The sequence below is a fragment of the Eublepharis macularius genome, chromosome 14 (genome assembly GCF_028583425.1).
Source record: "Eublepharis macularius isolate TG4126 chromosome 14, MPM_Emac_v1.0, whole genome shotgun sequence".
NCBI lineage: Eukaryota > Metazoa > Chordata > Lepidosauria > Squamata > Eublepharidae > Eublepharis > Eublepharis macularius.
This window is the reverse complement of record NC_072803.1, coordinates 6,509,088-6,797,445: the sequence shown is the minus strand read 5'-3', so window position 1 is coordinate 6,797,445 and position 288,358 is coordinate 6,509,088. Positions and strand designations below refer to the sequence as shown.

General features: G+C 47.3%; 1 protein-coding gene across 1 annotated transcript; it reads left to right on the top strand.

Moving 5' to 3' along the window:
• Positions 1–91,718: 91,718 nt before the first annotated feature.
• On the top strand, positions 91,719–257,778 carry NECTIN1 (nectin cell adhesion molecule 1). The gene is made up of 6 exons (XM_054997446.1): positions 91,719–92,279; positions 214,954–215,304; positions 219,982–220,284; positions 222,893–223,010; positions 233,234–233,385; positions 253,464–257,778. The coding sequence occupies exons 1-6, from the start codon at positions 92,195–92,197 to the stop codon at positions 254,003–254,005; spliced, it is 1,551 nt and encodes a 516-aa protein (XP_054853421.1). The 5' UTR covers positions 91,719–92,194; the 3' UTR covers positions 254,006–257,778.
• The last annotated feature ends 30,580 nt before the right edge of the window (positions 257,779–288,358 follow it).

The following is a 288,358-nucleotide window of genomic DNA, read 5'->3' as shown; positions in this document are numbered from 1 at the left end:
ACAAACATACTCAGTTCAGGTTCCATACAAGTTATATTTCTCTCATAAATACTTCCACATACTCAGGCAGCACACAGGTAGCCTGCTTTTCTTCTGACTAAAAATGTTTGCTCTCCACTCTCAGTCTAAACTGCATTCACTCTGCCCACACTCTCAGTCATCAACCGATCATATCACTCACTCATTCCCCTCCTTCACCCCACTCTTCACCTCGCTCAAACCAAGCATTTAAAGATACATGCACACATTTACTTGAAATCATTACAAGCACCTTTAAGACTAACCAACTTTACTGTAGCATAAGCTTTCGAGAACCACAGCTCTCTTCGTCAGATGCATCTGACAAAGAGACCTGTGGTTCTCGAAAGCTTATGCTACAGTAAAGTTGGTTAGTCTTAAAGGTGCTACTGGACTCTTTACTATTTTGCATCATCTATTCTTTATCCCTATTTTCCTGTCCCTGGAAAAATGAGGGTCTCCTTTTGTCTTTTTCCAGTCTCTCTGTTTCTATTAACAATTGTATAAAATAGAATATAACTTAGAAGGTCTTATAATTACTGGATCCAAACTGGGAATATAAGGCCCCGAGCATTCCATATTTGTAAGAAAATACAGGAAGGGCTATACGCCGTATAAAGTTGAGAAAATGTCTTTCAGTCTTCTCACCATGGGAAGGATATGATACACATCTGATGGAATGTATTTCTTAAATGGAAATAATAGGTTGTGTCCTGAGACTCTTGCATTAGAGGAAGAATCCTTGCTGTGGAGGAAAGCAATGCCATTAGCAGAGCGAGAGCCCCGCATTTCGAAGATGGCGAGATGTGACTTTCTCAGCTACATTTGGGGTGGGGGTTGACTGTCAAAAGATCAGGTTAATAGCAGTCGTATGAAATGGTTAAAGAAGCCTAATTATAATGACAGAGCAGAGCTGAGCATCACTAAGATGTGGAAATCAGTTGAAGTGTCTGCCACGAATTGCTGAATAAGGCTTTGGGAAGTTTTGCAGATGAATAAAGTAACTCTGATGGGCAATTATGAGAGGAAGGATACTAGAGAGATAACTTTGGGGGGGGGGGTTGAGGAGCCGTTTATTCAGTTTCCCCCCACTTTCCTTAAAAAAGCCCCCAAAATATTAAATACAAATTAGTGAAACTGATTCTCCTTCCTTCTTCAGTGGGGTGGCTAGCTGCAGATGAAGGAAATCGTATCAGTTGATCAGTCAGACCAAAGGAAAAGGCCTCAGAGCCAAGCTACAAGTGATGCCTGACACAGGTTGGACACTTGTCAACTTCCCTCAAGTTTTGATGGGAAATGTAGGCGTCCTGGTTTTACAGCTTGGCTCTCCATTACGTCCCACCAGTAATGGATCATAGGATTGAGACTTTTGAGTACATGGTATTGAAAGACATTAAGGTATTGGAGGAACGGAAACAGACTAATTGGCATAATCTGTCCAAAGTAGAACAAATGGCTTTGCGCACATTACAAAATGATACGGAACGTATTGTAAAACCGGCGGATAAAGGAGGTGGTGTTGTAATAATGGATCGAACTATGTATGTGGGAGAGGTGCTTAGACAACTCCGTGATGATACTAGTTATTTACGGTTACCTTCAGACCCAACGGATGATGTTAAACGTTTGATTAAAATTGTAGTTGATGAAGCACGTGAATTGGGTGATATTGATGAACATGTTCATAAGGCCCTCCTAGTCACTTCCCCTAGGATCCCTTTATTTTACATTCTTCCTAAAATTCATAAGCAGATCACACCTCCCCCGGGACGCCCGATAATTTCAGGATGCGGGTCTATTTTGGAACCCTTAGCTATTCTTTTGGATTCGGAGCTCCAGCCAGCCGTTTTTCAGGTCAGATCACTTCTGAAGGATACCCGGGATTTCATTGCACAGGTGGAGGGTAAAGAGTTGGATAAAGACACCGTTTTTTTGACTATGGATGTACGGTCCTTGTACACCATTATACCACATGAAACGGCTAGAAGGGTCATTGAAGACACGTTAAGATCCTTACACAATCTTTCTTATCCAGTTGAATTTTTGTTACAGCTAACAGATTTGATTTTAGAAAAGAATTATTTTCAGTTTGAGAACTCTTTCTTTTTGCAAATCAAAGGGGTCGCTATGGGTTGTTCAGCGGCCCCAAGTATTGCTAATTTATTTATGGGCCAATGGGAGGAGCAATATATTTTGCATGAATCTAACCCCTTCCACACATCTATTCTTTGGTATGGGAGATTTATTGATGATCTATACTTTTTGTTTCAGGGAAATGACAAGGTGGAATCTTTTTGTGAGTGGTTGGATACTAGGGATCAACATGTTAAATTCGAGTGGCACCATCATCCCCAAGAAATTAATTTTTTGGATGTTACTACCTACCGGAGTGTGAATAATAGAGTTCAAGTACGAACCTTTTTTAAACCCACGGATAGAAATTCTTATTTAGAATTTGGGTCATTTCACCCTTATTTTCTTAAAGCAAACATCCCCTATGGACAGCTGTTGCGCATTAAGCGGAATTCCACAACTATACAAGATTTTGAGAGGGATGGCAAGGCGCTCTGCCAGCAATTTATAAATAGACATTATCCATCGCGGGTGGTGCAGTCTGCGCTCTCACGTGCACGGGTTAGGGATAGGGCTTCTCTCTTTCAGACACAGGAACGAACTAACGATAACAGAATTAAGTGGGCATTAGAATTTTCCCCTTTAGCTAATGAGATCAAAAAGATTGTTAATCGACATTGGCCGTTAGTCAGGGACATTGAGGGTTGTGCTTTACACCCTTTATGTGGCCTTCGACGTAATAAAAGCATAAGGGATTTCCTGGTTAGAGCGAAAGTAACTGAGATTACTATTGATAGGCATTTACCGGTGGGTATCTTTAAATGCGGACGTTGTGGGATATGTAAAAACATCTGGGAGGGTCATGAACTGGTTATTAAGGGCAAGAATATTTCAGTTAACCAATTTGTCACGTGCCAAACATCTAATGTGGTATATGTAATTGAATGTACCTGTCCTTTGTATTATGTGGGATGTACCACACGATCACTTAAGACACGGATTTTGGAACACATTTCCCGCATTAGGAACAAGGTAATGGAGGCTCCTATGACACAGCATTTTCTCTCCCACCAACACCCTGAAACGGATTTTCGGGTGGCAGTATTAAGCGTTTTGCAGAAAGGCGATTACAAAATGTTATTACAGAAGGAAGCATTTTGGATACACACGTTACAAACCAAGCATCCGTTGGGTCTGAATCTTGATTTATCCTTACAATGTTTTTTGTAATATGAGAAGTGGATGCGTTTCCCTTTAAGAGTTCAAGGAAGCATTGTATTTATACTGGTTCTTTTGAGTTGCTCTGGGCGTGCTAATGAAGATACCGCCGCCTGGTCCTTGGAGCATTTGTAAAAAGTGGTGAAGTGTATGAGAGGTTGATCGCAGAGGTCAGTACTATAAGTGTTCGGTTCTGGTTTTTGATGATGTTAAGATAAAAAAGAAAAAAAAGGGGGGAAGTGTTGATTGCTTTGTATTACTTTACTATTTTTATTAGGCCACGCCCCTGAAGAAGATATTCACGAAATCCGATGAACAGCCGGCCCCGGATTGGGCGCACGGCCCGGATTGCATTGTTCAACACTCCTATGATCAAGAGAATACATATTTGGGACCAATTGGACACAGGACTGCTTTTGTGAACAAGTCTGGGGACTTTGAGTTTTGTGTAAATTGCTATAGGAACTATAAGCATTGTGGACAATGAATAAGACATATAGTAAATAATATTTCAAGTATAAATTTGTGTGTAATAATTTTGACTCTCCCTGGGATAATCCCTCCATTTGTGCTAGCCATTTACGGGAGAGGCCATTCGTTTCTCCTTGGCTCTCCATTACAGCTGCAAGACCAGGATGCCTACATTTCCCGTCAGAACTTGAGGGAAGCTGACAAGTGTCCAACCTGTGTCAGGCGTCACTTGTAGCTTGGCTCTCAGTTTCGTTCTCTCTGCTTCTGCTAAGCTGCAGAAAGAACTGCAGGGATGGTTTCCAGGAGGAGAGGGCCAAATGCACAAAATTGGAGCCAGCCCATCAGGAAGGGTGCGATTTAAAATTATACAAGCAGGAGACCCACAAGGACTTGTGGGAGGGAAGTTCATTTCTCCCCTCTGCTACTATCTCCTCTTTCCCTTCCACGACATCACTATAGCCTCCCTCCTTTTCTTTCTCTTCTTCCTACCCACCTAGGGTTGCCAGCCTCCAGGTGGTGGCTGGAGATCTCCCAAAATTACAATTTTTCTCCAGCCAACAAGGAGCAGTCCCCCTGGAGAAAACAGCTGATTTGGAGGGTGGACTCTATGACATTATACCCTGCTGAGGTCCATCCCCTCCCCAAACCCCACACTCTTCAGGCTCCCCCCCCCAAAAAATCTCCAGGAATTTCCCAACCTGGAGCAGGCAACCCTATACCCACCAACCACTCTACCTTTATCTACTTCCCGTTTCCAGCTTTCCTTCCCCCTGACAGCCACTACCTGAGAAAACTATGAACCAGTAGTGCAGACTCATCAGAGCAGAACCACAAGTGACAAAAGGCACAGATTGGACACTTGTCAGCTTCCCTCAAGTTTTGATGGGAAATGCAGGCAGCTTGGCGGAATGTTGGACAAGTGACAGTTGAAAAGTCCATTGGGCAGCAGTCAGAGAGCGAAGCTGCGAGACCAGGATGCCTACATTTCCCATCAAAACTTGAGGGAAGCTGACAAGTGTCCAACCTGTGCCTTTTGTCACTTGTGGTTCTGCTCTCAGATATGGGGCTGGGCCCAGTTTTGTGATGCTGGCTGCCGGACCAGACCCAGTTGTATGGTGGGGACCCTGGAAGAACTTTAGGGCTGCCAGTCCCCCAGTAGGGGCAGAGGATCCCCCACTCCCAGCCTCTGCCTCCCATCACCACTCACCTGGCCGAAGGAGGGAACAGCCCTAGGGAAGAGGTCTGGGAGGCAAGAAGCCTCCTGGGCCAGCGCACAGTGGCCGTGCTCCCCACTGGCACAATGTCGCTTCTGGAAGTGATGTCATTGTGCTCATCGATGGGCATGCTCCTGCCCTTCAAAACTGGCCCAAATTGGCCCCTGTGAAGGGTGGGAGCATGCCTGCCACTGGCGCCATGATATCACTCCCAGAAGTGACATCATCGCACCACATCAGGAGCGCATGTGCGCTAAGTGCACACACAAGAAAACTCAAAAAGTGAGTGCTGTAGAAAGATCTGCCTTGTATGTCCTCAGCTTCAATTTTCAGATTTCAATATTCAAAGAGGCAGCTACTTCTTTCTTGGTGTTTTCCAGAATGGAATACTTTGGCTCCTACTTTCAGCCACTATCATCACACCAGCGGTAGGCTCTCTTCCTTGCTGATCAATGGTTGCCAGAGAAGGAATATGCTTGCCCCCCAAGGATATGCTTGCCCCCAGTCCTTCTTTATGCCTCTTGTTCAGCTCAGCAAAAATCCAAACCATCCCCGTCCTGCCTTTTCTCCTAAACAGCTCCCATTCATCTCAGTATTGAACAGGAGAAGTTCCAGGAGAATTTCCCATAGAGACAGGGGGGCCTCTGAGCACATGCAAAGTATTACCATACTGTGCCATCTCTTGCCAAGGAAGCGCAACTGGTCTCTGTATGTCTTGGACTAGAGAAAAGGGTTCACTGGGTATACAGGGTGTAGTCAGATATGTTCCAGGACTCTAGCCTATTGATATAGAAATTATGATTGCATTTTCTTTATCCAGTTTCTCTTGTGGCCGTAGGCGTCTAATTTAAGCATAGTAAGGCATTACAGTGTAGTAGGTTGCCAGGTCCCTATAACCTACTGCAGGGGGGGGGGCTGGCACTTACCCTGTGCCTTCTGTGTGTGTGTCTTTGTGCATGTGCAAAGCACGCACATGCTCCCGGCACTTGCATTATGGCATCACTTCCAGAAGCGTTGGCATTACGCCTACTGCAGGAGTGCTTTCGTGCTTCATTTGGGGCCCGAATCAGGCCCAAACAAAGTGCAGGAGCACTCCCGCAACCTGCACAACAACGTCACTTCCGGAAGTGATGCCGTCACATCCGCTGTGAGTGTGTGTGCTGTGCGTGTTCCCGTGGTGCCTGCAATATCTGGGGGTGGCGAGGTTCCTGGAGGGTGAGAGATATCTGGGGGTCTTGCCACCTCCTGCAACAGGGTCCACCTCTGGGAGAACCCTAGTAGAGATTAGAGGGTTCTGCTAGGCCTGGGGAGACCAGGCTTAAATTCCCACTCATCTCAGAAGCTCAGCAGGTAAACTTCAGCCAGCCATTCTCCCTCAGCCTCAGCTACCTCCTAGGGGTTCCTGTGAGGATAAAGTGGAAGTTGGAAGAAACACAGTGAGCCACCTTAAATTCCCCGGGAACTTTTCTTTGCTTCAGCTGCCAGTAGAAATCACTGCTTCACAGACCCCCTTAGTGAATCGTAAGCAAAGTGGCCAAAGAAGTTCTGCTGCTGTATTGCTTGTCCCTCCCTGGCTGTTCCCTGATTTTGCTTATGTGCACAACACTTTCCCAGCCCTCACATCAGATCTCTGCAGTGCAGCTTTGCTCGCTTTCTCTCTTCTTCTTCTTTCCAACAAAGATCCTTGCCACTCTGCCTTCCCCGGTGATGGATTCGGAGCAGCCTTCCGAGGGGCGTGGATGGCTCTGAAGCAAAACCGATACAAACAGCCACCGAGGGCCGGGCAGGAGAGGAGAGATGGAGACCGTGTCCGACAGGACTTGGGATGCGGAGCACCAGGTCAATAGCAATTACAAGCCGAGAGGACAGAGGTCGACTCCGTCAGCAGATTTTGTGGGCGCAATTAGTTTCTCTAACCATCTGCAAGAGGGCTGGGCCAGCTTGTCGCTCTTGCCAGCAAAGAAGGGATTGCTGAAGCGTTAAGGAAAGAGGGCTTACATGAAGCTTTAGCCCTGGGGAAAGGCCTTGGAATCAGTCCGGCCCCTCAGAAGAAACAAACCAAACCAGTAAGGAGCTCTGGGCTGGGAATGAGGTCTCATTTCACAAGCTCGCTTGATCAGATATCCCTGTTTTGATTTCCCAGAAGATTGCATCAATGATTGTTTGCTATTTCCAATGAGATGTTTGGCTTCTGCACAGTTGGCGGCATTTGGCGTAGCAGATGGCTGAGTATTTATTTATTTACTTGGTTTATACTCCAGATTTCTCCCCGATGGGGACCCAGAGTGGCTTACATCATTCTCCTCTTCTCTATTTTATCCTCACAGCAACCCTGTGATGTAGGTTAGACTGAGCGTGTGCTACTGGCCCATGGTCATCCAGCCAGCTTTCATGGCAGGCAGAGATTCAAACTAAGATTTTCCGGATCCTAGTCTGACAATCAAACCGCCAGTGCTGATGGGCTGCAGTCCTCATTGGAGGCCATTGCTAATCTATCTTTAGGCTCCGGTGTTTTTCCTGGACCATTAAAAGAAGCCATGGTGAGGCCTCTTTTAAAGAAACCATCGCTGGACCCCACTGGCCTGGTCAATTACCGCCCGGTCTCGAACCTCCTATTTCTGGGAAAGGTGATTGAGCAGGCAGTTGCGGAACAGCTGCGGGGCTTCCTGAAGGATGTCTCGGCCCTAGATCCCTTCCAGTCTGGGTTCCATGCAGGACATGGGACGGAGACGTTGCTGGTTGCCCTCACAGACGACCTTCGCAGACATCTGGACCGAGGTGGCTTGGCATTGCTGATATTACTGGATCTGTCGGCAGCGTTTGATACAGTCGATTACAATCTTTTGACTCACCGCCTTGCTGATGTGGGGATATGAGGGACAGCCTGGCAGTGGCCTGTCTCTTTTCTCCATGGTCGGGGACAGAGGGTGATTTTTGGGGAGAAATTGTCATCCCGCCACCCTGTGGTATGTGGGGTCCTGCAGGGAGCAAGACTCTCCCCGTTACGGTGTAATGTCTATATACACCCTCTTGCCCAGTTGGTGTGAAGTTTCGGACTCAGGTGCTATCAATATGCAGATGACACCCAGTTCTATCTGATGATGGCTGGCTGGCCCGACTCGGCCCCAGATGTCCTGGAACGTGCTTTTGCAGCTGTGACTGGCTGATTGAAAGAGAGTCGGCTGAAATTGAACCTGACAAAGACAGAGGTCCTGTACTTGAGCCACTGGGGGGTTCGGTTCAGGACTCCAGCTCCCAGCCCTTTATGGGGCACTGCTGGTGCCAGTTCTGGGGTTAGGAGCCTGGGGGTGATCCTGGATGCCTCCCTGAAAATGGAGGCACAGGTCGCAGCAGTTGTCAGTTCTCTTTTTTTATCTGTGCCAGACCAGGCAACTTGTCCTGTACCTGTCAACCTATGACTTAACTACAGTGATCCAGGCAATGGTCATCTCTAGACTAGATTACTGCAACTCACTCTACGTGGGGCTGCCCTTGAGCCTGACCTGGAGATTACAGCTGGTACAAAATGCAGCAGTGTGTGTTATTATGAGAGTCCCAAATAGGGCACATATAACACCAATATTACGCGAGCTACATTAGTTGCCTGTGGAGTACTAGATCAGATTCAAGGTTTTGGTACTGACCTATAAGACTGACCCTATGCGGACTGGGACCAGCATATCTGCGGGACCATCTCTCCCCATATATTCCCCGGAGGACACTCTGATCAGGGAATAAACAGCTGTTGGTGGTCCCTGGGCCCAAGGAGGCCCGCTTAGCCTCGACCAGAGCCAGGGCCTTTTCGGTCCTGGCTCCCACCTAGTGGAATGCTCTGTCTACTGAGACTAAGGCCCGTCAAGACCTACTATCTTTTCGCCGGGCCTGTAAGACAGAGCTGTTCCATCAGGCGCATGGCTGAGGTCTGGGCCTCCACTGGCCTGAAACAACAAGGGGTGTATAAAATCTAACCCTCCCTGTGAATGCTGTTCACCGTCCTGTTTTAGTTTGTAAGGCTGACTGCATAATTAGAAATATGTTTTTATTTTAATGATGTTTTTAATGTTTTATGGAAATGGAATTTTATTGTATTTTAATGGGTTGTGATCCGCCCTGAGCCCGCTCGCGGGGAGGGCGGAATAGAAATGTGAAATAAATAAATAAAATCAGCTCCATTTCAAGTGCAGGTGTTTTTGCACCTGTGTAGTTGGCAAGCATTGATCATAAAGCTGGTGCAAGCTCAGAACGTATTGCTCATCCTGCAATTCCCAGGTGGCAGTGCAAGAACGCGCCAAGTATGCGGTTTAGATCACTCAAGTCAGTGTTTTAGGAGCGAGGCAAGCAAGTCTGGGAATCCAGAGAGCTTTTCCTCCCACCGCTGCAAGAAGAACAAGGCAACTAAGGAGAGCAACTCTTCGTAAACTGTGAGCAGGGCGGACAGAACCAGCCTTGGGAAAGGAGCGAGAGAACAAACTTGCACAAGACATTTGTCCTACTGTGTAAAGAAATGGTGAATTATCACTTAGATTTACAGAGTGTTTTTTTTTTAATTTAAAAATAAAAGCTTTGCAAGGGCACAGGGATGCCAGGCCTGGCAATCCTGCTTGCTGCCCCCTGGCACCTCAAAGGCTGATGCAACAATAATCGGTGGAAATGAAGTAGGCACACCAGCATTGCACAGGGGAATGCATTACTTCCTGTGGAAATTGGAAGTGACATCACTGTCACTGTGGGATCTGCCCAAACCTCTATGGTTTAACCATAGATTTTGGCAAATCCTAGAGCTCCCCCAATGTCATGGTGTTGCTTTTCACCTTCCAGAGGGTGTGCCAGTCCGCAAGTAATGTATCATCATAGCTTCAGTCAGGCCTCCGTTGCCTGTAAGACTGCAACCAAGTCAACTGAACTAATGCTACTCCACTGGGGAAAATTCAGAGCTATTAGAGTGAGGCAGTGAGGAGGCTCTCCAGGGACCTGAATAACAGAGCTGGATCCCTCTGGGTCAGTGCTCTCTGTGTCTCCTATCCCTAGCCAGCCTCCAGACCGGTTCCCTGTATATTTGCTCTAAACAATGGCCTTTTCTTGTGCTACTTTAGTGGATTACTACACACTGATGCCCTTGGCAGGGCAACAATGGCAGGGATATAGATCAAGCAGCTCTCTGTCACTGGCGTGAGAGGATTTGAATGACTCATCAGTAAAACGTAGCAAGCGGAGGGGGGAGGACTGATAAAGCCGTCATCTTTCCCAAGACGGCTGTTGGCCTCGTTTGAGTCTGGCTCCTGGGAAGCTGGAAGAGGCAACGATGCTCCAAGCAGATGGAAAATGTAATAAGCAGAACCTCTTCTTCTGGTCCTCAACAGGGACTCTTCTTACCGCTGCAGGAGCTTAAAAGAATTGGATCCGAACCAGACATTTTCTGGATGCGACTTCGGTGGCCGAGACCCAGGGAGACGCTCGAATAAGGAAGCCAAATTCCTTCAGTGGGAAGAGATGCCGCCGTTTTGACAGCAGCATGAGATGTGGAGCTTTAGCTAAGCTAAGAATGTTTTACCACGCAAACATTTCTTTTTCTCTTTCTGGTTCTGGGACACGGGCTTTCTCTGTAGTGGCCCCTACTCTGTGGAATGGCCTGCCTGAAGGAGAGCCCCCACTTTCCTAGCTTTCTGTAAACGATGCAAAACCAAATTATTCAAAAAGGCTTTTGTATTGTAGGGAGGGGCTCTCAGATGCTTCGCTAATGAGTTAGGGACCATAGACTTCACCCCGATGTTGCCTTACATTGCTTTAAGCCTGTGCTCCTATGCTTCATGTGGTCTGATGTCAGTACTAGAATTGCTTATGGTCTGTTTCAGCATTTCTTCAACTCTATATTGGATTCTTGCTAGTGCTCTGTCTTTGTAAACTTGCATTTATTTACCCTCTGGCATTGTTTATGAAAATGTCCTTGATACCGATCACTTTGAGTCTCAGTGAGAAAGGCAGACTATAAGTGACATCATCATCATCAACAACAACAACAATAATAATTTCCTGCATCCTAGAGTTTCTTTAACTCACTCACTGGAGTATTACATTGTGAAATCCACCCTGATACTCAGTGAAGCAGGCAGGCCATAAAGTACATAATAAATAATATGTACATAAATAATATAAGTACATAATAAAGTACATATTTATTATGTACTTTATTTATAATTTATTGAGTAAATAATAAATATTTATATAACAACAACAACAACAATAATTTCCTGCACCCTAGAGTTTCTTTAACTCACTCACTGGAATATTATACTGTGAAACCCACCTTGATACGCAGTGAGGCAGGCGGGCCATAAAGTAAATAATTAATAATACTTGGTGTTTTGTAATATAATATTTCCATTAAATACAAGAATGAAATGAGGAATGTCTCTCCGGAGGACAAATATCCTGTTCAGGTCGAAATATCAGCTTGAGTCCCTTCACCCATTTTCATGGGAGGGGGGGGTATCCAAAAGGTATGCAACATATTACTGAAGAATAAATATTGAAGTAAAATATGATCATAGCTAATAAGAACATTATAACCCCCCCCCTCCTTTTATCTAAAATAAATACTCATGGCAGTGTAAAAGACATGTTAAAAACTATATAAAAGTAGTGTAAAAGGCGAACAGTCATCAGCCTCTAAAAGTGTGTAAAAGAACCAGGTAGCAACTTAGCTGAAAAAGCCTCCTGATTTTTTTTTTTAAGTTTTCAATTGTCTCTGAGAGGCCTTCAGTGAAGGAACTGTCCAGAGTGGAGGGGAGAGCAAGTTCCACAAGACAAGGGCAGCAGTTGAGAAAGCCCCCATGTGAGTTTCCAGGGACCAGACTTCCCTGACTGGGGCTTCCCTCAGCCCAGCTTCCTTTGCCAACTTCGGAGCACAAGTAGCCAATACACAGGTGGTGAACCTGTCCAAAATGTAATTATACATTTCAAGTTTGAATACCAGCTTGTCTCTCTCTATTGAAGGGGCCAGGAAAAATGTGGGATACTTTGCATGGGGAGATCTCCCTTGAGCACTGAGCAGTATTGCCAGCCCTTGTTGGCAATCCTTGTTGCCCACTGCCATTCAGAGAGATGGTATAAGAATTTTTTTTTTAATGCCAGTGTTGCACGTGGGATGATGTCACTTCCAAGGAAAACCCAGAAGTGATGTCACATTACTATAGGAATCGTCAGAAAATCTACAGTTTTACCATTGGGTCTCTAATGATTCCTAGAGTGGCATATCATCCAGTTCTTTGCAGAAGTGATGTCATGATGACATACGTGACACTGCTTGTTCCTGTGACCTCGCCCCAACGATTCCCCAAAACTCCATAGTCAAAGGGACCAAACCTCTGAATAAGAGTTCTAAGAGGCAACATTAAGGGAAGGCTTTGTGCTCTGTTTGTTGGCCTTCCAGGACAACTGGTTGGACAGTGTGTGAAAGAGGGTGCTGGATTGGCTGGAACACTGGTTTAATTCAACAGAGGTGTTCATATGTTCTTCTGATTATTCAGTTGGGTGATCCTCCATCTGACCTCTGAAAACATACAGCCCAGGTTTACATGTATCCCTTCAGCTACTATTTGAGAGCTTGATAGAATTGCCACAGGCCAAACCTTGCAAACCCTCTGGTGAGTTGGGGGTGGGGACATGTTGGGGGATGTGTTGCCACCGGCATGATGTCATAACCTTGAGAAAACCATAGAGATTCCAGTGATTTCTAGAGCTACCCACCATCACTTCCTGGATTTCCCTGTAAGTGATTTCATTCCGCCTGCAATGCCATTTTTAAAAATCCCACCCCCCTGCTTGGAGCAACAGCAGGCAATGGAGTCTCAGTTCAAGGAATCTCCCACTCTGACGGGGGGCTTAGCAGCCCTAGAGCTCAAGGTTGGTGTTTGAGAGCAGAGACATTGAGAATCAAGATTTCAGAATCAATTCCTACCCCTTTCATTTTCTTACCCATCTTCTTATTTATTGATAATGGGATGAGGAATTTATTTCTCAAGAATGGTGACATGCTGGTCTCTGACTCCCTTGGTTTTGAAAAGTTTCCTTTTTCCTTTCTTTGGTGTTCACATCTGATGCAATTAAGATGCTGTTAGTGAATGAGGGGGCTGGAGGGGAAAAGAGTGGAGATGTTTCCTTGAGAACAACATTGGTGCTTCATCTTTTATTTTTAGAAGCAAAATCAAGGGAGAGTTCCACCTCTCCAAAGCAGATTCTTGTATCTAGGAATAGCAGCAAGGTGGTGCCAATTGAAGAGGAAAAAAAAGAGGCAGAAGCATAAAAACAGCAATCAGATGAGGTGGGTGGGGGGTGCTGTAAATGTGTGGCTTACCTGCAAAACGAGACGAAGCCCGGATCTTGCCAAGTGCTATCGTCTGTCGCTCCTGCTTTTGTGCATGTGCACGTGTGGGAGGGAGCGGGTGTGGAATGGACGGAGGCAGAAGAAAAGATTAATTTAGCAACGCATTTACATTTTTATAACAAAACTTCAAAGTTCTGATTGATCAGAGGGGCCTTCCGTAGTACAAAGAACAGAATGATTAAAGTATCCAGACCCATGACTGCAAGTTCGGAGATGAGAACTGACTCTCCCACTGCTGGGAAAAGGGAGTTCAGTCTTCAACTTCTGGCATTCTGGCAGCTACAGGAGGGGAGGGCGACTAACCCCAAGAACATCAGAAGTGCTCTGTCGGATGCTATCCTTGGTCACTCTAGCCCAGCATCCTGTTTTACACTGTGGCCTACTAGGAGCCCTGAAAGGCCAACAGAAGGTCATAGAATCCAAGGCCTCTTCCAGAATATTTACATGATAATGCTACATGTGACTCCTGCAAACCAGATCATGAGAATGTCTAGCAGTTCAGTTAATGCCTGCCTTTGGGGGCAAGCACATTGGAGAGTTGTACTATTTATTTATTTATTTATTTATTTTATTTATATTCCACTCTCCCTGCAAGCAGGCTCAGAGCGAGTCACAACAATATAATAATAAATACAATGATAAAAACATGACAGCATAAAATCTAAAATCATCAAGCAATAATACAGTACTTTAAAACAGCCGCACATATATTGTACCACCCGTTCAGCCTAACCAAGTCCATGGGGCAGGGAAGCCAGCTACCAGATTCTGGAGGGACACATGTTTCCTTTACTAACATATGGGGAAAGCTCACATAGAGGCGCTCCTATGGGGCTGCAGATCAGTTACCCCACATCAGAGTCCCAGAAAGAGAGAGAGAACCTACATGCTTGAGGTTCTTTAGCCAACTCCCAGCAGATTCTGCCTGCCCTTCTCTTTCCTCCCCAGACTCTAAACTGCTGCAGGGCCTTTTCATAAATTTTTTTTTTATTTTTCATAACTACAAAACACTACACAGCACTACACAAGACTATCACAAGGAAAGGGGAGAGGGAAGGGACAAAGGGGGGTGGAAAAAGAAAAAAAGAAAAAGAAAAAAAAGGGGGGGGGGAATGAACTACAAACACTAAACACTACACTTCAATGTTTTCCCTTCATACTGTCATAATACAAAAATAGCTCCATAGGATAATGATGGAGTGGTTAATCATACAGAGAATAAACATTTCAAATTCTGATTAAACTTTCCTCCCCCTTCTAGGTCCCGGACGCAGTTCTCTCTGTGCAACCGCTGTTGCGGTGCTCTCCTCCTCCTCCTCCCCCCCCTCCGGCTCCTCCTTTTCTTCGTTCTCGGTGCAGCAGAGTTCTGGGTTTTTATTCTCAAAATCCTTTAGTTGATCTTCTGATAATATCTTATAGGCCTGATCTTTATATCTGAACCATATTCCTTCCGGGAATAACCATTTGTACTTTATTCCATGGTCCCTCAGAAGAGCTGCAAACTTTTTATATTTAAAACGCCGTTTCCGGACTAGAAATGGAACGTCCTTCAAAATCTTGACTTTCAAACCCATAAAGTCCAAATCCGCATTGTATGAGTTATATAGGATGGTGTCCCGAATCTTTTTAAATGAAAAGTCAATAATGATCTCACGAGGCAACTGTAGCTTTGTTGCATATTTTGAAGAAGCCCGACGGAGCTCCAAAATGGCGCTTTTAACCTCTTCTTTAGTCGTCCTCGACTAGTCGTCCTCGACTAGTTCCGAGACCACCTCCCACAGATCCTCTTTTTCCTCCTCTTTCACGTTTTGGAGACGCAAAATTGTCTGCGTTCGTTCCATCTGTAGCCCGATCAGCTGGTTCTCAACCAGCTTCAGCTCCTTTTTTGTAGCCTTCACAAGTGACGCACTTTCCAGAGCAGACTTCTCTGCCCCCCCCGCTGCTGCCTTAATGGTTTTCACTTCGCTTTCAATTAAGCCCACCCTTTGATCAGTTGCGTTCAGCTTGTCAACAAAGGGTTTTATGGCTTCCACCACCGCCCTGCGCACCAACTCTTCGAGCGACTCCCCCTTCAAGGTAGCCGAGATTGACTTACCGAGAGCGGGACTTTGCTTCTTTGCTGCCATTTGGGGGGGGGGGGGGTGCCAACAAAATTCTGGAACTCAGCGAAGGGGAAGAACGAGTCTTCTTCAGATCAACCTCTCCTTCACAAACGCTTGTAGAACAGAAGAGATTCGCTTGTTTACGGGCTTCCGCCTGTTTCTTTTATTTGCCGTTTCTCGTTGCCCGGCGGCATTCGAGGCGCCGCGCACGTCTGCCGGCCTCCATAGGGACAAACGGGCAATTCCCCCCCCCCGCATTGATTTCGGGGAGTTCTTCCCGCCGCGTCCCGGACCCTGGCTCCCTCCCTGGGAGTCCTGGGGGCTAATCCTTGCGGATCAGCCGCCCGGTCAGGGTGCCCGGTCGTTTCCTCCCGGACCAGCCGAGAGGAGCGTCCGGCATGGCTGAGAAAACGAAACCGAATCCTGCAGGGCCTTTTCACACAGACACCCAAGACCCTCCTTTCTCTGGCTAGGCAGCAATTTCACCTTTTCCAGTCCTGATGGACAGGTGCTCTACCAGAGTACCTGCTGACGCTCAGGGCTCATTGAGGGAGGTTTCTACAACCATCAGTGAAATCCTAAGCAGAGTTACTTCAGTCTAAGCTCATTGAAATCAATGGATAATTCTGCTTGGGATTTCACTGCATTACGAGTTTTGTTTAGAGCATCATGTCAGATACAATGCAGGAATGTCATCGCCCAAAACATCACATGTATCATCCCAGCCAATAAGATTCAACAGCTGAGTGGGCAGACAAGATCAAGGACAGGGAGGCCAAAGAAAAACGGTGATGAGAAAAAGCAAGTTTGGGGGTTCACATGAAGCAGCAAAAACTGGAAGTAAATACCTGAAGTTGCCTACTGCTGAGTCAGACCCATGGTCTATCGGGGTCAATAATGTCTCCTCCGACTGGCAGTACCTCTCAGAGGGTTTCAGGTGGGTAACCATGTTAGTCTGTATTAGTAGTTTGCAGGGCTTTTTTTTCTGGGAAAAGAGGTGGTGGAACTCAGTGGGCAGGCCAAGTGATGCAGGGCTAAGTCAGTCTCAGAACTAGGGGAAGCATCCTGAGGTGGGCAGCGAAGCAGGAATAGCATGGAGAGTACGGCTGCATTACCTCCGTTGCATGAACAAAGCCTGCTAAGTGGAAGTGTGTACAGGGACAAGGGATGCACAGTGGGAAGCACTGAAGGGAGTCAAAGAGACCACAAATCTCCCCCAGCGGCCTGTGGTTTCCAGCAGAGCGGCTGCAGCTCCGGGCAGGAATTAGCAGCTGGGAGGTCTGTGGTCTGAACCTGCCCGAGACCCGAGGGCCTCTGGGCACATGCAGGGTTTTTTTCTGGGAAAAGAGGAGGTGGAACTCAATGGGTCAGCACAGAGGGCAACTCTTGGCGGGAGGTGGTGCCCCTTGTACCACATATGCATGCATGCACGCATGCTCCCAGGGCCAATATCAGTTTGGGTCAGTTGGAACAAGGGAGGAGTTTTTAAAAGTTTAAATTGCCCTAGAAGAAAATGGTCACATGGCTGGTGGCCCCGCCCCCTGATCTCCAGACAGAGGGGAGTTTAGATTGCCCTCCGCGCCACTCGGTGGCACAGAGGGCAATCTGAACTCCCCTCTGTCTGGAGATCAGGGGGCGGGGCCACCAGCCATGTGACCATTTTCAAGAGGTTCCAGAACTCCGTTCCACTGCGTTCCAGCTGAAAAAAAGCCCTGGTAGTTTGCTGTCTGATGAAGTGGGATTATGAACAGTTTTTATCCTGGAAAATTGTATTGGTTTTAAAGAAGGTGCTGTTGGAGATTGCCCGCAAGTCATAGCTGACTTATGGCGACCCCCTGGTGGAGTTTTCATGGCAAGAGACGAAGAGGAGTGGTTTGCCATTGCCTGCCTCTGCAACCTTCATTGGTCATTTCCCAATGAAATTAGTTCTCAGCTATTAGAAGTCTCTGACCAAGGCCTGCTTATCTTCTGAGATTTGACAAGATCAGGCTCATCTGGGCTATCCAGGTCAGGGCTTTGAAGATGCTACTGGACTTGAGTTTTGTCTCTCAGGGGAAGACCTTCACATCTCAGGGGAAGACCTTCAATACTGTCTGAAGATGCCAAGGACTGAGCCTGGCGCCTTCGGTGTGCAAAGCAGATGCTCTATCCCTGAACCGCAGTCATAGATGACTTTTTACATACATTAAGATGAACAAAAAGCGAGACAAATGGCTCTGGCTGAGCTCTAGATGCCACATTTTCATCACTCCCAACTTCCATGCAAGATTAATGTTTGTTGACATTGGCGCTTTAAGGGAATCCTAGCTCCATCTTTCTGGGGTAAGAGTTTTTCCCAGAGAAACATGGGGCAATCCTGACCTCCCATCTCAGCACACACTTGTACTGATGGCTTATCTAAAAACCTAGCTACTTTATGTTCAGAAGAGAGGCATGATGCTATTATTAAACAATACAGACAGACAGAGTCATATCAGCAAAAGGGATCAAAGGTGGGATAAGACATCTCTTTAGATGACTGAGGAGTTAGACGTTTCAGTAGATTAGCTTGGAAGAAGTTCAAATGATATAATTAAGCATCAAGATCAAGCTGAATTGGATTTAGATTGCTCTGAAAAGTTTTTATCAGAGATTTTTTTTTTTATAAAACATCCCCGCAACCGTGATATTGAATGAGGAAATGAAATTGAACAGCTGCGGCTGAGCTTTGCTTGTGCACACAAAAGAGAGAGAACTAGTTCACGCACCCAAATTTGGAGGACTCCAACATGACGGGATGACTTCTGTGTGTGAATAGGGCAGTCTTATTATTAGATTTCAGATTTGGGGACTGAGACAGCCCGGGTCATCCTGGGAAGGGTTGATTCTCCTGGACCACTCGGCAGCTCCAAACGGCTGTACATCCTTCAGAATCACTTGGCTGAGTTCCATCTAGCAAGTACTTTTATTATCCCACCTTTCCTCTAAGGAACTCAGAGCAACATATCTGTTTCCCCCTTCCTCATTTGGTGTCCCTACTGTGAAGTAGATGATTGGGGGTTGGAGGTATGGTTTCATGGTGATTTCGGTGTTACCAGATAGAAAAGAGCAGGGCTTTTTTTCAGTGGGAACGTGGTGGAATGGAGTTCTGGCACCTCTTGAAAATGGTCACATGGCCAGTGGCCCTGCCCCCTGATCTCCAGAGGGCAATCTAAACTCCTCTCTGTTTGGAGATCAGGGGGTGGGGCCATGTGACCATTTTTGCCAAGGGGGATTTAAACTTTAAAAAAACTGCCCCCTTGTTCCAGCGGACCCAAAGTGACATCATTGTGCGGTCCTGAGTTCTACCACTGAGTTCCACCACCTCTTTTCCCAGAAAAAAAGCCCTGGAAAAGAGCAAGAGTCTAGTAGCATCTATAAGACTAACAGAATTTGTGATAGGGCATGAGCTTTTGTGAGTCACATCTCACTTCTTCAGATACACTTTCTTCAGCTATAGCTCACTTCTTCATGCCCCAAATGTTGTTAGTCTTATAGGTGCTGCTAGACTCTTGCTCTTTTCTACTGCTACAGACAAACAAGGCTAGAAAGATCCTGCAAGATAGAGCTAGGGATTTGCCTCTTTGCCCTATAGGATTTGTCTTACCAAGTTCAGTCTTATAAATGCATGTTAATCAATATGGATGCCTCTTTGATGGCCTCTTTGCGGGATCTATCAGGGCAGTTCTAGCTATGTTAATAAGTTCTTTCTAATGGGGTTAGGACAAAGCATTTAAGGGACAGAGCTGTATTGTTATATGCTGCAGTCAGCACAATTACTACAGGAGTCTCTCAGTAACTGAGACAAGACAAGCTCGTAAGTGATTACCGCATAGTGGAGCCAAAGTGGACAACACAATGCAATGGTGCAACAAACTTCCTATTGTCTAACAGTCAATTGCTTCCTCCCTGTTCGAAGACCCCGTGGGATCATGCACCAGATTTTGTTCATGCCACTCCCCAACCCATGTCCCTTCCAGAAATTCGGTCCAAATTGCATCCATAACAGCAACGCTTAGAAACTCGTTCTAGGGATGTGGGGAGAGCTGAATTTCTCAGGGTTCCTTTCCAGGCAATGGATGTTCCTGCTGTGTTCCAAAGACATCATTTACTCTTGAAACTCTGGTTGCTTTTTTTCCCCCTCTCCCAGTTTCTGCCTCAAACTTTAAATGAGGCACCGAACAGCTGGAGAGATTAACGGTGCGGGAAACCCGAGACCCTTCATCTTCCTGATTTGAGAACGCAAGTCAAACCTTAATTTAGAATTTTATCTGACTTTAAATTATATTTCTTTTGATTGGAACACATTTGCTACAGAATGAGGCTCATGTATTTTATATACCGTGCCGTGACTGGGGTTTGTGATCAATCTGGAGCAGAGGTGTACGCTTGCTTGGTACTGTTGGGAGTTGTTAAGGTGACTTCCCCCCACCCGCACTTTGCTTTTTCATGCAACGTTTGCTTGTATGATGGTATTGCTATTTTTGGAGGTCTGAGATTTTATATTGCTATATATTTTTAACTTAATTTGTATGATGAGCCGTGGGCTGCAAATGGACACTATCCAGTATGGGTTCTGTGCTGTGTAATCTTTAAACTGTCACAACAGTAAGGATGAGAGAATGTTCCTTATTTCATTTATTTTAATATTCATTTATATTTCTGTCAATGGTTTTGGGCCTCCTCTTTCCATTGTTGGCTTCGTGGAGTTATTTGTACTGGGCGTGCATGTAGAACAATTTTCATGCAGTATTTGCGTTGGTGTTTATGCATACAACAGAATCTTTTATATGTCACATAACAATGACAACAATAACAACACTAAAAAACAACAATGTTCAATTTCTATACCAGCCTTCAGGTACTTAATGCCCACTCAGAGCAGTTTACAAAGTGTGATTATTATTATCCTCACAATAGGTGGGTGGGGCTGAGAGAGCTCCGAGAAGCTGTGACTGGCCCAAGGTCACCCAGCTGGTTTCAAGCAAAGGAGTAAGCCTGGTTCTCCAGATTAGAGTCCTGCTGTTCTTAACCACTACACCAAACTGGGTCTCTTACATGTAGTGTACAATGTTGATTTCTTGATGCACAGGTAATGTTGAGAAATGTGCTTATTTTACAAGGAAATCTGATTTGAGTAAATGTTATAAAAATAAAGAATCATAGATTTAATTCTCACAAGAGAAATTCAAACAGGGACCTGTTTGCTCAAAATAGCAAGGATGAGACATTCTAAATCATTACTGCCCAATAGATTGTCTACCTAATAAATCGGGTAAATCAGTATTGAAATCTCAAAGCCGAGTTTATCCTGGCAGACACCTCCTCAGAAGCAGAGCTGCCTTAACTTCCGAGCTCCAAGAACTCTACCACACAAAAAAATACAGCGGTTCTTATTAGCTATAAGGCAATTCTTCTTCAGGTAGACCCCCTGGGAAGCCATTTAAAACCTATCCTTTTCCTTTTACAAGAGCTATTTGGCTAATTCGATGTTTGCCCACTGGGAATTTCATGCACATAAAATGCAGTGGATCTCCCTTGTAGGCTACAGTTAGGAAGATTAAAGAAACCTTGGAATTAGGAAATTACGATTCACCTTGCCCTGAGAGCAGCTACCGTGAGCCCCAGTGACCAGAGCAAATGCACACGTGTGCATATGCACGCGCGCGCGCACACACACACAAACACTTAAAAAAAACCCATAATTCTGCTTCGGTGCTGGCATGGAGCCGCAAACAGAGAGAATGCCACAACTCAGCACAAATTTTACATATAATCTTTTATCTAACAGTTCCTGTTTTATTCCTTTCCGTAGTTCCCCGCTAGGGTAGAATCACAAAATTGCTGTGAGGAGAAAGGTGCACAGAGCGATATCGCAGCAAATCCCAGTCCCAGGCAAGAGGAATGGAGCTGTCCCTGGTGCTGAAAAAAATCACATTGGCCATAAACAACTGCAGGCCAGCCTCTTCATTTTCAGAATCTGTCCAGAAGAGTGGGACCTTTTAAATATTGTATTAAGCAGTCATGGAGATATTCTCTAAGTCTCTGACCATGGGCTAGTTACTTTGTGCCACAGAAGCTCTCAAACATCGCACCTTCATAAACAACCAGAAGAACACCTTAGCCAACGTTTCCCCTGAATACAAGATCCTGCAACCCACCGGCCTGCCCTAAACTAATTTAAATGTTGCAAAGTACAACACCATCAGAGAGCTCCAAAAACATCTGCCCCTGGAGTCAAACTTTGGAAGGCTCAAACCAATGAGTCAAGCCACACTTAACCAAGCAAAAACACTCTGTAGAGAGATTAGGCAATCACACATCTTACTTTTAAAAGCACGGCCAACAATTGGCATAGTGCTAAACCAAGATGGGTAGCCGTGTTAGTCTGTCTGTAGTCGTTGGAAAGAGCAAGCGTCCAGTAGCACCTATAAGTAACAAAATTTGCTGTAGGGTACGGGCTTTCGTGAGCCACAGCTCACTTCTTCAGAGGCATAGTAGTTGATCCTTTTCACTTTTCCAAAGATAATTCAAAGAACAAAGCATCTCATACTGCGCCAAACCTATGATTCATTTCTAGACATCATGAATCTTTCCTCTTTCCTTATCCCATTTGTCTTCACAACAACCTGGCGAGGTGGCTCATATGTTTTCCCATTCTGAATAGGAGGGGCCAAATCTGAAAGAGAGGGACCTCTTACCAGGGTGTCCCAGTGAGCTCGTGGCTTAGCTCGGATTTACACCTAATGCTGATTCGGTCCCCCCCCCACCTACCTCTTTGTAAGTATTTGGTCACTGTAACTAAGGCAACGATGCTATCAATAATTCTACGCTCAGAGAAGGGCGGAGGAAAAGGGCAAAAAGTAATTCTCTTTTCATTGTTATTGGCCCTTCCACTGATTCAGCAGCCCTGGAAAAGGATCAATGAAAGTGTGCAGCTCCACTTCCTTAAGACTTTATTACAGGCTCTAAGGTTTTGCTAAACAGTGTACTGAAATGTCAATAATGGTGTCAACGGGGTCTTGAAGGCCCTTCTGGGCTCCTCTGTCATTATTTGCTGCAGTTTCTATGGAGGGTGGGAGCAGGTATCAAGGAAAACAGAGAGTGGACGGTGGGTGTGCCTAAGAATATTGTCACTGTGCTCTGTTGTAGTGCCAATGTGGTACAGTGATTATAGTATTGGAAACAGACCTGAGAATCTGTGCTCAGCTGTCAAGCTCATCATTTGCCCTTGTCCTAGTCATTGTTTCTCAGCCTAACCAACTTCTCAGAGTTCCTGTCTGGAAAAATGGAGGGGAGATTTGAGCTAGTTGGTGGAAGGGTGGGATAAATATTCAATAAAGGAAGGCTAAATTGAAGTCCTTGGCCCCAATCCACCTAAAGTAAATTGTGTGTGACATTCCCTGGGGCCTCAGAGTAAGCACTGCTCTGTTGCTTCAGGTAGCCAATTTTTATCTCATTGCTAGCCCTCCCGTGCACAGACTGCCTCCACAATTCCCCGTACCACCTTCACCTGTGTGCTCAATGTCCATCCGCAGAGCTGGTTCCTTGGGCTCGGTGGCTGTGGCTTTGGACTGGAAGGCAAGTTCTTGGCTGTCTGTTGCCATCAGGTCCTGGCCAACTGTGCCTCCAGCCCCACTGGCTGCTCTCGTCCTTTCAGGGCATCCACTTCCCGCCAGGCCCAACCTCTGGCTCGAGAGCTCCAGCCTCATTCTCCAGGCTTGCCTCTGCCTGCTGCCTCCTCCAGGCTTTTCCTGCACCAGGCCCACAGCCATCGCTGGCTGGCTTGTCCCCCGCTCCTGGTATTTGGTTACCTTCTGCTCCTGCCTCTTGCTCTCCACTCGCTCTGCTCCTCTCACCTCACCCCACCCCCCTGCAGGCTGTGCATCTGTCTTTTGAAGTGCACGCCTCCCGGCTCCGCCCTTCCTGTGGTGCACCAGTTGCCACCGCATCACATTGTGATTGACTTGCTTAGGACCCAATGAACACATTATCCATTACTGGATGTTGTAACAGGCGGGATGAGGATCCAGACACGGTTGGTGGGAGTTCTGCAGGCCAAGGCCAACTCTTCTGGGTAGGCTCACTCTCCTCCTGTAAGATATCAGCTTGGACAGGCTTTTCTTTGGGTGTCCAAGTGGCTTCCGTGACTCAAAGTGTTGGTTTTTACACCAGCAGCGTCCCTTCTTGAACAGGAATGATCTTGCTGATATTACCCGTGCTCTGTTACTGTATATTTCTGTTGAGATATCTATAGGAGGCAGATTTTAAAGATGTCTTCTTGGCAATTTCATTAGCCCCAAAGTATTCTGGCAATGTGATTAACGGAGACATGCAGCAGCAAAGGTTTGGCCCCTTCTGCACGGGCCAAATTTGCTGGTTCAGTTTCCATTTTTTTTGTGACCATCTGCACCCAATTTGCCACCATGAGCAGCCTCTTTGGCTATTATGCTTTTCTGGGAGCACTTATACCCGAACTTTTCTTTCAAATCCATTTTCCAGTCTGCTGTTTCCCCGTGCATACTTGTTATCCTGTCTTTTAGCATTCTACCATCTTCTGCCCCCCTCCCAGCCTCTGCCAGCCCACTTCATTGTGATTGGCCACTGTTGTCTATTCAGCCACTCTCTCCCCCTCCTTTCCCTTCCCCACTCCCCTCTTTCCTCTCCATTTTCCTTTCTGCTCATTTTTAAAAAAATATTTTTAAAATCCAGCATTGGATCGATAGACCAAAGTGGGAGAAATCCAGGAAATAGATTGCTCTAGCATTCCAACAATGCAATCGTGTGCAAAAGGGGGGGGGAGGGAAAAGGGAAAAGGGAAAGGGCTGGTGCTGTGACATCACCAATGACATCAAATTTTAACACAGCGCAGACTAGGATTGCCAGGCCCCTGCAACCTCCCCGTGGGGGATTGAGGCCTGGCACTAACCTGTTTTGGTGTGTGTGTGTGGGGGGGGGTGCGCAAGCATGATGACATTACTTCCAGGAAGTGACATCATCATACAGCCCCATGGGTGTGTGCCCACACTCCACAGAGGCCCAAAACGCGCCTGTCTTGGCCCAGATCAGGCTCATTTCGGGCCCATTTTGGCATGGATCGGGCCCGTTTTCAGCTGCTGTGGAGTGCACTCCACAGCATCCTGAAACAGGCCTGATCCAGGCAAAAATGTGCACTTTTGGGGCCACTGTAGAGTGCTGGAGTGCTCCCATGCTCCACAGCAGCTCAAAACAAGCCCAATCTGTGCCAAAATGGGTCTGAAACGAGCCTGATCTGGGCCAAAACACACACGTTTTGGGCCCTTGTGGAGGGCAGGAGCACTCCCGCGCTCTGCAGTGGCCCCAAACTGGGCCAAAACGGGCCCAATCCAGGTGGCAGCAGTGCACAGGAGCACACAGTGTCACAGGGGTGCACGCATGGAAGGCACGCTCTCCCCCGGTGGCCAGATAAGCAGGGGCAGGGGGTGGGGGTGGGGGCAGGGGATCCCCTGCCCCCAATGGGGGTCTGGTATCCCTAGTGCAGACTAAAAAGAATGGCACCACGCTGACCAAACATGAGAGCCAAGTTGATTCCATGCCTTTTGGTTTGCTTTCCAGGATAGTGAGGAATTATGTTTCCGGTGCAGAAGGGGCTAAAGTTTGCTTGGTTCCCTGTTCATTCCTGGGTGTAATTCAGAGTCACAGCTTTGACTTTTCAACAACCTCAGCCATCTGGGGGCCAGTTTTTCTGAAGGAGAGCCTGTTTCCAATTGATCTTGCCTGAGCACAAAGCAATTCTTCCCACACTAGTGTGATCAGGGGGCCTTTTGTGATGTGGTGCCACCTCTGAGGCCCACCCTTTCCCAGAAGCATAAGCTGGTGCCATCAGTATTGGCGATCAGGTGCCAGGCTAATATCTTTCTGTTCCAGCAAGCGTTTGATTGACTTTTTCTCTGTTCCATCTCCTGTTTATGGAGTGAATGTTTTAACAATTGTAAGATTGGCTGCATTTTGTGTTGTTGACAGCGAACCAGTTTTATAGCACTGTTGTTGTAATTGAAATTTTGATTCTGATAAACTGGTGGCTGCCTGAACAAACTATTTGGGTCAGTGAGATATAAATCATTTTAATTAATCAATGAAGAAGGGAGCTTAGCTGAGATTAACTTCCACTGGGACCTTTCTCTTCTGCTCTGTCTACAGCGGCACATTCCTTTTGTGTCTGCAGGCAATTTCAATAGGGGAGAAACTTGGCCCCAGGGGAATAAATGTCCAGGACTCCTTGGGCAGTATGGTTAAGAATGCAATTCCCTCATACAGCCTATGGGAAAGTTCATTGGGCTCATCATAAACCTGGCCTTCCATAAATGCAGTTGCACACCGTGGGGTGCCTGTGATGTCAGTAAATCACATCCATAAATGGTGTGTGCGAGAGTGTATATAGGCTGTGTGTGTTTTGCAGATACGCTGGTAGCATGCATGCTGAATGCAAAATATGAGCACGTCACGTCGAATCGGGTGCCTAATGAGATGTCAGCTTTAAAGCAGAGCTACCGTCTCTGAGAAAACAGGGCTGCAGGAACCTGCATTTTGTGGATGTGAGCAGGGAGGGGGGGGGGATTATTTTCATCATTTGACTTTATACCTTTATGCTTCTATCGACAGGCTTAGCTGCGCAAATAATCTGTGTATTTCAAAATCCTTCAAGTAGGCAAAAACGGCTTAGAGGAATTCTTGACAGAATGGATGGCGTGACTGGGTGGAACAGGAAGGTAACATGAAAAGCACTTGTATGACTCCAGAATGGAGAGAGAGCGCTGTTCCTCTTACAGGGCACTCCTGGCCTCAGACTGGAGTCGCTCTGCATAGGGCGGCACCATTAACAAACGTTTCAGATTGAAAAGCTATCCACCTAATCAAGACTTTCCAACTTTGCAGGATTTATATCCTACCTCTCCAAAATCTGCAGCAAACGGATAAAATGAGAAAGGGTATAGTTTACATTCTATAACATCAACAACTGAGAGCCAGTTTGGTGTAGTGATTAAGGGCACAGGACTCTAATCTGGGGAGCCGGGTTCGATTCTCCACTTGAAGCCAGCTGGGTGAACTTGGGGCAGTCACCGCTTCTCAGGGATCTCTCAGCCCCACCCACCTCACAGGGTGATTGTTGTGGATGATAATAATAACACACTTTGTAAATCACTCTGAGTGGCATTAAGTTGTCCTGAAGGGCAGTATATAAATCAAATGTTGTTGTTGTTATTAAATTCCTATGAATTTGAGTGGAATTTGGTAGCAAGAAGCAATGTGCAATTACACTCCTGTAAGGATTTCTTACAGGACCTAAAATATTCTTACCAAAAATAGTCTTCTTAGCTTCCTGTGAGTTCCTTGAAAATTCAGCCACAGTTAAGCTCATTGCTCTGGTTTCTTTTAGTTATCCAAAGAAACCCACATAACCCCTACAGTTCTTATGACATCACTCATCAATGGTGCTATTTTTAACCAAGATCTGATGTGCTGCACAGAAATCTCTGCTCCATGTGTTGGAACTGTGCTTCTACACCTATATCCTGTGTGTGAATTTTATCCTCGTGGCTGTGAAAGTAAGCTTAAATCAGGCCTGGTTCCCCAGCCAAGTTGCACAAGTGACTGCTCGAGGCAGCACAATGAGAAAGGAGGTTTCATCTCATTCTGTCACCAGGTGACAGGCGTACCTCCTGAGCTCGCACTACTGCCAGCCAGGAGATGGCTTGGACCTGGCTTATAGTGCCACAGATCCAAAAGCGGATGGGTATACATTGCTTGGAGTGACAAAATACCTTGCCCTGGCCCGTTCTTAAATGCATGTAAGCAATATCTGCAGAAATCTAAGAAGTGGGGTAGGGGGCTTGCCATGTATAGGAAAGTGGGCCTTCGGGGCCATTCCCTTGGTTAGCAGAGAAAGTAAATATTATGCAAGATATGCAAACGTACCAATTTATATTCTGTATGTAGATGACAGAATTCTACTCATTCCTGGTGCAAAACTTATGAATTTGGACTTGGGGTGGCTTTTGAGTGCCATGTCTAGATGCTTCTACAGGTTTGCCAGTCTTGAGGTTTAGGATGTTGCCTTTTTAAAAAACATTGAGAATTCCTGGAATCCAGAATTTGTTCATTATTCTTGGTGAACAGAACTGCAGAATATCAGCTTCCCCACCTGTGAGCCCACTGAAGCCTGGCACATCCTGGGAAACACAGATTGAGAAAACAGGAGCTGGAAAGCATTCGGAGGATCCAAACAGCACAAGACCTCTAACCATTCGAGATGGTGATGCACTAGTCCCGACCTGTGTTCTTTTTATGATGCTCCTTCTGAGTGAATTTATAGCTTTCTTCTCTTGTCCATTTCTATGGGACCAGAGGAAGATCAGAGTGATGCTGCCCCGGATGTCTTAGACTTGGGATATCCCACCTATGCACAGCAATGGTTCAGCCCGTTTCCATGGCCAATCCAGAAACAGAATGCAAATGAGCTTTTGGCCAACCATGAGTTGCAAGGCCAGCGTAGCCAGTCCCAGAGGCACCAGAGGGCTCTTTGCGCAGGGTGCTCAGTCCCATGTGGCAGGCCTTGGCTGAACATCCCTGCCCCTCCTCTCCTTATATTGCCATGATGTTTTTTTCCTTGCAGGATGGCTTGACAAGCCCCAAGTCCCACCGCTTGAGCTGCCATGCTCCGAATGCCAGCATGCCAGCGACATCGCTCAGCTGGAAAGAGACGTTAATTCGATGTGTCATCTCTCTTGGAGCATGTGACGCAGCACGGACAAGACCAGCTGAGGCTGCTGTTTGCTTTGTTTTTGTCCTGGAAACTTTTGAGCACCAGGCACCTAAGGCCAGGCAAAGGAGAGGATGAGAGCAGAGATGGCTCCTTTTCATGTGGGACGGCCTTGTCCCCGATTCAGATCACAAGAGATTACTGGAGAAGAGACCCGTCGATGGCTACTAGCCATGGTGATTGATGGGAGCCTCCATATGTGGAGACAACAAACCTCTGAATACCAGAGCTGGGAGGCAGCAGCAAGAGAGGACATCAGCCTCTATATTTTGTTTGTTTGGCCCTTCGGGACTACTGTTGGCCACAGGATGGTGGACCTGATGGAGCACTCGCCTTATTCGGCAGGATCTTCTTGTGTTCTTAGCCACATGGCCCAGGGTTGTTCTCAAATAGGGTATGGAGCTTTTCTCTCTTTTTGGACTGAATATCTGGTGTTCAGAGGTATACAGTATAAGTTAACTATGAGGCTCCAATTGGTGCAAAATGCTGCAGCTCGACTATTATAAGGAGCGAGCAGGAGCTTGAATATAACTCCCAACCTACAGTTACTCCATTGGCTACCTGTCAGTTACCGTGGTCAGTACAAGGGAATGGTTATTACACACAAAGCCCTTCACAGCCTTGGTCCAGCATACCTATGGGACCCTCTCCCTCCCTATGTCCCTCCATTCTCTCATCTGAACAGGGTCTCTTGCAGGTGCCAGCCTGCATATGGGCAAAATCAACAGCAGCCTGTATATAGGCTTTCTCTGTGGTGGCCCCTACCCTGTGGAATGGCCTGCCTGAGGAGGTCAGGAGAGCCCCCACCCTCCTGGCTTTCCACAAACGATGCAAAACTGAATTATTCAAAAAGGACTTTTTCTCAGCTAAGCAGGCGGTATTGTAGGAAATGGATCCCAGATGTTTCGCTAATGAGTTAAGAACCATCGATTTCACCATTATGTTGCCTTACATATTATCTGTTGCTTTAAATATGTACTCCTATATACTACCTGTGCTTCATGTTGTTCAATGTAAGTCCTAGAATTGATTATGTTCTGTTTTAGCAATTCTTCAACCCCATACTGAATCCTTGCTAATACTATATCTTTGTAAACTTGTATTCATTTACCCCATGACATTGTTTATGAAAATGTTCTTGACACTGTATGGAAATGCCTGCCCTTGTCCTTGCCACTGATTGTACTAATCTCACACTATGTAATCCGCCTTGAGTCTCAGTGAGAAAGTCGGAATATAAATGACATAAATAAATAAAAATAAATAAATAAATAAATAAATGGAAAATCTATTCAGTTATCATGGTTAGTATGTAGCGGCCATGTTGCACCTCATTATGACTAATAAATGGGTGTGTAAATGCCTTGACCTTTACGGAAAGGTGAGATACAAATATTTCAATATGGCTTACCAAGCCATTAGATTACATTTTTGTCCCATACAGAGAATCCCTTTCAGAAACTGGGATATTCAGATCAAAAACTGTGCATCTGTGAAATCTGCTAACATCCCTACTGCAGTTATGCACATGGGTAGCTCAGAGGGAAGTCTCTGAAGAGCCCCTTCAGAAACAAGTCTAGGTAATGTAGGATGCCACAATCAGAGGAGAAATTCAAAGGGGGGAAATTTCAGAAGCATCCCTCATTACAATGCAAACGCTTGCATTGATCTCCTGGGCTCATTTTCTCGAGTTCCATCACCCATCCGGCTTTCTGAAACCCGGGGAGTCATTATAAGGTTGCACCCCCCTCCCCAAATGCCAAGTTCCATCTGTGTCTTCTCAAAGCACCTATTGAGACTCTCTCACACATTCATCCCTGTGGCCCAGCTCTGCCTTGGTGAGTTCTTTGATTGATAGCAGGGAGGGAAGGGCTTGCCTGATGATGTCATTGGGTTACTAAAGCCATGGCCAGACCTGAAGCATGGCCATGCGGTCGCTCTCTCCCATATTCTGTGTTGCCGTGCCAGGCAGGCACTTCTTGTCCTAATTTCCTTCTTGTCTGTAGGTCAACAAAAGCAAAGCAAATAAAGCTAATCGGCAACTGGAGATGAACTCTTAATCTTGTCTGCTCCGGCCTCTTCACCATCATACGCACTAAGCCCAAGCAGTCAAGAAACTAACTCAGCAAGAACTCGACAGTAAAGCTGTTGGAAGAATGCTCTCATTCTTGGGGATACATCCAGAGGAGTTAGCTGTGTTAGGCTGTTGTAGCAAAATAGTAAAGAGTCCAGTAGCACCTTTAAGACTAACCAACTTTATCGTTGCATAAACTTTCAAGAGCCACAGCTCTCTTCATCAGATGCATCTGACGAAGAGAGCTGTGGTTCTCGAAAGCTTATGCTACAATAAAGTTGGTTAGTCTTAAAGGTGCTACTGGACCACTCTGCTCTTGAAAGTGCAGCAGCTCAATTCAGGATAGGGCAGCTTCATATGTCGCTGTGCAAACAGTTACAGCAGTGTCCTTTTGCTTTCAGGGAGAGAGGCTATAGCACGGTGACAGGCGCTGCTTTGCATGCAGAAGGCTCCAGGTTCAGTGTCCATGTGAAGGTTCTCAGGGGCTAGGAAATGTTTTCCACCACCTGAGATCCTGGTGAGATGCTGCCCATCACAGCAGACAATACAGAGCTAGATGGACCCAGGATCTGACTCAGGTAGTACAATATATTTAGTCCCTTTCATTCCAAGTACTCACGTGGCATTCAACAGAGTACACCTTTCCCAATAATAGTAAAGAGCCTAGTAGCACCTTTAAGACTAACCAACTTTAAGACTAACCTTTAAGACTAACCAACTTTATTGAAACATAAGCTTTCAAGAACCACAGCTGTCTTCGTCAGATACATCTGACGAAGAAAGCTGTGGTTCTTGAAAGCTTGTTCTACAATAAAGTTGGTTAGTCTTAAAGGTGCTACTGGACTCTTTACTATTCTTGGGGATGTAACACTTGATTTGCATAACAAAAAGGAGAAAAGTTGATTTTTTCCTTTGGGAAAGATCCTGTTACCAGTCTGCTCAAACAGCGTCTCTTCCATAATATCTGAAAGACATTCATGAACAAAATCACTGTATGTACTTCTTCCAGCATCGTTTTCATCTCTACAGTTAAATAGTAACAAAACTGAAGATTGCTTCTTCCGGCAGTATTATCAAAAAGGCCATCGGCCCCAGCGTGTGTCTGCAAATATTAGCAAACATAAATGCGAGGCTGGGCAATGCACTTTTATAATCTTATAATATATGATCGGATTCAAGAGTTCCCATTACATTACATCAGCAGGATTTCTTCAGCCATCTTGCCTTTACTGAAGTGGCTAAAAGAAGCCTGAATTGGGCCTTCTTGGTTCAGTTCTGGCCTTTTTTAGGACAAGAGGTGTTGAATGGTGTGATGTCGAAGGGGGATTGGGTACCAAGCATATGGCAATGGCTCTTCATTAACAGATCCAGAGGAGTTAGCTGTGTTAGTCTGTAGTAGCAAAATAGAAAAGAGTCCAGTAGCACCTTTAAGACTAACCAACTTTACTGTAGAATAAGCTTTCGAGAACCACCGTTCTCTTCGTCAGATGCATGTGCATCTGACGAAGAGAACTGTGGTTCTCGAAAGCTTATGCTACAGTAAAGTTGGTTAGTCTTAAAGATGCTATTGGACTCTTCTTCATTAACAGGCCTTGTGCAGTCAGTGGAAAGGTATGCAAGGAAACTGGCATTTCTTATCACTGGAAAAATGCCCACCAAATGCTGAGAACCAGTATAGAGCACTGTTGTCCCGGTGGCACGGGTCCTAACTGGTATATTCTACCAGTCACATATCACACCTGTCCTGCGCCAGCTGCACTGGCTTCCGGTTGAATTCTGAATCAGGTTCAAAGTGTTGGTTCTTACCTTTAAAGCCCTGAGCAGGTTGGGACCGGCATATCTTCAGGACCACCTCTCCCTGTACATTCCCCGGAGACCGCTTCAATCAGTGGATAAATGTTTACTGGTGGTCCCCAGCCCTAAGGAAGCCCGCCTCACTTCAACCAGGGCCAGGGCCTTTTCAGTCCTGGCCCCAGCCTGGTGGAACGCTCTGTCAATGGAGACCTGGGCCCAGCGGGACATATTATCATTCTGCCAGGCCTGTAAGACAGAGCTGTTCCGCCAGGCGTTCAGTGGTTGAAGGGGGCGGTGCCATGTCGGCCTCCCACCTTCGGGGGGGGGGGATTCTCCCCACCATTGCACTTGGTTAATTTATTTCATTATTGTTTTGTATATTGATTTTAGTATTGTAGTTTTCTTGTTTTTATTGATTTTAAACTGTTCGCCGCCCAGAGCCCCTGGGGATGGGCGATATATAAATTGAAATATAAATAAATAAATAAAATTATGGGCCTGTGGGTGGGAGCTGTGTTGGTTTCTAGGCATGTAGCCTGCCTGGAGACAAAGTTGGGAAATGATGTAATGGCTGCTGATGTTGAACAGGCACTGATTTCATTCATTCATTCAAAAGATTTTGCATGCCTCTTTTTTATCCAATTATAGGGCCTTCATGGTGGCAAACAATGAAAGACATTAACAATAAACTTTATATGCATGCACACATACATACACACAATCAGTTATAAAACCAAACCAAGCTCTTCCCTAGCGTTGCCAGCCTCCAGGTGTTGGCTGGAGATCTCCCAGAATTATAACTGATCTCCAGGCCATAGACAGCAGTTCCCCTGGAGAAAATAGTTGCTCTGGAGGGCTGACTCTATGGCATTATACCCTGCTGAGGTCTCTCCCATCCCCAAACCTCACCCTCTCCATTGTCTACCCCCAAAATCTCTAGGAATTTCCTAATCTGGTGCTGGCTATGTTACTCCACCCCCAAGTCTTCAGAAATTTCCCAACCCAGGGTTGGCAACCCTAATATGTGCCAATAGAAGCTACCTACTGGTTCCCTGTTGTGATTAGACATGGACACGAACAGGAAAAAAATGAACATGGTGTTCGTTGTTCGTTGCCATCCACGAACAACAAACAATGAACATTGATGGACATGATCCTGTTCATGAACATGTTCGTTATTCGTTGTTCGTGGGGGCCAGCAGGCTCTCCTCCAGCCATCAAGATCCCTACCACACCACTCCCAGAAACCCTACCTGAGCAGGCAGCAGAGAAGTTACCAATAATAAATAATAGCTTGGCCCCAGAGCCTGGCAGCAGCCCTGGAACCTGAAGGGGTAGATCCCTATCCCACCACACACAAAGAAAATTCAAGCTCCAATGCACTCTCCCTGTCTCTCTCTCAAAATGCCAACAGCAACTGTCTCTCCTGCTGCCTGATCAGGTAGGGTTTCTGGGAGTGGTGCGGTAGGGATCTTGATGGCTAGAGGAGAGCCCACGAACAACGAACGATGAACATGTTCATGAACTGGTCATATCCGTCAGTGTTCGTTGTTCGTGGATGGCAACAAACAATGAACACCATGTTCAGGTTTTTTTCTGTTTGTGCCCATGTCTAGTTGTGAGTAAGGAAAGTTAGATCTCTCAATTTGCAAGGATTGCAGCACCACGGTATGGGATAATTTCCAAAGCACTGTCAATGTAATTGATTTGATGGCTCGTGAGAAACTCGGGAGTGGAAATAAAAGTGTCGAGGCAAAAAAAAAAAAAGGCTTCTCAAGAACCAGGAATGCAAAACAAAAAGTTTCAGGGTTCAAAGTACTTACTAAACTTAAGGACAATAATCAAATTGGTTGTGCAAACCTGGAAAGTAAAGATCACTTCAAATATCATTGGGATTCTGTCTGCAGGGTAAATTGCATCGAGTGGCACAAGAACTGAGCCTCGCGCTTGGCACGCACATCATCCTTCTCACACCCCCGCTGCACAAAAGAGGGGAATTTCAGCTTTGGCATCTGTAACCCACAATGTCATACCAGGTGTCACGAGCTCTTCTCGGCAGATGACAGTGCGTCCTCAATAATGTATAAATGTCTCCTGTCAAATGCGAAGTCCTGGGCAATTAACCACAGGATTTCAACAAGTGTTCTGGCAGGTCTGTTCTGATATTCAAAATGATATGTTCAGGAAGTGGATGTCTGGGAGGAGGGAAGCAACAGGCCGTTCTGGGTGCCTAGGCACTCCTTGACACATAGGAGCACATAGAGGCACATAAATATGCGCTGCTCATTTGCATAGACTTTCTATGTTTGCCATTTCCATGGGTAGGGGAAAAGACTGTCAAACTGCTCTTTCTGTGATTAGACTTGGGCCTTATTTGGTAGCTCTCCCCCAAATCCAAATTCTGAGTCAAGATTCTGATATCAAAATAGAGTGCACATTTGCATGGATGAGTTTGCCATCATTTTTTGTTTATCCTGGTGATTCCGGAAGAATTTGTTTCCCCTAAGAACTGAAGAAATGGGAGAGAAGAAAGAAATTGAAGGCTGGGGGAAGGTAAACAGCCAGGATGGATAATAATAAAGAGGGAAAGAGGGGGGTGTTGGCAATGTGTGACTTACCTTGGATGCCAGTTGTCTGGAAGAAAGACAGACATGTCAATATTTTAAGTAAATAAATAAAGCAGGCATTTCTTGTCTCCCCCTAACATAAGGTCCCTGTACCAGGGGTCAAGGAACAGGCTTGGATAAATCAAGTAGATCTAAGAACATATAAAGAGCCCTGCTGGATCAATACCAAAGCTCCATCCAGACTGACATAGGATTGCCATCCTCCAGGTGGTGCCTGCCTGGAGATCTCCTGGAATTATGACTGATCTCCAAATGACAAAGATCAGTCCCCCTGGAGAAAAATGCAGCTTTGGAAGGTGGACTGTGTGGCATTTTAGCCCACTCTATTCCTTCCCCTCCCCAAACCCTCCCCAGGTTCTACCCACAAATCTCCAGGATTTTTTTCACGCACTTTGGGGCAGCCACAGGCGCCAGAAACCCTGGCGCCACCGCTGTTTTCATAAAATTGCCCCAGTTCACGAACCATTCATTCAGTTTGTGGAAACATCACTTCCGGGTCAGCAGCAGGTCTGCAGAGAGCTCACCATCGCCCCCCATTGCCTAGGAAACTGATTGATTGGCACCAGGCTGTCTGCCGTGACAAACTGAAATACAAACCAAACGAACTGGTCTAAAATTCATTATGGTTCGTGAGAAATGAGCTCCCACAAACCGCCAGTTTGTGAACCACGGACTGGCCTGGTTTGTGATGTATTTAAGTTCGTATTTTGGTTTGTGCCCACCTCTAGTAATGACATATGTAGTAATCAAGACAGAGTTGCAGTTCAATAGAAACGCAGGGATGGAAAGCTGCGCACTGTCATTTTGGCTTCTTAGAAGCGTCAGCTTTTGCTTCTTTAAAAGAACATGTTGCTAGACCTCATGGTGGCAAAGGCACCTTCAAAAGTGTGTAGGGAGTGCCTGGTGAAAATGTCACAAACTGGAAGAAATTCCTAGTGGCCAGGTAGAGGTGGTGCCCTATGACTGTCTAAACTCAAATGAAGTACTTAAGAAGAGAAATGTTGCATTTAAAATTGAAACAGGCTTAGCTGTCATACATTCGTTCATTCATTTATAGACTGCCTTTCTCGCTGAGAGTCAAGGCAGACTACATACTGTAAGTCAATTAAATCAGTAGGAGGAGACATCTTAATAAGCAATGTGATGGGACTAGGATTACAGACATCTGAAATGAAGCATAACTGTTAGATTTGATATGTTAAACGATGCAGCAAACAGTATTACATAAACAGAAAATTGCACAGAATGTGCAAAAAAAATAATAAGTATTGTACGAACTAGTATAGTCCACAGTCCCGTTCTTTTTAGTAAAGCATTAGGTCACAGAATCTTTCTTTTCTCGTTGCTTAATACAGATAACCCTGACCTTCCTTTTCTCCCGGCAACTGATTCTACCCCCCTCCCCAAGTGCCTGCCTGCAGCTCTAGAAAGCCCAGGCAAGGCCAGAGAATGGAAAGTGAGATTGCCAAGCAGATATAGTTGCCAGCCTCCAGGTGGAGCCAGGAAATCTCCTGGAATTGCAACTGACCTCCAGACTCCAGATCAATCCCTGTGGAGACTATAGATCCAGAGGAGTTAGCCGTGTTAGTCTGTAGTGGCAAAATGGCAAAGAGTCCAGTAGCACCTTTAAGACTAACCAATTTTATTGCAGCATAAGCTTTTGAGAACCACAGTTCTCTTCATCAGATGCATGGAGGGTGTGAAGAAACTGGCCAGATATATAGAGAGATGGTGACGGGAGGGGGGAGTAGATGCAAATCAGTTACTTCCGATAATGAGATAACCATTCATAGTCTCTATTCAATCCAAGTCTGACCGAGTCAAATTTGCATATCAATTCCAATTCAGCAGCTTCCTGTTGGATTTTGTTTTTGAAAGGTTTCTGTTGAACTGTGGTGACCTTTAAGTCCTTGATGGAATGTCCTGGTAGATTGAAGTGTTCTCCCTCTGGTTTCTGGGTGTTGCCATTTTTAATGTCAGATTTTTAATGTCAGATTAATGTCAGCCAGCAGAGTCACCAACACAGGCACCAGACCCTGCAACAGACCCAGATGCCAACTCTGCCCTTGTATCTACCCAGGAAATATGATTACAGGACCCAACTACACTATCTCTGGCTCTTACAGCTGCTCATCCTCCAACGTGATGTATGCCCTCATGTGCCAACAATGTCCATCTGTTCTGCACATTGGACAAACCAGCCAACGTCTGCGCAAAAGAATAAACAGACACAAATCTCGAAAGCTTATGCTACAGTAAAGTTGGTTAGTCTTAAAGGTGCTACTGGACTCTTTGCCATTGTGGAGACTATGGCAGCTTTGGAGAGTAGACGGTATGCTATTATACACCACTGAGGTCACTTCCTTTCCCAATCTCTGCCCCTCCCCCAGTTCTATCCCCAAATCTCCAGGAATTTTCCAACTGGGAGTTGGCAACCCTGGAAGTTTTAGAGTTGGCTGATCCCTCTAAGGCCATTGCTTGATGGGAACGGTATTTACATTCTCATGGCTCCATAGTTGCAGGCATCTTTGCAGCTGTTGGATCTGGTCTGTCCTTCTTTCCCCCTGCAGGTTTGTGTGTCATTTGGCTACAGTAAGGTTTCCTGCTTTGGAGTTCCCCCTACAATCTTCCGGTATTCCTTGTGTGGTAATTGCATGCTTAAAGCGGCAAACAAAGTGGCTAAACATACATCTCATACAAACTGGGTCAGTTAGTCTGCAGTGACCTTCGTTAGCCTTACGTTTTTGCTCCATTAGCCAAACACGGCAGTGGTTGCATTCGGAATACTCAGCAATTAGATTTCCCTTGGGACTGCAGGATCCCTTGACAAGGCAACCCAAGCTTCACACAAGCTTTTCTCCCCCCACCCTCAGTTGCCCACTGTCCTATTTTAGGTTAAAAAATTGACTGCTGAAGAATGCAAATTAGCAGACAGCTGGGATGAGTATATGTTGCTCCTCGACTCCTCCACCCCACTTGGCTTTTAAGTGCATTATACTGCCTTCATGTGGAACTCAGTGGGTGGAACTCAGTGGGTTGCCCTCGGAGAAAATGGTCACATGGCTGGTGGCCCCGCCCCCTGATCTCCAGACAGGGGGGAGTTTAGATTGCCCTCTGCACTGTGGCGCAGAGGGCAATCTCAACTCCCCTCTGTCTGGAGATCAGGGGGCGGGGCCACCAGCCATGTGACCATTTTCAAGAGGTTCCAAAACTCTGTTCCACCGTGTTCCAGTTGAAAAAACAAGCCCTGCTAACCCCTATTGCAAAGTCACCAAAGCATAGGAAGAGTCCTGCCAGAGGTCCATCTATTCCAGCATTCTCTTTCCAACAGTGGCCAACCATTGGGTCGACAGTTGCCATCCATTGGCTGGCAACTGGTGGGGAGAAAGAGGGTGAGAATGGGGGGGGGGTGATATCAAACCATTCGTGTGACATCATTTCTGGGAAAATAGCCAGAAGGGATACCTCCGCATCAGTGTGACACTCTTGGATCCCCGCTCCAAACTCTATGATTTACCATAAAATTGGAGGTGAATCCTTGAGTGTTGCACCAATGTGGTGACATCGTTTCAGTGCTGTTGGCGTGATGAAGCTTTCCCCACCCATTTCCGCCCACTGCCCTGCCAAGCAGCGGTCGAGACTACGGGCAGATAGTGGGAGGTCTCGCATCACAATGGGAGATCTGGTGAGCCTGGCCCAGCCGGAATAATTCCCGTAGGGCAAGCAGGCAAGTCGTGCCCTCATCTTTGCCCCTGAGAATCCAGTCCTCTGGCCAAGCTGCCCCAGCCACGGTGGGGAGGGGGCCAATGCTAATGTGGCATGAGGGTTTGGCTTACCCCTACTCGTCAGAAGCATGGGAGATGACTGGCATCTAAGGCTGGCAGGCTGCAGCAATAAACTCATAGGAAGAATTGGGGAGCAGGGCCTGGCATGGACCAGCCCATTCACAGCTCTTCTGGCAAAAACTGGCAGTGACATAGCAGACAGTCTAACCTTTTGCAAAAACTCTATGCTTTACCATAGAATTTTTTTAAAAAATTTTTAAAAATATTTCCAAAATAAAGAGGGTACAGAAAAAAAGAGGGGGAGTTACAGGGTCAAAGGAGGGGTAGGATTTTGCACTACAAGAGTTATTAAAATACAGAGTACTCAAAACATATCTTAATCAGAGTTAATCAATATTAAAATAAAGAATGCATATACTATTCCAGCTACTGAGTATTTTCACCTTTACCTTCACAAACTCAATACATTATGCAATCTACCTCGTCCCTAATATTTGACCATTTCCATCTTATCATAGCTTTATATTCAGTATTTATCAACATATAAACCTCATTCCGTAATTGCTGCACTATTTTATCTTAACTGTTGATATAACTGATTAATATAGCAATCCTCTCTATGTTATCAGTGCTTCCAAATCTTCAAACTATTTCAGCAATTAGCAATAAAATATTTAATTATATATTCATACCTTTCTCCCCTTGTTAGACTATAAGCACTAATAAGCTATATACAATAAGTCGGTACTTTATAAAACGGCAACCTCTTATTTATTTTATTCTTTATAAGCAAAATAATTCCCCCATTTCTCTTCAATTCGCTTATTGGCTTTACCATAGAATTTTTGTGAAACGCTTGCATGGCCACAATGTCACGGCTGGTTTTTACTGGAAGTGATGTAAGCTTGCCAGCACAAGGGTGTGCATTTCTTTTCCTTTCCAATTTTCTCCTGCCAGTGCAATGAGAGGGAATGGTGGAAGGTCTCCCGCTATAACCTGGCATCCTTACTGGCACCCCAGCTTTGGCCAGTGCCACCAGCAGCTGGGGTCAGGAGAGGATGGATGTACCTCACTTGGGATCATCGAATAGCTCAAACCAGCTGGGCCAGAATCTGGTATTCAGAGATAACAACAACAACAACAACAACAACAACAACAACAACAACAACAACAACAACAACAACAACAACAACAACAACATTAAATTTATATACAGCCCTTCAGGATGACTTAACACCCACTCAGAGCGGTTTACTAAGTGTGTTATTATTATCCTCATGACGACAATCAGTCTGTAAGGAGAGAGAGCTCCGAGAGAGCTGTGTCTGACCCAAGGTCTGACCCAAGGTCACCCAGAGAGCTGTGTCTGACCCAAGGTCACCCAGCTGGCTTCAAGTGGAGGAGTGGGGAATCAAACCTGGTTCTTCAGAGTAGAGTCCCGCACTCTTAACCACGACACCAAACGGGCTCCACAGATAACTGTTTCTGAACATGGATGTTCCATATAGCTTACCAATAGCTATTGGCAGACCTACCCTCCATGAGGTTGCCTGTTCTTTGTTTTAAGAAAGTCATCTAAGAGCAAAGCTACAAGTGACTTTCTTCACGTGGAGAACACTAGATTTTTCTCACAAGGTTACCTGGGAAGTGAAGTCTGAGGAGCTGCTCTGGAAGCGGCAGTGTCGGTGAAGCTTCAGCCGCAGCAGATCCTTCCACTGTCGCTGCAGCTGAAGCTTCACCGACGCGGCCGCTTTCTCCAGAGAAGCTCCCCGGGAGCAGGCAGCCTGCAGGATGCCCTGGGAGAAAGTAGCAGCTGCCCGCCCCCAAACGAAGCCCTCTCATGGCTTTTCAGGCAGCGATTCTAACTGAGAGGGGAAGGACCACTCGGACTTCACTTCCCAGGTAACCTTGCAAGAAAAATCTAGTGTTCTCCACGTGAAGAAAGTCACTTGTAGTCACACTCTAAGCTGTCCTTCCTCAAGGGTTTGGATGCACCCTACTCGGAAACACCACTACCTTCACAGAGGCACCAAAGCATGGGATCTGGCAGAGGAGACCTTCTGTCAACCGCCAAGCTTCATGCAAGTGGCTTTGGAGAAGAGGCATTTCTCCCCCCTAAGCCTGCTCTCCTGTGTTCCTCCGTGTGTTCCTGAATCTCCAGTGCCGGAGCAATCAGTGTAATGTGATGTGACGCCTTCCCCCACACTTTGTTATAAATATCGTTTGTCACCCTAACTACATCTGACACCCCCTCGGAGGCATTTACTCATTCTTCCTGACAAGATCCGAGCACGTGAGACCCCTGCTGACACAATTCCCCTCCTCGGAGGAGCTCATATCAGCCAGACATTAGCAGCGAAGGGGAGAAGAGATGGCAGAGGTGGGGCAGGAATGGCCACAGACATCTTCACAAAGGCTGTTTTGCAAAACCTTTCCAGCAGCCCAGGAAATAGCAGAACTCTATTATTTTTATCCTGTTAGACATGATGACGGCCATGATCTTAGATGGCATTTAAAACAATCGGACAAGTTGTACTGACAGGCATTAGCCCTGACAGTTAAATGGAATTACTTGCCCTCAGAGGAGGCTCGTATCTCTGCAAGAGTCACAGCTCCAGGCTTGCATTCCTCCAGGCAGAAGAATGTTCAGGACGGAGTCTCAGACAGGAATACAGGAGGTGGGCCGCAAAAATCAAGGGCATTTCTGTATCTTCCACACTCAAGAGTGAGGTGTTGATTTTAATCTGGAGAAAAATACTTTTGGAAGCAATGAGATCAAAGCCAAACAGAACCTCCATATGCAGGCGTACTATACCTCTGGATACCAGCTACTGGTGAACTTCATGCCCTGTCTATAGTCTTTCCAGCAGAATTGGGGTGATGGTTGTAAGACAGAGAGTATTGAACTAGAAGGACATGGGTCTGATCCGGTGTGGAAATTCTTACTGTTTCAGAACTCCCTAGTGGAAGAGTGGCATTAGGGAAGCATCCATGTTTGTAATGGGATCTGCTACCATGTCATAGCAGGGAATCTTTCCCCACTGTTTCAGCTCCATCTTTCAACACATCAATGAACACATAAGGCTTTCTTATTGGCCCACCGAGCTCAGCACCATCTACTCTCTACTCTGACAGGCAACAGCTCTTGAAGGTCTCGAGTAGATCAAGATTAGAGATGGGCACAAACTGGAAAAAATGAACTATGCGTTTTGTGGTTTGTCGCATTTCACGAACCACAAACCACGAACTTCCACAAACCTGCCCCCGGTTTGCGAACCAGTTAGTTTAGTTTATGAAAATGTCACATCCAGGTCAGCAAATCGTCACTTCTGGGCCAGCAGAAAACCACTTCCAGGTCAGCAGAAAGTCCACAGGAAGTCCATTCCGTTGCCTAGGAAACTGATTGATCAGCGCCAGGCTGTCTAGAGTGATTTAAAACCAAAAGGTGAACCAAATGAACCAGCCTAAAGTTTATGGCGGTTCATCAGAAATGGGCTCTGATGAACCACTGGTTCGCGAACCACAAACCGGCCTGGTTCATCACGAACTTTGGTTTGTATTTCAGTTTGTGCCCATCTCTAATCAAGATCAAGAACAGCTGTGAGCTGAGCCAGCTTGGTGTAGTGGTTAAGAGCAGCAGGACTCTAATCTGGAAAACTGGGTTTGATTCCCCACTCCTCTGCTTCAAGCCAGCTGGGAGACCTTGGCTCAATCACAGCTTCTTGGGGCTCTCTCAGGGTGCTTGTTGTGGGGATAATAATAACATGCTTTCTAAAGCGCTCTGTGTGGGCATTAAGTTGTCCTGAAGGGTGGTATATAATTCAAATGTTGTTGTTGTTGTTGTTGTTGTTGTTATAAAGATGCTGGGAACTGTCCCGGCAAATTCCTGCATGTAACGCGTACGCTCCACCACTGAGCCAGAGCTCTTCCCAATGTCCCTCTAGCTCAATATGGTCTCTTCTGACTGGCATCAGCTCTCTGAGGTTTCAGGAAGAGAAGAGTCTTTCCCAACACCTGAGATCCTGTCATTGGAGATGCCAGAGAATGAACACCACTTTCTGCATATAAACCCTGTACTCTTTCACTGAGATAGAGCCCCCTCCCCAAGGAGCTCCAGTTGCAGAGTAGATGCCTCTTAATTCTGGATATAATACCAGTTAGGTCATGGACTGGCCGTATGGGCAAAGGTTGGAGCTGAAGCAGGAAGGATGCTGCACAACACACAGCTGAATGGACCTCCTATTGTTTAAGTCCCGAGTGAGTCCTTCCCCAGCAAAATGTTGCCTTGTGTGTTTGTGTTGCAAATGCCATTCTTGGAATACCTCTGCTAGGACACACAAACAGGGTGCAAGCTTTTTAAGTTCCTCAGAACATCGGGCCAGATGTTACAAATAAGGTAGTGCACAGATGGTGTTTTTTGACTCTTTGGCTTTTACTTTTGGACCCAAGAACTTGTGCTACGAACGTCAACACGTACCCCAAAGAAGATCCTCCACAATGAAATTCTGCAATCAGCCGATATTAAATTAAGCAAATGTGCATTTTTGTTTATTTTGCATAATTGTATTCTGGTTTTGCTGTCATGGGAAGGTCTGGCCATGTGGAGTAACAAACCCTGACAGCAGGATATGACTTGTTCTTGTGTCGGTCCCAGTCATTTCTGAATGCTGCTGGAGAAAAGCATTCCTCAGGGATTTTGCCAGTAGACCTTCGGAGGGAAAAATACATGATAGTGTCGTTTCCAATTCTAAGTAATAATCAGGCACAACAACTCCTCTGACTGTTACCAGCATCTGCATGTTTCATCCGTTAGATGGAGACCCCCCCCCCACACGCACGCAAATGCACACACATTGTACTCCACCCCATAGGGACAATCAAAGCTATATATAATCCCAGTGCAAAATTTTCATTTTGGAATCCAAGAAGGGAATTCTAGATTTAAAACTTGGGATTCTGAAATACAGAACTCGAAATCAAAGTGCTAGGAAGCCCTTCCCCTCCTCTCTAAAAAAGAAATTCCTTTGGTCTCTACCCACACCAAGCTGAGGGGCAGAATTAGGGTTGCCAACCTAAAGGTGAGGTCTGGAGATCTAGAGTTACAACTGATCTCCAGATTATTGAGATCCATTTCAATCTGGATCCAGGCCTGGCTTTGGGATGGAAATGGCCTTGGATGACCTTCGCCGGGAAAGTGACGGGGGAGGGGGAGAAGGTGAGTGGATCCCTGTCGGTTCTCCTGGACCTCTTAGTGGCTTTCGATACCATCTGGAGAGGCCGGTTGGGTTGGGAGTACAGGGCTCATGATTTGGTGGTTCTGCTGTTACTTGGACAACCAATTCCGGAAGGTGATGCTGGGAGGCAGCTGCTTGCTTGGCCCTGTGGCATTTATGCTCTGGAGTCCTGCAGGATTCCTTCTTACCCCCCCCCCCTTCCTTTTTGCTGACTCAACCCCACCATCCATCTTTTGCCTGTGATTGGTCTCTAGTCTCTAGTGGCCTTGTTGACCTGTGTGACTCAGCTCCTCCAGCGATGCGCTTGCCTCTCCTCTCCCCCTCCCCTGCCCGTTGCCTCCTTTCAACTTGCTCTCCACGTGCTGTTCTTCAAGCTGACAGCCACGCTTTGTGCTCTCCTCTGCCAGGTTCCCCTTCTCCTTGACCCCTCTTTTGTATGGCTTTGCTTTCGCCAAGAGCTTCCATCCCCTTGTCTCATTCCGAGAGCGGCATCTGGCCTCACTTGGCTAATGATTCCCTGTGACATAAATCACTCTGACAAGATCCCTCCGTAGGTCCTTTGCCATTTATCACAAGTCCAACCCCTGTTGCTTGGCTGCTGGCAGGAGGGTGGCGAGCCTCCGGAGGGTGGCAGTCTCCAGGGGAAAGGAAGCAGGGCTCTGAGCGTGTGTGCCTTTCTCTCTCTCTCCCAGTATGCAGGCTGAAATGGAGGCATGCAAAGGCCGTGTGCATGCATGTGCAAGTTCTTTCTGCAGTTTCAGGCTGCAGTTTCCAGAGAAGAGACACAACGTGATCTCTCCTGTGGCGGGCAGGACCACAAAGGTTTTTTGATTCCAGTCAAAGAGAAATGTCCAGGGAAGAGATGAAAGGAAGGTATCAGACGGAAGGTAAGAGGGGGTGAGTGGGTGCATAGCTTCACCCAGAGCAGCATTTCAACTCACTAAGCAGTCATAAAACAAGCTTGTGCATTTCTGACATGTCACATATGTTTAGTCCAAAGGGTTGGTGCGGCGACTTGGTCAGGAGAACAGCAGGTGAGCAGATTTAAATATTGGAAGGAAGGAAGGAAGGAAGGAAGGAAGGAGAGGGAAAGAAAGAAGGAAGGAGAGGGAAAAGAAGGAAGGAAGAACTTGTTTTAAAGATAGGAAAATTGCTAATAAAAACCTCCTCAAATGCCTTATTAGCTTCTAATGACTGTGAGCCAATCATATAACTTTAAAGGAGAAAAGGGCAGCTGCGATTACAGCTGGCCCAAAAAAAGAGGGCCTGTTTGAGACAGTTTGTTAATCCGTGCCGCCCCTTCCTGAGCCCACGCTGCTCAAACCATGCTGCCCAAACCAACCCCCTGCAGTGCAGGCTCGGGAGAGGTTGCTCTCTACCTTCCATGGCAGCTGGGAGCCAGCAGAGACCCTGCAGTGTACCAAATCATATGAATAAACAGTGAGCAAATCTATATGTTTTTTAAAATAATAAAAATGCCTTCCCGTTTGGTGTTTAAATCCACATTATTGAGGTTGTTTAAAGCACGAGAATTTTCACACGGCCTTATGGGAGGCATCGTTCTCTTTCCACATCATATAATTACCTGGAATGACCATCCACGACCCTGTGGAAGAATCAATTTTTCTTGCTGTGCAGATGCAAAAGCACCCGCAAGGCAAGAAAGCAATACTTCACCACCACAGCTCCTGCTCAGCTACAAAGCTGTTTGGCAGCTGTTTGACTTGCATGGTTAGGAGGCCGACAGATCTGAGACTTGGCTCGTGAGTGACTGTGGCTGCCGAACAGGGTTGGTTTGCTTGCCAAACCTGCTTGCCATGAAGTGCGCAGCATTCCTACACCACCGCAGCACAGGCACCCAAAATTCAGCTGAACACAACAGTTTTGCCATCTTCTGGGCATGGAGCAGCAGTGTGTGTGTAGGGGAGATAGTTGTGAATTTTCTGCATTGTGCAGGGGGTTGGACTAGATGACCCTGGAGATCCCTTCCAACCCTATGATTCTATGAACAGCCTAGCACAAACAACTCACAAACTACACAACACTTCCACATTGGAATGTGGAGCCCTGCCAGATCCTAGATATAGGAATAAACTTTCCAGTTTCCTGATGCAAGAAATGGGCTCTTGAGATCAAATACTGGTAAGAGTGGACCTCAATGTTTATGCCTCCCAGCAACAAAGATTGCGCTAGGAAATGTGTCTCGGTACCCTGATGTGTCCATGCTTCTAGTTTTCTTTACCTTTGGTTTTCCTGAGACAACTGACTCTCCAGTTAGGTCTGAAATTATTCAGTGGCTCCTTTTTACATGCCCATGGTAAGGCCAATCGCCACCTTGGGGTCAGGGAGCAATTTTCCTGATGGTGTTTTGCCATCTTCTGGGCATGGAGCAGGGGTCACGGGGTGTGTGTGTAGGGGAGATAGTTGTGAATTTCCTGCATTGTGCAGGGGGTTGGACTAGATGACCTGGAGATCCCTTCCAACCCTATGATTCCATGATTCTATGAACAGCCTAGCACAAACAACCCATAAATTGCACAACACTTCCACATTGGAATGTGGAGCCCTGCCAGATCCTAGATAGAGGAATAAACTTGCCAGTTTCCCAATGCAAGAAGTGGGCTCTTGAGATCAAATACTGGAAAAAGTGGACCTCAGTGTATACAACACCACCCAGCAACAAAGATTGCACTAGGGAATGTGTCTCAGTACCCTGATGTGTCCATGCTTCTAGTTTTCCTTACCTTTGTGGTTTTCCTGAGACAACTGACTCTCCAGTTAGGTCTGAACTTATTCCATATATGTTTTCTACTCTCAGCTATAAATAAACTCCTTTTCTTTCACCTGGAATAAGTGGCTGACAGATTTCTCGGAGCATTCAAGCCGGTCAGTATTGCTACCCAGCAAAGAAAGGAGAGGGTTATTTTTCCTTTCTGTTGTTCACAATAATAACATAATAATAATAACATTCCATTTATGTACCAGCCTTCAGGACAATTTAATGCCCACTCAGAGCAGTTTACAAAGTATGTCATTATTATCCCCACAACAAAACACCCTGTGAGGTGGGTGGGGCTGAGAGAGCTCTGAGAGAGCTGTGACTAGCCCAAGGTCACCCAGCTGGCTTCAAGCGGAGGAGTGGGGAATCAAACTCGGCTCTCCTGGGCTTGGCAAAATCGCCACTGAGCATAAGAAATGGCTCCTGTCCTGCTGGCAGTACCCAAAGCCGCCTCCCTCATTTTGGATCCCCCTCCCTGCACCATCCCATACATTCTACCAAGAGTTCTTTGAGTTCACTCCAATACGTTACTTACTTATTTTATTTATTTATGTCCTTTATTGTCTGCCTTTCTCACTGAGTCTCAAGGCAGAATACACAGTGTAAGATTCGTACAGTCAATTTCAAGGACATTTCCATAAACAGTGCCGTAGGGTAAATAAACACAAATTTACAAAGACGTAGAAACAACATGAGCAATTCTAGGGCTGGCATTAGACCACGCGAAGCACAAGTAGCTCATAGGAGCACATGTTTAAGACAACAGGTAGTTCATAAGGCAACATAGTGGTGAAGCCTATGGTCCCTAACTTGTTAGCGAAGCATCTGAGAGCCCCTCCCTACAATTCAAAAGCCTTTTTGAATAATTTGGTTTCATGTTGTTTGCGGGAAGCTAGGAGAGTGGTGGCTCTGCTGACCTCCTCAGGCAGGCCATTCCACAGGGTAGGGGCCACCACATAGAAAGCCCTTGTATGGGCTGCTGTTGATTTTGCCCATGTGCAGGCTGGCACCTGCAGGAGACCCTGTTCAGATGAGCGAAGCTGCTGTGGAGGAACTTACGGAGGGAGGTGGTCCCGTAGGTATGCCAGGCCAAGGCCATGAATAGCTTTGTATGTGATAACCAATACCTTGAACTGAGCACGGTAGCTGATAGGTAGCCAATGGAGTGACTGCAGGATGGGGGGTGATGTTCGCACTCCTGCTCGCTCCTGATAGCAGTTGGTATTGGGGTTTTGGGGGGTGGGTGGTTGCAGGTCTGACCTCACCTAAAAATGTTACCACCCTACCTAGAAAGGCAAGTTAGCTAAGACTGCCAACTTCCCAACGGGAGACACTGTCCCAGAATTACAACTGATCTCCATGCTGCAGAGATCACTTCCCCTAGAGGAAATGGCTGCTTTGGAGGGTGGACTGTATGACATCATATCCTGGCTGAGCCTCCCCAAACTCTGACTTCTCTAGGCTCCTCCCCCAGATCTTCTAGAATTTCCCAGCCCAGTGTGGGAAACCCTAGCTGTAGCCCTAGAACTCAGTCCAAATGCATTCCCTTTGATTCTATAAAAAGTGGCACTGTGAGCCAGTGCAGAGAATTTGCTATGGGCCGGAATTCAAAGTATGTCCTGCCTGCAGATCGGTGTGGCCTTCCACGCTCCCTTCCTCAGCTTTTCATCTGTTACAAAGGAATTATATTATGACCCTGTCTTTTGGTTTAAAATAAGCTTCCCTAGAGCAGGGATTTTTTTCAGCAGGAACGCAGTGGAACGGAGTTCCGGCACCTCTTGAAAATGGTCACATGGCTGGTGGCCCGCCCCCTGATCTCCAGACAGAGGGGAGTTTAGAGTGCCCTCCGCACCGCTTGGCAGCATGGAGGGCAATCTAAACTCCCCTCTGTCTGGAGATCAGGGGTGGGGCCACTGGCCATGTGACCGTTTTCTTCGAGGGCAACACACTGAGTTCCACCACCTCTTCCCCCAGAAAAAAAGCCCTGCCCTAGAGCATCTAATAAGGTAAGAGCGGAACCTAGAATTACAAAGATCCAGAGGAGTTAGCCATGTTAGTCTATCATTGCAAAATAGTAAAGAGAGCTGTGGTTCTCGAAAGCGTATGCTACAATAAAGTTGGTTAGTCTTAAAGGTGCTACTGGACTCTTTACTATTTTAGAATTACAAAGGTTACAAGTTAGACCAGTGTTTCCCAACCAGGGTGCCATGGAACCATGGAGTTCCTCAGGACATCATGACACTTTGCAAGAAAATTATAAAGTAAATACATAAAGAATTTGAAATACCATGAAAAGTTTAAAAAAATCCCTCAAAATGTCAAGGTTCTGAAAACAGGCATACATGCATACACACACACAAGCACTTTTCAAACAATTTTTCTTGACAATAATTTAGCAACCATTGAAATGTGCTCCCCACCATCACCTTTTTCTGGCCTGTAAATGTTTTCATAGGTAGAGGTTCCCAAGGATTTGAAAATTAATTTAGGGTTTCTTGGGGAAAAGGTTGGGAAACACTGAGCAAAACATTAGGGTTGTATACTGCAGCGATCAGTCCCTATGGAGAAAATGGCTGCTTTCTTCCCTCTGTTCCCACTCTCACTTCTTCAGGCTATGCGAGGAAAAAATTTTAAATCACCGTCACATGGCACATGACATCACTTCTGGGGAACCCTGGAAATGATGTCGTTTTACTCTAGGAATTGCTGGAAACTCTATGGTAATTCCTATAGTGCTGCAATGTCATTTCCGGTTACACCCCCACACTGACATCACGTTGCATGTGATATCGGTGCCCACTCATGTTCTCGCGCCACTCCCATCTCCCAGGCCTCGGTTTAGGTAATTAGCTGTTAGTCCAGGTGTTCAACCTTGACCAGGTGTTCAACCTTGACCAGACAGCACAATGTTCCCGCTGCTTATCTACTCCTGCAGCAGTTTGGCCTAGTTTAGCTGCAGGACTCTAAGCCTCTCGTTGCCCTTGGATCGTCACTTTTTATTTCATCTTCCACCATACCTACCTACATCTATTCTATTGTTGTTCTAAAAAAATGGATTCACGAGAGTTCCAATTATTCTTCACTGCCATCAAAAAATCTTGCAATTAAAGCCGGGCTGGCCACAGCAGGGCCTCCCTTCCGACTGGCATTTAGATTTGATCCAAGCTGGTTTGGTGTTGAGCTGGCGAGGGACGTGTCAGAGATCGGCACAGCAGTGTCAAGCTTGCCAGCTCCCTGCCCTCCGGCCCCCCAAGTAGGAGTAACCTGGCAGTTTTCAAAAGCTCAGACAGGTAATGGATGAAGTCTCACTGCAGGAGAACTGAACAAGGGCAATGCCAAAGATGGGGAAAGAGGCTGAACAGGTCCTGGGGGAAATAAGAAGTGTATCATTTGTATGGCATGTGCAAGACTCATAAAAAGGCGTGAGCCGTTACAGGATCAAATGTGCTACCCTTTTTGATAGGAGAAGGGAGTGATGAAGGGCCAGCATCTATAGCAAGACTGCTGGGTCCAGACCTCTTGGGGGTAGAACAAGGTTTGGGGGAAACAGTGAGCTCAGCAACTTACTATGGAATCCTAAACAAAATTACTCCAGTCTAAGCCAACGGGATTAGACTGGAGCAACCTTAGGATTGTAGTGTTAAGAGTCCACCCACCAAAGCTGCCCATTTTCTGCAGGGAAACTGATCTCTATAGTCTGGAGATCAATTGTCATTTCAGGAGATCTCCACGGTCCACCTGGAGGGCCTAGCAAGTGAGTCACAGTCCCCCCCCCCTAGTTAGCCACAGACACTTGCATGGCAACTTCTTTCTGGGACTGCACAGAGAGGAAAGCATCCATTTTGAACCAAGCAGTATCTCTTCCAAAAAGTGACAAGGCCAGACCCAATCATCCTCCACAGAAGGCGCTTCAGAAGGGTGCAGCATTCATTCATTCATTCAGATAACCTGCTTTTCTCCCCAACTCCTTCCTTTGTAACTTCATTAAAGTAAATTCAGTGCTCCATACCTGTTCCTTGCATATTAAGAAGCTACATTTTAAAGACACTGAATAACAGTTATTATGATATGTAGTACTGATGAAACCAGAAGAATAATGTTTCATCAAATGCTACATACCCTTTCAAACTATAAGTGAGTAGTCCCAGTTTTGAATGCTCACTCATGCTGAGAACTGCTTGCATGTAAAAATGATCACATCTGGCAAAAAGACTCTATCCCAGCGCTTGTTGGATTACATGTTACTTATAGGATTCATTCATTCATTCAGATACCTTGCTTTCCTCCCCAACAGGGACCCAAAGTGGTTTGCAACATTGTTTGTCCTTCCTCCACTTTATCCTTGCAACCCTGACCCTGTGAGGTAGGCCTGTGAGGTCGGCTAGCCTGAGAAATAATGGCCGGCCCAGGATCACTGAGTGCTCCTTCATGACAGCTATTGCCCTTGTAGGAGGGCAACCGGCTTGGAAACTATCAACATTTTGTGACTGGCCATATTCCTGTGTCCGACTAGCCTCTGGAGAACTCAGGTTCCAATCTGCACTGTGCTGGGAAGCTTGCTTTAGCTAGTCGCTGTCTCTAGCTAAAGCAATGGAGGAGAACAATGTGGTAAACCCCTCGGAGTCTCCACTGGGGAGAAAAGCGGTGTATAAGTATCTAATCAAATCTCTGCAACAGAATAACCCAAACATGCCAAAATGGGTGAAGGGGAAATTGTCCAGTTCTTCTGCACCTTTTAATTTAATTTAATTTAATTTAATTTTATTATATTTATATTCCGCCCTCCCTGCTTTCGCAGGCTCAGGGCGGATAACAAATACAAACATGTTTAAAAACATTTAAAAACATTAAATAATACATTTAAAAACATTTAAAAACATTAAATATAACAATTCATGCTGCCCAGTGGTTCATACATGCCTCTGTGTTTGCATAGGGGTGATGGTTTAACCCCCCCTTCACGGGGGGGGGGCGGGCACTGCCCGGCGTTAGCCATATGCCTGGCGGAATAGCTCTGTCTTACAGGCCCGGCGAAATGCAAGCAAATCTTGCCGGGCCCTTGTCTCGCAAGACAGAGCATTCCACCAGGACGGGGCCAGGACTGAAAAGGCCCTGGCCCTGGTCGACGCCAGGCGGGCCTCCCTAGGGCCAGGGACACTTAAAAGATGTTTTCCGCCAGAGCGGAGAGTCCTCCGGGGCTCATATGGTGAGAGACGGTCCCTCAGATACGTCGGTCCCAGTCCGCGTAGGGCTTTGTAGGTTAACACCAAAACCTTGAACCTGATTCGGTACTCCACTGGCAGCCAATGCAGCTGGCGTAGCACCGGTGTAATATGCTCCCACACCGGTGCTCCAGCAATGACCCGCGCTGCTGCATTCTGTACCAGCTGTAACCGCCGGATCAGGCCCATGGGAAGCCCAGCGTAGAGCGCGTTACAGTAATCCAACCTAGAGGTGACCATTGCTTGGACCACTGTAGTCATGTCACGGGGAGACAAATAAGGGGCAAGCTGCCTGGCCTGCCGAAGATAATAAAAGGAAGACCTGGCAACTGCAGTGATCTGGTCCTCCATCTTCAAGGAGGAATCCAGAATCACCCCCAGGCTCCTAACCCTCGGGGCCAGTGTAAGTGCTGCCCCATCAAGTGTAGGAAGCCGGGGTCCCAAAGCCATCTCCCCACGACCCACATACAGGACCTCCGTCTTCGTGGGATTCAATTTCAGCCGACTTTGTCTCAACCAACCAGCCACAGCCTCAAAAGCACGCTCCAGGGCATCAGGGGCCGATCCAGGCTGCCCGTCCAATAACAGATAAAGCTGGGTGTCATCCGCGTATTGGTGACACCCAAGCCCGAAACTCTGCACCAGCTGGGCGAGGGGGCGCATATAGATATTAAATAATAATGGAGAGAGTATCGCTCCCTGTGGCACACCACAAACCAGTGGCCTACGAGATGACACCCTCTCCCCGAGCGCCACCCTCTGTCCCCGATCGTGGAGAAAGGAGACCAGCCACTGCAGTGCTGTCCCCTGAATCCCCACATCGGCAAGGCGGTGGGTCAAAAGCTCATGATCGACCGTATCAAACGCTGCTGACAGATCCAGCAAAATCAGCAGTGCTGATCCGCCCTGATCCAGATGTCTGCGGAGATCGTCTGTGAGGGCGACCAACAATGTCTCGACCCCATGTCCCGGGCGGAAACCAGACTGGAAGGGGTCTAGGGCTGAGGTCTCCTTCAGGAAATTCTGCAGTTGCTTCTCTGCCGCCCGCTCAATCACCTTCCCCAAAAACGGAAGGTTGGAAACTGGTCGGTAATTGAGCAGGTCAGCAGGATCTAATGATGATTTCTTCAGAAGAGGCCGTACCACAGCTTCCTTCAGCGCCTTGGGAAAAACCCCAGAGCTCAAGGACAGGTTTATAATCGCCTCCAAGGAATTCCGAAGCCCGTCAACACTGGCTTTCACCAGCCATGACGGGCACGGGTCCAAGGGGCACGTGGTAGGCCGTACCACCTGCAGAATCCTGTCCACCTCTTCCCCGAAAAGAGGGCTGAAATGATCTAATATGGGTCCCGAAGACGGCCAAGGGGCCTCTAGTTCATTTACTGTATCAACTGTGGCTGGTAAGTCGCGGCGGAGAAGCAAGATCTTATCAGTAAAAAAGCTCGCAAAAGCCTCACAGCTTATCTCCAAATTCAACTTTTGATGGTCTCCACCTGATTGGGAGACCAATGAACGGACCACATTAAATAATTTAGCTGGGCTTTTCATGTTCATGCTCTTTGGAGAAGCATCGGGGCCCACATTAAGCATTCACAACCCATCCTTTCCCCACGGCATGTTAAGATCAAGGCTCACAAAGAAAAATCTCCCCAATGCCCCAAAGCTCTGAGGATATTGTCTTGCTCTCCGGTGACCCAGACAGCGGTGGCAAGGTGCATCTGACACCGGGAAGCACAAGCCAACAGACTTCAATTAGCCTCAGAATTGAGTCCAAGTCCATCACACAAGCACAGCATCCTTTTCAAGCAGCAGGCAGCCGGAGCACCGCTATCGGCAAACATGCCGGATTGGCGCAAAGGAGGCTGTCGAGGAGATCAGTCGCTTCTTCCATGCTGTGGACTGACACCTGGATGGAAAACAAAGTCAGTGCCATCAAGGAGAGGCTCTGTGGGTTGAGCCTTTTGTGAGGAAGACTTAAAAACAAGCAACAAGCTCTGTGACAGCGACAAAGAGGGGAAGGAAAAGAGGATCGAAGCTCACGCGGGTCTTTGGTGATGGGAGCCCAGGATGTCAAGCACTCCGAAGGGCTCAGAAGTCACCTTTTGAAAACTGTTCCCTGGCTGGTGCGTCGAGGCACTTGAATCCCTTTTCAAAAGCCTCCTCTTCCCCGGCTCGCCCCCATTTCTCTTTTTTAACGGGCGTCTGTTCCTAATTATCTGAAAATGTTTAATGCTGCCTAATTCAATTGGAACACTTGTTCACAGACGACAAACCCTTCATCTGCTTGGCTTTCAGCTGAATCTTTTGTGACGGCATTCAAGAGCCCTACTAAGACGCTGGCATCAGGGCTTGTGATCGAGATTATTATTAGGAGGGCACGTGGCAAACAAAATTCGGAAGGAGAGAGCTTTAATTCTGGGGTATGGCTGGAAGATATTTGACCCAACAACCTTTGCTGATGTTAACTGGGCTGTCCAGTTCTTGGAAGGGGGCTGGAAGGGGGCTGGAAGGGGGCTGGAAGGGGGCTGCCCTCCCAGGTGTGCGATCTTGGGTTCTACGATGGGCGAAAAGAAGGATGGAAATAAATGAAGAGAAATCATAGACTCATAGAACCACAGGATTGGAAGGGACCTCTAGGGTCATCTAGTCCAACTCCTGCAAAATGCAGGAAATTCCTAAATACCTCCCCTCCCCCCCCCCACACACAGTGACGCTTACTCCATGCCCAGAAGATGGCAAAACTCCATCAGGATCCCTAGCCAAACTGGCCTGGGGGAAATTGCTACCTGACCCCAAGGGCCTATCTCCATGTCACTTGGGGATTCATCATCAGATATTACAACCTGTAATTTAACCTCAGAAAGGGAGATATGGATCAGGGCATGGTGCTGGGAAGTATAATCAAAATCCTCCCTCCACAGTTTTTATATCTATTAGGAAGAAAGGCAGGCACAATATGGATGGATGTCTCCCCCCCGTCTCCTCCTAAGGCCAAAAAGCTGTCAGGGAGAGAGTTTTGATCACAGAAATGAAGACAGGAGAGATAAAAATAATTCTCCCCCCCCCGCCCCCCCCCCCCACACACCAGTTTGTATCCGGCTTGCAATGCTTACCGTAGAATCATAGAGTCGGACGGGACCTCCAGGATCATCTAGTCTAACCCCCTGCACAATCCAGGAAGTGTATTTCCCACCCCCACCCCCCCACACACACTTCCAGTGACCCCACTCCATGCCCAGAAGATGGCAAAACACCATCAGGACCCCTAGCCAAACTGGCCTGGGGAAAATTGCTTCCTGACCCCAAAGTGGTGATCGGCATTACCTTGGGCACGTAAGAAGGGGCCACAAGAACTGAGCACGCTGCTGTAACCCTTCCTGCCCTCCCTCTCATGATCTGCCTGGGTTCACAGAAACAGCATTGCTGTCAGAAGGCCATCTAGCCTCTGCTTAAAAACCTCCAAAGAAGGAGAGCCCACCACCTCCCGAGGAAGCCTGTTCCACTGAGGGACTGCTCTAACTGTCAGGAAGTTCTTCCTAATGTTTAGCCGAAATGACCAGGAACAGGGTGGCAAGTCAAAATGGTAAACAGAAGCAAGCCGGGCTGTGACACTACCGCCCAGTGCTATAAGGGCCACTCACTTCAGACCTCACCAGTGGTGCCATCTATGGGTGTCGGTTCACTCCCTTCTTCTGAATCACCACTAACCAATAATAGTGCAGGAAGAAGCCATGGGTGAACCCGAGTGGCCCCTGAAGCTTCAACAGGGTTACTCAGGCTTGGCCTGACTTGCCTCAGGGAGTTAGTGGATGCTCTCGGAGAACATTTCCTGTAAGCTTAATGGCTAGCCCACCATGGACATCGTCTTTGACTGTGGATGAACAGATACGTCTTTCCCCCCTCTTTCTTGTAACCTTTGTGCCCTGTCAGGAAGACCGTTTTTTGTCCCACATATTTTCCTTGACAAATCCCCTCCCCCTTTGTTGTTTGTTTCTTTTGTGGCATTCTAAGCCACCTTGAACCATGAGGAAAAGTGGGGTAAAAATATTTAAATAAATAAACGTGATGAAATGCCGTTCATACAACCTTTCGACCCAACTGAAGCAAAAATCGACATGGTTTTGAATAGCAATCTCTTGATTGAATTTGGGTGCAGTCATAGTTTTATTTTGATTGTGCAGAAACCGTAAAAGAAACTTGAATGTTCAAATCCAGCCAGAGTTGTCGGGTTGCTGGTAGCAGCAGGAGTGGTTTACTTGGAAAGCTGAGAGCCAAGCTACAAGTGACGCCTGACACAGGTTGGACACTTGTCAGCTTCCCTCAAGTTTTGATGGGAAATGTAGGCATCCTGGTCTTGCAGCTGTAATGGAGAGCCAAGCTGTAAAACCAGGACGCCTACATTTCCCATCAAAACTTGAGGGAAGCTGACAAGTGTCCAACCTGTGTAAGGCGTCACTTGTAGCTTGGCTCTGAGAAGGAGAGAGAAGTGGCAGCTTTCGCTTAGCAGAGGATCTCACCGCAGTACCCCTCCCTCCCTCTGTCTTTCCAACAACTTTAAAGGAGAATTTTGTTCCCTTCCCCTGCATTTGGGAGCCATTTGTGCTTTGGTGACCTTAGCAGACAATGCACCAGTCAGCTCAGACTTATTTGCATGCCCAGAAACCAATACACCTTGCACTAAAGAAAGGGGGTCAAGACGTAGGTGAAATGCAGAGCTGTCCCTTATACAGTCTCACTATTCACTGGACATGTTGCTAATATGCTGCAGTTTTATTTCTAGATGGTATCCCTAAGACAGAAGCTGCTCTGATACCAGAAACACATGTACCATCCAGGAAATATTCCAAAACAATTGTGATTCCGCACATGTTGGATAATGCACTTTCAATGCACTTTATCAATCTTTTGAGGTGGATTTTTTGTTCCGCACACGAAAAATTCCATTCCAAATGATCTATAACGAGGATTGGAAGTGCATTATCCAACATGTGCGGAATCACGAGACTTCCCCGGTTATCTGCATTATTCTAAACATCGGTAGGTGCAAGCACCAGGTTTTTAGGAGGTAGAACAACCATGTCCTGGAGGCTTCCCACCCTTTGCCCTAAGAGAAGATGATCTCCCTTAGTAATCTTATTTCCCTGCCAGGGCTGCTTAGAGGGGGAAACGAGGGGGACAAATTTCCGGGGGCCTGGGAAGAAGTTACCTAGATTGCTTTCATATGATGTTTGGGTTGGGTCTAGGTAGCATAATGGGTCCCCGAAGGGAAACTGTTTCTTGGGGGCTGTAGTGGCTCTCAGCAGCCCTGTTCCCTGAGGTTCTCGGCTTCTTCGCAAAGGGCTGGGAATTTGGGTTGCAGTATTTCTGGGATACCCTGATTTGCAGAGCAGATTGGCTGCAGCAAACTGGCACCTTGCTGTCATGAACATTTCTCTCCGCAGCCTCTCACAGCGGCACGTTGTGTCCCAGCTCGTTGCCTGCCTCCAGCACAATGATAATTAACAACAGAGAATCTCACTGCCTGTGATTTCCTGCTGTCAAATGCTATAGCAGCTTCTTTCTTTCTCCATCTCCCTGGCTGTATTCCAATCCTCCCCCCCCCTTATTACCTGTCTTTCCATTCTCACTTTACTCTTTCCCCCACCTCTTCAATGATACGCAGTTCTCAACCCTCCCTGGCTTGTCCCATCTCTGACCTCCTGCTCCCTGCCCCCCTCCCCCTCCATGTGCCATTTGGATGGCTTCCTCTCAAGTGCTTTAAAGTTCTGCTTTAATTATCGCACCTGCACTCACCGGACACCTTTTTGCTCACATGTGTTGTGGATCAATGAAGATGGAAAGTCCAGTACGTGCAAAGGCTTTTCTATGAGTGAAAGTGAAGATGGCTTCCAAAGAGCCAAATGTCACCCCTAGAAACTTGAGTCCAGGTTTTTGTAGCTTCAGTGTGTTCTAGGGCCAAGCTAGAAGTGACTAATTACACTTGAATGGCAAGTGAACAGACTCTGGGCCAAGCTACACATGACGAATGACACTTGAATGGCAAGTGTATTTCTCCCTGTTCACTTGCCCTCCACTCAATCCACTTGCCGTTCAAGTGTCATTCGTCATGTGTAGCTTGGCCCTCACATGTATTCCTCCCTGTTCACTTGCCCTCCACTTGCACTCCACTCGATCACTATGTGCAAGTGGAGGGCAAGTGGAGGGCAAGTGAACAGGGAGGAATACATGTGAGTCTGTGTAATTCGTCACTTCTAGCTTGGCCCCTAGATACGTATATCTGTGCATTAGAAGGATGGATTCATGAAGGGCCTGCTCACACATGCGAATTCCTTCACTAACAACTGGCACGTACTAATAACCCATCAGAGCTTTAACACGAGACAAAGTACTTATTTTATTTACTTTCGATTTCTATTCCGCCCTCCCCAACTAGCAGGCTCAGGGCGGATTACGCTCTGCAAAACAACACACCCAAAATGTACATTTTACAATTTTAAAAAAACCATATAAAACAGCGCAATATAAATATTTTAAAAGGTACCAAAAAAGCAGAGCAGGAGTAGTCAGTTGATCCATCAGTCAATCAATATCAATATCAGTGTTTAGACTCTGGCCTGAATAAGAGGCAAAAGGTTGGAAGTTTTTCCCCCAAGATGTAGAAATTTACCTGGCTTTCAACCTTTATCCTGACCTTACCCCGGTGTCATTTGGACTGCTGTGCAAAGAGAAAAAAGCATCTCAACCCCAAATGCTAACCTCAGATCGTGAAAGCAAGCCTCCTGCTCTGTCCCCTTCTTACAACATTGGTAATGTTGTACAAGGACTCTGCCATCTCTAACAAAACTTGCTGCCTTCCCTGAGAAAAACCTGCTGGAAGAAGCTCTGCATGGCATCTCAGGGGGTGAGATGTTCCATGGATTGGAGAAAGCCCTTTGAAAAGTGCTGTGTTAATGAAATAGAGTGGGTGACCAGAGAGCAGATGGAGAGTATACTCGTGGGGAATGGAGGGGAACGCATTGAGCATTTTTAACCCTGCATCTATGGGCCAAGCTACAAGTGACGAATGACACTTGAACAGCAAGTGTATTTCTCCCTGTTCACTTGCCCTCCACTCAATCCACTTGCTGTTCAAGTGTCATTCGTCACTTGTAGCTTGGCCCTATAAGACCAAGGGTCATTTCGTAGAAAAAGAGCTGGAGGAACTTTAGCATAACTCATTAGCATAACTCCTTAGCATATGCCATGCCCCTTGACATCACCAGAAGTGTGTCATTAGCATAACTGATTTGCATATGCCAAACCCCCTGACATCACCTATCCTGGCTGTTTTGGACCCAATCCTGGCCATTTAGGGCCAAAATTGGGCCCAAAATGGCAAAAATGGGTCTGAAAATGGCCCAAAAGGGGCCCAAAATGGTCAGGATCCTGCCGCTGCTGAGAGGGAGAGTGATCCAGCACCTGTCAGAGGCCCTCTCCGGACCATTTCAGCCCCAATACAGGCCGAAACGGGTCCAAAATGGTCGAGAGTCAGGTGGGCGGGGCCATCTGACATGTGATCTCTTTGGGGAACTGCCGGAACTGTGTTCCAGCGCATTCCCCCTCGAAATGAGCCCTGTATAGGACTTTGACCAGCCAGATTGTCACTGGATAGGGCTTAACTATATTTTTACAAGCACATGCTAAAAATGCTTTTCAGGCTGTCTTGTACTAGTGGTGAGCAAGCATGAAAATTATAAACGCAGAAGAGAAAACAGAAGTCAGCCAGACGTGAGAAAGAGGCTGAACAACAACAACAACATGACGCACATGATACTGGTGGAAGGGTTTTTTTAACCTGAGCTGGCTGTTTCAGCAAGATATAAGTTTTATTCCAGAGATGGGGGCGGGGGGTGATGTATTGTGCAACTATATACCCTTGGGATGCTGCAGCTCCACTGCAGGCTCCTTCTGTCAGAGGCTGGCATCTGCCATTGCTATGCTGGAAGGAGGGAGGCGGAGGTTCCCATGAGCTGACTGTTTCCACTAACCTGCTCCTAGCACTGGGGGGGAAAGTCTTGGTGGCCTTGGAGGCTGCAAGGCCCTGTACACATAGTTCCCAGCAGTAAAGGGTAGGAGGGATGCTAGCCTGGGAGGGACTAATGTATCTATGCTGTTGTAGTGATTTATTCTGGACAAAGACCGTGGCAGGATGTCCATTGTAAGATTATGATTCTAAATCAGGGCTTTTTTTCAGCTGGAGCGCAGTGGAACGGCGTTCTGGCAACTCTTGAAAATAGTCACACGGCTGGTGGCCCCGCCCCCTGATCTCCAGACAGAGGGGAGTTTAGAGTGCCCTCTGTGCCGCTGGAGTGGCATGGAGGGCAATCTAAACTCCCCTCTGTCTGGAGATCAGGGGGCGGGGCCACCAGCCATGTGACCATGGAGGGCAATCTAAACTCCCCTCTGTCTGGAGATCAGGGGGCGCGGCCACCGGCCACGTGACCATTTTCGCCAAGGGCAATTTAAACTTTTATAAACTCCACCCTTGTTTCAGCTGACCCAAAGTAACGTCATTGTGCGGTCCTGGGAGTATGTGCGCACTTTGCGCACACGCATGTGGTACCAGAGGCATCACCTCCCACCAGGAGTTGCCTCCTGTGCTGGCAACCCACTGAGTTCCACCACCTCTTTTCCCAGAAAAAAAAGCCCTAGACTCATTTAATAAAGCTTTGCAAATTCTGTGAAGACTTGTGGAAAGGAGCCTTGGCATGATCCTTAAAGTTTGTCTAGAAGAGGAAGAAGCTCATTAGCCTCCTTCTCTTCAAAGATTTGGCTTAAATCATGGTACGCACCTGGGATTTCTGCAAGCTCCTCCTTGGTTTGGCACACCGTCTCCGGCACGGCCGGTGGGGTAGAACCCCAAAGAGTATTCCATACATGAGTCTGGCATTCTTCCGCTGGAAAACATAACTGCCCTGATTTCCATTGTATATATGGAACATGGTCCCAGAGCACTGAGGGAAAACAGTCAGCTCATGGGAACCTCCGCCTCTCCCCTTCCTCTCCACACTGTTTTACAACCACCACCATCAGCTCTCAACGGGAACTCACTTATATTGGGGTTTCCTTGTCTCCCCCCACCCTGACCTCCTTCCAATCCTGCCCCAGCCTTCCTGACTGGCCCTTTCCCCAGCCTATCAGATGGAAGGGCTGTGTCAGGCTTCTATCCCTCCTGGCTCCTCCCCTTCTGGCTGGTTTGCCCACCCACTCCCTGGTCGGGCTGCCCAAGTCCCGCCTCTGGTTTGCCTGCCATCTTGGGACTTGCTCCCTGCAGGCTCAAGCGGATGGAGACTTCTTGCTGGCCAAGCTGTTCCTGGGATGTGTCTTCTGCCTTCCTTGGGAGGAGGTAGGGCTGCAGGTGGGTAGGTCCTGCTTTCTCCAGGCCTTGGGGCAGCTGTTAGGTGGCAGGGTGAGTGCCACAGGGCCAGGGCCTGGCAAGGCTGCCTGCTGCTGCTGCAAAGGTGAGATGGGTGGTGCAGCAACTGGTGGCGCTGGACAACCACACCCCAAACACACACACTCACACTGCTTCTGCTCCTACTTTTTGGTCACTCGTGTGATGTGATTCCATTCAATCAAGGACTATACTATACAGAGTGCAGGATGAGATCAAGGATATATAATGACAACATCAATTTTATGATACCTAACAGGATGAACTGCAAAAAAAAAATACTGGAAGGTTCTGATGATGTGATTGGTATAATTGAAACGGGATGAGTAGGGATTCCAGGTCCCCCAGTGGGGGTGCGGGATCCCCTGCTCCCACCCTCCACTCCCTGCCACCACTTACCTGGCCTCTGGGGGGGTACAGGCCTCCTGGACATGCTCCCAGCACGGCCTGACAACGTCGTTCTTGGGAGCGACATTATTGTGCCACCCTGGGAACACTCCCAAATGGGTCCCAGCATGATGATGTCACTTCCTGGAAGTGATGTCATTGCAGCCATCCCAGGATGGCATCAAAAAGGTGAGTGCCAGGTCCCCCCTTCCTGTTGTAAGGGGGGATTAGACTCATGACTACAGAAGCTGAAGAATATACCTTCCAAAGAAATCAACCCAATGTAAAGGGAGGGGAAATTGCATCGTATCTAAAGAATGCGTACACCTGCACAGAAATCTATGGAAGACCAGCTGAAAGCATCTGGGTAAGCATTCAAGGAAGGAGAAGCAGAAGCGATGTTATCGTGGTGCTACACTAAAGATCTCCGGACCAAACACAAGATGTGGGCAATGATTTCCTACATCAAATTACAAAACTCTCATACATGTAAGACATAGTGGTAAGCCGAGATTTCAATGATCCGCTGGGAGCTAAGCTTGGGTGTCCAGTAAATTCTTGCCTTGCCTTGTGGACAGCTTCATCTCCCAGAAGATGGAGAGAGGAACAAGGGGCTCTGCAGTCTTGCAGTTAGTTCTGACCAGAATGGGAGGTCTGATGGATAAATTAAAAGTGGCAGGAGGCTTGGAGGGAAGTGACTGTGTCAGCTTGGAATCTGCGAAAGTAAAGGCTGTGAAAACGGAGTGTCGTGAGATGCATAACTTGGACTTTAGGAAAGTCAAAGAGCTTGGAGAAAAACTGGGCGGGCCCCCATGGATTACACTCCTAAAAGAAAAAAGGAGCCGAATGGGAGGTTCTGAGAAGAGAAGGCAGAATTGCACATTATTCCTATGGGAAGAGAAAAGGAAGTCAACTGAAGAAGCCTGGGGGCTGAAGAAGAAACTCCCAGGCGAGCTGAGACTTAAAAGGGAAACAGGCAGGAGAGGGAAGAGGGGCATCTGACTAAGGACAAATAGAGCCAGAGCCATTTGGGAGGGTCAAATTCTAATTAGACATGGGCACGGAACAAAAAAAAACCCTGAACCACAAACCATGGAACTGGACCAGTTACGAACCACAGGTTTGTGGTTCGTGGGGTTTAAATGCCCCTTTCTGGCCTTAACAGAGGCAGGGGAAGGGGCATTTAACAGTTTAAAGGGCCCTTTCCTGCCTTCCAAGTGGCAGGTTCCTTTAAACTATCAGCTGGCAAGCGGCAGGGGGGGATCCCCCCTGCCACCTGCCAGCTGATAGTTTAAAGGGACCTGCTACAGGGCCCTTAAAGGGGCAGTTTAAATGGCCATTTCCCTGGGGAAATGGCCATTTAAACTGTCCCTGTAAATAGGACCCAATGAACCAGCATGGAAAGAAGCTTCCATGAACCCTGGTTCGCAAAGCCTGAACCAACCTGGTCCGTGGGTTTTTTTGGGTCGTATTTAGGTTTGGGCCCATCTCTAGTTCAAATCTCAAATCTGCCATGGAAGATCGCTGAGTGGCCTTGGGCCAGACGTGCACTCTCAGCATAGCCCATTTCACGGGGCAGTTAGTTATTCACAACAATTAATTCCAACAGGGATAAATGCAAAGTCCTACATTTAGCTACACCCTCCCCTCCAAGGAATAAATATAAGATGGGGGAGACCTGGCTTAGCAGCAGAAAAGGATCTAGTTGCATTTGCTGATCACAAGCCGAACACAAACCAGCAGGGTGATGCAGCTGTTAGAAAGGCAAACACAATCTTGGTCCGCGTTAACAAAAGATGCATGACCCAGTCCCGGGAATCAATAATTCCACTGTTCTGTGCTGGTCAAGCCTCATCTGGCCTTCCAAGGAGGATATCGACAAGCTCGATAGCATCAGGAGGCAGGCAACCAGGAGTGTGACGGAACTGGAAGCCAAACCCTATGAGGAAAGATGGAAAGAGCCCGACATGTTTAGCCTGCAGAAGAAAGGACTGCAGAGAGACATGGTTGCTGTCTTTAAATATCTTAAGTGCTGTCATGTGGAAGATGGAGCAGACTTGTCCTCTGCTGCTCCAAAGGGCATGACTGGAGCTAACAGATGGAAATTACAAGGAAGTAGATTTTTTGGCTAAATAATAGAAAAAACTTCCTCGTGGTAAAGTCTTCAACAGCAGAACAAGCCTGTCTTGGGAGGTGGTTGGTTACAGTAGCTGCACACTTTTTGCAAAGAATACCAGCCCCCGTTTCTCATTCCATTCTTCCTTACTCTTTTGCATTATGTAGATTTTTCTTTGCAACTTAATGTGTGCACGCAGGGGAAGCAATAATACGTTTTTATTAATCTTCCTTTATGATGTGTTCTATAAATGTCTGCATTATACATATATATATACATATTTTAACAAATCTAAATAAATTGAGGTAAGAAAGCTTCGGCATCTCTAATTGTTTTAATCTGAGGCTTGTTCTAAGAAAAGATGAGCCCTCGTACAACATGCAATTGTTTCAAATAACCAGAAATAGAAAAGGAGGCGCCCACCGTCATGCGCCCCCCTCCATATTTTGGACAACGGACCTTGTTTTCTTCCGGACTTGGAATTAAACTCTCATGGTAGAAGGTATCTTGGAATTCCTAAGCAAGCTTTGCCAGCATGCTATTAATTTCTCCTGGGCACGCATGACACGGGTTTTCCAGCTAGTTTCCCTCCCCACAAGTCTCTGCATCACTCAGAATCGATTTTCTATATTGACTAAAAAGGCCCTGGCCATTAATGAGTTCATTTTCCATCGCTTGGCTGCAGATGGATTTTTGCAGGAACCAAAGGGGTCATGGGAAGCTTTATTAACAGACACAGGAAAGCCCATCTTAATACATTTTATTTTGTTTGATGACAAGCAGATGGAACCGTCTTTCTGATCAAGAAAAAGCCAGAAACTCATTTGGAGCCCGGACACAGAACAGATCTTGGCCTGCCCTTTTCTTCTCATGCGTTTATTACCTCTTTGCCATCACTTTGGGGCATTTTCACACATGAAAGATCTTGTTTAAAGCAGAGGATTTATTTGTATATTAATTATCGTCTGCCTTTCTTGCTTAGACACAAAGTGGATGACACAGTGTAAGTCAATGTGATCAACGGCTGGGATAGTCAATAAACAATACAATAGGGTAGGAATTGCAGAAATGGGAAAGCAAGCATAATTCCAAATACAGAGATGAAACAAGGCTGAAAGAAAACATAAGCAACTTTACTTGATATATTAAGTACCTAGGAGGAGCGTATCTACATCGACAGACAGTATCAACAGACAGTACATACAAAGCTCTTTACAGCTTTGGTCTGGCATACCTATTGGACTGCCTCCCTCTTTATGTTCCTCCACGGCAGCTTTGCTCATCTGAACAGGGTCTCCTGCAGATGCCAGGCTGCACACAGGTGAAGTCAACAGCAGCCTGTACAAGGGCTTTCTCTGTAGTGGCCCCTATCTTGTGGAATGACCTGCCTGAGGAAGTCAGAAGAGCCCCCACTCTCCTGGCTTTCCATAAACAATGCAAAACTGAACTATTCAGAAAGGCTTTTTACTCAAATGGGTGGGCGGTATTGTAGGGAGGGGGTCTCAGATGCTTCGCTAATGAGTTAGGGACTGTAGACTTCACCACTATATTGCCTTACATATTATCTGTTGCTTTAAATATGTACTCCTGTGTACCACTTGTGCTCCATGTTGTCTAATGTCAGTCCTAGAACTGATTATGTTGTTTCAGTATTTTTTCTACTCTGTATTGGATTCTTGCTAATGCTATGTCTTTTAAACTTGTGTCTATTTACCCTATGGCATTGTTTATGAAAATGTCCTTGATACTGTATTGAAATGTACTTGATACTGATTGTACTGATCTCATACTGTGTAATCCGCCTTGAGTCTCAGTGAGAAAGGTAGACTATAAATGAAATGAATAAATAAATAAATAAAATATCCAGAGTATAGTCTACCGTCCCTGTCCCTGTACAAAAGCTTCTCTCTGAGCCATTTGTTCCTGCAGGATCCTATTACCTGAGTGAAAATGCCCTCTTGAATGCTGCAGTTTAGCATAGTTTGCAGAAAGCTAAGTGAATGGGAGTTCTCTTGACCTCTTCAGGCAGGCTATTCCACAGAGAATGCACATGTAAGGGCAACTGCCACTTTTGCCCATTTGCCGGGTAGTATCTGTGAAAGGAAGCCACGTGCTTCAGTTTGCAAGATCTGAGCAAGGCTGTTAATGATAGGATGTTTTGGAGGTCTTTTGTTTATGGGTTGCCGTAAGTTGGAATCAACTTGATGGAACATCACAAACACACACAGAAGATGAGTGAATCTGCCATGGCAGAGCATAGGGAGAGAGGTGGTCCTCCAGCTATGAAGGGCCCGGGCTGTAAAGGGTTTTGTAATTAATAGTTAAAACTTTGAATTGATCCTGGTAACTAATGAGTAGCCAATGGAGTGACTGCAGAATAGGAGTAATATGCATGCTTAGGCTAGCTCCTGACAATTATTTATTTATGTAATTTATAGCTTGCCTTTCTCACAACAACAACAACAGTGTGTGTTTATATACTGCCCTTCTGGACAGATTAATCCCACACTCAGAATGGTGATCAAAGTCTGTGTCATTATTATTCCCACAATACAGCTGGGGAGCTGGGCTGACTGGCTGACCCAAGACCACCTGCTGAGCTCATGGCAGGAGTGGAAGTTGAACTAGCAGAGTGGCGATTCACAACCCAACCATTTAACCACTATGCTACAGTATAACAATCGAGTTGAGGCATTCTGCACCATCTGGAGTGTTTGAGTTGACTTTGAGGGGAGACCTATATAGAGTGCATCACAACGGTCTAGTCTTGATATTACCATGGCATGGATCCAGGCGGATCAGCCATGGTAGAGGGCCATCATCCAGGCCAGTCAGAGTTGGGAGTAGAGATGGGCACAAACTGGGAAAAAACCCAAACCACGTGGTTCATGGTTCGTCATATTTCACAAACCATGAACCATGAACGTTCACAAACCTGCCTCTGGTTTGCGAACTGGTTCATTTGGTTCATGAAAATGTCACATCCAGGTCAGAAAATTGTCACTTCCAGGCCAGCAGAAGTTCACTTCCGGGTCAGCAGAATGTCTGCAGGAAGTCCATCCCCTGTTGCCTAGGAAACTGATTGGCACCAGGCTGCCTAAAAGTTAGTGGCAGTTCGTCAGAAATGGGATCTGATGAACCATGGTTTGCGAACCATGAACTGGGCTGGTTCGTGCTTAATTTTGGATTGTATTTCGGTTCGTGCCCATCTCTAGTTGGGAGAAGGCCTTTTTTGCAGCTGCATTGACTTGCTTCTCTACTGGAACCAATATAAGCCCTTGACTGTTACCTGATTTAGCATGGGTCAAATGAACCCCATTGAAAGTGGGAAGCACAATGTCTGTCAAGATCTCCCAACCTTCCCAACCAGCATCACTTCCATCTCGCCTGGGTCCAGAGAATGTGTGGAAGCCATCTGAGAAACATCTTTGGCCTTATTAGAACCATTTGAGGTTCCCTTGAAATTTCTTCTCCTAATTCAGACTTTCTTTCAGTCAAGATACATGTAAAGGCTTGTGTGTGTGTGTGTTATGTGCCGTCAAGTCGTCTCTGACCTATGGCGACAGTATGAATGAAAGACCTCCAAAACATCCTTTCCTTCACAGACTTGCTCAGATCCTGCAAACTGGAGGACGTGGCTTCCTTTATTGAGTCAAGCTGTCTCGTTTTAGGTTTTCCCCTTTTCCTACTGCCTTCCACTTTTCCTAGCGTTATTGACTTTTCCAGAGAATCTTGTCTTCTCATGATGTGACCAAAGTATGATAGCTTTAGTCTTGTCATTTGAGCTTCTAGGGAGAATTCCAGCTTGATTTGATCTAGTACCCACTTATTTGTCTTTTTGGCTGTCCATGGTATCTGCAAAACTCTCCTCCAGCACCACATTTCAAATGAATCAATTTTTTTCCTGTCAGCTTTCTTCACTGTCCAACTTTCACATCCATACATAGCAATGGGGAGTACCATAGTTTGGATTGCTTTGATCTTTGTTCCCAGAGAGACATCTTTATCTTTAAGGATCTTTTCTGGTTCCCTCACAGCTGCTCTTCCAAGTCTCAATCTTCTTCTGATTTCTTCACTGCAGTCTCCCTGTTGGTTGATGATTGAGCCAAGGAATAGGCTTACATTTTGGGAAAACACACAATTGTAACCAAATGTGACGGTTCCTCTTTCAGTGAAGGTTCTGTAGAAATTATAAGGAAGCCATAGCTGCTCTGGTTAATGGCAACCTTGACTCGTTTTTATAAAAACAGTGACATTTATTTACTCTCACACTCCAAAATCTGCCTGAGACAGATACTGTTCTGATGCATTCCAGTTTCTCCGCTGACCCACTGCTGCCCATAAACACAGTACCTGGCTAGGTCCAAAGACCTCCCAGTGTCTGTCATGCACAACATGTCAGCATTCTCATCTTGAGTAATATCATCAGTGGTCAAGTTTTTATTTTGTTTCCCCTCGGTGTTAAAAAGGAGCAAGTGAACACTGCGGGTAGATTTTGCCTGAAGCAAGATTGGAATTCAGAGGTCTCGCTTCAACAGGAGGAATTCCAAAAGAATGACTCTTTGGTGGTTTCTTTGGTGGGTTCCACCATCCCAGTCTTAAATTGAACTCAAATTAATAATAATAATATAACAACAACAGCAACTGCGCTTATATACTGCTCTTCTAGACAGATTAGTGTCTCACCCAGAGAGGTGAACAAGTTAGTGTTGTTATTATCCCCACAACGCAGCTGGGGAGCTGGGGCTGAGAGGAGTGGCTGACCCAAGGCCACCTACTGAGCTCATGGCAGTAGTGGGATTTGAACCAGCAGAGTGCCGATTCGCAGCCGAACCACTTACCCACTGTGCTACAGCAGCTCTCTGCCAGTTGATGATGCATGTTAAGAAAATGTGCAAAGGCTCAGATGTGGTGGAAAAGGTGCAGAAGAGTGGATTCTGGGTGGTTTGTGGGGCTTACGTGCCCTCCAGGGTCCTTCCTTTTGGTTCTTTTGCACCCTGTCCTTCCACGAAGGTCACAGAATGCTGCAGCCCCTCCGGTGAACAGTACCTTTGACTCGTCCTCTGTTGATGCTTCTCAATTCATTCTTTGCTTCCCGTTCCTCATTTTATGCTACTGTTAAGTGCAGTGATGAATTTTATCTGCTGCTCCCCACAGAGAGCAAGGGGCTTCTGGCATATGGGCTGTTGCGGCTGCTTTTGGAGTGCAATTCAGTCATTTTAATTAGTTTTCAACTTTCCCCAGAAAGGGGTTTCATGCCCTTCCTTTGTGATGTTTTTGTGCTTTTTGCTCTGCCCTGAACTTGCAGTCCAACACATAGAAATTAAGCTTTACCCAACACTCACTGTCAAACCAGAAAAAAATGATCAGCAGCTAAATTTCTGTATTTGGGGCTGATGCTAAATGACCCCACTCCAAAAAAAACTCAGTTGGCAACCCATTTTCTATGCAGCTGGGCTGCAAAAGAGAGTACATCTGAATGTGTGCAGAGTTCCCATAGGTTTCCCTCATCACTGTTGTGGTTCTAAGAGTGATTCCACACACGTTGGATAATGCACTTCCAATCCTCTTTATAGATCATTTGGAAGGGATTTTTTTGTGTGTGGAACAAAAAATCCACCTCAAACGATTGATAAAGTGCATTGAAAGTGCATTATCCAACGTGTGCGGGATCAGTTTAAGATTTCCTTGTTTCAAGTGCATGCATGCCATCTGTGCCTTTCCAGCGCCAATTTTTCTTCCAAGAGATTTAATGGAAGCCCATTCCATACTATCTTTTTTTAAAAGAGACGTATAATGTAAGGAGCTTTAAAAAGTCAACAGGAGTACAGCCCTGAAGTTCCTCTGGTGTAATTCCAGGTTGGATTACTAACTCTTGAGATCAAAAGACTTGGGTGGGACCCGGGAGCTGAGAACAGCAGTTTCTGGTAGTCCTTGGGCTGGGCGCAGCAATTGGTGGTGAATTGAAGTGCTGACAGGTCAGGGTGCCTGCTGCCAACCGGCGTCTGGTGCATCTGAGGCTAGAGATCAACTGGAAAGCCATGGTGTACTACTAAACCTAGACTGGCTGGGGCAGAAGGAACCCCTTGTTTCCTGGCAGCCAGACTAAATGCAAGAAGACCATTGAATCTAGCATGGTGGGGGGCAGCCCTGCAAAAGAGAGAGAGAGAGACAGACAGACAGACAGACAGACAGACAGACAGACAGACAGACAGACAGACAGACAGACAGACATTGATCTTGCAGTCAATGGGTTGAGCACAGGATTTATGCTGTCAAAAGAACTTCACACTACCACTGGAGTCTCAGCAAACAGCAGCAAGGGACTTGCAACAGCTTCCAAGTGGGCCCTGGAGATCTCCCCAAAATCACAACTGATCTCCAGACAGAGGTCATCTCCTCTCTGACATTATACCTTGCTGGATTCTCTGTTTCATGGCCATTGAATAACCCTGTACACAGAATATGCAACATGTTCGGCGAGGCTACACTGCAGTTCTCCTTTTCTTTGGGCAGCCAGTCCTTGATGCCTTCAAGTGTACTGGGGTCTCTTCTCAATAAGGTTGTCCACTCTGGGTTGGGAAATTCTTGGAGATTTAGGGGTAGACCCTGGGGAGGGTGGGGTTTGGGAAAGGACAATAGCAGGATATAACGCCATAGACACCTCCCTCCCCAGCAGCCATTTTCTCCAGGGGAGCTGACCCCTGTCATCAGGAGATCAGCTATAATTCCAGGAGATCTCCAGGTGCCACCTAGAGGCTGGCAACCCTACTTCCCAGATCATAGAATCATAGGGTTGGAAGGGACCTCCAGGGTCATCTAGTCCAACCCCCTGCACAATGCCAGAAATTCACAACTACCCCCCCATACACCCCAACGACCCCTGCCCCATGTCCAGAAGATGGTAAAACACCCCCAGGATCCCTAGCCAAATTGGCCTGGGGAAAATTGCTTCCCGACCCCAAAGTGGCGATCAGCATTACCCTGGGCACGTAAGAAGGGGCTACAAGGACTAAGCACTGATGTAACCCTTCTTGCCCTCCCTCTCATGATCTGCCCAGGTTCACAGAATCAGCATTGCTGTCAGATGGCCATCTAGCCTCTGCTTAAAAACCTCCAAAGAAGGAGAGCCCACCACCTCCCGAGGAAGCCTGTTCCACCAAGGGACCGTCCTAACTGCCAGGAAGCTCTTCCTAATGTTTAGCCAAAACATGTTTTGATTTAATTTCAACCCATTGGTTCTGGTCCCACTTTCTGGGGCAGCAGAAAACAACTCCACACTATCCTCTATATGACAGCCCTTCAAATACTTGAAGATTGTTTCATATCACTTCTCAGTAGGTAAGTAGCTTTTGATATCCAAGTTCCTCTTCTAGGGAAGGAGTTTCTAGTTTATGTGTGCCCAGAGGCCCTCGAGTCTCGGGCAGGTTCAGACCACAGACCTCCCAGCTGCTAATTCCTGCCAGGAGCTGCACTCGCTCTGCTGGAAACCACAGGCCGCTGGGGGAGATTTGTGGTCTCTTTGACTCCCTTCGGTGCTTCCCACTGTGCCTCCCTTGTCCCTCTACACATTTCCACTTAGCAGGCTTTGTTCATGCAATGGAGGTAATGCAGCCGTACTCTCCATGCTATTCCTGCTTCGCTGCCCACCGCAGGATGCTTCCCCTCATTCTGAGACTGACTTACCCCCGCATCACTTGGCTTGACTGAATGACTGGGTTATCATTCTCAAACTGAACTCAACCGGCTTCTCTGATGTATGGTTTCAGTTGCCCTACAATCAGGTTTTTAAATTTTAATCCAACTGCCTTGCTCAAAAAGCCTGACTCTGCAAAGGTCCAAATCCTTTCCCAATCATATTCTCCCCACCCTTCGGAAAAGGGTCTTATCCTGCAAAGAAGGGTTGCCAACTTTCTAAACAGCCACTGCAACTATGCTTTTAACAACTGGTTGATATGCAGATAAGATTTATTTCTCTGCTACAGAAAACTTCACCTGTTTTTGTGTTGGTTTGTTTTTGGCACAGCAAAATAGCTGCTGTTTAAAGACAGAAGAGTGGACTGGGCTGGAGTTTATTTTCCTGGTCAGTTGGCAAAGTTACTACAAAGAGGCACAAGTCTGCAGGACTGCAATTGTGTGTGTGTATGTGTGTAGGGGAGTGACACCAGTAGAATCGAGATGACAGCTTGACTCTAATTTGCCTTCCAAAGATGGATCCGTGCTTTCTTGGCAGTCTCAGCATCCATGTTCAGCCCACCTGGTACATCTTGCGCTGAGCTGGAAAGAATATGTTTTATAGCTGAAGGGCTGGGGATTTGAGACATTTCGTTTTTCGCATCATCAACCCACAATTGTGCGGAATCTGCCCCGGCGGACAGAGAGAGCGGAGCTGGCCAAAAGGGCAGAGCCGTTCGGAGAAGATGTTGGCACGAAGATGGAAAAAAGGCCAGGCTTCTTTTTCATTCACATTATTTTACTGCTTAAGAAAAAAAAGAATTGCAAAGTTTCCTGGGCTCAGCCACCGCAAGGGCACATCTCATTCAGCATGCTCTCTGGCAAATCAGAAGAAGAAAGTATGTGAACATGTACCAGTATTAGAGAGAATGGCTATAAAATGTTATATAGATGGTATTTAACACCGAAAAAATTAGCCATAGCCAATAAACAGCTATCTAATAAGTGTTGGAAATGTAAGGAGCATGAAGTTTCTCTATTTCATAAGGGGTGGACTTGTCATAAGGCTAGAGACTTTTGGACCAAAATATGTGCTGAGATGTCTTTGATACTTCGCTATAATCTTGCTAGAAATCCAGAAATGTTGTTACTATCTTTGCATTTGGAAGATGTTAACAGAAATGATAAGATATTGTTATATTACATGATAACAGCAGCTAGAATAATATATGCACGGTACTGGAAGAGAGAAGAGATACCTGAAATTGAAGAACGGACAAGGAAATTGTTGTACATGGCTGAAATGGACCAACTAACAAGAAACTTGAAGGATCAGGATCCAAAAGCATTTTTGGAAGATTGGAAAAAGTTGAAAAAACATATGGAAAAGAAATGGGATGTTAAGGGACAATTATGGTCTTTTGAGGGGTTTTAATGATACTAAGTAAGATAAGATATAGTTAAGATCTTTACTAATAACAAGATAAGGACAATTTTAGTATAGAAATGGTGTTACTAATAACGGGGGGTTGGAGTGCTGTTGGAAGTCAACATCGAAAAGGGGGGGAAGGGAGGGGGTGGGGGAATATATTCATGGGAATTGAAATGGATTGTATTTGTATCTTAATTTGACAATATATTGACCCATCCAATAAAAACAAATATTATAAAAAAAGAAGAAAGTATGCAAAGGAGTATGACGGCCCCCACCCTTGTTCTTCATTGGCTGTTTCTGTCCTAGAGCTTTGCATTCAGGGCTACCAAGGGCAAGAACCACGTATGACCTTATCCCGCTGCCCGGGTCCAGAAAGGAGGGTGGGGCTCAGCAAAACCAAGCAAGACTGATCGTGACGTGAGAGCAGGCAGCAGCTACAAGCTGAGCTCCCCGGAATGAATGGATGGAACTGCCTCTCAATCCATCCAGACCTGTCTTGGCTGTCCAAGGCGGAGGAAGATCTTTCCCAGCATTCAGCTACGTGAGTTCCTTCAACTGGAGGTGCCAGGGATTTAATGAGCAGATGATGAAAATACCTTATTGAGATGTAGCCCGTTGGCCCACCTTGCAGGATTGTCCACTCTGATTGGCAATGGCTCGCCAGCAGGGGTCATTCCGTAGAAAAAAAGCTGGAGGAACTCATCAGCATAACTCATTAGCATATGCCACGCCTCTTGACATCACTGGAAATGTGTCATTAGTATAACTGATTCGCATATGCCACACCCCCTGACATCACCTATCCCGGCTGTTTTGGACCCGATCCTGGCCATTCAGGGCTGAAGTTGGGCCCAAAATGGCAAAAAGGGGCTGAAAATGGCCGAAAAGGGGCCCAAAATGGTCAGGATTGGGCTGCTGCTGAGTGGGAGAGTGATCCACCACCCATCAGAGGCCCGATCCGGGCCATTTCGGCCCCAATCCAGGCCGAAATGGGCCCCAAATGGCCGAGAGTCAGGTGGGTGGGGCCACCTGACATGTGACCTCTTTGGGGAACTGCCAGAACTGCATTCGTGTGCATTCCCCCTCAAAATGAGCCCTGCTCACCAGGGTCTAAAGCGACAAAAAGGTCTGTCTGAACACCTCCTTCAGCAGCATATAATGCCGTACAGTCCGCCCTCGGAAGCTGCCATTTTCTTCAGGCGATTTCATCTCTGTAGTCTGAAGATCAGCTGTTATCCTGGGAGATCACCAGGCCCCCACCTGCAGGTTAGCAACCCTATCATCTACCCGTTCATCTTCCTCAGGACAAAGGCAGCAGCAGTGGTTTCTACCAGCCACAGCTGCTCCAGGCCCATCCAAGCCACTTAGGTTTCTTTCCTCTGTTCTCTGACACCAGAGCCTAAGGAGGAAACGACAGCCCATATGGGCACACCCAATGCAAGCCAAAGGAAAGAGGAGAATCTATTCAAGTGGCCCAGGTTACAGCAGTGATTGAATCGGTCCCTTCACCCTGCCTTGGCATGCATGCAAGTATGCACTGCTGGTGGCCATGCATGTCCCCTCCTCTTCTTTTCTGTGGCCCTCTGCCAGAGAACACAGAGGAGAAGTGGAAATTGCCTGCCAGAACAGAATAGCTACTGTCCAGGGGGCTGAGGGTTTGAGATCAGCAGTGGACCTGGCCTTGTTATTGGTGGCCCATTCTGACAATCAGGGCTTCTTTTCACATGGTGGAATGGAGTTCCGGCACCTCTTGAAAATACTCGACAATAGTGCTTGAAAATAATATTATTTCAAAGAAACCCGTGTGTTTCTTCCTCATTTCCCTCTTGAGAGTTCCGCCACCTCTTTTCCCAGAAAAAAACCCCTGCTGACAATGCTGACCCTTACAACATGGCAGCAGTCAAAAACTGTCCAATCCTATTGTTGCAGGGCAACAATATCACTCCGAAATCAAATATCAAAGCCAGACACCAGAGATGGAGATCCGATATCATTCCCGTGTCAAATGCAGATGTCAAATGATCAGAAAATATTTGAGAATACCTGGAGAATATTCTATATCAAAGTGTGCAAAGGAGAAAAGGTGAAATTTATTTCAAGCTGCAGCTAAAGGGGGAGGGGACATCCAGTTTCCCAGCACCTTGTTAGCTGCCTCAAGTTCCTTCCGATGCCCTTTGAAATGGGACGAGAGAATCCGTCTTTCATGTGCTCCTTTGAGCGGGTTTTTTTATGGCTGTCCCCTGAGCCTTCAGAGAGGATGTTTGGAGCTCTCTGCCTGCAGCAGGCCCTGTGTTACGTATGCTTGTACATTTCTAGGCACTTCTTGTACCTGGACGGCTGTGCCTGGCTTGTCATGCGATGATTTTTCTTGGGATCTAAAGCCTGTGTTTAAACATCATTTTAAAAAGGTGAAAATCTTTGTGACTGGTGGGGAGGGGGGGGGGTGAGTGCACACAAAAAAATTTCATAGTCCTGGCAGATAATGAACCCCTAACCTTTTTAATATAGAGGCCCACTAGATCTTGCCTGATCACCTGCAGGTCTAATTGTTTTGAGAGACTGCACTAGGAAACACTGGCTCGATCCTGCCATGGTTCTGACACTGTCCTCTTATGCCTCAGGGCCAAGCTACAAGTGACAAATGACACTTGAACGGCAAGTGTATTTCTCCCTGTTCTCTTGCCCTCCACTCAATCCACTTGCCAGGCAAGTGTCTTTCGTCATGTGTAGCTTGGCCCTCAGTTTGAAGATTTTAGAATTCAATTGATGATCATGTTTGTATCCTGACATCCTTCAAAAGTTTGCCTCCCATGTCTTCCCCTTGCTAGAAGATCCCAGTTCTGGAACCTTAAAGTCAGATTTTTCAAAACAGACATCTTTGCAAGGCCTCAGCTCTGGCGATGAGGTCGGATTTGCAAGAACATCGCTCCTTTATCAGCAAGCAAAACAGAATGCATTTAAGCTAGAATTTGCAAACAGATGATGTAAAATCTACTCTTCAGCCACTCTTGACGCTGAAATATGTTTCCACAAGGCCTTTGAGTGTTTTCTTACCATGCATTTCAGAATATTATCTGCCGGAATGTAAAATATTCATCTCTGGTTTTCTTGGCTGTATTTTTATTATGGCTCAAGTTGCAAGAATTGTAGAGATTCAAGGGCAGGGAATAAAAAACGTTTCCAGACCATTTGGTCAGGAAAACACTCCCTAACCACAAATGCAGGGCTTTATAGACCCCTAGACAATTTATCCGAACTGGACAAGATAGGCAATTCCTCTACTGACCGGGCACACTGGACAGTTGGGATGAAACCAGCAATTTACAAGTGGTCTTTCAGACACTAGATGGCGCTAGAAAGTTGTGACTTCTTTCCATCCTACCATAGGGAAATACGAAAGCTTCACGCAGCCCAGCCTTGGTTGGTTCAGAAGAGAGTCCCACGAACATTGAACATGCCAGTCTGCCTTTTGATGCATGCACATATTCGAAGCATGTGCTTCTAGAAGATGCAGGCAACAGAAAAGGCCATGATTTCTCCAGAAGCAGTGAATTCCCAGAAAGTGGGAAAATCACCAAAGGCACATACTTCCAATGTGTTGAACTTCCGTCTTCAACAGATTAAGATCTCAGGAGCTTAGCAGGGTCGACCTTGGTTAGTAATTGGACGGGAGACCTCCAACGAAGAGCAAGGTTGCAGAGGCAGGCAATGGCAAACCACTGCTGTTAGTCTCTTGCCATGAAAACCCCATAAGGGGTTGCCGTAAGTCAGCTATGACTTGAGGGCACTCTCCACTCCAAAACAACAGACCTTATTCTGAGCCTACTGGTGCTCAAACCCCATAATCCATTTTCAGAGTTAGGGCCCAACATTTGTTTCAGGCAGGTAGCAATACAACAGCAAGATCTCAATCCAATAACACCTTAAAAGACCAAAAAGATTTTCAGGATATTCAAGAGTCAAAGCTCCCTTCTTCAGATACAAGTAGGAATGGAGATCTCTGAGCCTTTATATCCCAGTCAGAAGGAACGTCTGGTTATAGAACTGACCACATGGAGCTGTTGTTAGCCCCAGAGGGGGGAAATACTGACATCTCCTGCAGCTGTTTCAAGGCAAAAATAAAAACAGTGAAAGACTCAGCGACAGATGACTTTAAACAAAAACGAATGCAGACATTGATATTCATGCCTCCCTAAAAAGCACCATATGCTTTTGAATGCTCCAATGAATTTTCTTCACTCTGGGAGATCTGGGTTCGAGTGCCGCCACTCGACTCATCGTGGGTCTTATGTCATCACCATCCTACTGCCTCAGCTCCCGGTGTATGAAATGGAAATCGTCATGGTCTGCCTTGCAAGATTATTGTGAGGATAAACCCATAAGCTTCCTTTGTAAGATTGAAAGCACTGTTGGAATCATACAGTTTTTCATTGGCAGGGCTTTGAGTGGGTACGTATGACAGTACTCACTGGTACTGAGCACTAGATCCAGAGGAGTTAGCAGTGTTAGTCTGCAGTAGCAAAATAGAAAAGAGTCCAGTAGCACCTTTAAGACTAACCAACTTTACTGCAGCATTAGCTTTTGAGAACCGCAGATGCATCTGACGAAGAGACCTGTGGTTCTCGAAAGCTTATGCTACAGTAAAGTTGGTTAGTCTCAAAGGTGCTACTGGACTGAGTAATGGCATCTTTGGGGAGGGGGGGCTCTCCTTGTATGCCATTCTGCCCACCAGAAAAAGAGAGGGTGGACCCTCAAGAACAGCCAACTGAGGTTCTGCAGAGGGAGGCTCCAGGGTAATTTTCACTTCCTGGTCCATTCTTGAGATCTAGCATGGCGGTAGAGAGTGCCCTCAAGTCATAGCTGACTTATGGCGACCCCTGGTGGAGTTTTCATGGCAAGAGACTAACAGAGGTGGTTTGCCATTGCCTGCCTCTGCAACCCTGGTCTTTGTTGGAGGTCCCCCATCCAATTACTAATGAAGGCAGACCCTGCTTAGCTTCTGAGATCTGACGAGATCAGGTTCACTTGGGCTAGCCAGGTCCAGCATAGCTCCCTGCAAATTCTGTAGCTCTATAGAGGGTTCAAGGTGCATCCCACAGTCATTCTAGTGGTTCTAATAAGGATCCTGTAGGGTAGGTTAAATAGCAAAAAGTCCAGTAGCACCTAACCAGCTTTAAGACTAACCAACAGGATCATACAGTAATGAGTGAACTTTCTAGTTCATAAGAATTTTCCTGCGGGGTGAATGTTACGCAAAAAGAAAGGGGAGGGGGAGAGAAAAGATGCTGTTCAACATGACAGGAAGTGTAAAATGAAGCAAGTCGGGGCGCTATGGGGCAGATTAGAAAGGCCTTTTCTGGGTGTAAAAAAATACCTCAGACAGCGCCAAAATAGGGTTGCTCATTCTGGGTAGGGAAATTCCTGGTGATTTGGAGGTTGACCTTGGAGAGGGTTGGGTTTGAGAAGGGAGGGACCTGAACAGGGTGTAATGCCATAGAGTCCATCCTCCAAAGCAGCCATTTTTTCCAGGGGGACTGATCTCTGAAGTCTGGAGTTCAGTTATAATTCTGGGAGATCTCCAGGCCCCATCTGGACGTTGCCAACCCCACACCAAAGGCTTCTGGGACAAGGGCACAACTGCTGCCATCAGTCATAGAATCAATAATTACCCAACTGGACAATGTTGTCTAGTGGTTAGGGAGTGTCTTATTCGTTCCATGTTATTTTCACAACAATCCTGCAAGGCCAGTTAGTCTGAGGGAGAAACTGTAGTAGCAGAAACCTTGTGTCTGGAATCAGTCTTGGTTATTTGCACCACGAACATAAATATGGGAGGAGGAGAAATCGTGGGAAGATGGCTGCCGGCTTGAAAAATTCAGGCGGAGTGCTGTCTCTCTCCTTAAGGCCGAGGCGTGCACAGGGGTGTGAATGGAAGGGCTCTTGGCCTTGAGCTCTTTACCGAAGGGCCTTACAGGAAGGTCTGGCCTGTGTTTAGAAGCCCCCCCTCCCTTTTTGTACTTGGTTGTTTTGTTTTTGTATTATTGTACTTTACTTTTAATTGCAGGGAGAAACATTGGAAACGAATGAACAAACAAACGAATAAACGAACAAATGAACGAATGAACGAACGAACTACAGGTAGGTTTGCCAACTTCCAAGTGGTGTAACACCATTAGAGGCAAACCGAAGTGCAAACAGAAACCCACAAACAAGGCAGTACATTTACAAGAACATTGTTAACAAACAATCAATAAATAAATGTCCAATGTTTACATTCACAAGGAGAAAATTGAACAACCGTATCTCTTTAAGAGAGTCCCGCAGTGAAACTCCAGGCTTTTTAGCGTTTCTTCGTTGGTTTTCTCCTTGTGAATGTAAACATTGGACATTTATTGATTGATTGTTTCCATTATATTATTTGCACTGAGCTCTTTGGAAATAGCTTAAAATATATATATAATGAATTTGTAACAATGTAAATTTATTACAGTAGTTGCCTTGTTTGTGAACTTCCAAGTGGTGGCTGGAGATCTTCCTGGATTACAGCTGATCTCCAGGCCACAGAGACCAGTTCTCCCGGAGAAAATCAAAATACAAGCAGGGACCACAGCCTTAAGAGACCTGACAGAATCAATCTAATCACAAACAAGTAGGGACAGGATTCAAACAAAATATTGCCAAACAAGGACCAAACCGTCTACAGAAATCTGATAGATAATATCAATAATGCAATTTTAATGAAAGTGCCAATACAACGAGCGCAAAAAGTGCAAGGTAAGTATTCCAATGTATATACTCCAAAAATACTAGGGACTATCCATCTGCACGCATGTGGCCCCAATGCATGGAGTACAGTCCATACAACACATGTATAGTAACATGCATATAAATATACAGTTCATCTTTCAAAATGTACAGTTCCAACGGGTTGTTTCTTCTTTCTTGCAGGCAAACCTGCCAATGAAGGGCGAAGAGGGTCCGACGGGAGCCAGAAGGTCGATAAGGAAGCTCCCGGGCTGTTGGCAACGGGTGCGCTAGCAATTTAGACAGCCCGTTTCGCGGTGTATTGTTTTGTCAAGCCATCCCTCTATTGCGTCATCTTCTCCAAACAGCATTGGTAAGTTTCTTCCTGAGTCCTTGTTTGTCAGAATCAAACTAATGCCAACACAATTTTTGATTTATAATCTTATTATATTTTTTAGGATTTTCAACTCTAGTGCAAGATGCAAAAAGTGCAATCTTATCTATCAACTCTTTATAATCATGCAATAAATAACACACTTTCATTCAAGCAGTGCTTCTGAATCCAGGTAAGTAATACAGTTCATATCCAAGAGGGTCCTTTATTGTGTGATTCTTGGTCTTATTTTCTTGTGTAGGCAGACGGCCGTCGGTGGAGAACAAAGGCTGCATCCGATGGGGAGCAAAGGTTGGCAACGGGGGCGCTAGCAACTAATACAACCGGTTTCGCAATGCTTCTTCATAAGCCACATTCAAAGAGCATCTCCATACAAAATTATTGCATTCTTTGCACTGGTGTATTCTCTGGAGAAAATGGCTGCTTTAGAGGGTGGACTCTATAGCATTATACCCCACTGAGGTCCCTCCCCATGCCAAAGCCTGCCCTCTCCAGGCTCCACCCTCCAAATCTCCAGGAATTCCCCAATCTGGAGTTGGCAATGCTAACTTCAGCGAGACTTGGGATTGGCTCTGGGATTTTTTTTTTTGGTTATCTTGCTCCCCAGTGGGGTCCCAGGGTCTTACACCGGTTCTCCTCTCCTCCGTTCTGATAAGGATGCTCTCTTGGGTCATTCACCACTCAGCCTGTCACGTCTAATGCTGGCATCGGATGTTCTTTGACACTGTGCAGATCTGGAATGTTGATAAACACACCAAACTGTGCGACGGGAAGTACCCACCAGGTTCTCTACAGTGACAAAAGTCTTAACTCCCCCCCCCCCCCCACGCCCTTCAGAGTGCCGGGGCTGCCTGAGAACAAAAGTGGCTGCCAATACCCAGGGAAGCGGAAGGCTTTGAAGAGTAATTTCTTCCCCCTTCAGCCGAACGTTAAAAATAACAACATTGTCATCCACTTTCACATTGCTTTTCTCTCCATAGCGATCGGTGAATGCAATGGCTGAAGAAACGGGGGACACAGAATCTATGCCATAAATCCAGCTGGTTTGTTGGACTAGATGGAGGCACCACCTCTCTTTCACCATGCAAAAAAGGTGGCTCTTTTCACCAGCGAGGAAAGTGCGAGAAAGGTCTCACAGCAACTCGTGGTGTTTGCAAACTGGAGAGGCCGAGGCTTAGTAGGCGGGTTCATGGTGCGTACGTCGCAGGACCAGTCCTGGCCTCACCAGTGAGATGAGGGCCAAGGTGGAGAGAGAGGGGGGTGGGAGGCTTGTGGCCCCCCAGGTTGCTTCGTGGCTATGTAGGGATATGGACTCAGGCCTCCTAGAGCAAGCACTCTCACGATACTAGGCCAGTGACCAACTCATTCTGTTGCAGACCTTAATGCACAAGTGTGACAGCAAAAAAATGATTTTTGCCAAGATCATTTCCTCTGGATCCTGACAATTGGCTACAGGGATCCTGGCTGGGCAACAACTCTATTTCCTGCAGAAATGGTTGAGACCCAACTGTCTTCGGCTCATTCAGCAAGGAACTTGTAATTATCCCAGGGCAAGCATTCTCACCCCAGAATAGCTTTTTCATGATGGGTTCCAACCTACCAAACTGGGCAATTGCTGATCTGCAGCAATGCAGCCCCAACCTTATTTGATCCCTCCTTTACTTTTGCTGGAGTGAAGAGCATCTGACTAATCCCTGGGAAAGGAACAAACTTCCATCGCATTAAAAAAAAACTGTATAAAGCAAGCTATTAGGAGGACGGTATGCAGCAGCCGGGCGTCCCTCCGTCATGTCTGGAGGCCAGACATTAAAAGTTTCCCTCCTGTCAATGGCCATCAGAGAAACAGAAGGCCACCAAAATCCCCTCCAACCCGCCAGACCTCGCTAAAAGACCCCTCTCCTCCCTGAACATCAATTTTATTATCTTTTAATTGATATCTGCATTGGGTTTTGGCCGCTTTCTGCTACTTTGTTGGCAGTGTTGTTGATGTTGATTTTAATGGGAGGCACTGTTAAAAATACAAGCTGTTTCCTAAATCAGAAATGCTTCCAGTCTACAAAAGAAGGAAGGGGTTTGAGATAAATTCTTGGTGAAGCAGAAAACGAGATGATGAGGCAGGTGTAACAGATTCCCCCCCTAAAAGACATTTGTCCATGATTGGTTGAGTTCTTGAAACAGTCCCTTCTGGTCAAGTCAACATTTTCCTGGCTTATACTGGGTCTCCAGTTGGCGACTACCACTTCGGCATCACAAACCAGTTCAGGCTAAAAGAGAGAACTGCAACTTTATCAGCTTTGAATGCTCCCTTATAACAAAGATCCACAACAGGTCAGGAAAGCCCCCAGACCTTCAAAGCAGATTCCAAGCTATGAGAATGGCTTTCAGTGTTGTATATAAATGCAAGTCACTTTCACTCAGTATCCAGCTCTGAGAGTCCTATGCAAAGCATTTCTACTTTGGGTGCCAGTAGAGTGTCCAACTTCATGTTGGTTTATTTACGTTATTTATTATAGTCTGCCTTTCTCGCTGGGAACCAAGGTGGGTCACAAAGAAGAAGTCAACACAACCAACATGAGGGGAGAAGCCAATGCAATAGGAGCAATAGGATTCAATTTGTATTCGCTCATCTGAACAGGGTCTCTTGCAGGTGCCAGCCTGTACATGGGCAAGATCAACAGCAGGCCCCTACCCTGTGGAACAGCCTGCCTGAGGAGGTCAGGAGAGCCCCCCCCCCCCTCCTGGCTTTCCACAAACGATGCAAAACCGAATTATTCAAAAAGGACTTTTTCTCAGCTAAAAGGATGGTATTGTAGGAAAAGGGGTCCCAGATGTTTCGCTAATGAGTTAGAAACCATAGATTTCACCATTATGTTGCCTTACATATTATCTGTTGCTTTAAATATGTACTCCTATATCCTACCTGTGCTTTATGTTGTTCAATGTCAGTCCTAGAATTGATTATGTTCTGTTTCAGCAATTCCTCAACCTCATACTGGATCCTTGCTAATACTATGTTTTTGTAAACTTATATTCATTTACCCCATGACATTGTTTATGGAAATGTTCTTGACACTGTATGGAAATGCCTGCCCTTGTCCTTGCCACTGATTGTACTAATCTCACACTATGTAATCCATCTCAGTGAGAAAGGTGGACTATAAATGATATAAATAAATAAATAAATCTGGATCCAAGCAGAGACCAGAAACAGTAGGGAAGCAAAGCATTATACGTGTTAGGAAATTCCTGGAGATTTGGGAGCAGGGTCTGTGGAGGGGGAAATCCGGGAAATCCATTTTTACTTTGAATCTATGGCATGCCACGGAATCTGCTCTGCGAAGCCTCCATTTCCTTCAGGGGAACTGATCTCTATAGCCTGGCAATCAGTTATGATTCCCTGCAGGCTCCTCCTGCAGGTTGGCAACCTTAGGTGCCACCGCCACTGGCAGTGTCCTGGGCCCTCTTCTATTCCCTCTGCATTGAAAGCTAGAAGGAGCAGCTTCCCTCTGCAAGCGTCTGCACGCTTCTCCCCTCTCAGACCCAATGTTGTTTCACGCTTTAATTGCAATTTCAGGAATGCCAGCAGCATGACAGTGCCTGCACAGGCCAGCCAGTATCCTACTACAATGTGGCTTGTATCCAAGCCTAAGATGGATTTTACAGTGGAGTTACGGTTTCGCACCCCACAGAGGCCATTTCTGATTCTCTGGCTGGATGCCACGTAACTTGAGGCGCTTGATGGCCAACGCTTGAAGCCTTCTTAAATGGCTTGTCTATCTCCCGGTCACATTTTCATCCTGCCGTTTCTTCAAGGAGTTCAGGGGCAATCTATCTGATCCTTCCTTCCCTCCTTTCATCTTCACAACCACGCTGTGCGATGGGGAAGATGAGACGACTGGATCAAGGTTGTCCAAGAAGCGTTATTTTCACTGTAGACATCTGAACTCGGATCTCCTGAGCTGACTCTCTAACCACTCTACCACGTCTCAGCGTCCACACATTCGGCAGCAAAATTAAATGCTTAAAAAAAAACTGTTTTGCATTCATGGTACGTGTTGCTCATAAACACATATCAATTTTATGTTATGAGAATATAAAACATAGACTGGTAAGAAGGAGGCATGTCTAGAGCAGTGATACATGCAGAGATATGATGATCATCCTAATAATAATAATAATAATAATAACAACAACAACAACATTCGATTTATATACCGCCCTTCAGGACAACTTGATGCCCACTCAGAGTGGTTTACAAAGTATGTCACTATTATCCCCACAACAAAACACCCTGTGAGGTGGGTGGGACTGAGAGAGCTCCAGAGAGCTGTGACTAGACCAAGGTCACCCAGCTGGCTTCAAGTGGAGAAGTGGGGAATCGAACCCGCCTCTCCAGATTAGAGTCCCACGCTCTTAACCACTACACCAATCTGGCTCTCAGTTTGGTGGCTCTCAGAGCCTGCCTTCTGAAGGCAGGCTCTGTTGCAGCTCTGTATTGGGAATGATCCGATTCCACCTTCTACCGAGACAGGCTCGAATGTCTGCCCCAGAAGAGGCTGATAGGAAAGAGGCAATGCCAAAGTGGTGACTCAGGCAGAGATGTAGGAAATGGGATCTTTAGGCTCCCAAGAACCCTTCATTCATTCATTTCCTATCTCATGTTGCCAGAGTTTTTATGGCATACCAGGGCAACCAACCTGGCAGCCAACAGAGATGATTCCATTAAGCTTCTTTCCCCACAATATGACGACATGTCAGAGGGACTTTAGAAATGCTTGGGTAGAGACTTGAATTCCTTCAGCCTGCCTCTGCTGTCGATTGTGGTTGTGGCCACAGACACTTGACACAGTGTGACAATCAGGCTAGCATTGTGTGTGTTATAGAGGACCAAGGCTTATGATGCATTTATTGGGGAGGGGTGGAGAAAGAAAGAAGGAAGGAAGGAAGAAAACTGGCAATTAATTAGACTCCCAAATGGTAACTGCCAGATAGTCAATAAAATAAAATAGAGGTATAATTATAAATGGCATAGAAAACTCCTTGATCTACCCCCTACCCTCTGGAACAAGCCACCATTACCCCAACCGTGTCAGAATCATAAATATTATATAATTAAACTCATTAGAGATTAAATCTGTGCTTTCAAAGAACTTTTAAAAAACTCCTACCTACGCAATTCCTAACTCCCACAGGAAATTATACCCAATTGATAAGTAGAAGGAAGGATAGAAGAGAAGCCAAACTTATGGAACACGCGTTTGCTGGATGCTGGAATTGCTGATACCAGCTAGTAAAGACTATGTGCAAATTGCTCTTCTTGAACAGGTCCACCCAAATAAAGTATTCCTAACCTCATTAACCCTGCTTTTGAAAGTGCATCTAGTGTCTGATAATAGGTCAAAATAAATGAGATCAGGGCTTTTTTTCAGCTGGAACGTGGTGGAATGGTGTTCTGGAATCTCTTGAAAATGGTCACATGGCTGGTGGCCCCGCCCCCTGATCTCCGGACAGAGGGGAGTTTAGATTGCCCTCCACGCCGCTCCGGCAATCTAAACTCCCCTCTGTCCGGAGATCAGGGGGCGGGGCCACCAGCCATGTGACCATTTTCACCGAGGGTGATTCCAACTTTAAAAAACTCCCCCCTTGTTCCAGCTGACCCAAAGTGGCATCATTGTGCGGTCCTGGGAGCATGCACGCACTTTGCGCATGTGCATGTGGTATCAGGGGCACTACCTCCCGCCAAGAGTTGCCCCCTGTGTTGGCAACCCCATGAGTTCCACCACCTCTTTTGCCAGAAAAAAAGCCCTGACCGAGATGCAAAATATTGTGTGTCAAGGGTCAATTGCCTAAACTCTCCTGAATACTAGAAGCTTGATCCCCCCTTTTAAGTGGCTGCAGGGGTGACCCAACCTCAACTAGAACGACCTCAGCGAAAAGAGGTGTCAGCAACTATTAGACTTGATAGTAAAACGAAACCTCCTTATCCAGAGGCAGTCTACCTGTGAGTACAGAATGCTGGCGAGAAACAGTAGAGTGTTGCCTTCAGGCATTGCTTACGGCCTTCCCAGAGACATCTTGCTGGCCACTGTTATGAAAGAGTGTTGGGAAATAGCTCTGATTTGGCACGGCTCTGCCGACGTCCTTAGGATTTACAACCATGATCAGCCACTGGTAGCCTTTCGGTCAAATCCACCTTCCCAGCAACTGCTCCAGAACTCGTACAAGGTGAGCATGCTGGCCGGCAACTCCCCATTCCCTTTTTAACATGCCTCTTCAGCAAAGCTATCACCAGAGCAAAGCTTTAAAATCCCGGGGAAGGAGTCCACTGACAAGCTCCTGTGCAAGCAGAGAGACCGGGGGGGGGGGCGGGGGCGGGGGGGGGGGAACCCTCCCTCCCTCCCTCTTGAATAACCACAGGGCCTTGGAAAGAACCCCAGCTTTAAGCACTTTGGCCGCCTGCTCCTACTTCCCTGTGGCTTAACTTCTGCCTGGGAGCGATGGACTCCAGTGCACGGTTAGAGGCAGGCTCTGCTGTCCATACTGCAGAGAAGCAGCCCCAAGAGCTCTTTGCCTCTAGGGCCTTTTGCCTCTACTTTGGAGTAAGCAGCCGAAATGCTGAGTGTGGGTGTGAGAGAGGGAGGCCTGTGTGGGATCCGAGGCTAGGATGGGGGGTGCAGCTGAAAAACACGGGGAGGGGGTTATTTATTTATTTATTTATTTATTTTAACCTGCCCTCCCCACAAGCGGGCTCAGGGCGAGGCACAACATTGATTAAAATACAGCTTAAAATCAATTCTAAAAACAGATAAAATACAGGTAAAACCAGATAAAATACTGGGCCCCTTTTGGGGCAACCAGCGGGTGTGGACTCTCCATACCCCTTGTAGAGGGAGACCGGTGGAAGGCTCGGCAATGATGGGCTAAGATTAGCCTCCACCATATGCCTGGCGGAACATATGCCTGGTTAGATTTGGCAACAGGGTCTTCAGCTGCCTAACTCACCTTTAGTACCGCAGGAACTTTCCATTGTTGTTCCCTAACATTTGCCGTGGTGCACCAATGAATGTTCAACGTAGAAATCAACAGTGCACGCACAGCATTTCTTCGCCATTAAAGCATCGCTCAGCTTACCCGTCGCTTGCTTAAGATGGTTGGAAGGGCCTTGCTGGCGGAGGCCACAGCCTTTCTAGGTCAGCCTTTTTTGCTAGAGTCCAGCTACCAGCAGGTCTGCAGCCTGCCTTGTTTGTTCATTGGTTGCGTTTATATCTTGGCTTCCTTCCACGGGGGAACTCAAGGCCATGTACAAAGGATTCCCAGGAGGTCTTCCGTCCAGGCACAGACCAGACACATCTGCTTAACGTCAGCGGGACTGCTGCACCGCACACCTTCCAAATCTACCGCAGGGCCCTTCCGCCCACTCTTGCGTTCAAACAATCCTTGCACGGGGCTAATTTGCTGTCGTCCCAATGGAAAGCTTCCTGTGCTTGTGTGGAAACGAAGGACCGCCAGAAGACGTGCAAGGCACTCCGGGAGGCCTCTTTTAATAGTTCCCTTCTTCTTCAATTTCCCATTGAGTACAACATCTTTCCCCGATTCTCTCCGTTCTTGTTTGCCAGCCATTGATTTCTTCCTGGGCTGTTTCTAATGGTGCTTGAAATCAACATTGCTTTGGCGCTGGGCTGGCAGCGGCGGTTGTTCTTTACCTTTCTGCCGTCGCCGGAATCAGTACAAATCAGAGATGGAGGCCGTGTTGGGGAAGAACAAAAATGCACATCCTAAGACCGCATGTGTGGAAAACAGAAGCCACCGGTGGTGTATTCCTCTGGGAACTATGATGGCAAATCAGTGGATCTTTGTCAGATTGTGCCAGCTCTGGGTTGGGAAATTCCTGGAGATTTTGGGAGCGGAGCCTAGAGAGGGTGGGGTTTGGGGAAGGGAGGGGCATCAGTACGATATAATGCCATAGGGTCCACCCTCCAAAGTAGCCATTTTCTCCAGGGGAACTGATGTCTGTTGGCTGTAGATTAGCTGTGATTCCAGGAGATCTCCAGCCACTGCCTGGAGGCTGGTAACCCTAGATGCTGGGTGGGGGGAGGCGGGCCTTGAACCCTGCAGATCTAAACCAATGTTCTTGAGTCACCAGCACTGCCGGTCAGAGAGGGAAATGCAATGCTCACCCACAGCCCTCTTGGACTGGGATGTCAGGCGATACCATGAGACCAATCCAGGGCGGAACGCATATCCAAAAGAAGCTGTCTCAAGTCAGTATTGTATTCCCAGACTGGCAGCAGCTCTCCAGGGTCTCAGGTGGAGGCCTTTCACATCACCTGCTGCCTGGTCCTTTTAACTGGAGATGCCGATGCTCGAACCTGGGACCTTCTGCATGCTAAACAGAGGCGTTCCCACTGAGCCATAGCCTCTCCCAGCCATAGTGGTTGGGTTGAGAATCAGCACTCTGCTGGTTCGAATCCCACTACTGCCACAAGCTCTGCAGGTGCCCTTGGGGAAGCCGCTCCTCTCAGCCCAGCTCCCCGGCTGTATTGTGGGGATAATAATAACACTGACTTTATTTAACACTCTGAATAGGGCACTGATTAGTCTACAAGAGCGGTATATAAGCACAAGGTTATTATTAATGTTATGGTCTGGTACAGAAATAGGGAATTGTTTTGGCTCAAGCGCAGAACAAAATGCAACCATCTACCTGCAAAGGAGTTGGTGTGCTGGCAAACTTTGGGGTGGATCCTATGTGCTACTGCTCCACTGAGTAAAGTTTCCTTTAAATTGTATACCCCACTTTTCCTTCCAGCTCACGTTCGAAGACTTCCTCCCAATTATGTGGATTTTTCCACTGAAAGAAGCGCCACTTCAGTTCAATGCTATGTAGGCAAGAGGAAGGCTACTTGGAGGGTGGTTGCATAGACGAGAGGTGTGTTTGGCCAAATATGCTTGGCACAAGCCAACCCATAGAAGCACTGATGGTATTTCAGGAATTCACCTATAGGTATAATATAGATATATATTACATTATTACATTATTATTATAGACCTTAAGAATTTATATGATATACTTTTTAGATTAAGTTGGGTATGGAAAACTGCTGGGAGTCACCAGAAAAGTGGGGTGGGGGGAAGGATGGGGAAAATGCAATGGGGTGAATAATGATAATGATTTTTATATGTATGTTTGTAAACCCATCCAATAAAAAATTCTTTTTAAAAAAAAAGTATTTCAGGGATTCACTTTGGACTAGGGGGGGGTGCAGCCCCCGGAAGTTCACAAGTAGGGCATGGTGGCCTTCCCTTTTCCTTTACCTTCCCCAATAACTGATATTTAGAAGCCAGCAATAGCAGCTGGGGCAAGAGAGAAGAACTCTCTTGCAACCCTACTCTTACCGACATTTACTTAGAAGTAAATGATTTACTCTCAGATAACCAGGAAAAAAAAACCTGGGTGTGTTCATTTCCAAGCTTTGCATCTGGTGTGGCCTGCTGTGTGTTTAACTTTCTGTGTATACATAGCATCCCCACACAGACAAAAAAAAAAAAGTAGGAAAAGGGGGGAATTCCAATAATCTTGTGTTAATAGTTCCTGCCCTAAACAATTGATTTATTTCTCTCATTAAATTGTCATACTTCTTATATTCACATTTTGAGTGGCTTCCAGCCAGAATTTAAGCACGATCCCTCTTCATTATTTGAATATTATTCATCTGAGAGCTTGCACTGGACGTTCATCTGTACACACAATGGCCACTGAAAACACTTTGGCATGCACAGGGCTGAACTCTTGAGTCTCTAACGTAGTCCCTCCCTGCCCTTTGGAACACACCAACTTCACACCTGAGTCTCAGCAGCCTCGAGAACGGTTCCGTTGAGAGTTCTGGATCAGTTCCCAGACAGGCCCTCTGCAGCTCTCCAAATGGGAGCCACTCATGGCTCAGTAGGAAGCTGGAGGTTGCAGGTTCGATCCTCAGCAGCTGCAGTTAAAATTTAGTTGTTTATTAGAGCCTGCTTTTGTCACCAAGACTATTCAAGATGGGATTACAACATACGATAAAAACAATCGAGCAGCAGACGGGTCGTAAAATACAATTTAAAAAAAGATTCAACCAACTGGCAAAGATTTCTGATAAAGGAAACAATACGGCAGGATTAGAACGGATGAACTGAAGCAGTCAGGAGGTGATGTGAAAGGCGTTTATCAGAGGGGGCAGAGAGCCTTTGCCACCTTGATTGATCAAAGGCCCCAACTCGGGATAAGAGCAAGATTTGGGTCCAGTAAGACAAGGGCTTTTTTTCAGCTGGAAGGCGGTGGAACGGAGTTCCGGAACCTCTTGAAAATGGTCACATGGGCTGGTGGCCCCGCCCCCTGATCTCCAGACAGAGGGAAGTTGAGATTGCCCTCCACGCCATGTGGCTCGGAGGGCAATCTCAACTCCCCTCTGTCTGGAGATCAGGGGGCGGGGCCACCAGCCCATGTGACCATTTTCTCTGAGGGCAACCCACTGAGTTCCACCACCTCTTTTCCCAGAAAAAAAGCCCTGAGTAAGACCGAGCAACTGTACTTCCAGGGCATGAGCTTCCGAGAGTCAAAGCTCCCTTTTCCAGATACGTAGTGGTGTAATAAAAGTTAAGAATAACAAGATTCAGTAGCTTTTACAACTAGAAATGTACTGTTTTTTTAAAATGGTCTCATGGGCCACTCTGTTGCATCTGTTGAAAGGAACTCTGACTCTCAAAAGCATACCCTGGAAATCTAGTTGGTCTTTAATGTACCACTGGACTTGGATCTTGCTCATCTGCTATATCTGTGCTTGTAAAAAGGTGGCTTTATAATTTACTCGTTATGTATCTGAAGAATGAAACTGGACTCTGCAAAGCTCATACGCTGGAAATCTAGTTGGTCTGTAATGTACTGCTGGACCCAGATCTTGCTCTTCTGCTCTATCTGTGTTTCGAAAGGGTGATTAGTGCAGCCCTAAGCAGTTACTTCAGTCTAAGCCCATTGATTTCAATGGGCTTGAACTGGAATAACTTTTTAGGATTCAGAGGATTCATGTTAGTCTGTAGCTGCAAAATTGTAAAGAGTCCAGTAGCACCTTTAAGACAACTTTATGGTAGCATAAGCTTTCGAGAACCACAGAGGCATCTGATGAAGAAAGCTGTGGTTCTCGAAAGCTTATGCTATGATAAAGTTGGTTAGTCTTAAAGGTGCTACTGGACTCTTTGCTATTCTGTTTAGGAATTCACCCTTACCCAGTACACGGCTGAAGAAGGGAGCTCGACTCTGCAAGGCTCATGCTCTGGAAAGCTGGTTGGTCTCTAAGGGGCTCTCGCTCTTCGACTGCAACCCAGCACGGCTCCCCACCCCAAACTCAGACTAGGGCAGCTTCGCGCGTCAAGACGGATCCGGCCCGGGCTGAGCGCCCTGAGCTCCACCGGCCGAAGCAAAGGGGCTCCGGAGGCGCAGCCTCGAACCTCACCGAACCGGGCAGGACACCGGCGCCGAAAGCGCCACCAACGTCGGAGGGAGTCCGGCGAGCCCGCGCGCGCGCGCTCCGTCCCCCCGGGGGGCGCGTCCCCGCGCATCTCCGCCCCCTGCTTTGCATGCAGTGACCTCACGGGGGGGCGGGGCGGGGGCGGTCCGCTGCCGGCCGCGGGCGCGCGCGCGGGGCGGGGAGGGGGGCGCGGGCAGCGGGGGCGCGCCGTGGCCGCCTCGCCCGCCTCTGGCTCGGCTGTTGGGAGCGCAGCGCTCGGCCGGGCGGCAGCGGGAGACGCGAGCAGGGAGGCGCCCTCGGCCCGCCGCGGATCGGATGCTGCAGCGCCCCGCCGCCCCCGGAGAGCCCCTCGCCGCCCCCGCAGGGCTCGGCCGCAGCCGCCCGCCCGGCATGGACCTCGGCGCCACTTTGCGCCCGGCCGGGGCCCGCTGAAGAAGGAGCCGCCGGCTGGAGCGCCTCGCCCCGCCCCGACTCGCCTCGTCCGGAGATGCCGCGCTGATCGCCGCGGAGGAGCGCCGACTTGCCCGGCTCTTGGCTCCCGCCGCGCCGCCCTTCGCAGCTCCGCCGCCTCCCGCTCGCTGCTGGATGGGGCCCCCCCTTGGCCGCTGAAGCCGCTGAAGCCGCGCCTCGCCTCGCCTCCGCCCGCCGCCCCTCGCGTCCCCCCGACCCGCCGCGGCGCCCGTCCAGGGAGCCTCTCCGATGGCGCGGCGGGCGCAGCAGCAGGGCTGGCTCGGGGGCTGGTGGACCGTGGCGCTCGGCTTGGCGGCGCTCGCCTCCTGCCCAGGTGAGCCCCGCGCCCGCGCCGAGGGACTGGCCGCCTCGGGGCCACGCCGGGGGAATGGGGGGCCGGCGCGGAGGGGGCGGCCGGGCGGGGCGCGCAGCCGTCGAGTCCGGGCTGCGCTCTGGCTGCCGGGGAGGGGGCAGCGGGGATGGGGGGACGGACGGACGGGGAGAGTGGCCCTCGCCTGGCCCGGACGCCTCTGCCCCCCTCGGCCGAGCGCCTCCCGGCTGCGGAAGGCTCCCGGGGACGGAGCTCCGTCCAGTCGCAGCGACTCTCCCCGGGGAGCGGCTCCCCTTTGCGCGCTTCTGCTTTGGAGAGGGAGGCGAAACCATTCCTTGCCAATCCCGTTGCTGCCCGATCCGGATCTTGTCCAGCCGTGGGCTTTGGCGCCCCTCTGCCCAAATTGCCCCCGGGCGGCTTCGCCAAACGCCCGTGCAGTTCCCAGGGCGTTTGCGTGGCTGCCTTTGGGGGGCTCGTTCCGAGGGGGGCTGGCACGGAAGCAGAAGGTGGCCGGTCCTCGGTGGGAGCTGGCAGGGGGCAGGGTGATGGGGGCAGAGAGAGGGGGCTTCTAAGGTGCCCAGGCGTTTGAATCTTGGAGACAGTCCTGGGAAATGTGTTTGGGGAGCAAATGCAGAGTGCCTGTTGGGGCTTTTGCTGGCTCAACTCCTTGCCCTGCGAATGTTGGGCTCCCCGGGACGGGTGCAGGTCGTGTCTGTGCGCATCTCTGGGCGTGTATGTGGTGTCGCCCCTGCGGTGCTGTGCCAGCTTTTCTTGCCCGGGTAAGAAAGGTGTTGTGTGTGCTGCAGTGGGAGGGGTTGGCTTTCGGAGAGGGAACTCTGCAGCGGGCAAAGAGGGGGCTGCTTTGGGAGGATGTGGCTGCCTCCGGGCAGCTTGCGGTCCCGGTGGCGGCAGAGAACCGAGTTTGCTGAGCCCCTGTGCCGCTGCAGTGCCTGAAGGGGGGAGCCCCCTTTTTTGGAGGGGCTGGGTCAGCATGGAGAGGGCTCACCGGGGACCCCTGGACATGGCCGCAGCTGGCTGATGCCCGCTGGAGTGGCAGCTGGCAGCCCAAGCTTGGCTGGCCCTAGCGCTGTTGCTGCTGATACGGCAGGGGGCGAACGGAACCTGAGGCCTGAAGGTTTAGTTGGAGGCTTGCACAGGGAAGGGAGAGCACTTGGCAGAGGGGAGGGAGGGGTGGAAGATTTGGCGCCAGGAGGAGGCACCAGAGTATCCAGAGGGAGATGAGAGGAGTAGGTGGGTGGGAGGTGAGAGAAGAAGCAAGATTTCCTTACCTGGCACCAGTTCACAAGAGCTTTAACCATCAGGGGGTCTGGAAATGGAATGGTTTAGTGACCGAGAGAAAACTGGCCTGGGAGCCCCTTCTGCTGAAGATGTTTATTGGGGTAGTGTTGCTCGCCGCTGAGGTTCTGTTGGACTCCGAAGGCTACTTTGTGTGAGAGTAGGAGCTCCGAGGACCGAATTCGGGGCTTTGCGCTTCCAGAAAGTCAGCAGATTCCTTCTTCGTGCACGAATAAACAACATCTATTTTGTGTAACATGATAATCGGAGAGAATTTTCCTCTCAAAGCATTTCTTTACTTAGTAGAGGATGAAAATGTTTTGCAAACACGTTCTTGCCAGCCACTGAGAGTGTGTCTTCGGGTCCTTGCCAGAGAGAAAAATCAATATTAGGCAAGCATGCTTTCTGGGAATAATGCGTGCTTTGAGCAGAAAAGTATGATATTTTAGGTTTTGCTTCTGAGGTTCGTGGTTTGTCAGAAAAAGATACACAGTGACTTGCAGCAGATTGTCAAAAGCTCCAACAGATGCCCCAGATTCCGGAAGGCACTCAGCATTCAAACCCTGCGTATCAGTTCTGAATGAAGTCTTTTGAGATTTTCAGGGGCCAGTATGCAACATTTGGAAATGTGAGAACCTGGGAGTGCGCCACATGCAGACTCGTGTTGTAATAATTTGGTTGGATCACAGCAGTAAAGAATATCCACCCATATCTCACCCAAATGTGATGCTTGTCGGTTTCCTGTTGTGTGTTGTGTTCAGTGCACCATCCAGGCCCATGACGCTTTAGAGGATTACGTAAAGGAAAGGGCAAGTCCCTGCCTGGAGGAGCTTACAATCTGATGTTGACAGGAGGGGAGAGACAAGAGAAGGGAGGGGGCAGCTGGCAAAACTGGATGGGATGGCTGGAAGCGAGGTGTGGTTGTGCATTCTTGGGCTTCGCCTGAGGACTGAGGGGATAAACCAGTCCTGTGGCCGTGCCATGCCATTGTACCCATCTGCAGTATCCACGTTCTGTTCTGTCTTTCAGAATGCCACAGATGCCACTTTTTCTTATAATAGGAAAAGGCCTTTGGAAGGACAACTTGCTTTGGTAGTTTGCATCTGACCAGAGAACTAGAATGTGGATTCATTCAAATTAATGCCCCCCCTTTCAGGGCCTGATTTCAAATTCAGACTTGTTTTGTTTTATAGCACATTATCATCACTCCCCAACCCCTTCTTGTAGCCAGAAAGGCACTCTTTTGTCCTGCAAGAGAGATCTGCATCATCCTGCAGCAGTGAATTCCATAAGTTAACAACAAAGCAGAGATGTCTATGCTGATATATCCTTCCTGAATGAGGAGGGAAGGTTGTGTGTGTGTATTGGGGAGGAAGAATTGGGAGCAAATGAGATTCTTTTGTCTCCTCTCCCCATGTCAGAGAATATTCTTCTCCCCCGCTGCGGCTTTTCTGGAGAAAATGGAAAATTGAAAGTCTGGTTGTGACGGAATCAACAGGCTGTTTTGCAGCTTCTCCTCTGCAATCCCAGTAATGCCTTTAATGTACATCGCTTCAATGCGGATATATATTTTTTTATTAGGCTGTCTGATTCCCTGGTTTGTCTGCCTCTCCTTATTACAATGTTTGCTTTCACTTATATGCAAATAAAAGAGATAATTTTTTTTGTGCCATAAAAAGCAATAAAAGGTTCCTTTAAAAAGAAAAGAAACCTGTTCCACAAATTTATCTTCAGTACAATCGGCTCAGCAACCCATAGCGGATATGCTTCCTGCAATCCATGACGCAATCTGTGTGCTTTCCCTGGTGAAGTCAGTAGCTGGCTGTGGCTTGGATGGATCCAAATGATAATGGCGTGAAGCTCCTGGAGGGGGAAAGACAGAAGATCTGGGTGAAATACAACTGCCCTTCTCTTATATAACCTGTCATGGCAGTGGGTGCTGATCAGGGCTTTTTTCCTGGGAAAAGAGGTGGTGGAACTCAGTGGGTTGGCAGCACAGGGGGCAACTCCTGGCGAGAGGTGGTGCCCCTGGTACCACATGCACGCGTGCAAAGTGCACGCGCACTCCCAGGACTGCACAATGATGTCACTTTGGGTCAGCTGGAACGAGGGGGGAGTTTTTTAAAGTTTCAATCGCCCTCGGCGGAAATAGTCACATGGTCGGTGGCCCCGCCCCCTGATCTCCAGACAGAGGGGAGTTTAGATCGCCCTCCGCGCCGCTTGGCGCGGAGGGCGATCTAAACTCCCCTCTGTCTGGAGATCAGGGGGCGGGGCCACCGGCCATGTGACCATTTTCAAGAGGTGCCAGAACTCCGTTCCACCGTGTTCCAGCTGAGAAAAAGCCCTGGTGCTGATTGAAGCACATCATACGTCCTTTACAGCAGACCAAGGGGAATTTTATAGAGGTGCAGTGGTTTTTGAAGGGGCATAGATATGCAACTCCTGGCACAGCTAACCTCCCCCCATGTGTTCTCACCTGCCTGCACCATTAGAGGTGGCATGCCAGGAAGGACCGAGACGTAAATCTTCATGGAGTAGTAGTTTTAATAGTAGGAGATCTGTGTTCAAATTCCCATTCAGCTATGAAGCTCATCGTGTGGCTTTGGTCACTTTTTGTAAGCTAAGTGGACTACACAGAATTCTTGTGGGAAGGGGGAGGGATGGAGAATCAACATACCATGCAAACCACTTATGAACTCGTAGGGCGGTGTAAAAAGTCAAGATAGATGAATCTGCAAAAAAAAAGGCGAACGATGTTTTCCTGTTATGTGTACATATGGTGGAAACTCACAGAATTATAGAATCCTAGAGTTGGAAGGGTCCTCCAGGGTCATCTAGTCCAACCTCCTGCACAATGCAGGGAATTCACAACTACACCCCCTCACACCCCCAGTGACCCCTGCTCCATGCCCACAAGATGCTAAAACACCTTCAGGATCCCTAGCCAAACTGGCCTGGGGGGAAATTGCTCCCTGGTCCCAGAGTGCATGCATGACTCCTGGATGTATTGCTCTCCATATGTGTCAACCTGCAGGGAGGACTATTACTGCTTTCCTTGCTTCAAGGAGCCATTGGTGCTTTTGTGACATCATGCCATATGCCAATCGCTGCCTTCATCTAAGGCCTGTTTGCACGTCTAGCCATCGATGGAGCTGCCGGTGGTCTTCACCCTTTTTAGAATGGGATTCACCTCCAACCCTTGGGGGGCAGCAAGAGGCCCCCAAGGTTGCACGTGTGAGATGTCATGATCATGTGACAGGAAGGAGAACTTCTCCTTCGTTCAAGCTAGCGCCGTGAGCCAGACCAAGAGAACAGGGCACAGGGGACACAGGCTGAGCATTAGAAGATGTAACTGTAATGGGGGATAAGCCAAGGGTTAGACCCAGGGAGGAACCTTCTCTGCCCTTGAGTCATCTTGCTTTGCTCTCAGATCTTGGCTCTTTACAAGGCCCAATAGCAGTGTGTCCTTCCAAAAAAGTATCAAAAACATACAGTGCCTTGTTAGAAGTTCTCAACCCAACTAGTGGGTTTCCCAAGAGCCCCCAACTCAAGGATGGAAGACCGCTGGGGTATGCTTTTTGGCTTGGAAGCAAAGGGAATAGAATGGAAGCAGGCCTACAGAGGTGAACAAGAAACAACGGGGAACGTGTCCGCCATTTGTGATGTCTTTTGCTAAACCTGAGTAGCATGCTTCCTTGTTTGTTTGGAAAAGTTCTCTTCCACTGTTTAGCCCAAAGGTATCTCATAACAGAAATCAATATAAAAATGCAGCAATATAACAATTGAAACTCACCCCAAGGCACAAAAATAACAGTAATCATAATATACCCATAATATCACCAACAAATGCAACCAAAATGTTTTTCTTAAAGAGAAAAAAAAAAAGCCTTGGAGCCAAACACGAAAACAGATCAATCGAGCATATGAAAGCAGCCGAGCAATGCGAGATCAAATAACTTTAAACAGCAGGGCAAGGGTGAATAATTAAAAGAAAGGCACAAAAATGAAATAATTGAGCCGCAGAGAATGAAACCAAACAACAGAACAATAGATAGTAAATAGCACAACACATCAGACCCGAAATGAGCAACAAATCAAGATCTGATTATTCAACAGAGAGCCCCGCACATCAATACACACGTGCTCATATAAATATGTGCCCACGGAGAAAGAAAATGACATATAGGCAGCCCTGTCTCGGTCCTGCTTTTGTGCAGAGATGCTAGGCCAGCCATGCAAGCATCGCCTCTCTCAAGGTCCCATTTTGAGCCAAGGGAGCCCTCTGCGGTACCATTTGCCCTCTGCCATTACCCTTTTGGTGCCATCTCTGGAACTGATTCCCCGCTCCTGTGATGACATGCCCAGCTGCTTTGCCACTGGGTTATACCTGAGCCTGTGATTTGCCGAGTCAGGAGAGCTGGCTGTGTTGTTGTCAGGGTGGGGCTACCCAACTGGTCCAGTGAAACAGCCTCGGCCCTCAAAGCCTTCTAGCCTCTCCAAGAATTTGTAGAGCATCCTTGGGATGATCTCAGCCTCAGTTTCCCAGTTGGCCACCCTAAGGACAGTTAAAGACTCTTGTTGTGAATGGCAGAGAGGAAGAATGTAGCCTAGCTTGAGCCTGTGGAATGGGCTGAGTTGAAAATCGAAATTGGCGTAACCGGTCCCTGGACAAGCCACAAAGAACTATAATTGGTGGTTAACTTCTTGGGAAATCAGAGAGACTGAGGGCCAAGCTACACATGACGAATGACACTTGAACAGCAAGTGTATTTCTCCCTGTTCACTTGCCCTCCACTCAATCCACTTGCCGTTCAAGTGTCATTCGTCATGTGTAGCTTGGCCCTGAGAAATCCCGAAGCTCAGCCCTGCCTGAAAGTAAGGGTCCCATATTTCCAGTGCTGAGATTGGCTTCGCTTATGCGTTGGAGGCAGGGGAGGCACTCTGCAGATGCTCAGAGGTATACCCATCTGAAAATGAGTTCAGGGTTCTGCGCTGAAGCACAGATTAAGCCCTGGTGGTTGATAATCGAGAAGTGGAAATGTGTCATTGCCAATAAAGAGGCATGCTCCATTTCAGGGAGCTCCGAGGACCTTCCATTGCTGAGACACGAAGGAAGATTCTCATTTGTGCACTGCTGTTGAGGTTCTTTGACACAGGGGAGGCTGTGAACAAATGTTGTGTTTTTGCTAATAGAAGCGAATCTGTGACTCATAAGCTGGCTTGTTCGGCATCAGCAGTGTGCACAATTGGAAATTTGCTGCACAAATGTGTTGAGAGTATTGGGAGAACTCTCTTATCTCATGGTAGAGGTCAGCCTGTCTCCTGGCGATTTTATCACTGGCTTGTTTGTTTTACATTGTGACTTTTATTGCCAATTTCCATGTCAGGCTTGCTGTATTATTGGAAGCCTAGAATTTGCTTCCCTGTCTTGCAGTGGCTCAGTAACAAGTCAGTTCCACCGATGTGAGTGCCACTACTATGGGACCCTTTCCAGAATCTTGTAAGCGAAAGGTGGACCTCTGTTCCAAGGCTCTTTTCATCAAGCAATTGACAGAAGCGGGGAGGCAGAGCAGGCAGAGCCCAGGCAGAGGAAAGATGTGTGTCTGTGTGCACATGCTTCCACACGCTGGCGAAGCTGCAGCTCTCAGCCCATTGGTTCTTCTAGCTTAGTATTGTCTCTGTTGATTGGCAGCAGCTCCACACAGAGAAAGGCCTTTTGTGGCACCAGAGAGCCTTTCTTAGGAGATGCCAGGAGGTGAACTTGGCACCTGCATGCCCGGCAGGTATGCTTCTGCAGGGCCAAAAGAGTCACATGTCCCTCTGTGGCAGATTCACTCTTCCAAATAGGGTCTCCTGTAGGTGCCACCCTGCACATGGGCAAAATCAAGAGCAGCCCGTACAGCAGCCCTTTCTCTGTGGTGGCCCCTCCCCTATGGAACAGCCTGCCGGAGGAGATCAGGAGAGCCCCCACTGCCCTGGTTTTCTACCAACGATGCAGAACTGAATTATTCAAAAAGGGTTTTGCGTTGTAGGGAGGGGTCTCAGATGCTCTCCGAAGAGTTAGGGACCATAGGCTTCACCCATAGACTTCACCACTACGTTGCCTTACATACTATCTGTTGCTTTAAATACGTGCTTCTATGTGCTACGTAGGACTGGAGATCTTTGCTCATCGGTAGGGATCTTGCGCTATCAAAAGACCCTGAGAAGCTGTTCCCATATTGTAAAGTATTACATTGGTGTCTCCCGTGAGAGTTGTCCTTGGTGCTGTTCAGCAGCCAGACTTGCCACCTTTCCTGCCCTGAAAATTATCAGCTTAAGTGGGGACTAACTCAAAGGGTGGCCAAAAAGCTGTGAATCTGGGGGAGCAGCCGCTGGTCAGTGGTAGAGCGCACACGTTGTGTCCCAAAGGTTCCGGCTTCTGTCTCCTGTCTTCTGCAGGTTAAAAAAAAGATGGCCCAGTGATCTAGTTCTTCAGTGGGCACGTTCAGCCATTTTGTATCGAAGTTGGACAAACCCTGCAGTTCTTCAGTGAGAAAACCCTTACTGGCAGGCTGTCTATTCAATAGACAATTTGTCTGTTCCTGCCAGTATTTTGTGTGCAGCTGCTAGAGAGTTTGGGGTGTTTTCTCCATTCCTGTAAGGCTACACTGAGGTTGCACAGGCCAGACCAGGCACCCCACATGAACGGAGCGTGCACACTGGAACCTTTCCTGAAACCTTCTGCATTGATCTCGTGTGAGTGGTTAGAATGGGGCTGGGAGATCTGCATTTAGAACCTTGTACAGCCATGCCGGCTCACGGGCCAGACACTCGCTTTTAGTCTAACCTACCTCGCAGGGTTGTGAGAATAAAATGGAGCGGGGATGCGGAGAGAAGCTATGATTGCTGCACTCCTTGGTGGAAGGGAAGGGCAGAAGGGCATGGACTGGGACCCGCGTACCTGCGGGACTGCCTCTTCCATTATGTCCCCTGCAGGGTTTTGCACTCTGCAGACAAGCAACTCCTGATGGTCCTCGGCCCGAGGGATATCCATCTGGCCTCAACCAGGGCCGGGGCTTTTTCTGCCCTGGCCCCGGCCTGGTGGAACGCTCTCCCGCTGGAGATCCGGGCCCTGCGGGACCTGTTACAGTTTCGCAAGGCCCTCAAAATGGAGATGTTCCGCCGGCCCTTTGGCTGAGTGCCAGCGGGTGTCCTCCTCCTTCCATCTAAGACCACCACTTCTTCTGCGGCTGCCCTCGGCCATCTGCTGTGCCCGCATACGGACTCCCAATATTTGTTTAAATAGCCTGCTCCTGGACTATTTTAATGATTTTTAAAAAATATTATTGATTTTATGTTTTGTGATTTTAATGTATTTTTAAGTATTGTTAACTGCCCTGAGCCCATCTGTGGGGAGGGTGGGGTATAAATCAAATCAAATAAACAAATTAATAATAATAATTAAAAAGTGATAATATTGATAGGTTTGGAGACAGATATGCGCAGGGGCTTTGAGTAGATCCGTTGGTCCAGGAAGGAGCTTGACACAGATTTTGGTATGTGAACTTCCCACTCCCACCCCAGTCAAGTCATATTCTCTATTGTGTGTTTTGTTTCTCCTTGAATGTGCTTGCTGTGCCGGGACCCATCTACCCGGTTCTCTTAGCCAAGCCGCTAGACCTGTGTGGGAGCATGTGTCAGCAAGGGTTGGGTGCCCATGGGAACAGAAGCCACCCCTGCATGCCTCTCCTCTCTTCAGACAGCTGGCACTCTCCTCTAGCTAGTGATGAAGGAGCCCGGACAAGAAGAGATTAAGTTGTGTGTGTGAGTTGTTTCCAGTCACGACTGGAGGAGCTTGCTGTGCAAAGCCTATTGTAAGCATACACCAATGGGCATATATTGCATTAGACTGTTGCATTTGGAAATGCTTGCATTGTGCATGCATGCTTCGGAGATTGGCTGCACTTCCCTGCCCCACGTACTGTCAATGCCAAACCTGCGTTTGCTGCCTTTTGCGATGTGTGGAAGGGCCCAGAGAAAATCAGCCTAGCCTATTTGCTTGTCTCAGTTATGCCCTGCTTTTCTCCCACGGAGGACCCAAAGTGGCGTTCCTCTTTCTGCTTTCTTCCATTGTATCCTCAAACCGACCCTGTGAGGTAGGTTAAGCTGAGCGTATGCGACTCGTCCAAGGTTGCCCAGCAAGCTTCCGTGAAAGAGTTGGGGGGATTTGAACCTGCATCGCCCATATCCTTAGCCTGACACTCTAACCACTACACCACACTGCAGCTCAAGCGGAAGCAAGTATCTCTGCCCCTATTCCCCCTATATGGGTGGGGGAGAAGGAGGTGGTGGAGTTTCTCCATGCCCTCAACATGCTCCTCAGATCCCGAGCAAAAACCATTCCCAGAGACTCCTGACAGAAAATTGATACTCCAGAAAATCCAGAAAATAATCCAGAAAATTTATAATCTCCACATGAGAGTTTTGTGTGAGGCCTCTGCCCAAGGCAAAGAGGGACGCGGTGGTGCTCAAAGCATGCCGGGAAAGGGAAAGAGGCTGATGGACCTCTTTCTGTGGTGTGGAGAAACCAGTCACCAAAACTTCCCAGTCACTTTGGCAGAACCAGGAAACACCGTCCTCGGTTTTGTTTTCATTGTGAGTCCGGGTCTTTGTTCCCATTTCTGTCTTTGTTCCTTTTTTCTTCTGCTTCCATTAAGCAGTTCTGAAGGCTCCTGCAGGCAGTTTCTCGCACCCGAGCTGAGTCAGAAGGGAAACCAGAAGAGCCAGCTCGGAAAGTGACCCGCTTTCCCAGGCCTGGTTTAGCCGATGGCACCTCGTCTCTCCCTCTGTCTGCCTGCCTCGCTCTCTTGCCATGATTAACAGGGGCTGTGTAATAACTCCCAGAGCACCCTGTGGGGTGTGGCGGAAAAGCCTTGATAGAGAGAGAAGATAAGGAGGCAGAGGCGGTGGAGGAGGCCGGCAGGGAACAAGACCATGGCTGTGCTTCAGTGAAACAGCTGTAGCCTGGGGGGAAGAGGTTAAACCTCCACTGCGCTGTGTCATCAAGACTTTAGTGCTATCTTGGGTGAGATGGGCCGTAGAAGGTTGAAAATATGGCCTTTTCCCCAAGGAGCACAGACTTGTGTATGTGGTTCTCTATCTTCACAACAACTCTGCGAGGTAGAATGAAGCTAAGAGAGGGCAATTGGTCCAAGTTCACCCCAGGAGGTATGGGGCAGAGTGTTGAGATTTTAGCAAGTGTCCTATATTCAGGGCCGGCACGCCCATTGAGGCCAGGTAGGCGGTGGCCTCAGGGCGTGGGGTGCCGGAGGGGGCGCTGGAGGAGGTTCAGGGGGCGGGAGTGCACGCCACGGAGCTGCAGCCTCCTAGCCCTCCCACCCTGTGCCACTGCTGCCGCCAGCACACGCCCCTGGCTGGGCGCAGCAGCCGCGGGCAGGCATCTGCGGCGGTGCAGGGCAACTGAGTGGGAGAGATGGGAGGCCACCTGTGCGCCATCCCAACTGCCCGCTGCAGCAATTGGGCTGGCGGTGTGCATGTGCACACCCGTGATGACATCGCATGAGACGTCATCATGCAGGCTGGTACGTGCGCACATGCGTGCCCGGCTGGCTGGCCGGCTGCAGCCGCCGAAAACCCTGGCACCGCTGCTGCCTATATTCATTCATGAAAGAGTTAAATTGTTGTTTTGTTTGTTTAGTCAGATAACTAGTTAGCATAGAACCACTTAGGCCTTGGATAAAAGTTCCCACTATAGAAAGGGGAATCTTTAGTCTTAATGAAGGAATCTAGGATTGTCTATTGGATAAACCAGTTTATTGGGAGCAATTAACTAGCAACATACACTAAAGTTTTATTGCTCTAGCCAAAAAGACAAATAAGTGGGTACTAGATCAAATCAAGCCTGAATCCTCCTGAGAAGCTAAAATGACAAAACTGACTGAGGCTATCGTACTTCGGTCACATCATGAGAAGATTCTCTGGAAAAGTCAATAATGCTAGGAAAAGTAGAAGGCAGCAGGAAAAGAGGAAGACCTAAAACGAGATGGCTTGCGTCAAGAAAAGAAGCCACGTCCTCCAGTTTGCAGGATCTGAGCAAGTCTAGGATAGGACGTTTTGGAGGTCTTTCATTCATAGGGTCACCATAGGTCGGAGGCAGCTTGACGGCACATAGCACACACATACTAGTCTCTCTCAGTCGTATTTCAGTCTGCAGTTTAGTCTTCAGTTCTAGTCTATCCAATCTTCTAGTCTGATCATCAAAATGTGGTTAGTTAGTTATTCTTTACTTGCTCACCAATGGACCCTTTTCCCTGATATTTTTCTAAAGCTAAATCCACAGAAGTCTGTCTATTTATTTCCACTAATATTAAACTCTGCAATTTAAAATCCCCCAACGGAGAGGTGGGATTTGAACCCAGCACCCAGTATCCTGACCCTTGTGCTGCTCTGGTTCCAGAGGTGTCCCAGAGCATGTTGCTTCCCAAGGAAAGCTGCACAGCGTGGTTTGAGAGCGGTACCCGGAGAACTACTGCAGTGCTGAGAAGGGCGGTTGGATATCTTCCTTGCTTCCTTTATTGGTGCCCGTCACTGTTTTCCTTCCAAGCAACGGCTGGGGATGTTTGTGCCATACACCCGACCCAGTGGAGGAGCCTTTGAGGAGGGCCGGAAGACCCCAGATTCATAAAACGGTGGTGCTGAAATTGTGGGTGTGTGCTGGGCTCCCCCCCGATGGCCATTTTATTTGGTTAATTTATATTTAAATGAGTGCGCCTGCATGTCATCCTTTCATCATCGAGAAGAGAAAATAGCATCATTAAAAAAATCATCAAATATAATAGAACGCCATCCAAAGTAATGTTAAAACCGACAGCAGTAAACAGATGAACGGAGCCTTGACCCTGGAAAGCCCAAATCCTGGAAATCTAGTTGGTCTTTAAGGTGCTCCTGGACTGGAATCTTGCTCTTCTGCTACAGACCAACATGGCTATCCACCAGGAATGTGGTAGCCTCATCCCATCTGGTGACTTAGTCTGGGGCAATTTTTCCCATCGGAAGAGGAATTCTTCATTCACGTTTTGTCTTTTTTTCCCCTATAGCATTTTTAATAATTTAGGTTGTCAACCTGTCACTCAGCACAGCATTATAAGGAAACCTGGGAAAGACCGGTCTCTGCCCCGAGGCACTTACAATCTAGATTTCAGAGGAAAGGGAGCATCAGGCACAATATGGCTGCAATGAGCGTTCTGGGTGTTCGTTTTGGTTGGGAACGAACACTCGAGTGTCCCCAGAGAGTTGCTCGTGTGGATTGGCATTCTACTTACTTGTGAGCGTGCCTCGGCAGGCAGTATTCCGGATTTCTCAGGCAGAGGCAACTCTGTCCCAATCCAAAGGACCCCGTTTCGTGTTCGGTAGGCACCCAACACCTGGTATCTCTGCTTGCAGCTATGCTTGTTTATTGGGCTGTGTGTGTACTCTTACATCTGTTTGCCATTCTGTGCAAGGCAAAATAAGATCCATTAGAGCGAGGGGAATGGTGGAAACGCAGCAAGAGACATGCTACTTTCTAATTAAATAATAGGGGAGTGAGAACTGTTCACTTAGTCAACCACATTAGCTGAAATTTGCAGCACTTGGAATTCATCTGTGCTGTGCAACGTAGCCACGCAGATGGCAGCGGCAATGTGGGATTTGTGTCGCAGGGCGCAGTGATGAGGCCCCCGAGTCCCTTCTTTGGATCAACTGCAGGAACGCACCTAGTTGTCACATTGTATCTTCCTAGGTGTATCCCGAACATTTGTTTTAGGACTGCTCCTCTAAAGAACGTGAAGTGTAAATCTCTTAAAAATGGGTGTTGGAGAACCTGTGCTTGTCACTCCACTGGTATTGACTGTGAGTGTGGGTAGGGGCCCACAGAACACTTTTTTTGCTTGCAACAAGGGCCTCGGGTTCCATTGCTGACATCTCCAGTCAACGCATCTCAAGTAGCTGGTGATGAGAAAGTTCTTCCCTTGACCCACGCTGCCTGTAAGAGTAGACAATCTTGTGAGCTTGATGGACCAGCGGCCCAACTGGGGGCAAGACCGCTTTGTTTTCTTTTTTAATTTTTTAATTTTTTTTTTAATTTTGAGCTTTTTAAACAGTTAACGAACATCACAAATATAACACGATGACTATAATGATTGCAGGAAGTTTAAGTGAAAACCTAGAGTTTGAGACATTTACTGTGTGAATTGTGCAAAAGCTAAAACAATCTCTACCACAATTGTACTGTAATAAAGGGTTATTAATAAATTGCAATGACTTTAAGGTTATCAGGCAGCGACTGCAGTATTTTATCATTTTGTTGCATAAATTCTAAGAAGGGTTGCCATTTTTGAAAAAAAACTGAACTGAAATCAGGATTTTCTGTCAGAAAAATGTGTTCTGATATCTTATCCGTAGTTAGATAGTCCCATAGTTTATTAAACTAGGATTGGAAAGATGGTAAGGTTTTTGACTTCCAAGCTTTCAAAAGGATGGCTTTAGCTGCAACAAGCGTGACTGTGACAAGTTCTTTACGAATCTTTGGGATCCTGGGATCTTCCCGTAAGTTGAGGAGGACAGTTTTGGGGCATTGAGGAACATTATAGTTTGTGATTTTGGAGATCATCATTAGACAGCTTTGTTTTCTAGGCCTGCAGTCATAGCTGAGTGGTAGAGTGTGTGTCTTGCAGAAGGTCCCAGGTTCAGTCGTTGGCATCTCCTGTTACAAGCAGGGCTTTTTTTCAGCAGGAACGCGGTGGAACGGAGTTCCGGAACCGCTTGAAAATGGTCACATGGCTGGTGGCCCCGCCCCCTGATCTCCAGACAGAGGGGAGTTGAGATTGCCCTCCGCTCCGCTGAGCGGAGCGGAGGGCAATCTCAACTCCCCTCTGTCTGGAGATCAGGGGGCGGGGCCACCGGCCATGTGACCATTTTCTCCGAGGCCAACCCACTGAGTTCTGTCACCTATTCCCCCCCCCCAAAAGCCCTGGTTACAAGGATCTCCTCCGAATCCCTGGAGAGCGGCTGGAAGTCACTGCAGATGTTCCTCAACTAGATGGATCCGGCTCAGTACAGATCAACTTCATATACTGAACATAGGCTTGCCAGCTCCAGGTCAGGAAATACCTGGAGATTTGGGGGGTGGAACCTGGAGAAGGCAGGGTTTGGGGACCTCAGCGGGGTATAATGCCATAGAGTCCACCCTCCAAAGCCGCCATTTTCTCCAGAGGATCTTTGTTGGCTGGAGATCAGTCGTGATTTCGGGAGATCTCCAGGTCCTACCTGGAGGCTGACAACCTTAACTGAACACGCATCTGGGGGCTGATCTCGATTTATTGCTCCAGGGTGTGTGCAATGGCCCTTTCAACTCCTCTGCCGTGGGAGGCCGTGGCCCAGGTGCCTCCCGTCTCCTGTTTCTTCCTGGGTTGTGATACCAGCTGGAAGTCTTTGGGGGTAGAATGACAAGGATTGAGAAGCAAGCCCTGGATGTCCCAGCTGCCGGCTATGGGCGAGCTCTCCTTCCCAGAAATGGGCAGCAGAAGCCTGCGATACAATGGGAAGTCTGTTTGCAGTGTGAAATCCAGAGGCTGGAGTAGAGTGCTTAATGGCCATGCAGTGCCACAAATCGCTTTGTTTCCCAGACAAGGAGTCAGTGCAGACATCTGGCCAGATGTGAGAATGCAGGGGATTTGAGGGGGGCGGGTCTCTGGTTATAGCGTCCATTGGTCTCTCTTTTCCTGTTTCTAAAAGAAACTAAACCCTAAGGTTTCATGCACTGTGCAAGATGGACAGGTTAAAATGTTGATTCTTGATCCTATTTTTCCTCAACGCAGCCTCCGTTTTTAAAATATGCAGAGGGCAGGAGGACATGGGCGCTTGGCAATTACTCCTTATTATGCCCTGACTGATTGCCCGCCGTCCATCTTTTGGTAGCATTTAATCTTTTCCATCTACACAACAATCCAGATCAGGGCAGACCAATTCTTCAGCCCCAAAGTGGCATCTGTCTAGTTTTGAGGCCGCTGAGATGAATGCTGGAAACAGGAAGAGCTGGTATCCGAGTCTGAGCCCTGAAAAGTGAACAGAGACTCAAACGTGACCTCCTTTCCCTCTGTGATTCTCTTGGTGACTTCCCCTAGAAACTTTAGTTCTGGAAGAGGATACTCATTCAGTCCCCCTGGGCTGACCGCTGTGCTATAGCGGAGCCCGGAGCTGGCGGAGGAAGGCCCTCTGAGGAAAGCACAGCAACTTTTGTGTGAGGTTTTGCTAGCCTGCCTGTGCACCAGCCTTTCTCCTGAGGTTTTGAAAACAGTGGGGTGTTGGGTTTTGTGTTGTTCAAGGACTCTGCCAGGCTCTCCAGGAGCTTGTTGTCATTCCATGCTGAGATTATGTATCTTGCCGGGCACTGATGACCGGGGCAAAGTGCCAGGGAGACAGAAAGCTCCTAACACTGGGAGGGCAAGGTTGGAAGGAAAAGAAAAAGGCTGCACATTTCCCCCCTGCAGCTTTGGAGCAGTTGCTAGAAAAACAAGGAGCTAGACAGTCTCCTCCAGCCGTTTTTTAGCTTGAATATTTTCGGTGAATCGGCACTTGTGCTGTGGGGTCCATCTCTGACTTTAAATCACAGCGACAGGTGTGAAGGAGCATGGCAAATGTGGAATCTGTGATTTGCGGGTGGAGAAGGATGCTCGGATGGGAGGGACGGTTTTAGGGTCTCTCCGAATAAAAGAATGGAAAGGAGTTGGGGCTGACGATTGGAGGAAGGAGGGGACAGGTAGGGCTGCAGTCCAATTCAGAACTGGTGTAGAATACGTGGGACCAATTAATTTTGAACTGGAGACACGGAGGCATACGAAGTTGCCTTGATTAGATCTGTGGAGAGGTGGCATGCAAAGTCATGGAAATAGATCACCCCGTCTCTCCTGGGGCTGTTGACTTGGACTGGCAGTGCCTTGCCAGGTTCTTGACCCGTTGCCCGTTACCTGCCTTGGAGATGCCAAGGAGTGAACCCAAGACCTTCTTCATAAGGAACAGCCCCCTTTCAATGGTCCGTCTGACTGTATTGTCGCTTCCGCCTGGCACAAGCTCCCTAGAGTCTCAGAAAGAGAAAAAGTCCTTCGCAGCATTGCTTTCTGAGATCTTTGAACAGGCGTTGAATCCTTTTTGCATATGAGCCGTGTCCTTTACTAACTGTTGGGCCTTCAGTTTCTGCACGCATGCATGCACACGCACATGCACATGCGCGCGCATACACACAGATACCAGCTGTGTCCTGGGCTCTTTCCCTGGTGGTTCTGCCACATCTCAAGATGTGTGTGTGTTTTTTAAAAAAATATTGCTAAGGAAATACAATGGGAAAAAACAAATCCTTCCTGATTTCAGTAAGCCACTAGTAAGGTATTAGGTTAAAACTTACCTGGCGTATTTTGCCAGCTTTTGGGTTTAGCCTCTTGGCCAGCTGCATTCTGGGATCTAATGGATATTTATGATCTGGCAAGCTACAGTTGAGCTGGGTTCTGAATCTGTCCACATCCGGCTTGCTTCTCCACCTTTCTCTTGCCTGCGCCTGTTATGTCCCCTCTTCCGTGACCTGTTAACCTTCTTGCTTACTTTTCATGCATGGTCTTTCCTCTCTTGTAGCCTGCAGATGTTGGCTGTGGCCTTCCGAAGCCTGCAGTTCTCTTTGCTCTGTGCTGGATTTGTGGCTGCCCTGCTGGGTGTTATTTATAGCCAAAGCTGAAATGCAGTCATTTTTGACATCTGGGTGGCTCCTTCCTCCTTTGCACCAGGTGCTGAACGTTAGCTTTAGACAGGGATGTGACAGGACTTGTGGTCCCTGGCTGCACTGGCCGTACTTCTCACAAAGTGCAGGATTTGTCCTGCTGATAGATCGTGGCCCGGAAAGGTGGCAAGTGGCAAGTGGATGCTGTGAATGACATAGTGATGTTTTTACTCCCTGTTAGCTGTTCATGTGAGAGCCAGTGTTGTGTAGTGGTTAGAGTGTCAGACTAGGATCTAGGAGGACCCAGGTTCGAATCTCTACTCTGCCATGGAAGCTTGCTGACCTGGGGCCAGCCACTCCTTCCCCTCCTAACCTACCTTACATGCTTGTTGTGAGGATAAAGTGGAGGGGAAGAGAACTACGTAATCCATTTGGGGTCCTCATTCCGGTGGGTATAAATGAAGTAAAATGAAATTTGTGATGCTTAGCTTCATTGTCGGATCCAAGCAGGAGAGAGCACTTAGCTTGGCCTCTTTTCGGAAGAGGTGATCATGCCATCGAGGGATCATGTGGGATTTATTTTCTGGCACTCAGGGCTGTGTTTGTATTAGTTTAAAAAGGAAAAAAAAAGTGTTGGTTTAGCCAAGACTTGGGATGCTGTGCACGATGAGAGAAAGAGAAGCTGAGAGGAGAGGCATAAAACTACAGGGTCTCTGTAAAAGCCAGTTTGTGACATTTCCAGCATCCCGTCACACTCTAGCATGATCGAGACAGGATCCAGGCTTAATAGTTGAGGTCTCCAGGAGGATATGTAGACTCCTTTTCCCGTTAGTGCCTGAATGCACTTTTTGATTTTCTCCTGTTTAAATGAGTACTTGCCACTCTGTGAGTAAGGCCTCCTTCTCTGATACTGGGGTTCCTGTGGCAGTGCAGACATCTCTGTGCAGAGGGAATCCCACATGTTCTTTCCTCGTGTAAGTTTTCCCTCTCCTGGTGCCACCCCTCTGCCTTCTGCAGAGTAGGGCCCTTGAGCCGTGCAGCTCAGTGTGGTTCTACTCTGAGAGTCTCTCTACACCAGACTCCTTGGCGCATGTTCGTCAAGTGTTGGGAGACACAATGTTAGCCAGGAAGCGTAGTTTTAAAAAAGCAGAGCTGGTGGTGATCACTCCTCAGAGGGTTTGTTAATTTCATCTTCTCCTCCCCAAAGGATCTGTCAATTTCACCTCTCCAGTCTAAAACTGTGTGGGATCACAACCAGAGGACAGCAAGGAATGGAAATGGTCTGGAGCTGCCTTCCAAAGCTGGGCTTAGACCAGGAGAGGTTATCATGGGCTGACGTTTCCCTTCTGGCATTTCACAGCCCCTTCACACAGCTCCAGCGTATAGCAAAGCCTTTGCCCTGCTGCCGGCTCTATCTTTTTAAACTACCCTTCCCGGCTAACATTGCATCTCCGGACAAATCTTCTTCACATGTCAGATGTCTCATGTAGAGAGACTCTGAGTAGCAGCAGCTTTCAAGCAGGGGAAGAATGTTTCCCAGCATCTGCTACCTGAAGTCTTGGAGATATTGGGGAGGGAATCCAGCCCCTTCTGTAAAACAGGTGCTCCGGGTCTGAATCGTGGCCCTGCCTTGCTGCATCTTAATTCTTGGTCTTTCTATGTCACTGTTCTCAAGTGCTCAAAGAGCGTCTCCTTACCTCCGTTTTGCAAAGTAGGTCTGTTTCGCTATCAGTCTTGTGCTGCAGCTGCAGGCATGAAACCGAGTTGCTTGCTGAAGGTCACCTGCTGTGCTCCTGGCCAGGGTGAAATCTGAGCTCTGGATTTCTTGGCTTACCGCTTGGTCTCAGGGTGCTTCATTGGCTCTCCAAGAGGATATCCAGGCATTTAAGAGAGGATAAGAAGGATGGGGGGAAACACCTGCTAGCTGCCTCTCTCTCGAAGAGCCCAGAGGGGACGGGGATTTCAGTTAGTTTTAGAGATTGTGTGTTGGTAAGCATTAGGAGAAACTTCCCCAGCCAAAGCAGAATCTGCTGTCTTGAAAGGTTTTGGATTTATTTTCTTTAAAGAGAGGCATTTTGTCGCTGCATTGCTAAACAGATGAATTTCTGTTAAGCTTGGAATCCCATCATTCTAAGAAAAATAGAAAAGAGTCCAGTAGCACCATTAAGACTAACCAACTTTACTGTAACATAAGCTTTTGAGAATCATAGTTCTCTTCTTCAGATGCTTGCATCTGAAGAAGAGAATTGTGATTCTCGAAAGCTTATGCTACAGTAAAGGTGGTTAGTCTTGCATCTGAAGAAGAGAACTGTGATTCTCGAAAGCTTATGCTACAGTAAAGGTGGTTAGTCTTGCATCTGAAGAAGAGAACTGTGATTCTCGAAAGCTTATGCTACAGTAAAGGTGGTTAGTCTTGCATCTGAAGAAGAGAACTGTGATTCTCGAAAGCTTATGCTACAGTAAAGGTGGTTAGTCTTGCATCTGAAGAAGAGAACTGTGATTCTCGAAAGCTCATGCTACAGTAAAGGTGGTTAGTCTTGCATCTGAAGAAGAGAATTGTGATTCTCAAAAGCTTATGCTACAGTAAAGGTGGTTAGTCTTGCATCTGAAGAAGAGACCTGTGATTCTCTCAAAAGCTTATGCTACAGTAAAGTTGGTTAGTCTTGCATCTGAAGAAGAGAACTGTGTTTCTCAAAAGCTTATGCTACAGTAAAGTTGGTTAGTCTCAAAGGTGCTACTGGACTCTTTTCTATTTTGCTACTACAGACTAACATGGCTAACTCCTCTGGATCATTCTAAGAAGCTCTGTTTTCATTTTCTTTTTAAAACACCCACTTCTAGTCCTCAAGATTGTGTCCAAAGGTTGGCTTCAAAACGCACAGGCCTTGTGAAAGTTCAGGAGCCGCAGAGAAGGAAACTGACATACATCAGGGATAGAGCCTTCTATGTTTTGTCGTTTAATTTTTTTTTTTACTATTTATTGAGAAAATGTATATACTGCCTCTCCAGAGACTTTCTCAAGATGGATCACAGAGTAAAAACAGTACAGTATAATAATAAACAGCAATAACATCATAATTCTTGATACTGGAACAAGCCAGAGGCATCAAAAACAACATAAAACAATAATCAGCAGCCAGTTTGGTATAGTGGTTAAAAGCAGCAGAACTCTGATCTGGAGAATCGGGTTCAATTTCCCACTCCTCCGCTTGAAACCAGCAGGGTGACCTTGGGTCAGTCACAGCTCTCTCAGAGCTCTCTCAGCCCCACCCACCTCACAGAGTGATTGTTGTGAGAATAATAATAATAAACTCTGCAATAACAATGCTCTGAGTGTGTGATTAAGTTAGTTTGAAGGGGGGTATATAAACTGAATGTTATTGTTAAAATGGGACCAGCCAGCTGCTGTATTCCATGTACACTTTCAACTGTGCCCACTGCCTGGCTTCTGTAGTGGCTTATAAGACGATTTAAAATAATACTTCATTCAGAGCAACTTGACCGCCACTTCCCATGCTGAGCATAGTCAGAACATTGTGCTCTTCTAGCCGAGGGGGGAGAAGAATGAGGCCGAAGTTAAGCAGGCACACAGGGCTTTCCATGAAGGAAACCTTAAGGCCTAGAAGCATGCATATATGCACTTCATGAAAGCTGAGATTTCTTGGCATTCTGAATTGTGCCTATTGTATTATTCATTTCCTTTAACCGGCCCTGTCAGACTCCCAAGGAGTCGGCCAAACCTGGATTGATTTCAGAACGGTTGTGAAATCCATCTCTTGCAATTAATCGCTGGTTAATCCGAAGCCACGCAATTCACAATTGATTATTCCAGCCGTTGATAACCTCTGCATTCTGCGCCTGGCATAACTGTTGCTTCAGTATGGAAATGGGGAATTACGTGGGCTCCAGTGGCGAGGTCACAGAGAATTTGCGCAGTCATGAATTTACTCGGTTGTGACATGCAGAGTTTGCAACACCCCCCCTTGTTCATTGATTCAGCGGCCCTTCCACACGCTTGTCGTGCAAGCAGTTCACACGCAGAGTGCTGGCCTCGGCTAGGCAGTCTGAGAGCGTCTGCAGGCACGGCCCTTGGCTGTTTATTTATTTATTTATTGGGCTTCTATCCTGCCCTCCCTGTGAGCAGCCTCAGGGCGGGTTACAACAGTAAAACATAACATTTACATTAAAATCATAATAAAAACACAGAATTTCCATAAAACACCACACCCCCAGACAGCGTGTGTTACCCCCCAGTAACACACAAAGGGGTGGGGGAAGGAGAGGAACAGGCTGTTCAGTTTAAGTTGTAACTCATATTTTGGGGGGGATGGTCTAATCCCCACCCCCAGCAAGAGGCCAGCTGGGAGGGTCTCCGGATGACTGCTGGACCGGTCTCAACCATATGCCTGACGGAACATCTCAGTCTTGTAAGCCCACTGAAACGATAGAAGATCCTGACGGGCCTGCGTATCCACTAACAGAGAGTTCCACCAGGTTGGGGCAAGGACTGAAAGGGCCCTGGCTTTGGTCGAGGCCAGTCAAGACTCCGTGGGGCCCGGGACCACTAGCAGTCTGTGCGTTTGGGCAGACAGTTCAGTGGGCCTGTGTGGCGTAGCGGATAGAGCGTCTGTCTAGGACCCAGGTTCAAATATCTGCTCTACTTTTCCAGGTCTCTCTCTCTCTCTCATCCTGCCCTACCTGGCAGGGCTGTTGTGAGGGTAACATGGACAGCAGAGAACCCTATGAGCTGCCCCGAGCTCCTTGGGAGAAAGGGGGGGAATCGTAAAAATGTAATCACATCAGAGAATCCCTGCTGGATAAGATCAAAAGTCTGTCTAGCCCCACTTCCTGTTTCCCACATGTTTCTCCCTAGTCCCACATTGACCAACAGAAGATAGCTAGGAGGTTAGGGTCCCCATGTTATTGATGCCATAGACTCCACCCTCCAAACCTGCCATTCCCCCACGTGGAACTGATCTCTGTAGCCTGGAGATCAGTTGCAATTCTAGGAGAACGCCGGGTCCCAGCTGGAAGTTGGCAGCCTGATTTGAAGCCTGCCATTTTCTGTACCAAGAGCACAAACCCTTAGGGAGGAAAAGTAGTGGCCTGATCCAGTCAACAGAGTGGTTAGTTACCAGATCAGTACATTCATATCTGCAGTGGGACCAACCTGCGCTTCCAAGCCAAGAAACAATGGATGGAACTGCACTGAGCTATGTGCAACGCAAAAGGTTGCATCTTGCTAAGAGGAAGAGCTCTGCACAGCTCGCAAACCTTGCTTCGTTGATCCCAACAGAAGAGGTATTTTTACAGTCTGTTTTTCAGTTCTCATGAACTGATGTGGGTATCTGGTTTTGGCCAGTTTGTGGTCTGTAATTTCTAGTCTGGTTGAGAAGTATTGTAGGGAGGGAGCCATAGGGGTGCTGGGCTGACCTTGGGGGCTGCAGCTGCTGAGATAGGCGACCCCCCCCGCCCCCGAGATCCTTTCTACTATTCTCATTCTTTAATCTAAGCACAACAGGCCATAATCTACGTCTACGTTTTTATCTGTGTTTTTAAATAAAATTTTAAGGGCATGTATAAATACTTTAAAAATGTGCTTATGATTCCTCTCTCCCCAATCTTGCGTCGTTCCTGCAGTTTAAAAAATATTGCTAGCTCGAGGAGGTGCATCTTTCAGCGAGATTTATAATTGCTGCTTTCAAGTGATGTGGAAAATGAACCTTCCTGCAGCCCCTCCAGCTTGGCACCTTTCAAGAATTTATTCCTTTTATTTGCAGGGACCTAAGAATAATTAGAGGCAGCATCTCCGACCAGACACACTAATTATTTAAAGGGTCCCCCCCCCCTTTACGGGCAATCTCCAAGGAGGCAGGCCAGCAGACCTGGGATGCAGCTCCCTTGCCCAGCTCAGTAATTCAGCCCCCTGTGCTGCCGGATAATGGCCAACAAATCACGGGCAGAAGCCTGGATTTCTGGCCTTCCGTGAAATGCTTGGCTGAAACAGCCAAGCTGCATGCAGAGGACAGTTAAAGCGTTGGTGAGGCAAGATGGCTTCTCTCATCGTGGGCTCTGTGAGTCAGGGGAACTAGTTACTTGTTACTTCTTGTTTGTACCAGGCTGCCAGCAGCAAGGTGTGGCGTTCGTAGGAATCGAGTGTGCAGCTTTTCAGACCTTCCCCGACATTGTCTATAGAGGATGGTGTGGAATTGTTTCTGTTGCCTCAGAAGGTCGGACCAGGACTAACGGGTTGCAGTGAAATCAGAAGAGTTTTTGGCTAAACGTTAGTCTGAACTTCCTGGCAGAGCGGTCCCTCAGTGGAACCAGGGCCGGCGTGCCCATTGAGGTCAGGTAGGCGGTGGCTCGGAGGCCACCCACCCGCCGTCCCAGCCACCCGCTGCAGCGATTGGGCCGGCGGCGCATGCGCGCCCGTGATGACGTCACACGTGACGTCATCATGCAGGCCGGTGTGTGTGCGCACACGGGCACCCAGTTCGCCAGGCAGCTGCAGGCGCCGAAAACCCTGGCACCGCTGCTGAGTGGAACGGGCTTCCTCGGGTGGTGGTGGGCTCTCCTTCTTTGGAGGTTTTTAACCCCATTGGAGGGGTTTTGTATGAAATCTTTATGCTTCCCCCCCCTGCATTGCTGGTTTTCTATTTGCAAGGAGTTTGTTGCCAGGAAGAGCATTCTCAATCTACTACCACCTGCCGAGTGAGTAGACGGCATAAAGCTAGAAGAGGAGCTGTGGCTCAGTGGTAAAGACTCTGCTTGGCATTCACAAAGTCCCAGGTTCAGTTCCTGGCATCTCCAGATAAAAATATCAAGTAGTAGGCACTGTGAAAAACCTCTGCCTGAGATACTAGAGATCCTCTGCCAATCTGAGTAGACCTTGAACGGACCAATGGTTTGATTCAGTGTAAGGCAGCTTCAGGTGTTGATATTTTCAAGACAACTTCCTACATTCGCATTCTGTGCTCCTATGTTCACATTCTAAACTCCTCCGCCTGGCAGCTCTGATCCAAAGCTGCAGGGATCTAAATGCTGGTCTCCTAGTCTGAGCTCTGCTCTGCCAAGTCAACTTTCTTGGACAGCCCAGGCTCCCAATCTTAAAAGCTGTCCGCATATGGAAGGCAGGGTTTCCAGAAGTGGAGCACTCCATGATGAGATCTGTGATCCTGCGATGTGAGCCAGAGACTCGGCGTGGGGCCGCGGTCTGCTCCAAACTGTTCCAATTAGCCGAGGTCACGTGGCTGCAGCTTGACAGCTTCATCGATCCCATTTTGTATGGGGAGAGCCGCTAATGCGACACTCCTGGGGCCGGAAGGGGACTCGGAGTGCATTATTTCTGCCCTTAAGGGAATGGTGCGCTCTTGGTTTGCATCTCGTTTGGGTCGAAATGGGCTCTTCTAGGGGCAAGAGGGCAGAAGGTCAAATCCTTGGTTGGGATGATAACTTGTTCTTGGTCAGGCTACATCCTGTCAGTGTGATCCTTTTTATAGCATGAGAATAATCTTCCACACCGGGTGGTTGTGGGCACAACTCTGGTGGAGTTTTCAGAGCCCTTTGCATGACTGAAGTGCTGTAGATTTACGTTAAGACAGTTATGCAGTTCGCTGAGTCTCTCTTTATCTCTCTCTGCCTTGAAATTGCTTTGCTGTTATGGATGGGAGAGAGAAAGTCCCTCTGCTCACCTTTCCAAGTTTCTCTTATGTGGACAGACTGTTTTCTGCAACTTCCTGTGCTCCTGAAATACCTTAATTCAAGGAACTTTTTTCCATATAATCCTCAGCATCTGTCTAGTATATTTTTTAATCCAAGGAGCAGAGAGGGGCGTATTTCATTCTCATTTCCTCATTTTATCATGTGTTTCCCAATACTTGCTAACCTGAGATGCTGAGATACACTTAGGGAGATTCTGTGTGTAAAGCATACGGTCTACTTGTGTTTCTTGGTCCCTCCCCACTGCCTCTGGCTCCTGGCAGTCAGGTGACCCTGAAGAGCCAATCCCGTGGTCATTCCTCAGAGCAGAAGGCAGAGTATGTGGTTATCCCATCTTCATTTTGTCCTTACAACAACCCTGTGAGGTAGGTCAGGTTGAGAGTAGAAATGGGCATGAACCGAAATACAAACCAAAATTGAGCACGAACCAGGTGGTTCGTGGTTTGTGAACCGCGGTTCGTCAGATCTCATTTCTGACGAACTGCTACGAACTTTAGGCTGGTTCATTTGGTTTGTTTTTTGGCTTGTGACTGCAGACAGCCTGGTGCCAGTCAATCAGTTTCCTAGGCAACAGGGGATGGACTTCCTGCAGACCTTCTGCTGGCCCTGCTGGCCCGGAAGTGACCTTCTCCTGACCTGGAAGTGACAGTTTCCTGACCCAGATGTGCCGTTTTCACGAGCCAAACAAAACGGTTCATGAACCAGGGGCAGGTTTGTGAAAGTTCGTGATTCGTGGTTCGTGAAATTTGACGAACCACAAACCGTATGGTTTGGTTTTTTTCTGGTTTGTGCCCATCTCTAGTTGAGAGAAAGTGAGTGACTGACCCAACAAGCTTCATGGTAGAGTGGAGATCCAAGCCTGCATCCTGGTCTTGTACTCTAACCATTATACTGTACTATTTTCTCTAGGAAGTCTTGGAAAGGTTTCTGCCCCCATCCTTTTTGAACTGGCTGTTCCATCCTTATGAAAACCAGACTTAGAATCATAGAATCATAGAGTTGGAAGGGACCTCCAGGGTCATCTAGTCCAACCCCCTGCACAAGGCAGGGAATTCACAACTATCTTCCCCTGTGCGCGCACACACATGGTGACCCCTGCTCCATGTCCAGAAGATGGTAAAGATGACTTAGAACATTCAAACAGCATTGTGTCAAAATCAAGGTTGTCTAATACACAATAATAATGTACTTGATCTCCCAGGAGTTTTGCAATATTTGTTTGTATGTAGTGTCTCGTATAGAGAGCCTTTGTATGGTGTTTTCGCCCCACCCATGTCCTGACGAGCTGCCCGTGCTCTTTGTTATTTTGGCCTTCCGGTTGTTAATGAAGACTTACCAGAGCTTTTCTGATGTCTGCAGAAGGGAGAGAGAGGCAGGCAGCTTTGATCTGGGTAGAGAACCAGAGAGGGCACAGGAAAGAAGAGGAAAAAAGGCATCTCGAAGAGTGGAGGGGGTGGCGCGCTTGGTAGGCCAAAGTGAAAATATTTGGGGTGGATTTCCCTGAGTGTATAGCCCCATGGCGCAGAGTGGTAAGCCGCAGTGCTGCAGCCCAAGCTCTGCTCACAACCTGAGTTGGATCCTGGCAGAAGCCGGGTTCAGGTAGCTGGCTCAAGGTTGACTCCGCCTTCCATCCTTCCGAGGTCGGTCAAATGAGTACCCAGTTTCCAGGGGATAAACTGTAGATGACTGGGGAAGGCAATGGCAAATCACCCCGTAACAAAAAGCCTGCCAAGAAAACGTCGCGATGTGACGTCCTCCCTGCCATGGGTCAGTAATGACTCGGTGCTTGCACAAGGGACTACCTTTACCTTTTACCTTCCCTGGGTGTACCCAAAGATAGTCACTTGCTGCTGCCCAAAGGGCTCCATGGCTTCCAGGATCAGGGCAGCCCTGGTTCCTGGTGATGATGCCGTGCAGAGAAGCTAGGTGGCTCTGATATGGCCCACAGCTCTCTGTTAAGAAATGGGGTGGGAGTAGAGAGACATAAGAAGACCGGTTGAGTGACAGCTGGCCTTTTGCTTCCCTGGAAACCCCCCACCAATGCCACTGCTTTGATCTTAAAGAACCCAAAGGGGGACAAAGGGGCTTAATCTTCCTTTTGGGGTCTGTCTGTGGGGGATGAGGAACCAACATTTCGGAGGGTTCTTCGGGTGAAAGCAGTATAAAGTTATAGCATGAAAAAGGGTCGAATTACCACCCTGGCCCCATTTGTTTGTTTGCTTTTCCCACTTCATTTCAGTTTATAAGCTCAAAAATATAATCATATAGTCACTAAATTGTACATATACTATCATCTACTTCTACATTTATCTACATAAAACATAAACTAGACATAAACATACATAAACTGACATCATTCAAATCATATAGTTCACATATCTGTATAGACTTGCCTTATATATTTCTGATTTTTCAATTTACTTCAATATTTCTATTGTATCTTTACCATCTTATCTTCATGCCCAGTAATGGTTTTGTTGAACATACATTACAAACGTATATTGCCAATTTCTTTACCTACTCTCATTTCAACTTAAAATTCTTACTCACTCCTTCCTTTTCTTGAACTTGTGCATTGCTAGCTCCAGAGATGGGATCGCCCTTCTCCTCTTGATGAGAATTTTGTTCCAGGGCCTCTGGAATAATCAGCAAGGGAGGGCTAGGGAGAGCAAAGGGGGGAATGTAGGCTTGCAAAATATGGAGCAACGGGAGTAGGGAGAGTGGTGTTGTACTGGTATGATGATGTCACTTCCAGGAAGTGACATCATCATGCAAGGCTGGGGACCACACACTTTGCTGAGGGCCAATTTGGGCCTGAAACAGACCCAATTTGGACTGTTGGGAACCCAGATCGGCCCACAGCCAAGCACAGAAGCTAAGCTCTTGCAGTGCCACAGAAGCTAAGCTCTTGCAGGAACGTTCTTGCAGCAGTGCAATGATGTCAGTGAGGGCATCGTGCCGGCCCCAAAAGCACATCTGGGAGGCCCATTGCCTGCCTTTCCCCCTGCTTCCCAGATAAGTGGTGGCGCGGGGGGGGGAAGCTGGGAGCAGGGGATCCTCCGCCCCCACCGGGGAATGGGATCCCTGTGGCTGACTCCCACCCACCTGGCTGTCTAGGTAGGAGGGTGCTGCCTTACAGCTCCCCTTTCTGTTCTGGTGGAGTGCTTGGCCAACAACGTGCCTGGCTGGAACATCCAGCACCAATAACCTCTGATTCTCCAAGTAGCAACATGTGCTGGGAACAGCAAGTGATTTTCTTGGATGTCACGTGAGAATGCTTTACCCCTGTGAATCCTTGGCAGGTTCCCAGTAGACCCCTGATGGTTATGCCTGGGCTTTTAGATGCTCAATGGGATCCAGTGGATCTGTTTCACTCATTGCGGCTCTTTGCTCAGAAATAAGGTGCCTTTGCTCACCACAGGAGCCTCTCTGCAGGATCTGGCCCCTTCTAATACATCTATAACTATTCCAGCACATGCCCTATGGATTGCCCGCGCCTGTTTTTTAATGGTTTGGGGAACTTGAGGTGGGCAGATAAAGATTGCTGCATCACCTCGTGACAGCTGGAGGCACAGAGGATGCGGAAATGAGTTGGTTTCTGTGGCTGTCTCTGCTTAATTTTTCTTGGTCTGGGAGCTGATGAGGAGACCAGCGCTTATTAGCTTCTGCAGTTTGGGTTCATTGCTTTTCTTGCCTAGAGAAGCTCAAGAGGGAGATTTGATGAAGGCTGCAAGGATGTGCCTGCTACGTCTCAGGGCAGAGGTGGAGGAAAGAACCAGAGGAGGATGCATCTTATTATGAGGTTGGAGCAGGGAGCAGGCTGGGCCATGATGGATTGATCCTTGGCCAAGGGCCGTCAAGATCACCAGCTCCTATTAGCTCTTTCCAGGGCCATCTACAGAGTCCTCTGACCTCCCTCAACTCAGGTCTTGATAAGGAGCCGTGGGAGTGGCTGACCTTGGTAGCTGGAAACTCGGGCAGAGTGTGTGCTAGTCAGCCTCCTCTTTGCATGGAGAAATGGAAAGACATGCCTAATAAATAATGGCTCATCAAAAGCCGGATGGAGTCCAAGGAGAAGCTGTCCAAGAATTGCTAATATGCTTTATGCCGTGGGCGTGACTTTTCTAGGGCTCTCTCCTTCCTCTAGAACGTGGCCGGCCAGCCAGCTGGTTGAATGCTACAAGGGGCACTGGCAGGGTAGCTGTCGTTGTAGAACATCTGGGCAGGGCACGTGAGGGTCTTCCAGCTTGGATGTGGCACAAAGTCAAGCTGGCATTGCTGCCTGGTCGCTGGCTTAATCAGCAAAATCACACCAAGGCATACGTGTCTCTTGTTCACACCATCTGCTGTTTGGGGCTGTTCTTGTAGCACTTTTCTTGCCTGATGGATCGACTCCTGCTGCCCCCCACATGTGAAGGATATCTGGACAGATCTTGTCTGGGAATGCCTGATGAGTATGTAGGAAAAACAAGGCATATTTGTGGGTGGGGATAATGTACTTTGTTGTTCCCTTTTGGACGTTGGAGCAAAAATGGGGGGCTGGGCAAATTCTCTCCCCTCCCCCTGCAAACATTTAACAGCAATTAATAGAACGTTGAAAAACAAGAATATGTGATGATGGTCACTGGAACTGTTGGTCACTTACTGGCATGTGCAGATTCCTACGGAAATATTGTGTCTATCCGTTCCAGAATTGGCACCCAGGCATTCTTGGGTATTGCACTATCTAGTAATAAGTTCAAAATTGGATTGTCTTGTCCACACAGGAAAATTCTGTTGTCAATGCTTGCTGGTTCTCAGCAATAGTGCAACATCCCCCAATATGTGAATGCAGCCAGGATCCGTAGGGCTGATTCAAGAAAGCCTCTTAAAATACATATCCAGAAAAATGAGAATGGAGATTAGCAGTGTATCGACTTCTGGTTTTTGGAAGTCCAGTCTGCAGTCCAGTGGAGTAAGCCATGCCGGTGTCTCCTCTTAGTGGAAAGCTCATGGGAGGGCAGAGCCTTTGCCAGAAGAACCCAAGAGCTTGGCTGAGCCTGGGAGCCAGATTTCAAGTTATAAAATCCATGAGCCCTGACTCTCTGGGCCATTGGCTGAGCCGCTCTGCCTTTAGTGAACCGGTTGCAAAACTAATATATTCAGATTTGTTTGTTTGGCCGGCCTCCATTTCAGACCTTCTCGGCTCTGCGCAGAGGCCTTCATTTTAATACTTATTAGATAATATTAGCAATATGAAGGACTTAAGGGCAGCTGGAGCAATCTTGTTTAGTTACAGAATTTCTTGGCTGTTCCAGGGAGGGGCACATTGAGGAACGCTTCCCTTTGCCAACCTTCTTGGGCGTCTCCCTCTTCCCCCCCCTTTCTTTAGCTTGCTGTGGGGGGAGAGGAGCCAGGGCTAGTTCCAGGAAGGAACAAGGGCGGGTGGTGATGGTTGAGGTGTCAAAGGTGAGAAAAGGCCTCTGCCTGCCCCCTCCCCAGCCATGCCGTGATTCTCCCTTTGAAAGGAACACTCAAGAGAGCTCTTTGTTTGCATAAGGGGACCCATTGATAGGAGCGTACCGGAGGATCCGTTTTCCACCAAATCCAGGGCCCTCTTGGGGGCCCTCTTCTGTTGAACGACCCTGTTCCATTCCCCTCAGTCCTGCGAGCACAGTTCATGTTTGACCTCGATAGGGTCTTTGTCCTTAGTGTGGCTGTCAAACGCCATCCGTTCTGCGGAGGCAGGGGAACGGGCCCTTTCTATTGGCCGACTTGCCTGCCTGAGTCCACCCCTCATTCTGCAGCCAGCTGGCCCCTTCCCTTGACCTGGTTGTGAGCCGCACTGGCTCCCCACCCCTCTTTCGGAAAAGAAAGGCAGGGTATAAATATGACAAAAGAGAATTCCTTTGTGAAAGCTTTGTGACTCGGTAGCTATATCTACACCGAGAGGCCCATATGGGAACCCAGAGAGCTGTTCATCTAGCCAGAGATTGGTGACCTGGTTTCTTTTTTCCCCCTCTCTCCCTCCCGTTTTCCTAGTCTGTTTTGACGAATCCTTCTAAGTGCCATGCCTCTGTTTCTGGATGCTGATTGGCATGTTACAAGGGGGTGTTTGACAGGCGGGAGGGCATAACAGGTGAGTGCCTTGGAATTTGCCAAAGACCGGTCACCTGCGCCCAAATGGAACAGGAGATGCAGTGGGTCACCCCAGGCTGGGCTCCAGGACCTCAGTTGCAAAGCAGAGACTCTATTCATTCATTTATTTGTTTGTTCATTTTATTCCATTTATATCCCGCCCTTCCCGCAAATGGGCTCAGGGTGGCTAACAATAGCAATAATAACAATAAATACAGATTTAAAACATAGAACTATAAAAACAAATCACAGATCAACAATAATTCAATCTTGGGGGAAACCATGCTCTGTATATGTTACATCTTTCCCCCACCCCCACTCCCATAAACTGCAGTTCCTCCACCCAGTAGGCAAATTTTCCCAGTTGGTAGATTAAACTGCATGTGCGAGGGTAAGGTTACCAACTTCCAGATTGCGCCTGGAGATCTGGAATTACAACTCATCTCCAGATTACAGAGATCAGCCCCCTCCCCCCACCGAAGAAATGGGTGCTCTGGCGGGTGGACGCTATGACATTATGCCTTACCCTCCACAAGCTCCATCCCCAAATATCCAGGGATTCCTCAACCTGCAGTTGGGGCATAGACCCCAGCAGCTTAAAGGGCTTTTCTTTCTTATGTAGAGAGGGGTAGGAATTAGATGGAAAGAGTTCACGGCAGTTCTTCTCCCATGTGGTCCTTTAAGCTATATGGAGCCTCTTGCAGCTCACAGCCCGTAGCCCACTGGGAATGGAGGGGGAATTGCGCTCAGTCGGAGGGAAGGCGAACGTAGGGAGGCAAAATGCTTTGATCCTCTTCTGCTGCTGCTTCCTTGAGCCACACAGCCCTGGCCTTGAGCAGTGAAGCCCCCCTTGCATCCTTTGCTTCGGCGGCGGTCCCCCCTCCCACAGTTTAAAAGATGCAGTGGGGTGGGGATCTTGAATCAGAGGGTTCCCATCCTAGGGTGCCAATTGCCCCCTCCCTCCAAACCCCCTAGAGTTTGAGCCCCAGGTGGAAGGAAAGCCAGGGCATGTTGCTTCAGTCTGTGTACTCCCCTTCACAACCAACACTTCCTGCCAGAAGGGCAACGTGAATGGCTCAGCCTAAGGCGCCTGAGAGTTTGGGAGGGTCCAGATTCCCTTGTGGGATGCAGCAGTTGTTAACAACAACAACCACACTTACATACAGAGGAGTTAGCCGTGTTAGTCTGTAGTAGCAAAATCAAAAAGAGTCCAGTAGCACCTTTAAGACTAACCAACTTTACTGTAGCATAAGCTTTCGAGAATCACAGTTCTCTTCGTCAGATGCATGGAGGGCCGAAAGAAACTGGTCAGATATAGAGGAGGAGAGGGGAGGGCGGAGTAGATGCAAACAGCTCCTTCTGATATGGAGATCAGTTTGCTTCTGTAAAGGTTCAGAGGAGTTAGCCGTGTTAGTCTGTAGTAGCAAAATCAAAAAGAGTCCAGTAGCACCTCCAAGACCAACTAATTCCACTGCAGCACAAGCCTTCGAGAATCACAGCTCTCCCCGCCAGATGCTTCTGATGAAGAGAACTGTGATCCTCAAAAGCCCACGCCAGGTGCCACTGGACTCCCCTTGATCCCGCTTCTGTAAAGGAAACCAGTTACCTGTGATAATGAGATAACCATTCATAGTTCCTATTCAGTCCCAGCTTGACAGAGTCAAATTTACATATGATTTCCAATTCAGCAGCTTCCCGTTGGATTTTCACACTTACATACTGCTCCTCTAGACAGATTAGTATCCCACTTGGACCAGTTATCAAAGTCAATGTTGTTATTATCCTCACAATACAGCTGGGGAGCTGAGATGAGAGGAGTGGCTGACCCAAGGCCACTTGCTGAGCTCATGGCAGTCGTGGGAGTCAAACCTGCAGAACGCTGTTTCGCAGCCCAACCACTTAACCTCTATGCTACAACAGCTTTCATAATAACTGTGCTTATATACCACTCTTCTAGACAGATTAGTGTCCCACTTGGACCAGTTATCAAAGTCAGTCCTCACAATGCAGTTGGGGAGCTGGAACTGAAAGGAGTGGCTTACCCAAGGTCACCTACTGAGCTCATGGAAGTAGTGGGATTCGAATCAGCAACCCATCCGCTTAACCACTCCTGCAAGCTCTAGTCCAGAAGCTCAGCTTCTTCTTTATCACCATCACTTTACATGGTGCTTTAATATTATTTTTTTTCCTGTAGTTCTTTAGAATATTGAAAGCATTTCATGCACACTCACAGAGACTTGTGGTGCTCAATGCAACATTCCTGGAAGGAAGTTAATGCCCAATCTACCTGGGTTGGGTGGGCTGAGGCTGGAAGAACACAGCTGGTTCAAAACAGCCTTTCCTGGGAGTTCCTGGCAAGAGTGACATTTGATCCAGGGATCTGTAGCTCAGTCTCTGAGCCTCTTTGCTGCTCTGCTTTGCAGAATCGTGTAAGCGAAAGGACAGGTTTCTGCACTCCGTAAGCTTTCAGGCTTAATTCAAGCAAACAGCTTTCCTTTCTTTCCTTTCCCTGCCCTTTGCTTTCTGGCTTCGGAGCTTTTGGTTAGGGCAGACTAACAAGTTTGTTCTGCATGCTTTCTGACACAGCCATGAAAAACTGGAAAGAACTTGAGTTTTGATAATGCCCAGTGGAAGATAAAGCCACATATAAAGCCAAGAGGAGAGGAAACACACACGTCTGTACCCTCTAACACTGCACAGAGAGAAACAGGACCAGTCTGGTTTTTTTGCTTCCTTGGGAGTATGCTTCTTTGGAGTAAATCCCATTGCCCAGTGAGGCTTGCTTCTGTGTAAACATGCACAGGCAGCAAGAGGATCACAGCTTCCTCTGCCCTTGTTTTCCATTTCTGAAGGCCGTATTGATCTCCTCTGTGTGTTGCTTGTCCAGGGGCTGTTAGCAGATGGATCATAAAACCGCACATTTCCATCAGTTTTAAATGAGATTCTATTGTGGTTCTTCCCTCACTTTGCATCAAAGAACCTGGGCAATTGTTAGCTGAGCAAAGGCGCGGAATACTTTCAGCCGGCCAGCTTGAGTTCCTTTGCGGGAATATTGCTGAGAGCCGGCGGGATGTAGTAGTTAGAGGATCAGTCTAGGAGGTGGGAAACCCAGGTTCTGCTGTCTGCTAGGGAAACCTGCAGACCAGCCACACACTCTCAGCCTAACCTACCTTGCAGGGTGGTTGTGGGGATACGATGGTGAAAAGGGAAAGAATGGAAGCCATTTTGGGTCCTCACTGGGGGGGAAAGATGGGGTATAAATAAAGTAAATAAATGCAATTTCTAGTTTTTCCCCAGGTGGAATCTTTATGGGGAAATGAAATAGACTAAACACAGTCTCCTGTTGCCATTCTCTGCGTAGCCTTTCCTTTCACCTGTGGCTTTGTGCTTTTGCTTCCTTCTGATAGCCCCTGGAGAGCTCTCTCTGTTGAATGCCTGGGCTCAGTCATCTCACCAGTAGCTGGCTGGGTGTCTCTGAAGTCTCACAAGCATTTAGAGATCATTAAGAGTTCCTTTGTTTGAGTAGACCTGGACTTGCATTCTCAAGCCTCCTTCCTTGTAATTCTCACCCTCCAGCCGCTCTTTAATGTGAACCCATTTCATCCGGGCACTGTTTCCTACCGATTATGAAACGGCCCAGTGTATGCTGTTATCCCCTGTTGGATCTCTTGAACTCAGAGCTCTTTGGGATACCCCTAAAATCTTCAGGTTGTCATTGCATCTTATGCTGACCCCCCCTCCCACATATAGGGGAAAAGGCAGCCAAGACTTCATCCGGTATTATTATTATTATTTATTACATTTCTAACTCGCCCTTCCCGCAAGCGAGCTCATGTCAGTATCATGTTGGCTCCAATCTATATGGGGAAGTAAAGTCTGGGTATCTTTGTCATTTCCCCTGCCAGGGGGTTAGCTCCAAAGGACAGTGGGGTTGAGTATTTGCCAGTAGCCTGGCTGGTTCTCTGCCCAGGCTTCCCAAGCAATGGCTTGGGGAGGCATAATGGTACATACCACTGGGGCTTGGCTCACTCTTGGCCAATGAAACAGGAGGAGGAGGCAGGCCTACCCCCCCCAAGTTTTAGTGCTGGTACTTGTCCCTCCCCCTGATGCACTTCCATAGGGCCAGACAAGTTGCACTTCTCAGCCCTGAGTGCAGACAAGAGAATCCGTATCCTTGTGGTTGTCCCTCTCTATTCCAAAGCATCCCTTTGTTCAGATTTTGTTTTTTCCTTTCTCTCCTTGTTTGTTTTCATTGAAAGAATCATTTGTCAGGCCAGATTAGGCCAGAAATTTTGTTTCTTTTCAAAAGGCACTCGTAACAAAGTCTGCCAGAGCCTAGCAAAAAAGAAAAAGGAAAAAAGAAAGAAGAAGCCATTCTTTTTCACTTAGTGTCGGGAAAACAAACCAGAGAGAAATGGAGGGAAATGTATGTTTGCCTTGAGCCTTCTCTGCTTGAATGTGATGGCTTTATGTAAGCCGGGGAATAGGTGAAAATGGAAATAACCAAAACAGAATAATATCCATTGTCAGCGCAAGATCTCCCTCGATCCATTACTTGGCTTGCTGCACAATTGAGAATTGGCTGCCTTTCCCTCTTTTCAGTGGCGTGACCTGTGCCACTTGGAACATTCCCTGTTTCTTCACCATAAAGCATCGCGCTCCAAAGCAAATTCCTGACCATCTGTTGTAAAGTTATTGTTATCCCACATTTCACACTTGTGGCAGTCCCTGCCAACATTCTTCTAGGCTTTTCCCTTCCAGCATAAGGACTAGCAAATCCTTTAGTCTAAAAACGAATGCTGACGTTCTTGGCGCTTCTTTTATCATTGCCAAAATTCTCACCAGATAGTGAGAATGTGCATGGAAAAGCGTGCTGGTGTTACTCATGTCAGTGTCCCAGTTTGCTGTTGTCTTGCTATGCCTTTTAAGAATTGCATTTTCTGCCCCTTTCCTTGGCATGAGGCATATCATTCATTTGTCATGCGGATATGTCTGAAGGTGAGGATTGGTGGCATGGCTGCCACAGCCATAAATCCAGAGGAGTTAGCCGTGTTAGTCTGTAGTAGCAAAATAGACAAGAGTCCAGTAGCACCTTTAAGACTAACCAACTTTATTATAGCATAAGCTTTCGAGAACCACAGCTCTCTTCGACAGATGCATGGAAGGTATAAAGAAACTAGTCAGATATATATAGGTGGTGAGAGGAGGGGGGAGTAGATGCAATCGGTGGCTTTTGATAATGGGATCAGTTTGCATCTGATAATGAAATCAGTTACTTCTTTTGCATTGGACAAACCAGCCAACCTCTGTACAAAAGAATAAATGGACAGTTACTTCTGATAATGAGATAACCATTCATAGTCTCTATTCAGTCCAAGTCTGACTGAGTCAAATTTGCATATGAATTCCAATTCAGCGGCTTCCCCTTAGATTCTGTTTTTGAAAGGTTTCTGTTGAACTATGGTGACCTTTAAGCCCTTGATGGAATGTCCTGGTAGATTGAAGTGTTCTCCCACTGCTTTCTGGATGTTGCCATTTTTAATGTCAGATTTGTGTCCATTTGTATGTGTGCATCTGAAGAAGAGAACTGTGATTCTCGAAAGCTTATGCTACAGTAAGCAGCGCAGAGGGCAATCCAAACTCCCCTCTGTCTGGCGATCAGGAGGCGGGGCCACCAGCCATGTGACCATTTTCAAGAGGTTCCGGAACTCCGTTCCACCGCGTTCCAGCTGAAAAAAAGCCCTGCCCTTGTGCCATGTGCTTTTCTGTCCTACGATACTCGGCTGTGTTTCCTAAATTGGGCAGGGCAGATGGATGCCTCTTCCTTGCTGTGTCGCAGTGAACTGGACTTCATGACCTGGAATTATCCTTGGGGGCCTCTCACGTAGTGGAGAGCCATCATCGCTCCATGCACTTGAGCTGGGATCTCCTGAAAATTCCTGTCTGTGCCTCCGTTTAGAGAGAGGCAGAGAGGAAGAACTTGTGGGAAATGTACATAGCCACACATTCCCATGGAAGGGCCCTTGATTTCATGAGTTATGTCATCTTTGTGATGGGGGAAATTGGAAGGTGTGGTGGTTCCTTCTCCACACAAAGGCCGCACAAATGAACTGCCGCCTCTGTGGAACAGGATTGACCCTTTGCATGCTCAGAACTTTCAAATCCTCCTTCTTAATTCCCCCCCTGCCCCCGTGTGTGAGTTATCTGCAGGCAGGCAACCACCCCCTTGCATAAACATGCTGGGCTAAGTTGGGGCGCTGTAACAAAATAGCGAGACAGAGCCTTGACAAGTTGATTTCAACCCCCCGAACAAGCAGGAAGCCCTAAAATAAAAAGAATGCTTGAAATGTTTTAATAATGGGATTGATTTTTTTTTTATTTTTAAAGTAGCTTGTCAATAAGCACTTAAGGCAATTCTGTCCCTGGCCAAAAACACCAGCAGCAGCAGAGGGACTTTGGCACCAGTTCCCCTTGAAAAACAAAGTTCGTTAATTGGCTTTTAATCTGAGAAGCCGAGCGCTTGTTTGGAGTCAGTATTGGATCGTAATAAGGGATAATATCTTGCCTTTGAGTGATGAGTTATTTGATCTCCGCATGGCAGGAGACTTGCCCATCTGTGTTTGAGGATCAGGTGGGAAGGGCTGGGCATTGGCGCAGAGCCCGTCCAGAGGAACAGCTGCCTTTTTTTATTATTGCTTCCAATAATGATTAGAAATAAGATCAGGAAACGGTCGGCTTTTGTCTCTGTGCTCTGGGGTGTGTTGAACAAGGCGAGGAGAAGCTCAGGGTGGAGTTTGAAAAGGAACATCAACCCGAGAAGGATGTTGGCACTTTGTACCCAGTGAAAGCAACGTCCCAGAACCGGTGACAAGAAGTCGCCTGAAACCTTGTGTGTGTATTTGGTTATGTTCTGAAAGTACGAAGTGTTGTTTTTCACGCTGTAATGTTTGGGCTGTTAAGGCCCCCGGGCTCTTGTTTCTCTCGCGCGTTGCTTTTGGTTTGCTAAATCTGCTTGACTGGAATCAATAAAGGGAGGGGAATGCTGTGTCTTGGCAAATGGGGAGGAACCATTTTTGAAGTTGTGGGTCTACTTCAAGGAACGGCCTGGTCTGGCTGGTTCTGCGGCCAAGCCACCTAAGAAATTGCTTGGGGCAACATAGCTAAGAGTGCGTCAACTTACCACAGGGACTCAGAATCAAGCTACAAGTGACTGTTTTCATGTGGAGAACACTTGATTGCTTTCGCAAGTTTTCTTGGGAACTGAAGTCCCGAGTGTCCTTCCCCTCTTTGTTAGAATCGCTGCCTGAAGAGCCAGAGAAAGCCGGTGGCAGCAGCAGCATTTGCAAATCGTTCCTCCAGTCACAAGCCTGCTGCTCTGGAGAAAGCCGCCGTGTCGGTGAAGCTCCCTGGGAGCAGGACACCCAGGGAGAAAGTAGCAGCTTCCTGCCCCCAAACGATCATTGAGAGCCCTCTTGTCCAGCAGGCTTGTGACTGGAGGAACTGGGAAGGACACTCGGACTTCAGTTCCCAGGAAAACTTGCGAAAACAATCAAGTGTTCTCCACGTGAAAAAAGTCACTTGTAGCTTGGCTCTCAGCTGATAGCTGTTTTTGTCAGCATGGGAGGTGATACACATCATCATCACTGGCCCGGCCTGAGCAAAGTGCCACAAGGGTTTTCACATCCAACATGGGGCATCTTGAGAACAGGCCACAGATGTGCCGTGAACTGGGTCTTAACCCGGGCCTGTTGTCGTCACCGTTCCTCACTGAGCCTTTTGGGGTGGCAGATGCGTCACTGCTATAATTCTTGGATTGACCCAGGGCTTTTTTTCAGCTGGAACGCGGTGGAATGGAGTTCCGGAACCTCTTGAAAATGGCCACGTGACTGGTGGCCCCGCCCCCTGATCTCCAGACAGAGAGGAGTTTAGATTGCCCTCCATGCCACAGCGCAGAGGGCAATCTAAACTCCCCTCTGGCTGGAGATCAGGGGGTGGGGCCACCAGTCATGTGACCATTTTCTCCGAGGGCAACCCACTGAGTTCCACCACCTCATTTCCCAGGAAAAAAGCCCTGGATCGACCCATTGTTGGGGTAACTCTGTGAGCAATATCCTGAGCTCTTGCAGGGAGGGGAGAGAGGCAGATGTCATGAACTGAAGCTAAGTCCACAGATGGGTTTCCACTCTGGATCTTTTGGTTGGTGGTAACTGTAGATGTGGCGCTCCATGAGCTATGGGGTGAGTACCACTTCCATAGGTATTAGGGGTGGGCCTATCATCCCAGATCCTGAATCTGTGTGTGGTCTGAGTAGCGATATTGGAGGGGTCCTCCATCACGTTCATTGCACAACCCTCTACCCCTGTGTATTAGGGCTGCATCGATCGTTCACCCCGGGTTTGATTTCTGGGTAACATTCTTTTCCAGAGGCAGTATGTCTCCCAGAAACTCCCCCTGTGAGTTAATTTTACCATGTTAGGCAGATGTTGCCTTGATCTGATTAGCCCAGGCTAATATGATCTCATCAGCTCTCTGAAACTAAGCAGGGCCATCCCCAGTTGGATGGGGGACAACCCTGGAAGTCCAGGGTCACTATGCCAAAGCAGACCATGGCAAATCACCCCTGTTCATGCTTTGAAGACCCTATGGGGTCACCCCATGTCTGGTGCAACTTGGACACTTTTCACCACCAAGCTACGGGGGCCGTATCAGCGCTATTTCTTTCTGTTTTTCTTAGCTGACCTCAGCTAATCGGACATCATGTAAAGCCAAAGAAAAGGGAAAGGTTCTCAAGAGAGAAAAGAGTCCAGTAGCAGTTTTAAGACTAACCAACTTTACTGTAGCATAAGCTTTTGAGAACCCCAGTTCTCTTCGTCAGATGCATGGAGGGTACGAAGAAACTGGTCAGATATATATAGGTGGAGAGGGGAGGGCGGAGTAGATGCAATCAGTGGCTTCTGATAATGGGATCAGTTTGCTTCTGTTAATGAAATCTGTTACTTCTGATAATGAGATAACCATTCATAGTCTCTATTCAATCCAAGTCTGACTGAGTCAAATTTGCATATGAATTCCAGTTCTGCAGCTTCCCCTTGGATTTTGTTTTTGAAAGGTTTCTGTTGAACTACGGTGACCTTTAAGTCCTTGATGGAATGTCCAGGTGGATCGAAGTAAGTGTTCTCCCACTGGTTTCTGGATGTTGCCATTTTTAATGTCAGATTTGTGTCCATTTATTCTTTTGTGCAGAGGTTGGCTGGTTTGTCCAATGCGAAATAAGTAACTGATTTCATTATAAGAAGCAAACTGATCCCATTATCAAAAGCCACTGATTGCATCTACTCCCCCCTCCCCTCACCACCTATATATATCTGACCAGTTTCTTCATACTTTCCATGCATCTGACGAAGAGAGCTGTGGTTCTTGAAAGCTTATGCTGCAGTAAAGTTGGTTAGTCTTAAAGGTGCTACTGGACTCTTTTTGATTTTGCTACTGCAGACTAACACGACTAACTCCTCTGGTTCTCAAGAGACAAGCTTTGGTTTTGTTGTCTTGTGAATGTGAAGATTCTTTGAGGAAAACCAGCAGAAAATGAGGGTAGCGCTGGGATCGCTGATAGCCCTCGCTGTAAATGAGTGAACACTTCCATGCTGTTGTGAAGACCACCTATATAGAGTGGTTGCTTTCAACTTGGCAATAGTATGCATGCACTCATTTTTCACCATTGGCACCTATATCTGATCTCTTGGGGGTGGGGGAATTGCCCACCTGGGAGAGCCATTGTGGTGTAGCTGAGTTTAAGGTATTGGTTATCACATGCAAAGCTGTTCACGGTCTTGGTCCGGCATAGCTATGGGACCGCCTCCCTCCCTATGTTCTTCCGCAGTAACTTCACTCAACTGAACAGGGTCTCCTGCAGGTGCCAGGCTGCACACGGGTGAAATCAACAGCAGCCCGTACACGGGCTTTCTTTGTGGTGGCCCCCTGCCCTGTGGAATGGCCTACCTGAGGAGGTCAGGAGAGCCCCCACTCTCCTTGCTTTCCGCAAACGATGCAAACCCAAATTATTAAAAAAGGCTTTTGTATTGTAGGGAGGGGCTCTCAGATGCTCCACTAATGAGTTAGGGACCATAGACTTCGCCACTGTGTTGCCTTATATGCTATCTGTTGTTTTAAATATGTGCTCCTATGTCAGTCCTAGAATTGCTTACGTTCCGTTTCAGCATTTCTTCAAATCTGTATTGGATTCTTGCTAATGATGTGTCTTTGTAAACTTGTGTTTATTTATCCTATGGCATTATGAAATTGCCCTCAATACTGACTGTACTAATCCCACACTGTGTAATCTGCCTTGAGTCTCAGTGGGAAAGGCGGACCATAAATGACATAAATAAATAAAAATAAAATTGCAGTTAAAGAGCTGAACGGGAGCTTAGGAAAACTGGATTCCAATCCTGCCTCTGACATGAAACTTCCTGAGTGACCTTGGGCCAGTCACTCTCTGTCAGCCTGACCTACCTCACCGGGTTGTTGTGAGGATAAAATAAGGAAGCGAGGTATGCCACACTCAGTACCTTGGAGGAAGCGCCGGGTGAAAATGTACTCAATTGGTTGTGAGCAAGGCACCCAAATGTTTATTTGGGACAGCCATGGATTTGGGGCACTGACGATATAGGGAACACCCGAGAGCAGCTCCCAAACGGCATCCTTTGAAGCTCTTCAAAGGATGCTGCGGCTTTCCGTTTGATGTAGCCCTTTGGGATAATCCAGTGTCTTGAGGTGGCCTTGTCTATCCTCGCTTTCTCATATGATAGATAAAGCCTCCCCTTACCTACAAACTCCCATTTTTCACCCAAAATAGAACAATCAAATTAAGCTGGGTCAGGCAGATGTGCTTAATTTGCATGATTTATTCCATTGGAGCAGTTTTTTTTTCCTTTCTAGTTACACTCTGTGTGTGTGCATGCGCGCGTGCACGCAGGGGGTGAACCCGTTGTCTGTCTCTGAGCAGAGTGACTTCCATGACATGCACGTGGCAAGGTTGTGAAGGGAGAAGGGGTCACTCTCTTGGCTGTGAACCATGCTCGGATCAATTAAAACTGACTGGGCTTTTCATCTGGTCTCTGCTAAGCTCTAAATAAATATTTCATACGGTTCCTGAAATGGGCTGGGCTGCTTGGTTGGAGCGGATCTCCCTCCATCCCTGCTTTTTCCTTCTTCCCTCTGTTAACTCTGGGGACCAGGTTTTCAAATCGTCCCAGCTTGCTTTCAAATGCTTGCGAGCAAATTTGGAATTTTTGTGGCTGGCGTTTTTTTAATTGAGCCCTGCTGTTGGTTGCAGAAAGCCTTATGCTGTGACCTAATGTGTTGCTCCTTTATGACTCTGTTGAAATAATAGCCTATCTTTCCTGTTCGTGTTCTCTAAGTGCTGTTGATGTGGCTTTAAGTGCCTCCAAGCTTGGTCTAGTGCCAGGCTAGGACTTGGAAAACCTGGGTTCAAATCCCCAGCCCATTGTGGTCCATCAGCTCCAAGTTGGGAAATTCCTGGAGATGTGGAGGGTGAAACCTGGAGAAACCTGGAGAAAGTGGGGTTTGGGGAGGGAAAGGACCTTGGCATAGCATAATTCAATAAAGTCCACCCCCAAAAGTAGCCATTTTCTCCAGGTGAACTGATCTCAGTGGCCTGGAGACCAGTTGTAATTCCAGGTGATCTCCAGCCACTACCTGGAGGCTGGCAACCCTAAGTCCAGCTTCCTGTTTCGCACAATGGCCAAGCAGTGGCCCTGGAGGGCCAACTGGCAGGATGCAGAGGCTGAGCTCTTCCGCTGTCGTCTCCCAGCAGTGGCTTTCAGATGTTTGTTGCACCCTTTTTTCACCATTCCTGATAGCCACCGATAGGCCTCCACTAACTCCCTTTCAAACCCTCAACACCTTTGGCCACCACTATATCTGCTGTCAGGGAATTCTACAGTTTAATTGCTCATTGAGTAAAGTAGCGTTTCCTTTTGTCTGCCCTGTACTTATTACCCATCAACTTCATTAGATGCCCTCGAGATCTAGTATTATGAGAGAGCGATAAAAGGCTTTCTGTATCCATATTCTCCACCTCATGTTTAATTTTATAAGCCTGTCATATCCACCCTTCTCTGCCCTTTTTCTGGACGGAGAGGTCCCAAACTCTGCAGCCTTTTCTTATAGGAAACGTGCTCCAACCCCTTAATTGCCTTGGTTGTCCTCTTCTGTACTTCTTCCAGTTCTGTGTTTTTGGAGATTCGGTGACCAGAACTGAATACAGTATTCCAAATGAGGCCTCCCTGTAGCTCTATACAAGGGCATTACAATATTGGCCATTTTATTTTTCAATCCCTTTCCTAATATTTCGTAGCATGGAGTTTGTCTTTTTCGCTCTGCCACACACAGAGTTGATGTTTTCATCAAGCTGTCTATAAAAGTGGATTATTTAGAATCACTACTGCTGGAGACTTCAGGGTTTGTACCAGGAGTCTCATTGCTTGAGGCTTGATGTACAATGATCTATTTGGCGTGCATATATATATATGTGTGTGTGCATTTTTACAGTCAGTACGCACTCTCTGATTGGCTGGCAGTATGAAACCTCTGAATTGGTCAGGCCTGGAATTAAGTCTTGGAACCCGGCATTCTACCTCTGCTTGGTCGACAGAGGTGCAGCAGCCCAAAATTGCTCCAGCCACTGATTTTGAAGGACTTTGAAGGCAGAACCGACAGCCTAGGCCTGGATTCGGCAATGGCTGGTCATAGAGTTGCCAGCCTCCAGGTGGTGGCTGGAGATCTCCTGGGATTACAACTGATCCCCAGGCAACAGAGATCAGCTCCCCTGGAGGAAGTGGCTGCTTTGGAGGGTGGACTCCATGGCATTATACCATTCTGAGGTCCCTCCTTTCCCCAATTCCTGTCCTGTCCAGGCTCCACTCCCCAACATCTCTAGGAATTTCCTAGAGATGCCAGTCCATGGTCCGTTGGTCCGGGTTTTTTTAAAAAAGTTTAAACTGCTCCTGTGCTGCTTGTAAGCAGCTTGGGGAGTGCTTTAACCTCCCCCCCCCCACTCCAGCTGACTGGCGGGGACTTCTTGGCCAGTCAGCGGGAGCAAGGGGAGGTTAAAGTTTAAAGTGTTTCCTACATCGCTTGCATGCAGCGCCAGGAGCAGTTTAATTTAAAAAAAAAAAACTTTTTAAAAACCCAGACCAATGAACCATGGACTGACTTTAACCCCCCCCCCCCCTTGCTCCAGGTCCCAGAAGTGGCTTCACGGACCCATGAACCCACAAACCTGTCTGCAGTTCGTGGAAGTTCATGGTCCATCTGGTCCGTGTAACTCCACGGACCATGGACTGTCGGCCTGTGGTTTTTTCCCGGTCCGTGCCCACCTCTATTTAACAGCTACAGAGGGGAAAATAACCAAAGAGGTTGCTGTGCATCAGATCCCTTCTTCTACATCTCTCCTGTAACCAGGCCTTAGACTGACCAGTTTGGAAACAACATGTTTCCCCTAATATTAAAATGACCAACATCTCCGTCCCTGTCTTGGTCTCCTTACAGTTCTTTGCAACTCCGATGTTGGTGGCTTTGTGCTTTTGTAAGGGTGGGGGAGGAACAGCCTCCATGATGCCAGCTGGAGGAGGAAAATTTTAAAATGCTGGCCACATCACAAGCAGAGTGCGAGTCTGTCTTGCGGAGGGCTCAATGGAGTGACTGCAGCTGGACGGGAAGGAAGAGCGGCATTTCTTTTTGCTGCCCCTGAAATGAGATGGTGGTATGGATGGGGGATCACTCTGAACGGAGTTCAGTGGGTCCTCAAATGTAGCTTTGTGCTGGCACTTAGATATCGGTTTGTCACTTAACCATCCATAATGAAACATGAGATAGTGTTTGGGGAGGTCCCACGAGGTCTCCCATCCAGGCATAGATCAGCTTCACCAAGGTAGTTTCAGGTGGGAGGCGGTGTTGGTCTGTAGTAGAAGAGCAAGATTAGGGTCCAGTAGCACCTTAAAGACCAACTAGATTCCCAGGGAATGAGCTTTTGAGAGTCAGAGCTCCCTTTGTTGGATACTAGATCTGATGAAGCTTTTGAGAGCTCTGACTCTCAAAAGCGTATCCCCTGGAAACCTTACCAAGGTGTTTGCTTCATGGGCCCTCCAGTGATAACGGGTAAGGATGGGCTCCCATTGGGCAGTGTGAATTGCTGCATGAAATGTTGTCAACAGTGTAGTTCTGTACTGTTTGAATATGCAGAAAGTAACCTCTTGAACTGGTTCTCCAACTGCTCACAAACAGTTGAACTACTTGACAAAAAATCAGCTCTCTGCTTGCAACCGGCAAGCAGTACATGAGTCGAACCAGCGGGTGTTCGTACATCCCGTAGTCTGTTCCCTGTAGTCAGATGCATAATGTTAAAGAATAGGAGCTGTTAAGGTGAATGAAGGCACACTTTTCAGAGAGTTCTAGGGCTCTGTGAAAAATTCAGTCTTGTGTCCTTCCTTCCCCCCCCTCCCCCGAATCTCCAGCAAAAGATCCTTTGTTCTGTGATGGCTCTCAGTGTTGCAAAATGGAACATTAAGGAATTAGCATTGCAAAATATTGCGATCAAACTTTATTATGCTGTTTCCAAACCTCAACAGCTGTTCCATTTTTTCTCCCTCTTCTCTGAAGGGGTGACAGTCGCATCTTTCTGTTGTGCAAAAAATAAAAAAGAAAGAGAGAGAAAAGGCAAGCTGATTAAAAAATAAATCCCATGGGTGTCATCTTTTAGCAACAATAAAAATTGCTTTTGCTTTGAGTGTAGGTCTTCTCGTGTGATTTATTCCCCACTACCCCAGAAGTGGGTATGCTTCTGGGCTAAGAAGGGCTGTGGGAATTCTGTGCTGTGGCTTGCCGGTGACTCACAAAAGATCATCAAGTGTGCCGTGAGCACTAATTGGGTGAAATACTTAAAAGCTTTTGCAAGCCCGAAGTATCTACTGACATCTGTACTCCAGCAGGATTCATTGCTCCAAACTGGTATTTAAACTTCTCTGTCAGAGGGCAATTCCTTTGTATCTCTACCCAAGATTTGATTGGATCTTTCAGTCACAAGCCAATGCAGAGAGATGGCAAAATTGCCTGTTCTTCAAGGAGGTTCTCCATTGCATCTCTGTATGAGTCATTCCTTTGGGTTCACTCCTTTCTATTCAGGAGATGAGACATGAGAGACCTAGAATCAGATTTTACTTTTACTTCGAATTTTTTTTTTCCTGAGTGGCCTCAGGAAGTCCACTGTTTGAATGAGGACAGCCGCACTACAGAAGAACAGTTGACTTTACACTTCCCTAAAACTTCTGTATTCCTTGCTGTGGAAACTATATTTTTCCTGTTTGTTTTAAGAATTCTGATCCTTCCTTTCTGCTTAAATATGAAGGTGGCTAACAATAAGAAAACTAAACAAGATTTTAAAAACAATCAATGAAAACAAAAAAAATGAATAAAAGCATTTAAAAGATGCTAGAATATTGCAAAAAAAAAAAACAGAAAAAATTATACTCTGCTAAAAGCCCTGGAGTTTGAAACTATGTTCTCTTGGAACCTAAATATTGTTGTTACTAATCAAACGTTCATGGAAAAGGCCAATTCAAAACTGGGGAGCCACCACCAAGAAGACCCTGTTCCCAACCACCATCTGCCTGAACTTTGAATGATGCTCAGAGCAGAGCCTGTGATACAGATGTTTAAGTGCAGATAGGATTACAGAAGAGTAGGCAGCCCTTTGGGTTACTAGCCACTCTCAAGCCATATTAAGAATGTATAGATCAAAACAGGCACCTTCCTGGAAACAAGTTGGTACTTGGCGAAGAGATTTAATAGTGAGGAAGGATCTTCCGACCAGCTTTCCCTGTTGAGTAAATTGGCAGCTGTACCCATCATCAGCTTGTAGCAGGAATTGGCCTTGGATTTTCCCAGGACTTGGGTCCCTGTGGATGGCCAGGGTTTGCCCTGCATATCCTGGCACCTTGGCCTAGATCTGGCTCATGGTATGCGTGGGTATGTTATAGGGTTGCCAACCTCCAGGTGGGTAGTTGGAAATCTTCCAGAATTACAACTGATCTCCAGGCCGTGGAGATCAATTCTCCTGGATAAAATGGCTGCTTTGGAAGGTGGACTCTATAGCATTATAACCTGCTGAGGCCACTCCCCTCCCCAAATGTGACCTCCCCTCCTGGCACCAGCCCTAAATATTATGTATGATAGAATTTGGGACTTATAGTGTGAACAGTGACTGTTTCTGTGCTGATTCGATCCTTAGCGCTAAGCATTGTTTTTCACGGGCTGTGCGCCGCATCGGGTTGTTTTCGGGAGAGGCAGCTAAGAAATAACACAAGGAAGGAAATACAGACTGCCTTTGTCCTTCTCCCAGGCCCAGGCTAAGCCCTGCCCTGCTCCCAGGAGACCAGGCTCTCTGGCCATTCATCTTCTTCCGGTGCTCGTTGTACTGTTTGGTTTTGAGTGATGGGTTGGATTTTGTAGTGAGGGGGTGGGCTAGGCAGGAGAATCCTTTTATCCTCTTGATGACCGATGGGAGAAGTGAAGTGTCAGCAGAGGCCACCTGCATGGAGAATGGGCAACAGCGATTGAGATGGGCAGGATGGGGGAAGATTGCTTTGTCTTCTTTGGCTCTCGCTCCCTGCATGATGACAACATGCACACACCTCATCACCCAGTGGAGTTAGCCGTGTTAGTCTGTAGTAGCAAAATCAAAAAGAGTCCAGTAGCACCTTTAAGACTAACCAATTTTATTGTAGCATAAGCTTTCGAGAATCAAGTTCTCTTCGTCAGATGCATGATCCGAACTGGTCAAATACAGAAGAGGAGGGGAGAGAGGGGAGAAAGAAGGGGACATATATCACAAGGGGACAGAATGCAATTAGCATGGAGGCAACCCAAACATTCCTTTGCTAGTAAATGTAAACATCTCCTTTTGGTGTGGAGTCAGTTTGCCGTGTTAGTTTGCAGCAGTGAAAGCAGTGAAAGCATCCAATTACTATGTAGTATAAGCCTTCGATAACCACAGCTCTCCGCGTCAGATGCATCTGACAAAGAGAACTGTGGTCCCCGAAAGCCCACACCAGGCGTCACTGGGCTCCCCTAGACCACACCTCCGTAAAGGAAATCTGTTACCTGTGATAATGTGATAACCATTCATAGTCTCTATTCAGTCCCATCTTGACAGAGTCAAATTTGCATATGAATTCCAATTCAGCAGCCTCCCGTTGGGTTTTGTTTTTGAAAGGTTTCTGTTGAACCACAGCGACCTTTAAGTCTTTTGTGGAATGTCCTGGTAGATTGAAGTGTTCTCCCACTGGTTTCTGGACGTTTCCATTTCTAATGTCAGATTTGTGTCCATTTATTCTTTTGCGTAGAGGTTGGCTGGTTTGTCACCCAGTGAGGCTCCTGCCTTTTTCTTATTTGGGAGTCTCGGGCACGTCTCTGGGCATCTCCTTTCTCCGGGGGAGAGCCGTGCACTGAACGTAGGATTGCCAGCCTTCAGGCAGTTACTAGCAAACAGGGCAATTGCGGGTTAACAGCAACCAACAAAGATGCTAATCCCCGTAATTAACACAATACACAACTAACTTTCTTACAATGAATTGTTAATGATTCTACTAAAGTACCATTGTGTATTTATTGAATTTTGTATACCCTATATCATTGTCTGATTGTTATATATTTAGGATTGAGCTAAAGCCATCAGTATTAGGATTGAGTGGGGGGCAGGGGCGGGTAGTCTGCCCCCGGCGCTGCCAAGGAGGGGGCGCTGGGTGCAGCTGCCAACCGCTGGGAGTGTGCAGGCGGCAGCACGGGCAGCCCCCCAGCCCCCCATGCTGCCTTTTGCCTGCCCCGCAGGACAGGGGGCGTGCGGCAAGTGCTCCCCCTGTCCTGGCACCCACGTGCTCCCGGGGCTGGCAGCTGCACCCAGCGCTCCCTCTTTGGCAGCGCCGGGGGCAGACTACCCCTTCTGCCCCCCCTTGATCCGGCCCTGGTAACCAGAGCTTATTTAAAGAGATAGTACACTTACTGATGGCTATAGCTCAATCCTAAATATATGACAATCAGACAATGATATAGGGTATACAAAATCCAATAAATACACAATGGTACTTTAGTAGAATCATTAACAATTCATTGTAAGAAAGTTAGTTGTGTATTGTGTTAATTATGGGGATTAGCATCTTTGTTGGTAGCCTTCCGGCAGTGGCTGGAGATCTCCTGGAATTACAACAGATGTCCAGGCCACAGAAATCAGTTCACCTGGAGAAAATGGCTGCTTTGGAAGGGGGACTCTATGTAACGATACCATGCTGTGAGGTCCTTTCCCTCTCCAAATCCTGTCTTCTCCAGGCTTCACCTCCCAAATCTCCAGGAATTTCCCATCTTGGAGCTGGCAACCCTAACGGGACAGAGGTTCCCCTTTCTTGGAGACTTCTGTCTAATCCCCCAGACCTTTTTCACCGCAGCCAGTGGAAATCCCCATGGCAACTCCAGTGAGACTTCTTTCTGCATCAAAGAAAACCTCTCTGGCTCCCCCCTCATCCAGGGTCACGGAAGCCTAGGCTGCCTTCCTTCGGCTCTTTCTCCTGAACCCATTTCTTCCCTGTCCCTCCGCCAGCCCGGTAACCAGCCGTGGCCTTTGAAGAGCCTCCCGTGGCCCTCCGACCGTGGCTAATTCTTTCCCACAATAAATACAACTGCAGATGTGAAGCTGTGGCATTGGGCTCTAGAGGAGGGGAACGCGGAGCCATGTAAATCAATTTGGGTACCCTGGCGTGTGTGTAAGCCCGTGTCCGAGTACCTCATCTTTAAGTGATGAGTTCGGCAATTGGATCTTGCTTGGGCAGCATCACTTTTCATGGTGATTGAAAGGGGAGCTGGGAGCTCAGCGCCAAAGCTGGCCTCCTGTAGCTGCTAAGAGATGGTGCTCTTATCCAGGAAGGAATAATCTATTGTAGTCGCTAGAGTGTTGGACTTGCCTGGCTTTGGTCTGTCCGGCTCGGTCACCCTTCCTCCAAGCAGGCTTCTGCTGATTATTTCAAATATGGTTATAATATGTGGTGGTTGGTACATTTTTAAAAAATTGTATACTATCATCCTGGAGTGCCTCCGGTGGAGAGGGCAGGATAGAAGTAAACACATCCAATATATGGGTTGCCACTGGAGCAAAGTCGATAGCCGGAGATGCGTTTCATCTGTTTGCAAGAGTTATCCTGCCCTTCTGCTTTAAAAATTCTCTAGGCTCTGACGAAAATATAAAATAGCACCCGATAAATAAAAATAGTCTAAACTAAGACGGCAAAAATAAAATGACAAAATGAGTACGACAAAGTTAACAGCGGCTATAAAATTTCATCCCATGACCCATCTAATCTAATTTAAAATCCTGGAATAATAAAAAGGCAGTTGTTTAAAGAAATATTGATGGCGGGTGTAACTCTCTTAGATTTTTACTCCACCCTTATGAGATAATTGAGGCTGAGACAGTAAATCACCCAGGGGCAGAGTGGGCATTTGTACCTCGTTTCAAGACCAGTGCTCTAACCACTTGGCAATACCATCTCTTCTCTTCTTAAAAGAACAATGTCAAAAATCTATGGGTTGTGTCTTTTGGTGGTGAAGAGTACTCTCAAGTCATAGCTGACTTATGGTGCCCCCTGGCGGGGTTTTCATGGCAAGAGACTACCAGAAGTGGTTTGCCATTGCCTGCCTCTGCAGCCCTGGTCTTCACTGGAGGTCTCCCATCCAGTTACTAACCAAGGCTGATCCTGCTTAGCTTTTGAGCTCCGACAAGATCAGCTTTCCTGGGCTATCCAGGTCAGGGCTGCTTCTTATGGAGGGTATGAATAATTTGCAGACCCCATGATGGGTACAGAGATGCACACTCCTGCTTTCATCAGGCCCTGGGAGCAATTGAGAGACCCCTTATGGTGCTGCCAGTGAGGAGATTGGGTGTGAACTGTGGTCATAGATCCAGAGGAGTTAGCTGTGTGAGTCTGTAGTTGCAAAATACTAGAGTCCAGTAGCACCTTTAAGACTCACCAACTTTATTGTAGCGTAAGCTTTCGAGAAACACAGTTCTTCTTGTCAGATGCATGGGCTGATGGGCTCTGATGGGCTCAGAGCTGTTCCCCGTCTGACATGTGGTTGTGCTGAGCGTGGACCAATCTGCCCTCCCTTCTCTTGCCGCCAGGAGCAGGAATTGGACAGAAAATAGATGAAGGCTCTTTCTTTTAATTGTCATTATTAAGGTGTCAGAGCTAATTGCCATCTCTCAATGATTCATTTCCTTGCCCAGTTCCTCATGAATCGATGTTATCTATGAGAACATAGAGAGGCCCTCCTTTGCACCATGTCTTAGCAGAGGTCAAAAGGGCTTTCTGGTTAGACGAATAGAATCATAGAATCATAGGGTTGGAAGGGACTTGCAGGGTCCGACCCCTGCAAAATGCAGAAAATTCACAACCCTGGGGCAACTCCCGGGAGGAGGCGGTGCGCCTCTCAATACATGCACTCCCTGGACTGCACAATGATGTCAATTACAGGAAGTGATGTCATCACACAGGCGTGGCCATCCTGGGGGTACTCCTGTGCTCCATGGGGGGGATCTGATTCCACCCGGTACAGGCTGCTCCACCACGGGGGAGCAATCCTCTGCCCGGAGTGGCTGGGTCTGGGTCATTTCGGGCCCAAATTGGGTCAAAAATGGGCCCAAAATGGCCCAGATCAGCCTGGAATGGGATGCTGCCACATGGGAGAGCACTCCCCCGCCAGACAGTGGCCTGATCCTGGCCGTTTTGGGCCCGATCCTGGTTATTTTGGGCCTGAAGGGGGCAGAAAATGGCCCAAACAGGCCCAAAATGGCCAGGATCAGGCAGCTGCCAGGCGGGGAACGGTTCCCCCACCAAACAGAGGGCTGATCCTAGCTGTTTTGGGCCCAATTCAAATTGGGCCCAAAATGGCCAAGGGGGGCTCAAAATGGCCAAGATTGGGCCACTGCTGGGCAGGGGAGCATTCCTCCGGCCAACAGAGACCCGATCCAGGCCGTTTGGGGCCCAATCCTGGCCATTTAAGCCCAAATTGGGCCCAAAATGGCCAAAGGGGTCTCAAAATGGCCAAGATTGGGCCACTGCCATGTGGGGGAGCATTCCCCCGCCTGGCAAAGACCCAATCCTGGCCATTTCAGGCCCCTAAATGGGCCCCACATTGCCAAAACACCCCCAAAACTGCCCGGATTGGGGCGGAACCAGCCTGGAACGGGTCACTGCCGGGTGGGGGAACCCTCCCCTGCCCAGCACTGGCCTGATCCTGGCCATTTTGGCCCCGATTCTGGCCATTTTGGGCCATAAATGGGGGGAACCCTCCCCCACCCAGCAGTGGCCCGATCCAGGCTGTTTGGGGCCTTTTTAAAGAGCTGCCGAAACGCCATCCCAAGTGACCCCTGCTCCATGCCCAGAAAACGGCAGAAGATCATCAGAATACCCAGCCAAACTTGCCTGGGGAAAAGGCCTGGGGAGAATTGCTTTCTGACCCCAAAGTGGTGATCAGCATTACCCTGGGCGTATAAATCGGGGCCACGAGAACTAAGTGCTGATGTAACCCTTCCTGCCCCCCCTCTCATGATCTGCCTGAATTCAGAGAATGAACATTGCTGCCAGATGGCCATCTAGCCTCTGCTTAAAAACCTCTAAAGAAAGAGAGCCCACCACCTCCCGAAGAAGTTCTTCCTAATGTTTAGCTGAAAACTCTTTCGATTCAATTTCAACCCGTTGGTTCTGATCTGACCTTCTGGAGCAATGGAAAACAACTCTGCGTCATCCTCTATATGGCGGCCCTTCAAGTACTTGAAGATGGTTATCATATCACCTCTCAGTTGTCTCCTCTCCAGGCTAAACATACCGAGTTCCTTCAGTCTTTCCGCATAGCACTTGGTCTCCAGACCCCTCACCATCTTCATTGCCCTCCTCTGGACATGTTCCAGCTTGTCTATATCCTTATTAAACTGTGATGCACCGAACTGGCGGGTGGGGGATGCAACTTTTGACTCGGCTTCCTCCCCACCTCCCTTAGATCTGGTCGTGCATCTGAGACTTGCATGAGCTTGGCAGGAATCTCCCTGGAGATTCCACCAGACAGTGTTCCATGTCCTTTTATAACGGCAGGAAATCAGTTAGTCTGGCTTAGGTTTGATTCCTCTTAATTTAGGGAGGCTTGTTTGTGTTTGTTTTGGTCTGGGGAGCTTTCAAAATTTGCATCCCCCACCTGCCATCTAAAGTGGTTCCATTCATTCTTCCATCTCACTTTGCATGTGTAGAGTAGAGTTGCTAGCCTATAACAACAACAAGAATAATATTTGATTTATATACCGCCCTTCAGGACAACTTAACACCCACTCAAAGCGGTTTACAAAATATGTTGCTATTATCCCCCAAAGCCAGTTTGGTGTAGTGGTTAAGAGCGCAGGACTCTAATCTGGAGAGATGGGTTTGATTCCCCACTCCTCCACTTGAAGCCAGCTGGGTGACCTTGGGCTAGTCACAGTTCTCTTAGAGCTCTCTCAGCCGCACCCACCTCACAGGATGTTTCGTTGTGGCGATAATAATGGCATACTTTGTAAACCACTCTGAGTGGGCATTAAGTTGTCCTGAAGGGTGGTATATAAATCAATTGTTGTTGTTGTTATTACAACAATCACCCTGTGAGGTGGGTGGGGCTGAGAGTGCTCTGGAAGAGTTGTGACTGTTCAAGTCACCCAGCTGGCTTCAAGTGGAGGAGTGGGGAACCAAACCCGGTTCTCCAGATTAGAGTCCCGCACTCTTAACCACTACACCAAACAGGTTCTCCACATGGGGCTTGGAGATCTCCTCCAATTACAACTGATCTCCAGACAGTGTTTGTGTGTTATGTGCCATCAAGTCGCCTCCAACCTATGGCGACCCCATGAATGAAAGACCTCCAAAACATCTCTTCATTAACAGACTTGCTCAGATCCTGCAAACTGGAGGATGTGGCTTCTTTTATTGAGGCGAGGCATCTTGTTTTAGGCCTTCCTCTTTTCCTACTGCTTTCCACTTTTCCTAGCATTATCGACTTTTCCAGAGAATCTTGTCTTCTCATGATGTGACTAAAGTACAATAGCCTCAGTTTTGTCATTTTAGCTTCTAGGGAGAAGTCAGGCTTGATTTGATGTAGTACCCACTTATTTTTCTTTTTGGCCATCCGTGGTATCTCCTCCAGCACCCATGTTTTGTAAAGTAGACTTACTCCAATGAGGTCCCTCCCCCAATACCCTGCACATGCCCCACCCTCCAAGTCTCCAGGAATTTCCCAGCCTGGAGTTGGAACCCTTTGAAACGGCAAGTGGAGGCAAAGCTATAAGTGAAACTGCAGCTCCTGCGGTCAGCCACCCATGACAAACATGTTTCTGGGGGGAAACCAAACACACCTGCTCAGGCCCTGATTGTTTCTTGCATTGCTGCTGTGGGACATGTCTCCGCACTGGCTTGTTGCTACTTGCAAAAGTTGATGTTGCAAGGAAACCCGAAATAACCAAGAGGAGCATTTGACCCGCCTGTGGATCTCCTAGCCGTGGGATTTTGTACCGGCCAATAATCCTATCTGGATAAATATCAATATTTAACATAGTACCGTAGCATACCACAGTAGCATCTGTGCTTGGAGATCTCTATCACACCAGGGTAAGGGTGATGGAGAGACCACCAATCTGAAGCAGGCCTACTCAGAACGCCGCTCAGGTCGATCCATAGGAACTTACTCCCAGGAAAAAAATTAAGAATCCCGTTTAAGACTTCTTGGATGTTCTTGTGGAGCGGAAGTTGCTCCTTCGTTTCTAAAACGAGTTTCAGCTTCTGGCCTGAGAGCCGTTTCCCATAATCCTAGGGACTTAAGGTTTGGATGTGGAGGCTGTGCCTGTTGTCCGAAATCTGCACATGCTCAGAAGTTTATCTGTCTAAGCTTTTATTAGAAAGGATGGTGGTGGAGGGGGGGGTCACCGTCCTACCCATCCTTCTGCCTTGGAAATGTTTTCCCTGAATCCCAGATGCAGTATCAGATAATCTGTGGAGTGAGAAAGACGCTCTGTGTGTGCTCAGAGGCTTTTTTTCCTCTGTGTAGGGATATTGTTGCACAGCTGAATCCCTGCCAATCCTGCCTGGATTCAATCCTACTGCTGTCTGTCCACAGTCATTGCCTTTGTATTTTCCAGGATCCCGAAGTGGCCAGCTACCAGCTGTTGACCTCCTCGCCTTCCTTGCCACCAAATCATACTCCGGGGGCCAGTGCAGGGCTGCTGCTGTCTCCCGGCAATTCTTCTTTGGGGGAAATCTCCGCCACCTACACCTTGTGCACAGATATTTACTTGAAGACTTGCCAGGTCCAAATCCAGAGAGGACTCCTTTGAAGATTTGCAGAGAAGGGAGAATTCTGCCAAGTGCAGCTTTTCCTGTCCAGGTGCTGACATGGGGAGGGGGGAGACACCTGGTAGAATTTCCCCTTTCGTGCAATCCTTTAAAAGGTACAGCAGAACCAGAAGCTTTACTCACACTCGCTGCCAATCAGTGCCAGGGTATTTCGGATCCCCCACATTGAGAAATAATAAATACAAATTGGCGTTATGGTTATGGAAACACATGTTGGGGCCTGAGCCAAGCGGGGGTACATCTCGGGCGCTTCGCACCTGGCTTGCCTCTGGTGCTGTCATTTACAGAATGGCTGTGCCCTCCTCGACTGCTGGGCATCTCATGCCAACTCTTGGTGGGAGGGGGATGAATAGCCCCTACCGTGATTATGTTAATAAACCAGCCCTACCTAAATTCCACGCTCTCCCCTCTGCCATGGTTTGGCACACGAAACAATGAGGAATGTTTCAGGTATGGGTTTTCGTCTTTTTTTTTTTTTAACATCCCGCATCCTCTGTTTTATTGGTGTTTGTTCCGTAGGGAATGACAGAGTGTAAACACCAAGAGGGGCAAGCCTGGCCCTGTTGCGTTTGATTGAATTCCACTTCTGCTGAGATCAGCTTGGCTGCTTGCAGGATTAGACCCAGGAGAGAGTATAGCCGTGTCCTTAGGGAGTGCGGCAAGTGTTTGCAACAGACCGTGTTGAAAGAAGGGAGGAGCCCCGTGGTTCTTGTTTCCTGAGAACTGGCACGAAGATTCCAGAAGGCAACGGGGCTCTGGAGGATGCCGTGGTGTGGTGGCTCAGAGACGGAGTGACGAACAAGGGAGTCTCCGGTTTGAAGCTTGACACACTACCATGAACTTGCTACTGAGCAAGCACTCTCCTTTAGTGCCCCCACCCCCATCCATTACAAGATGGGGATAAAAACTCTGATCTGCTCTGCAGGGTTGTTGTTTGACCAACTCCATAGCAGCTTATGTAAAGCCGTTTGAATGGTGAAATTTGCCGTGCTTTGTCTTTGGTAGCAAAAGCAGGAGTTGGGTGGCACCTTAAAGACTATTCTCTTTACACTGGAGTAAAATATTGTAGTTTTTAAGGTGCCAAAAGAACCCTCCCTTGGTTTTGGAGTTTTTAACGCTGCCAGCATGTATCATGAGTTTGTAGTGGATTTTGAGTTGCTTTTAATTTCTGTGCAATGCCTTTTAGGACTGAGTTTATCCCAACACATTCAACGATTAGGGTTTTTTTTTGATACCCTATGGGAATAAAATATCAGTTCTTGGCATGATGTTTCAGGAAGCATTCAGGCCAGAGCTGCCAACTTTGGAGCAACTTTCCCTACTTACGGAGTCCAGAGTATGAGATAGCAGCAATAAGCGGGTGAAGTTTTTTACTGATTGGAGCGGGATGTGACTGCCTGCTCACATCTGCATCCCACGTGGTTGTTCAGGATGCAGGTACAGGACGTGGTTGAAAAGCTGGCAGTCGGAGAGATGGTGGCTCACGTGTGTGCAGTACAGTGTAGATACCATTCATCTCCATAGGGTCACGTGGGTGGCTTTGCCCCTAATTCCAGGAATTTCCAGCTATGCTTTGGAGAATCCCAGAGATCCTGATGGGCTGGGGAGGGGAGGTTTCTCAATTTAAAGAAAAAGTGAGTCATGATAGACAACTTTGCCTGAAAGACCTCTTGCCTGGCGCTTCACTGTGTACATCCACAGGGCAGTGCAAGGAGTCTTTGAGCTGACACTGCGCTTTCCTGTGGCGGCCTCCAAGAGCCTTATGAGTCTGAGCATGATTTTGCACCTGCAGTGCACCCTAGCACACTCTCGGGATGCTTTGCAGTGTGCAGGGGGTTCTTCAGCAGGCAGGCTGATGTGGGCAAGATTTCCCTGATGGTACAAAGCTTGAAACTGTCTGCTTTACTCGGCTGACCGGGGGAACAAATAGCAATGCAGGTGAGGGGCATACAGGCCAGATTTTGTGCCATAATAATATCCAGTTCCTGTTGCAGTATGTCACAAGCCCTTGTTGTTTATGCTGTTTGGAGGATGTGCATGTTTCAAGTAGGTTTGGGGGATGTGCATGTTTCAAGCAGGCAGTGTTTTCCAGCTCCGGCAAGTTGTCCTAAGCAGAGGAGTTCTAACACATGGTCCCTCCTGCCGAGGCTGCCATATGAGTTTTAATAGAAAAGAGTAAGAGTCCAGTAGCACATATACGATTAACCAGATTTATGGTAGGGTATGAGCTTTTGTGAGTCACAGCTCACTTCTTCGAAAACCTAGTATCTGAAGAAGTGAGCTGTGACTCACAAAAGCTCACACCCTACCGTAAATTTTGTTAAGTCTTACGGATGCTACTGGACTCTTGCTCTTTTCTACTGCTGCAGACAGACTAACACGGCGACTCATCTTAATCTATCTACATGAGTTTTATGAGAGGCTGCTGAAGTACTGGTAGATTCTTTGAGGTGTGCAGGAAAGAACGGGGTCAGCCAACGTGAGCCAAATCTCTCTGGCCAATGCTTGGGCAGCGGGATGGAGCGACAGGCAAGCGGAAGTCTCAGATCTGTTGCTATTTCTGAAAGTGTATCCGAATGTCAGCTTGAATGTGGTTGACATTCCACTGCCATTTGAAATTGATGTTTGGGAAAGGAAGGAAGGAGAGAATCCAACCTTCAGATGTCGTTGCCAATCGAGACGTTGGGAACACGAACGCTTGACGCAGCAATCGAGCCATCATTTGGGGAACAAAAGACCTTGTTCTGAAATGTCAAAATGTTTTGTTTGCTTCCTGAATATTGATTGGAAAGTTTCTTCTTCTTTAGCTTTGCATAATCTCGCTTAGCGATTTTTTTTCTCCCTTACAAACTGGAGGAAAAATGTTATCAATGTGACATTTTTCTTCCAAGCTTCAGCTTTATCTCAGAAACAAATGTCTGCAAGGTCCACGTACATCATAAATAGCTCAAGGGGCAAACACACACACACACACACACACACACACACACACACATGTTTGGGGGGTCCAAGCGTCTCAGAGGTCATTTGCTTCCAAAGTCTCTACTCAGCTGCTGGTTGTAGGAGAGGGAAGGGGATGGAGAGGGTCAAATTTGGGCTGGGGCCTCCAGTCACTGATCCCTATTTAGGATTAGGAGAGACACAACAGCTGGAAACACCTGGATCTGCTGCATGGTTGAAGGTCTGCTTGTGAATGTGGACCACCAGGAATCCCATGTGACCCTTCCTGAAAGGACTATTAGGATGGAATGACCATATATTCGAGGCCACATGTCACCCCTTGGAAGGTTGGTGGAGCTGAACCAGATCTCCCCTTTCCCTCAACGGTTCTCCAAACTGATGAATACGCCCAAGAAATTGTGGTCAATATTTTTGCACTGGAGGAAGCCAGCATGGTATAGTAATCAGTGTCAGATTAGGATCTGGGTGAGCCAGGGTCAATTCCCTGCTCAGCCATAGAAACTCACTGGGTGACCTGGGGCCAGTCACACCTTCTGAGTCTGACCTACCTCACAGGGTTGTTGTGAGGATAAAATGGAGGAGAGGAGAAGGGTGTAAGCTGCTTTGGGTCCCCGTTGGGGGAGAAGGGCAGGGCGCAGATGAAGTAAAGAGGAAATAAAGAAGAGAGGGGAAGGGAGATTGTCACAGAAGCTGAATGTAAGCAGATGTAGTGACACAGCTCTGTACGTGTTGATGCAGACCTGAGCATGGATCCACATGCTTCCGTGACTCTGTGGGTTACGGAATCCCCATGGTGATAAAGCAGGCCTTTCACTCTTCCCCCTTCCCCTGTTTCTCTGTTCCAAACTGCCCCCAAGACAGTTCTGATATATGCTGGATTCCAGGGGCATATTTATCCTTGTGTGTGCTTGGAACCCAGCAGGGGGGAAAGAGTGCCTGGGGCGGGGACACAGCTGAAATGGAGAAATGATGGTCAGGTGTAGGTCTGCGACCTCCTCACCCTAGTCCCAAACTGTGAATCTAATGCCTGGATACGATTGGAGTCCGGCATTCTTAGGTTTGAAGCCAGGGTATGTATTCAATCCATTTATAATATAGTCCAGTAGCACCTTTAAGAGTAACCAACTTTATTGTAAGCTTATGCTACAATAAAGTTGGTTAGTCTTAAAGGTGCTGCTGGACTCTTTACTATTTTCCTTTCGAGAACCACAGCTCGTCAATCTCAACTAGACATGGGCACGAATCGAAATACGAATCAGATTTACTGTGTGCACTGATGTATTTTAATATGAGGAATTGCGAGTAAGTACAAAGCTTCTGATTAGAACTGTATGTCCCTCAGGCACACAGTAAAGGCTGGTGAAGAAGCAAGGTGGTGCGAAACGGGAGACCACCGAGTCTGGCAAACCTGTTGCCATTTTTCCGCCGGGAGCCCCCCTCCCCCGGGGGCAGCTCGGCGGTTAGGAATATTGAGCCGCATATGAGTGTTTTCATGGCTATGAAGGTCTTGTGCCTATAACAAAAGTAGAATGAAAAACAACATAACTACTAGTGCTGCAATTTATTTGTTGAATAAGATTATCTGATTGTACATTGTTTGACAATATAAATCGTTGTATATGGTCTTCTTGGAGCGGTTCCTCCTTTTCGATGCTGCTTTAAAAGAGACTGAAAAGCTTTTTTTCTTATTTTCAGCTCTTGGCCTCGCTGGGAAGGTCGTTGGGCGAGGGTGCCTTTTTTCCTCCACGCCACCCAATCCCAGTCTCGGGGCATTGCCTGGCTCCAGGGCCTATCTTGACTGAGGCCTACCTTTTTTTCTTTAATTTTCTTTGCTTATATTCTTATTTAGAGCATTTGTTCTTGCTGGCTTGCTGGGTGAGGTTGGGTGGAGGAGAGCCTGCTGAAGTCTCCCTGCGAGTTTGGCCTCTCTGGGTATGAAGGGGGGCACTGAAGTGCCCTGGGTTCTGACGAAGCACGAAACAGTTTCGTGAAAGTTCGTGATTCGTGGAATGCGACGAAACACGAAACGCACATTTTAAGTTTTTCCCATTTCGTGCCTGTCTCTGCTCTCAACCTACCTACCTCTCAGAGTTCTTCAGAGGATAAAATGGTGAAGGGAGAATGATAAATACTTGAAAGGCAGGCAAAAAGAAGGCAGGCAGGCAGGAGGGAATGGCTAAAAATGCACTAGATAGATACTTACTCCTAAGAAGAGCAAGATTCAGGTCCAGTAGGATCTTAAAGACCAACTAGATTTCCAGGGTATTAGCTTTTGAGAGTCAGAGCTCCCTGGTATCTGGTGAAGGGAACTTTGCCTCTCAAAAGCTCATGCCCTGGAAATCTAGCTGGTCTTTAAGGTGCTTCTGGACCTGACTCTTGCTCTTCTAGTACAGACAGTTTCAGGTGGGTAGCCATGTTGGTCTGCAGTAGAAGAGAAAGATTAGAGTCTAGAAGCACTGTAAAGACAAAAAAAACTTCCAGGATATAAGCTTTTGAGAGGCAAAGTACTCTTCATCAGAAAGGTATCTGAGGAAGGGAGCTTTGACTTTCAAAAGCGTATGCCCTGGAAATCTTGTAATCTCTAAGGAAGTGTGCGTGGACTTGCACTCTTAGGCTTGGTTTGCTCTTCCATGACGCTCTGTGCTCAGCCACCCCCTGGACTTTCTCTCCCCCTCTGTTTTGGGTAGGCTGCAGGGCCCTAAGGTTCTTTCCTTCTTACGTTCCCATATTCCCACCCTTGTTGGCTGGAGAGCTCTCTCGCCCACTTCTCTCCCAGAGAAGAGAGCTTATTCCCACGTCCTCTTCAGAATGTCTGAGCCTTGCGGCTCTTAATTCCTGTCTCCCCAGGCTGCAGCCGTTATTTAATTCTCCACTTACGGCCGTGCAAATGAGTTGAAATTGGGCTATAGCCCATTCGCTAAAAAGCTGTGGAAGGTAAAGTGTGTGCCCTACAAAGAGATGAGGACCAATATTGGCTTACACAGTCAGAGGGCTACAGCCTTGGGCCAGACACCTAAGTCAGAGCAAGAAAAAGGGGAGCAGGGTGGAGGGGGGGGGAAGGAACGAGAAGAACTCTGCAATTAAAGCTGTTCTTGTTGCAGTCAAAGCAAGGTGAAACCTGCCTTTTGTGCGGCGCTCTCGACAAAAGGAGATGTGTCCTGGGTTTCCAGGTAGAAGAGCAGATTAGATCAGCTGCTGGGTTTGGTTTCTGTTTGGTTTCTTTTGAAAAATCCGATTCTCTGCCAAGAGCAGGCAAATGCATCGGCTGGAATTATGCAAACAAAGTCATATGCATACATTTGTTTATGCTGGATAACTGGTGGTGCTGCTGCCAGCCCCAGGAACCAGACCCCTGTGTGGCTTCTGAGATTTAGCCAGGCTTTACCAGTAGGCTTTTAGTCTTCTCCAGAGACATCAGGAGCCAGTGTAGGGTTGCCAACCTCCAGGTGGTGACTGGAGACCTCCCAAAATTACTACTGATCTCCAGGTGGCAACATCCGTTCCACTGGAGAAAATGGCTGCTTTTGGCTGCTTTATACTATTCTGAGCCCCCTCCCCAAACCCTGCCCTCTCCAGGCTCCACCCCCGAAATTTCCAGGAATTTCCCAACCTGGACCTTGCAACCCTAATCGGGCTTGGTGGGGGTGGGGGGGAGAGCGACGACTGTGGATGACTTCTCCGGTGGCTTGTTTGGGTTTCAGTAGTGTCACCTGGGTTATGAGTGACCTTATTTGGCTGTGACAGAACGTTCTGGTCACCAGGGCTTTTTTTCTGGGGAAAGAGGTGGTGGAACTCAGTAGGTTGCCCTCGGAGAAAATGGTCACATGGCTGGTGGCCCCGCCCCCTGATCTCCAGACAGAGGGGAGTTTGGATTGAGTGGCGTGGAGGGCAATCTAAACTCCCCTCTGTCTGGAGATCTGGGGGTGGGGCCACCAGCCATGTGACTGTTTTCAAGAGGTTCCGGAACTCCGTTCCCCCACATTCCAGCTGAAAAAAAGCCCTGCTGGTCACCCTGAATCAGTCCACGTTTAGCTACCCCTTTGGTAAAATGCTGTGCCCACCCTCCTTTTCTCAAGGCTGTAGGCAGCTGCTCGGCAAGATGATGTAGTGGTTTCAAGTGGTTGGAATGGGATAAAATTTAATATAGAAGAGAAGGTAAGTGAGGAGCAGGTTTGGACCTGTGGAGAGGTTGCAGAAAAGGGGCCGAAGCCCACTGGAAATACTGGCTTTGGAGGAAGAGAGCGGAACAATATAGTCTGAACAATATGTAGCTGGTGGAATATGGTAGCAAGGGGTGTGGACTTCAGGGTCCCTAGTGCGGATCTCTCTTCTGTCCCAAGCTTCCGACAAGCCATACCAAGCCAGCTCTGTACCATCTCATCCCTTTCCCAAACATGGGAGCAATAATACTGATCTACACTGCAAGCTAGTTGTAAGAATGGCCAAGATCAGGAATATGGAGCATTCTGAAGTGCTATCTAAATTCTGCGCATTACTTACCCGAGGCATAACATTTGGATTTTGCTGGTGTGGAAGATAGGCTCTCTTGTCCACAAATTCTGATTGGGGGTCAGCGTACAGAGTCCATACAACCCTGAAATATGAAATCCCCAGGGTTTCAGTGCTCTCCCCCCCAAACCCCCCCACCCCCAAACCTGTCCCATTGCCAGCCAATTGATAAAACAAGGATATTTTTCGGTACAGGCAGGGACGAATAATTCTTAAAAGTCAATGCAAAATGAGAAAATCTCTGGCTTTGGGCTGGGATGAGGGAAGGAGGCTGAACAGGGGCTTGGTTGTTTGACACGAAGGGCCAAACGCCAGGTTTAAACATCACCCAAGCTTTGTAGAGTTCTTGCATGCCTCGCACCACCAGTGTCGGCATGTGTCTCTTGTTCCCATAAAACCTCACCACGCTGCTGGAATCATGCATCACCTGATTTGATGTGGGTGCCGTAAATCAGTCTCCATTTTCTTTGAAAGTGGGTCTGACAGTGCCTGAGGCTTTTGCTTACAGACCTCAGAAGTCTCTGATGAGATCAGCCCAAGTCTTGAGTTTTGTTATTATTGTCCTAGCTTGAACCACAAAGCAAAAAAAAACCAAGAAGAGGGGGGAAAAGTCTACAAGGCCAAACTTTCCCACAGTTCATCAGCTCAGCTTTATGGGCCTGCTGAGATAGATTTGCCTCTAGCGCCAACCTGCAAGATGGGGCTTTCCTAGCGGAATAGGATGTAAGTGACATATGCCTTCTCCTTCTCTTGAGTCCTTCTCCCTTTTCTTGACCACATCCAGTGGACTGGTCTTCAGACTCTTTTGACATGAGACCCCTGAGCCACAAGCACATGGAAGAAGTCATGTAATGTCAGGAACAGGTGACAGGAAGAGGGGCTTATGACTAGAGATGGGCACAAACCGAAATACGAACCAAAATTAAGCACGAACCAGGTAGTTCTTGGTTCGCGAACCATGGTTTGTCAGATCACATTTCTGACGAACCACCATGAACTTTTAGGCTGGTTCATTTGGTTCATCACTGCAGACAGCCTGGTGCCAATCAGTCAGTTTCCTAGGCAACAAGGGATGGACTTCCTGCAGACCTTCTGCAGATCTGGAAGTGAACAACTGCTAGCCCGGAAGTGACCTTCTGCTGACCTGGAAGTGACGTTTTTCTGACCTGGGTGTGCTGTCTTCACGAACCAAACGGGCTGGTTCGCAAACCAGGGGCAGGTTCGTGAAAGTTCGTGGTTTGTGAAATTTGACAAACCATGAACTACATGGTTCAGTTTTTTTCCGGTTCATGCCCATCTCTACTTATGACCTTGCTGGTGTCGAGGCAAGCAGGGCTGTATGAACCCATGGCCGGGTCCCTAGGCTCTCAGGTATTTTGGGCCCCCTCCAGCACGTCAATCTTTCACCCCACTACAACTGACAGCCTGACACTGGTACGGTAGATACTAGAGCACAGTATATAGCCCTGTATCCATTTTGAGGGTCTCCTGAGGAATATTATTCACAATTTTTAAATATATATTTTATTGCATGAGTAGAACTCTTCAGAAAAGCACATTTTGAGGATATAATTGCTCAATACTGTTATATTTTGAAGTGAATAAATTTTTTATTATTTATTAAAATATAATTTATGGATAATTGTTTTAGTATAAAAGATCATTTGTTTCACTTCAGTAAGGAATCAGTTAATTATGAATAGAGGTTATAGAAGAGAATCAATTAATTGTATTTTAGATGGGGTGTGCCTCAGCAAAAAAAATTGACAGGTCCCTCGTCCCTGTGGGGGCCCTAGGCTTCGGCCTAGTCAGCCTTATGAATAATACGACCCTGACCTAGGCTTCGGCCTAGTCCGACCCTGACCTAGGCTTCGGCCTAGTCAGCCTTATGAATAATACAGCCCTGGAGGCAAGAATTGTGGGCAGCACTCCCAATAGGGTTGCCAGCTCCAACTTGGGAAATTCCTGGAGGTCTGGGGGGTGAAACCTGGAGAAAGTGGGGTTTGGGGATGGAAAGGACCTTGGCATGGCATAACTCCATAGAGTTCACCCCCAAAAGTAGCCATTTTCTCCAGGTGAACTGATCTCTGTGGCCTGGAGACCAGTTGTAATTCCAGGAGATCTCCAGTCACTACCTGGAGGCTGGCAGTCCTAACTCCCAAAGAGCTGTGGGTCAAACATGAACACATTAAGCTACTTTGTACTGAATCAGACCATTGGTCCATCATAGATCCAGAGGAGTTAGCCGTGCTAGTCTGTAGTAGCAAAATAGTAAAGAGTCAAATAGCACCTTTAAGACTAACCAACTTTATTGTAGCATAAGCTTTCAAGAACGACAGCTCTCTTCGATCTGATGAAGAGAGCTGTCGTTCTTGAAAGCTTATGCTACAATAAAGTTGGTTAGTCTTAAAGGTGCTACTGGACTCTTTACTATCAGTCCATCAAGCTCGGTATTGTCTACTCAGACTGGCAGCAGCTCTCCAGGGTCTCAGGTGGAAGTCTTTCACGTTACCTACTGCCTGATCCTTTTACCCTGGGGATTGAACCTTGGACAGTCTCCATGCCAAACAAAGGCCCTTCTACTAAGCCACAAGGCAAGCAGCAGGAGGCGTACCAAAGCGAGGAACAAGCTAAGGACCAAAGCCAGGGAGGAATCTTCTACACTGTTGAGTGTTTAGGATTGAGGTTGATCTTATTTCAGCACACAAAGAAAAGTGGGGTGGGGAGTTGGCCCCCTTGCGTCCAGTGCAGCCACTTCTCTCCAAAGGCATCTGTTCAAGAGCTCTTGACCCGGCAGGCTCCACCATCTCCTGAGGGCCCCAGTCCATAAGCTGCTCGAGCATAACACACGTCATCTGTGTGCTGGCTGTCTACAGTGATGGCGGGTAGAATGGGAACATATACTGCGCTGCCCTGTGCAGATATCCCCGCCCCCGCCCAGCTTTGCCTCACTGCCTGGGGGAGGAGATTGGGAACAAACTTGCTAGGCCAGGCCCACATCTGCACTTGGTCACTGAGTGGTCTGCATGCCACAAACACACGAAGTCAGGGCTGGCTCCAGCCTCGCTGGCACCCGACGCAGCTTAATGGCTGCCTGTGTGCATGCGTGGGCGCGCGCACGCGCATGCACACCGGACTGCGTGATGACATCACTGCGTGTGACGTCATCACACAGGGCTGGTGCACACGCAGGGGGTCTTCCAGCCCTCCCGTTCAGTTGTTCTGTGGGCCAGGCGCAGCTGGCCACCCTGGCCGCCGCCTGGGCCTGGCCCGCAGAGCAACTGAACAGGAGGCTGCCTGCTCAGCTGCCCTACGCTACCGCCACCAGCACACGCTCCTGGCCGGTGGCGGCGGCGGCGGCAGCTCTGTGGTGCACGTCCCTGCCCCCGGGCCAGCGCCCCTCCAGTGCCTTAGCGCCCTGAGGCAGCTGCCGGGCCGGCCTCAATGGGCGGGCCGGCTTTACGTGAAGTGGCCATGCACAAGCTTCCTCCCTGTGATGAGAAACGTTCCAAAAGCAGTGTCGCTGATCACAGGGAGGGGGCTTAAGCATGGACACGCCCTCTGCGCTTCTGCACCGTGCAGACCACATGCTGATCACATGGAGGCAGAACCAGTGCATTCATGCCTGCTCCCCATGCATTCAGTCCACATGTGGCGAGGAATTTTCTGCATGGGGCTACAGTGATGCCGTATCATGGGGCTATCCCAGATGTTGCCTGAGAGTGACACGGTATGGGACCCTGTCTTTGAGCTTGATTGTCTAGCTCTGCTCTTTCTCCTTCTTTCTCCTTGTTTTGCAACGAACGCCATCAATATCAAATCAGTTGTACTGTTTATGCAACCTTGTGTGTTCTTGAGCATTTCTATGGAGTACGTTTTTACCTTGCCCTTTCGCCAAGGAGTTGCAGAGTTTTCTCCCTTCCCCATTTTATCCCCATCACATCAGTGTCAGGTAGATGTGACTCATTGGTCCAAGATCACCCAGTGAGCTCTGTGGAAGAATGATTGGAACCCAGCTGTTCTAGATCCTAGGGTGACACTCGAACTGCTGCACCACACTGGAAATTACCACTCCTAATATGGATCATCATGACCCACCGGTTGAAGTCCAGTGGAAGTGAGAAAGCTCATACGTGACTGGCAGCACCCACCTCTGCCCCAGTATGTCTTTGTGGAAGGACTTGTTGCAATTGGTTGGATCTCCACCGGAGATGTGGAATCAAATGAGGAATCCACAGTGTCCTTTAACTATCCAACTTGTCTGCATTGTGTAGAATTTTGCAGTGTTTTAATTGCCATTAAATTTCACCTATAGCCAGATTTCAAGGTGAATTTGGAGGAAACCACTGAGGAACTGGGAGGGAATTTACACGAATGTTGACAATGAGGCCGGTGAAATTCCTCAGAAAGGTTTTGTGCTTCCTAATAAAAAAGAGTCCAGTATCACCTTTAAGACTAACCAATTTTATTGTGGCATAAGCTTTCGAGAATCACGTTCTCTTCGTCAGATGCATGGAGGGCAGAAGGAAACTGCCCTCCATGCATCTGACGAAGAAAACGTGATTCTCAAAAGCTTATGCTACAATAAAATTGGTTAGTCTTAAAGGTGATACTGGACTCTTTTTTATTTTGCTGCTACAGACTAACACAGCTAACTCCTCTGGATTTGTGCTTCCTGTGACCGATACCCAAATCCACCCCAAATCCAAAATCGAGGCAAAATTTGGAGATTTCTGCTTTGGCAGAACAGCTCAGGAAATCCAAAAGAAGCTTGATTTTTTGTTGTTGTGTTTTTGGATAAGATAAGGCAGCTTTCCTCAGGTATGTGTTGTGCATCTGAATGGCACACCATCTTTCACTTTGGCAGTGATTCCTGTTTTCAGGAGCGCAGGCATGTGGGGCGGAGGGGGGGACTGGAAGTCCCAGCTGACTGGCGTTCGCCAGGTGACATCCGATTTCCTCCCCAAGGCAACCAGCAAGCAGCACATTCCTTTACAAGCCAGGGCAGACCCTCCTTCCCTCTAGTGCCAAACCCCTTCCTTGTTTACTCAGGACAGGCCCCAATCCAAGGAAGGATTTGAATTCCTTGGCCCCTTTCCCTCCTCTCTGACATTTCTGACAGCGGCTGCTTTTCTGCCGGGCAAGTTGGAGCAGGAGGGCCCATTTCAGGTTGAGCAACCTTTGTTCCTGCTGTGGAGAAAGAGCGAGATTTTTTTGCCGCTGGTCTTTAGAGAGAGGGAGGGGAGAAGAGGTGAGTCTCCTGGCCTGGGAACGGAGGGATGCGTTCAGACCTGCAGACACCACCCGGAGCCTTGAACTTTTTGGAACCTTCTCCGAAGGATAGAAAAGGGCTCATGCGAAGCCACCGCTCAAGCCCAGATCCGTAATGAGTCAGAGAAATGCTACTAGGTGAAGAAAAGCAAATGCTGTCTGGAATGTTTGCCACTGCTCATTGCTGCCATCCGGTGTGCCACTGTGAGGACCGGTATGGTGATGTGGTTGGGTCTGGGGAGACCCAAGTTCAAGTCTCCCCTCTACCATGAAGCCACTCATTCTTTTCTAGCCTAACCCGTTTCCCACCAGCCTGGGTTTTCTAAACTTCTCAATGCCACCTCCTCTGCCCACCCAGCCCCTGGCAGTGGCAAGGAAATTCAGGAGAACCGAATTTGCCAGGTGCCTTGGAAAAATCGTGGAATTTTAAACAAGTGAAATTATTTCTGGGTCTGACCTTGTGGCTTCTAAGCGAGTGTGAACCCCTGCACTCTTTTCCTCTTTATTCATCCTCCAAACCGAAGCAGCTTATTATCATTCTGCTGTCCTCCATTTTATCCTCATAGCCATCTTGTGAGGTAGGCTAGGCTGAGAGTGCATGACTGCCCCACAATCACATAGGATTTCAGTGGCATAGCGGGGATATGAAACTGCATTTCCCAGATCGTAGTCTGACACTCTAACCACTATACCATGCTGTCCCTTTACGGCAAGTTTAGACTTGCTCTGCTTCTCTATGCAGTCCTTTCCTGGTATCCTCTTGGATGCTAGCTTTTATTTCATTTATGTCATTTATAGTCCGCCTTTCTCACTGAGACTCAAGGCAGATTACACAGTGTGAAATTACTACAGTCAAGTATCAAGGACGTTTCAATCAGCAATGCCATAGGGTAAATAAATGCAAGTTTACAAAGACATAACATTAACAGAGTTGAAGAAATGCTGGAACAGAGCATAAGCAATTCTAAGGCTGACATTAGACAACATAGAACTAGCCAGTAGGGTCATACTTAAAGCAAGAGATAGCATGTAGATGCTTTCACTCAGACCTTTATAAGCTTGGATCCATTGGAGATTTTCAGAGACAGGCGGCATTTCCATCTGTGGAGCTAAACTTCGCTTCTTCCTGCTGCAGCCCCAAATACCCCCTGAAATTTTGCTCCTGGTGGAAAGGAAACCCTCAAGAGCCACTTAGGCAGGGCGTCTGAGGCTCGGAGCAAAAGGGTAGAGTTGGCAAAAATAGCCTGCCCATTTCATGTACAGAAACCCCTCCACTTGTTTCTATTTAAGATGGTTATCCTATACTTCTTCCAGGGGGGCTGGGGCAGCTAACGTGTTTTTCCCCGCCCCTGTTTTAATCCTTACAACAATCCTGTGAGGTAGGATTGGCAGAGCTACTGGCTCCATGAAACCAGGGCTTACTTATCCAAGTCTTAGATCCAGAGGAGTTAGCCGTGTCAGTCTGTAGTTGCAAAATAGTAGAGTCCAGTAGTTGAAATGGTCCAGGAGTTGCAAAATAGTAAACACCAAGAGAGCTGTGGTTCTCGAAAGCTTATGCTGCAATAAAATTGGTTAATCTTTTTTTTTTAATTATTATTGGTTTCAAAATCATTATACATATCTAACAGAGAACAATAAGTATATAATGAAATGCTTATAAATTCCATACAAGTTCTTATACAAACTTAGTCATACTGTAATCAAATCATCAAAATGTAATTATCTCTGTTTCTTTTTACAAAATAGTTTCTCACTTCATTAATCCGCGGTAATAAAAAGTTGGTTAATTGTAAAGGTGCTACTGGACTCTTTCCTATTTAGCCTAGTCTGCCACTCTAACCACTGCACCAGCTGTCTGATCTGAATATTGTGAACACTATGGGGGGGGCTATGCCTGGCCCGGCACGAATGTTCAGAGTTGCTCTGGGGTGGATGTAAGAAACCTGGGGAAGGGACTTCTGCTCCATGGTGCCTCCAAGATGGAGCAATGTGGAGGAGGGGAGGAATTAAAATCCCCCCCCTCCCGTCTCTGCCTCTGCTTCCTTATCCGCTGACAGCTCCTCTTGTCCTGTCATGCTCTTTCTTCTCTGGCAAATTGCGCGGCTTCTGTAAGGCCACCCACAGGCAATGCACAAGCTTGGCTGGGGGAGGGGAAGCAAGGCCATGGATGCCCCCCCTGTCCCCCTCCCCTCTAGCGCACACCTTTGTTTCCTCCTCCACATCACCAAGAGATGCCGTCACTGAGCTCCTTTACAAAAGCTAAAAAGGGGGCAGGAGAGTGAAGGCCTCCTCGAGGCAGGGGCCACCTTTGGTTGCTAGGTAACCGGCCGGTTCCTGTCCTTTTGGGACCCATCTCCTTGCCCTGAGCATCCTTGAACTGGCGGCATGACCACAGAGAGTGGGCGGAGCGTACTTATCATCTGCCCCCCCCCTCTTATCCTTCCATCTCCAGCACAAAAGCTGCCTTCCCTTTTCGAAGAAGTCGCCTCTTGTCGGTACCACAGAGGTTGACACCGGCCTTTGTTCCCTTCCTGCACTGAGCAAGCAGACAAAGGACGATCCTCCAAGCGAATGTTTTTGTTCTCCGAACGTCTCTTTTTATCATGTTGGAATGCTCAGAGCCACATTTTCCCCTGGCGGTTTGGCTCTCCTGGTGTGTGTGTGTCCCCTCCCTCCTTTTCAGTTCCACCCCCCCCATCCCAAGACTTATAAACGTGATATTGCTGCAGTTTGACATCTAGCTGTGGCACTGTAATGCGCTCTGTATCTGCTTCCTTGCTGTGCACCCAGGGTTGCTTGCTGTCCTAAGCGAGATGCACCATCCTGTTGCTTCCAGGCCCAGATAGGGTCTGGTGTTGACCTGACCACAGCAGCTGGTGCCACTCTTGTCCTGGGAGCTAGGGCTGCCATCCTCTAGGTGGTGGCTGGAGATCTCCCGGAATTATGACTGATCTCCAGGCAACAGAGTTCAATTCCCCTGGAGAAAATGGCTGCCTGAAGGGTGAACTCTATGGCATCATACCCCACTGAGGCCCCTCCCCTCCACAAACTCCGCCCTCTTCAGGCCCCACCCCCCAAATCTCCTGGAATTTCCCACTGTGGACCTGGCTAGGATACAACTGGGGTTTAGGCAGCTTGTCTGGAGAACTGGCCCACTGAGGGCCAAGCTACACATGACGAATGACACTTGAACAGCAAGTGTATTTCTCCCTGTTCACTTGCTCTCCACTCTATCCACTTGCCGTTCAAGTGTCATTTGTCATGTGTAGCTTGGCACTGAGCCTCTCGCACTTCTTGGGGGCATGGTTTTTACAAAATAAACATAAACCTCATTTTATATATGAAATTTATAAGTCTTCTGTTTGAAACACACACAACAACAGAAATTTTTCTGTTAGCGCTTTTTAAAAAATAAACCCTTTTCAGAATCAAACCATTTATGAAGGATATAAAGTTCTGAGAGGCAGAAAATACGGTGTATATGAGACTTCCTTTTAAAAATTGACACACAGATGCTGTTTTTGTTGTACAAATACTGGTGTGTGGAAGCAGCATGGTGTAGCAGTTAGAGTGTCTGACTAGGGTCTGGGGACTTGTGTTCAAATCCCCTCTCTGCCATGGAGTTAACTGGGTGAGTCAGTCAGTCTCCTTCAGCCTAACCAACCACGCAGGCTTGTTAGGAGGATCCAGTGCAGGCCTGGAGAATGAAATCTAAGGGCCCAGCTACACATGACGAATGACACTTGAACGGCAAGTGGATTGAGTGGAGGGCAAGTGAACAGGGAGAAATACACTTGTTGTTCAAGTGTCATTCGTCATGTGTAGCTTGGCCCTAAGCCCCTTCTGGGCCCTATTGAGAAGAAAAACAGGGTATGTATAAATTTATAATCTGTTGGATTAGAATTTGGAAAACTTGAGTTCAAATCCCCACATAGCCCTGAAGCTAACTTGGAAGTCTACCTTGCTCCAGTTCCTCCTCTTCAACCTACCCCACCTCACAGGGTTATTGTAAACATAAGATAGAAATGGGAAGGGAGAATTCCCTCTGGGCTCCTTGGAGAAAGAACGGAATAACAAAGTACTAGAAATACCAAATATTAATCTTCTAAAATGTTTTAGAAGTTCTCAGTGTCCTTCATAATCCCCTGAAAATTGGCTACCCCTTCCCTTGTAACCCGCAGGAAGCATTTCTGTTCCTTCACCTGATGCCAGGGTGCCTATTTTTATCCGGCAAGCTTGGACTCTCCGTTGCGGTTCCCTCTCCTGCTACTTCATGTTCTCCTTTTCTTGTCCTTTAGCATCAGCTTCCTTTTCATCATCTTGCAAAAAGCAATTACTTGCGTTCCCGATTGGAGGGAGTCGGGGAGAAGACAGGACAAATGGCCACATTTGCTGAAGCCAACTTCTTTTTTCACTTTGCTTAATGCTAGCAACTTCCATTCCCTTCTGTAGGCGGTACCCCAAAGACATCTAATATTGGACTCCTTATTACAGGGCAGCTTTGAGATATAAGGCGTTTTTTTTTTAAATGGTGGTGGGGGGAACAAAAATGGGGCATATCTACACTTTAAAATCATTTAGTAGCTCTCCCCAAAGAATTTTGATCCAGAGTTAGCCGTGTTAGTCAGTAGTTGCAAAACAGTAAAGAGTCCAGTAGCACCTTTAAGATTAACCAACTTTATTGTAGCATGAGTTTTTGAGAACCACAGCTCTGTTCATCAGATCTGACGAAGAGAGCTGTGGTTCTCGAAAGCTTATGCTACAATAAAGTTGGTTAGTCTTAAAGGTGCTACTGGACTTTTTGCTACTACAGACTAACATGGCTAGCTCCTCTGGATCTTATAGTCCCAAACGGTGTATCTAATGCCTGGATATGATTGGAGTATGATATTCTTAGGTTTGAAGACAAGGTGCATCTGACGAAGAGAGCTGTGGCTCTCAAAAGCTCATGCTACAATAAGTTGATTAGTCTTAAAGGTGCTACTGGACTCTTTAATATTTTGCAAAGAATTTTGGGAACTGTAGTTTTGTGTACATGCTAACAATTTCTGGTTAGAACTTTGGTTGAGAACCATGGTGGTTAAACTGATTTGAAGCTGATTTAAGATTATAGCATCTGTGTGCTTTCAGGATTCTGCTAAAAGTTCCCTTTGGCCCAAGAGGTTTTGCAGAAAGCTCCTCAGATTTTCCGACCCAGTGATCTGAAACCAACTAATTGAACCATTTTAGTTTATTTGTGTTCTGTTTAGCATCAGCTAATTCTCTTGGTTCTGTTTATCAGCTGGCATGGAATATGGGTCTGACCCAAGTTTTACCAGTCCAGCACAATGCAGATGAACCCCAGTTTGGATAAAGCAGAACAAAAATCCAGGGTGGGAATTAAGAAAATGGGAAATGTCTTTCAGTGGTTTTTAGATCAAGGGCAACTCAGTCAAAATCCAAACTTAGCTTACAGATTAACTGTCCAAAGCATTGCAAGATGTCCTCTTGGGACGTCCAGGCAAAGCCATAAAGAATGGTGGGAGATGGTGGGGGGGCAGCAATATGTGTATAGACGTGGGGTTTTCCTCCCAATTTGTTTTTGGCAAGGGGGCTGGGTATAGAAAGATGTGTTTCTGGAACTCGCTGGTGGCAGCTGTCACTCAGGAATGAGATGGCCAGATACGTATTCTGCATAGATTTGTAACCTTTTGAGTTTTGACAAAATGAAAGTGCTGGACTTGCAATGCATAGTCTGAATTTGTATAAAAGACTGGGCTACAGATTGGAATGTTATATTGTGGTGCTGTAGACGTTCCGCTCCTGGATAACTGGGAGGGGTCCAGGCCCTGCCCAGATGTTGCTGAGCCTGATGGAGGATTCTCTGGAAGGTCTGCTAAGGCCACACTGTGGCACCTTAAATTCATTCATTTATTTATGTTATCATTTCTTATGCTATCAATGGCTCAAACATACAATAACAACGCGATCAGACATACAGTGCTAATAGAAAGCTCTTGTATCATAGTGATTAAGTTGGAGGGGCTGCGAATCAGCACTCTGCTGGTTCGAATCCCACTACTGCCACGAGCTCAGCAGGCAGCCTTGGGTAAGCCACTCCTCTCAGTTCAGGGCTGGATCTAGGGTTGCCGGCGCCTAGGGCAACCCAAGTCCGCCCCCCCTCCCGCGTGCACGCACAGCACACGCTCCCAGCGCTGTGTGATGATGTCACTTCCGTGATGTCATCACACAGGGCGCAGAGCATGCTGCCAGCGGAGCGGCGGCAGTGTGGGCAGCTGGGAGGCCGCCCATGCCATTCGCCTGCCCCACTGAGGGGTGGCCGGCTTGCCGCGTGCCCCCTGTCCTGCAGGGTAGGCGAATGGTGCGGGCGGCTGCTCAGCTGCCCGCGTTGCCGCCAATACACTCCTGGCGGCTGGCAGCTGCTCCGCCCCCTCTTTTGCAGCGCCGGGGGCAGACTACCCCCCCATCAATCCGGCCCTGTCTCAGCCCAGTATCCCAACTGTATTATTGAGGATAACACAAGGCACATTACACAAGATAGGTAGCTGTGTTAGTCTGTCTGTAGCAGTAAAGAGCAAGAGTCCAGTAGCATCTATAAAACTAACAAAATTTGTGGTAGGCTGTAAGCTTTTGTGAGTTGCAGCTCACCTCTTCAGAAACATTACATAATGAGAGTAAATATGCTCAATGGCTCCAACGTATAATAACAATGCAATAATACACCGTGGCTAATAGTAATAATACAATACAATGTACAATAACAATTGCAGAAGCTTGAATACCTCCAGAAATCTAATGCATAGCTGAAACAATGCTGGGAAAAGGCATTAGTTAAGTATAAGCAATTAGTCGTGGCGGAAACTGCTCAGTAGATACACAGGAGTATAGTCCACAGCTCCTGTCCCTTAACCAAAACATCTATCTGAACCATTTCTTTACAGTACAGTGGCTGTACTGTACTACAGCCCTCCTACCTGTTTAGAAAGCCCTCCTGAATAATTCAAAATAGTAAAGAGTCCAGTAGCACTTTTAAGAACAACTAACTTTATTGTAGCATAGTAGTTTCTTCATGCCCTCCATGCATATGACGAAGAGAGCTGCGGTTCTCGAAAGCTTACACTACAATAAAGTTGGTTAGTTTTCACGGTGCTACTGGACTCTTTACTATTTTGCAACTACAGACTAACATGGCTAACTCCTCTGAATAATTCAGGCTTGCGTAGTTTGCAGAAAGCCGGGAGAGTGGGAGCTTTCTTGATTTCTCAGGCATTGTCATTCCAACGGAGAATGCAAGAGCAGTAAGTTTTGATTCTAGCGCAAGGGCGGAGGGGGAAGACAAGTTATCCTTTGCCCCAAATGCTGGGGTCGCCAAGGGCCAGGAACAGCTTCAGCCTCCACTACACTGGTGCCGCTTCCCTTTCTCCTATTTAAAGCAAATGCCCACCAAGCACTCCAGTGGGGAGAAGCATTGGGAGGGAGCAGTCGCCTGTTCTTTTTGGCTCTGTGTGGCTCTGCCTCCATCAACACCCCAGCGGGGTTGCTTTGCACCCCTGCAGATGGCCCTTGCTGTGTACTGCTTCCGCCAACTGGCACTGCTGCGGTGGTTTCCGGCTCCTGAACCCCCATCCCCTGCTGCAGGGTGTGTCTTCATGATAGTCATAGCGGTACAGCCCTCCCTCCCCCCAAGTGTGCATTGAAAGGGGAGCCAAAACGGGTCCTCCTTTTGCCTGTTCCATCGCAGGCTGAGGATGGGATAGATAACCCTCCTCCAGCCATCTGCAGTGCACGCCCTGAGAGAGGAAGCAGATTTTCCAGTCCATCATCCCCCCTTGCTTTCGATGGGCCTCGCTGCTTTCCGCGCCAGTTCAAAGCGAGGAGAAGAGAAGGGCTGCAGCAGGCCTCAGCATGTCAAGCCGGAGCCCAGCCGGCGCTTGAAAGCCGGCAAGTTGCAGCTGGAACCGAACAGGGTGCGGCTTCCCATAGAAGCACCTAGATTTTGGCATAGAGGCCAGAAAAGGGGGACCAGCAAGTACAGCAGGAGACCCCGGCTCCCATGAAATCGAAACTGTGCCTCTCCTTACCCCTGGGGAAAGAGGGGAAGAAGTTGAGGTGGGGAGCCAAGTGGGAGAGCACTTAGGCAGGAGGGAGCAGGGATGGAGGGGGCAAGGGAGGAGATTCCCGCGCCTGACAAGGTTGGCCTGCAAGATCGGGAAAGGAAGTGGGCGGATCTCGGCCTGTGGCCAGCGGGACTCATCGCTGGCATCCACCCAGCTCTGTTCCATTCCATCGAATGCTCGAAGCATTTTACATACAGTGCATTGACTCAGCAGTTCCCACAGCGACCTTGCACAGTAGGACACGATTCTCATACCCATGTTACGGGAGGAGAAGGAAGGGAGGGGTGTGACTTTGCACTGAGAGCAGGACCACAAGTGACGCCTGACACAGGTTGGACACTTGCCAGCTTCCCTCAAGTTTTGATGGGAAATGTAGGCAGCTTGGCGGAATGTTGGACAAGTGACAGTTGAAAAGTCCATTGGACAGCAGTCGGAGAGTGAAGCTTCAAGACTAGGGGCCAAGCTACACATGACGAATGACACTTGAACAGCAAGTGTATTTCTCCCTGTTCACTTGCCCTCCACTCAATCCACTTGCCGTTCAAGTGTCATGCGTCATGTGTAGCTTGGCCCTTAGATGCCTGCATTTCCCATCAAAACTTGAGGGAAGCTGACTAGTGTCCAACCTGTGTCAGGCATCACTTTTGGTCCTGCTCTGAGCTGCCTGCAGTCTCAGCAGGGGGAATGTGTGCTCATAACTCACACATGAACACACCTGTCTAATATGGAATCAGTCCCTTGGTCCATCAAGATCAGTTTTGTCAGCTCAGCTCTCTGGGGTCCCAGGTGGAGTTATTTCTCATCACCTGTGCCCTAGTCCTTTTAACTAGAGGTACCAGGGATTGGACCTGGGGCCTTCAGAACACCAAAAAGGGGCTCTTCCACTGAGCTACAGCCCCTCCTCGTGTCTGATAACCTCCTTGCAGTACTCCAGCTCCTATGCCACTAATGCGGCCCCGTAGCTCAAGTGGGGAAACACGCTGGTTGTTTTCTTGGGGTCCAGTGGGAAGATATGTCTTTGTAAGAAATGTTAGCAGACTGTCAGGGGAACTGCTGGCTCCTCTTTTGACACATGTGCTTCTTGTTTCCCACCCCATCCAGTCTGGCTTAGTCTCCGCCCTGCCTTATAGGAGCTTGAGTAGCACAGTGACTAAGGAAACAGGATGTGGTCATGGAGGTGTCGAGTTCGAATCAGACTCACTAAGGCTGTTTCCACACAGAGGGTTCTTTTTGCTGTCTTCTTTAGCTTCCAAACTGGAGCACTTTGAGGGTTTGTTTTTTAGCATCCCTGTGATGTCGTGTTCTAATCATTCTAGGAGTGCCAACTCCATGTTGGAAAATTCCTGGAGATTTGGGGGGTGGAGCCTGGAGAGGGCAAGGTTTGGGGAAAGAAGGAGCCTCAGTGGGGTATGATGCCATAGAGTTCACCCTTCAGAGCGGCCATTTTCTCCTGGGGAACTGACCTCTGTTGCCTGGAGATCAGTTGTAATTCCGAGAGATCTCCAGTTACTATCTGGAGGCTGGCAACCCTAAATCATTCTCTTTCCACATTTCCCCGCCCTCAGTATGCTTTCCCCCAAACCTGCTTTACTCCAGTCTTTTTGGAAGAAACACAGACCAAGTGCATCAGCATGTCATGCGGAAGGAACGTTGTGCATTTTCCTGCTGCAAAGGACATGCCCATATTGGTGCCGTTCGCCGGCTGGGCTCCATTTGCTCACCATTTATTCCTGCCGTGCTACACAGGGCTTTTTAAGGGCTCTTTAAAAAAAGGTAGTCACTGCGCTAATTAATTATCCTCATTTATGTATTTCTATTTTAGTTTTTAGTTCTGCTGAATTACCAAAGGTTTTTTTAAAATGAAGTCTCCGGCCCTTTTCATTGCAGAGAGATAAGGGGAACTGTGTAGGCAGTTTTTTGTGCTGATTGCCTGGAAAACAGAGAGGAAGGAAAGGGATACGATTTATATGTTGATATTGTTCTGTGGTGCAAATGTAAAGAAGAGCAAAGGGTGACACTTTGCCAAGGTGGCTGGGATGATCATATCCCTGAGAGCCAATGTGAAGTTGATACATGTAGAACAGAAACGGTCAGGGGGAAGAAGTGGGGCACAGGAAAATTTCCCATTCGGATGCTCCATCAACCAACACATGTAGTTTTGTATTTGCAGGGCAGATGAAAACTACACAGAGAATTCTCATGCGGGGGAAGCAGCCTAAGAGCAAGGCCGACCCAAAGATTTTGGGCACCTGATGGAAAAGAGTGGGAAAGCCACACATGCATGCACCGTGTTGTGGGCAGGTAGGAAGCCAGTCCCATCCTCCTTGCCCCCTCCCCCCATTGTGGGGGAAAGGAGAAAGAGGACCCACCGGGACACTTCCTAAGGCTGCCACTTGCTGTGGCAGATCCCGACACCGTGGGCAAGACAACAAGAGGACTAGTTGGCATCCCTTCACCTCCAGTGCCCTATGCAATCACCTAGGTGCCCAGCGTGGAATGGCCAGCCTTCCCTAAGTGGCCACGGTAAATGCTCTCTTCCCCGGCCCCCTCCCCTTTATAATACGGAAATAATAATGCTAGCTTACCTTACAGGGCTGTTGTGAGGATCAAAACAAAATAATGTACGGGAAGTCCTTCTGAAATCCCTATGTAAATGCTGCTCTTTTTGTTGTTCAGCTCCAGGCATGAGCACAGAGATTATGTCCAACAGGAGACATTATTATTATTGTTGTTGTTGCTGTTGTTGTTATTTATTGATGGTGGTAGTGATGATGATGATGATGGGTTGTGCTGGAGAGGAACCCACCATGCAGCTGGCAGTTGGTTCAATCATAGGGCAGAATCAATGCAGGTTGCCTCGAACCCATGAAAACCAACAAGAAATAGGTGTGCTAAATCTTTCTCCCACAGAGCTCAGCACATCATATCTGAGTCTGTAAGGGGCGGGGGGAGAGATCCATTGTTAAAATGTGTTTCTGTAAATTGCTAATGCCCACTTTGTATGTGTGCGCACACGTGGAGCGCCTGTGTGCATGCATGCCGAGAGGGGCTTACAGGGAGCGGGCTTCATCTGTCCAAGGACAGATGCTGGCGCAGGACCATTGGGTTTACTGTTGGCACCAGATGGATCTTGGAATTTTGAGAAAGCAAGACGGTGGAGTGGGAAGCCTTTGATGTTCCTCCTAAACATTTGGAGAGTCTAATATGAGCTGGCGGATATTGTTTTGAAGAATTACAAGCAAGCGCCTTTGAAGCACCTTGACGGCTGAGAGTTCTTTAGGGCTGCTGCCTTTTTGTCCTTGGGATTCTCTTGTGTTCCTTAGCGTAGTTCTCTCCTTGTTTGCCTTTATAGCTTCATTTATCTGAATGGCCTCAGGAACCGTTGGGGCAATCAAGACTTTGGCTGATTGGGAGTGATATTTACATAGCGCTATGTTGGCTCATGGTTTTACACCAAGGATCAGATAATGGGTTTGTTTTAGTACCAAGCACGTTAATTGATTGGATTGATGCCGTCCCTTTAATTTCCTAGATAGCAAGTTGAAATTTGGGATTTTTTTAAAAGAAATAGGATTTTAATTGGAGTTGGCACCGGAAACGGGGTTTCCTTGTTGATTGTATTGCTGTAAATCTGTCTGTATCTCTTCGTGCAGCAAAGCTGAGAGCTGACACAACCCTCTTTTCGATGGAAAGGTGATTTTCGATGGCAGCGACTTTGACCTCCTTAATATTAATTTGATAGAATGGACTGGGGGGGGGGAGCATGGTCCATATAGTAAAATTTCAAGTTAATATGTTCAGAAAACAATTAGAAGTACAAGCATTGCTGAGGATGAATAAGTCAGCATAGTGGTAAAGAGCTTGAGCTGTGAGCCTGGAGGTTCAGATGTCATCTCGTCCATGAACTTGCTAGAGAGCCTTGAGGAAATCAGTGCTCTGCACACCAGTCTGCAATATTGGGATGACAATACTGAGTCCCTCTACATAAGACATCTGACACATGACGAACACGTGTCGACAGATGCAATGTTAGCTGGGAATAGTAGTTTAAAAAGACAGAGCCAGCAGCAGGGCAAATGCTATACACTGGAGCTGCGTGAAGGGGCTGTGAAATGCCAGAAGGGAAACTTCAGCCCGTGATAACCTCCCCAGGTCCAAGCTCGGCTCTGGAAGGCAGCTCCTGCCCGTTTCCATTCCTGGCAGCCCTCAGATTATTTATTTATATTCAATTTATATTTCGCCCCCCCCCCCACATCAGCAGGCTCAGGGCAGATTACAACCAGAATTTAAAACCACATTTCACAATTTATATGATTTAAAACCATAAAACATTTAAATACCCTAGATTAAAATACATATATATCTATATATACAGACACAGGGGCACAATAATCTGGACAACCACCTTTTTTTAGCCTTCCCCAGAGCATTTTGGCAGGAAAATACGTGAGAGATGGAAGGTGTCACTAGTAGGGAGGGCATGTGCCATACTTCCCCAGCTAGGGGTCACCGCCTCGCATCCACCATATGCCTGGCGGAACAGCTCTGTCTTACAGGCCTGGCGGAAAGATAACAAATCTCGCCTGGCCCTGGTCTCATTGGACAGAGCATTCCACCAGGCTGGGGCCAGGACTGAAAAGGCCCTGGCCCTGGTCGATGCCAGGCGGGCCTCCCTGGGGCCAGGGATCTTTAATAGATGTTTATCTCTGGAGCGAAGAGTCCCACACAGTTTTAGACTGGAGAGGTGAAACTGACAGAGCCTTGGGGGAGGCAAAATTGAAATGAACAAACCCTTTGAGGAGTGATCTCTGCCGGCTCTGTCTTTTTCCCCAGCTGACATTGCATCTCCCTACACTTGACGAACACGCGCCGAGGCGTCTTGTGTAGAGAGACTCACTGATGCAGACCTGAGTAAGACTTACTGAGATATTGTAGGTTGGCCTCCTTCAACAGTTGGAATATGCCATTAGAAACGCAAAGTGTTATTAAGCTGCAGTCTTACGAGTGCGGGAGCTTTTTCTCTAAGGATGAGGCTTCAAGGGCCCTGCATAGCTGTGAACTAATGAAGAGCAAACACCCCTGTGCTCAACCGAAATCGCTTGCATTTTTATAAGCATCCCTGTTGAACGCTCAAAAATGCTTGACGGTTGACTTGCAAACTGTGCTTTTGTGTGCACGGGTGCGTGCACGCAGAGACAGAGTACCTACCCCCCCACCCCTAGTTTCAGACCACGTGCTTTCAAATTGGAGGAGTAACCTGGTTAAACAAAGCAGAGATCTTGATGGAGTCTCTTTTGTCCTGAAACTAACTTTTCCCAGCATGATGTCCTATGAGTGTGAATGGCGACTACAGATTGTACCTTTTCTCAAACTGAATCACAAGACCAAGAAAACGGCAATGCCTGCCCATTCAGTAATACTTGGGCATGCACAAATAGCAGCTACCATCTAAATGAGGAATTATCGCACTATTGCAAGTACACTCAAAATACTGTTCATTTCGAATAGGGTTGCCAGCCTCCAGGTGGTGGCTGGAGATCTCCCGGAATTACAACTGATCTCCAGGTGACAGAGATCAGTTCACCTGGAGGAAATGGCTGCTTTGGAGGGTGGACTCTATGGTATTATACCATGCTGAGGCCCCTACCCTACTCAAACCCAGCCCTTTCCAAGCTCCACCCCCCAAATCCCCAGGAATTTCCCAGCCTGTACCTGGCAACCCTAATTTCAAATCACAAACCCCTCTGCAGTTGGGTTGGAGAGCAGCATTGATGAGATAAAAGGGTCATTATGAACAAATTAAACTTGATTTTCGAGCACGTTATTCACAAGAATTTTGCAGCATGCATGCCATGACGCCTATGAACATGTCAAGTTGCTATATGCTGAGTTGGCCCTTTGGCCCATCTGGCCTAGTGCTGCCTGCTTTAGCAGCAGCTTTCCAAGGTTTCAGGCACATAAAGGTTTTTCCCAGCACCTGGTACCTGAGATCCTTGAACTAGAGATTCCGAGAGTTGAACACGGGGCCTTCTGCAAGCAAAGCCATTATTAATACCACTGAGTTGTGGCTTCTCTCCCTGATTGGCGGAACGAATGATGCAAGAAACGCTTAGTCCTTTGCATAACATACATATTGCAGAATACACATTTTCAAGGCAGCTGGATTTCTGTGTGTGCAAAATTCTAATATTAAGCACACAAATATTCCAGGGGTGTGACTATCGCTCCCCCCACCCACAAACAGGCCAGGCCCAAATCCCTCCAATTCTGAAGAGCAACGTGGAGTTTATAAAAGGGGATTTAGTCCTGGCCTGGACATTATGGCTAAAGCCTCCCGTACTTTTTTTCCACAAACAGTTTTTTGCTTGCTGTGGGCTCAGCGATGGGTCTCTCTCTCTCTCTCTCTGTCTCTCTCTCCCCCTTGAAGGTTTTGTTAGATTAGCTTTCCCCGTTGCAGGCTGGAGCCTCCTTCGCTCTCATGTCAGAATTTAATCAAACAGAACATCAACAAGCAGCTCTTAGTGAGATATCCCGGCCCCTTTGGGGGCAGCTGGACTTGCCTCAGACGCTGCCTGCTTTTCCACTGATCCTAGGTAATTAAAATGGCTTAACAGCCCTCTAAGCCAAACAGCTGTCTCCAGATAACTCGCCTTGTGAGGCGGGAGACCTTTGGTTCATGGCGAAGCCGAGGGAAGGCCTCCTAATTCGGCCGCTCTGAGGATGGGGAGAGAGAGCAGCGATTCGCCTTAAATGGCGAGGAATTTGGGGGCAGGAGGTAGAGGAGAGGGATTACAATGCCTTGATTTTCAAAGGGGATGGGCGGAAGAGGCAGAGAGTGAGAGAAATGGAGAGGAAAGCAGAGTAAAGAAGACTTGGGGGAGGATGAGTATCTGTAAGAGATTCCTCAGAGGATGGGAAATGGCTCTGCTTTGGTTCTTGGAACACTGTTTTGCCCTCTAAAATGCAAACTGGGCACCCAAAAAGCGCTCAGCCAGGTGCCACCTTTGGTGGTTTTCAAATCTCAAATTCTACCTCCTGATGCCGAGCGGAAGAGAAGGAAATGGGTCTGGGGGGGGCGGTCTGGTCTGAGGGCTTATAATACAGCAGCATTGCTAAAGCAAGGCAGGCTGGCTCTAGTCCTTGCCCAAGGCAGTTCAAAACCCAAGCAACCAAAGAGGCCCTTTGAATTGGCAAATCACCTGCCAGGAGAAGGTGCACACCCACCCAGTACTTGCGGTGGCCGGCTTGGCTGCAGAGGAGCTGCTAGCAGGGCCTGCCTGGCCCCCAACAGGGAGGCAGAGGAGAAGGGTGCACCAAGTGGCAAAATGCCACCAGCTACCCTGCCAGTGCCTGGATGGAAGACCACCTGGGCACCCTTTGTCAGCCTGCATGTGTCCTGTGGTGGAGGGAAAGCCAGGGATGCATGCCACCGATAAATAAACATCACGCATTGTGTCGGTGGGGAATCAGAATCCTGTGTGCATACATAGATCTGGGAAAAGGTAGGAGGTGGATTCCAGAAGTGCGTGTTGTGGCCAGCCAAGCTGACAGAGGGCACAGCCACCAGCGCAGAGCCTGACTCAGGGGATGAACCAGGTAATTGCAGAGGGCTTGCCACGTTAGTCTGATGCAGCAAAATAAAACCAAAGTTATTTCAGTGCAAGCTTTCGTGCGTCACAGCCTATTTCCTCTGATATGTGGGGAGGAATCGAACAAAGAATCTTTTTGTATGGGTCAGGTCACAGTGGGGGGTCTCCCCCCACACACACATTGAAGCTACACTTAAAAGACTCATGAGGAATTAATCCTCTGCCTTAACTTCTTCCCTCCTTGTAATCTGCCTGATAAAGGAGGATTCTCTGATTTCCATACCTATCTGAAGGAAGTGAGCTTTGATTCTCAAAAGCTCCTATTGAAATAAATATTAGTCCTTAAGGCGCCCCTGGACTTTGGTTTAAGTAACCACGTGTGCAGGGAAAGCCTTTGAGAGTCAGCCACAGGCATAGACAGTTTTAAAAGAGGATTAGACAACTATCAGTGGCTACTAGCCATGGCAACCGAAGGGAGCCTCCACATCCAGAGGCAGTCAACCCCTGAATCCCAGTGCCAGGAGAGAACATCAGGGCAAGGCCTCACCTTCTATGCCCTTTGTTTGCCCTCCAGAATAACTAAGGGAGACAGAATGTGATATTAGACGGACCAGCGATCCGGCAGGGTTCTTCTTAGTTTCTGGAGGGCCAAGACCTCAGGATTTACAGACATTTTAGCCAGTGAAGAAGAGAGTGCGTAACTCAGTGCTGACAACCCATTTGAGGTTCTTCTTGATTCGGTCACCCTGTCCAAGCAGAGAGTATCGCTTTGGAGGTAGTTTGAGGTGGGTAGCAGTGGAAGTCCGTAGCTGAAGATGGTATCTGACGAAGGGAGCTCTGACTCTCGAAAGCTCATAGCCTAGAAATCTAGTTGGTCTTTAAGGTGCTACTGGACCCAAATCTCACTCTGGAGAATAACAGAGGGCTGTATTGTAGGGAGATGATCTCAAAGAGATGCCTCCCTAATGAGTTAGGGACCATACACTTCACCACTATGTTGCTTTATGTACTATCTACTGCTTAAGTATGTGCTCTTATGTACTACCTGTTGCTTTAAGTATGGCCCTACTGGATGTTTCTGTGTTGTCTCCGCCCTAGAATTGCTTATGCTCTTGTTTCAGCATTTCTTCAACTTTGTATTGGATTTTTGCTAACGTTCTGTCTTTGTAAATTTGAATTTATTTATCTTACGGCATTTTTATTGAAACGTCCTTGATATTGACTGTGCTCATCTCACTCTGTGTAATCTGCCTTGAGCCTCAAGGAGAAAGGCGGACTATAAATGACATAAATAAATAATAAATAAATTTAACAACCCTGGAGGGTTGTTAAATGACAACATTCCACTGTTCATTTATTGACGGAGGCACCAAAAACCAGCCAAGTTTGGGCCTTTAAATTCCGTCTCTGGAGTCGGGTGTTGATTCCCTCTATCTGCTTCCTTCAGGTTTGGAAAGTAGCAGAACTGGACCCACCCTGAACACATTGTGACTGGAAGGATCCAAACCGGTTTGGGGAGACTATCCCCTTTCTTTGGGGTTGGCTTAGCTTGAACGGCGGGGGGGGGGGGTTACTTTCCCTTATTGGGTGTTGCTCTTTGCCAAGAGGCGGTTTCCGTGGGAGAGTGTGTTTGGTGGCAAATGCCGAGGAACAAACTTTTCCAGTGAGTGGGTGTGCCTTTCCCATCACAATGTGCTGAGAATTTGACAGCAGGGACCTTCCCCAACTCTGCAGAAAATTTGAGGGCTGAAACATTAAGACCCTGTGGAAGTAGATGAGTCCAATTTCTTTCCTCCGCCGCGCAAGAGTCCGGCTTTGCTGTAAAATCCTTGTGGCTCAATATGTCAAAATTACCAATGATGATGATATTTTACAGCACTTATGTAGATTTTTCTCATCGCTTCCGCTGCAAGCCGCCCCTTTTCTCCTGCGGCAAGATTGCATTTGCTCGAGTTCCTCAAAATGGGTAAATTTTCTCATTTTCTTAAAAATGGAACCAAAAAAACCCCACAGCAACTCTGCTTTTTAAGACGAAGCCGGGGATGGCTCATTTCTCTTTTCCCAGGGCCTGTTCTGTTCTTTAGACCCTTTCATGGACTGTCAAGTCCTTTAAGTAATGGCTGGCATCACTGAAGAGAAGAGATGGCTTCCCAGGTATGAGGTGCACGGATGGTCTAGCATTTTCGATTGGGGGGTTGAGGTGCAAACTGCTTCCTGAAAGGTCTTCTTAAGAGACTGGCTGGCAGCAGCTTTCCCATCGAGGGTTGGGCAGCGGCCTCAGGAAGCTGCAGCTGGCCTAGGGGCCACCACTTGGAGATATCTCCATGAAATGAGTGTTTTCAATTTATTTTATTACCTATTGTGCCTCTCCTTCTTCAGTGTAGTGTACATGGTGCATCTGGGGGTGTGCCAGGAGATCCCTGCTTCAGAGCTGAGCTACAAGAGACAAATTGCAGAGCCAGGGAGATCCATGTTCAGAAGGTTTGTATTTTTCCTCTTGGCCTCCGAGAAGGGGAGGTGAAACTGACAGAGCCTTCCGGAGGCAAAGAGGAAATTAACAAACCTTCTAAGCAAAGATCTCCCTGGCTCTGTAGAGAGGGGAAATTGACAAAGCCTTCCGATCTCTTTTAAAACTCAGCCTCCCAACGAACATTGCGACTCCCTTCACATGCTCCTCCTGGTGTAATTCGTCTCTCTTATCTTGGCTCTCCGCCACTGACTTTGTGCGATTCAACAAGGCAGCCGTACGAGGCGCCTTCAGCCCGCACTCTGGCACCCACCCTCCAGCAAGGAACATGCATGTGTAAACCAGCCCGAGTGTTGCGTAATCAAGCGTTGAGCAATTGTGCATTAAAGCAAACAACCTTAATGAAGGCACCGTTCATCTGTTTTCCACCATTCCCCTTGAATGCCTTTGAGAGACAAGTCCACCAGGGCCCAAAACATAGCCTTTGGCGAATGAGACCAGTCTGTCCATTGTCTGTCTCTCATATTTTATCCCACCCTTCTTGCAAAGAGTTCAGGCAGCATCTATGCTGTCCCTGTTCCGTTTTATCCACACAGCACCCAGGTTAAGCTGAGAGAGAAGGAAATCAGCCCAAAGTCATCCAGTTAGCTTCCAGGGCTGATAGGGGGTTTGAACCTGGGTTTCTCCAAGTTCCTCTTCCAACGCTGTTCTGACCTTGAAATGGTTAGGAGACTCCTGCCAAGGCTACGGAAATGGCTCTTTGGACTCCCAAACAACAGAATTAATGCTTTGGGTCCAGTTTATTTATCAGGAAAATCAGTGCCTGTAAATATCTGGGGGCGATGGGGGCAGTAATTTGCAGAGATGATGTCTTCATTGTAATTATCAAGATCAAAAAGAGTCCAGTAGCACCTTTAAGACTAACCAATTTTATTGTAGCATACGCTTTCGAGAATCAAGTTCTCTTCGTCAGATGCATGGTACAGAAACTGGTCAAATACAGAAGAGGAAGGGAGGAGAGAGAAGATGCAGTTAGGGGGGGAGAGGGAGGGTGCAACCAAAACATTCCTTTGCTAGTAAATGTAAACATCTCCTTTTGGTGTCCTTTTGGGGTCAGTTGGCTTGGGTGAGGCTTCAAGGGAGTTTGCCCTGTTAGTTTGCAGCAGTAAAACAGCTAGACCATCCAATTCCTATGTAGTAATTAGACAGTGTTGCTTATCGGGAAATTCGGGTTTGAGATGCCAGCTACTTTGATGATCCTTTTGCTGGCTTGATAGGTGCCTCGAATCTTGCCATGGGGATCTTCTCAGGGGCACATGGGGCCCAGGTGACAGCTTGCGGAGGTTCCAGGACTGGTGTGATTGAGAGGCAGAGCATGTTTCCTTCAAGGCCTTATGCCTGGGATGAGCCTTGGGCTCTGGCATGAGCTGGCAGCGTAAACCTGCGTCCCCAGAGCATTCTACACACCCTGCGTTTGGAACCCATTTGAATTCTAGGCTGGTCTTGCTAGGCTGGTTATCCCAGTGATACGTTGCTGTCTTGGTGCCCTCCTGGGCTTTCTCAGAGCTTCCTGACTTCAAAGTACTCTTTTGTGATACAGACAGAAAAGGTGAGATGGCTGTTCTGAGGCAGAAATGTTTCAGTCCCTTCCTGCAACATGGGTGAGAGAGGACTAAGAGATCACAAACTTTAACAGAAGTTTCATAAATGAGAGATAGAGAAAGTAAAAACTTTTAAACTAGCTTTCTCCTACGGTTCTTAGCCCAAGGCTGGCAATCAGCAAAAGATCTATTGATGAGGGGGAAAGACACTTGCCAGTAACATTGTGATGTCATTTCCAGCTCAACCTGGAAGTGACATCATCACAGAGGGGTGACACTCTAGCATTCACCCCAAACTCTCTGAACCATAGAGATTTGGGCGAGCATTCCTATATGATGACATCACTTCCAGGTTGAACCAGAAGTGACATCACCATGTCGATGATTTCCCACCCATTTTCCTTTCCCCCGCCCACCAAACAGCAGTGAGGGAAGAGGTCTGCTGACAGGAAGTCTCTAGCTGAACTGAGAGATCAGACAGCCCTCCCCAGAAACATTCCCCTTGGGCTCTCATACTCATCTATGTTCTCAAAAATCCAACATGATCCCAGCAGTGCCTCAGAGTTGCCTATAGCCCCACACATTTCCCTGAGGCTGTATCACACGTCTCTGACTTCCATTGTGAAATGGAGGCAGTTTGGGACTTGGCATCTTGTGCCACTGCTGGGGTTGCCCACCCTGAAGTGCAGTCCAGGAACAAATCTGGGGAGGGGCTGGCCTCAGTGTAGATGTATAAAGAGCAAGGGGTGGAACAGCTTTTCAGGAGGGCAGAGCATAAGCGAGTGTTGCCAGTGGTCCATTTTGAGCACACACCTACGCATCTCAAATGAGTCCAGAACGGGCCATGAAATACTAATTTAAAAGCCCCTCTGCAAAGCTAAGTGCAAAGAGAGATTCCCCCCTCCCTTTTCTCCATGCTAAACCATCCTTTAAAAAAAAAGTTATCTCGGAGAAAAAAGAAAACAACACAAATGAATCCTCTTTCTTACTCATTTCCCTTCTGCCTGGGGAGCTGCTTGACATTTTGGGGGGTAAAGTTTATAATTAAAAATGCAAAGTTTGCTGAAGGAACTGCATCCAAACTGCTGTGTCTACTAAAAAATGAAACAGTTTGATTTGCATTGGTGTTTTTTTTTTTTAAAGGAACATGAGTTCTTTCAGAGAGTTTCCCGTGTACCCTTCAGAACAATGCAAATGACAGGCAGGGAGCTGTGGATAAAGAAGGGGGGGTAGATAGCCAGCCAGGTGGGTTGTGGGAGGAAAGCCTTCTGTACAAGAGAGGGAAGCAGTATTTGGGGAGACAGTCAACCAAAGGATGGGGGAGTCACTGACAGATTGCTGCACGCCGTGCCTCTTTTCCTGCCTAGACAGTAAGATTCAAATATTGGAAATGCCTGACAGGTGCTGGCATTTGCCCCCGCCTCTCCTGTATATGACTCCCTCCTTGTTTTACTGGTCTTGGGGTTCTGTCTGTTCTTCCTTACATGGTTGGCATTAATGCAAAATCTGATTTGTTGATTGTTTGGCTGAGATATGTGACAGTTTTCAGTCTGGTTGATAAATCCTTTAATTGCTACCCAAAGAGTTTGGGCCTGGCATGGGAAAGTTTTGGCTATATGAAGGCAGAATAGATTGGTCATCTGAGCGGTCTCAAAAAGGATTTGGTCAGTTCCCAGGTTGAAATTGGCCAGCTAGTATGAAAGAAGGGTCTGGACTGAGGATTTAACTTGGTTAAAGGAAAAGGTAGTCCCCTGTGTAAGCACTGAGTCATTACTGACCCATAGGGGATGTTGCATCACGACGTTTACTTGGAAGACTTTTGTTATGGGGTGGTTTGCCGTTGCCTTCCCCAGTCATCTACACTTTACCCCCAGGAACCTGGGTACTCATTTTCAGGGGTCATTTCGTAGAAAAAGAGTTGCAGGAACTCATTAGCGTAACATTAGCACAACTCATTAGCATATGCCACGCCCCTTGACATCACTGGAAGTGTGTCATTAGCATAACTGATTTGCATATGCCACACCCTCTGACATCACCTATCCTGGTTGTTTTGGACCCAATCTTGGCCATTCGGGGCTGAAATTTAGCCCCAAATGGCAAAAAGGGGCTGAAAATGGCCGAAAAGGGGCCCAGAATGGTCAGGATTGGGCCGCTGCTGAGCTGGAGAGTGATCCACCATCTGTCAGAGGCCCAATCCTGGCCATTTCAGGACCAATCCTGGCTGTTTTGTGCCTGATCCTGGCCATTTTAGGACCAAATTGGGCCGTTTCGACCCCGATCCATCCCAAAACGTGCCCAAAACGGCCAAAAATCAGGTGGGTGGGGCCACCTGACATGTGAACTTTTTGGAGAACTGTCAGAACTGCGTTCCTGTGCGTTCCCCCTCAGAATGAGCCCTGCTCATTTTACCGACCTCTACTTTGGAAGGATGGAAGTCTGAGTCAATTAGGATTTTTTTTAAAAAAGATACTTTAATCATCAACTGGTTTGATTCCTGTGCTTCTTATAAACACAAATGAGAGAAATGTTACCGTAAAGCAATGTGATCAACCTTAACGGGGAGAAAAGACGATTATTTTTCATGATGTTAAGGTTAACTTTAAATGTGAATGATTCACTGAACGTTTCTGCTCTTTGGCTGATATCCTGGAACACGAGAGCAGCCTGCGGTTTCAAACGTTTTTTAAAAGTGAAATTAAAGCAGAAATAAAGCAAAAAAAACCCTATAAAAACAAAGGCCGTGTTAATAGTGTTTATGCTAACTAGGCAGCAGAGAGATTCTTTCTGTTTGGAGGCAACTTCCGTTCTGTTATTTTTTTTAAGTTATTTTTTAATTTTTGTTCAGTTCTTGTAGGTGGTTAGTAGGGTGGGGCGCTGTTAGGGACGCCAGCCTCCAAGTGAGACTGGGAGATTTTGCAGAATGACAGCTGACCCCCAGGCTGCAGAGATCCCTTCCCTTGGAGGAAACGGCTGCTTTGAAGGGTAGGCTATATGGCATTATACCCTGCTGAGGTCCCCCCACCCCAAATCCTACCCTTCATTCATCTCTCACTGGAATAAACTCTCTGATCTGATGACAATTAAACATGACTTTTTTAAAAAGAAACTTTTCATTTAAATAAAAGCATTTAAAAGCAAGGAAGAATGGGAAGGATATGTATTGCTTAGAACTGGAATGTGCCATGTACGCCCCTCAGAGGGGGAATCTCTTGCTGAGATATTCCAGAGTTGGGTGGGTGGGTGGGGACCCTGAATATTTTTACTGTGGTCTTTGCATATACAGCACTCTAATAGCTGGGAGATGGGTTCTTAATTTAATGTCTTTTCCGGCTTGCTAGTTTTCTGCATGCAGGATCCCTCCCCCCCCCCCAATATGTGGTGGAGCTCAGCTGTGGAGCCTCCCACTTGTAATCTGAAGGAGTACAGCCAGAAGAGGAATACGAAGTGCGGGTACTGATCCAGTACTCTAGCTCTGCATTACTGATGATTTGCAAACACTCAACTTAAAACAGCCGGGATTAAAAATAAACCACTGGCTTGGTTAAACTAGAAAGAAGGAGGGGGTCAAGATGGAGCATGGTGCCCAGTGGAGTCTATTATGAAAAACTCGACACAAGTACCACTTTGAGGATTTCTGAAGGAAGTGTGCGATAGCTTGCAATTTAATAAGCAGAATCTACTACGCATTGTGAGAAGGAAAGGCCAACATTTCAGTTTCATTTCCTATTGCAATAAATTGTCTCAAACAATAATGCGAGTTCTGCCCTTAACTCTTCTTCCAAAGGACTCTGATTTTGAATGGACCAAAAGCTTTATTTGATTCAATCAACCGATTAGGGATGAGTTAATATCGCCTCTTTTATTTCTTTCTGATTTCTATATTGTTATTCAGCCCACCTCATTTTCGTTGCCCATCTTTTCACTTCTTTTTTTGTGGCATTTAAAGGCCACTGCCGTGTTCATACCATTTTTTATGTGAGCTGTACAGAGCCGACGCTCTAATAACGCTGTTAAAAAAAGCCTACATGCTTTGTGAGGAAAATATGAAGCAAGGTGAAAAGACAGGGTGAAAATAAAGATTTGCGAGTTTGTTTCTTACGCGGAGGAAGCAAAGTCGAAAGGGGGGTATTCGAACAGAAGGAACAAGCTTGCAAAATTCAGTCTACTCTACAACTGATTACGACTGTTCTGAATTTGCTTACTTGGCGATATTTCCCTTTGAGCTCGCTGGGAACCATGTAAGATTGCGTAAGATCAGGCTCAATACCTTACAGCATTCGGTTCCTTTGTTCCCCTCACATCCTCGAGCAACATGAGACATGGATTTCCTGAGCCATTAGCCGATAGCCAGAAACCGCAGTGCACTGAGTTCTAGTGTTGGCCCTTTATTCGTTGGAGTGAGGCATCTTGCCTCAGGTGGAGAATTGGGGGGTACCGGAAAGAACGGCAAAATTATCGATGACTCATTTGTATTTTCTATGAGTAAGCTCTTTCGAGAACTTTGGGAAGCAGAATGGAAATGTTGAGAACTAAGCTAAATGTCACTGCCAGGGAGCTTGGAGTTTCTGCCTCGGGTAGTGGAGTTCCTCAAGGCATCGCTGCTAAGGGCTGTACAGAAGCAAAGTCAGCCTGTGCCTCGCATGCCACTGCTGGCTTAGCGTGGCTCCAGAGAATCGGTGGTTATGATGGGCTGTTGCCAGTTATCCCTCTTCTGCTTGTGCTCGACAGGAGATCCTCTCACGGGTTCTTGCATTCACCCCAAAACTGAGATGGTGTCTTACACAAATGATAATGCTCTTGTTGAGTCACTCCTCGACGCAACCTGTAATTCCAGCTCCATCTGGTCCACCTTCAGCTCTTTTCTCACCGCTGATCTCTTGGGGCTCCAGGCTGCCGGAGAGAACAAAGACAGCCGTCTCTGGGGGGGATGAAGGGGCACCGTCATGCCATGAGGATGGCGGTGGTCTTGGCCCGTCAGCCTCTCTATTCGGCTGCCTTTCCGTTATTCGCCGCTGCTGCAGGCTGAAACCCTGGGCATGTGAAATCTCATTAGCCAAACCCCAAATTACCGGCATTTTACCAATTTTCTTCTCTTCCAAATGATGGATTGTGCCCTGGGCAGGCGTCTCAGAAGGGGATCAGGAATAATTAGCTGACGGGGCTGGGAGCCTGGGAAGAACGTCTGGCAAATCACTCTTCATGGGGGGTGGGGGAGATCCCTTTCATAGCATCTTTCTTGAGCAGCAGCTTCCTTGAATGAGGACACGGCCTAGCCTAGGTAGATGCAGGGCTTTTTTTCAGGGGGAACGCGGTGGGACGGAGTTCCGGAACCTCTTGAAAATGGTCACATGGCTGGTGGCCCCGCCCCCTGATCTAAACTCCCCTCTGGCTGGAGATCAGGGGGCGGGGCCACCAGCCATGTGACCATTTTCTCCGAGGGCAACCCACTGAGTTCCACCACCTCTTTCCCCAGAAAAAAAGCCCTGGGTAGATGTATGCATGGCAAGGTGAAGCTTTGAAGCAAAGAGCAAGCGTTCTCTTTCCCTTTTCATCTTGAATAGGGGTCCCCAAATGACGTCCCTCCAGGGAACACTGGCTGAGCAGCTTGTCCTCTTGGGATCTCCTCTGAGGGTCAGAACATATTCAGAAATCCAGCTGGCTTCATAGTCTGTCTAGCTTAGCTTCTTCTCCTGTGCCGGACAGTGGCTCTCCAGCGCTCCAGGAAGAAAAAGATCATTCCCAGCACTGGGCCTTGTGATCTTTAAGGGTACCTGGGATTGGATCTGGGATCTGCTGCTGCAGAGCCACAGCTCTTCCCTAGCAGTCTGCCTCTGCACAGCTGCAGATTGTGAACCATTCTGGGGTGTGCTTCGGGGGATGCACGTGATTTGCACGGAAGGCTTCTGGAAATCCCGCTTGGTTTGGTTGGCCACCTAGAAAACAGCCAGCACTAACCACTTCACCACGCTGATTCTCTGATGGACCCCTGAGAGTGCTTCCAGAGACCCTTGTCATCCCCTAGAAAGCTACTTGAAAGCCACTATCCCAAAGAAAAGCACTCGTTTCCCCTCTCCCTTTGCACTGCCTGTTGTCATGGAAACCTCTCTGCCCCATATACTGGGGGGTGGGGAGCTTGATGTAGCCTCTGGCAGCGATCCATCAACCTGACAGGTTGTCACGGAGAGAGACTGGGGCAGGAAGGCTGCCACTGGCTGGGCTGCTGTGATGTCACAGAGGGGCAAGCCAGGCAGAGACCCTAGAGAAGAATGGGATGGAAGAATCAAGGATGAAGGAGAGGAAGGAGGGAGGGAGGAGCTGAGGAGGCAGCAATCCAAGGGGGTCTAGGACAGAATGGAGTTTGAGGAGTCTGGCAGGCACGAGGCCAGGCTAGAGTTGAGTTTGGCTTAATAATCAGTATATAAATATGACATTGGGCTTTTATGTGGCTCTTTCAGTGTTCAGAGTGGTTCACATGCATGATCATGATAATCCTTACAACGCCCCTGTAAGGTAGTCCACATACTTGTATGTGGGTAGAGAGAGATTATTTGGCTTAACTCACTTGCTGGCCTTGTGGCTGTGATGAGATATGATCCAGAGACGTCCCAGCTCACACCTCCTCTGAGCTACTGTGTCACACCAGTTCTCAGGTGTGGGCACAAGATAGGTGGGACATGGGAGATCTGTGGGTGGATCATTTTTCCCATTGTCATTTTACTTAGAAACTGATGCTGGTGTGGAGGGGACTGTACATTAGACTGAAACAGTGGTGCTGGGGGGAAGGAGAGTTTAACTCTTTCCCCCTCAGTATCTTCTTGCAGGAAGCTGCCCTTAACCCTGGGGCAGGGAGGGAGAGGACATTAATATGTGGACGCGCTTTTCCCTACTAGCTAGAGGACAGCTGTGGATTTTTCCCACATATTAAAAGTGCAGGTTCTGTGACCTGGTCATTTGGGGTATGAACAAAAAAAACACCTGGGTAATCTCTAAAGAATGCTCTTGGATCTAAATCACACTTGTAGTGGGGGGTGGGGGGGGAGAACCTTCATTCCAATGAAGTTTCTTATGACAGAGAGTTTGGAAACAGGAAATGTTGCCTCTGTCTTGACATGTCCTCTCTCCCCTCACCCTTTCGTTGTTGTTTCACTGAAAGATATTGCAACGCTGTGCGTCAGCTGAGCCAAGCCTAAAGTCATATGGTTTTTTTTTTCTTCTAACAGAACAAACAAATCTGCCGTATTTACTGAATCACCATTTTGATTTGGAATGGCAGCTCTCTCCACACTTCTTTGGAATGAGAAGTTCTGGATATTCTCAGTGTCGCAGCCAAGAGTGGGTGGTGCGTGTGACTTTGTGGTTCCATGGCGGGCGTCCTGGAAGCTAACAAGGAGGCTTCTCTTCCAGGGCTTTTCCGAGTTCTGCTTGGCAAATTTGTTTCCTTCCCTGTCCTCTTGCAGTGCTAGCCGTGTGCACACCAAGGTTTGATGGAAACGCAGAGGAAGAGCGCCTTTGAAGCCAGGGGCAGGATTCTGTTTCCTGCATATCAGTTCTCAGTTCAAAAGAAAGCATGCTTCTAGACCTCAGGTTTGCACAGAGATGCTCCAAACGTATAGGCAGTGTCTGCTGAAATCTCGGGAGATGGGGGAGAACAAGATGTCAGGAGCTGGGGTTCCGGCAAGCCTGGTTGCAACAGCTCTGCTGTTGTAGAATTGGCTAAAAGCTTGTTGGCCTAATCAGCTCTAAGTCTCCCTTCCAAGGGCCCACCCAGCTTCTGTTGACATTTTCACCTGGCTTTTCTCCTCCTCTGCCTGACTCTCTTTTCACTGCTTGCCCTAACTCTTTGCATTATTTCATCTGCTGGTCTTGCTGGCACCCCGTCTCAGTGGCTTTCCACATTTCTGTCTCCAGGAAGCCCTTTCCACAGGGGCCGATCTGCTTTGGACATCCATCATGGAAGTTCTGATTGTCATAAAAGATTCTGCTAAGCGTCTTCAGATCAAACTAGACAAATTCCGGAAAGACCACAATCCACCCACCAAGGATATTCCCCTAAGAGACGCAGCCCATCTCCAGCAGTTCAAGAAGGAGCCTGTAACTCTATGATGGTAGCCTAGAAGGACCCATTTATCACCAAACAGGCAGCTATATATGATGTGAGAGTCTATCAGGGCAGGAGAACAAAGCAACTCTGAACACAGGCAAACATGGCAAAAATGACAGGCCAGCAAGACGAAGATGTACGGCTGGTAGGGTCGGCTGAGGGAGGGTGGAGTTTACCCAACAGAGACAAGAAAACTTGAGGAGGGGTGTGTGCGCTCCTTGTGGAAGGAGCCATGGCTCATCAATAGAGCATCTGCTTGACACGCAGAACGTCCCTGGTTCGATCCCCAGCATCTCCAGTAAAGGGAATGGAGTAGAAGATGATGTGAAATACCACAGCCAGAGAACCTTGGAGAGCTACTGCCGGTCAGAGGAGACAACACGGACCTTGATGGACCGATAGCGTGGTTAGATTTGCCAACCTTCAGGTGGTGGCTGGAGGTCTTCCAGAATTACAACTGATCTCCAGGTGCCAAACTTAGTGCCCCTGGAGAAAATGGGTGCTTTGGAGGGTGGACTGTGTGGCATTATACCCTGCAGAGGTCCTTCCCCAAACCACACCCTCTGAGCTCCACCCTCAACATTTCACAACTTGGAGCTGGCAACCATAACTCTGATTCACTATAAGGTGGCTTCAAATAGCAGCTGGGGGCAGAACGGGACAGATCAGAGCTGTGACATGGAAGGAGAGGTTTAACTCCCACCTCCATCAGTGCAATCCTAAAAAGAGCTACTCCAGTCTAAGCCCATTGAGTAACTCTGCTTGGGATTGTGCTGCACACTATTCGTTGACTTTAAATAGTCTTTGGGAGCTACTGTTTGAGAACAAAAAAAGGGAATATGCATATTCCCTCTGCTCCAAATAGCAGCCATCTGAGATCAGGACATCAACGCTGGGGCAAGAATTCAGCCCTCTTCCCATGCTCCAAGGCCTCACCCACTCCGAGCCTCAACTGGTTCTCCACTGGTAAATGTTCACTGGAGATCCATGCACTGAACATCCAGTATTTTGTTGAGTTTGACCTTTAGTGCATGCAAGTAGACTTCCCAGGTACCTTGTTACCAATCCTCGCCATTTCTTTGTATGGATGGAGAGGGGTACCTCCAGGTATCCCCAACACTTACCTGTTGGGATGCGCATTCAGCTATTTTAACAGATCAGAACATGAACTGAAATTCCTCATCTGTTAGTATAGTTCAGATTGGAAAAGAACTCCAGTGATATTTGGAAATCTTCATGGTTGCCCATTTTTTTCCGTTGCCCAGCTGCCTCGCTTAGAGTTGTTGGAGAGAGGGGGAGAGAGCAGAGGTGTTTGGTGACAATAAAATCCTTTTCAAGACACAAAGCTCTGTCTAAATACGGCATGTTGTTTTTCTGGGCAGGGCTGAAATAGGACAGGTCCCAACGTTCTCTCTGCTGGCTGCGGACACAAGTAGAAGCCGCAGCCTGGCACAGGTGAGAAGCAGGGTGGGCCGTTGGTCTCTGGCGACAGGCTAGAGACGGATGCTGCAACCTAGCCTAGCAACCTGAGATTCCACTTTGCCCAGGAAAGCGGGGGGAGATGATGAAATAGCAGCTAATCTGGTCTATTCGGACCAGAACGAAAGGCAGGTGGGGGAGAAACAGGAAGAGGATGATAGGAATCGGAGGCATATGTTGTTCCTTGAAGCCAACCGTTCCAGGCAGATTTAAGAAGAAATCTATCTTGGGTGGACCTACCCATAGTGCACGACCCTGTTCAGGCTTCCATGTTTCCCGGTGGGAAAGACTGGGACGGCCCTCTCTTTTTGGCGCCGCCCCCAGTTTCACCTACGGTGTGTGTGTTGGTGTTGTTTGCAGAAGTGCTTAAGGCCAACACAAGTGTGCCTGATTCCCACAGTTTGTTCCCTTTGAGTCTGCAGTATACAGACAGTGCCAATCCAGTGTGTGCGCATTGGGCTTCATGCATTGCTGACATAAACTTTAGCACACAAAACCAGGGTAGGAAATTTGGGCGTGCCAGAAAGGACAGGTGGGATGGTGCAATGTTGATCGCCCATGGCGAATCGCAACCATTGCAGCCGACTTGGGTATCCTGGGAGCCGTCCAACCCCCTCTGCCATGGAGCCCCTTCCCCTAACGTGTACCCCACCATCAGTGCACCTCAGAGTTGTGGATAATCAGAATAACTCTTTCAGTTTTGATTCCCCGTCTTGTTTTGTGGAGAAACAACTCATTCCACAGGGGGTCAGTTGTCATCTGCCCGAAAGGTAATCGGTGTGTGAATCGGAGGTTCCACAGCCTCCTTGGCCAACCTGTTCCCATTGTGCAAGAATTCGCACCGTCAGAGGAAGCGTTTTCTTCCTATCACATCTAAATCTCTTGCCACGACTTGAACTCATTGGATGCGATCCAGGAAAATAATTCCCAATTGAATCAATGGGCTTTATGTACTTAAGTCTCTTTGATTTTTTCAATGGGACAGGGCCCAATTTCAGCGGGATTTAAGTCTTCCGAATTGCATTCATTGTTCCTTGTCAAGGAAGGGTTACATCAGTGCTTGGTTCTCGTGGCCCCTTCTTACATGCCAAGGGTAATGCCGATCGCTATTTTCGGGTAAGGAAGCAATTTCCCCCAGGTGAGTTAGGCTAGGGATCCTGATGGTATTTTGCCATCTTCTGCACATGGAGCAGGGGTCGCTGGACATGCGGCGGAGAGGTCGTTGTGAATTTCCGGCATTGCGCAGAGGGTTGGACTAGATGACCCTGGATGTCCCTTCCAACCCTATGATTCTAAGTGGCCCTGGTTTGCTAGTTATCCAGACCCTTTCTGATGGCAACTCTCTGAAAGCTTCTGCGGTGTAGCCTCTTTCATCCTTCTCTTCTTTTAAGACTAGCAATTCTCCTTTTATTCAGCCTAGCATCACCTGTTGGATACTCTAACAATGCAATCCTAAGAAGGGTTACTCCAGTCTAAGCCCATTGAAATCAGTGGGTTTAGACTGGAGTAACTCTTTTTAGGACAGTGCTATAAATCTCCTATCCTTCTTGCTTTCCTAGGAATCCAGCTTATTCCTTTCTTTTATACAAACAGGATGCCCCATACTGGACACGGCCCACCATTTGAAAGGCTGACCTGCCTGGCATCATGTATCATTAATATATGCCACTTGCAATTCCGTAGGAGCGGGGCTTTTTTTCAGCTGGAATGCGGTGGAACGGTGTTCTGGCACCTCTTGAAAATGGTCACATGGCCGGTGGCCCCGCCCCCTGATCTCCAGACATGGCACGGAGGGCGATCTAAACTCCCCTCTGTCTGGAGATCAGGGGGCGGGGCCACCAGCCATGTGACCATTTTTGCCGAGGGTGATTTAAACTTTAAGAAACTCCCCCCTTGTTCCAGCTGACCCAAAGTGATGTCATTGTGCAGTCCTGAGTTCTACCGCTGAGTTCCACCACCTCTTTTCCCAGGAAAAAGCTCTATGTAGGAGCATAAATGATGCTGTATAGAAAAAGGGGGTCTGTCTGGATCCCGAAGGGAGTTAAAAATGTCTAGAACCATGAATGATAGTAATGGCTGATGGCTGCACAGCTTTGCCAAGGAAGGGGGAAACCATCCAGCCCAACTTTCTCATGCCCCCGTTGCTTCTGAACTTAAAAAGTTGACTCAGCACAGTTTCGGCTTTTGTCATACCTCCATTGTGCGGCCGAATGACTCATCATCAGCTCTTCCAGCCCGGCATTGTAAACTTCTGGTTTCCGGCTCCCTCTGTAATCTGCCAGCTCAGGGGATTTTTCTTTGGGTCTCTTTTTGTTTTTTCATTGAAACAGGTCTCTAAAGCCCCTTTATTTCAGGAACAAATTGGTCTGATGGATTAGAAACCCATCCGTCTGTCTTCCTCTACTTAATCTTCTGTTATTGCTAAAAAGAAGGGAAGTTGGCGGGGTGACGAGCAAGATGGTGGGTTTATTTTATTTATCGATTCCATTTCCATCCCATCTTTTCTTCCCAATGGGGACCCAAAGCGGCTTACATCATTCACCCCTACTCTATTTTATCCTCACAAGAACCTTGTGAGGTAGGTTGGGCTGAGAGAGCGTGACCGGCCCAAGGTCACCCAGCGAGGTTCCATAGCAGAGTAGGGATTCGAACTTGGATCTGTCAGATCTTAGTCTGCTGCTCTAACCACTACATCACACTGGGTCTCCAAAGACATCCCAGCAGCAGCGGCCCCCAGAGCATGAGTAAGAAAGTGCACAATGCAGAGTGCTTGCTATAGCACTGAATGAGCATCTCATGGGTGACAAGAGACTTGGGTGTCAGCAGAACCAGGTTTTCATGTGCTTTAAATTTTTACATCAAAAATGTCTTACCAATGAAGTGGAGCTTTGTATAAAAAAATAGGCTGCCCCGTGAAAAACAAGTACACTTTCAAATCTGTTTCTTGAGGGCCAGTTTCGAAGCCTCAGTGCCAGGGAAACCCAGAAGACACACAAGCTCAGCTTCCAGAGAGGTACAGGGCAGTGCCAGCAAATTTGTGGATGACGGAGCTTCTAGTCCCTCTGTACAGCGATGAAAAGGCTAGAAGGTGAGAGAACAGGGCCTGATGGAGCCGAAGGGCGCGGGGTGCTGTCGTCCCCATGGTCAAGTGCATGTGCAATGGTAATGCGGCCACAGGGCAGTCTGCTCATGCGAGCCACTGGCAGGGCGCATGCTTCCGAGGCAAATCGTGGCTCTGCTTTTTGTCCACATGTGGGGTGCTGAGGGTGGTGTTTGCTGCAGGATTTGCTCATGAATGGCAAATCCCAGAGGAGTTAGCCGTGATCTTCTGTAGTTGTAAAAGAGTAAAAAGTCTAGTAGCTCCTTTAAGACTAACCAACTTTATTAAGGCATAAGCTTTTGAGAACCACAGCTCTCTTGGTCAGATACATCACCTCACCACCTATATCTCTCTGGCCAGTTTCTTCATATGAATGAATCTCCATGTATATGTATGCATCTCCATACATATTAAAGCATCTCCATGCATGCCCTCCTCAAGTCATAGCTGACTTATGGCGACCCCTAGTGGGGTTTTCTAGGCAAGAGACTAACAGAGGTGGTTTGCCACTGCCTGCCTCTGCAGCCCTGATCGGAGGCCTCCCATCCAATTACTAACCAAGACCAACCCTGCTTAGCTTCTGAGGTCTGACGAGATCAGGCTATCTAGTTTAAGGGAGCTCCCTTTGTAGCCCTCCTGTTTTCAGGATGGCTGTTGGAAAGCTTCCAGCAGACCATGGGACTCTGATCCTGGCCAAGGGAATCTCACATACATGGTCTTTCTTCCAGGGCTGGTCCATGGCTGTCCAGTACACATACGTGGGTTCTTAAGGATATGTATCTACCTTGCATGCTTGCTGGAGGACTGTACAGTGCAACTCCAGTGTTATGCTGCCAAAGCAATGGTCACGGGAGGCTCGGAGCCACTTTAGATGTCTTGTGTCCGTGCTCTGTCATTCATATCTTTTACACAGTCTTGCGCTGGTGTCTGTGGACCAGTATTTAAAACACGCAAGCCTAGCAGGACTGGGACTCGGATGAGGAGGTGACCCGCTCATAAGTTCTGCTGACTCATTAGGCATGCCTCCTTCCTCGGTGGGCATCCAGACACTGACTAAGCGCAGGTGTGGCGAGGGTGTCGTCTGTGAAAAGGGAGGGTGCCTTTCTTTCCCAGCCTTTTGGGAGAGCACCAAGAAGTCCCCCCCCCCAATCCCGGCACATTTTAAGGGAAGGGAGTTCACCTGATGCCTTGGCCGGAGCCCAGGACCTGTAAAGGCATCTCTCAAAAGTCCCCCAGAAATGGTGCTTGGTTTGAAGTTCACTCTCCCTCCCACCCGTCCCGCCTGCAGCATTTCCACCTGCCACTACGTGCCTGTTTGTTCAGTACTCTTTTCCAGGGGGTGGTTGTGCCTGAGAAGAGTTCCATAAAGGCCGGATTGTTACGGAGGTCAATAGACTTTGGGCACCTGTTTGGACTGGTCCCTTGTTGCCTTATTGATGAGCTCCATCAGGCCTGGCTTACTGATCTGAGTCATCCAGAGTTCATCCCTTCTCTAACCAACTTAGAACGGGACACGTTCTGTTCTTCTGCGTTGCATGTAACACTTAGTGAGTCTCTAGTTGGGCCAGCCACATGCTGTCAGCACCACCTACCTCACAAAGTCTTTGTGAGGATTACGTGAAGAGGGCAGACCCACGTATGTAACCCTGAGCAACTTGTAAGAAGAATGGGATAAGAGTTTACTGTCAGGTAAAAAGCCCGGACCTTAGTAGCCCGGGAATGCCTGATCTCATTGGATCTCAGAAACTAAGCAGGGTCGGCCTTGGTTAGTAATCGGATGGGAGACCGCCAACGGAGACCAGGGTTTCAGAGGCAGGCAATGGCAAACCACCTCTGTTGGTCTCTTGCCATGAAAACCCTGCCAGGGGTTGCCATAAGTCAGCAATGACTTGAGGGCACTCTCCACCACATCAAGTAAAGGGGGGGGGGCGTATTTGACAAGCATTGCAATAGATGAGTGTGTGTGCTGTGTTCCTTCAGCCAGTCCACAGCTGTGCACGTCATCTAGCCATTATGCCTCCATTTTACATTGTCCGTTCTAATGCCGAAAATGGAAACAGGTCTTTATCATGTACCTTGCTGTCTTACAGCATCAGATGTGGGAAGCAGAGAGAGAAAGGTTTCCTATTTTGAGTGTGATATTGAGTATCCTTTTAGCGACAACAATTTCCTTGCAGAATTACAAACCCTGCAGTTTTCTTCTCTCTCTCTCTCTCTCATCCACCTAGAGCCTGCTTAGGTGCCTTCCGATTCAGAAGAATTGGGTACACGGAGCAAATATGCTCCAAGAAGTGGAGAAGAGGGTACCGGTGGGCATTCTCTTCAACAGGCAATGCAGTCTTTAAAAATACTCCAAGGAACAAGTTTCCTTTAAAAAAATGTGGAATATTCTTAACATGAAATCTCCACGGATCTCTCTCTGTCTTTCTGCTAGATGGGCACAGCTAGTAAGGCCATTTAAGTAGTGGTGCACACCTCTGAATTAATCTTGGGGAAAGGAAAAAATTGTTTTTGGCTGTCAGGGCCAGTTGGGGTTGGGGTGGGGGGGGTGGGGGGACCCACTATCAACTCCCTTACCGATGTGGCTTACAGGAGTGCCAAAGGGTTGTGTTCGGTGACCTCCTGTGCCCCTTTCCCCCAAGAAGTGACCCCCAAAGCTTTCCAGGGACCTCTGGGGGAATCTCCCATTTCTTCTGAGCTGGATACCCAGGGGAAAGAGCCAAGCAGGACTCCTTTCTGGGTGGGTAGGGAGGTGTTTGCGCATGCACAGGGCAACAAGGTGGGGGGAGTCTATGAAAGGTCAGTTAAGGTCATTTTTCCAGGACCGCCTAAAAACTGCTTCTGGCCCTGTAGGCTGTTATTCGGGCTCACCTTGGGGATCTGTTCTGGGATGGAAAGGCAAGAAAGATAGAAATGCTTTTGAATTAATCCTGAAATCAGTGGGGTATGCAATCTTAAAAGTTTTGTGGAAAGAATGCATCTCCTTCCACTTCAGATAGTGGGGGGAGGGATTGCCCTCTCAAGGAGTTCCCTTGCTTCTTAGATCCAGAGGAGTTAGCCGTGTTAGTCTGTAGTTGTAAAATAGTAGTTGTAAAAGTCTGTAGTTGTAAAATAGTAAAGAGTCCAGTAGCACTTCTAAAACGAACCAACTTTATTGTAGCATAAGCTTTCAAGGGCCACAGCTCTCTTCGTCAGATGCATTGTCAGCTTTTGACAACCACAGCTCTCTTCATCATATGCATTGTCAGCTTTTGAGAACTACAGCTTTCTTCATCAGATGCATCGTCAGCTTTCGAGAACTACAGCTTTCTTCGTCAGATGCATCGTCAGCTTTCGTGAACTACAGCTTCCTTCATCAGATGCATCATCAGCTTTCGAGAACTACAGCTTTCTTTGTCAGATGCATCGTCAGCTTTCAAGAACCATAGCTCTCTTCAGCAGATGCATCGATGCATCTGCCGAAGAGAGCTATGGTTCTCAAAAGCTGACGATGCATCTGACGAAGAGAGCTGTGGTTCTCGAAAGCTTATGCTGCAATATAGTTGGTTAGTCTTAAAGGTGCTACTGGACTCCTTGCTTCTTGTTTCCCTTGCAAGTCACTTTTTCCTTCGATCAGGTGGGGGATGTCTCAGGACAGCAACCCAGAAACTTTCATGGGTGGGGAGGCATATTTGCCCCCCCATTGCAACCTTTGGGGCATCAAGTCAAGCTCTAAAACCAAGCAGTGTTTTTGAAGCTTGGTTTGGCCAGGACTGTCCCACCATTCCTGGTGTATAATGAGGATGGCAGCATTTCCTTTTCTCACAGGTGTGTAGCAAAAACCAAATTCTTCCAGAGTCATTATTGAAGGGAGGGGGTGCAGATTGCTCACACCAGACTGCTCCCTTCCTTTCCTCTTTTTCTTTTCCCTTCCGAGCTGAGTCACCCTTTTGTGTGTGTGTGTGTTTCTCTGAACCCCGTGACACGTCCTGCAGAGAGGTGTTCTTGCCACATTCTCGCTGCAGTGATGCTCAAGAGATGTTCCAGCACCCTATCCAGTGCCTTAAGGGACTGACAGACAGGATGAGTTATCTGGGAAAGAAAGAGAGCGAGCGTGCAGCAGGCTGAGCCTGTGGGAAGTTGTGCAAAGCAGCTCCCAAGTTCACGTGGTCCCTTCTAACAAAGAGGCATTGATTTGATCCTTGGCTGTGGCAGCCGAGAACATAAATCTGCTCTTTCTAGTGATTGGAGATCATCTGCCGAGCTTAGGAAGTGATACTCTCGAGCACTGAAGTCCCTGGTAGGAAGTGCAAAGAAGCTGCCTCTCCATGCTCTGGTAATTGAGGCACCTGTTTCGAGCACCGGCTCTGGAAAGTGAGTGATTTGCATCTCCTTGGTCTAGCAGTTGCCAGAAGCAGCATTTCAGGCACTAAAGGTGCAGGGCGGCCGAGAAGCAGCATGCGCCTCCCCAACAGAGATTCCCTCTGAGCACGCTTATTTGGGAGGAAACTGCTTTACAAGACTGACCAGCGTTATGATTGGACATTTCTATGCGTACTCTATGCTTCCAATTCTCTGCCCTTGAGTTGTCCTTGGACACGCCCAGTGGGAGGCATTGAGAACAGTGACTGCCTTTGAAGGATTCTGCTGCTTGAAATTCCAAGTTAGACTGCACTCAGATAGACTGCACCTGCTGTCCTTTAAGGAGTCATCTCCAAAGCCTTCCTGTAGAAACAAGATGATGGAAATCTCAGGCTGTAGTTAACCAATCAACAGCAGCTGGCCAATGTTGCGTGCCTTTGGTTACCCTGCAGTAGTCAGTAGCTGAATAAACTTACTGCAGACATGGGATCTGCCTGGCTTGCTGCCCTGGCTAATCCTCTGAGCAACTTGGTGACGGAGCAAGTTTCCATAATTGCATTTGTACACCATTTGCAGGGTTCAAAGCACATCTTACACATCGCCTTCCTGTAATCCTAACAACAACCCTGTGAGGTGGGCCAGATTTGTTCAATATCAGATAAATCCCTGGGGCTCATACAGCAATCTTAGTGACCTTGTTATGGTTCGGCATCTGACATTAAAACGGTATTGCCTTGAACAATGTCTCTTCACTGCTGATTCAAGCCCCAAATTTCCATTTCCATGTTGCTTTCCTTTGCGCAAACTGAACTCGTGAATCTTTATTTTATGCCACCAGTTTTTTTCTTGCACCAATTCTTTCCCCATAAAATGTATGCATTTTTCAACATTATTTTTGCTTCAGTTAATCAGCAGTATACATATAAATGGTGCACAAACTACGTAAAAACTGCGTATAAGAACTGTATAGTGGGCATCGACAGTACAGAGCCACAAACTGCAGTAAAACCAGAGACCCAAAAGTGTTGACATAAATGTAATGAATGTAGGAAGAAACAAAATGGGCCGTGTTTGTTCATCCCTCTGGGACACCACGTAGAGACTGAATGGAAGACGCTTGGCATTTCTTGGAGGACTAATGAGGTATTGATATAATAATGAAATATAAGGGTCTTTTAAAAAGGCGGAGTGTTAATTAACAATCCTGAAATGTTTATTTAATAGCACATTTTGTGATTTAGGACTAATTTCGTCTTGTGTTTGCATCTCTCAGTGGCAAATATGGAGGCGTGGGACTTGCAGTTCCTTTTTTTTTAAAAAAAAGAAAGAAGTTACAATACTTACCTCTATGAATTGTGTTGTTGTAGGAAAACAAAGCCCATTTTTGACAAGGTTCTTGAGATCATATCCCAAGTTAATCAAGTCACTGAAGTGTGGGTGGCATAAAGTTAGCTGTATTTGTCATAATCTTTTCCAGAGTTTTTTTTGCATTTGGAAGTTGGGCATTTCAGGTTTGACTTCTGGTTCGGACTGGAAAGAGAAACGGGACTACAGAAGTCTCAGAATCCAGGCCGTGCCCATGAAAGCTGGTTCAAGCAATTCTCCCTCCATTAAAACTGAAATAGGAAAATGCAGCATTTATGTGCTGTGGCAGAGACTGTGCCTTGCATACACAAAGTCTCTGGTTCAATCCTTGGCATGTTCCATTGAAGGTATTAGAAAAGTATTTTTCTTGCCTGAGACCTTGTATAGCTGCTGCCGTTCAGAAGAAATGATACTGAGCTAGAGGAACCATTGGGAAGGGCTGTGTCTCAATAAAAGAGTATATGCTTTGCTTGCAGGGGGTCCTAGGTTCAGTCCCTGACATCTGTAACTCAGAGCCAAGCTACACCTGACACAGGTTGGACACTTGTCAGCTTCTCTCAATTTTTGATGGGAAATGTAGGCGTCCTGGTCTTGCAGCTTGGCTCTCCATTTCATTGAAGTTTACAGACCGGCAGTCTATGGGAGGGAGAACATGCAGTTGGGAGGAGAGTGCAGACGTCGGGCTCTCACCGGGTGCCCCCCTTCCCCTCCGCTGGGTGTGAGTGGGGGGGGGGTCTGTAAACTTAAATTAAATGGAGAGCCAAGCTGTAAGACCAGGAAGCCTACATTTCCCATCAAAACTTGAGGGAAGCTGACAAGTGTTCAACCTGTGTCAGGCGTCACTTGTAGCTTGGCTCTCAGCTGTTGAGAAAGTCCTTGACCTCTCCAAGACCTTCAAGAGCTGCTACCAGCCAGAGTAGGGACAGCACTGAGCTCAGTGGGCCAATAAGACAGCCTTGTGTGTTCCTTGTTGTGGTTTCCCGTGGCTGAGGGATGGAGTTACGTGGTGGCAGGAGGACAGAGCTTGGCTAAACTAGATGGACCCATGCTCTGGTTTGACGCAAGGCGTCAAACGTCACGTGGCATCACGTGGCTTCAGAGTATAAGGTTAGGGCACAGTGCATATTATGGTACGTGTGTAGCTCTTAAAGCGGTTGTGTGTCTACTTGACCAAGATGGCATCAGTGAGCCCTGGAGAAGACTATCAAGAACCTGCTCTATATCATCAGGCCATTGGGCCATCTAGAACAGCAGTGCCTGAGTAGCAGCAGGTCTCTAGGGTCTCGGGCTTGGTGGGACTCCTTTCCCAACACCAGCTGCATGAGATCTTTGAACCTGTGACCTTCTGCATGCCGAGTACGTGCCCTGCCTCGGAACCATGGCCAGTGCTGGCCTGGCTCTCTCCCGTATCTAAGTCCCGAGACTTCCTGTTCTGATCTGTGCCTGCTGCCTGCTCCATGCATGGAACCCCTGCTGTGGTTTCATGCTGCATATGGTTGGAGGCTGATGGTGGGAGTCCTGTGCCACGGCTATTTAAGGATAGGGAAGGAAACTCATCGAGTGAATAGGAATTTGCTCCTCTGAGTTTCTTATCTCAAGAAAGTCAAGGACTGGCTGGATGATCTTCGGAACATCCCCAAGGTTGTTTTGTCTTCTGAAACTCTGCACATACAGTTCTTTGCAGAATTGGAATGCAACTTGGCATTCTTCCCTTCCCACGCTTGCTTTTAAGGAGGTTCTGGAACGCATAATTGTGGGGAGCCCTGTTGATATCGTGCTGCCAGTGAGTGCAACAAATGTCCCAGTGGTCATGATATGGCGCTTCCGTGTGCACTCTTCTCTGTTCTGGTGTCCAGTTGTTCTCTCCAGCCCATACGCTTCATCTGCCCCTGTTCCCATGTGTCCCTGGAGCATAGTGGTTGGATTGCAAGTCTGCCTTCTGCTGGTTTGAATACCACTACTGCTGTGAGCTCAGAAAGCAGCCTTGGTTAAGCCACTCCGCTCAGCCCCAGCTCCCCAGATGCATTGGGGGGATAATAATACTGACTTGTTCCCTCTTGATGGGGCACTAAGTGGTTGGGTTGCAAATCAGCCCTCTGTTGGTTTGAATCCTGCTACTGCCACAAGCTCTGCAACTGGCCTTGGTTAAGCCACTCCGCTCAGCCCCAGCTCCCCAGATACATTGTGGGGATAACAACACTGACTCTGTTCCCTCGTGGTAAGACAATAAGTGGTTGAGTTGCAAGTCAGCCCTCTGCTGGTTTGAATCCCGCTACTGCCACAAGCTCTGCAGCTGGCCTTGGTTAAGCCACTCCCCTAGGCCCAGCTCCCCAGCTGTATTGTAGGGATAATAACAATGCTTTGTTCACCGCTCTGAGTGGGCACTAACCTTTCTGGAAGAGTGGTATATAAGTGTAGTTACTGTTATTGTTATTACTACTACTACTACTACTATTATCATCATTATTAATAGTTCTTGAGAGACATTTCTGAATTCTAACCAGAAAGCTGGTCTACACGCAGCCTAGAGAGCTGGTAACGGCCAGCGGAGACACATAGTTTCCTCAAACCAGAGCCCAAAGAGAATAGTCAGGCCAGTATACAAGAACGGGCCAGGATGGCAGCCTGGGGGAGCCCCAGGGTCAAAGCTACCTTTTGCCCATGCAAAGCCTCAGACTGACTGAGAGCCAAGCTACAAGTGAGGCCTGACACAGTTCGGACGCTTGTCAGCTTCCCTCAAGTTTTTTTTTTATTAAAGAAATTTTTATTGGTGAGTACAAAATTAATACACATATTCCCCATCTTACCTATATTATATCAACCCCCACCCTTTCCCTCCCCCCTCCTTATAGACTTCCAGCAGCTTTTCAACCCTTAACTTATCCTATTACTTAACTTACTTTCCACTAAATTCTTCTAAATCATATGTGTATTATGTCTCTTACTCTAAGCATTTTCAAATTCTTTTATATGTACTTTATCAAATCCACTAATATATCTATTGTCTACATCACTATTTAAACTGTATATTTTAAATAAAATCTCCTTAATAGTAATACTAGCTTAGATTAATCAATAGCTAACTTTTTCATTACAGGTAAAGTTACTTCCCCATTCTGTTTGTAAAGTCACAAATTAATAGTTCTCAAACTGCCACAGTCCTCCTTTCACATCCCATTTTTTTTCTAAGTATTGTTTCAATTTCCTCCAATCTGCAATGTATTCTCCTGGATCAAGAGTTTCAGTTTTCTTGTCATTTTGTCAATTTCTGCCATGTACAACAATTTGTAAATCCAATTTTCTGTAGTTGGTATTTCTTGCACTTTCCAGCTTCCCTCAAGTTTTGATGGGAAATGTAGGTGTCCTGGTCTTGCAGCTTGGCTCTGAAGTTTACAGATTGGCAGTCTATGGAAGGGAGAACATGTGGTTGGGAGGGGAGTGCAGGCGTCAGGCTCTCGCCGGGCACCCCCTTCCCCTCCGCTGGGTTTCTGTAAACTTCAATTAAATGGAGAGCCAAGCTGCAAGACCAGGACGCCTACATTTCCCATCAAAACTTGAGGGACGCTGACAAGTATCCAACCTGTGTCAGGCGTCACTTGTAGCTTGGCTCTCAATTTATAGAGACCTCTGTGGTGAAGGGAAGGCAAGGAGTGAGCTGTGTGGGCAGATCGAGTCACCCTGGAGCCTAGGAGGAAGTCAGAGCCCTGGAAACCTCTTGGTCTGTGCTCCGAGTCCTGAGAGGCCAAGCAAAATCGTCATCTTCCAGTTTCTAGGCCTGGCGGCTTCTGACAGCTCAGGAAAGTTTTCGAAGGGAACTTACATTGGAACAGGGCTTGTGCAAAACAGAGAGGCATGCCCCAAACTGCACTGATTTTTTTACTCAGGTTCAGGATACCAATAGAGTTTTGTTTGGGGGGGGGGAGGCAGAATGCTGTTCTTTAAGGCTCCTATTCCAAAAGTGCCCCATGCACCTCCTCCCATCCTCACCCCTGTAATAGACACTCCAGTGGGTATGAGGATGGTGTGCATTCTTCCAGACATACCTATGTGAGTGCTACAGTTGCATTATCCAGCCAGTTGCTCTGGCACAGGCATTCCAGGCAAACCACTTCAAATGCAAAGCCGGAGGAAGGAGGGCCAAGGTCTCCGCTAATGACGGCTTGGCACCAGAGCGTCTCCACCACTCATCCTGCTTTTTGGCCCCGAACGCTCTAGAGAGGAGAGCTCACCCTGGCGTGCTCTGATGTGCAGGGCTAATTTTGTGGAGTGCTTGGCTGGCTGATTGACCCCCGCTGGGGGAAGGAGGAGAGCAGCGGGCAGAGGATGCTGGAAAACAGAACTGACTGTCCGCTGGATCCTTCGGTCCTCCGTTTCAAGCGATCGTTCAAATGCTCTCATGGCAGGGGAGGGCTTCCAGAGGCAGATAGAGCATTTCGCTCAAAGTTCCTTTTCCTTATCCTTAGCACCAGTTTCAGGGTTTATTCATGTGGCTTCGTGAGCGCGCAGTGGGCCAGAGGAATGCAACCATAAGCAGTGCTGTTTGGCGTGAGCATGGTGACTGCTGCATTGGCAGTCGCATCAAATGATGGGGGAATGGACCCTCGCACTCTACGAAACAGTCCTTTCCTTGTCCCGTCACCTCCTAATGCAACCCTTTTCAGTGGGGCCAGTGGTGTATTTATTTGCCCGTCATTGAGCAAAGTCTATGCACATAAGAATCAACCATCAAGGTATTATCTGTCTGTGTGTCTGGGTGTGCATGTCTTTGTGTGTGCGTCTGTGTGTAAGAGAGAAAACCAGGCCATGGTCCTGAGACAGCTCATCCCCCTTGTGGTTTTGAGTTAGGAGCTGAGTTTGGCACGCCTTCCTCGCTACTGCTTCTGGGCTCCTCTTTCTCTGTTTGAGGGTAGGGGGCTGGAATACTTGCTGTGGGTTACATTCTTCCCAGCTTGCTCCAGACCTTGCAGTGCGAGTTGCCCCCTTATCCTGTCCGGAGCCCCACGTATTTTGCATGCTTTGGGTGGAAGTTTGATTTCCGGGGTGGTGGTTGCATTCTTCTGTTCTTTTTACCCCGCGGACTCCCTTGCTGTGGAATGTGCTGTTTGGAAAGAGGGGGCATGCGAGGGCTTGACTTCGCCTGTTGCAAGCCAGCCGGCCAGAGATGAACTGTTTTCAGGGCCCTTTCTTCCACTGGAAGGCTGCTGTGCCCATTGACTGCCTTGGGAGGGGCTCACTGGATCAGCTGCTCTTCAGGCTTCTTTGGGGAGCCGAGGAGGAGGGGCCAGAGCTGAAATCGCCTCCTGCCCCCTTCAGGAATACAGGAGGCCCTTCCTTGAGTTTTCATTTCCAAAAAGAAACATAAATAGGCTAGAGGCATTTTTAAGTAGGCAAAAGAAAAACGTACAGGCAACCTTCTACACAGCAGCTCAACCAAACAGCCTTGCAGAAGCTAATCTGGAGTCCTTGGCAGATTTTTTAAATTTATTTATGTATTTGTTTATTTATTTGTGTATTATTTGAGTCTCACTGCAACAAGATTTAGTTTGCAGAAATTTGAAAACTTGAGCTGAAACAAAGCATAGCATTAATATCCAGAAACAACGTATTAGGGTCATACTTCAACAGACAGTACATACCGTACACAGTAAAGTAGTACATACTAATATACACAGACCTAGGCTTGCCAGCTTCCAGGTGGTGGCTGGAGATCTCCTGGAATTACAACTGATCTCCAGGCAACATAGATCAGTTCCCCTGGAGAAAATGGCTGCTTTGAAGGATAAACTGTATGGAATTATACCCCACTGAGACCCCTCCCCAAACCCCACCCTCTTCAGGCTCTGCCCCCCAAATCTCCAGGAATTTCCCAACCTGGACCTGGCAACCCTACGCAGTCTCTATCCCTTTACCAAAGCATCTTTCTGAAACATTTTAACTGAAATAGTTAACCTGGTTTATAAGCTTAAAACTTCCTTGATTTCTGCTAAAATAACTTTAGATGCATTATTTGATTCCCTTTGTTGCCTTCTGCCTTTTCGAGTAGGAAAGCAGGATAGAGATTCTCTAGTAAGAAATAATCATTGAGGTTTTATCTGCTGTTTATGTGCCCCCTCACTAGTATTTTTAGCAGGTGCACATCTGCCATGCATGCACCATAAGGATAGATCAAGATGGGTAGCCATGTTAGTCTGTCTGTAGCAGTAGAAAAAAAGCAGTAGTCTAGTAGCCCTTATGACACTAACAAAATTTTTGTAGAGTATGAGCTTTTGTGAGTCACAGCTCACTTCTTCAGATACAGCCGTATCTGAAGAAGTGAGCAGTGACTCACAAAAGCTCATACCCTACCACAGATTTTGTTAGTCTTATAGGTGCTACTGAACTCATACACGATAGGGTTATTCAGATCAAGGGGTTATTTCTGCTCCGCTGTTCAGTCTGCTTTTGGGTAAGGCTTCTTGCACATCTGCAGTGTGCCACCAAGCTGCCATGGGACCCTCATGGCCAAGCGCAGTGTGCCAGTGGTAGAACGTAGAGAGCTGCAGCCACCAGCCAGGCTGCCTATTCACCAGTGGGTAGCTCTCTCTGCTATTTGTCTCTCTTTCTCTGCCCTCTTGCTCCTTGCTGAATGTCTGAAATCCAAACTTGGCAGTCATCGCTCACAGCCAATCCACTGACCTCTGCACCCAATCTGATTATGTAGGTATGTGTGTGAGTTGATCATGTGCTGCACGAGTGGTCGCCAGAGCTCCAGTCGTGGCACATACAACACCCATCCTCCGTCAACTGCACTGGTTACCAGTTGAGTACCGGGTCCAGTTTAGGGTTGCCAGCTCCAAGTTGGGAAATCCCTGGAGATCTAGGGGGTGAAACCTGGAGAAACCTGGAGAAAGAGGGGTTTGGGGAGGGAAAGGACCTTGGCATGGCATAATTCCAGAGAGTCCACCCCCAAAAGGCTAGGCTGTCCTCTCTCCGGCCATACCACTGAAGACCGTCCACCACCCATGCAGGAGCTCATAAAGTGTGACGCAGGGCATGATGTAAGAGCCAAGCCCTGCTTCTAAAATACTGGATTTTAATATTTATACCCGCCATTTGAGAAATTTTATTGCACACGGAATAATGTTTTAAATGTTTATTTATAATGTTTTTATTGTTTTAAACTGTATGTTATAAATTGTATGTTGTTACACTGCCCTGAGCCCGTCCAACAGGGAGGGAGGTCTAGAAATGTAATAAATAAATAAAATAAATATTGTTTTTCTAGATAGTCTGCCACTTGGAACCGCCGAGAATATTGTGGGGTTTGAGGCAGGCTTTTAGAGAGCCGGCGGCATGGCCATCTGTGGTGAAGTGTGGCCGTCACAGGCAAACAATCTTTTTGTGCTTTCAGCCTGCCAAAGTTTTGCAAAGGACTAATATTAGATATGTGGGCTAGAAAACATCCTTGAATGCATTTGTGAGGCTTGGCTTAGGTGGACCTGGCTCTGACCCTTCAAGCTGCCCGGCCTACGTGAGTCGAGAACCTCTCCATAGTCCGTTTGAGCAAGTGGTTGAGAGTTTGCTTGCCTTCCTGGCAAGGCGTCAAGAGACGGGCGGATCCAGCACAGCTGAACACCATCTCCCCAAAGCCTGGGAGAGAGAGTGCGGAAATGGGAAGCGTAAAGAGGCTGTTCCCAGGCCCTCTGCTACGTGACGGCTTCTGCTCGTCAGCAAGCCCCCACACGCTCTGGGAGCCATAAACACTTCAGAGCCGGGATGCTTGGCAAATGCTCACTCACCTTTGGCAGGTGTGGGCAGTGCTGGAGACGGAGCTTGCTGCATGCCAGGGCAGACGGGGTGGAAGAGCAGCACGCTGGAGGCATTTGCCGGGTTGGCTCTCGGGGAATCCCACTGCAGTGCTGCAGCTAAGCTTTTTGCAAGGGCTTGCTCTGCTGCTAAAAATTCCCGTGCCCAGCTCTGTGTGAAGTCTGTTCCACCCCCCAGCCATCCAAATTCTGCAGTCAGTATAAATTCAGTAAATCGGCCAGTTTTGAAAATTGTTTTGCACAATTTGTTTCTGGGTTTGTTAATCATGGGGACAGGTCAGAGGCACCAAACTTCTGCTTCCTGGCCACAAATTCCCATTCAGCAAGTGGCCTGGTTTCTGACAGCTGCTGAGGTGTAGTGGTTAGCATGCTGGATAGGTTTGAGAGGCCTGGGTTCAAATCTCCACTCTGCCATAAAGCTCACTGGTTATCATATGTGGTGGACATGTAAGAGGGCAAAAAGATATTGATAAAAAATACATGAAGAGATGCAAAAGATATTAAAGTTGCGTTTTGAGTTGCATCCGAAAAATATGTTATTAAATATCTTACTGAGTAATATTACTAGAGCACATGGTGAACTTTTTAAGTATATGGTAACAGCTGTGAGAGCTGCATACACAACAAAATGGAAGACAGAATCTTATCCAGATGTAGGGTTGCCAGCTCCAAGATGGGAAATTCCTGGAGATCTGGGGGGTGAGACCTGGAGAAACCTGGAGAAAGTGTGGTTTGGGGAGGGAAAGGACCTTGGCATGGCATAATTCCATAGAGTCCACCCCCAAAAGTAGCCATTTTCTCCAGGTGAACTGATCTCTGTGGCCTGGAGACCAGTTGTAATTCCAGGAGATCTCCAGCCAATACCTGGAGGCTGGCAACCCTATTCAGATGTGATTGAATGGATGGATAAATTGTATGAATATGCCTCTATGGCTAAATTAGCGTCTTATATGCATAACAGATCAACACAGGAATTCCCGTAAAAATGGAGAGATTTCTTGGAATACGTAGCTGGAAGTTAGGAAATATTAAGAATAGTTAACATGGATATAGATCAGTTATAAAACTAAGATTTTAAGAATGTTGAATATAAAATGTGATGTACATGATTGAATATAGAATGCTGAGTATAAAACTTTGGGCATAAGCTGGGCTTTTTGGGGGGGAAAAAGGTGGTGGAACTCAGGGCCGCACAAGGACGTCACTTTGGGTCAGCTGGAACAAGGGGGGAGTTTTTTAAAGTTTAAATTGCCCTCGGCGAAAATGGTCACATGGTCAGTGGCCCCGCCCCCAATCTCCAGACAGAGGGGAGTTTAGATCACCCTCCCCGCCACACCATGTGAGCATTTTCAAGAAGTGCCGGAACTCCGTTCCAGCTGAAAAAAAGCCCTGGGCATAAGTAATTGAGGTGAGGGAGAGGAGTAATATGAATGTTAGCTGTGTCATTATATATCTTGCTTATCTTTTTGTTGTAGCTTAAATCTGTTATTCTGTTCAAGATCCTTCATGCACTTTCAAATGAAGTTTATAAAAAAAATTTTAAAATAAAGCTCACTGGTGACCTTAGAGGCCAGTCACTCTCACCCTAGCCCAGCTCGCAGGGTTGTTGTGAGGGTAAACTCGAGGAGAGAAAACCAGTTAGGTCCTTCTGAGCATCTTGGTGGGGGGAGAATAAAATGTGCTAAAATTCTGGTAGGCAAGCATCTCTTGGCAGCACAGAAAATGTGTAGAATGTGCTACAGGATACAGAAGTCAGCTATTGTAAAAGCACAAGTTTCCCTTTTGAATTATGTCAGCAACATCCTTGACAGTACAAGGAGATCTCTGAAGCCAGAGGGGTAACTGAATAAGATTTCCAGCAACTGGAGGAGGCAAGCGTCTAATGACCATTGCCATTCCCTGCCCCCGCAAAACCAGAATAAATTATGAAAATCAGCAAAAAATATGTACGTTTCCCTAATGCATGAGTCATAGAATCCAGCTTCCTTGGTGTGGAATTTAGATTTTGGCATAGATTTTTATTATTTTTTTTCCTGCATGAAAAGCCACCAGCCGTGGGTTACTTTGAATGATGGCTGAATGCAACTGCTTTATAATGAGACATTGTCGTGATTATCCTGTTTGAAACTCTACCTGGAAAATGCGTCTTGGGCTATCTGTCAAAACGGCTCTGAGCGGTTGAAATGAGAGGATGTGGGCGGCCCGTGTGTCTCACGGAGAGGAGGAGTCGTGGGGGATCATTTTCAGTCTCCATGCCAAAATGACCCAATCTTGGGAGCCCTTAATTCCCTCCGGTGCCAGGATCGGCCCATACCCACGCGTCCCCTCCCTCTCACCACTTTCACAAGGACAGAGGAGCTCTGTGTCTGCATCCCGGTGCCAGACGTTTGTTGCGCAGCTGCAGGGATGCATGCACTATGACCGAGCTGGAGGCTGCCAGCTCAGCAAGCAGGCAGGTGTTCAGGCTGAATTTTTCGTACCAGGTGCCATCTGCATCTTGTAAAAGTTTTGCTGAGCTTGCATTTGGGCTCTGGCATGCAAAGGTGAGGGGTGGCGATTGCGGCAACTGCAAATGGTACCTCTGGAAACAGAGCAAGAGGGGGGATCATAGCTGGGGTTTAAAGTAGTTGAGTGTGTGGATGCATTTGCTTGGAGAGGTATGTCCTTCCCTGTGCATATACGGTGTTTGCATGTATATATCCACTGCTCAGTATGTTAACTAGAATGGCTGATGTAGTGTAGTGGCTAAAAGAAGGAGCAGTGACTTTAATTATCACCTCATTGGAGGACCTTAGATAAGCTCCTCCTTCCCAGCCACAGCCATCCAACTTCAATATAGGGTCATTATTCTAGCCTACCTTACAAGGGCTACTGCTGTACCATAGTGGTCAAGTGTTTGGGTTGCAAATCAGCACTCTGCTGGTTCGACTCCCACTGCTGCCATAACCTCTGCAAGTGGCCTCGGGTAAGCCACTCCTCTCAGCCCAGCTCCCCAGCTGCATTGTGGGGATAATAACAACACTGACTGTTCCCTCTTGGTGGGGCATTAAGTGGTTGGGTTGCAAACTGGCACTCTGCTGGTTCAAATCCCACTACTGCCACAAGGTCTGCAGCTGGCTTTGTGGAAGCTTCTCGTCCCAGCCCAGCTCCCCAGCTGGATTGTGGGGATAATAATAACACTGACTTTGTTTACTGCTCTGAGTGAGGCACTAATCTTTCTAGAAAAGCAGTATATAAGCACTGTTTAATTATGGGGGGAGTGTTGGATCCCATGGATCCATTCTACTAGCATGGGGGCTTTCTTCAGAAGAGCGCTTTGTGTCGGCCACCAGTAAAATGGATCTGTGAAATTCAGTTCAGGGATTTTGGAAGATTACAAGATGATGTATAAGCTTGCAATATTCGGAAGTACTATATTAATTCCTAGTAGTAGTAATAGTAGTAGCCATCGTTGACGCCGTAGTATTTCCCATCAGCTTGGCTGTGGGGCTATATCTCGGTGGTGAAGTGCCCCCTTTGCATGTGGAAGATGCCAAGTTCAGTCTCTGGCATCTCCTGTTAAAACTGGATAAGACTATTTCCAGAAATCTTGAAGAGCTGATGGTAATCAGAGATAATGCGTAGCTGAACGGGCCGTTTGTCTGACTCTTTTTGTATGTTCTTCATATTTAACGTACGCTGGCACATAAACTGGCTGGCAGGAGCTGCAGCTCCTCTTCTTTCTCTTGGATTGCCATGGCTGGAGACAACGTACCAGACTGCATAAGGTTGGATTCTCTAAAGCCGTTCTTGGGCTCTTCTAGGCGACGTTTTAATACACTTGCTTGTCCTGGAGTTGAGTCTCATGGTCTTTTAGGAGACCGTTGCCTCTCTCAGAAACATCCCAGGTCATGCTTGTCACTTGATAGCCACAGTGTCAAACGTTAACTTGCATCTATAGGTGGGCCACTCCTGGTGGATAACTTCATATTTGCTCAAACACTAGCCATTTCAGTGGGGTTAAGACTCACGTTCTGCTTCCAGTCCTCAAGAATTGGGCATGTTCTGAAGTCCGCTTGGTTTCTTTGCCCAAGGAGGTCCTGTTGGCTCCTTTCCTGTTTGTTTTTTTGGTCCAGGGGCTCTTGTCCCAACACGCTGTTGGCCCAAGTGGCAACCAGTGCCCCTTTTGTTTTTGTTTTTATATTATGTATGTTACTTCCTTTTTTCCCACCTGTTTCCCTGTTAGTACTTTATTTTTTTCACGACGGTCTCGGGCGGTCTTGCCTGTGTTTTGTTACTTTCTTGTCCGATGCATTGTCTCTTCGCAGCCTTGAGCATCCAGTCTAGATTGCAAAGCAAATTGAAAAAATGAAAAGTCCTGTGCTGGCACAGGGTGAGGAAATTGCTTTGTCCTCACACAGTCTTTGCTGGACTGGTGGCTGAGCATCGTCTTCACAATCCGTGATCGCACTCCCTCTCTCTGCAAATTTGTTGTGTGTACTGTGAACACGTTCTGGCAACTGCATGTGCATTTGCTCGAGGCGCTGAGATGAATATGCATGGCCCTCGGGGAGGGGCGGGGGGGGCAGAAACCCAGGGGCATCACCAGATTGAGTGCCAGTTCAGATGAACTTCTGGGCATCCGTCGACAGACGCAGAGGTGGAAAGGATCCCTGGAATGTAGAAACTTGGGAAAGCATGAGATTGGATGGCAGAACAGAGCGAGAGGAAGAGGGAAGGGGGCTTGCCCTCCACGCAGATCCAAGAGCTGTTGTCCTTGCACCCCTGCATTTCACAATGACAACTTTTCAACGCTGAGCTCCCTTGTGATCTGCAGCTTCCCTGCCTGCCTGCCTCCTTCCCATCGGCCTTTGTTCTTTCTTTGCTCGGTACCTCCTTTCCTTATTCTGTCTGTCCTTCTGCATCTCCCCGCACTTCTTGTTTCTGGGAGGACCCGCTTTTCCAGTTCTCTGCTTTGCCTTCCCTTCCCTCCCTCCCCCTGTTTTAAATATAAATACCAGCTGTATAATTATTGGAGTGTTATCTCTAAACACGCAGATTAGGGGAGAGACGCAGCAGTAGCTTTTTTTTAAAGGCAGAATTGAAATGTTGATTATCTTGTGAAAGAATTATCCCCCTTGGCAGAAAAGAAAGGCATCACCTGAGATGCTATAATGACAATAATTTTGGAACATCTTCTGCTCAGCATAGAGCCCCTTTAATCCACGGAGCCCGACAACAAAAAGCCCCAGTTTTAGAACTGGCTGGGGCTCCAAGAATTAAATTCAGGGTTGATTACATAGTGCTAGCTGAATTCAGATTCTGCACCACGAACAGCTCAATTCTGCACCTGGTATAGATTCTGCACGTTAAACACTTTTGCAAGACTTACGGTTTCTTCTGCATCCTTTCCCTCCCTCCTTGCTTTTCTGCATAGTCGATTCTGCACTTTCTCATCATAGGAAAGAGCAAAGAGTCCTGTGGGGGTATCAAACCCTTCTGCCTACAGGAAATCTCACTTGGCAACTCTTTTGGATTCTAAGATTAGCCAAATGTATCTCTGCAGCCATAGGGACTGGAAACTTGGGGTGGGGTTGAAATTTTCCAACTGCTATTTATTTATTCATTCATGCATTAATTCATCCCACCCTTTGTGTAAGAGTTCTCGGCAGCAGACGTAATTCTCCCTCCCTTGGGCAGGCCTCCCAGGATCTTGGATCTGCCACTGGAAAAACTGTCCTCTGCTGCCCCGTGCCCTGCCTTGGATAGTTGGGTGCCCACTGCAAAGCCTCTGAAGAGGGCATTAATTATATCAGGAGGAGGGAGGATTTGAGTGGTGGCTTGTGAAAAATCTGCCTATGAATGTTTTGAACAAATATTTTTCTCTTGCTGCAGCTATTTCTGGGGAAGGTAAGGGCACTAGAAACCAGTACACTGAGAGTCTCTCTACATGAGATACCTGACATGTGAAGTATAGGTGTCAGGAGATGCAATGGTAGCTGGGAAAGGTAGTTTAAAAAGACAGAGCCGGCGGCAGGGCAAAGGCTTTGCTATACACTGGAGCTGAGTGAAGGGGCTGTGAAATGCCAGAAGGGAAACTTCAGACCATTAGAACCTCTCTAGGTCCAAGCCTGGCTCTGGAAGGCAGCTCCAGCCCATTTCCATTCCTGACAGCCCTCTGGTTGCAATCCCAGACAGTTTTAGCATGGAGAAGTGAAATTGACAGAGCCTTCGGGGAGGCGAAGATTAAATTAACAAACTCTCTGAGGAACGATCTCCACTGGCTCTGTCTTCTTAAGCTACCCTTCCCGGCTAACATTGTGTCTCCCTACATTTGACAAACACACGCCGTGGCATCTTGTGTAGAGAGACTCCGAGAGCTGTGCCTTCCCAGGGGTGTGTGTGTGTGTGCTTTTGGGTACTGATAATGCAAAATTCACGCAGATCACATAATGTGAGAGTAGCACAGGTGAATACTCTGTACCCTTTCCCTTCGTGTGACTAGAGAGGGAGCCCCATTCCTTGGTGTCTTGTATTTCAAGCAAAAAAGCATGCCTGCCTTGTTCCCCTATGACATAATCTGTGCTCTGGGGTGTGTCGCCACAGCGTGATGGTTCTCTTCTAATTCTCTGGCTCAGTCAGTTTACCCATTCATGTTCACCATCACTTAATGATTACAGCATCAAGCAGTGACTTGGTTGTTCAAATGAGCTACCCCACCTTGTTTCTGATCATATTCCAGGGGATTCTGCTCTCCCCCTCAGCTGCAATCTGTCAGTATAAGAGCAACCCCTTACCTCTCTCATTCTTGTTCCATAACGTTGCTGTGCCCAGCATTCTCTTTCTCCTAAATTCTAGCTTCATTGGGAGAAACACTGCAGAAAAAGAAATCTTGGATATGATTGCTTGATTGCGATGATTCCTTTTGTGTGGTGTTTTATTGACTCACAAATATGCTCTAACACATTGCTAAAGAAAATTGCACAAAAAAGAGCGTTGATGCAACCGTATGTTCCATTGCATCAAGACTGCTTTTTTGTAGTGTATTTTTTAGAACACCACACAAAAGGAACCTTGATAGTCTTATACATATGATCACATTGAGCAATTCCCCCCCCCCGGTACATTATTACTGCACACAAGTACAGCAGTAATGGAGAAGTGTACCGGGGGGGTGGGGGATAAAAGCACTGAAGGCTCCAGCATCTTTCATGGGTAGTGATCTGAACGATATTTGGAAATGGAAACAAACAAACAAAAAACAAAACAGAACAGTGGAGAATGCTGAATACTTTGCGTCTGCTTCAGAAAAGAAATAATTCTGAATTCCAAAGTCTGGGGAGAGATTCAGATAGAGACCTTCAGACATATCCCAATGAGTAAGTTGTAGTGAGAAATCAAACTAGGAACTTTCGTGTATGGACCAATCCCAAGAGTAACCAAGCAATGAGAAATCTAGCGGTAGAAGCATAGTTCCTTACCTGGTCTTAAACTCTTTCATACATATGCAATCTACGTTAGAATTTACAAGTACTTTCTCCATTTATTTGTTCAGATACATGCTCAGATATAACCCTCTAAATTGCTCTAATATGCATTCAATTGTTACTTACTATGACATGTTATGTGTTTATTAATTTTGATGTATGTATTTATTAATGGATTTTAACATTAACTTCTTGTATGACTGCAAATTCTTGATTGTATATAGTTTAATAGTTTATAGTTATAAAAAAATTAATTAAAACAAAAAAGAAGGGTAGTCCAGTAAATAAAAACAACCCCTTACCTCTCGCTTTCTTGTTCCATAATGTTAAAATCCAATGTGATGCACACCCAGCTCTCTAGGTCTGTGAGTCACAGGAGAGATGCGTGCACATCACTGGGTTTTCTCAGCACTGGTTTACTCTAATGTCAATGGCTGGTAGTGGAGCATTTGTTGGGACTTCACTGCCAAGTGTCTGAAGGTCCTCTCCATCAGTGGCTGATTCCACACACGTTGGATAACGCACTTCCAATGCACTTTATCAATCGTTTGAGGTGGATTTCTTGTTCCGCACACAAAAAAATCAATTCCAAATGATCTCTAAAGAGGATTGGAAGTGCATTATCCAACGTGTGCAGAATCACTGTGTTTTGGCTTGTTTGCACGCGTGGGTCACATTGGGGCCCTGCTATAGTCATCAAGTGATAAGCAGGCACATGTGAACCAGCCTACAAGTGCATTTTCGGTCAGGCCAGCAAATTGTTGCTCGCCGGGTCGCCAAAGGCAGACAAAAATGGCCTGCAGGATCCCTCCCCCCTCCTTTAGAGCCATGAATTTTGAAAAAATGGCTCTACCAAAGGCGTTTGGGGGAGAACAACTCAGTGGACCTCTCTGTGAGGCTGGTTTTGGTTCCAACTTTTCTCCCCAAAAGTGGGGAGAGGGAATCCACCTTTCGTAACCTTCACCACCAGTATGTGTATCTGCGGGGCTGTGATGAGCTTGGCTTGTGGGAACCTGCTGCTGCCCAGCTGCAAGCAGGGGAAATTAATTGGACACGCAGCATGTTGGGATTCCAGCAAGAAGGTTTCTCTCCTGTTGCTCAGTTCTCTCCCCCCTTCCGCTCTTCTTGCAGGCCTGTGGGCTCAGACGGTGCTCGTCAATGATACAGTCTCAGGGTTCATCGGGACCGATGTGATCCTGCACTGCAGCTTCACCAACCCCTACCCCAATGTGAAGATTACGCAAGTCACGTGGCAGAAGGCCACCAACGGCTCCAAGCAGAATGTGGCCATCTTCAACCCCAACATGGGCGTCTCCATCCTGGCCCCGTACAAGGAGCGGGTGCTGTTCCAGAGCCCGTCCACCAAGGATGGGACCATCCGGCTGCTGGGCCTCGAGCTCGATGATGAAGGGGTCTACATCTGCGAGTTTGCAACTTTCCCCAGCGGCAACCGGGAGAATCAGCTCAACCTCACTGTGTTGGGTAAGTGGGTTCGGGCGACTGCTGAGACCTCCTGTCTTGGGAAGGGTTTCCTTCCTCTCCTCTTGGGTGGAGGCGTCCTTCATGCTTGGCAAGTAAGAAAGGGCTGGGTAAAGCCACGTGAGATCCTTGCTCTTTCCATTTGGACATGTTGGAGCCAGGGGCCTGGCCAATGCAAGAGGAGGAGTGGGTGATGGGAGGTGGATTCTTGTGCCAACCATGCTGGGGACGGGTTGAGCTGTCCTCTCTGCTTTCTCTCCCTCTCAGTTGAGAAGGCCTGTGGCACACTAGCAGCCTGCATGCTTTACATTCAGCATGCTCAGCATTCAACCCATGTATGCATGTGGTGGTGGAGAGTGCCTTCAAGTTATAGCTGACTTATGGCAACCCCTGGTGGGGTTTTCCTGGCAAGAGACTAACAGAGGTGGTTTGCCAGTGCCTGCCTCTGCAATCCTGGTCTTCATTGGAGGCCTCCTATCCAATTACTAACCAAAGCTGACCCCGCTGAGCTTCTGAGATCTGACCGTTTTCACATCTTGTTAACATCACGCAGCATTGCGCAACACTCATGGAATGCTAGCGTATTCGTGGCGCAATTTCTGACGTCATCGTGCCACGAAAACGGAATCATGACAAGTTGACACCAGAAAACGTGCCATGAAGACACTACCATTCCGTGAGTGTTGCGCAATGTTGCGCGATGATAATGATGTGTGAAAACGGCCGAGATCAGGCTCACCTGGGCTATCCAGGTCACAGCATTTATGCACGTATACACCCACAAATCTGCCTTATACTAAGTCAAACCACTGGCACATCTAGCTCAGTGCTGGTTGCTCTGACTGGCCGAAGCTCTCAAGGGTTACTGGCAGAGCTCTTTCCCATCACCTCCTACTCAGTCCTTTTAACTGGAGATGCTGAAGATTGGACCTGAGACTTTCTACTTCGATGCTTCAGAACTAAACTATGGCCTAGTTAAAGGATATCTCAGAAAACACCTTTTTTCCTGCCTACCCCCAGTTAGAGTAGCCATTATTGAGCTGGATGAACTGAAGGTAGCTTTTGTAGGTTCTTCTGGCCATCACTGCTGAGTGACAGTGGAAGGGTAGGGACAAGGACTCCTCCCCTTGCATGGCCATGTACCCCTCTGTTCACAAACAGGGAACCAGGTTGCAGCCCAAACCTTTGGGATATACTTCCTGGCATTCAGTTTGGTGTAGTGGTTAAGAGCACGGGAGTCTAATCTGGAGAGCCGGGTTTGATTCCCCACTCCTCCACTTGAAGCCAGCTGGGTGACCTTGGGTCAGTCACAGCTCTTTCAGAGCTCTCTCAGCCCCACCCACATCACAGGCTGATTATTGTTGTGGGGATAATAATGACATATTTTGTAAACTGCTCTGAGTGGGTGTTGTCATCCTGAAGGGCGGTATATAAATTGAATGTTGTTATCATCATCATCATTATTATTATCATCAGGGCTTTTTTTCTGGGAAAAGAGGGGCAACTCTTAGCAAGAGAGAGTTCCCCTGGTACCACACACTCCCAGGACTACACAATGACATCACTTTGAGTCAGCTGGAACAAGGGGGGAGTTTTTTAAAGTTTAAATCGCCCTCGGCAGGGCAATCTAAACTCCCCTCTGTCTGGAGATCAAGGGGCGGGGCCACCAGCCATGTGAGGTGCCGGAACTCCGTTCCACCGCGTTCCAGCTGAAAAAAAACCCCTATCATTATTATTATCAACCCAGCCCTGAGGTCTTGTTTTCAATATCCCATCCTACATTTGGCATTCTTCTACAAGTTAGTTTTTTGGTTTGTTTGTTTTGTCAGCAAAACAAATGATTTGGGTCCTTCCATCTGCATTACCCTTGGGATGCAATACGCTGGGAGGTTCTCTTGCACAGATCCCATGGAAGTGAGCAGGAGCTGTGAAAGAGTCGCAGGTGTTTCTTGTAGCAGGGACACTGGGAAGGCCTGATCCAGCAGGTTCCCAGCACCAGTCAAAACGTGCAAATGTCATTCAGCGAATGTTGCAGACAGCCTTGAGCCTGTTCCGCTGGAGAAGCCACCTAGAACTGTTGAAACGAAATCAGGAGGTGGCTTCTGAACACGTGCAAGGTGTTTATCATTTGTACCCGGAGTAATTTGGGGACCTTCTGCTGCTCAGTGGAAAACCCATTCAATCCACTAAGCCTATCAACAATTTTTTTTTTAAAAAACCCTTTTTTCAGTGCCTGCTGGAGCTCCCGGAATTAAATTGAGGGCTGTTTGTGTACTAGTAACCAAGTGCAGGTTCTGCATTCTGTGCAAAGTTGAGTGTGCGCTGTGCGAATCGGCGCCATGTGCTCCTCAGTGTTGGGCCTGCCTTTGGCTGCTGTGTCATCACATAAAGTTGGAAGCGCTGACCTATTTCCCAGGGGGGCGTGGCAAAGCTTCAGAAGTGATGCATCACTTCGGCTTTCTCTGTGACTGGCAGTTTGGGGAGGACGTGGATCCAAACTCAGGGACTGCCTCCTGACCCCTCCTCTTCTCAATGAGTTGGATCCAGACTAACTTTTCCGCAGGTGCAAGGACTTCTGCCCTGGAGGACAATTTTTCCATCTCCTCCTTCCTATGGCAGCCTGAAATTCCCCCTACCCCTTTCCTTCTCGTGTCTGAAGAAAGGAGCTGTGACTCTCAAAAGCTCATACCCTGAAAATCTTGTCGGTTTCTGTGGTGAAACGCCCTTTTGTTTTTGCATTTATCTTTCTATGGGCTGCAGGGGGGAGTGGCCAGATCCAGAATAGAATTTGATTTAGAGAGGGAGTCGGTTGGTGGAAGGGAAGGAGATGTAGGTCTAGTGTAACCCCAGGTACCAAAGCAGGGCCTGCGGCCTGAGGGGGTTGCCTCATCTTACCTCTCTGTGGGGATACCAAACTATCGTGCCTGCCCTACACAACAACGTTAGGGCATGAGTATAGAGAAGGAGAGGGAGAGAGAGTAGAGGGGGTCCGTTTTATGTTGTGTTATGCCTTCCGTTAACTTTATACTTGCCTGTGTAGAGTTAAAAGTTAAATAATTTTTTTTTTTGAAATTAACGAAGGAAGGAAGAGCCACATAGTTCCCCAATTGCTTGGAACTGCTTAGCGGAGGAGGGAGGTGAGGAGGCTGTCCCGCCTAACTGGAACCAAATACAGGGACAGTGGTGGCAGCAACTACTCGGAAACAGAAAAGTGAGATGGCCCCTTCAGGTGCTGGGCTAGGCAAGGGAGGGGTAGGCAGAGAAGGGTCTACCAGTTGGAAGGGAGGGAGGGAGGGAGGGAGGGAGGGAAGGAAGGAAGGAAGGAAGGAAGGAAGGAAGGAAGGAAGGAAGGGAAGGAAGGAAGAAAGAAAGAGAAAGAAAGAAAGAAAGAAAGAAAGAAAGAAAGAAAGAAAGAAAGAAAGAAAGAAAGAAAGAAAGAAAGAAAGAAAGAAAGAAAGAAAGAAAGAAAGAAAGAAAGAAAGAAAGAAAGAAAGAAAGAAAGAAAGAAAGAAATGGAGGGAGGGAGGGAGGGAGGGAGGGAGGCCCCAATTCGCCACAGTTTCATAGATGCTACAAGACCAAACCCCTATTCTTTTACTGCAGACCAACATGGCTGCCCACTTGAAACTGCTAATACAAATAGTTTTAGGTAGGTAGCCATGTAGTAGAAACGCAGGACTTGAGTTCAGGGGCAACTTAGAGACCAACAAGATTTCCAGGGTATGAGCTTTCGAGTCAGAGTGCCCTTCGCTGAAGAAGAGAGGTATCTGATGAAGGGAGCTGTGACTCTCGAAAGCTCATACCCTGGAAATCAAATCATGGTGGACTCAAATCATGCTGAAATTCCCCCTGAGATCCTGTTTCTTTGGAGAGGGGGCCCCCAGGGACAGATTTGGGAGGCATTTGGTGCTGATGGGAGAGAACAGAGGCAGAAAATCATGATCTCTGGGTGGAAGTCCTTGAGCCTACAGAAGGTTGTAGCCTGCATCTCAGCCTAGCTTTTCTGGTAGAAGATTTTATAAAAAGGGGTAGGAAGCCAAGCATGCTTTGTTGATTGCTGGCTGTATGGTGGCTGATGAAAAGGTATGGGGCCCATGAGTGAAAGAGAACATGATTGGAGTCAATGAAGGAAGGGAAGGGAACGAATAAGCTGGCCACAGAGCTTCTGCCTCCTACGCATCGTTGCAGCGCTGCTCGCATATTCCCCACAAATATATCTGAGCCAACAACGTGTTTGGTTTTTAAATGGAAGGCTCGTGAATCCAGATTCTGGGGAGGGCCCCATCTCTCATTCTGAGTTTGCAAAATGCTGTAGGTTGAACGACCCTTGTTGCATTATTAGTGAGGCAGAGCATCTGCTCGGCATGCAGAATGTCCCAGGTTCAGTCCCCAGCATCTTCTGTTGAAAGGACCAGGCAGATGGTGATACAAAAGACCTTTCTCGAGGCCTGGGAGAGCCATCTCAGTAGACAGTACTGACCTTGATGGACTGATATAAGTATAAGGCAGCTTCATGTCTTCAGCCCAAGTTTTATTTTAGTGGGAATCAAGAAAGCCTTTTGGCTTGCAAACCCTCTAAGGATCTGGATCCAAGAGGAGGGCTTGTGGCATTTGACATTAAAACCGGTGAGCTTCTTATTTTTAAAAACCTTTTCCCTTCTCTTGTGACCATTTTCATAGCCAAGCCTACCAACCGGATGGAGGGCACCACGAGCCCCCTTATCGCCAGGGCTGGCATGACGGAGAAGATCTTGGTGGCCACTTGCACGTCCTCTAATGGGAAGCCCCCCAGCACTGTGACTTGGGAGACTAAGCTGAAAGGCGAGGCCGAGTTCCAGGAGATCCGAAACAACAACGGCACCATCACGGTGATCAGCCGGTACCGCCTGCTGCCAAGCCGGGAGGCCCATCGGCAGCCGCTGACGTGTGTGGTCAACTACCAGCTGGACCGGTTCACAGAGAGCATGACCCTCAATGTACAGTGTAAGTGGGAGGGATGGGGCAGCTGTGGGGAAGACCCTGGGCACTCCAAATCTTTATTATAAACGGTCCTTGATCAGCATAAAATGCAACAGCATTCATGTACTCGGAGCTTCTAGAACTATAGGTTTTAGCTCCCACATTAATACATATAATAGGTAAAGGTTGTCCCCCTGTGCAAGCACCGAATCATTACTGACCATGGGGGGGAATCACATCACAACATTTTCCTGGCAGACTTGTTACAGGGTGATTTGCCATTGCCTTCCCCAGTCATCTACAGTTTACCCCAAGGAATCTGGGTGGGTACTCATTTTACTGACCTCGGAAGGATGGAGTCAACCTGGAGTTGGCTACCTGAACCCAGCTTCTGCCAGAATCAAACTCAGGTCGTGAGCAGAGCTTGGACTGCAGTACTGCCACTTACCACTCTGCACCACAGGACTCCTCGATACATATGATACAAAAGTTAAAAATGCAATTCGAACATTTCTTCCGATAAAATTAGTACACCGTCATTAGCTGACAGATTCTATAAACTTCGCACCACGCGCTGTAACCAATGGGTTTTCGTCTATTAGCAGCATTCTAGTATATGTTGACTAAGTGGCCAGGGTACCTATTAAGTAAGAGGATGGGCCTTGGGCACTCTACAGATGTATAAAAGGATGCACAGAATGGAGAAAGTGGAAGAAGAGAACTTTCTCTCCTCCAGCACTACCAGATCTCAGAAACACTGAAGGAAATTGATGGGCAGTAGTTTCAGGACAGATGGATGGAAAAACATCTTTTACTCAATGATCCAGAGGAGTTAGCCGTGTTAGTTTGTAGCTGCAAAATAGTAAAGAGTCCAGTAGCACCTTTAAGAATAACCAACTTTATTGTAGCATAAACTTTTGAGAACCACAGCTCTCTTCATCAGATCTGACGAAGAGAGCTGTGGTTCTCTCATGTTCTTATTGCTTCCAGAGTTAGGGCCAAGACTTCTGTCCCTCCCCAGGTAAAGCCAGAGTTCTGCACAAGAGCATGTTTTCAATGCTGGGGGTTTCCCCCCAGGGATAACTGAAGACAGGGGCAGCCTCTAGCATGTGAAGAGTGTTTTTTCTCTTGCCATTCATTTACCACAACCGTCTGCTACAAATCTAAGATTAGTGCCGTTGCACCAGCCACTCCCCTTTACAGACAAGTACCAGAAATAAAGTGTCACTTCACACAGTGCGTAATTAACTTGTGGAACCCACTGCCACAGGACTTAATAAGGGGCACAAGCATAGGTGGCTTTAAAAAGAGGTTAGACAGATTCATAGAGGATGTCCATTGATGGCCACTAGTCCCATGACTAAATGAAAGCCCCATGTTCAGAGTCACTCTGGTTCTGAATGCCAGTTGCTAAGGGGGTAGACCTTCCAGGGAAGTTATTTGACCTTGCCTTTCTCCCCATCAGAGTCCCAAAGTGGCAAAAAAGTTGGTTATTAGTTAGCAGAGTACAGAATATGTGCAATGGACATAATAAATACACACTCTCATGTTTATAGATGGAGTTAGGAGTTAGCTGTGTTAGTCTGTAGTTGCAAAATAGTAAAGAGTCCAGTAGCACCTTTAAGACTAACCAACTTTATTGTAGCATAAGCTTTCAAGAGCCACAGCTCTCTTCGTCAGATGCAAGTGTTCAGCTCTATAAAATACTTCACTATATAACAAGGGAGGGAAAGGTTACATTGGTAGAAAATAACGAATAGCTATCTAGCTATATCTTGCTGGTTAAAGAGACTTAGAGAGAGACTGTAACTGAACATAGCTACATCTGGGACTGGCTTGTGAACTGAGAGACTAAAATAAAAAGCAATAAAACTTCAGAATATTTTTCTAGCTAATTGCCCAACAGAGAATCCCACATCTACTTCATGAAGCGTAAAGACTCCCCTTTCTATGGCGGGAAACTTAACCCCATAGCTAAATGGTTACCTTCAAATAAGTTTACTAATTAAGTAAGTAACAGTTTAACACTTTCATGACTGAATGGAGAACACTTGCTAATTCCCAACATTACATCCTTCTCCTCTCCTCTGTTTTATCCTCACAACAACCCTGGAAGGTAGGTTAGAATCACAGAATCATAGATTCTCGGTTAGGCTGAAAGGGAGACCGACCGTCCCAAGGTCACCCAGCAAGCATCTGTGGCAGAGTGGGAATTCAAGCCTGGTTCTCCCAGATCCCAGTCCTGCATTCTAACCATCAGACCACATTGCCTGTCTGTGGAGGGAAGGCTTTGCCCCCCTATGCCATGCTTGTGGGCCTTCCAGAGCAGCTGGTTGGCCACTGCAGAAAACAAGGATGCCAACATGGCTGAACCATTGGTACGATCCTCGCAGGGCTTTTCTTAGAAACCAGGGCAGTTCGGTGTGAATCGTAACAGCCCACTGTTTTCTTCTCAATCCACTTCTGTGCGTTCTTCCACACTTTCGATCCCTTCCTTCTGCACTCTCTTTGGCTGATCGCCGTCTCCATTTCTGTCCTTCCTTTTTCTCCCCATACTCCGTTTTGGCCTTTCTTTCTCCTCTGCTATCCCACCTGCCTTCCTGACTCTCCCATCCTGCCTTCCCTCTTACAGATGAGCCCGAAGTAAAGATTGATGGCTTTGATGGCAACTGGTACCTCAACCGGAAGGATGTCAAGCTGACGTGCATCTCGGATGCCAACCCTCCAGCCACCCAGTACCAGTGGAGGCTGTAAGTACCTGCGCGAGGCAACGTTGCTTTGAGCTGCAAGTGGCCTGCAGTCCTGGTTGAAAACTCATCCTGGGACAAGAGCAGAGAAGGCCGGGGGAAGGCTCCACTTACTGGCAGTGCCGCACAATGGACGCAAACCTTGCATGACTTGGGGCTGGTCCAAGTCATGGGACTGAACCAAGCCTTGTAGGCTGAAGTTTTCAAGTTCAATCTTTGGGTTAAAAGATCTTAGAAAAGGCTTCTCTCTGCCTGAGAGCCACTGGCAGGCAGATCAAACAGCACTAAGCTTGATAGAGCACAGTGGTTAAGTGGTTCTGCTGCGAATCAGCACTCTGCTGGTTCGAATCCCACTCCTGCCATGAGCTCAGTAGGTGGCCTTGCGTGAGCCACTCCTCTCAGCCCCAGCTGGAGTGGGGATAATAATAACACTAACTTGTTCACCGCTCTGGGTGGGGCACTAATCTGTCTAGAAGAGCGGTACATAAGCACAGTTATTATGATGATGTTATAAAGCAGCTTAATGTGTTAATTCACTCCCTGGAACTCAGACAGCAGATGTCCAGTCTCTTCCTATGTGACTGGACAGCCCATGCCAGTCAGAGGGACCAGTGGAGCCACCAGTAGCCTGCCACTGGTGCTGGAGGAACCAGTAACTTGCCTCGGTATGAGGCAGCATTGTACACTTTCTTTTTCCTTTAAAAAAAAAGTGCTTCTGCTTTTTCATTTAGCAACTGGATTCTGTGTTGAGAACATTGTTTTCCACTCCAGTGAACATCCCTGGTTGGCCTCCTGAGGCTGCAAAGTGTGTGTGTGTGTTTGCATGTGTGTGTGTGTGCTTGCGTGCTTCCAGGCAGACAGATCTGATCAGCAGCCAGTGACTTAGTCTCTGGATCACCTGGGACGACCCACGCAGAACTTGGGAGCGAGCACGTGGCCCAGTTTTCGGAAATAGCAGGTGAGGTGGGCCAGGACTGTACCGCTTTGGACTGCAAGCTGAGACTCACTGAATAGGATATTCTTGCATAAAAAAGGAGATTCTATGCCAGTCGAAAACTAGAAGTTAGGGACAAGGTTCTAGCATATAATAATAGCAACAACAACATTCGATTTATATACCACCCTTCAGGACAACTTAACGCCCACTCAGAGTGGTTTACAAAGTATGTTATTATTATCCTCACAACAATCACCCTGTGAGGTGGGTGGGGCTGAGAGAGCTGTGACTGACCCAAGGTCACCCAGCTGGCTTCAAGCGGAGGAATGGGGAATCAAACCTGGGTCTCCAGATTAGAGTCCTGCGCTCTTAGCCACTACACCAAACTGGCGGTTTTTTATGTGCAGGGGGTTTTCTTTGTCATTATGGAGGAATATTCCCTTACGTGATCTCCTGAAGCTGTTCAGCCCAGATGACAGTTAACTATATGATGCTTATGCATATCAGACCTTTATAGTAGCATTTTCAGGGTAGACAGAGCGAGAAGGAGCCAAAAAACTGTCTCCTTTGTGACAGGTAGTATGCACCTTCATGATTGTGAGATGCTGTGGCCCTGGAGGTGGGCAAGCATTTTGGGTGAGAGCCTGGCAGATGGAGGGAGGGCAGCCTGGGGTATCTTTGGATCAGCCCCTAACAGCCACCTGGCCTTGTTGGTATCACCTGACTTCCCAAGCAAGGAGGATTTGGGGCTGTTGTGTGAATGTGTGAGCTGCAGGAATTTCCTTTGTTTCCTTTTGTCCTACTACTCTGTGGATGACTGGTGGTCCACGGACAGCAATTTCAGACTCTGTTTTCACTGGAAGATGATGCACCTGCCTTCTCTCTAGAGAATCTCATTTCCATCCTTCACTGGAAGTGATTCCACCCTCCGAGGATTCCAGCTTCTTGCTAAGTACATTGAAACACATCAAGGCATAAGCCGAGGCCACTGGGGAGAAAAGGATAAATACAGATGGAACCGAGGGTTGGTCTATTACCCTGCTTATTTTTAAATTCACACGGCCTTAAAAATGATCAGATAACTTTTGATTCATCCAAGCTTTGCCAGTGGGGAAGTCGGTCTAACAATGATGTTGCTGGTGCTTTTCTGCCTCATATCCTTGTTCCAGATCAAAACTGTTTGGTTTTCAGAAGAAAAAGTGGAGAGGTTTTTTTGTTCCCTTGTTATCCTTCCGGCGCTGGAAATTCTACCTGCAGCTCAAACTGCTCCATTTCTGCTCTCCTGAAAGAGAAGACAGGACAGAGTGGGGATGTAAAGATTGCATTTCGTTTTCTGTTGAATAGTCACAATGAATTCCAGTTTAGGCATCAAGGTAAATGATGACATTGTTCCAAAGAAGTTGCAGAGGACTGTCTGGCATAATTATCTGGGTGTCAACCAACATAGAGAGTTGTTCCCCTTCTGGTCTGTGATCTAAAACTTCCCTCCAGCCAAGAACGTGCGGATGGTTTGTCAGATGTCTTTCTTTCGGACTGTCCAAGTCAACAGGACAACCCAGGCCAAGGAAGAACCACATTTCAAGATTCGGTATGGCATGGAAACCCCTTAACCGTTTTAAAATATACCTTAAGTCTGCCGTTTCAAGAAAGAAATGTACAGATGTTGTTGTTTTTTCTCTTTAAGAGGATATCTGATTTGATAGCTGTGCGCTCGGATTTTTCTTTCTAAGCCGTGTGGAAGTCTCTGAGCTGTTTTGATATCCCTGTGAGTGACTGTACAAGTGTCTTTATATACGAAGAGAGAGAGAGAGAGAGCCTCTTAGCCTGCATTTGTGAAACAGAAGTGAGAGTACTCCAGCTCTTGTCAATTTCTGCTTCGTGATTTTAGGATTTCTTGCAAGTCTCTAGCAAAGACCTGTCTGTGAGCACCGAACAGAGACTGAATCTTGTTCAGAGAGCAGCATTTTTTTTCTTTCATTTCTTTCTTGGAATCCTCTGCTGTGCATCTTGGAACCTGTTTTGCACCCAGTACCTCCCCATCAAATTATGTCCACAGCGCATCCAGCATTTCGTTCCTAGACTCTTCAGATGGCAAGCTAGGAGCTCTGCTATATCTGGAAATACCTTTTCTCTTGCATTTTCCCCTGTTTTTATTGAACGTCCTGCCTGTTGAAGAGTCCTGGGGAACTCAGAAGCTTGCTATTTTGTGACATTTGGATTAATCATAATTTTGAAAAAAAAGTCCTATATATTGGGTTTTGTGAGGGAGGGAACACTTTTCTCTGAGCCAGTACTGGGGTTCATTCTTGAAGAAGGTGAAGGAACAAGAACTCCTCTGAGCTTGCACAGAGTTCTTTTTTTCCTTGCTATCATGCTGCCACTTGCAGGCTGGGGCTCCCTGCCTTTCCTTCCAAACACCGTCCCTCCAAAATTTACATTCCAAGTAAAATAGTAACGAGTCCAGTAGCACCTTTAAGACTAACCAACTCCGTCAGATGCATCTGACGAAGAGAGCTGTGGCTCTCGAATGCTTATGCTACTATAAAGTTGGTTAGTCTTAAAGGTGCTACTGGACTCTACTATTTTGCTGCTACAGACTAACATGGCTAATTCCTCTGGATCTACATTCTGAGTAGGTGCTCATGAAGGCAGGAGCTGATCCAGGCCTCAATTTGCACAGTGCTGGCGCTGCTGGCCTCAGTGTGTCATGCTCCTTCCATGCCCTTGAGCATAGCCTCATATTTACAGCCCTGTGTGATGAACTCATTTGACTCTACATTCAGCCACCACAGAACACCCATTTCAGCAGCTTCGTGGGAAGTAGCACCCACTTTCCCGCCAGGGATCTGGGAGCCTGTGCACGGACTGCAGGCTCTTTTGGATCTCTTCTGTAAGCAGCAAAGGAGGTTCACATCCCCCCCCCACGTGTCTTCCCCCCCCCGCCTCCCGTAAGCCCTGTCCTTGCATAAACTTGCCCTGTGGCTGTTAACTGGGACAAACTCATTAAAGAGGAGGGAAGACGCTTTGGCTGGAGCCACAAGAAACAGGCAGAAGAGAAAATATACTGGCCTCTGAATTCTGCAGACTTCTTTCCCTGCAAGATTCACAGGTGAATCGAGGTCTTTGTCTATGATGGTTTGATTGAGCAGCAAAGGCGGAGGGAGGTAGAGGAGGGTGAAGGAGAGGGAGAGTAAAGAAAGGGCAGAGAGAAAAGGGAAGGTGGGAGGAAAGGCAGCCTCCCTACCCTAGACAAGCAGTTTCACCTGGACCACAGCTCAGGGAGAACCATTAGCAAGGACTTGGGTCAGAAAGAAGGGAGCGTTCTGCTCCTTCCTCACAAAGACGATAGCAGAACGTCTCTGCTCTTCTCACCCCACTGGCTTGGTACAGACACTGGAAAATTTTGCCAGATGTCAAAAAAACACATATTTTACTGCTAGGCCCAATCCAGCCCTTGGTAGCATGATTTCTCACCTCCGTTCAATCTGGTACAAGGGCAAGTGGGCAGTGGCCGTGGGGGGAGGGGGAGAGCCAGGAAAGGTGCCCTTGAATGTGGTGTGAGTGAAGTGCGTGGATCGTTCCATGGGAGCAGCTGAATGACTCCCGTTTCTCGTGGTTCTGCTCAGGAATTACGGCTTGTCGGGGCTTTTTTTTCTATGAAAAGAGGTGGTGGAACTCAGTGGTGGAACTCAGAACTGCACAATGACGTCACTTTGGGTCAGCTGGAACAAAGGAGGTTTTTAAAAGTTTGAATCGCCCTCGGCGAAAATGAGCGCATGGCCGGTGGCCCCGCCCCCGGATCTCCAGACAGAGGGGAGTTTAGATTGCACCATGGCGCGGAGGGCAATCTCAACTCCCCTCTGTCTGGAGATCAGGGGGCGGGGCCACCGGCCGCGTGACCATTTTCTTTTTTTTTTTTTTTTTGAAAAATTTTTATTGGGTTAGACTCCATTATTTCCACATTTACATTCAATTTTCCCCAATTTTTTCATCTCTAACCCCCTCCCTTTCCCCCCCCTTTTTGTTGACTTCCAACAGCTTTCCAACCCTTTGTCCCCTTTCCCTTACTTTTATTAGCTTCCTCTATCTAAAACAAATATATATTCTCCATTATTCTAAGCAGTACATCCTTAACTATTTTTAACATTATATGCCCAAACTGTAAGCCTTTGTTTCCATCTTAGATAAACAATTTATCCCAATTTTTCAATTTCAGGTATTTCTATATATCATAAACCATATAGATCATACATTCGTTTATATCAAACAATTTGACTTATTCTCTATATATATTACTCATTCTATCTTTTTATAATAGTTCTATATATCTCTCCTCACGTAGTCAATCAATTTGACCCATCTATATCTTCAGACATTCAGTTTGGTACAAAACTTGTCAGAAAAAAAAGAAAATATTGTTAGTTAATCGCTCCTTATATTTAGTCCTTATAATTAATTATTTTCTCTATGTTCTGTTTGTTAACCTATATATATCTGTATATATGTCAATCTATTAATCTGACTGCTTATTAATTCACATTTATCTCTTCTCCCCCCGGTAAAGTCTCCCCCCTCTACTTCAATACTTCAGTAGTTCTCAAACTGCCACAGTTTTCCTCCCACCTCCCATTTCTTCTCCAGGTATTGTTTCAGCTTCTCCCAGTCTGTGTTGAACTGCCCTGAGTCCAGATCTCTCAATTTTCTTGTCATCTTGTCCATTTCAGCCATATACAGCAATTTGTAAGTCCAATCTTCAATAGTTGGCACTTCTTGTACTTTCCATTTTTGCGCATACAATAGTCTAGCTGCTGCTGTCATATAAAATATCAACGTCCTGTGTTGGGCTGGAATTCCCTCCATTCCCAAGTTCAGTAGCAGGAGTTCTGGGTTCTTATTAATTTGAAATTGTAAAATTTCACTCATTTCTCTTATTATTTCCCCCCAGCACTGCCTGGCTACCTCACACGACCACCACATATGATAGAGGGAGCCCTCATGCTTCTTACATTTCCAGCATTTATTAGAAGTATTCAAATTCCCTAGCGCAATCTTCTTTGGTGTCATGTACCAACGATAGATCATTTTATAAATGTTCTCTTTGATATTAATACATGTCGTTGTCTTCATTGTAGTTTTCCACAAGTATTCCCATGCCTCCATTGTTATTTCTTTATTAAAGTTTATAGCCCATTTCACCATTTGTGTTTTAACTATCTCATCCTCGGTATACCACTTCAACAGTACTTGGTATACCTTGGATATTCTTTTCTTATCTTCTTTAAGAAGGGTCTGCTCTAGTTCCGAATTCTCTATTCGTATACCTCCCTTTACAGAGTCCGAATTATATAAGTCTCTAATCTGTCTATACTGGAACCAATCGTAGTTAGGTGATAGTTCCTCTTGTCCCGCGTGACCATTTTCAAGAGGTTCCGGAACTCCGTTCCACTGCATTCCAGCTGAAAAAAAGCCCTGCAGCTTGTGCAGAAATGGTTGCCGTACATAAACCAACCTGAGGATTGCCTGTGGTGTCTGGATGTTAGAAGGGGCAGCCAGAACTGGAAGAGCCTGGCAAGGCAGAGTTGGTGATGGTGGATTGGAACTAGGAGATGCCACCAGGTCTTTAGTAGCCAAGGAGGAGGCCTGGCTGAGACTTTCTCAGGTTTCCAGTAATAATAATTGCAAGATATTGTGCAGGCTTTTTAACTGGTGAGTGAGGATTTTCTTCCAGGTGCCCATGCTTTGCAAAATTTGTTCTATTTTCCTGTGGATTTTTGTTGACTTTTTTTGCAAGGATGGTGGTGGATATGATCTCTATGCTTCAGAACTAGGTGTTACACCCTCCCTTCCATGGCCCAGTGTGATACATGGACATTTCCCCTTTTCTTCTTCAGTAATGCATTCACTTGATTGAGGGGATTGATGTGGCTTGGCTTGAGTTGCAAAGATTTCTATTATCTTTAAGCTGTTGCCAAAAGAAAGACTTTTTTATGCACTTATTCATGGGCATAACTGAAATGCGAATTATTTCCCGTTATTTACCATTAATGACTTACAGAGAGTGCATTTTCTCAAGGAAGTAGAAAATGGCTTTGTACATTTTAATTACGAAGGTGCCCTATACTGAGTCATAACATCGATCCATTAGACTAGCAGCGTCTCCTTTGACTGGCAGCAGATTGCAAGATCTCAGGCAGAGAAAAGGTCTCCAGTCTTGCTGCCAAAGATCCCTTGTACTGGAGGTGCCATCGTGTTTATATATATTCATGTGTTTCAGCTTAAATAATTGGACTACCTTGTAGTAGTGACTAAGAATTAGTGAGCTATGCCATTCTTTCCCAGAAATAGTAAAGAGTCCAGTAGCACCTTTAAGACTAACCAACTTTACTATAGCATAAGCTTTCGAGAACCACAGTTCTCTTTGTCAGATGCCTGATCAGGCATCTGACGAAGAGAACGTGATTCTCGAAAGCTTATGCTACAATAAAATTGGTTAGTCTTAAAGGTGCTACTGGACTCTTTACTATTTTGCAACTACAGACAGGGCTGGTGCCTCCATTGAGGCAACCCCGGCGATCACTTCCAGCGCTGAGGTGCTGGAGGGGGCGCCGGGGGCAGGGGCACCCACCACAGAGCTGGTGACAGCAGCGTGCAGGAGGCTGACCGGGAGGGATGGGAAGCTGCCCACACGCCGCCCCGGCCACCTGCCACGCCTGGCCTGCAGCTACTGCAGGCTCCCAGCTCTCCCGCGCTGCTGCCGCTGCCGCCAATACACACCCCTGGCTGGGAGCAACAGTCACGGGCCTGGTGTGGCAGTCATCTACTGAAGTGCACGCAGCAACGGAGCAGGAGGGCTGGGAGGACGCACACGTGCCTCCCCAGACACCCGCCATACCTAGCTGGGCCGGCAGCCTCTCAGCCCTCCCACCCAGCTTCCTGCCACCCCACAGTCCAGGTGTGCGCATCTGTGAGGGGGCAGGAGCAGTCCTGAAGCTGCCCTGCCCCCATGCCTCAGGTGCCAGAAATCCTGGTGCCGGCCCTGACTACAGACTAAGACAGCTAACTCCTCTGGAACTATTCTCTTCCTGGGTGTTGAGGATTTCTTGTTTTCTTGTCCGTAAGTTTCCGACAGACTTTGAGTCTGCTTCATCGATGAGCGGCTGCCCTTTTATTCCAGGATATCCCTTATCTTTGCCTCTTGATCTGTTACAACACAGCATTGGAACTGATGGTTTAGGCAAATACATTGCACATTCATAATGCAAATTAAGAGCCTTCTATCAGTGACGATATCGAGTAGAAATTGGCACCAGCTGCGGCCAGAGATGTGTGGGGCAGAAAATTTTCTGCAAGAAATTTCCCAGTGCTTTATTTTTCTGTGGGGAATTCTCCCTTTCTCAAGAGTCATTGTTTCATGAAATTAGCAACAATGAACGGATGTCACTGGCAACACAGCATTTGGCAGGCTTTACAGTTTCAGAGTGGCAATGAATGCTTTTCGTGTGTGTGAATTGTGTGAATGGTGTACATGTTTGGTGTGTTGATTTATAAAGCCACAACGGCATATAATAATGCAGATAAAAATCAAGTTATGAATTAACCTCATAGGCTGTGCCGGTCAAATCAAAATCCAAATTAGATTGTTGGTTACAACATCCCTTCCACCCAGCGAGAGAATAAACTTCTTACTGGATGGAAGGAACGTCGGTTTGTAACCGACAATCTAATATGGAACTTTCAGGCAAATGTTGATTGGTCCCAATAACCTCTCTGGACTAGAGTTAAATTATGTTGAAATAGATGATTGGTCAGCCAGGTCCACCACACATTACGGGGGTCTGCTAACATGACCATGACAACAGATTCCAGGGCCTCTAGTTTCCCCCCCCCCTTAACTTTAAAATGTAAGGGAAGCGCATGCTAAATTATCCTTAAATTCTTGCAAGGATTTTACTAGTATCTAATAATGCTTTATTTACATCCAGATGAAATATTTCCATACAAGTATTTGTTGCCACTAAAACGTAAAATTAACATGAGGCGCTTTTAATTTTGATGGCTAAATTTAAGTGAAAGTAAGCATGCAAAATCACATCAAAGTATGGCATACTTTTCCCCAGAAAAATTAGCAGGTTTTTTTTCCTGGAGAGCCCACATCAGTGCAGCATCCCGTAAACCTCTTAATTTTAAGAAAACTAATTTTTTAATCTCCTAAAGTGGAAGAGAAAGAGTGTGAGCCATACCTAGTTACATCTCAATAGCCAGGAAAGTGAAATGGGAAGAACTAGACAGGATTTGCCATGGTTAGGGAGCTTCAGTTTCTCTGTAGTGAGATTTATTTCTTGTTTGTTTGTTTAGGCAATTTATTACTCCCGCTATTCTTCCTGAGCTTACAAAACATCAAAATATAATTTAAATATACAGCAATTTAAACAAACAAAATGCAATTTAAATAAACAAGGAAAGAAAACGGAAAAAAAATACATGGCCATATCCTGAGCAGGTTCTCCATCCCCTGGAATGGCTTGCACAAGGGCTGTAGGCTGCGAGCCAAGATCCCTTGGCTCTTGCCCTTTGGCTTCCACCTCTGGCCACACCCAGGCGCTAGCAGACATGAGGGAGCCAGAAGCTCAGCTAGGTGTTACGCAGCTGGGAATATTTTAGCAATCTGCTTAGCTCTTGGCCAGGATTTACCCGAATAAATTATGCAAACCACAGTGTTATGCAAATACCTTCATTTACATAAACACAGATTGCGTAATTCCAACTTTCAGAGTGCAGAATTCTCCTTGAGACTTTTCCCCCTACCTTTCAAGCCATAAGGATGTGCCTGTTGTTTGAGGAAAGAAGGGGGCCCTCCCAAGCTCCACCCCCCCTCCCAAAATCTCCAGGTATTTCCCAAGCAAGACTTGGGAACCCTAAAAGACTCCTTCCCTGACCTGGATAGCACAGGGGAGCCTGATCTTGTCAGATCTCAGAAGTTAAGCAGGGTCAGCTTTGATTAGTAATTGGATGTGAGACCTCCACCAAAAACCAGGGTTGCAGACTCAGGCAATGGCAAACCACCGCTGTTAGTCTCTTGCCACGAAAACCCCACCAAAGGTCATCATAAGTCAACATATGCTCATATGTTGGGGCTCAAAGGGAGTGAAGGCTGGGATGAGAAATCCTTAATTCTCTTCTCTGGCAGAAGGGGTGGCACCAAAGGAACTGCTGGTTGCTTAAGATATAACTGGCCAGCCTCAGAAAACAACTCTCGCTTAACCACTTTTTTTTCCCCCTCTGGTGGCAGATTGAACGGATCGCTCCCTGAAAATGTGGAGGTCCAAAACAGCACGCTGTTCTTCAAAGGGCCCGTCACCTACAGCCTGGCAGGAACGTACGTCTGCGAGGCCACCAACACAATAGGCACACGCTCTGGCCAGGTGGAAGTCAATGTCACAGGTAGGAATTGAAATACGATACGAGCGATTGCCGAAGGTGGGGTGGGAGCTTAGAGAAGTGGTGCCCAACTGCTGCTGTCCCCCAAGACCTTTCCTTCTTCATGGGGTGAAACCAGCGTGTTGGGGGGGGAGGCTCTGTTCTGTTTCACGGGGGGCTTCTCCTCTCTTGCGCTTTCTGAAATACTGCTCCATTCTGCTTCCCCTTGTTTTCCTTTCTGCATCTAGTTCAAAAACATATAAAGCTGTCCTGTGTTTGGAGAGAGTTGGGGCAGGGGATGCTGAAGGCAAGGAGAGAAGTGACGTGCTTGCACCAAAAGTGCCACTGGCCATTTTTGATGCCTTTGGGCTGGTCTATTTTTGATATTTGGGGGGTGGGGGTCTGGAGCAGCTAAGCCAACTGCCTTTCTCTCTCATTCCATGCCTCTCTCTGAAGCTGGTCACACAACAGCCAGGGAAGAGTTTAGTGATGATGTACCGCTTTTGCAAAAGCTGTAGAAGGAAATGATGACCGAAGATGGTGGGGGCTTCAGGAAGGGAGCCTCTCCAGGAGGGAAACCTTGGTTTGGATCCAAGCAGCTTTTCGGCTGGTGAAAAAGGAAAGAGGGAAGTCCCAGAAAGATAGGTAGAGGCTCATGGCACCTGCACTTACCAAAGCCATGTTGGGCGAGGCTGCAGTAAGGAAGTGAATTAGTCAAGATTAAAAAATAGTAAAAGAGTCCAGTAGCACCTTTAAGACTAACCAACTTTACTGTAGCATAAGCTTTCGAGATCCACAGCTCTCTTTGTCAGATAAAAGCTCTCTTCGTCAGAATGCTTCTGACAAAGAGAGCTGTGGTTCTCGAAAGCTTATGCTACAATAAAGTTGGTTAGTCTTAAAGATGCTACTGGACTCTTTTATTATTTTGCAACTACAGACTAACATGGCTAACTCCTTTGAGTCACGATTGAGTGAAAAAAGCCGGCTGGATCCAACCCAATGTGTTCTGGCCCGAGTAATGATACTTAACCTTTCTATAGCGTTTTCAGTCTTGCAATGCTTATAAAAAACCCTGTTAAGGTGGGCCAGTATTATTATGCCTGTATTTGGAGGGGGGGAGCTGAGTGTGTCATGGCTTTCAGAATTCGAAGCCGGTACCTCTTGAATCATAGTTCATCCTCTTAGCCGCTGTGCTGTGCTACTAATGATTTTGTTTTAATGTTTGACATCAGTGCAGGAAGGCAGGCTGGGGGTTTTATGTCCACAGTGCAGAATGGTGGGGGGGGGCAGGGAAGCCAAGAGTGAGGGGCTTGCATAGAGGCACCTAGTAGCAAAGTGAGATTTGGACCTGAGACCCCTTGAAACGCTGCACATTCCCCTTACCCACTGTGTTGTGCCAGTTCCGAGATGTTGATTTAATAGGAGCAGAGGGAAATGGCATCAGAATTTGTCACAGCAGGGTAGAGGAAGGGATGTTGCACCAGAGTAATAATAAGCTAATGGCTGTAGTTAAGACATCGGTGTCTTAAAAGACCGGCTCCCTGCTGGGAGAGGAGGAGGAACATCTCTCTCTGGTGCCATCGAGAAGCATCCATTTTGTCTTATGTTTGGTGCAAAAGAAGGGGAAAGAGGATTCCTTATCGCCAGAAATTCAGGCTTCTCTAATAAGCCACATGTGTCTGGCCCAGATTGTTTATATACATACATGCATATCGGGCAAGCAGGCCAAGGAAGCCTTCATGTCAGAGTGGTGATGTGAACGGAGACCTCCCAGATGCTCCTCCCACACCATAACCACTAAATCCCATGAGCTCCTCTGACTGGCAGGGGCTGTCCAGGATTCTCAGGAAGAGGAAGGTCCTTCCCCCACATTTGCTTGCTGAGATCCTCTTAACTGCTGTAGCACGGTGACTAAGTGGTTAAGCTGCGAATCAGCACTCTACTGGTTCAGATCCCTCTACTGCCGTGAGCCCATCAGATGGCGTCGGGTAAGTGGTTGGGCTGTAAATCAGAACTCTGCTGGTTCGAATCCCTCCACTGCCGTGAGCCCGTCAGATGGCCTTGAGTAAGTGGTTGGGCTGTAAATCAGAACTCTGCTTGTTCGAATCCCTCCACTGCCATGAGCCCATCAGATGGTGTCAGGTAAGTGGTTGTGCTGTAAATCAGAACTCTGCTGGTTCGAATCCCTCTACGGCCATGAGCCCAGCAGGTGGCCTTGGGGAAGCCACTCAGCCCAGCTCCCCAGCTGTATTGTGTGAATAATGAGAGCACTGACTTTGTTCACTTCTCTGAATGGGGCACTAATCTGTCTAGAAAAGTGGTATATAAGAGCAGTTAACTGAATATATCAGGGGTTGAAGCAGTGACTGTTTTCATGCAAAGCATAATGCTCTACCTCTGAACTGCAGCCTCTCTAGCTGGATCCAGAACTTTCAGGTGGCCCCCAATTCTGATCAACTTCGGGACATTCTGCAACTAGGCAGAGAGAAGCCCACCCCTCAAGAAGCTACCAGTTTGTCCGCTGTTCAAGTCGGACACATCGATTTGCAGAGGCGGTCTCTTGGGGGCCTTTGGGGGGGGGATATCGCTTGGCAGCTGATCCCTGATGCAGAGCTCCTGTGGGGCTTATTTGAATTGGAAAGATGAAGTGGGTGGAGAGAGGATGGCACTTTGCATCTCCCGCTGAGGGTTAATGAAGTGCTCAGCTGTCTGCGGAGTCCTCTGGGACATGTTCTGGGAAGCTCCAATCAGCAGGAGAAGACGTGGAGGCAAGGCGGGCCAGGGTCCAGGGCATCTGGGTTCTAGTCTCAGATCTGGAAGGGATTAAATCTTGGACAAATCCTTCTAGCAAATAATGTGACTTCAGCGCAGTAGGTTTTTCAGGAGGGGGGGAGCATATTAAAAAGGACAAGTGAGGGAGAACATGAGATTGTTTTGCAGAACGATTCAGGTTATGGAGAGAAGAACATTTTTCTGCCTTTCTCCTAATACTTTAAGCCTGGAGTGACCCAAGCTGTTTGGCAATAGGTTGAGGCAAGGACTACGTTACACTGCCACGTAAGATTAACTCGCTGGATTCACTGCTGCACATTGTTACGATCACCTCTTTAATTAAAATCTATCCATCTAGTACATTTTTATCCCACCCCCTTCCTCTAAGGAACTCACGGTGGCATGCATTTCCCATGTCAGCGTCACAACAACCCCTCTGTGAGGTAGGTTGGACTGAGAGTGTATGGCACGATATCGCCCGACAAGTTTTGGTGGTAGAGTGGGAAGTTGAACCTGAATCTCCCAGAACTCAGTTCAACATTTTAATCACCAGACTGCACTGGCTCTAACAGGGCTAGACAAGGTCAGAGGGGAACACAGGTCCATTCTCAGCCAAGCAGGCATGATCGCCATGGACAGAAATCTGACATTAAAAATCACAGCACTCAAAAACCAGTGGGCGAACATTTTAATCTTCCAGGATTTTCCACTGCTGACCTAATAATGGCAGTCCTCAAACTTCAAGGGAGGATTACAACATGAGATTGCTGAAACTGAGTTAATTCACAGATTCAGAACAATGGAACCCCCAGAATTGAATAGAGACAGGATTCCTCTCTGGCTACAGATGTTAATTTTCTGCATTTCCTCTGTTGTTCTAATCAAGCTAATAACATTTCACATTGTACCTCCACATACTTCTTTGCAACATCCACCTTCTGACTGGGATAAAAAGAGTCAGAGATTTCCATTCCTACTCATATCTGGTGAAGGGTGCTCGACTCCCAGAAGCTTATATATCCCACAAACTTTTGTTGGTCTTTAAGGAGCTACTGGGCTCAAACCTTGCTCATCTACTGCAGACCAACATGGCTACTCATGTGTAACTGTGATAACTAAATGGAACCTCCATGTTCAGAAACAGTCTGCCTCCGAAGGCCATGTTCTGGGAAAAGCGATGACAGTGGCAGAAAGACAGAGATTCTAACAGATGGTGTACAAGAATTAGGGCAGTAATAATGGGGGCATCTGTTCGTATCCAGGTGGGTTGCTCCGACTTTTCTTCTGGTCTGACCCTGCAATTGGGTCTTAGTGTTAAGGACTGTTGCCTGTAATCACTTTAATTGGTAGAGCTATTCATGAGGGCAGATTTAAATCAGACAGCTCGAAATTAAGAGGATGCATTTATCTTTCGGGTTAGATTGGTTTTTTTCCCCCATTCTGATATGTCCTTTTAATACAGAATACAGAAAAGGAGTGGGTAAGATCTAAGAAATTCCCCTCCTTTGCATTGACACTTAGGTCTGCAACTTTAATTGTATACGATCCCCAGCAAAGCACCTACGTTTTGGAGTCTTAGTGATACGCAGATCTATTTTTTCCATTTAATCGGCTCGTTAATGGATTTGTCAGTTTAAGAGGCAGATGATGAATCAATTTGAAAACCCTTCGATCGGTTGACTGTCCGAATCAGGGGGGAAATGGTGGTGAAATATAAAGCAAAAGAGAGCACCGGAAAGGGTCACGATGCCTTAAGGGGGGGGAGCAGGGAGCAAAGGGGAAGTGGAGGAGCAGGGGGGGGAGAGGAGCAAGGAGACTGAGGAGCAGGGCATTCGCCAGGAGATGCCCAGTTGGGAGGGATTAGCAACTGCCTCGTTAGGCCAGGATGCACAAAGTAAAATCCTTGTTAATCATTCATGGTCTCGGAATATGTTTATCCGGCGCTCCCCGAGGGCCGATTAGGCTTAGCAATGGAGCGGGCTCAGCCAGCATCGCCAGGCTATTACAGGTGTATTTGTTTGGGTCTTGCAGGCAATTTAGGCATCGTTGGCAGAGTACAAAATCTTCCCCAAGAGTGGCTCAGAGCAAATGCAGCGCAGCTCTCTGAGCAGCCAGCCTGGGCAGAGGCGGAGCGTGGAGTGCAATGATTCAGACCCTGTGATTCAAGGATGTTTGTGGGAAAGAACCACAAGCCCATTTTGCTTCTGCTTTGCTCTAATCAAACAGGCTTTGCAGGTTTTTGAAATGCTTCAAAAACAATTTAGTATTAGAAATGTGGTTTTATGCCCATAGTACTGTCTACTCACACACCGGTGTCACATTTAGGACACTTGTCTGGCAGAGCAGAGATGCGATTCCCTCCCCCCCCCCCCGCCCTTTGCAGATCTGAATTGTTGCGCATTGCAGGAATGCTGTTTTCCATAGTTGCCTTCCTGGCGCATCGTTTTTGTCCTTTGAGAAACAGAGACGTCTCTCTAAACAATGTAATGCAGATATGAATCATAGATGCGTCCTGGATGTGCAACAGCCTGTATGTCAAGTAAAAATTCTCCCCACCCACCCTGACTCCAGTGATAATATTCTGAAACTTGATGTGTATTTAAGATATTTAACGGCAACTGGAAATAGTTATTTACTTACCCCATCTTTCTTTCCAGAGGAAACCCAAAGTGGCTAACATTATTCTCCTCTCCTCCATTTTACCATCACAACAACTCTGTGAGGTGGGTGAGGCTGAGTATCTGTGACTGGGATTCATACCTGAGTTTCCCAGATCCTAGTCTGACATTTGAACTACTACACCACATTCAAATATACACATGATCCAGAGGAGTTAGCTGTGTTAGTCTGTAGTGGCAAAATAGAAGAGAGTCCAGTAGCACCATTAAGACTAACCAACTTTACTGTAGCATAAGCTTTTGAGAACCACAGATCTCTTCATCAGATGCATCGTCAGATAGTCTTAAAGGTGCTACTGGACTCTCAAATATACACACGAGAGGCTCAAATCCATGGAAATTCAAGGAATCCTGAATATATACTTCACAGGAAACTTGTTTTTCCCTTATAGTACCTTCCAAGTTCCAAAAACAACAAAAGTATCATTTGTACACTGCCTCAGGCCAGAGAGAGTCTTCTGAGAACCTCACCATCCCACGTGCCTGTGTGTGTGTGAATCCCCATCCGCTGTTTTCCTCAATACTCTTCCACCTCACAGATTATCTCACTGCCCTGAGACGGCGCATGCATGGCTGACTCGGTCTCCACGCTGATTTGCTCTGAGCAAAGGCTGAAAGCTGCCGTTAGAGTTACAGCACTTTAAAAAGATGGATAAGTGGAAGTTTAATATTTTATTCCTCCAATCTGTTCATGTAATAGCTTCCCTTGCGTTGCAGGACATTTGTCAACTGAGGCGAATCCATGCAGCAGGACATGTCCCTTCATTACAGCTGGTTTGTGGGACCTCAAAAGGAGATTCTGAGGACAATCTCATGTGTGTCTGAGGGCCCTCCTTGGGACACGTGTCTTGCCCTGCAGGATAGCACGCTTCAGAAAGCATGTGGCGCCACAGAAGCGCATGCATGCGCAGGGCAGCTTCATGCATGGTTACACATATGCAGATTCAGCTGGAGCTCTGCCATTCAAGTCCGGCACATTTTGTCAACAGCAGTCATGTGTTCAGGCACTTGGCCTGAATTATCACATTGCTGCACAACCCTCAATCTGGTTGTTTAAAACATGATCGGCAATCTTCATACTCTTCCAGGCACTTTTAAATGCACCTGTATGTGTTCAAGGGCAGCCTGCTATGGATTAACTGTTTTTAATGGTCAGCCACATTGTGCGGAAGGTTTAGTTGATCGATCAGTAGATGCCAATTGAAAGAAACAGAGGTACACTTCTGGCTAAGCCAAATGTGGTTTTGGCTCTGGTTTATCAAGCAATGAAAAAGAATTCTAATAAAGGATGACTTTTGCTTATCCAACCATCCTGCATTGCAATCCATAACCTTCTAGTCTGAGGCTTTGATCATGAGAAGATGGGTTTTATATATTTGTGTGTTTATTATTTTATTTTAAATATTTTATGGTCAGTGTTCCTGCCTCAGCTTTCCACATCAATATCTGCCGCTTTAAGCATGATAAAACCAAAGGGTCCCATTGCATCTTGCCGCTCTGCCTGGATAATGGCGGTACATTGCTTCCGTACAAGCCGACTTTGGCATCACGGGACAGATTCCTTGCGCTGGAGGCATGTGCCACCATTGGCTGGCAAAATGGCCGGCTACAGCCTAGTAAAACATTATTTAAAATTATATTAAAATATATATTTTAAAAGCAGCATCAGTGGGATAAAAGATAGCGGCAATTAGAATGACGCTGGATGAAAATTAGGGTGGTGATCTTAAAAGCATCCTAAAACCAGCGCCGCATAAAAGCTTCTAAAAAAACCCTCAGTGGCATAAAAAGAGACCAAGCATAAAACGAGGACAGCTAAAAACACCACAGGAAAAGTGAAGGGGTCATAAAAGTCTGAAGAATGTAGACATTTTTGCCTAGTAACGAAAAGATTAGAAGTCTGTCGCTAGGTGAGCTTCAGTGGCTCGGAGATTCCAGAACGAGTGCACGACGATTTTGTCTCTGGGACATGCCCATTGGGGCAATGATGGGGGGGGGGGGGACAGAATCAGGCTTCTGATATGTCACAGCTGGCTGAGGCCCAGAGAAGCTCTCTATAGGCTGCCACCACTCTGGTACAAGTTTCCTCCAAAGGGCCCAGAGCACCCAACAGACCCCTTCCGTTTACTTTTTCCCAGTAGGATTGATTTATTATGTGACCGAATGAGCTGTCAGGACCCAGGCAGAATAATAAAGAACTTTATTAAAAAGGCTTATTAGCAACTGGTGTTCAAAACTTTGTAAAGTAAAGAGAGTAGTAAAGGCTGGTGAACAAACAAAACTATAACACCCTAATGTGTCTAACTGGATTGTTTTTAACTGTCTCCTGGCGACTGGCTTCCAACTCACTCACCCCTTCTGGATGAGGGATCCCTCCATCTGCAGCAGCCTCTCCTCAGCTCTGCTCCCTAGGAATGAACCCCCTCCCACTGTGGTGAGGCCTTTTATCCCTTCTTTCAGGCACCAGCCTCCTACTTTCCTATTGGTGTAATTTTTCCCTCAGAATCCCCTCTTACCCAATCACAGGGGCCAAAGAGAACCTGGGAAATGCAGGCTGTGCAGTCACTTTAGTGTAGGCTTCCCCAGAGCTCCTAGGCCTCACTAGGGCCAGGCTCATAACGTGATGATAAGTGGTATAGGTGAGAGATGGTGGTCCTTTGGGCAACCCATCCCCAGACTCTGGAGCTATATAAGAGGGAATCCCCAACACTTTGAATTGTGTCCAGAAGCACAAGGGCAGTAGCAGAGAGCTCTTAGAGCTAAGCTACAAGAAATGAATTGAACAAGGATGTGCACTAGGGTTGCCAGCCTCCAGGTGATAGCTGGAGATCTCCCGGAATTACAACTGATCTCCAGGCAGCAGAGATTAGTTCCCCTGGAGAAAATGGCTGCTCTGAAGGGTGAACTCTATGGCATTATACCCCACTGAGGCCCCTGCCTTCCCCAAACCCACCTTCTTCATGCTCCGCCCCCCCAAATCTCCTGGAATTTCCCAACGTGGACCTGGCAACCCTAACTTGCACATGAAGGGAGTCTCAATGATGATGAATTACACGAGGATGCTCACATGAAGGGATTCACAATGTTAGCCAGGAAGCCAAGTTTTAAAAGACCTATCAGAAGGCTTTGCCAATTTCTCCTCTCTACAGAGCCAGCAAAGATCACTCCTCAAGAGGGTTTGTTTATTTCCTCTTCGCCTCCTAGAAGGGAGTGAAACTGTGCCTTCGGGAGGCAAAGAGGAAATTAGCAAACCCTCTGGGGAGCCATCTTTGCTGGCTCTCTAGAGAGGGGGAATTGACCACGCCTTCTGATCACTTTTAAAGCTCAGCTTCCTGGCTAACATTGCGACCCCCTTCATGTGGGCATCCTCATGTAATTCATCTCTTGTAGTTTAGCTCTTAGAAACAAGTAAAAAATGATTCCTGCACCCTCCACTGCAAGCAACACCACGTAGTGCGTATGGCAGAAGTTGAACTTGGCTGTAATCAAAGCATGGAATGTTGGTTAAAATGCAGACAGTTGATCAACCAGACTAGCTGATGAATAATCAACTGCTTTAACCAGAATGGTTTTGGGGGAGGGGTTAAGCAAGAAAAAAGAGAGAGAGATTCCCCCAAATAAGTGGCAGAAGGATTCTTGGATTCAGAGGCTGCAGCCCGGGAGGGAGAGGGTGCCGTGTGAATGCCCTCCAACTGCAACGCCATTTTAAAATGTAAATGGTCTTGCTTGTTTGTTCCCAAGCCTTTGGGATGGAGGAAAGGAGCACATTTCTAGACAAGATGATGAAATAAGAAAATTGCAGGTGGAAGAACCACACCTCCCAGTTCAAGGGCAATATTTGCCTGGTTTTATGTTCGGTGCAGTTTTCTCAATGTCCCTTTCTAACACAGGCTTCTGGAAGCAGGGTCCCCCCCCATCTCCTCCCCCCCAAGCTATTGACTGACAAGCAATAGCTGACCTAGCAGAAAGATTAACTCTTAAGACCCATCTGGCATCTGTCCCAATACCCGTCAAGGTCTGAAATGCCAGCGGCAGCTGCTGAACCTCTGGGTTAGTTTCCAGTGGTTTCCAGCACAAGCAGGCACATCTTGCACACCAGCACTCTTTTGCCTTCCCCCTCCGGCACAAATCCGCGCTGCAAAGGGGGAAACGCAGCTTCCTTCTAGAGAGGCCTTCGTTGCAAGATGAAGGGACAAGCTGGGTCTTTGGAAGCCACTGGTCCAGTCCAGCATCCTGCCAAACCTCACTTCCGTCCAGCTGATGCAGAATCCTGTCTTTAGCAGACCTGGGAGGCGGTGGCTAGTTCAGCTCCTCAAACCCATCTCCAGGATTTGTGCCTTGCAGCTGTTGGTGCCGATGGGCCGTAGCAGTGGGAGAAATGAGAACTTCGAGCTAATTTCTGCATTCTCACAACTTCATTGTATCTGGAATAGAAAAGAGGTAGTTAGGGTTCACAGGTGCCCACCGGGGGTGGGGATTTGCCTCCTCATCCACTGATTGCCCAGTGATTGGCAGAAGGGGGCAAACTCGCATAGCTTGCCCACCACCAGTAAGCACCTCAGGAGCACACACTGGGCGCGTGCGCTCCCACACGTCATGCTGGCCGTGGGAGCATCCCCGCACTCCATTAGGGCCAATTTAGCCCCCAAACCAGCCGAATATGAACCGTGCAGAGCACAGGAGCATTCCCGCAGCTGGCACGATGACGTCACTTAAAGAAGTGACAACACCGCACACTTGCCAGTGCGCGTGCGAGGATTCAAAGCTGGCCAGCGAAAGGTAAGTGCCAGGTCACAACCCTCCCACCGGGAAGATAGAGGGATCTGGCAACCCTTGGTAGCCTGGAGCTGTTCTCTGTCATTTGAAAGCCCAGGCACAACAGATGTAAAGTCCCTTACATCTCAAAATGTATCCACATGTACAAACAAGAGAATTGGTTTTCGGTTGCTGGGGCCAGCTATAGAGCGGTTTGGAAAATTGAATTCCCTTGAGCACTGGGTGCTGAGTTACCACAGAAGTTGTGTACTGTGCGATTTCAGAACTGAGGGACCATTTGCTGGGCTGAGAAATAGATGTCTCTTCATCACCCCTCAACCACTCATTCTCTTCCCACATAGTTTTCTCCTGGTACTGGTTTTTCAACCTTTCAGCAAATACTGCTCCAAATGGTTCTGTCTGCACCATACTAGAACTAGCAATCTAATTTTGGGGGTCAGGGAAGAATGGCACCTGAGTCTTCAGGCTAAGACTCCGATTTCCCTTCATGGATTAGTGCTTTTAAAAGATCGGGGTGCAGCTGTGTCCACAGTACATGCAATACCTGTGCCTTGTCTATGAAATCCTAAGATGAAAAGCAGGATTCTGTGTGTGCCAAACCAAGGCTGTCAGCTACAAGGACTAGAAACTCACTTGATGTTTCTCCTCCCCAAAGCCTCCTTTTGCACACCATTGAGAGCTGCCCAGTGTTGCACTGCACATACAGCACAATTTGGTCTTTGGCACTGGGATGTTGCAACTCATTTCGAGCCTCGTGGGAAGAGCCAGAAACTTTCTCTCTGTCTCTCTGTCTCTCTGTCTCTCTCTCTGCATCCTTCACTGGTGTGTACTCTCCAGCTGCCTGCAGTGGCAGGTGGAACCTGCTGAGGTCTAGCCGCCATTGGAACGGATCCTTGCCCAGCCGAGGGGACCCCCAGCTCCCATGCAGGGTCTGCTGGAACTCCGAGCCCCTCGCTAAAGAAGGCCCCCATTGTCTCCCCTCTGGCGGGATCAAAGAAACGCTGCAGGCTCGGCTCTGGTCCAGGGCGATCCCTCTTTTCTCCGCTCCCAGCTGCTGTCCCGGGGGACGGAGTTGTTGGCACCGGGACAGGAAGCTTTGCTTGAATGCAACAGCTGTTGAAGCTAAGAAGCTACCGGGGTGGGGGAGAGGAATCCAAGGTAGCAGCTTTTCATGCTGGCGCTGCCTGTTTTTATTGGGGGTGGAGATAGAGGGGGTTTAGAAGCTGCAGTAAAAAGCATGAAGTTCTCTTTTTTAAAAAAAATCAGACCCCCTGTCTTCCACCCTCCTCCAGCCATCCCTGCACCTTCTGTCCTCTTCATTTCACAGCAGAGTTTTAATCCCCTCCAGATTGTTCGCTTCCTAATGGGTTTCTCACATGCTATCCCCCACTAGCACAGTTTTTCTGCTCATGGAGGTGGCCCCAGGATGTCTAGGGCTGGTACAAAGACTTTGGAGGGTAAGGAGATGGACAGTCTCTCTTGCTCTCTTGCTCTCTCTCTGACACACATTAGCATTTTCTTTTCATTTAGTTCATGCACATGCCCCCATTCTGCCTTTAGAGAGACTCAACACAGCAGAGCATTGCTGAAGCTGTAAAATGCGATCCGATAAAACATCGTAAAACTGCCCCCGCTGAGATCCCAGGGAAAACAAGAGCATCCCTGTACAGCCATGGACTTCATGCAGAGGTCTTCCAGGATAAAGAAATGTGCTCCCCAAAGGCCTGTAAGAATGGTACTGGTGAAGGGGGGGGCGCAGCTTAGGGGGACAGGTGATGGGATGCCCCCTCCCCTTGTAGGTCCTCATCAGCCACATCTCTGATGATGTGGGTTTTTGAAGGAGGGTTCCACCTGCTGATCTCAAGTATGGATCCCTGAACAGGTTCCATGGCAACAAATGGGGGACTGCATGACAGTTGGAATCTGCAATCCCAGTGGCTTGCGTCCACGTTCACCTCCATCCATTGCCTGCTTTGCCTCCCTTTCTGGCTTTGCAATGCCCCTGGACTTTTGAGGAGGTCTGCCGAGGCAGGTACTGCCCTTCTGTTGACAGTGTCATCTTTCTAGGCCAAATCAGCATTGTTGTGGTCATTTTGTGATGCCTGTTTCATCCCTGGGCTTGCAATTCAGAGCCAGTGCTAACCGTCAGAAAGGATTCAGAGCGAATCAGTGGACCATCTTGCAATGTTTGTTGAGAATTGCTTGTTTGAAAGCACCCGTCACCTAGCCTTCACCTTGACAGGCTAGTTTGTTGTATTCTGGGGATATGGAGGAAATGGGGGGGGACTTTCAAATATGTGGTGTCCCCCCACCCCTGGTGCACTCCGGGTCAGCTCAGGTCAGCAAAAACAGTCAGAGAGTCTGTGTCTAAATGACTGTTGCTGAGTAATTTGGAAGGGCCATGTGGATATTTGGAGATGTTAAGTAATTGATGAGCATTGGAGGTGAATCTTGGACCATCAGAGATGGGTAGAAAGAGGATGCTGAGCCAAGGTTTGAATTCTGCTTGTGCTGCTTAGTGGGCAAGACAGAGGCAAGGCAGGGTCAGAGCCCACTTACTAGATGGGAGAGGGGCATGATGAGTGTGAAAGGGAAACGGGGGGGGCGCTACAGTAAAGTGTGTTTGTAGGTGTTGGGGCTCTCCATTCAGTTCCTTGCAAACCGCAAGCACATGGAGTCAAGCACAATCTCAGCTAGTCTATGAGGAATAGGCTTGTTGTACTGTGACTCTCAAGAGCAACATGTATGGAATCACCCTACAATGTCAGCCTCAGTTCACCCTGACAGTAGATGAGACGGTAAAACTCTTCCTGAAGCCGGTTTGGTGTAATGGTTAAGAGCAGCAGGACTCTAATCTGGAGAGCCAGGTTTGATTCCCCACTCCTCCACTTGAAGCCAGCTGGGTGACCTTGGGTCAGTCACAGCTCTTTCAGAGCTCTCTCAGCCCCACCCACCTCACAGGGTGTTTGTTGTGGGGATAATGATAGCATACTTTGTAAACCATTCAGAGTGGATGTTAAGTTATCCTGAAGGGCGGCATGTAAATTAAATGTTGTTGTTGTTGTTGTTGTTGTTGTTATACTTCCATGAAAGGGGACCTCCACGGTCAAATGTTTCCCCATGGGAAAAGCCCCCGCACCTATAAAGTTAGCTTATCAAGGAGAAGATGAGAGTAGAACCCTGATCTCTGCTGTGATGCACTTGCCTGCAGGCTGAAGCAGCAGCAAATCCATGTGTCCCCCCCCCCCCCACACACACCCCTGGTCTGTGGTTTATATGAATTAGAGATCAGAGGAAAATAGAAGGGTGTCCTCACTTCCAAGGATACCACAACCTTGTGTGACACAGCATCAAGCCAGGGGTGGGGGTGGGGGGTCTTTCAGGATATGATCATTAGGAGGAATGGGAGTGAAGAACTTAAGAGCTGTGAGTCTGAATTCTCACTACGGACCTGCTCTGAACCAACAGCCCCCTGAGAATCCGGGATCAGAGAATGTGGCATTCTAAAGCACATACAGACCGCTCCAGTAAAGATGCTTTTGCAGGATCAGATGGGATGAAGGGAGAGACTGAACGCAGCCTGAGGGTCTTCAAAGGGAACTGCAACATTTGGGGATTCTGCTTTTGGGACCCCTGCCCCGAGAAGCAGACCGGGGGTTAACCATCTCTTTTTGATAACGAGAGTCCGTGTTCGCAAAGGACATTGGAGAGGCCAGACGGCTGCCAATAATCTCGAAACGTTTCCAGGTCTCCTCCTCTCTGCCAAGACCTGAATGCAGAGCTGGTCTGTACCGCCACCAAGTGGGGGTGTCGAGAATGTTCCTTTTTTTTTTACTGTCCCTCCCTTCTGGCTGAAAGTGCCGTCTCATCTCTTTCACTGATAGTTTTCAGTCTGACTAGATCATCTTGACATACCCAGTTTGAACCAGTTTTCCTGGCATCCCGTGTTCAACTCAGAGCAGAACCACAAGTGACAAAAGGCACAGATTGGACACTAGTCAGCTTCCCTCAAGTTTTGATGGGAAATGTAGGCGTCCTGGTCTTGCAGCTTGGCTCTCTGACTGCTGTCCAATGGACTTTTCAACTGTCACTTGTCCAACATTCCACCAAGCTGCCTGCATTTCCCATCAAAACTTGAGGGAAGCTGACAAGTGTCCAATCTGTGCCTTTTGTCACTTGTGGTTCTGCTCACAGTGATGGTGCACGTGTCAAATATTTGACTAGCTGCTGCTCCCATGCCTTTAACAGCAGCTGTGAGCAAGGCTGTCCCTGTGGTGGGAAATAATTCACTTGTACATGAATGCGTGTCAGGAGCAGGGCTGGTGAAAAAAAAGTAGAAACTTGAAGAACCGAGGGTTGTGTCGAAGGGAGAGGGTTTTATTTTAAAGAAAAGGATGTCAAGCTCTCCATCCTCCCCCCCCCCAAACACACACAAAAAGTGTGTGTGTGTTTTTAAATCCCGCTTGCATCTGACCTGGCGGTAGCAGCGGCACAAAGAAAGATCTGTTGAAATAAATGTCACAGCAACCAGGTGTCATGAGGCAAGCACGCCGGTGTCAAGGGGCTGTGTAGAAACACACAGGCTCTTGCTGTTGGATTGTTGTTCATGGGGGGGGGGGTCTGAGCACCCACCCAAATCAGGGATGCTCACCTCCATGGAATCTCACCCACCTGGAAGAGAGAAAGAGACATTAGCTGATTCCTCACACGTTGGATAAGGCACTTCCAATTCTCTTTAGAGATCATTTGGAACTGAATTTTTCGAGTGTGAAACAAAAAATCCATTTCCAAACGATAGCTAAAGTGCATTGATAGTGCATTATCCAACGTGTGTGGAATCAGCTTTCATTTACTCTTGTGTGGGCCATTGAGCTTAAATGTATGACACTGACTGTGATAGTGAGACAAACATTGCAACCCTGATAAGAGTTACTCCCGTCTAAGCCCATTGATTTCAGTGGGGTTAGACTGGAGTAACTCTTCTTAGGATTGCACCGAAAGCTTTGGGGCATCTACCCCAGTACTGCTCATGTTTCTTCTTTATTTAAACGGTAAACAGTAAGCATAAAAGGTATACACAATAAACAATAAACCTAAAAAATAAAAAACACAACATTCTAATGACACACTAACAATACATGTAAACATACAATAACAAACTAGACAAATTAATAATAATAATAAAGGGAAAATACGGTTTAAAAAGAGATGGAAAGGAAAAGACTAAAACTAAACTACACATTGAGTTCTGATTTTCTCCGCAACAAATATATATTGTTTTCAAAGTCTCACTTATTCTGTGTTAAACATAAGAGCCCTCTTTTTTCTATTGTTCATGTTTCTTAATCCATAAATCCCGATATCATCAAGTCATTATCATCTATTTTATGTAAAAAGTCTATAAACGGTTTCCATTCAGCCACAAATGTATCTAATGTCTTTTCTCTAAACAGTGAAGTAAGTTTTGCAATTGACACAAACTCCAAAACTTTTATCCACCATTCCTCCACTGTAGGCAATGTTGGCGTTTTCCATTTTTGTGCGTAGAGTACTCTTGCTGCTGTAATCAAATATAGAAACAAAGTTCCAAAACTTCTTTCCAACTGGCTGTCCATCATTCCCAACAAAAAAGTCTCTGGTTTCAACTGGATTTTAAGCTTCAAAGTCTTCTGAATTGATGATTGTATCCGCAACCAGAAACTCTTTGCTTTCTTACATGTCCACCACATATGATAAAACATCCCATCTTGTTTAGTACATTTCCAACATACATTTGAGGCAACCTTGTACATTCTAGCCAATTTTTCAGGGGTCATATACCAACGATACATCATCTCACAGAAATGCTCCTTAATACTAGCGCTTAATGTAAATTTCAACCCCCTTGTCCACATATTTCAACCCCCGTGTCCACATATTTGGGCATCTATCCCAGTACTGCTAGCTTAGACTGGTGCTCTGGGGAGAGAAAGAAATCTCTTTCCCTTCGCTTATTGTCTGGATGTACCAGAGATTGAACATGAGTCTTCCTGTGTGCATAGCAGGTGCTCCACCACAGAGCACCCAGGCACATAGGAAGCTGTCATATATCAAGTTGGATCATTGGTCCCTATAGCTTAGCATGGTCCACTCCGACTGGCAGGGGCTCTTGGGCAGAGAGGGGGTTTTCTCAGGACCTGTTCCAGAGAGATGCTTGAACCTTCTGGAGTCAAAAGCAAGTGCTCTGCTACTGAGACACAGATTCTTGAGCTTACCACATTCCATATGTGTACTGGAAGTTAGCAGGTACTTAACTCTTCTCTGGTTTTGCACAGCTTGGTGGTTTGTTGGCAAACCCTAGTGTCCTATTGATTTATTTCATTTATAGTCCACCTTTCTCACTGAGACTCAAGGCGGATTACACAGAGTGCGATTAGTACAGTCAATTTCAAGGACATTTCCATAAATAATGCCATAGGGTAAATAATCACAATTTTACAAAGACATAGCATTAGTAAGAATCCCATACAGAGTTGAAGAAATGTTGAAACAGAACATAAGCAATTCTAGGGCTGACGTTAGACCACGTGAAGCCCAAGTAGCTCATAGGAGCACATATTTAAGACAACAGGTACGACGTAAGGCAAAAGAGTGGTGAAGTCTATGGTCCTTAACTCATTAGTGAAGCTTCTGAGATCCTCTCCCTACAATACAAATGCTTTTTTGAATAATTTGGTTTTGCACCATTTGTGGAAAGCTAGGAGGGTGGGGGCTCTCCTGACCTCCTCAGGCAGGCCGTTCCACAGGGTAGGGGCCACCACAGAGAAAGCCCTTTTACGGGCTGCTGTTGACTTTGCCCATGTGCAGGGTGGCACCTGCAGGAGACCCTGTTTGGATAAGCAAAGCTGCCATGGAGGAACATAGGGAGGGAGGCGGTCCCACAAGTATGCCGGGCCAAGGCCATGAAGAGCTTTGTATGTGATAACCAATTCCTTGAACTGAGCACGGTATATAGTCTGATCTATTCCCTGATGCTTGGATGGGAGGCCTCCAAAGAAGTTGAAGGTTACTACATAGAGGCAGACAATGGCAAGCCACTTCCATTCATCTCTTGCCTTGAAGACCCAATAGGCAGTCCATAGGTCAGCTGTGACTTGATGGTGCTTTACTCACATACAGTGATGTCTTCCACCCAAATTAATCTGTTTTTCTTTAAGGAGCCCCGAGGCATGGCTGTTTTTGTCAGTCACTGTCAATGGGCGGGGGGGGGGGGGGGGGACAGCGAGCTGACTCAGTTATGACCCAGGTATGCAAATCCCTTTGTCCAAAGAGAATTTCCCCATGCAACGTCCTCATTTTAGCTGCAATCAAACATTAGCTTAACACTTACATGATAGCTTGTGTGTGTTGGGCACATTGTACCCCCCCCCCATTTCCCCCATGCTATGTGAGCATTCTCTTGGTCTATGAGATTTGGCTGATTGTTGTACAGGCGCAAACATTTTCTGAGCCCCAGGTTTAGTGCCAAAATCTGTCCTCGGTGTCAAGGAGAAGCCCCGGAGCAGTTGAGAATAGAGTGCCTCTGAGCATATGCAGAAGGTCTTGATGTCCCCCCCCTCCCACCACACACACCCCAATTGCATCCTGCTAGGCAATATAAGTGAGTAAGATTTCCAGGTCAGAAAGCGTAACTGGCTTACAGGAAGAATTGACTCCCAGTGTTCTGATGTCATTGATACAATTTTGTTTTATTATTATTATTAGTTTTTTCATATAATGATGGGGGAAACGGGGGTAGGAAGTAAGGTAAACAGTAAACATCATCATATCTGCTTGATACAATTTGATGTTGAGAAGTGGGGGCAGAGATTTCAGAGAAGTTATGCATTTGAGGGAGGAGGGGTCAAACCTTGGAGTGTATTCTGAAGTCCGGAGGCCAGAGAAGAAAAGATACTTTCGCTGGTGCTGTCTCCATTTTCCTCTTTATCTTCCCTTCTCTTTCTCTCCCACTGTTTGCTTGGGGTAACTTTACTGTAATGGTTATATGTTTGGCCCTGTGCCCAGGCCCCTTCCTCCTTGTCCTGACTCCCTGGGTGACCTTGGTTTATCCTCCCACTCCTGTTTCAGGTGGAAGCTCATTTTTCCATTTGGTGTAAGGAAAACTAATACTCTCTCTGACCTCTGTGCAGAGAGAGGGAGAGATGAGAATTGGGTGCTTCAATATGAAACAGAGAAGAGGAGACAGGACGTAGCTTGATAAAATAAAATTCACTGCTGGAGCGAGCCAGTAATTCTTCTCTCAACGTGCTGGAGCGATGGTTCGCCCAACAAAGGTTCAGAATTGACCCAGGGAAATGCTTCTTCATTCAGCCACTAATTCACTTATGGAACTCCCTGCCACAAGATGCAGGGACGGGAGGCAGCTTAGATGGCTTTAGTAAAAACTTAAGACAGGTTTGTGGATGGGTTTGTCAAACGCCACAAGAACTGTGAATGAGACCTCCATGTACAGAAGCAATACAAGTATTAAGCATTTAGCTTTGTTAAACATAGGCATCTTGGCGACATTTCTTGATTGCCTTAGTGCTAATTGAATTAATTGCTTTTATATCATTTAGGACACTTTGGAATACATCTGGCACATTTTATGCATACAAAGAATGGCAGGGGACAGGGATGGCCCAGTGGAGGGGTGGCCTGGTACCCTCCCTTTTGCCAGATGGGTCCCATCATGTCTCAGATGGGGATTCCACAAAGATGCCCAAGGCACATGCTCCCCCACCCCTTTATTGGTGGAGAGTGCCCTCAAGTCACAGTTGACTTATGGCAAACCCTGGCAGGGGTTTCATGGCAAGAGACTAACAGAGGTGGTTTGCCATTGCCTACCTCTGCAACCCTGGTCTTCATTGGAGGTCTCCTATCCAATTACTAACCAAGGCTGACCCTGCTTAACTTCTGAGATCTGATGAGATCAAGCTCACCTGGGCAATCCAAGTCAGGGTCTCCAACCCCTTTACCCAAGGGAAAATCGTTGTGATCAGGCATCCATTTGAATCACCCATATGTTGGTGAAATGGAACCACGGTTGTACCATCTGTTAGATATCCCTCGGAATGAAGCACCTGCCCCACCCAGATTGCTACTGGCCAAGTAGTAGCGTTTGGGGCAGATTCAAATTTAGGCTTCAATAGGGTTGAAATAAATATTTTGAAAATTCATATTCACCCTCTTCAGAATTTCACGATTCGCCTGGTGCCATGCCAGCAAAATTTCAAATCTAAAAAGCGAATTCGTTTTTCGACAGCAAGATTTGGCCTCGCAAATTGTGTGCCTTTTAGTCTCGTTGCAGTGACTTCTGCACTTTTTCTCAAATACTGAAGGCCGCATCACTCTGAAATACTGTAAAATACCAAATTTGGAAATCAGATGTCATTTGTTGGGCAAATACGGGCGGATGTGTGGAGAAAATCCAGCATCGAAGATTGGGCGAGGCAATTCTGAGAACAGGAGGGAGAGGTCCGGTCCAGCGTTAGACCTCGGGATCTGGAGATGTCCCAAAAGAATGCATGCTGTTGGCCAGCCTGTGATGTGGCTAGAAGTGTAAAAATGGGATGTTGTGGTGCATTTGGGCTTATGCATGACGCTGCTTGCTTGTGCGGGTTAAGAGTTAACAGCGCACTAGGGTAGGACCGGGCGAAGCTTGTCTGAGGCATACAGCCAAGCACTAACCCATTCTCGAGGCTTCTGTAGGTAGGCACTTTCCCTCCCTCCCCTGACTTTTCCCTCCCTTTTTCCTTCTCCTCATCTCCCCCCAATTTTTTTGATTTTAAAGCATGATGTCGCAGTTCCTCACAGATTGATGCTTGTTCCCCCTTCCATCTGTCTTTTCCTACCCAGAATTCCCCTACACCCCGTCTCCACCTGGCACATCTGTGGCGCAGTCGAACATCCCCACAGCCGTGATTGGGGGCGTGGTGGGCGGAGTCTCGTTGGTCGTGGTGGTTGCCGTGGTGGTCTTTGTAGTGCTCCGGCACCGGCGTCACACCTTCAAGGGCGACTACAGCACCAAGAAGCACGTCTATGGCAACGGGTACAGCAAAGCAGGCATCCCTCAGCATCACCCACCCATGGCTCAGAACCTTCAGTATCCCGACGACTCGGACGACGAGAAGAAGGGTGGCCCACTTGGGGGCCACAGCTACGAGGAGGAGGAGGAGGACGGCGCCGGCGGCGATCGGAAGCTGGTGGTCGGCCCCAGCAAGTACGACGATGACTCCAAGCGGCCTTACTTCACGGTGGATGAGGGTGAGGCCCACCCCGAGGCCTATGATGAAAGGACACTTGGTTTCCAGTACGACCCTGAGCAACTGGACATAGCCGAGAATATGGTCTCTCAGAATGACGGATCTTTTATTTCCAAAAAAGAGTGGTATGTGTAGCTTGTTTCCACCCCCCGTCCTGTTTTTTTGCCCCCCTCTCACCTGCCGCGTGTTGCCTCCAAGTTGCAGGGCTGCCACATGTGGCCCCCACATGTTTTCACACACACAAACAAGCCCATGCACGCACACCGACACGCGCACCAGCCCGATGGGGGGCAGCGTGACAGAGACGCTTTTAAAAGAACTGCCGCTGGTTCCGGGGCAACCAGAAACAGGCAAGGTGAGGGGGGGCTGGTCGCTTGACTTACTGTTTTTTTTGTGGGGAGGGGGAAGGGTGGGGAAGGGTTCCTTTTTTCCCCTCTTAAGTTCTTCTACGGATTTTTGTCCCCTAAAGTGTTGTTTGTAATGATCAGTGGCTTTGGTGTTAATACTCTTTGCTTTAATGACTACTGCCCTCCTTGTATAGAAGACCACCGCCCCCCCCAACCTTCTGTTTGTGTCTTAAGGTGTCTCTGTGTCGACCTTTGGGTTTCCCCTCCCCTTGCCCCCCCCCAAACACTGGATTTTGTATGTTGTCTTAAAGTCGTGCAGGATGGGGGGAGCCAAAGGTATACCAATGAACTTTGGAGACAGAAAGCACAAAGGCACGGAGGGAGAGAAATGGACTGGCCACTCTCAGCTGTGCTCTGTATCTGTATCTATAGCATCCTTTGAGTATCTCTTGCTATTTCCCACAATGCACCTGTGGGAAGGGGAGGAAATGTCCCCTTGCCTTTTTTAAAAAAAAGAAAATCAAAAAGCATCACAAGGACTTCCTTTTCAGAGGAACAGTGCATGACACCCCAGGGAGGGCACACGTAGCAATTTTCTTCCTGTGGTTCTATGGAGGTTTTTTTTTAAGTAAAGTATTTTAAAATGGGAGTGGGACAGGTCCACTATGACGAGCATGCCGGCTGATGGTGCTCTTGGTATGTTTTGGATCCCTTTGCGCTCCTTCAGTGTTTGCTTTCCCTGTTTCTAGAGAAACAAGCAAGGGCACCTTTCTCCCTTGGAGAGCCAGACATGTTCTGGGCCCCAAGATGTCTGCAGCCAGGGCAGGTTCGGAGCCCGTGGCTCCATGTGCTAACTCTTGCCCTCCCCTCCAGCTGACTCCAGTTATCTTTCCACAGATCTGGCCGAGGCTTGGGCTTGTTCTTTTTGCACATATGCATTCATTACTTGAAAACTGGAGGGAAGGCAGAGGGGGGGGGGGCTTAGCTCAGCAGTAGAGCGCAAGCTGTTCACACAGAAGGCCCCTGCTCTGGTCCCAAGCATTGCTGCCTAAAAAGGTCTTGGAGAGGGGATGGGAAAGACTTCACCTAGCCCCCTGCAGAGCTGCCACCAAGCCCAGCAGATGGGCTAGATGCACCAAAGGACTGAATGGCAGACACCGATGCACCATGGTCATGTCAAAAGCAGTGCTTCGCAATGGAGTCAGTTCGCTCGTTTGCTGGTGAAGTCAAACGATGGGCATGCATGTGTGAACCAAACCATAGGTTGCCTAAGAGAAGCGTGAAAGAGGCTTCTCCTCCACCACATGCTGCTTCCAGAATCCTCACTGTTCACCTGGGCTTCCCTGACGCAAGCGCCATCCTGACAACTCCATGTAGGACCCCCTTCTCTTTTGCACCTCTGGGTGAACTTTGGGGTTCTGCTGTGAAGCCAAAGCAAATGTCTGTTTTCTTGGGTAGAAGCCTTGCTGGCTCCGCCTCCCCTGTGCCCGGCCTTGCAGACCTTCTTCCAAAATTCAGTGCACGATTGTGACTGTCCAGTTTCCTTGGGCAGATTGACACAGCAGGTTTAAAACACAGTCAAGGATTTCTTTCTGTCTAGCACGCTCAGTACCCTGGGAATAAAGAGGCCTGGCCAGCTTCTTACTGCTCTCTACTGCAGTGGCTACCAGTTTGAACCTGGCTATAATCTCTGCCAGGAAGTGGGGGGGGGGATACCTTAATTTATTTGGTTGGAGGAGGGGACGGAGTTCAAGGATCAAACATATACTGCGCATGCTCAAGTTCACAGGTTCAAACCACAGCATCTCTTGTAAAAAGGATCTTTGGTAGCAAAGCCCCTGCCCGTAGGCAGTAGCCCTGTTCATGTGCTCCAATGAATGCAACCTGTGTGTACATGCTTACACCTGTTTGTAAGAAAGAGCCGATGCACGTTCACTTTACAAATGAAACCAGGGGTCAGAACCTGGATAAATGTGCCGTTTCGCTCCCATGTTCATGCGCTAGTTTTAGGTGGGGAGCTGTGACTCTCAAAAGCTTACACTCTGAAAATCGTGTTAGTCTCTTTCTAAGATGCCACTGGACTCAATTCCCAGTGTCCATGCACTGAATGTCACATGAGAATTACTCAGTGCATATATATGGGCGCAGTCTAACTTGTGGACAGGGCAAGTATTGAACTAAATGGACCAAGGGATTCTGTATGAAGCAGCTTCCGACATTTCAAACTGTAGTTGTGAGAGGGACTGTTAACTCTCTAAGGTCTCTCTGATGAGATCTCTCCAATCTACAAGGAAACACAGAAACTCGGAAGTCTGGGCTGGGCATAAATACGGCCACCAGCAAATCCCCTGAATTATTTTGCATAGCAATGAATACGTGATGCTTGCAGTCACAAGCCCCTTAGGACAGTTCAAGTCACAATTCTAGTGTGAGCAGCAGAACTGCAAAGTGCATTTTGAACTGCAAACATAGGTGCATCTAGTGCGTGTCGCATTTTTCAGGACAGCATAGTGGCAAGGAGTCCCACTTTCTAAAGCACATCTGGAAGAAATAGAGAGCTAGAAAGAGGAATTTTGTATTCTGGGCACAATGAATTCCAGAATTCGGCATTAGGGTCACCCAGATTCCACAAACATAATAATAAACTACCCTTTCATTTGCATCAAAATGCTGCGGTTTGCATCGTTTTATTCCGTTTCTGTCAGGGATGGATTTGGGGAAGGATGTGCGTTTTGCAACAAGGGGTGAGAAAAGGAGGAAGGCATTAAGCACTCTCTGCAAGCAATCACGAGAGCTGGGAGCTTGGTTTCTGATGCTGGCATACCCAGGATTCCAGCATTGTGCCAGGTAGCAAATCTACATAGGTGTAACGAATCCATGGCCGTAGAGAATGTACAAAGGGGCCTAGGCACTTGGAAAAGCCTACAAGAGAAAATGGGAAAGGCTTTGAAAAATGAGCCCCAACGAAAGAAGGCTTCTGTAAATCACCTAGCAACATGGGGCGGGGGGGGGGGCGGGGAGTGGCAAAGGATACATTCGAGGGAAAATTGGCATCTGCTAAACTTCTCTCTGGGGGAGAATCTATACTTGACAGCCGTCAACATTCCCTCTCTCCAAAGAGAGCTCTGTTGTTGTTCTGTGAGAAAGATGAGAGAGTTCTTTACAAAGAGTCCTCAGTGCTCCAAGCAAGCTACAACTCCCAACATTCTCCCTGGGTTCTGGGAATGCCAATTCATCTGCTTAACAGTGTAGAGATGCCTTCTGTGAAAAGCAGTCGGGAAGGGGTGAGGGTCACTCCTGTCCCACAAAGCACATTGTTTAGCATTTCAAACCCCAGAATCAATGCTGTATATAGATAAATACACCTAAAAGGATGCCACATTGCAGCCTAGAGTTTCCTCCTGTCTTTGTTAATCCAACATGGAAACAGCCCTGGCTTCTGCCACCCACCCCTCTTCTGTCTGGCCTCCAGGTTTGTGATAGATGTCCGTTCCAGGTAGGAAACAATATCATAATAGTAAAAGAGTCCAGTAGCATCTTTAAGACTAACCAACTTTATTGTAGCCTAAGCTTTCGAGAACCACAGCTCTCTTCGTCAGATGCAGAGAACCAAGAGAGCTGTGGTTCTCGAAAGCGTATGCTACAATAAAATTGGTTAGTCTTAAAGGTGCTACTGGACTCTTTTACTATTTTGCAACTACAGACTAACACGGCTAACTCCTCTGGATGTAACATCATCATAATAACATAATAATAACATACTCTGTAGACCGCTCTGAGTGGGTCTTAAGTTGTCCTGAAGGGCAGTATTTAAATCCAATGTTATTATTATTGTTATTATTAACTCGCCACTGATCGGAGCTGCCTGCCTGCGCTCTGACCAGAGTTGAGGGAGACTCGTGCATTCAAGGCCCGGGCTGCTGCACGTGGAGGAGGGCCGCAGTCTCTGACGCAGCGTTTATAATCTGTGCAGGAAATTCATTATGCATTAAGCAGCCCTGAATGAGATGCAAGACCCTCACGGGACCCTAATTAGCGAGGCTAAACGATTCACAGTTAATCTATAGTGTGAAATAAGATGCCTGCAAAAAAAACACCCTCCCTAATATGGATCAAGGCTTTTGTCCATGAATGGCTTGGATACAATAGAAGCATCCTCGGCTGCTGTCATAGGTTTTAGATCAGCCCCTGAAATTCCCATGGCCCGGGTGCAGTGCCCCAAAGCTGCACTGAAACACGTGCTGGTTTTGCAGAAGGTACCAAAATGCCCTGCCAAGAAATAGCACCAATTTATTTCTCCTTCCCATAAAACTCCTACAGACCTTGAACTTGAGCTTGCCCTCTGTCACTTGTCTCAGGGCATCCAACGACTCCCCAAGACATTTTTTCAGTGTTGTGGGAAATTCGTTGGGCTCCTTTCAGCATTCCAGCCAGGGCGCTTCTCCTGCCTCTATTCCATACATGCCAAAATTCAGCAGGAACTCAAAAAGAGCTTGTTTTTCAAAGGCATGGAGGAGGAGATAGGGTAGTCCTAGAGGCCCCAAAAGAGGAGTGAACAGGAGGCCTGGGATATCTGTCCTTGTCTGTAGATCTCTCTGGATGCCTCACAAACCTCCAAACTGCTGCACTGAGTCTTTCTGTGCATTTCTGGCTGCCCCCCACCCCAGCTTTTCAGGACTGACCAGATTCCCTTACTAAGCTCCAGCTGTATCTTGTTAGACTCTCATTCTTAGTTGCGCCCCCAATTCCTGGATGTCTTCACTCCAGGGCTGACAAAAGAACCCCCTCCTTTGCAGTAAGAATTCAAGAAACAGAAGGCACTGCTCTGGAGGCAATCGAAGTTTCCAGCACTGCCCGTTTTATAAATAAAGCACTCTGCCTTTATTACCGACAGACAGACAGAGGAAGAATATCCACATTACAGAATTCAACAGGTTGAATGGTTATTCTTGTTTGCTCAGGAACTATAATTCTGGAGCGTTGGGGTGGAGAAGGGAACTAGGGACCTCTGGGCTGAATGCTCAGCGCCCTCTGGACTGTTTGGGAGAATCTGAAACCAGTTCAAAACAGATTCCAAGTGTAGATATATCCTAACCCCAAGGGCTCATCCCGCATTTCCAAATCATGTGGTTTGATCAGCTCAGAAAATGTCTTACCAGTTCAGGGCCAGCCAGTTTAATTGACAGAAGTGTAGCGGTGTTGATTTATGGGAAACCCATTTTGTTAGGAGGGGACAGAGATGCCTCCCCCGCTTTTCCCAAATGAACCGATAGCAAATCGCCACATCAAAGCTTCGATTCCTTCCGTACACCGACCAGCAAACCCATTTATACATGTGAGAAGGCCAGATTCAGCCTTCTTGAGTTGTTAATTCCTGTTTCAGATGGGGTGATGGCTTGTTTGCGGTTCATGGTAACGTTGGCATATTCTTAACTAGGCATTACAATTGGCTACAGATATGCTGCAGCTTTTTCAAAGAGTTGAGGATACTACCCGCCCCCCCACCCCAGAAAAAAACATTGTTGTCATGGTGTGTTTGTATTTTCTGATCATACAGGTTTGCAGGGCTTTGCATGCCTTTGGAAACCTGCCGAGCCTGTTTGACCAGAGAGAACAAACAATGATTGTGTATGCCCCTGGTGCCAGTGTTTTTTCATGCCAACCTTACCTCTCCTTAAAAAAAATTGTTTTCAGATCTTGGAGAGGTGGGGGGGGGTGGAGATCCTGTCCAGTGTGTGTTTGCTGAAAAACTATAGGATGGCTAAGAACACACAGCCTGCTTGATCAGACCAAGAATCTATCTAGTCCAATATCTTGTTTCCAGTAGGAGACAACCTTGCGAAGAAGGCAACCTTGCGGAGAAGGCAAAACCCTCTCCTGTTGCTCCCAGCATTGTGTATTCAGAGGTACACTGCCTCTGGACATGGAGTTTCTACTGAAATATTCTGGTGAATAGCCAGTGGTAAACCAACCCTCCACATTTTCTTGCTGGCTTGGCCCCCTCGACTCTGGGCAGGAAGACTAGAAAGACAAACCCTATTCAACTGATGTACGATCAGCATCAAAGATGTAGGTTGGTAGGAAGCTTTCCCTCCCAGCTCCCCATTCCTCGGCACGGAGCCAGTGGAAAGGTCCGATATTGGAAACCAAATTTAATCTGAATGAATCCAAACATGGCAGGTGTTTTCCAGATGGGATTTAGCTCTGGGATTACCCATCACAATTTACCACTGTGGTTTCATTTCCCTTATTTAATTACAGAACTGATTTTTCTTCCCTTTCATCCTCGTAAAATCTTTTATTTTTTCAACCAGGGAAAGAAAAAGCAACCCAAAGGCTTTCCTCTAGGAGAGGAGTGTCGAATATTGGGGTGGGATACAAAAGCCCATGAATCAGATACTCACCGGGGGATCAAAGAACCATTCCGATTTTTTTTTTTAATGCAAGGAAACTTGCCCATTGTTTGGGTAGAATCACAAAGAGAAACTCAGTGGAAGGGATTTTGCAAACCATTCAGAACAGAAGAATTATTCTGATTAGCAAAAGATTGTGTCACAGGAGCCGGGCCAGGTTCCCTGCAGATTTTAGCATGGAAAAGACGGGGAGTCTAAATCCTCACTGGTGTCTGCAACTGTGAGGGCCATGCCACAATTGTATCCCACTCAGGATTCTTGAGACCAACAGCCTGAGACGGCCGTGAAGCACAGCAGGCAAAGGGTGACCAGGCAAAGCAAGGAGACCAGACTCCTATTATTTAAGCCAGCCCTGGCCAATCCAGAGACTTCATACAGCCTGCCAATCTCAGGGGCTGATGTTACACAGCCCTATCCCCTTCAGTACCTGGAGGGGGCACTGCATTCTGAGCGCACACTAGTACTGAGTCCCCTAGTCTTTCAAAGTATTTTGTCACCCCAAGTGAGGTACACCCTTTGCCAGCTTTGCCACTATCAAGCTGGGCCCAGAATGGATTCCAGTCACCTCTCACACCGTCAGTGGCCAGAAGGATGCCATCCCCCATCCCCCTGCAGGGCACTGGTGCCTTCTTCATCATCCTTCCCTGAGCAGCTGCTTGTGTGGCTTGGCCGAAGAATCGGCCACGCCGAAAGAACGCTGGTTCGAACCCCAGCGTTCCTATCTCTCTGTATTGGGACTCAGGGGAGTTTCATATTCTGGGTGGATTAACCAAAAGTACAAAGGGTATGATCTTGGTACATGGTGCTAAATAAAAGGGAGGGGAGAAGTTCTTCTTTCTTCTGGAGCATCCCGTGAGCTCTTATCTTGGAAGCGAATGTATATGTAGTGGCTATCTAGGGTGAGCTAATCGGCAGGTGTAAATAGATATTGGGAGAAGGGGGATTCCACAACAGATGGTGACATGGATTATTAGTTTATTTTCCTTTTTTTTTTTTTGGTTATTTTGCCAAAGTGTTTCCTCCACTCCTGTGACTGTATCCCTTTCTCCCCCACCCCATCCTTGCTGTAATTATCATTGTGGCATAAAATGAATAAAAAGAAAATTCAAAAAATCTACTTTTTTGTAATCTGTGTTGTAAGTGCTTTTTGTAAAAAGAGAGAGAGAGAAAAGAATATTATGAATAATGTCATGGATTGAAATGCTTTTATGACTTTTTGTTTGTTTGTTTCTTGGAGGGTTATTTTGTTGTCGGTTTCCATTCTTTGTAATAACTTTTTTTTTTAGGGCAAATTGGGAACTTTTCTTTGGGAGGAAGTGATTGCTTCTCCTTGTTTTACTTGTATAAAATGGAAAAAAGAGAAAAGAAATAGTGGTTCAACTGTGGAGAGAAATGTACTTTTTTATAAATAAAGAATTTTAAAACAAGAAAATGGAAACAGCTGTCTCTCTTTCCCCTTTGGAGCCCGCCAACTAACTCCCTACTGCATGCCAAATTCTTTACGTAATCTAAATCATAAAATATATATAATTTGGAGAATTTGCGGGTGGGTTGGAACTGGCAGAAACTTGTCTCACTCTGTGATTCCCACAACTGTTTCTCTCTGAATTGCAAGGATATTCCTTCTGATACCTGCAGCTCCCTCTGAAACCGTGACTGCCACCAGTGGAAGAGCATCTGCTCAGCATGCAGAACGTCCCAGGTTCAAACACCAGCACCTCCAGTTAAAATGACTAAGCAGTAGGTGATATGAAAATCTTCAACATGAGACTCAGCAGAGCTGCTGCCAGTCTGAGTTGATCTTAATGGGCTAAGGGTCTCATGCAGTATAAGCAGGGCTTTTTTTCTGGGGAAAGAGGTGGCGGAACTCAGTGGGTTGCCCTCGGAGAAAATGGTCACATGGCTGGTGGCCCCGCCCCCTGATCTCCAGACAGAGGGGAGTCTAGATGGCCCTCCACGCCGCCAAGCGGTGTGGAGGGCAATCTCAACTCCCCTCTGTCTGGAGATCAGGGGGCGGGGCCACCAGCCATGTGACCATTTTCAAGAGGTTCCGGAACTCCATTCCACCGCATTCCAGCTGAAAAAAAGCCCTGAGTATAAGACAACTTCACCATTCACCCCAGTTTCTCTCTTCTTGTTCATAAGTAGCCATCCCCTCTCCCTTTCCTTGCTTTTGAGTATTCACCCAAGTTTCCCTTCCTTGCTCACATGTAGCCAGTGTGTAGGGGAAGAGTTTGGCCATCTCTGTTGCCTTCGCGTTGGGGCAATTCTCCCCCCCCCCATCCCCTTCCACTTGACTTGCACATTCGTCTTCCATATTTATCAGACTGACTCTCTTCTAGTTCATCTGCTCGGAAAGGGGCTGCCCCCCATAGGGAATAGACGGGTAGTTAGATTGGCTCCCTCCCATGGAAGACCTCCTTACCTCACAAAATCAACAACATGATTGAGTTTATAAGCAGCCAGCACGCAGTGCTGTTTTGTCCGGACTCGTCCATTGACCCAGTTTCCATCTGACACTGACGTCAGAGTTGCCCCTGAGGTCTGTCCGTGCTGGGTGTCTCTGCGTGGCTCTCTGCTTATTAAAATGAAAGCCGGTAGAACTAAATCTAGAAACCTAGTTTTTGGGGTCTGCTCTTACTTCCTTTAATTCCCCTCTAGTTAGAGATATACCCAACACGTACAAATCCCATAGAGGTTTGACCAGAAATTCAATTTCTAAGTGAATGCTCAAGATCCTTCAGCAGGCTGCCATTCCTTGGATTCTTGAAGAGTTCTAGAGCACCTCTCCCCTGCGTCTTCCATTAGCTGAGTTGGAAAGGGTTGCAGGTTAAAGGGCTCCTCTGCTGCAATCTGTAACCAGAGGTGACTCAGGGCTCCCTTAGCCACGGCAGTCACGACCACTGAACCCAGGGATGTGTCACTCAGTCCCTTGCTATTGGCAGAGGCCAAGGTGCATTTTTCCAAACACCAGCTGAGGTCCTGTCATTTTGGGTTCCCTTTGAGCAGGAATGGCTGGATCACGGCAGGAGGTGGAGAGATATCTGGGTAGACAGGCTCAGCCCTGAATTGTCTTGCAGGATTTGCAATGGAAGGAGGGTTCATGAATAGAGATGGGCACGAGCCAAAAAAAATTAACGATCCAGCTGATTGTGGATCAGGGCCGGCAACGATCCCAAATAAACGATCCACACCGATCATCTCCCGTTCCTGTTCCCGATCCGTGGATCGTGGATTGTGGAGGCAAAAGCGGAGGGGCGCCCCGCTGTTCCCAGCGATACAGGAATGGTGGGTGATGCCAGCGGCATTTGTGTTTATGTTTGGCCGTCTGTGTTTGGCCGTCAGAGCTGCCTATCAGGGTTTTCAGGGATGAGATTGGAGTGCCCATGGCTACAGAACACCCCCTTCCCCCTCCCTCCCCTGGCTGTCTTCTCCCAGCTGGTGACTGCTTTGCTGCTCCATGGTTGGAAGGAAGCCCTGCTGATCAAGGCAAGCTGGGCTTCCATTGGGGTTTCCAGGGCGACAGAAGGAAGGCAAACAGAGCTCAGGCATTCCCCAGGCTCCATTGCCAGGGGAATAGATTGCTGGCGCATGAGTGTCTGGATCCCCGATCCGAGCCCGATCGCCCCAATCCAGGCCCCTCCCGATCGCTGGATCGTTGGTTGTGGACGATCACGATCCGCCAGGTTACGATCATGCGATCGCCATTATCGTGGGTTTTTTCCGATCGCAATGCGGATCGTGCCCATCTCTATTCATGAATAGATCACAAAGGCTCGATACAGAACAGGGCAGCCATCTTGTTTGCACCCCAGCGCATCACAGCCCCACCAAAAAGCTGCCGTCTTCCAGACCAACCAACAGGAGCATTGGGTCCTGAGCAGCATGTGGGCATATTTGAACTGCCGTTGAATTTTACTTGAGCTGATTGTTAATGTCATTTCCAGGCCAATTTTGAAGACGGGTCAGAAGAAGCTCGTAAGAAGCTAAAAAGTTCTCATTGGACTCTTCAAAAAGGAACCACAGAAAATAGTAATGTGGGGTATTGGCCAGGCGGCATTGTGAAGCCCCGCATTCTGCTTTTCCCTAGCATCTGAAGGTCCTGTTGAGTAACCAGGGAGGGTGAAAAAATTCTGCCCCAATAAGCAAAATTGCTTGGAGTCGGTTGCATAGGTAGTGTTTGGTGGCCCTGCTGCAATCTAAACTCCCCTCTGTCTGCCCTGCTGTCAATCTCAACTCCCCTCTGTCTGGAGATCAGGGGGCGGGGCCACCAGCCATGTGACCATTTTCTCTGAGGGCAACCCACTGAGTTCCACCACCTCTTTTCCCAGGAAAAAAGCCCCGCTCCCCTCCCCTTCCACCTTTGTGTGTCTTCAAAACAAGTGCATCATTTCAGAACTGCGGCTTAGTTAACTGCCTACCCACTCTCTCCCTTTTCCCCGTTTCCTGGTCAAGCAGTGACAGTTATTGTGCAAGCTTTTTTTAAAAAAGTTGTAGACGTTCCTTCAAAAGGTAGTGTGCTATACACAGTGTAAAGAACAAATTTCACTTCCCAAAATATACTAATATATCTAAAGAGCAAGCGTCTAGCAGCATCGATAAAACTAAGCAATTTTGTCTTGGGTATGAGCTTTGGTGAGTCATACGAAGAAGTGAGCAGGTCAGACCCTACCACAAATCTTGTTAGTCTTACAGGTGCTACTGGACTCTTGCTCTTTTCTACTGCTTCAGACAGACTAGCATGCAGGGCCGGCCCGCCTATTGAGGCCGGCGAGGCAGCTGCCTCAGGGCGCTAAGGCGCCGGAGGGGTGCCGGCCCAGGGCCAGGGGTGCACGCCACGGAGCTGCTGCCACCACCACCAGCTAGGAGCGCATGCTGGCGGCAGTGTGGGCAGCTGAGGGGGCAGCCTCCCATTTAGTTGCTCTCCGGGCTAGGCGCATCCGGCAGCCAAGGAGGCCGGCTGCGCCTGGCCCGCAGAGCAACTGAATGGGAGGGCGGGAAGGCCCCCCCCCATGCGTGCACCCAGCCCCTGCCTGATGATGTCACACATAGTGACGTTATCACGCAGTCCGGTGCACGCGTGCACACACACATACACAGAGGCAGCCTTTAAGCTGCTTCAGGTGCCGGTGACGCTCGAGCCGGCCCTGCTAGCATGGCTAACCATCTTAATATATCTAAAGCCTTCCATGGTGCATTTGATGCAGATACAGAAGGGGACAACAAACGTGACTAGTTTGGTAAACAGCAGCTTACCCTCCTGCAGCCCAATCTAACTCTTGGTAGCATGATGTGCAGCAAAGATCGCCTGGTAAGACTAGCTGCTGCCCCTCTGAAACAGATCTACAGCACCCCCAATGGTAGGGAAGAGTCATTGCATGGCAAGGACGCTGTCGGACTACCAGGCTGCTGCGCTAGGCACTGTAAAGCTGGAACATCACTGAATATCTGCAGCAGCTGTTTCCTCCAGCAGACAATGCCCAAGAACCTTGGAGCAACTGTCCCATCTTGCCCTATGGGGCTCCTACTCAGAAGAAACTGCCAAAGTGTTTCTGAAAGACAAGTGGAACTTTGCAGTTAGCTTTGTGTGTTTAACTGTAGCTTCCTAACAGCTGGTTCGGTGCAACCAGCCAAGTGCAGCCGAGAGAACAATGGAGTACAGATTGGACTCTTGACTGGAAAGGAAGGGAGAGGAGGGGAAGGAGCCTTGCACGTGGCATTTGCAGGGCAACCCCAGGGAATTCCTGACTGCCTTTTCCCAGGCCTGCCTGTCACAGCTGAGTGATGATGGATAAAACCATAACGCTCGGTCTCTCCTGCTCTGTGGGAGTCCTGGGGAGTCGGGAAGGGATGCCCTCCTCCGATCTTCAGTTTCCCTGGAACAAAAGAAGAACAGGTGCATATCCAGAATTCCCACCGAGGACTCGGGAGGTGTTTCCAAAGTTGTGTCTGCAGTTCTTCCCAACAACTGTGCTCCTCCGGTTTGATAGCATGCCGTAAGAGATTTTTTAGCAGCAAAACCCTGCTTAATAGCAATAATAGATAATAAATAACAGACCGGCCGCAGATTTAAGAGGCTGTTGATTTCCTTTCCTCGAGAGTTAAGCCAATGGGGGATTTAGCTAGATGGCAGCCGGGGAGTCCAGATAAGCAGGGCAGCAAGATGGTCCGGCACAGCAGGTCCTCCAGGTCACAATTACCGAGGGCTTGAGAAGGCTGCTCTGCATTCTCCCTGGCCTTGAGGGCGCTCCCCTCCCCTTAGAGAAATATACAGCTACCCATCTGCTACCTTTGCCAGGTCCCCGTGCCCGTGCAAACTTCACCATCCTCTGTGTAGGGATGGGGTGAAAATTTATGCCCCTGTCAATCTTGGCAGAATCTTTGCCCTCCCTTCTAGGCTCCAAAAGCTGGCATCTCCTCAGCCAAGCAGGCTGAGTAGCTTAAGGGCCTCTAGAACCTGCAGTGTGAATTTCTACTCTGTTTCTTTCCGTCAAGGTTTCCTTTAGAAGCTTCCATCCTGGGCAGCAGGCAGCTTGGCTAGGCTCCTGGCAGCCACGGGGAGGAAGTGGGTACCTGACCTGAATGCAAGCAGCCAGTGACTGTCAGGAGTCCTGCATCTGGTTTTGTTTCAGCCTTTGCTTTTAGTAAAGCTCCTGGCAGAGAACAGGGTCGACTAACGGCATGCCTGCTATTACTGATGTAATAAAGCCTTTACATGGCTTTTGAAATTGGCAGATTGGGATGTTACGATCTTTTTTGTGTTTACCCAGGCCAAACAGGTTAGTTGCTGCTATTGCTTGACAAAACTGGAGAATGGTGTCAGAGAAAGAGGGGGAGACAGAGACAGAGAGAGACTCAGGTCTGGCGGTCACTACAGGATTGGTACCCCATGCAGGGCTGGGAGTATGTCAAGAAGGTAGAATGGTCTGTACTATTTCAGACAGATGGTGGGGGAATTACGTGTTTAGTACCTCCCTGTGTAAAATAGAAAAAGCTCCCATTTCCCACTGGTCTTTTTATGGATTTGTTCATATTGGCTGGATCCTGTGGACCTAAGGTTGCCCATCTGCCCGAAGGTATTGACCATCTACCCCCCCCCCATATATCAGCGACCACGCATGGTTAAGCCGCACCTCCACCTCTGTCAGATGTTATATGGTTTTTATACGGTGAGCAGGTGTTTTATTAGAAAGCTATGTTAATTTATTGTGATTTTGTCTTGTATATTTTATCTTCTGTTGTAACCCGCCCTGAGCCCGCTTGCAGAGAGGGTGGGATATTATTATTATTATTATTATTATCATCATCATTATTATTATTATCATTATTAATAATAATAATAATAATAATAATAATCCCACAGATCTGTACTGCTGCCAGTGTTGCCTTTCCCTTCTATAAGACGCTTTCCCCTGATGCAGGAGGCTCAAAGGGAGCATACTAGCCCTCCATTCCCAGAACTGACTTTTACATACAGTGACTATGGCAATTATGCATCATGTTTGCTGTTTATGCATATATTGCACTTTTAATGCTGATTGATAGATGTACATGGGGGAGGGATCTGGTGCAAACAACAGCAAATTGCATGGTAATGAAAAAAAAAAGAGTACAGTTTTCACGCCGGGGAAGCAAAATCTTTCCTAAGAAATTGCCCCTATTTCTTATTTCTAATGGGGGACCGGATGCCTTGTTTGGTGATCTCCGTGGCGCAAATGTATTCGCGGAAGAAGCATTGTTGCAAAAGGGGGTTAATAAGCAGGGCTATAATCCACATTTTATGCCAAGAAAAGCAGGATTCCATGGCCTGTACACATTGTGTCAATTGAGTTCATTTGCATAACTTATTCAGCAAAATTGCACTGTCTTGTATAATTTATTCTCAGTTCGCTAGTCAGAAGAGGCGAGGTAGGACAATAAACACGGGCCCTCCCCATCAATGCGAGATTTCCTTAGTTTCTGGAATGTGAAGAGGCCTTCCCCATACATTTTTTTACCTATTTTTGGAGCCAAAGGGACTAGTAACTTGCTTCTTTTTGACATGGAAGGTGCAATTCTAAGAGAGCCAAATTCTTGTCTCTTGTATCACATCTCATTTTTCTGCATTCTTATGGAAACATCAAGGCATCCATAGGGCAGGCTTCCATAGTCTGGAGTGACGGCCTCCGCATCACCCATGGAGCATCTCATCAGAGTGAGGACTTGAACTTGGGTTTCCTAGTCCACTACTCCAACCACTACCTTAACTGGCTCTCAGGTGCACATATATGAAAACCTCAGGAGGGTTTCAGCACCTCTATACTTATTTTCATTGACCTTGGACAAAAATAAATTGTGCAGTTCTTTGCCACAATATTGTCAAGTAATGTCCTACTGATTGCTACATGTGATCTGATAAGATTCGGGTCCAGTAGTACTTTAAAGACCAACTAGATTTCTAGGGTATGAGATTTCAAGAGTCAGAGCTCCCTTCTTCAGATACATTTAGAATATATCTGAAAGTATCTAATGAAAGGAGCTCTGAATCTCAAAAGCTCATACCCCGGGAATCTAGTTGGTCTTTAAGGTGCTACTGGACCCAAATCTTGTTCTTCTATTGCAGATCAGTACTGTGATGTGAAAGACATTTACTGGAATCACTGAAGAGCCTCCACCAGTCAGAGGAGACACAACTGAACTCGATTGACCAATGGTTCAAACTTAGGATAAGAGCAAGATTGGGCGCAGTAGCACCTCAAAGACCAACTAGATTTCCATGATGTATCTGAAGAAGGGAGCTTGACTCGCAAAAGCTCAAACCCTAGAAATCTATTTGGTCTTTAAGGTGCTGGTGTTGGAGAGTGCTGTCCAGTTATAACTAATGTATAGCAACCCTGGTGAGGTTTTCAAGGCAAGAGACTAACAGAGGTGGTTTGCCATTGCCTGCCTCTGCAACCCTCATCTTCCTTGGAAGTCTCCCATCCAATTACTGACCAAGGCTGACTCTGCTTAGCTTCTGAGATCTGGTGAGATCCGGTTTACCTGGGCTATCCACGTCAGGGCCTTTAAGGTGCTGCTGGACCCAAATCTTGCTCTTCTACTACAAACCAACACAGCTACCCACCTGAAAATACTATCTAGCAGGCTGCTTTGGCAAATGTGGATTTATTTACTCAAGTTTCATGATCTCTTGATGTTACATCATACTACGGAATAGTACCTCCTTGTCCATATGTTCTCCAGGTGGCTGCGCAGACCCCAATTTGATATTTACAAACAAAGCAAACATCTGAAAAGAGAGAGCCCCATGAGAAATGATGTGATAAAACTCGTGCCAAAGGGTCATGAACCAAACAACTGTCTTTCAGACAGGTTCTCTATGGATTAAACCCAAATACCTTCCCATCCAAATCAATGAAAGTGCTGAACGGTCCAGAGAGCACTGCTTCTGGAGAAAGAGGGCAACTGGCCTCGTTTATGAAAGGAGAGGCCACATTCTGATAGGTGGCTGTATTCACAGACCCCCTCCTTTTTCTACCTCATCTTAATGACTTGCCTTGTTGGGGTAGACCAGACAGTGTAGGGTTAATCCTTCCTCCTCCTTTCTGCTGCCCGTCTCTGACAGACCTGGGTGAGTGATCCGCTCCAGCTGCCCATCTTTTTTTATGTTTCACCCCCTACTCCTTATCTTTGTGTCCCTCTCCATCTCCCTGATGGACGCCAGTCAGTTTATCTGGCCGGTTTTTGCAAAGAAAATTGCCAACTTCACACCTGTCAGCTTGAACAGATCTCCCGTCACAGAGAGGCTCCAGCTGGTGTTGACCTCACAAGCTTTGGGCTTTCTGCAGGGAAACGGCACCACCTCCCTGAAAAGCTAGGACGTGTGCATTTTCCATTGGGGCAGGTCAAGATATAAGGCTAATGGGCTATGGCAGAATGTGGGATGGATCAGGCTTAGGGCCAAGCTACAAGTGACGAATGACACAGGTTGGACACTTGTCAGTTTCCCTCTTGATGGAAACGTAGGCATCCTGGTCTTGCAGCTTGGCTCTCCAACTGCTGTCCAATGGACTTTTCAACTGTCACTTGTCCAACATTCCGCCAAGCTGCCTACATTTCCCATCAAAACTTGAGGGAAGCTGGCAAGTGTCCAACCTGTGTCAGGCGTCACTTGTAGTTTGGCCCACAGTTCCACTTGTGCACAGTAAACCGAGCAGGGTGGCTTGCCCAATGCTGAGCGCATCAACCAGTCCACAATGCGCTGACCTGACCTGCCTGCAAAGCATTTTGAGCATTAAGCACTGAACAGCGACCTGGAGACATGGCAAAACTCTCCCATTCACCCTGCTGTTTTTAGATGGTGACTCAACGAGTTGTTAAAAGCACAAAGAGAGTGGGGACAAGTGCATTCATGGGTCTGTTGTTTTAAGAATTTGTGTAATAATAATTCATGGCACTGTTGTTTTAATGCTGATATCCCAAGACTGTTGATTTCCCCAGGTATTCTGGCTTTCTAGCCATGATGGAGAGCTGGAATGCATGGCGGGAAATGGAAGCAGCTTTGCTATTATTTACAGTGATGTAGCCCAACCTCAAGTAACAAATTTGGACGTTACCTTCAAGATGAGGTTTTAATTTTTTCCGTCCAAAGAAGTGGGGCACAATTTATTTATTATCACATTTGTCCTCAGTCTTTTGGTGCATGGTGCCCTAACGTGGCTTGCAAAAATCTGTGGGTTATACAATAAAATGTAAACCACCACACAAAAAATGCTCCCCACCCCCCATTAGTTATAAGTTAGGTTGAACAAAACAAAATAAGCAGCAGGGGAGGGGTCCTTGTGGACTTCACGGGGGAGCGCATTCCACAATCTCAGTGCTACCATTAAAAAGGTCCCAGTGTGCAGCACCCGCACCCAATTGCCAGTGATAGTAAAACACAATTTAGTCTGGAACCAACCCAGAGATTACTCAAGTGGTGGTGGCTGCCTTAGAACTACAGCTGCCAAGCTTCCAGTCGTGGTGGGAGATTCCCTGCCCTAAGTGCCAATTGCCCATCACTGCTCTAAGTGGTGGGAGGGGGATAAAAACAGTGGCATCATGGGTATGATGACTTCATTTCCAGGAGAAACCAGGAAGTGACAGCTAGTAGCTCTACAAATCACTAGTAACTCTATGCTTTTATCATGGAGTTTCTGGCAATTCCTAGAGCTACACACCATCTCTTCCAGAAAAACCCCTGAGACGCTGCTCCCCACAATGCCCCCACACCAAACCCTCTCACTTGTTGCCAAGCTTGGTCTGGCAACCCTACTCAGATTTTTGACTTGCCCAAACTTTCCTGACCTTTTTTGTAAGATGTTTTCCATCCTGCTTCATAAAGCAGGTGGGGAACCCCCTATTTGAATGGTCCCTCCCTATAAAAACCTGTTCCCTCTCATCTAGAAAACTAGTACTTCATTTAGAAAAACTAGGCCAACATCTCTCTTATATGCTAAACTTCCAAAGTCTGGGAGGTGTTGATGCAAGGAAAACATTCAAACACATACCTCCTTTCCCTTTAAATGTAAAACTCCCCTTAGACTTAGTCAAACCACGGTCCCTCTCACTTTAGTGTTGTCTATGCCAACTGGCAGCGGCACCCCAGCTTCTCAGGCATTGAAAGATCTTTCCTAACATCTGCTCCACGAGATCCATTAACAAAAGAAACCAAGGATTCAACCTGACTTCTACTACAAGCAAACCATGTGCTCTTCCCCTGAGCTATAGCCCCTCTTTTGTTCTAAAGTGGGACAGTCCTACAGGGATTCACCTTAAGACATTTCTAAATGTGTACTTCAGTGTTAGTAACAGCAACGTACCACAAGGGAGGTGCAAACTTTTCTTGGCAGCCCCTGCTATACGGCATGCCCACATCAAATACTATAGGAAAAGTTTGTGGTGGGAAGCGGTGCTCCGTCCAGCTGTTCTCAGCTGGACAATGCAGTGAACGGAGAACATTCCAGGGATCATTCCGAGATACTGATCCCAACAGCTGCTTCAGAGCGTGAGGCTCTGCTAAGAATGGACAGCTGAGAGACAGAACCCCTCAAACAAAGATTGCCGTTCAATTCCAAATGAAATTTGGCATGTTTTCTTTTTCTTATTGGCTGGGTGCTGATAAAACCAAAGTGAACGGTCACTTCCTGGGGTTGTGCAACCGTCCGATCAGCTTAATTGGTGTGTGTGGTGGGGGGTTGCATTCAGCAATAAACCTTTAATTGTATTATTAATACATTGCAGTTGGGAGGCTTATGGGGTTTCTTAACGGGTGTTTAACTAGCAAGGTCCAACATATTTAGCAAATGTTTTAGAGCACTGCGTGGTGGATGCCCAATTATCTCTGACCTCAAAACTTCTGCAAGGGTCTCACTTTTAAGTTGTTACCTGGGAAGTTCTCCCTCTCCCTCAAAGCAGCCCTCTGGGGCGTCCTTCCGAGATTGCAGGGAATGTGTTCTGCTCAGTGTTTTCTTTGAAGCCTTTTGGTGGCTGTCCCGTGCCAGGGATTCTCCAGCTGTTTCTTTGGCGCATTTCCTCAAGAGAGGGGAAGATGGAAGATAGAGGAAAGCATGAGTGACAGCTCTCAGATTCAGAGCCAGGCCCTGGGGGTATGTGGCTGCACCCAAATCTAGGTCAGAAAGGAGCATTCTCCTAACACAGGTCCCTATAGGCAGCTGGTAACTAAAGCAGGGTTGCAAATCTCCAGATGGAGTCTGGAGATCTCCTTGGTCATAGATGCAGAGGAGTTAGCCGTGTTAGTCTGTAGTAGAAAAATCTGATGAAGAGATTTGGAGATCCCCTGGAATTACAACGGATCTATGGCATTATACCTGCTGAGATTCCTCCACAAACTCCACTCTTCCCAGGTACACCCTCAAAATGTCCAGGAGTATCCCAACCTGGAGTTGTTAACCCTAAACTAAGGTGGGTGATAAGGCAGACGGTGCTGTTCTGATGATGAGGACACATGAACACGAGATCCTGCCTTCTATGGAGTCAGCCCACTGGTCTCTCAAGGTTAGTATTGTCTACTCAGACCGGCAGCAGCTCTCCAGGGTCTCAGGTAGAACTTTTTCACATCGCTTGCTACTTGGTCCTACTATCTTAAAGTTTTAGGGTTTGAATTTAGGGCCTTCTGCATTTAACCAGATGGTCTGCTACTAAGCCGTAACTCCTCTTCAGGTCAAAAGGCCAAGTTCCAAGGATTCGGACAAAGTTTGTAACAACAACAACAACATTCAATTTAAAATCCACCCTTTAGGACAACTTAACACCCACTTAAAGTGGTTTATAAAGTGTGTTATTATTATCCTCACAACAATTACCCTGTGAGGTGGGTGGGGCTGAGAGCTCCAAGAAGACGTGACTGATTGGCTTCAAGTAGAGGAGTAGGGAATCAAACCTGGCTCTCTGGATTAGAGTCCTGCCGCTCTTATAATAACATTATAATAATAATATTTGATTTATATACCGCCCTTCAGGGCAATTTAACACCCACTCAGAGCAGTTTACAAAGTATCAGATGAGTTAGCCATGTTAGTCTATATTTGCAAAATAGTAAAAACTCCAGGAGCGCCTTTAAGACTAACCAACTTTATTGAGGCATAGGCTTTCAAGAACCACAGCTCTCTTCGTCAAATGCAATAACATACAAAGTATGTTATTATTATCCCCACAATAAACATCCTGTGAGGTGGGTGGGGCTGCTCCAAGAAGCTGTGACTGACCCAAGGTCACTCAGCTGGCTTCCAGTGGAGGAGTGGGGAATCAAACCCAGTTCTCCAGAGTCCCACCGCTCTTAACCACTACACCAAACTGGCTCTCCAGTGTCTCCAGTCCAGAGACTCCATACTGCCTGCCTATCATGGAAGCTGATGGAGGGGTGTACAAATATGCCGTCACCCTTTTTTTGTTGTTGTTGTTTTAATCCTTTTCATTCCACCCATTTCATTGCCAGTATTCCATGTTTGTTTGTTAGTTTTTATATATTGTATATGCAATTTATACATAACCAGGCATTAAATTAAAAGTAGTGTTTCTATTTAATTTGGTTGGTGTGGCCAGGGTAGAGGTGACTGCAGCTTCAACCAGAGCAAGAAGAACCCATTTCAGAGAACAAGATTTTCCACTGTGATCCCAAAAGAATTGCCATAAAATAATCTTGCACACACCAAACTCCTCTTGTACTTCCAAAGTCCCTTGCATCGATTTTCCTGTAGTTATTGATTTCATTTCATTCCTTAAAGGCAGAAGGTAGGATAGTTTAGGATAGGATAGGATTTTGAATTTCTCTGTTCTGCTGTTTGGACTTCCATATCCCTGTTTCAATTTTGCTTCTTCGTTCCTCCCTCCACTTTTAATCTGAGCACAAAGTAACCTAGGAAGCAGTCAATCTAGGAAGAGGTCAATTAAATGAATAAAGTCTGTTTTTAAAACTTAATAAAGAGCAATCCTCCACAATCTCTCCAAATTCACTTTTTTGATTGACCGTAGCAACATCACTTTATTGAGACCCCCCAAGAGAGCTCCAGAAGTCTAGACTGTAAGACATGGATTAGGGGCCCAGGGTTACACTGGTGCACATTGGAAGGCCTTCTGGGTTTCTGCCAGATGCAGCCTTCATGCTTCCCCAAAGCCCTGACTCACAGAGAGGCTACCACCTGGCAAAGCTGGAGGTGAAGAAATAAATTAGCAAGGGGATATTTCCTTGCTCTTTTCAGTCTTGCACAGGGAAGGAACCAGGACTGAAAAGAGGCAAGTGAAGGAGACGGTTGTTCTTATTACTTATCCATGAAGGAAGTGACAGAAGTGAGAAGGTAAAAGCCTGAGGTGACAAACAGTGCAATCCTAAACAGAGTTACTCCACTCTAAGCCCATTGAAATCAATGGGCTTAGAGTGGTGTGACTCTGTTTAGGATTGCATTGAAAATGGATTACACCACCAGGCTGCGAGGGGTACCAATTAAAAAAAAATCTTTCTTGCATAAAACTGCCTTCGAGAAGAAATCTAGTTCAGCAAAGAGAAAGCAGGCTGGGCTGGATCCTGTCTCTCTGCTGTGGTCCTTTTCTACTGTGGAGGACTGTGCCTTAGACCTGACATACTTGTCTTTCATCTCGATGAGGCTTGATTAAGTCCAAAGCGTCTCCAACTTAAGAATTTCAGGTAGTAGGTTCTGGAAATAACTTTCCTCTCTTGGAGAACCAGGAGATCCACTGCCAGACAGAAGAGAGATTATTAGACCAGATGGACAAAGGTGGTTTTTTTTAAAAAAATGTATATATAACTTAAACACGTGGATAAGGCTGGGCCAGTAGACATTATAAACTTAGACTGCCAGATTTGAGGGCGAAGATCAAAGACTTCTGAGTAAATTTAGCAGTCGTGGGGTAGGAGGATGGATCGTCTCCTGCACTGGAACGTGGTAAATTGCCAGGAAAAAGAGAGCAGAAGCAGTTTTCATGATGACGGAAACTAAGCAGGGAGTTTCCTTGCGAATCTGTATCAGGAGCTGTTCTATTGACTGCATTCCTATGTGATCTGGAATTGCAAAGGGGCAGGGAAATAGTTTTGGGGAGGTAGTAGATGGTACAGGGGCTGAGCAAAAGTTCCTATGCCAAGGTGAAGCTCCATAAGTCTCGGTGCCATTCTTTTAGCGGGGTAGCTATGGTGGTCTGCAGTAGAACAACAGGATTTGAGCCCAGTGGCACCTAAGAGACCAACAAGATTTTCAAGATATGAGCTTTGTAGAGTCTCTAAAGAAGGGAGCTTTGACTCTTTGTGGCTCACCTTTTTTAAAATGCCAGAAGTTCCTACAGGCTCAATTAGGTTGGAGAGTTCTATAACAGATAATGTTATGTATAATATGGAGAAAGCAGATAGAGAGCTGTTTTCTCTCCCCGCCCCACAATACTAGAATTTGAGGTAGGGTTGCCACCAGTACTTGGTAAAACCATAGAAGTTTTTTTGGGGAGGGAGGGGTAGAATGTTGCAGTGATGTATGATGTCACTTCTGATCATGCAGCAGTGATACCACTCCCTCCCCACACTCAATTTCTCCTGCTGCTGCACCAAAGGGCAGTGGGTGGTGGAGACGGGATAGGGGGCAGGTATATAGCATGAGACACACACACACACCCTAATTTGAAGGCACAAACTGAACTTGATGATCTGTAGATTCAGGACAGAAAGTAAAAGGGGACTTCACACAATGCACAATAACCATGTGCTACTCAGTCCATCAGAGTGTATTAGCATTGGGTCGCTTTAAAGGGGATGTGTGTTACTTGCCATTAAATCACTTCCAACTTACGGCGACCCTAAGAAAGAAAGACCTCCAAGACATCCTGCCATCAACAGCCTTGCTCAGATCTTGCAAACTGGAGGCTGTGGCTTCCTTCATTGAGTCTAGCCATCACATTTTGGGTCTTCCTCTTCTCCTACTGCCTTCCACTTTTCCTCAGGTGACAAGACAAATTTATTAAAGAAACGCTCAAGAAATGGACCTGTGCATCTGAGGAAGTTAGCTTTCACTCATGAAAGCAAATTTTGGTGATCTTTAAGGTGCTACCAAACCCCTGCCTAATTTCTACCCATCAGTGGTTATTAGCCCTGATAGTTAAATGAATAACAACAACAACAACAACAACAACAACATTCGATTTATATACCGCCCTTCAGTACAACTTAATGCCCACTCAGAGCAGTTTACAAAGTATGTTATTATTATCCCCACAGACACCCTGTGAGGTGGGTGGGTCTGAGAGAGCTCTGAAAGAGCTGTGACTAGCCCAAGGTCACCCAGCTGGCTTCAAGCGGAGGAGTGGGGAATCAAACCCAGCTCTCCAGATTAGAATCCTGCGCTCTTACCACTACACCAAACTGGCTCCCACATCGAACTGGTTCCCACACCAAACTGGCAGTAAACCACTGATACCATTTGCTAGAGGGAAAAATTCACCTTGCCTTCCACATACTGCTTGTACTTGTTCTGGAATATGTGGTTGACCATCATGTGAAACGGGATATTTGACTAGGTGGATTGGTGAACTTATTCTGCAGGGTTTTTTTGTTGATGGTCTCTAAGGTGCTACTGGATCGGAATCTTCTACTATAGACCTACATGGTTACCCACCTGCAAATACTTAGTGACGCTTTTATATTCTTACTTGTTTAACACAGAGAATATAATCTCACACCTACAGTTCATGCTACCAGTTCAGTACTTTACTGCATCTAAGTTATGCCATATGTACCTCCAGCCAGATTTTCAGGCCTTTTGATGCATGAATTGGAAAAGGAAACAACTTGAGCCACGATCTGCTAGATGTCGAAGTGAAGCAATGATTATTTTAAAAAAACACTGAGAGAGAAAACGTGAATCAGCATAAAAATATAAATTATAACAATTTAAAAGCTATTTAGGAGAAGAGAAACAATAGAACTATGGACGGCAGAAAATTATTTCAGGAAGGTGGTATAAAACGCAGTGAGAAATATTGCATTGAAAATAGTGCCTCTCCAAAGAAACGCTGGCTTTCATGTTGGAGATTCTGGCCCTGCAGGGTTGGTTGCACTTCTGCGGGGCCCATAAGACAGCGATGTTCTGCCGGGCCTTTGGTTGAGAACCGGCGGCATCCGTCCCCTCTTCCATCTTTCTTCCTGACCACCATGCCCCATTTTCCATCCCGTTCTTGGTGCCATTCCATAGCTGACCTTGTAGAATTTGAGTTTATACCTCTTTTAGTGGTCTATGCATTTTAACAATGCCTGGAATTGAACTACTGTGATTGGTGATCACTTTGATAGTTTTAAGTGTTTTTAAGCCTGTATTTATTGATGTTTTGTTGATGTTAGCCACCCTGAGCCCGTTTGCAGGGAGGGCGGGATATAAATCTAATAAAATAAAATAAAATGGATGTGAGACATGGAGCTCTAATTAGGGGACAAGAGTTGGGAGAGAGAGAAGCCAGCATTTTTAGTAGCCCGACAGGCAGAAATGAAACTGGTGATGCTTTATTCCTGGCACATAAAGTCATGAGAATTTTTTTCAGCCATTGAATTTCCACATGGCAGGCTGCTGTAGAAAACCCTGGGGCAGGGCCAGCAAGAAGTGGGGGGGGGGGGGACACCCCTAAGAACAAGCTGTAGACCACTCCAGCTATTTGCTTGTTCTAATACCTGTTGCTAGAAAAACAGAGGGATTTGCACTCTAAGGCATAGAAGGGCCCTCTCATTTCCTCCAGCTGGAACAACCATTTTACACCCCGTTTCAAGAGTGGATGAAGCTATCATCATTGGAGTTGATGATTTCCAAAACCCTTGGAGAGTCCTCTAACGTCTCAGAGAGGGTGATTTTCCAACTGGATCAGCCTCAATTTCTTCTGGGAGAGACGGAGTTAATCCTTTGACTCCTTTCTATTCCCACTGTGATTTTTTCAGCACCGAGTCCCCTCTCCGCCTGCTGCTGCTATCTGGAAGGCACTCAAAGAGAAATTGCAATGAAGGGGCACCGGGTCAAGCTGCATTCCAGAGGAGATGATTTTCCCCATATCCAGTGACTGTTAAACTGCTGATAGCGAAGCTGCTTCACCTCTGGGGAAGGGAGAGGGGAAGGCAAGAGAAGAGTTCAAAGAGATATTAGCGCCATGGTGGGTGAATGTCAGGATCCGGATCTAGAGGCTGCTACCGATATTATGGACACCCTCCTGCTTGCGGTGTCAAGAAGCGCGATGACTAATGTAAGAAGTCTCTGTGTTGCCGGCGTCCGATGAGTCATTATATCCAAGCCTCAGTTTCCCGTATGTAAAATAGGGCCAATAAGTAATAACTGGGCTTATATACCGCTCTTCTAGACAGATCGGTGCCCCACAGAGCAGTGAACAAAAGTCAGTGCTGTTATTATCCCCACAATACAGCTGGGGAGCTGGGGCTGAGAGGAGTGGCTCATGGTAGTCATGGGAGTAGAACCAGCAGAGCGCTGATTCACAGCCCAGCCACTTAACCTCTATGCTACAGCACCTCATAATAATAACAACTGTGCTTACATACCCCTCTTCTAGACAGATTAATGCCCCACTCAACAACACAGCTGGGGAGTTGGGGCTGAGAAGAGTGGCTCGCCCAAGGCCACCTGCACAGTTCATGGCAGTAGTGGGAATCGAACTAGCAGACCACTGATCCACAGTCCAACCACTTGACCACTCTGCTACAGCAGCTCTCCTGGACAGATTAGTGCCCCACTTAAAGTCATGAACAAAGTCAGTGTTATTATCTCCACAATGCACCTGGGGAGTTGGGCTGAGAGGAGTGGCTTATCCAAGGCCACCTGCTGAGCTCATGGCAACAGTGGGAGTCAAACCAGCAGAGTGCTGAATCGCAACCCGACCGCTTAACCAGCATGCTACAGCAGCTCTCAGGGCATAGCTCACAAGGCTGCAGTGACAGCAGACATCCCTGAGATTGGCAAATGAAAATTTTTTAAAACTCTTTTGCAAACTGAAACACTGTTTGCTGGCTGTTGTTTCACGACTCCCTTCTTGCATGAGTAAAAGGCATTCCCAAGCAGCCTCCACAATCTCTGCTTCCTTGTAAAGAGAATTTTGGGTGTATATCCTAAGCTATCAGGGCTGCTTTTCTGCTTGCACTGAAGGAAGGAATCACCAGTGTGTGAAAGGATGCAGCCTAAGCTATAACTGCTTCTTTCCAAATATACAAACTGTTGGGGGAAACTTTTATTACCTCTGTTTGCCAGTTACAAAGTCCCCCCCCCACCCCGCCTCTCTCCTTGTCTGAATAATAAACCAAGGCTTCAGACTTGGTGATCTTCGAAGCAGAAAGATTTACTAGGAGAAGTTCTCAAATAATCCTAATGCACACCCTATTACTGCAGGGTGCATATTATAACAATAAGTTACAACATCTGCATTTATACTTTTCCAGCAATACAATGTTGTTTACAGTACAGAGGATCTCATACAGTTCTATAAACAAACAATCAGTTCTTCAAATAATCAAATCAAAGTTACATGAATTCCTCAACAGGATGGATTGACATGTCGTGACTAGGATTTTGAAAGGTCACTGTAATAAAAACATTCTGCATGGCACCAACAGTTTCATAAGGTAACATAGGAAGGCACATGCCCAAAGCCGGGACTAAACATCGTGGACATAAACAATTATAATCAGGGCTTTTTTTCAGCAGGAACGCAGCGGAACGGAATTCCAGCACCTCTTGAAAATGGTCGCATGGCTGGTGGCCCCGCCCCCTGCTCTCCAGACAGAGGGGAGTTTAGATTGCCCTCTGCGCCACCAAGTGGCGCGGAAGGCAATCTAAACTCCCCTCTGTCTGGAGAGCAGGGGGCGGGGCCACCGGCCATGTGACCATTTTCTCCGAGGGCAACCCACTGTGTTCCACCACCTCTTTTCTCAGAAAAAAAGCCCTGATAATAACCTTTGGTGTGTAATGAAAACTAACTTGTAGGGCTGGCTATGCTGGTCAAGGCCCTTACATTGTTATTATTAATTGCAAGAACAAGAAAGTTAAACAAAAAGGGTCCAGAAGGGATTCATTCACAAGCATCAACAGTGCAATCCCAAGGAGAGTTGCCCCAGCCTAAGCCCATTGATTTCAATGGGCTTAGACTGGAATAACTCTCTTTAGGATTGCAATGTAAGTAACCTAGATCAATGCATTTTAACTGGTGTACAGGGGATTCCCCCAAATTCCCTAACACAAACTAAGAGCCAAGCTACAAGTGATGCCTGACACAAGTTGAACACTTGTCAGCTTCCCTCAAGTTTTGATGGGGAATGTAGGTGTCCTGGTCTTGCAGCTTGGCTCTCCATTTAATTGAAGTTTACAGAAATCCCACCACTACCACCACACACACACCCAGTGGAGGGGAAGGGGGTCGCCCGGTGAGAGCCCGATGCCTCTGCACTCCTGATCACATGTTCTCTCACCCATAGACATCTGCTCTAAACTTCAATGAAATGGAGAGCCAAGCTGCAAGACCAGAACGCCTACATTTCCCATCACAACTTGAAGGAAGCTGGCAAGTGTCCAACCTGTGTTAGGTGTCACTTGTAGCTTGGCTCTCAGCCAGAGCAATCAGATTGGTTGTGCTAGTCGATTAGGTGGTGTCGGCTTTCCCTGAAGCAAACTGCAGACCCTTGGGTCCCCTGCTCCACCCAAGCCAACATGTCTTCCTTTGCTCATAGCACTGCCTTTTCTCTCCACACCCTTCCTAAGGAGGAAATCCTCACCAATGTCATTCAACAGCAGCAGCCATTAGCAATCCATGCTCCCTTAAACCTTTCACTGCATGCTAGAAATGCAGGAGACAAAACTGTTCCCATGACAATATGGGAAGGTAGCAATAAACATCCTCAGCCTCGAGTCTGTGATCTCCACATGTTGCAGGAATGGAAAATGACATGGTCACGCCTCTAGCCCTTCCACACACCTTCAACCTCAGATCTGTGTGATCTCTGGCCTAAAGAAATGTGCATGAAATCAGAGATAATTTCAAACACATTGGCGTAACTTTCAAGCGTCCTGGGCCGTTTTCACACATCTTACTAGCCAGCCTCCAGGACGTTGCGCAAAACTCCCGGATAACAGTGTTTTCTCGTGTGAAATCACGCCAGGAAGACACGATTTCGTGCAAAGCTCCTGGATAACAGCGTCTTCCTGGCGCGATTTCGCACACGAAGACACTGTCTGCTGGGAATTTTGCGCAATGTTCTGGAGGCCAGTAAGACATGAAAACGGCCCTGGTTTCCCTCCTGAGCTCAATGGATCTTCCTTCCCAAATGTTGCATTTGGTTTCTGAGAGAAACGATTTGCTTTTATTTTCAGCTGGGCTTACCTTTGCCGTTTCCACATGGCTTACCTTCCCTTGGAACGACCTGGAACATGCAGAAGATCATGTTTTCTCATGCGAGATTTGCGTGACGTTGCGCAAATCTTGCTCAAGAAAACGCGATCTTCTGTGGGTTTTGCGCGATGTTCCGGGTCATTCCGAGGGAAGATAAGCAGTGTGGAAACAGCCCTTGTTCACAAAGTCCATTTCCTGTCAAGTCAAGCACCCCGTACAATTACGCTGACGATTTGTTCATTATGTAAAACTTAGCAATATTTCAAGGGCTTTTATATCTCAGTGGCAACATCTAGCTTGGTGCCTGGCTGGGAAGCCTGCGTCGAGGCGTGCTCAGAATTCGCTAGCTTGCTTGGAGTGAACGTGCCCCACTTAAAAACCAGAAACTTGTTGAGTCTCTTCGCTGCTTTCACACCTGTGTAGCATTCACCTGTTGGCAGCACTCATCCGGTTGGTGAACGTTCATAACTGGTTGGATTGAACAGCAGTTCTCAGGTGGCCGTGTGAGAATGTGTCAAGTCTTTGCGAGCCAGCTGCGAACGGTTGATTAGCACAAACACACTGGGCTTGCAGCGCCAGGCTGAAATAGAAGGCAGACAAACCACACAGCTTCTCATACACACCACCACAAGATTAAGACTATGGTGTATTTATCCCATACATTATAATGGAACAGTCTGTTCCCCCATCCCCCACCCTGATACTTATGTGTGTTGGTTTAGTCTCTTGGGATGAAATTCCTTAGTTCGCTCAGCTCGAGCCATAGACTGCATGAGCTCCCAATCCTGAAACCAGGGCTGTTTTCACATTGCTTACTGGCCACGGAACATCGTACCAAGCTCCCGGAATGACAGCGTCTTCCTGGTGCAATTTAGCCATTCTCACACAAACTCACGCCAGGAAGATGCTGTCGTTCCGGGAGCTTGGCACAATGTTCCGCAGCCAGTAAGCAATGTGAAAACAGCCCAGTTGCTCCCCATATTTTCTTGCTAATAAATGGATGATGTTTTGAACATACCCATCTTTGCTGTGTGAACCTAGGATCGGGAACCTGAATGAGTACCTGATTCCTGATTTGCAAGCAAATCAGTATCACAAAGATGATCAAATATCAAGCACCTTATTTTGTAAGTTAATACTCTTTTTTGCGTTGGGTGGTTTAGGTGAGTGCAGATGGCTGTGAGAAAGCAATGTGAAAAGACATATACATTTTAAACATTTTCAAGCGCCTGATTCACAAGTGAACTCCCCCACCCCTCATATTCAAGGGTGTTGTTTGCAGTTTGTGATCCAGCCCTGATCCAAAGAGAATTCATCAATCACTGCTTCTCAGTGCTTGTGAAGGCATCCTCAAATTGTGCAGAGTGAAATTAACTGGCTCTGCAAAATTCTTGTAAATGTGAGCAAGGAAGATGGGAAGATCTGTCTGGCCAGAGTAAATGTCTTTCTACACAAGACATCTTACATGAGGATGCTCAAGTGTAGGGAGACGCAATGTTAGCTGGGAAGCATAGTTTAAAAAGACAGGAGGATAGTTTAAAAAGACAGAGCCAGCTGAGATTGCTCCTTGGGGGGTTCATTAATTTTATCTTCACCTCCTAAAAGGGGAGGTGAAATTGACAGAGCCTTCAAGGAGGCAAAGACAAAATTAACAAACCCTCTGAAGAGACATCTCTGCCAGCTCTTTTTTAAAAACTACCCTCCTGTAGAGAGGTGAAATTGACAGGGACTTCAGCTCTGTCTTTTAAAACTATTATTTATTTATTTAATTTTATTTGACTTATATCCCGCCCTCCCCACGAATGGGCTCAGGGCAGCTCACATCATCATTGAAACACAATAAATTAATAGTCAACTTTAAAACAGATTTAAAAACTTATATTACAATACTCTGGCACCATTATACATAGGTTACTTTGGATACTAATAAAAGACCTGCATAGGTCATAGCTGCGGGTAAAACACATAGCCGAGGGCAGTCAGAGAAGAGGTAGTGATCTTAGATAGGATAAGGGTGGGGGGGACACCTGCTGGTCCTCAACCAAAGGCCTGGCGGAACATCTCCATTTTATTGGCCCTGCGGAACTGTAATAGGGCCCGCAGGGCCCGGATCTCCAGCGGGAGAACATTCCACCAGGCTGGGGCCAGGGCAGCTTCCTGGTGAACATTGCGCCTCCCTACACTTGAGCGTCCTCATGTTAGAGGTCTTGTGTAGAGAGACTAAGAGGAACATTTCCTAGTGAAGTCATCTGACAATATCCCAAACTTCTCTTTTCTGCACTAGAGTAGCCAGGTCTCAGCACAGAGACTGGAAAGAATGACTGGGGAAGTCCACGTACTGCAAAATAAAGCAAGGTTTGCTACTAAGCATAGGATCAGGCTGCAGCTTTCTTACCTGTTTAACCACACCTATAGGAAAAGTGTAATTTTTATGACGTAAAAATAGCGATTACATTTGCAACAGAATATGCCTCACACAAAAACCCACACATCTATGTGCACACACAGACACACACACACAAGCTTTATCATCTTCCACAGCTGCCTGCCATACAATCTCCCCCCGTCTTTCTTTTCTCAAGCCCTTCCCCTGTTTGCCCTGTGGTGGTTGAATAACTTTCCCTGTCCGCTACCACACCAGAATGATGCTGCCACGGTTGCTTTATTGGACACGACAGTAAATCTGATCCGGATCTCCGTCAGTAGAAATGGAAACACCAGCCCTGCAGCGGCGTTTCTGCAGGAGAATTTAATAGCTTGTGGGCTACAACCGAGGAGGGGGGGTGCTCCATTCTGACATGACAGCCCATCCGTTTTGATGACTTGCATGGCTTACATAGAGCAATAGTGTTCTCTGGGAAAAGGCTCTGCCAGCCGAAGATCTCCCAGCAAGCTAATTGCAGAGGACAGACCTCTGGGCCTCCCTGAAAAGGGTCCTGTGCATTTGTCTGTCTGTCTGTCTGTCTGCTTCTTTTCAGCATTCATATACCGCCTCCCCCCTCTAAAAAATAAGATGTCTAAGGCAGCAAACAACAGCGGAATAGAACAATTTGGTTTAAAAATAGAACACAACCTAAAACGTCAGCGGCAGACAGAAAAGGATATTAAAAGCATCATGGAAATAAACACCACGGTGTTAAGTATAAAACGTAAAAATACATCATTGAAATTTCGTAACAGCTGGGAAAAAAACCCTCCAAAAATCATTTTCCATAACAGGAAACAGAACTGGATCTTTGAAATTTCAGAGCGATGATTAAAAAAGGAAATCATTTCCGTATCAGGAGGAACTGCCCTGAATACAGCTGAAGCTCTGATTTCTTGACAGGTGAAACTCGAGTTGCCAACTGACTTGGAAAGAAAAACCCTTCTGCCTTTGAAGGCAGCTTCTTTAGCAAGAGAAGCCATCTAAAGCTGGAGACGGAATCTCATTCATCTGTTAATGTCTTCACATCCCACCTTGTTCTTCAAGGCCCTGTTACAGTGGCTGGTTGACTGGCAACTGGAATTTTTGATTGCAGAATCTGAAGATGTTTTAGGGAAGGTGGGGTGTCTCCTAAGAGAATGGCCAAAGATGCCACATACTCAGTAGATAACACTTCCCCCCTCCCGGTTCCTGTCCTTATTGGTAGTAAATGAAATCAGGAGGCATATATTGGACAGAGAAGTAAACAAGCACAGAGACAGGAAGTTGCCTTATACAGAATCGGACCTTTGAATCCATCTGGGTATTTTCCACTGTGGGAGCTGCTGTCCAGGAGTTTAGGGAGAGAAAGGTCTTTCCTTGGACATGAGATGCTGCCAGGGGTTGATCCTGAGGCCTTCTCTGAGCAAAGCAGAGGCTACAATACTGACCAAGAGTCCCTCCAACTTCTTAAGAGACCAACGAACATTTCATGGTGTAAGCTTTTGCGAGTCAGAGCTCTCTTCTTCAGACATGAGAAGGGAGCTCTGACTCTTGAAACTTACACCCTGAAAATCGTGTTGGTCTCTAAGGTGCCACAGGACTCAAATGTTGCTGTTCTCCTGCAAACCAACACAGCTACTCAGCTAAAACTATTCAGCTCAGTCATGTCTACTTCGGTGGCTAGCAGCTTCTGAACAGACCCTTAGGAAGAGAAATGATTTCTGTAGCCTTTCTACTTGGGAGATGTCCAAGATGGCACCTATAATCTTCCAACCATTCTAGGGATCAAAGCTAAATCTTACCAAAGCATGTGCTGTACCAGTGAGACACGATCCTCCCTTGAGATGCCACCATTATATATATTGAACACAATTTTCACACCAGGCTCATTGACAATAACAACAACCCTTTGCTTAATTTATATTTTTGTCAGAGACAAAAATGGAGATGGGAGATTGTAGGAAACTTGTATGAGGAGACTTGTAGGAGACTTGTATGTCTTATCTGAGAGGTCAAGGGGTTCCAGGGGTAGCTACTTTCTGGCTAGAATTAATTGGAGGAATCACAGAGGGAAAGAAATCTTTCTCCCTCTCACCATGTCTTTCCAGACAGTCCCTGCTATTTGTTTTATTATTGAGCTGAACTTTTCTCTTCAGTTTTCACTGTCTCTCATTTCTAAGGATGCTGAAGTATGGAGCTGATGGGAGAATTGCCATCTTCGGAGCTGGCCACTGTTGTTGTGTTCATATAAACAGCTTGATCTTCAGACTCCAACCATGTTTTTCACTGTGCCAAGGAAAGTTTCACCCACTAATGACTCTTGGGCAACAAGCTGCCTTTAAAGACACAAGAACAGGCCAGGCCTGATTTTTTTCTCTTTGCTGGTCAGTTGGCAACCCTCACTAATACTTGTCTTTAGAAGCAGAGTCAGTCTGCAGTGTCCTCTCCAGTTTGGTATGCCTTAGATATGCCACAAAAAAAGAAGAAGGAAAGGGGCAGGTCTTTTGTAAACTAGAAAACCCAAGGGTTTTCTTGCATTGGTGTTCCTTCTAACAATTTCCTTGCATGTTAAGAATTGACTTGGATTGAACCAGCAGTTAAAAGGATTGGCTTGTGAAGAAGCGATGCGAAACGGGTTTTTTTAAGGGCTTGTGCACCCGTTGCCAACTTCCCTGGAGCACTTCTCCCCATAGACTCTTCTTGATGGGCTTCTGCTTAAAGAACAGGGCTTTTTTTCAGCTGGAACGCAGGGGAACGGAGTTCCGGCACCTTTTGAAAATGGTCACATGGCTGGTGGCCCCGCCCCCTGATCAGACAGAGAGGAGTTTAGATTGCCCTACTCCCCTCTGTCTGGAGATCAGGGAGCAGGGCCACTGGCCATGTGACCATTTTTGCTGAGGGCAATTTAAACCATCCAGAGCCCCTGCGGATGGGCGGTTTATAAATAGAAATAATAAATAAATAAAAAATAAACTTTAAAAAACTCCCCCCTTGTTCCAGTTGACCCAAAGTGATGTCATTGTGTGGTCCTGAGTTCCACCACCTCTTTTCCCAGAAAAAAAGCCCTGTTAAAGAAAAACACACAAAACAGACATATAATATGAATTTTTCTATGAACTTTGATACTGACCTTTTGACAAGCATTGGTTTGGATTGAATTTGGATCAATTGTGGTACTGACCAATTTAGAGAAATTTACAAATTGGGGTATTTTTTCAATTACAAGGAATAGGTATATGAGATTCTTTGATGTATATGATATGTTTAAGAGATTCTTTGATGTATATGATATGTTTAAGAGATTCTTTGATGTATATTATATGTTTAAGAGATTCTTTGATGTATAGGATATATTTAATGAATTTGTTTACACTTTTTGTACTTGCACTTTAATAACTTTAAAAATTAAAAATTTATCAAA

Excerpts from the sequence above, each read along its gene's own strand:
- NECTIN1 (XM_054997446.1), top strand. The coding sequence starts at position 92,195 with ATGGCGCGGCGGGCGCAGCAGCAGGGCTGGCTCGGGGGCTGGTGGACC. Across the intron at positions 223,011-233,233 it reads ACCCAGTACCAGTGGAGGCT|ATTGAACGGATCGCTCCCTG; the intron begins GTAAGTACCTGC and ends CTCTGGTGGCAG. Across the intron at positions 233,386-253,463 it reads GGTGGAAGTCAATGTCACAG|AATTCCCCTACACCCCGTCT; the intron begins GTAGGAATTGAA and ends TTTCCTACCCAG.